This window comes from Lissotriton helveticus, chromosome 7 (genome assembly GCF_964261635.1).
Source record: "Lissotriton helveticus chromosome 7, aLisHel1.1, whole genome shotgun sequence".
In the NCBI taxonomy this organism is placed as follows: domain Eukaryota; kingdom Metazoa; phylum Chordata; class Amphibia; order Caudata; family Salamandridae; genus Lissotriton; species Lissotriton helveticus.
The window spans coordinates 1,286,753,657-1,287,042,014 of record NC_136068.1 but is presented as its reverse complement, the minus strand read 5'-3'; the positions used below and the strand labels follow the sequence as shown (position 1 = coordinate 1,287,042,014).

Genomic DNA, 288,358 nt, shown 5'->3' with positions numbered 1-288,358 from the left:
ATGGTTCTTTCGATAAAATGTCAGGTGGGTGAGTATTGAACGTCAAGGTACTAACATTTTACACAATATTTATCACCAATCTACCCTGCTTAATTTTCTTCCACTGTGAGAATTTGAAGGTGGTACTTCCCCTCCACCCGAGTGAATAACACAAGATAAGGAGGGAAAAGATCAGTTTGTTACAGGTAGGAAGCTTTTCCAGGGTCATGGAAGGATGTGGCATGACTCTGCCTGTTACCTGTGTCCTCTGACTATAAGGTTGTGAAGCTGCTATTAATGCCAACATTGGCTCTTCTTTTTGAGGATATGTTTTATCCTCAAATCTTGATCAATATCTCGGAAGGTCTCTTCCTTTTTCCAGATTGCAAGATTTCAATGTTTCACTTTCTGCATTCATCTTGAGAAGTTCATCACTCATAAAAAAATGTTTTTTTAAATGGCAAGTATATGACCATGTGTTGTGCATCTGAAGTGAGACGTCAAATGCAACCAAATTGTTATTCCCATGGAAATGCCACGGGTGTAGCCAGGTGCTGCAAGGTTTGATAGATCAGCTGTAGCACAGAGTGCTCAGTTTACAAACAAAAGGCAACCTTCCTTCAAAGTTTCCTGAAAAACATGTTTGTTGTCTTTAGGAATATCATCAATGTATTACATCATGCACCCCCACGCAGCCTTGTCATACCTCCAAGCAGAGTGCACCAGTCACCTGCCTAAAATGGCCACTGTGCAGCATATTTTTCAGCCTATGGTTTGCTCTCCTTGTCCGAAGGGGCAATAGTAGTTGGGGCTGATGCATGCCTCTTTCAGACAGCATGAAGGATGACTGGGTCTGCTGGTGGTTCGTTCTTATCTTAAGAGATGTTCTTGATTTGGTGCATTATACTTCTTCAGCATGTAGGAAGTGCCGAAATGTTAGTACATGACGTGGGGAAAATGTTCATGGCTGGTGCAAGAATCCCAGGTACTGGTGAAATCAGAGACTTGGAGTTCGATGCTGTAGCATTTCAAAGATTAACAATGACTTGGCCTGGGGAGTCAAAAGCCTAATGTTTCATTTTTACCTGCTCCATGTGCTAAAACATCCTGAAAGGTCGCACTTCAATAATAAATAACACTCTTGATGAGATAGTCTGAAGCACAGTTGGAGAATGAATGTCCTAATCTGCATCAATTGTTGAGTGTCTGTCTGATGTGCGAGTGTATCTCCTTGAATGAGGCGCCTCAAGAGTATGGCATTTCTCTAAACTTGATGTAGGTGACCTCTGACCTCTTGGGAATGCCCTAGAGTAGCAGTGCTTGGTGAAGAATGGATCATGGCAGCTGTTGTGTGGTCTCAGAATAAAGTGATTTGTGAGAAGCTCTTGGATGTCACAGTGAAGAAGGCTCACTTTCAGTCACAAATGGCACGGTGATTGCGTGTTGTATGGTTACGCAGAGAGTATGTTATGGTGATGTTACTACTTACAGCATGTTTGCTAAGAATGTATTATGCAGCTAAGATTTGTTTTAGGAGAGGAGATCTCAGCAGAATGAAGAATCTGGTGCATAGGGAAAACAGCTGCCAGAGGTGGCACCGCAGCAAGATTGTCTCCTCCTAGATCCGTTGACAGACAAGGTCATCTCCACGATATACAAAACATTAATGAACAATATTCCGGACCTGTTCAAGGCTTCGTGAGAAAGGGCTATTGGGACAATTGAGGATGATGACTGGGTTGAGGCAGTGCATGTTCTTGAGAAGTGGCAACACGTGCCTGCCTTCGCTTAGTGCAATTACACTACATAGATTGTACTACTCGAGTTCTTCTACAGCGATTGGGGAGAAGTGACACTGCCCTATGTCTCAGGGACTGAAAGCAAATATGCACCTTTTTTCACATAATATGAGAATGCCCAGAAATTCAATGTTACTGGGTGGGAGTAGTGTAGATAATGGCCCAAGCCACTGGACTAGACGTTCCTCTATTTGCTAAATGGCACCTCGTGAACATTACAGGAGAGATGTGACCTAGATACCAAATGATTAAGCTAGTTGTGGCGGCAGGTGTGGCTAAACCCAACATAGTGCGTGCCCTAAGAAATGGGATATGGTGTGGGGTAATTAGTGAACCTACAGAGGCTATTCAAAAGAAGGAGAGAAGCGTGGGAGTAGGGGATGGAACCATGTCACTGTACAATCTCACGGGGGGGGGAAGGGTACTAACATCTGTGTAAATTGGGACGATTTCGTTCATGACAACTGTTACCTTCAGGTATGTGATATGATCTGCTCAGCTTAATGAGTACACTGTACAATTGATTCATCCTCTGTATTTGCTGTATACAGAGCAATTTTTCAATAAGAAGAGTGAGTTTAAAAAAAAAGAATCTGGTGCATATCCTAAAGAATGCTGTAATTACGTCAAGGATCACTTGTCTTCAGCAATTGCTGTTTTCTTTCATCTTCCTGTCTTGAAACAAATCCTTGTGTTACTGCTGAAGATAGACATATTGGAGTAATGAAGATTGAGAATCATCTGTTGGGCATCAAGTTTAGGTCATGTAAGACAAACCATGGCAGTTACCATGTGCTGCAGGGTCAAAGAAATCTTCTGCTTCACTAATGACTTAGTATGATATAAAGCGATCTTCATTAACGACTTCTTGGAAATTATGTTGTTTGTCCTGTAGAGGTCGTCAATAAATCTTTGTATGGTTTCTAAGAAACCTATTGCAGAGCCCCAGCAATGTGGAGCAACATACCTTTCTTCCAACAGAGCCAGCCTCTTGCTATACTTTTAAACTCAAGTTAATAGAGTGCAAGAATGCCTTTCGTTAACACCACCACTATTAGAGTCTAGTTGTGTATTGGTCATCAAAGCAAAGGTCTTGTTTTGGCAGCTTGTGGTATGCTGGAATCAACAAGATTGCAAGACCCAGCTTTACAGTTTAGCGGATGCAGACATGATGTAAATGCACTATGTGAGATCACTACGTTAACAGCAACAAATGTTTAGCAATCAATCTGGTTTGAAGAGTTTTGATTATCTTTTAGTTAGAAAACAAAAAGATCCACCTCTAAGAGGTTGCTGTATGTCTAGGATTTAAGGCATACACAGTGTGTGTTAAAATACCCCTCACACACCAAAAGGGCCTTTGGTGTCATGCTTCATCATCGGGGTCTTCCCGCCCCGCTGCGGGACGGGGCGTGCTACGACTGGCGACTACGCTGGAGCACTTAGTTTTGTAAGTGCTATGGGCCCGATGTAGGTGGCCATTACCGGTCGGTAACGGCCGAATTCGGCCGTTACTGACCGGTAAATGGGTCATTGAGATGTAGGAGACCTTTTTTACAGAATCGGTAAATTTTCCGATTCTGTAAAATACCGAATCGGTAATTTTACCGATTCGGTAAATATCACATGTAGGTGGCACTGCAAACAGTGCCACAGGCCTTTAGGAGTCGGTATCCTACCACCCATTCCAATTGGGTGGTAAAATACCGAATCCAGGTGTGCATGCACATCTGTGCATGCACACCTGTGCCATGTGGCACACAGACATGCCCTTAGGGCATGTCTGTGTGCCACATGGCACACATGCCTGTAATTGGGGGGCCAGAGGGTGTCAAAGTGACACCCCCTGCACCCTTGCAAAATTCGGTATTTACCGATTTGGTAAATACCGAATCGGTAATGCCCATTAATTCCTATGGGCTTCAATGCCCATAGGAATCAATGGGCATTACCGATTCAGTATTTACAGAATCGGTAAATACCGATTCCTTCCGATTCGGTAATTATGAAAATAAAATTACCTACATCTGCCCTCCTCTTTTTTACCACTTCTTAAATACCGATTCGGTATGAATCGGTATTTAAGAAGTGGTAAAAAAGATTTACCTACATCGGGCCCTATGTGAGGTGTATTTGTTGTGAGTGAAAAGGGTCAGGGGTGGTTGAAAAGTGTGATATTTAAAAAGTACCTGGCCTTATGGATTCAAAAAAACTTTATTTGGTCATAGGCTGGTACTGGTAAAAAATGTGGTTCGGAGAAATCACGCTAATAACGTGCTGATTCTCCTTGGTAAAGTCAACATGTTTCGAAGCTGAAAGGCTTCTTCGTCAGGGCGGAGTAAGATCCCTCTGTCACTCACTATTTTGCTATCAATATGTGAAGAAATATGTGAATATGTAAAAGTGGTTTTAAAATACGATACCTATGTGGTACGGATTAACATTTTCTAAAGCTTTGTCAGTATTTTTGAAAATATGCCTGTAAAAGAGAGCTCAGTTACTTCACGTGCGCTTTCCAATGCGCAAAATCAGATCACCTACAGAAGGAAAAAAGGTGATGCATAGTGAACCTTGTACACATAATATGCTACAGTTAAACATTGGTGATGTGACCTGTTTTCGTAAAGGAAGGGGGGAGGGGTTGACAATACACATGACAGAACATACATAAAACGGAAAGCACACACTCTATAAGTGAGTTTTGTTGTTATTAGCTGAAAAAATTTGAGTTTTTTAGAGGCAAAAAAATACATACTAGAACGTAAGGAGTCAGTGCTCCATGAGCCTTCGGGTCGAGAGGTAAAATGAAACTGTCATCTGTTAGTGTGGAAAAAAGGAGGAGAGAGAAACAGAGTTTCATCTTAGGGTCCTGGGAAGAGATTATACATTGTAGTAGTCATTGTCGAGGGAAAAATAATGATCGATTCCCTCCTGAAACGGCTATGCCGTACTTACATGAAGTCGTGGAGTCCTCGCTTCCTCTCTCGCCGCCCGTGGTTCCGTGGTATGGGAGAGAGGGAAGGCGGTGGCATATTTATATGTGATATAATTGGTTTAAGTGGTAGGAGACGAGTTGCACCTGACGGCGTGTGTCCAAAATGCTGGTAAGAAACACTAGGTCATTCCCCTATTGATCCCGAAAATCGGAAGAGACTTCCGATTTGTTCTCAGAGCCGAAAGTTTTCGTGGGGTGAGAAAAACTAGTGCACTGCAGTAAAAGGAGCCAAATAAAAACATGGGCAGAAAGAGGGCAGAGCTTCATGCCCATACACTGAATACAGTATGTGTCGAAGAGACAGTGCAAGCGCTGCCTAGGCGAGACCTAAAAAACGGACGTGGGTTAATACCCTCCTGAGAAATAGCATTTGTCCGAAACGCACTGGAGATTGAGGAGTTAATTTTTTTTACAGTGATGAACTTATGGTGTTTAATTAAACAAGCAACCATACGAGAAACTGAATTAAGAGAGGAAGCCTCATGACACCGTGAAAGGAGTGTAGCTAGGGAATGGGACGAAGGGACGTAGCGCAACTTCAGTAACAGATGTACATCGCTCAGTGATCACTGGGTGATACCCAAACTAGTATACGGGAACCATGAACATTCATGTTAAGAAATTAATACAAGATTGAAATTAAACTATACAAAACAAGGAATGTTGTGGTTTCAAACACATACTGTGAAGCAAATGCAATCTCAAATATTTTTTCTTTCTTGGTCTATAAATTGAAAAAGTTGACAAAAGAACTTTAAACCAAAACTCATACAGTGCTGCTCCCTGTTAAAAAAATGCACAAATATGAAATATAGAAAACCACATCTGAGTCAGTGTACTCCGACAGCTAATAAAGATACTAAACACCTCTATAATATGTTGATCTGAAATGTTATGTCCATTGTTAGATTCCCCTTTATGATGTTTCACGTTTGCTTCTTGTAACGTTTTGAATATATACAAGATTTACAGCATCTTCCTGTCACGAGTGGATAACTTAGAGCCTTAGTCACATCAGGCTCAGCATTTGCTTCCCTCTCTATTTCCATATAAGTGAATTGAAAGTACCAAGTGATGCACTGATGATTCCATAAGGCACCTAGCATCAATAAATGGATTGCAAAAGCAATTTGATCTACTGTGTCCCACTGTCGAGTATAGATTTTAGGTCTCATGCATGTTGTCGAACATCTATTGTGAATGCTAAATTTGTAAAATAAGGGCCATATTCATCAAAGGGTTGATATGCTTTTGTGCCACGCAACGGCGTGAAAAAGCGACGCTACCCTTAAGATGCAATTCATCAAGCCACGCAAGGCCTCCTTGTATGGTGCTGAGGGGATTGATAAATCCAGAGTAATGCAGCGCAAATCACTGCACTGCGTTACTCTGCTCCAAGGAGGCGTTTTGTGGGTGGTGCATGTATTTTCCCCTGCAAAATGCATGGATTTTGATGCATTCCCAGATTTACTATAAACAGTAGACCTGTAAATGTGCCCAAACTGCTACTCATCCCCAGGGAAGGTGTAACGAGGAGAATATCTTTATCCTATTTTTTCCCATTTTCTATGTGTGCTTCACTCTGCAGCACAGATAGAAAGAGGATATTGCCTTAGGGGATTGTTTTTGTGTAGGAAGTCGTTCAAAAACAATCCAGCCTGTACTGCAGGCACCCTTGCACCATGGTGCAAGCGTGCCTGCTAGGACGCTACGCTGCAAATTGTGCGCCAGGTAAAGGCAGGCATGCACAGTATTATGTTAAATACGGGGCATTTCTGCCCTTTCCCTGTCACACAGTGCACCAAGGTAACTTGCTGCACTGCCTGACTTCCTAACTCCTTCGGTGCTCTTGACGAGCCCAGCTCATCATGAGTCACAGTGGAGCTGTGCTCATGACGAGCTGGGCTCGTCATAACTGCTGTGCCCCCCTCACGCGGGCGAATTAAACAGTGGGCGGAGTTGTAACAAGCACAGCTCATCATGAGCACAGCTCTACTGTGACTCATGACGAGCTGGGCTTGTCACGAGCACCGCGGCGCCTTGCTCACCCCCTGCCCCCCTGCACCGTGGGGGAATTACCCCCGCAGCAAAGGGGTTATTAAATATGCCCCTAAGTACTGGGCCCAACATTTTGCTCACAAGCCAATGGCCAGCGCTATTGGATGTCAGAGGTGCCAGATGCCACGGCTGTTTAGTCTTGATTACACCTCATGCCTCTTTAATTTACCAACAGACACTGACATTTCATTTCAAGCTGCCAGGTTCTAATTCATCTATGTCTCATTTCTTTGTCAATTTGTTTTTGTCTGTCTCTTTCTGCCTTACCCCTTTTGTGTTTTTCTCTCTAGCTATTGATCAAAGTCTGATGGGGAAATAAATAAAGTACTGATCCCCAAACAAGAGTGCAGTTGGGCCCCGCTTACAACCATTGTCTCCAATTAAGTAATGCTTATTTGTGTACAGTTTCAACACTCAGGGCCATATTCATCAAATTATAGAGCAACTGTTGCCTGTTACCTTTGTGGTTGAGGCACATGAAGCATACAGAACAGAGGTGTTTTATTAGTGGATTAAAGTCTCACCTGCAGATGCACGTACACATACACGCACACATACATTTCATTCTTACACTCCGGATGAAATACCAGAAGAATACAATGCATACAAGGTCATAGAGGTCCCCTTAACGTACCAGGAACATATAAACTGGTTTAAAGGTGCCCTCCCACACATCACAGAAAAAGTGAGACTCGATCCGCTCAGGAGAGACGGAGCGACTTGGCCGGGTCTAGCTGCTTACACGCCGCATCCAGAAGTTGACAAATTGCCAGAAGCAGACTTATGTCCACTTCATAAAGAAATAATAAAACTCTACAGAAATCTGTCCCAGTTCTTTATGAGAACACTCACACTTCAGCCCACAAGAGGATTGTACCACTTGGGGTACAATCTTAGCTGCCATCTATACCAGGACTCATGGCACCCCTTCAATAGCAGTGTGATACCAGAAGTATTAAGGCAAATGCAGAATGAGTATGGAGCAGAACCTGCTCTAAACTAAGGGATGACATTAATAGACAATTTTTCCCAGGTATCTACTATTATGTTGGCAAACGTAAAAGGGGAGGCAGGAGAGGGGGCTATATGCCAATGCCTGAGGGAATGCACTCCGGCACAACAGGAGCGGGATTTACCAAAAATGATCAAAGATACATACGCTGAATTAGGTAGTGATCATTTGGGAGCTAGACCTATTAAACCACAAGTAATGGGAAATCCTGAAAAGGATAACACTAAGCAAACATCAGATCCTTCTAAAAATAAATGGGAAAATAAACAACAACAAAATAATCAAAATGCATCACAATCACGGTTGGGTCTCCTCAACAGGAGCCCTCCGACAGGAGCTATAACCTAAGAAACTGTGATAACATTACAAAACCTGACAGGTATCAGGCTACTGATACAAGTTCCTCTAGTTCCTTTCAGGGTTCGCCAAGAAACTCCGAGAGGGAAAGACGGTCAGAACACAGATCAGAAGAGCAAGCTAAGCCAAGAGACACACATCGCACTTCAGACTATAATATCAAAAAAGATGAATCAAAATCAAACCTCAATTTAAAAAGAAGAAGGTAGGAGGCCTTAAAATAATAAATGCCCAGGTTGCTGAGGACACAACTTCTGAACGGGGAGTGGGCTCTGATGTTATTAGACAGTGCAGCAGAAGTAGCAATAGCTCACCAGAACCTATCACGGTGGAGACACCTAATACTAGGGTAAGTGTCCCACACCAGTTATATGAAATAACACTCCATATGGCGGGGGGCATACCCAGGAAAGTTAAAGGTCTATTTTGGGAGAACCTGTCTTTTGGATTCGATATCCTTTTAGCAGAAAAGGATTGGCCGTCTGAGTTTGTTATGGACTGCCCAAAGACATAAACAGTAATTTTAACAGCCTTCTCCGACCTCGTTCCAGAATCGCTAAAACATTCATACGCGCAGGAGTGGGCGGTAGCATTAGCTCCTGCATTATACTGCAATCATGTAGGGTGGGATGCTGACTCACTGCACCATGTAATCCCAGTAAAAACTACTCCAACTCCACAAAGACAGTACCCTATAAAACATGACACAAACAAAACAAGTATGGGAGATCTTGGATCAACTTAAATACCACAGTGTGATTGAAAATTGCACCTCTCTCATGAATATTACTTTGTTTCCCGTAATAAAACTGGGTAATTCATATAGTCTAGTTTTAGACTACAGGCATTTGAACACTTGCACAAAAACATTTCAGTACAAAATGCACACAGTGCTGCATTAATGAATAACATTGAGCGGAGAAAATACAAAACAATGCTAGATATCTCAAATGGATTCTTTTGCCAAAATATAGCACCTTAAACAGATATTTTACAACATTTTAAGCCCTATTCTCTTAGTGTCAATTCTGTAGACTGCCCCAAGGGTATAACAATTGTACCGGGTTGTTTTCAACAAGAGTATCAGAGTTACTTCTGATGAGGAGGCATTGTCCTATGTAGATAATATCTATCTGATGGATGATGAATTATTGGATCATTTGACCAGAGCGAATAACATAATTTTAGGGTTCGCCTCTGAGGTCTACAAATTTAACTATAAAAAATCCAAAATTGGCCACTTCAATGTCCTAATTTTGGGATATGAGCTCTCGAGTGAAGGGAAAAGCCTAGCAGCCAATTTGTTTAGAAAAATGTGCGCTGCTCCAACCTCCAAAAAGTCTGAAAAATCTACAATCCATTTCAGGGTTCCTAAATTTTGGCAGAACATACATTTTGGATTGCGCAGAAAGAGTAAAACCTTTCTACAACTTAATTACACCTTATTTCTCAGTTCAACATTGGACACAGGAACACACAGAGATACTTTGTTCTCTACAAGCTAACATGATAGCTTCCAAACACGTACACACACGTGAAAACACTGCGAATTTGGTGACCCTTATAATTGCTGGTCAATCCGGGTATACTTGCCTAACGTTCAATGAAGGTGAAACTGTACTCATTGCATACAATCAAATTTGAACACAAACTCAGATGCGTTTAGCATCAACTGAAAAACTCCTGACGGCAGTACAGAATGCTGTAGTGAGAGAAAGAGCACTAGCTCAGGGGAAACAAATAATTGTCATGACTCTGGGACCAACCTTAGAGGCTTTTACAAAAGCAAGCATTCCAACCGCTAAAGCACTAAATCCACGATGGATACAATGGGCTAATTCTCTCACTGCAATAGATGTAGACAACAAATTTGAGTCTACATTAAAAACTCAAGTGTTTCTGCAGTACGAACAAGGATATCCTCTCCTGAATGAAATAATGCTTCTAGATCAGTGTGGATATATAATTTACACTGATGGTTTAGCTCAGCCAGCCACAGGAAGTAAACAGCAATACAGCACAGTATGTACGATTGTAAAGGGTCCTATGAGGGATGGCCAGTTCTGTCCCAGCAATACGCAGACGCAGACTCTTGGAGATTGCACAGCTCAGCTGGTAGAACTAAAAGCCCTGGCACTGGCACTAAAAAAATACGTATCAGGAATTCCCCACATTTATTGTGTGTGATTCATTTTATTGCGTGCAGTCATACAATGAATATCTTTTCTACTGGGGCCAGAATGGATTCAAAGATTCAAAAGGTTGCACAGTAAAGCATAACCTGCTTTGGGAACAAGTGGCAGAGCTGAAAAAAAGCTTGCCGCAGACTTAAGTGATTCATACACTAAGTCATCAACGTGTTGGCGTGCACGTTGAAGGGAATTCATTGGCTGAAGAAGCCACCAAGGCAACAGTGAGAATCGCTGCCGTAGCTGCAATCACTCGTTCTTGCATGAAAGTAGACAGACAGTATGGTGGTAGCTGTCATCGCTTCATGAAAAAACAGCACAGCCTTGCCAAAAGGTTTTCCACTCAACTCCTACAAGTTAGATGCACAAAATATACTGTATGCTGAAATGCCAGGAGTGGAGGATAGAGTAATATCAAACATGGATTGCAGATTAGATTTTAACACTAGCTGCACACAAGGATCTGGGCTTAGTACATGCAGGTATCACTGCAACAGTTTCATTGTTAAAACAACGTTATTGGTAGCCAGGTCTTATCAACCAGACCAAGGTCTTTGTCCTTAAATGCGACATCTGTCAGCAGATGAAGGGTTCCACTGTGGCGCGTCCACCACAAACACCACTACTGATTTTAGACAGACGTCATGCATGTGTCTATTTGGAACACTGCGGCCCCTTACAATCTGATGAGGCTTACAAGAATATCTTGGTGGCAGTGGATTCATGCTTTAGATTACCATGGGTTTGGCCTCATCGCTTGCCTGATGCTTGAACTGTTACAAGGCATTTGCGAGTCTACATAGGAACATAAGCAATTTGCACATTACATTCTGACCGTGGCCCCACGTTCAGCTTTCAGGCTTACAAGGAAGCCATGGGAAGTGTGAGTGTAGCACTGCGGTACTCCTCTTCGTATCATCCCAAGGGAAATTCAATTCTGGTAAGGAAAAACCAGGACTTGAAGCAATCTTTAACAGCAACGGTATTAGGCTTGGGTGGCAGTTGGTACAATCACCTATATGGGGTTCAGAGGGCACTTAATAAAATGTCAAGACACTCCCTGGGAGGCCGTACTCCTTATGAGGTTCGTTTGGGACAAGAATGTGGGTACCCGACCTCGATGGTTGCAGCACAGTGGCGGATGAAAAAGCATTTGATATCAATGATCGTTTGGCTGTTTTACCGGAACTCAATGAATTCTGAGCATTACAAAGCAACGTCCAAGTAAAACGCACTGCCACTGGGTAAATTAAAGTTGTTCCGGCAAGACCTGCCTGGGGACCTGGTCAGATAGAGGATTGTGGCTAAAAAATTATTTGGGCCATCTTACAGAACGGTCAGACGGACGATACTTTGGGCACGACTTCACATGATACCGGCATGGACAGAAGGCAATAATTCTTAGAAAATACAGAAGCCATTGGTGCTATTGGAATGTTGATGCATATATATATATAAATATATAGATCACTAAACTTGTTTGGTGATTTACATGAGTTGTTTCCAACTTGGATATATATTATCAACAAGACGTCACAAGATTCTTGGTTTTCAAGATTTCACATTCATAGATTGCTTTTCAGATCTTTATGATTTGATTCACACCCTGATGAAGTCCATCTATTGGACAAAACGCGTTGGCTGGGCTTTATGCTTCTGATTGGCAATGAAAGTAAAGATTATATGAAGAAAATACATTTCAAGACTCCCCGCACTTTAATTTGGTTTCAATTCACATGAATTTGATATTGTTTGTAATTTATAAATGTACTATATTTGATTATATGCTCCTTTTCATTATTTCTTTATTCTAAGAGACGTTTCTTCTCGTATAGTGTGGAGTTATGAAAAGTGAAGCATTACGATTTAAACACTTTATGGGAACTAATATACTGGTGCAGCCATGTAAGCCCACACTGTGGTTTCTTTAAAAAATACCCTCTTACTGAATGCCTGTACCTCTCCTGGCTGTCGAAGGAACAAGAAAAGTTCTTCTTCCGCCCCTTGCTGGCAAGAAAGAGAAGAAATGTGTCTCCATTGATCTGACCAAACCACACTATGTGGCTGATACTGAACAGCAGGCCGCATGGGCTCCTAGGTACCCACCATTCTCCTTTTGCTACCATCCAGGGAGTTTGGACAGAAAGACTAATAACGTTTGAAGATTCTACTCTACGAAGTAATGGAGTTGCCAACAATGGAATGGAACTTGTGCCTATTGAAATTAAACAACAACAAAATACAAATGAAACACAGATTCCAATTCGGCCCAATACCGACATTTATGTGAATATGTCTCACAACGAGTCATCTGCCAGTTCAACAAAACCTGCTGAGTTACCAAAGATAGATCGAACAGTGTCTGGCTACTTCATCGATTTTGATACCTTCTCTCTGGAACCGAGTGAACCTGAGTCACCGCCAGCTTCTGTTTCCCGTAAAGAAAAAGTATATAACATCTACCTTTGGCTGAAAAAGACTTACTTTGTTTCTCCTTGGCTACAGCTCTGAACTGCAATTGGTCTACTGTCCTAGTCCTCTGGTTAGGTATAGAGACTGTCTTTTTCCTGCTTCTGAATGGGCATTATTTCCCAGAACGCTCCGCAGTACATGTGAACGTGGTCCTAAAACCTTATATGTCATCTCATCGTGAAAGAAGAGACCTGTCCTTTGTGAACATTACAGCAGTTCCGGTTCCTGAAGGAATAGTTTGGGACAGGGTTTCCTATCATGTATTTGGTCCACTGAACTTTTAAAAATACCACATGTATTTTTTTTATTTTTTTTTAATGTTTCCAAGACCTTTATTGATAACTTGCATTAGTGAACACAGCTCGGTGCCTACACCCTTAGTGAGGCCGGCAGCGTAGTGATTAGTTAAATAAATCAAACTTCAAAGTCAGCGTATAAATACACAGCAAGCCGCCTACAACCACTTCGGGCCGGCCGCGTCAACTGTACATGTGGCCTTGGAATTGTAACTGTTTTCCTTATTTGGAACCAACATAAACCGGAATGGACCATTCCACTACTGCATTCACCATCAAACCGACAATACATCACTAAATCATAGGCGGTGCCTCAGTACATTTATCACGACAGGAAATGTAGGAGTTATGTTGCGTGACAGTCTTTGGGGAGACTTAGTCAGTGGTTTGTGCGTTCAAGTAACTGGTTAAATACATCAATAGTCTTTGGGTCTGGATCCAGTCGGCAGCACTTCTTCATAAGTCCTTAACGTGTCTTGGCAATGCGACATATCACTCGCCCATTGTTTAATCGATGGCACATTTTTACTCTCCCAACACATAGACACTCTGCGTTTAGACAAGAGCAAGGCCACCGCGCAGAACTTACGTTTTGTAGCTTTTACACCCCCCAGTAGCCCCAGGAGACAGCAACGAACAGTACACTCAATATCAATGCCAACCATTTCAGACAGCGTGGTTATGACTTCCACACAGTAGGCCTGTATTTGCGCACAGTGCCATGCTAAATGAATAAAGTCAGCCTGGCTGAAACCACATCTTTTGCATCGTGCCTCCTCACGCAAACCGTATTTATGCAACTGAGCCGGAGTGTAGTAGGCCTGATGCAGGTATTTAAAATGTATGATTTGCAAGTTGCCATTGGGTGTAAGCATTTCAGTCAGTGTGCAAGCAGTCTCCCATTCTTTGTCTGTGATGGGGGACTCCAGTACCAAACTCCATCTATCCTGCGCTCTTTGTGCCCTACAGCCTATTTCAGCTTGTGACATTGTGTAGAGTCGTGACACCAGGTGTGTGGTGTTTTGTGAGGTCAGAATGAGTTGCAACATGCCTAAAGTCGGTGGTTTATCAGGGAAGGCAGGGTAAAGTTGCTTGATCGCTCCTCTTAACCTGTGGAACGTAAATTGAAATATTAGAGTTGGATTTTGTATGTATGCCAAGTCATGTTCAGTTAGGAATACTCCATCTTTATATAGGTCTCCCATTGACACTATGCCTACCTGATGGAGGAGTCCCATACCCACATCTTCACTCGTTACCGACAAATTGGGATGATGGTGTAGTGGCAATGCAGGGGCGTAGAGTGGCATTTTGTGTGCTAGTTGACCCAGTTGTCTCCAGGCTGCATTTGTAGCGTCTATGGTATTTATGTCTTTGTTGTGAAGTGGTGGTCTATTATACGTGATAATGGCGTCCAAAGGTACAGGCTGAGCGTCTCCCTCCTCAATAGCTACGTGGGTCAAGTACGGGACTTTATGGTACCAGAAGGTCGCATATTGGGCTTGTGCACACAAATAATATAGTAAGAAGTCTGGTACTCCCCATCCACCCTTGGAGTAAGGCAATGTCAGTATCGCTAGGTTTATGCGAGCTTGCTTGCCCGCCCATATCAGCTTCAAGACCATAGCTGTTATGCGCTTGAATACTTCCCTTGGTGGTTGAATGGGGATATTATTAAATAGGTAGAGGAGTTTGGGAAGTAGTACCATTTTTACTATCGCTATACGGTCAGCTAGTGATAGAGGGAGCTGTATCCATCTCTTAATTTTATCTTCCAGCGTGTCAATGGCTCTGCCGTAATTCGTCCTTATGAGTAGTTCCGGGTCTCTGTGAAACCATATCCCCAAATAGCGTATGGGATCTGTCTGCCACTCTAGTGGGTATTCCATCGCGTGGGGCAGGGTAGCGTCTGTTAGAGGGAAGATGGATGACTTTTCCCAATTTATCTGAAGCCCTGAGTATCCCCCGAATTTAATTTATGTTCTAAGTAGTGGATCCAGGTTGCGTTCAGAGTCGCAGACGTATAGCAACATATCGTCCGCATAGAGGGAAATATGCAGAGGTCTACTTGGTAATTGGAGCGGCAGGTGATGATGTTTCTGCCTTACTATGCAAGCTAGGGGCTCCAGGGCTAGGGCAAACAGCAGAGGAGACAGTGGGCAGCCTTGTCTAGTCCCCCGCTCTATGTTAAAGGCCTCCGAGACATAACCATTAATTTTAACTCTCGCTGTGGGTAGTGTATACAGCAGTTGGACCCATTGAATAAATATTAAGGGGAAACCCATCCTGTGGAGTATTGTGATTAGATAGGACCATTCTATAGAATCAAATGCCTTAGCGGCATCTAACATAACCACTACTGCTTTAGTGGTCGGGGTCAGGTAGTCAGAGACCGCAAATAGTGTCCTAGTGTTGTGTGAGGTAGCTCTGGAGGGTATAAACCCTGACTGGTCCGGTAGGACCAGATTTGTCATGAGAGGTTGAAGTCGTGAAGTGAGTATTTTCGCGAGAATTTTCGAGTCAACATTTACCAAGGACAGTGGGCGGTATGAGTTGCAACTCTCAGGATCATTTTTGGGCTTAAGAAGCGATATAATCATTGCTTCACGCAGCGTAAGTGGGAGTACTTGTGCATCATGTGCTGAACCAAACATTGCCACAAGATGAGGCGCCAGGATATCTTTATAGGCTTTGTAGAATTCACATGTGAATCCGTCTGGGCCCGGAGCCTTGCCATTCGGCAACGACTGGATCACCTCCGTTACTTCTTCTACAGTGATTGGTAGTGATAGATACGTTCTTTGTGCATCTGATAGCCATGCGATGGCAACGTCTTCTAAATAACGGAGCGTTTCCATCTGCGTAGCTACCGGCCGGGATTTATATAAGTTACTGTAATTTTGAACAAAGCTCTGTAGTATACCCATTTGGTCCGTGTGTGTAGCTCCAGCCTCATCACTAATTTGCGTCACAGTGTAGGATTTGCAGCCTTCGCATATTGTGGACGCCAATACCCGACCCGGGCGACCCCCTTCCCCGTACGCTCTGGCTATGTGACGTTTATTACGGTATTTGGTCTCGTCGGCAGCAAAGGCTTGATGTTCTGTTAGTGTTTGCCTGATTTCACTAAGTGTAGAAGGGAGTAGGGTTCTCTCATATTGGTGTTCCAGTGTGCTGAGCTTAGACTCACACCGTTTCAGCTGCGCTCTGATATCTCGCAATATCCCCGCGGTCGTGCTTATGCAGACTCCACGTATCATGGCTTTAAACGCCTCCCATAAAAGGCCAGCGTCCTCTGTAGATTGCTCATTTATTTGAAAGTATTCTAGAATTGCCTGCCCTATGGTATCCGCATATAGCGAGTCTGTGAGGGCGGCGGCATTAAACCTCCAGCTGTAGGGCGGTGATGTGTAATTAGGGACTTGTAGGGATAGTTTGATGGGGTTATGGTCCGAGAGAGTTTTGGGCATGTGGGCTATTTCCTTGGTCCACAATAGTAGTTCAGCCGAGCCCAGCCAACAGTCAATGCGCGACCAGCTGCCATGTGCCGCTGACGCATGGGTTGCTTCCCTAATTCCTGGGTTACGCGCTCTCCAGATGTCTTGGAGTCTTAAATCTAGCATGACATCTCGCAGTTTTGCTCGGGCTTGTTTATGTTGCTCAGTTGTGCTGCCCGATCTGTCCATGCTATCATCTAGTGCAATATTCAGGTCGCCACCCCAGAGAATTATCTGGTCAGATTCTGTGCTTAAATGCTGCCAGATTTCCTGGTAAAAATCCGGCCCATCTGTGTTGGGGCCGTATGTATTAATTAGTGTCAGTTGCTGACCCCATAGTCGTCCGTTAAGTATAACATAGCGGCCATTCGTGTCTAGTGTCGTTTTGTCAATCTTAAAGTTTGTTCCTTTCTTCACAAGTATTGAGACCCCCCCTGGAGTAAGATGAGTATTTAGAGCAGTAAATAGCTTCCGCCCAGCGCCTACCCACCTGCCCGTGTGAATGTGGGGTGTCGTGCGTCTCCTGGAACATTACGATATCTATGTGCCATCTGTCTAGACATGCGAATATCTGTCGTATCTTTTTCGGATTAGTGTAGCCCCTAATGTTCCACGCGAGGAGATTTAACGTTGGTTTACTTAATGTAGGTGCTGCAATAGGAATTGATAGTGTAATCTGTGAACGTTCTCTGTCTGATCTAAGTGACGACTCCTAGTATAAGATAGGACACAGTACATACAATGTAAAACAGTAAACATTCTCGGCTTTGATGTCGGCAATGCATCTCAAGCAGTTTGATCCATTAACTAAAACAGTTCCCTCCTTGTCCCACCCCCCTCCCACAACAGCAGCCCAACCCTGCTGATGCCATACCCCAGTTAAACAACCCAACTGCATAGAACTTACGTGGGGATCACCCATTGGGGGGTCCGCCTGGACTGCACATCTCCATCCACACTAATGGATGTGGACAGACTTAGCTGTCAGATAGCAACTTTAGCATTATACCATCATATGCGATTCTAGTGGCTTTTAGTGCATCGCGTGTAAACCCTCAATTAACACTGCAGCTGACAAGCGTACATATTATTATCGTCCGTGCAGGGCACCACACACGTGTCAGGGTATTACTAATGTTTACCGGAGTAGCGGTACAGCCACTGTCAGGACCAATACCAACCGTAGTGGTCGCATTACACCACCAAATAACAGTTAGATCCTCTGTAAATTCTTCCATTCACATGTGCAGGTCATCCCAAATGTTTTTAATGCATGCACATCAATGCCCCATGTCCAGCAAGACTATACATTACCACCCATCCCCTACCGACCACAGCATGTGTATTCTAGTTCATGAACAGTACAAATCCGTAGCCATGGCCACCCAAAATATTCTGAAATAGGCGACTAGGACTCTTCACCCAAGAGGTAGCATTACAAATATGGTATACCCAGGCAGTTCAGAAGTACCAGTGGCAGTGAAGACAAGTGTGAGACCAACGAGCAAAATTGTACATGGCAGACTCACCGCCTCCAACGTGACCACTGTAACCCAGCACTCCGGGCCAAATCATGGATACAGCACCTGGTGATCAATCGTCTCTCGCGATTAGGAGCTGCAGTGACGTATCATCTCCACAAAAATCGGTTAATCTGCATCCTGCTCTTGGGCCTGTTTTTTGCGTTCCTTGCGTTGACTGGCGATCTTCTTGATGAAGTCATTTGCGGCTTTTGGTGTGAGGAGCATCGTCGATTGCCCGTCCCAGGTGACCTTCAGACGAGCCGGATACAACATGGCGTATTCGATCTGTAGATCGCGCAGCTTTGCCTTGGCGCTGGTAAATTCTTTGCGGGCCTCTTGCACAGCTAACGTGTAATTGGGATAGAACCCGAGCCGGTTATTTTGATAGTGGAGATCTTTCTGCTCGCGCGCCATCCTCAATATAGCATCACGATCCCGATAGTTTAGGACGCGGGCCACTATCGGTCTGGGCGTAGCGCCCGGTGGTGGACGAGGTGCCAATGAGCGATGAGCTCTTTCCACTATAAACATTGGTGATAATTTCTCCTCGCCAAACAGACTGAGACAGAGTTCCTCCACGTATGCCTCCATTTTGCCAATATTCGTGGATTCCGGCACGCCTGCTATGCGAACGTTGTTGCGGCGTGATCTGGCTTCCAAATCTTCTGCTTTGGACTTGATCACTTCCAATATCTTTTCAAAGCCAGTGCATTTAGCTGTACTTGTATGTGCTTCGTCTTCTACAGTTGATATCCTGGTTTCAGCTTCGTCTAATCTCTCACCATGGCGGTCAACTTTTGTTGCCATAGCGTCCATGCGGCTGGTAAGGTGGTCTAGCTTGCCATTGATGTCCTGGAGACTCGTCTGGATGGCTTTCAATATGGACTCCATACCCTGGGCCGGAGCATGCTCTGCGTCAGTCTCTGTATCCGAGTGGGAGGATGGTCCCCGGGTCGGCCTGCGTTGCTCAAACGTGAGCTTAGGTTGTTGTTTATCCGGTTTCCCCATTTGGAGACAGTGGATCAGCGGTAGACTCTCGAGTCGACAACTCAGGTTGTTCGGTCGTGCTTCTACTAGTGCCGCTATAAAAGGCACCTCGGATGTGTAAAGAGTGTGAGATCCCGCTGCAAAAGCGACACAGCACCCAGGTTGAAGCAGTGCAGCCCGTGGGTGGTGAGGCTGCTCCCTGCCTAAATGTCCGGTAATGCAGCCGCCGTCTATGTCGTCAGGGGGGGTGCTGGTGGATATCCACACGGACAGATCAGCAGGGGGCTCCGCTCAACATGATCTTCGGATGTGCATCGAGTTGGCGCGGCACTCAAGCAGGGTATACAATGACTGGTAGCGTTGCTCACTCAGCCCAGCACCATGTACACACCGTGTTCAGTGCTATAATGTAGGGTGCGCAGCATTCAGCGGAAAAAGGTTCAGGCAGGACAAGCGAGTATCTCAGTGTGGCTTACAGGGTTGTGACAGTTGTAGTCTTGATTCTCATAGCAATGTCTCCCCCTCCGTCGGTCCGGGCTGGGAGAGTCAGCACAGAACAGGCCCCAGTTATCGATCTCCAGCATCCACAACACACCCAATAGCGGCGACACTCGCTTGCCAGTTGGTACAAAGGGTCTACTCAGGCAGTGCGTGTAGTAGAGATTGTTGATCTGCAGCGCGATATGCGATGTCCCAAGAGCGCCTGTTCAGCTCGCGCGGGCATTCACATGATGCTAGATGGGAGTACATGCAGGAGCACTGATTGCGCCGCACCGCGCTGGCACAGTGTGGTGGGATATCGTCGATGCGATTAATAGCAAGTAGTACGCAATTAAACCCTGCGCGTAGGGTGCTCGGCAGCTGAGGGGTATTACCGCGTCACCAAGTGGCCTGTGGCAACAGCGCAACCCCTACTTCGGCGTCTTGAAGTTGGTGTGAGGAGTTTCCAGCGCACCGCCACAAGGCCATATGTCCGTTAGCTTTACCCCGCCCGCCGTATATCTCGCACATCACTCCGTGAAATCGCAGTCTCTTGTCTCCAGACCCGCAGTGCCGTTCGTCACACACACATTACTCCACATGGGCGCCGCCATCTTGCATATCGTTTTCGCGCCGTTTCTGTACCTCAGTCCGATTTGTTCTGCAGTGCTCATTCTGACCTTTGGGGCAGCAGCGTAGCCGGGGAGGAAGTGTCTATAGCGAGCTATTATGAAGCCTGCATCGAGTATACGCCTGTGTGCTAGTGCTCTTTAGGGTTGCAAATTCCCGGGCCATTTGTCATCCAGAGGGCCGCCATATTGTCCCTCTACGTGCGGTCAATGCAACCTCCGTTACATAAATATCCTAGGTCCGCAAGCCTGTTCAGCGTAATGTTCTCGCAATAGCAGTAGATGTTGTTTGCGACGCTACGCTGAGGAGCTACGGCTTTGTGGTGTGTGCCGGATGTTATAACAACGGGTTGCGGGCGTCATCTTACCCCGATCGTGCGGGCTCACATACCGATCCACCGATTCAATTTACTCCTCTTGCGCCAACAGTCCCCGTTATCACAACGCTTCCATTAGGGGCACAGCACATTCCCTTTGCAGATCATGGGTGGCACTGCCAAATTCGGTTGCTGTAGCTGGGATATATCGCGTGAATCGATGTCCGTCCAGCGGAGCTGCCTTTTCAGCCAGCCATCCCGCAGTGCGCCCTCTAGCACCCCCCAAAAATATCACATGTATTTAACATTTCTTTGAATGATATCATCATCTCCAGTACATTTTCTGATGATTGGGATTTTGAAACTGTGAACAGCATGCTGTCTGATTTAAAACAAAGTGCTGCTTTTTCAAAAATGGATTGTATGATGAAACATTAGATTTTGACACCATTGTTACCAACACTATGGTCATCATTTCTTGCACAAGACAAGTATTTCAGCTAGGCTGCTGCACAAAGGGAGCGCTCTCCAGTGCTTGCTACTCTGTGCACTACACAGCTAGGGAAGAACGCAACATCAGGGTGAGATGAAGTTGCGCATGAGAGAAAGCTCTCCAGCGCTTACTACTTATCTGCTCTACACTGAGCTAGGGAAGTACGCAACATCTGGGTGAGATGAAACTGCGCAGGAGGGAAAGCTCGCCAGTGCTTACTACTTGTCTGCTCTACACTACACTAGGGAAGTACGCAACATCTAGGTGAGATGAAACTGCACAGGAGGGAAAGCTCTCCGGTGCTTACTACTTGTAAGCTGTAGCGCGCCGCTCCAATTAGGACAGCCAATATCTTTAATAAGTTGAATTGTGTGACTCGTTGATTTTTTGTAAAATGTAGTTACTTTGCGAATTTTTAAAACTTTTAACTTTGAAATAGTTCTAACTGGGCGACTTGCTCCTACCTGCAAGTGCACTTTCAGTACCGGTCCCTGTTCCGCAACGGCCTCACAGCCGATTGTTGCAGAGGGACGCGGCTCCACCCCTTAGCCTCCTCACTTCCGGCTTAGAAACGACTTAATCCCATGCCAGAATGGACGCGCAGCGGTAAACTGAAGCGCGCCGCGATAATTAGGACAGCCAATATCTTTAATAAGATGAATTGTGTGACTTGGTCATTTTTTGTAAATGAGTGACTTTGCTAATTTTTAAAACTTTTAACTTTGAAATAGTTTTAACTGGGCGACTTGCTCCTACCTGCATGCGCACTTTCAGTACCGGTCCCCGGTCCGCCGCGGCCTCACAGCCGATTGTTGTGGAGGGACGTGGCTCCACTCCTTAGCCTCCTCACTTCCGGCTTAGACACTACTTAATCACATGCCAGAATGGACGCGCAGAGGACGCGCCGCTAGTGCCCCGAAGGCGCACCAAAGGCAAGCCCGTCTGCGCCCGTCCGCGTCCGTTCGGGACCAGGGGCCAGGACCCCTACATCTCCCAACCCAAACAGATTTCACTATGAGGCAGAGGAGCTGCTTCAATTAAATAGACCTATCACGAAGAACTGTCTACACTCTGTCCACCCAGATGGTAGTTAAACCAACTGTCCATACTGTTCTTTTAAATTACCCACGACCCTACAGCCGAATAGACTCCCACCCATTTCATATCAAATGTTTCTGCTAAACTGCAGATCACTACCTAAACACGCAATGGAAATCCCCAGTTTTTAATGGTGAGAAATGTGTTTATTATTTCTCACAGGGGTTCACTGGGCACATATACACACTAGTAAGTACGGTTATTTTTCCTTACTATCACCTGTGTCACCACATTTCTCTGTTGTGGTTCTCGAAGAGGAGAACAAACACTGTTTTCTTTTTTCTTTCATGCACAGAGAGAGAGTTGTCGATGATGAGAAGTGGGTAAAATGGCGAATGTTCGTCAGCAACCCAGTTGGCGGTTCTACCATGAGGTACTCTCTCTCTTCCCTCACATTTTTTCCAGTGGTGGAAGGTGGGGAGCCTGGATGGTAGCATTTGTTGTTTTACATCAAGGATAGTCAGTGACACATTGGGACAAATCAGAGTAGTTGAATGGATCACATTCGAAGGAATTGAGAAAATAATTGAAAACCCATGGCTTGTCATTTACGCTAGGACTAAGAGGATTGTAGGTGAGGCCCTTTGTTGTTTATAATGTTGTGAGTGGGGGGCGGCCTCTCCTTTTCTTCCCCCTCGCCTCCGAGTAGATTGAGATCTGGGGATTTCAAGACTGTACATCAATTCAACGTATAGAAAATGGCTTTTTGAAGTTCATCCTAGCCGTCCCAACTAGTGCCCTGGTTTTTAATTGTCACTCTGAGTTAGGAGTTGTATATATTTCCGATTTAATTAAGGCCCAGCCGGTATTGCTATGGCATAGAATTTGGACCACAGATACCACGGGCCTCAACAGGGAAAAATAAGGGACGCAATGAGACTAGACAATGCCCGTAAAAGTTTATGGCTGGAAAATGTTATGCAGGACATTGGTCACCCAGAATAATTTACCTCGCCTGACAGTATGAATCTTATCAAACAGAAGGAGTTAAAAAAAAGTATGCATGACCCACCTAGAAGGAAACAGGGTAATCCTAGAGTTGAATAAACCTATGGTAGTCAAAATCAACTAATTAATACCACATGCAATATCCAACCATATTTGTTATATGTTTTGGGTGGATATGACAGATACCTTCTGACAAGATTCAGGTGTGGGACTTTTCACCATTTGATTAATGACTGGTCAAGGGAACTCTGTTGATGCCCCTGTGACAATATTTCGTCACAAAGTACAATGCACGTGGTTCTATTCTGTAAGTTATACACTAGTGAAAGGCATGGAGGCAATGTCACCCTGCCTTCATGTACTTACAGATGTTGGGTAACTGTTATTGTATCAGTTCTATGGTGGGTTTCCTAAAGAGTGTATTGCGGACTAGGAAATGTCTCAATAACTGAACTGCGAGAGATGCAATGGGCTGGAACAAATTAGTACGAGATAGATTATCTAGGGAATTACAAAATGTTTACATGTATATTAGGAATTTACCCATGAAAGATGTGTACTGATGAATTTTAAATGTAAAATATGACGATGTACTCTTTTTTTATATGTTTGCTTTTATGATTTTAGTGTTCAAGATCGAATAAAGCTCGTTTTGATTTGATTTGACCCTATCTTCTCCAACGTGAAGGAACTAGCAGGGGAGGATCCGATACCAGTACCATGGTCTGATCATCCTCTTATTCCTTTTTGCTAGACCCCGAATCACACCACACTCCACGCCAAACCAACCAGCACAAGGTCAGGACCCCGGTCCAAGTTATCAACGGAACAATGGACGTTATCATTGCCAACAAAAATGTTAACAAATGGATACAGGACTCTTTAGATCTACTTATTCCAATAAACTCAATCCAGGTGAAAAAAGGTAGCAACAGAATGCCGTGGTACTCTGCTAAACTTCGAGAACTAAAACAAAATTGTAAAAAGTTAGAAAGAACTTGGAGAAAGGATTTTTCTTCACACAACAAACAAAGATATAGGGAGGCTATAAAATCATACAAAACCGAAATTAAATCAGCCCAGGCTGCCTTCCACAAAGAAAACATTTCATCGGCAGGTAACTCTGCGTTTGAGACCTTTCGCATTACTAAGACTCTCCTCAGAGTTCAACCCCCCCCCAGTAACCCCTGACACATCAAGCTCACACTGACAAGCTAGCAGAATTCTTCCATAACAAAATCCAAACCATATACACCTCATTCCCTAAAACGGAGCGACAAATCAGGGACTTTAGTCCTTGCAGCACAGACTCCCATCTAGACACAATCCCCCTGATAGATAATGCAATACTAGATCGCATCATGTTTTAAGTAAAGAGCGGGTCACCGAAAGATCCTGCACCTCCAAAAATGTTGAAACAGGTGGCTGGAACAGTTTCCCCTGCTATCCTGGAGTTGATTAATGCCTCTCTTGCTTCCGGAGTGGTCCCCCCTCCCTGGAAGAAAGCAATGGTGAGGGCCCTCCTTAAAAAACCCAGTCTAGATCCCAACTCGCTGGGAAACTACCGTCCCATTTCTCTTCTCCCAGGGACCAGTAAAATTGCCGAAAAACATGTAAACTCAGTGCTGTCAACCTATTTGGAGACCAATACACTCCTCCATCCATCTCAAACAGGTTTCTGCCCACTGCAAGGTACAGAAACAGCCCTTCTCTCAGTTGTAGAAGATTCAAAAAATTGTGGATGCAGAAAAAATTGTGGATGCTGGAGGCAATGCCGTGCTCATACTTTTAGACCTCAGCGCAGCCTTCGACACTGTAAACCATCAACTCCTGGTCTACAGACTCAGGAGATTAGGAGTGAACGGGGCTGCACTGGCCTGGTTGCAATCCTTTTTGAGTGATAGACTCCTTCAGGTCTTTGACACTGATGTGGCCTCTAAACAGGTGCCTCTTCGCTGTGGGGTTCCCCAGGGGTCGTCCCTGAGCCCCACGTTGTTCAATGCAAACACGAGCCCTTTAGCGAAGTTGGTTGTGCCTTTTGGGGTACACATAGTGACCTAAGCAGATGACACCCAACTGGTGGTAGGACTCCAAGTCGACATCGCATCCCTTAATATCCGACAGTGCTTGAAAGAGACTGCCAAATGGATGGATGAGTCCTTCCTGAAATTTAATGGGGGAAAAAAACAAACTGATGATTTTGGGGAATCAGTCTCCCATTGATCTGAATACTATATTGCCTAACACCTTGGGCCCTGTCCCCACCCCCAAGTCCCAGATAAAGAGCCTGGGTATCTGGCTAGACCAGGACCTAACCTTTAAAACTCAGGCATGTAAGGTAGCGGCTTCATGCTATGGAATCCTGAGGATGCTCTGGAAGGTCCTCCCTCTCCTTCCCTTCCAAGCCAGGAAACTGATGGTTCAGGCGCTCACCTGTAGCGCCTGGACTATGGTAAGGCCCTTTACTTAGGTGCCCCCTGCACAACATTGTCCAAACTGCAGACGGTACAAAACTGGGCAGCCAGAATTCCTTTGTACATTCCAAAATTCCAATCAGCAAAGCCAGCCTTAAAATCCCTCCATTGGCTCCAGAATCAAGCAGAGAGTTCAATTCAAGGTGATGTGCATTGTACACAAGTCATTCGCCGGGAAAAGTCCTGCCATTAATCACTCCATTATTCACACTTACCGTGCCAACAGATGCCTACGATCAGATCACTTACACTTAGCCAACATTCCAAAAATTAGGAAAGTCAGAAGTGGAAGCCGCATGTTCTCCTATAATGCTTCAAAGCTCTCTTCCTCTTGACTTACTGAAAGAACCCAACCATCTTGTCTTTCGTAAGTTGTTAAAGACCTGGCTATTTCCTTAATCTGGTTACTATGCTGTTTCCTTCCGCCGTAAGCGCTGGGATGCCTCCGGGTAGCCATGCGCTATATAAAAGCATTTTCATTCATTCATTCATTGTGTGCGCTACATTGTGCTAGGGGAGTATGCAACATCCAGGTGAGATGAAACTGTGCAGGAGGGAAAGCTCTCCAGTGCCTTCTACTTGTTTGCGCTACACTGTGTGAGGGAAGTACGCAACATCGGGGTGAGATGAAACTGCAAAGGAGGGAAAGCTCTCCGGTGCTACTACTTGTGTGTGTACACTGTGCGAGGGAAGTACGCAACATCTAGGTGAGATAAAACTGTGCAGGAGGGAAAGCTCTCCAGCGCTACTACTTGTGTGTGCTAGACTGTGCTAGGGAAGAACGCAACATCTGGGTGAGATGAAACTGTGCAGGAGGGAAAGCTCTCCAGCGCTACTACTTGTGTGTGCTAGACTGTGCTATGAAAGAACACAACATCTGGGTGAGATGAAACTGCGCAGGAGGGAAAACTCTCCAGGGCTTACTACTTGTGTGCACTACACTGTGCTAGGGAAGAACGCAACATCTGGGTGAGATGAAACTGCACAGGAGGGAAGCTCTCCAGAGCCTTCTACTTGTGTCCTCACCACCCACACATGCACGCAGGCTGAAGGCTGAGGTAAACTCTGGCTTGACAAACTTCATTTTGAAATCTCTATTAAGTTATGTTATGCCCAGACCTGGTTATTCCATTGGTTTGTCTTCCATTATGCCATTGCATGTTATGTTCATATTGTTTTAAACTCTAGATTGTGTTATGTTAGCTTGTGTTATATCACTTCATGTCATGTTCATTTCATGTGATATCATATTACAATATGTCATGGTTCATATTGTATTTTTTCATGGTACGCAATGTTATGACATGGATTGCGTTATGTTATGCAATCATTTGCGTTGTTATATTGTGCTGAGCTACGTCATATGTTTATGTTGTTTCATGCCTTGCCTTGTTATGTAGTATCACGGCATGTGGTTTTTGTCTAGTGCAACATTTGTTCCTTTTTTGGCTCTGTGACGTCGAGGGGTCCAGCAAGGATCAGTATTGAGCCCCTCGCTTTTCAATCTTTATGTCCAACCTCTGGCGGTCCTGGCGAGGAGCAGAGGACTTTCCGTGGACTTTCCATTGTATCATATACTGACGATACACAGCTAGTGGTGGCTCTCTCGGGCAACACCGGAGTGCAGCATCGAAGTTTCAGGAAGATCTCACGGCTGTTGCCAAGTGGATGACTGACAACTGTCTACAATTAAACTCCAGCAAGCCAGAGGTCCTGCTGGTGGGAAATCATCAAGATCTGTGGGGGGACTGGTAGTGGCCAGCCATACTGGGCTGTGCACCTACTCCTAAGCAGGTGGTAAAAGATCTTGGAGTCTGGGTCGACTCGGACCTCAGCTTTCAGTTTCTAACCAAGAAAGTTGCAGGGACCTGCTTTGGCATACTTCGGGGTCTTAAACCGTTGCATGGGTTTTTTGACCCATCTTTCAGGGAAATGATCATCCAGGCCTCCATTTTATCAAGACTAGATTATGCCAATGCACTGTACTTAGGGGATAATACGACCGAAACCCTGAGATTATAGCGAGTTCATTATGCAGTGGCTAGAACCCTTCTAGGTCCCCCCAGAATATGCCCTACCTCTAGGGCAATCTGTCGGCTGCACTGGCTTCCTGTTGTCAGCCGAGTGGAATTGAAGGTCCTCTGCACTGCATTCAAAATATTGAAATTTTCCTCTCTGGCCATTTTGTCCAATCTGCTGTCACCTTCCTCCTCTACACGCCAATTTCGCTCAACCAGACAACATCTGGAGACTGTGCGTCGTATGAGGAGGGTACGGTCGGGAGGGTGCTCTTTCTGTTTCTTGGCTGCCAAGTTTTGGAATGCTCTGCCATTCTCCATTTGTGCCATGGAGAACTACATGGTCTTTCGCAGAGCTATTAAAACCCATCTCTTCCCCACAGCCTAGTGCCTTCTTCTGATCTACAGCCTCTATATTCTGCTTCAGCGCTGGGACGCCTCTTTGCTGAGGCAGCTGTGCGCTATACAAAGCATGTTAACATAACATAATATGGGTGTTTTGTCGTCCAAGCAGGGCAGTCCATGGTCTCAGTATTTACAAGCGTGTGGCAGCAACGGGCTCGGACTTTAGCATTAGGGAGGACTAACTGAACGTGCGGTTTGTCTTATTTTACTGCAAACAACTTCTCAATCAATAAAGCTTGATGAATAAGTACATTTTCCCAACACTATAATAGCTCAGTTGGTTGGGTGCCCCGCTGCAGAGATGATAAAAATTGCTTCTCTTTACTAGTTTTATCTTCTGACTGCTCCAATGTGTCTCTTCCAGGACTCTGCAAACCACTTGTCCACCATCAACATTTCCTACTTATTTAATCCGTTGGATTGCCAGATGTCTATCTATTGGCACAAATTGCTCTTTTACTATGTAACTTAGGTCTTAGGTGAGACCTATTGGCTATGCCAATGCTTGTTGTGTTTCCCTCCCAGTTCAGTGTGCAATCAAACGGGATGTCCATAGACGCACTGTGTAAATTTAGACATGCTTACTAATTTGCAAGGTACACTGGGCCAAAATGGTGTTATCACTTGCTACATATTGGTTCTCACTATCCCCATCCACCTAATGACGCGCATGGTACAGTTGTGCCACTAGAAGGTACCCAAAGTGGTCTGTGGCATTCAGGTTCCCTATCTGAACAGACCACGTCAGAACGCCCGTCCCATTTCTGGGGTTTTCATGGCAATATCTGATTTATAAATAACATTTTAAATATAAACATACAGCTATATCGAAGTACAATAAGAAACCTATTCAGCTCCATACTCCTGACAATTAATACTGGACGTTTCACCCATTTTACCAACTTGGGACTGAAGGAGCTCTAAGAAAGTTGACCTGTGCATGCTATTCCCCAAGTCTTCAAACACTAGGGGGCACACTTGAGTGGAAGTGCTGTACTAATATCTTGGTCAGAATCACCCAGGTGGAAATCTTCTGTTTTTCCAGCACACACGTAAGGCTATCCCCCGGGAGAGATGAAGCAGGACAACATCTGCACTTATGAGATAACTGACTCAGTCTCCTGTACCGCATTACCCAGGCAACACTCATGAGAATGAATCTGGGCAGCTAGAATTATTGTGCCCCCCCCCACCAGCTGCAAAGACTGAACATGGCCGCTGGTAACATACACAGTGACACAAAGTGCAAGGCACGACAGATTAATCAGATCACACCCATTGCTCCCAAAGTGACGATAAACATCGACTTGATGGGACATGAATCACGCATGATGAGGATCTCCCACCTGGTAAGTGGCGTGACCCGGCGGTAATCCCTTTTGTAAAGATTGTATTGATCAAGGAGAGTGGACAACAGGAGCCAAATCAATTGAGGTCTCTAATTTGCTTCGGCTGAATGATTATTTCGTCCTCCCAACACCCACAGAGAGCACTCCATTTCCATTGCACCCCCATCTACCAGAGAGGCCTCGGAGCGGTAATAGCAGTGACTGCTGCGTGGAAGCCCGTGGACAGCCTGCTGGGTCTGCGTTGTGCCATTGTCGCCTCCACCATGATGGGCCTTCGTCACAGCAACTATCACTTTGTCCACAAAGTGCCTTGTTACTTATCAAGTGCTGGAGGTGTATTGGACACCTGCTCTTCAGAGGTCTGAGTCGGCTGTGTCTAGAAGGCACTGTGATATTCATCAAACGCGTTATTAATGGATTTGACATCCATATGCAATCCAGCATGTGCATTTTTTATTTCTGTTAGTCTGCTGTAGGTTGGAAAGCGCCGGGACACTCCTCGGAGTAGCCGAGCGCTATATAAGACACCCATAACATTAACATTAACATTACGTCCTCTCTTCTTTTTAATTAACCAATCTAGTGCTCCACTCGGCCCACCGTCTTCCATGCCATCACATTTTTCACCATGAATTTGATCTCCACGGTATCTGTTCACTGACCTAATCTCAGCCAGCACAGAATATTTTCATGTGCAATTGAACTGGACACTCCACGCAGCCATCAATGTTCCTGGGTCTCCGTCAGCAGCCCTCCCCACTCACTGGAAATACATTTAATTATTTAGTCACGCAACATCTCTGATGCTGGATTATTGTAGAAAAATTGCATTTCTGACTCTTTAAGTGAGACCTCAGACACACTGTTGAATTGGGAATCTTCTTTAAAACAAGGAGTCCTAACTGACTTGCTTTTAGTGGACAAATCACACATCATGAACACCCACAAATCAGCAGTGAATATGCACAGTAGATCACTCACTCCCTAGTGGAGCCCAAAATGTCACAGGAGGCCACAAATAGTTTCTGCGTGAAGATGAGGGTCATGCACCACCGATGAGGAAAGTGTACAATGGTTAGAGACTCCACACATAATTCCCCATGCAACAATTTACTATGAACATCTGCTTTTTCACCAGACTGCACAGCTGCCTCAGACCACTGTGAGACTGTGGTTACCAACATAACACTCCTGGCTGTTAAAATGTTAACCCTCATGCCAGCACATATCTCTCCTCCCAATCTGACCATAAAGCCATATGTCTGAAATCAAGGGGTTAGCGGACTAATTGATTTTCTGCTTTAGGAACATTTATGTACAGCGCACACCATCTTTGCTGATCCCAGCTCAGACCAATTATCATAATCGAATCTCACCAGGTGGCCTCTTTCAACAATACTGTTTCAAGTTGGAATATTTGTGTAGACTGGCCTCAACCTTGAGTTTTTGTAACTGTTCAGCCTTCCTACATCTAGGGCCAAATGTACATAAAGTAGGAATTGCGATTTCCTAATTTCGATTCTTACCAAATTGCAATTAGGAAATCGCAATTCCTAATACAAGAAAACTTATAGCTGTTGATAGTGATTCCTAGTGGGTCGCAAATCGACCTACCTCATGAATATTAATGAAGTTGGTCGCATTTTGCGACCCATTAGGAAGGATGGCCATCACAGGGATTGTGGCCAATAGGGGTCAGAAGACCACCATGTCTTTGATTACTGTTCATTAAAGCAATCTTTTTTGTTGTTAAATGTAGCCCGTTTTCTTTAAAGGGAAACCGAATGGATTTCAAAAAACAAAATGAAACAATTATGTTTCATTTCTTAACATTCTCGTAGGGGAAGTGGTCCCATCAGGATCCCTTCCCATTTGCAAAAGGGTTACATCCTCCTTCAAGGTGCTGGTAAAATATTAATGTTTTGCGACCGGAATTCAGCTGCAACACATTAATACATCCCATTCAGATTCGGTATTTGGAAGGGATGCCCTAAACATGCCCCATCCAAATACCAAATCAGTATGTATTCGCAACGCCAAATAGCGATTCGGTAACATGTTCCCGAATCACAATTTAGGATTCATACATATCAAAATTAATTTTTGCGCTCACAAACTGGACTATTCTGCGATTCGGCCCATTTGATACTGCAATTTTTTTTTTACATATGGCCCCTAGTACTTATAGAACATACAGGGGTTTGAGGCCCGGGCATTGCTTACTATTAGTTGGCTTTCCTGTCACTGTAATTTGGCTACTTCTTATTCGAGTCCCCGCTTGTCAATCTTGTGTTTGTTCCTCCAATGGAGCATAGCCTCTTTAGCATCTCTTTTGATTGGCTGGCTTCTATGCTTCCACTGCTTGTTTTTCAAGCACTACCTTTTCCTTTTTGGTTAAGAACTCCATGAGAGTGCATGTGTTTTCCGGCTGTCTCCCTATTGTACCTCTCTTCCACCCCTGCACTCTGTGTTACTCACCGTCACCTATGTGCTTCTTTCTGATCTCCTCCATGTTGCGTTCACTCTCATGTCCTCCTCACATGCCCCCTTCACATGCCCCATGTTGTAATCTCACCTGTTTCTTTCTTCACCTCACCCTCCTGGTTGCTCCTGTACCTAACACCCTCTGTGTTGCTTTCTCCACCTACTTCCTTCTTTGCCTCCCCTGCTTCACACCCCCCCAGTGGTGCACCCACCTATCCAAGCTTTAAAAAATGCTTTTACACATGTTTTACCTTTCAGTTGCATTTCCAATCCAGATTTGAAAATTAAAGGATAAAAAACGGTAATGTTATCTTGTAGGCTTGTGCATACATGGGGCCTTATGCATGAACACATTTTCCCATCGACACAGAATGGGCAAAACTCTTTGATGCATCTGGCACAAAATGAGAAAGCCGGCCGCATCATAGTTTGTTTTTGTTGTTGTTATTTAGCCACGCTAAATGGCATCGGAATGCCATACAGAACGTCCAAAATACATTGGCAAACCTAATAGGCCCCAAAAGCGAGACATATTTCTTTTGACAACACTTGTTTTCATATGTCTGCACTGCAAAACACGACTCAACTGCTCTTGGAAACTTATGTGTCTGTTTCCATAAAAGCCCCCTACCCCATACTATTAGGACCTATACAACATAACTGATCTCGGGCACCCCAACTGCCCGAATCTGTTCTCCAATAAAAACAACTACAACAAGAACTAGGAATGTGCGCTCCGTGCCAGGGCCATGCACATCCCCACCAGAAAACACAGCCAAAGTCCTCTCTTTACCCTCCTCAGAAATACATGCACTAGGACCCATAAGACTGCTGTGACCGTATTAAGAGTCAAAAGCCTAGGCTAGTACCTTTGCCACAACCATAGCAGACGAAATATATTGGACTGTGGCCCTTCTAAACCCTGCAAACGATGTAACAAATACATCCTTCTCCGTCAGTGGCATCCAGTGATCACAGCTTGTGGTCCATTCTCCAGCATCACCTACCTGGAATGTCTAAGCATCCATCTGCAGGGGGTATGGCCTGGCGAGATGGCCGACAAGACCTCGTTTCTTATATTACTGCTTTAGGGAGGCCCGTCTAATATCTTTCACAATCCTGAACATTTTTGGATTACATTGCAGCTACACATCTGCAACAGAACTGAGGGTCAACTGAATGTACTCCTGGCTGGTATCCTGAACTGTGGCAGTGCCCTTTTGGGCGAGGCAGGAGGCTGCGGTTTGGCGGGCCCTTGAGACGTGGCCGTCCCCAGGCCTCCCCTGATGGAGTGAGCCGGCTGCATTTTGGTCACTACTTGAGCAGCGGGGTCCGGGTGAGGACTCTGGAGACTGGTGTGAAACCTGAGCCCTGTGGAGAGCCATGGGCCCTGTGGCAGCCTGGCTGCTTCGTTTTTGACAATCGGCTGGAGCGGGGGCGATCAGCTGTAGAAGGGGTCTGACGTTGAACCCTGGAGCGGGGCAGTCCTAGGCCCGGCCATGGTGGGGGAAATCCACGACAGCCCACTGAAGAGCTGGGCAAGCTGCGTGGAGGCCCCGCTGGGGGACAGAGAGTAGTGGCAGGGCGGTCCGGGGCCGACGTGGCCACCAGCCGCCATATTTGAAAGCCTTGCTGCCGGGGGCGCTTGTTAAGCAGCGTTAGCAGATGTCCCTGCTGCCCTTTCAGTGGCCTGGGGCCATGGTTGGCCTCTCAGTCACGGTAGGGATGACCTGACTGGCAAGAAGGGGCACAAACAGTGAGGCTTGGCCCCAAGTGGCAGGAGCGGACGTGCCCGGGGGTCTCGCATGTGGCTGCAGAGGAGAGCTGTTCAGAGCTGTATCCACACTGGCAGGGAGGCCTCCGTTGTGGGCCAATGGTGAGTTGGGGTTTCGGCGCTCACATCGGTGAATCTGTCTGCACTGGTTGCACTACAGGAACAGTTGGTTAGCCCATTTACTATTTTGCGGACTTTGGTCTGTGGGAAATTTGGAGGCTCCCCGTGGACTGCTGCATCCTGACTGGCACTGGGGCCTGGTGACTCGTCACATGTTTTTGATCAGTATTGGGGTCTTGTGTGGCGCTGTGGCATCAGTAAAGACACAGGTGAGTCCGGCCCGGGCGACAGAAGCAGGGGACCCTGGGGTGGAGGCTGGGCGTGTGGTGCTTCTTCTAGAGGCCTACTAATTGCCAGCAAGGCAACATGGTAGCCACCTGGTGGGAGCAGAGTGTTACAGCTGGTCTTGAAGGAGTATGGGTCAGTGCTCTGCGTTGCTGGGATTAACACTTCTTTGGAGATGCCTACCGGGGCTGGAGGTGGTCTGCCAGTGAGAAGTGACTCCTGCTGCTCCAGGGCACACAACAATTGTGAGCATTTAAAGGGTGCTTCGCTGATCTCTTGATGGATTGAGAGGGTGTCTGAGCCTGTGGGGTGTGGAGGTGCAGTCTTAGGTACATCTGTCGGTCTTCGTGGTGGAAACTCACAGGAGGCGCATTCTTCATGTTGCAGCATCGGTAAACTGTGGTTTGGGGCCTTTTCCTGCAGGATCGGGGGTTGTGATGGAGGAGTGGTAGCTGTGGGAAGTTGATACACCCCAGGACCCTGAGTGTTGTGAGAGATGATGCTGCTCCTGGTGGGACCAATTATATATGATAGTGGTCCTAGCATATTACAAACTTTGAACGGGGGGGGGGGGGGGAAGGAATTTCACAGAACACAAGTCATGAAACACAGAGATACGTATCACCAATGTTATTTAATCACATTGGGAAAACAAAACACATTAGAACCAGAAAACATATTGGTGGAGCAAGTTTACACAAAAACCTTGAACAGGTATCACATTGAAGTGTGTGATGCCAAGGGGGGAAAGGCGAAAGAAAGAAAATTGAGTAGTGAAATGAAAAGGGAAGGTTAGGTGGAAGTGACAAAAAATCACATACAATTTTGGTCTGTATACATCGTATACCAGATGGTCTAAATCCACAGTTTATATACATATATATGCCATATAACCATAATGAACACAGTTGATTAATCACTGTCAATTCAGTATTGGCAGATGTTGTGAAGTCGACGTTTCGACCCCTATATCCGTAGGTATCTCGAACCTTACTGCTGGGGTCTTCTTCAGGACCAGTGATGTGTGGGGGAGGGGAGCGTGTGGCACCAGAAAAGCAAATGGCGCGGAAAGGGAAGGAGCGTCTATCACAGTTCAGTTGTGAAGGAGGGGTGTTCCTTAGTTCTCCAGACTTTTCGAAAGTTGGCAGGAGTGAGAATTCACTGCTTGTTATTGCGTAGTGCGCACGGTTCCTGATAACCAAAGTGGATCCTTTAAAAAGGGAAGTTTATCACAGAATGTCGTCTGCCCGAAGCAATCAATGGCAGGAAAGGGGAGTCAATCGGGAAAATGTCCAGGACGTGTCTCGTTGGTGCCACACGCCCCCCTCCCCCACACATCACTGGTGGGACCAAGACTGGTGTGAGCCACCCTCACTGCAGTGTCATTGGGAACTGCTGTTGGTGAGGTAGGCATCCTGAAGAGCTGTCCTGGAGTTGAAACCCGTCCCAATCCTATCCCTCCATCAGACGGAGATCCTTGTTTGGAGTTGCCTCATAGTTGGGAGCATCTGACCTGATCGCCTGGGCCCCTTCCTGTTCTTGCTGAGGGGTCGACTGGGTCAGTACGGTCGGGCTACAATGGATGACAAGCACTCAAAGACGCAATCTACAAACACAATACCCCAGTACATCCCTCTCTGTCAGCCAGCCCAGCAGCTAGTTAGAAAGGAAGGAGCGGACTTGAGGGCCACATTACCAGACCGAGGTGAGGAACTATCACGCGCCAAGCTCTTGGCCATTCACAGCTTATGCACAGCGCGGGAACACACGATTGAGAGCGTTTCCATAACTGTTAATCTGCTTCGTGCAGATTTATGGAAAGTGGTTTAGAAAGTAAACACGGAGTATAAAATAGTCGCTTCAGGGTGAAGTTTGAACCCTTAAGCAACAGATGGCCAAAATGACTATGGTTAAGAGGACTTGGAGGGCAGGGTGGAGGATGCGGAGGGTTGCTCCTGCTGTAATAACCTCCTCTTCCTGGGGTTACCGGAGCAGGTGGAGGGCTCCTCGGCGGAAAACTTCTTGGGGCAATGGGTGAGCCAGCAGTTGGTGCCACAGGGCCTATCGGAGGTCTTTGTAGTGGAAAGGGCTCACTGTGCTTTGTTGCCACCTCTGCCCACTGGGTCCCCCTCCTAGAGCTTTTATTGCCAAAATATTGAATTATTGGGAAGGGGATTGTATCCTTCGAGCTGCTAGAGAACAGGAAATACCAACATTTGAGAATCATGCTCTTGCCATATTCCCCTAGTATATGAGGAAGGTCCAAGACCAGAGTAAGCCGTTCCTACCATGTGCACCCTTCCATTTTGATAACATTTGGAGGAATGGATTATTTTGTTTGAATTAATTTATACATTTGAGTGCATTCTAGCTGTATTTCTTTTGTTTTTGTTCCTGGAAGTTAAGCAGAAGTTATGTGATATGAACATGAAGTATGTGTTGCAGTATCCATCCAAATTGAAGATCCTCTCCAATGGTAAAGCACATTTTTTTGAGCACTTGCTGGAGGTCTGAGATTGGCTGGAAATGTGGGAGAAGGTTCCAGTCCATAGCTTGGGGGCTGCTCTTGGCCCTGTCATTCTGTGGTGACTGGAGGGGTCGTTCCAGTGGAGCTCAGTCCAAGGGGAGGCCCTGGCCTCGCATGATTCACAATACAGCATGATGGAACCATGCAGGTGGCAGATCCAAATACTTTGCAGTCTGCTGATCCTAGTTCACCTGCAGCTGCTTCGGATTCCCTAGGGAATGACATTCAGTTTCCCGGTTGATGGCCTGGTAGATGTTGTAAGCAGGAACAAGCTGTCGCAAACCTTGACTGAGTACTTGGAGTCTAATTGGGGCTCGACAGGTACCTGTGCTGTCAAACGGGATGCTATGAAAGCTTTGATGAGGGGGCAGTGTCTCGGTTTGACCTACGGGGTATATAGGCAGTTGCAACAGGAGCTTCAAATAGGGGAAGGGGCACTGGTTATTTTGCAAAGCCAAGATTTGACTAGCAACAGAAAGAGGAATTGAGGGTTTGCTGGAATATTGCTGAAAAATGTGACAGGCTAAATGCATATATGCTTACACAATGCAGGCAGCACCTTCAGTGGGAGGGAGACAAATCAGGCAGGCTACTGGCCGGGTGGTTTCAGAGGGAGCGTAGTCCACCTCCCATACTTCACCTGATAGAACCAGATGGCACAGTAGTGGCCTCACAGGAGATGGTTGTGGCAGCTTTACAACGTCATTAGAGGTAATGTATTGGGGGGCTCCCATAGCACTTTGGATCAGGTTCAGGCTTTCCTAGCAAACCGTTGGATATGCACCGGCACAGGGAGGTGGTAGCAGAAGATCTCGAGGCAGATATCACCCTGGAGGAGCTACGGACTGCTTTGCAAACATTACTTCAGAACAAAACTCTAAGGGGGATATGCATTCCCTGTGGAATTCTACCAAGGGTTTACAGAGGCTCTGACTCAGCACTTATTGGAGGTATTCTTGGAAGCCAAGGAGTTGGTCGAACTCCCACTAAGAATGCGTGAAGGACTTATATGTATGATGCCCAAGCTGAGCGGGATCGAATCTGACCCTGCTTCATGTGATCCTCTCACAATGATAAATTCTGACCTCAAAATTTTATGTAAACATTGTGCCAATCGTCTGAGCCCAGTAGTGAGTTGACTGGTTCATGTTGACCAGTGCAGCTTTATTCCTGGTCGCAGTACGACCTTGAATCTGCGGCAGATTGCGCATGTGCTTCATGAGGTAAAATAGAGTCAGGAGGAAATTATCTTGGCCTCAATGGGCATCAAAAAGGCCTTTTACACAGTGTTGGAGGTGATGAAGGTCATGGCATTCGATCCCCAGTTTAGAGCTTGGATTCAATTACTGTACACTGGCCCTGGTGCTTGAGTGAAGATTGGACAGTATAGATAGAGTTAGAGTTAGGCCACACTAGGCATATCATCTCACTCTACACTGATGACTCGTTATTTTCCCTCAGGGCTCCCAGGATTTGTCTGGCAGTATTATTGGAGCTGCTGAGAAAATTCGTGCAGGTGTTCGGTCTCAAAATTAATTTTAAAAAGTCATTATTGTTCCCACTGGCGGCGTTGGTTGGGTTGCCCGGGGGGCAGTTACCGGACTTGGGTCTGCACTGGGAGACTGATCATTTCCATTACCTAGGTGTGATGGTGACACTCACACAAAAATACAATTACAGTATAATTTTGAGCTGGCGATAGACTCCTTGCGGACATCGGTGTATCTGCCCCGCTACCTGTATATGATTCATAATTCATTGTGCCTCTATGTACGAGCGTCTTCCATCGGCTGAATACATTTCTCACCACACTTATTTGGTTTGGAAAGCAAAGCAGGGTGGCTCATCAGACATTAAGGAGGGGATTTGAGGATAGCGGGCTCGGGGTTCCGAATCTGGAATATTATTACTACGCTTCTCACATGCAACACGTGGCAAAATGGATGGTAAAAGGGAACAACTGGGAGAAGACTCTCCTGGTGTGAATGGTAGAGTGGTGAAAAACTCCAGGTGTTGATGAAGTCCAGTTCAAACGTGTCCCCTACTCCATCCTATGTCATGCATCAGACTGCAGCTGTATGGCAGAGATTGGTGACAGTGGTGATCAGGAGGGCTCCCTTTCATGGGGAGATGCTGCTATGGGTATTAGCTCCATTCTGACAGATGGAGGAAGTTATGTCGTTTCAGCCTTGGCATGATGATGCCAGCATGCTAATTGGTGATCTGTATCCCAACAACACGTTTATACCCTTTGAGGATGCCCGGCTAAGCTGGGCGCTGGTGATGCTGTGGTTTGGGTGTCATATTATCTTGTTGATTTATAAGGCGCTGCAGGCAGAAGCAGTCTGTGGGCCGCTGAAGGAGAGATGGGTCTGAAAGACAGATGTTGGGGCTCCGTTTTCAGATGTAGGCTGGGCCAGGATTTGAGCGATGGTGAAGTCAGTGCCATGCAATGCCCATTTCAAATCAATTCATTAAAAACATTTTACACCATACATACATGACTCCGTTGCCATGAACAAAATCAACCCAGAGAGCACTTCGGTGTGTCCCCGTTGTGGATGTAGGGAAGCAGATTTTATGTACTTGGCATGTGGCTGCCCGCAGGTGAGAGAGTTCTCAATTGAGGTGATAAATAAGTTGAGTCAGGCTACCACGTTAGCTTGCACCAAGAAGCGCAAAATGACAGACTTGTTTCTGCAGTTGACCCTGGTTTGTGTAAGGAGGAGTATGGCCATCACATGGATGGGGGTCAGGGCTCCCTCGGAGGCCCTATGGATCGGAGATGTTTCTGAGTGGTCGGTGGCAAAGGAAACATAAATACAACGCACTCCTTCAGATGCTAAACAAGTTGAGTTGGAAGCCTGCGGTGTAATGTGTAACACGTTATTGGGCCCAGTAGGAGACAGCTCGGATGCCTAACTACTGCGTGGTGACACTTGGGTCAGAGTTGGTGGCGGGATATATACATTTGACTACGTTTGTGCTTGAATGCTTCTCTTACCTTCCTTATTGTGATTCGCAACTGTATCCGTCATCATGCTATTAACCATGTTTTGTGTATACTGATTTTGCAACACAACCTTTGATCACAGTGCTGCTTTGTTGTTTATAAAATGACAGAGGTTTTTTTTCCCCCAAGTATCCGACTGCAGCAAAGACTTCTCTACACCCCCGAAACATCCAACATTGGCATGTAGTTCACATAAAGGGCACCCTGTGCATACAGTAGTCTATTCCCTCACGGTATGTATGGGGGACTCTTCCACAGTAGGAATCAATTAGTAAAAAATCTATTGGCTTTGCAAATGCTTTTTTACAAGTTGCACAGCAGTTGAGCTGCTGTACAACACAGCTTAAAAAACAAGCATTTACAATGCAATTTGTCTCGCATTGTTAAAATAAGAGCTGTTGGCATTAACCCCTTCGATGCTCATGATGGAACGGTTCCGTCATTGAGGTACCGGGTTTTTAGGAAACCGGTGGTGCCAGGGGACAACACCCGAAGACCTCTGAGTTCTCCCTTGTTCCGGACCACAGAAACAAGAGTCTTCTAGTCGCCGTCAGAGATCAAGTTTTTATTGGTAGCTACCAAGTAACACGTGTCCTAGAAGCACGACAAACACGGGTCATGTATTCTCAGGAGACTGTACGTGTTCGTTTTTACAGAACCAGTCTTCTCCTTTTATACAGAAATAATGGCTTCAAGCAAGAATTCTTGAGTTTATGATACGGCTGTAAACATATTTCTGTAATAATACAAAGTGCGGCGTCACGTAAGCAAACCCACATTTTAGATGTCCAGTTCGTGACAGATTACCCAGCAAGATCCGGGACTTCCATCAGATATCGATGAAACACCAATAAAGGCAGGTACCACCCAGTCATAAAACTGGCCATAAAGAAGAAGTATGGACAGGTGCATGTTTGTAGAAAGCATGTTCTGTATGGGGTGAATGGTTTTGTGGAATGTTATGTGTCGATAGTATCGTATTCGGCCACTGGGCGGGGAGCCGCCCAAACAGGTTTGGCTTAAGGCAATGGAGTCAGTTTGGACAGGTCAGGGGGAAGTCAGGGAAGGTGGACGTGTCCTTTTGGATCAAGCTCGACCTTTAATTGACTTAACATGAGGGCAAGAAGTAAGATGGATGCCGTTCACAAAATGGAGTCTAAGGGATTGGGACGGGAACTACGATTTAGGGGTGTTGGCAACCCTCGATTGTCACGCAAATACATAGGAATGATGTCCTAATCATTATCGGTTCACGGACACTAAATTCGTCATGGTACGTTGATATTTTGTGACACGGGTATTGGACCTCGATATTGGGATAACAATAGGGTCCAGATTTTCAGAACCACAGACCCTCCTTTTGCCCTTATGTAAGGCAATAACTCATGTTAATCCGAGTCCAAATCTGTATGAAGGAATTCGTGGAGATGCTGCTGTAACATCATCCTGTTGCTTAGTTCGTCCCTTGACGCAGGCTTCCGTACACATGAAGTAGCACAGAGGCCACAGAGTGCAGGAGCGCACTGGACACATAGGCAGAACATAAACAGAACTGTTAAGATCATCCCAATGAATATTAGCGTTTTCCATCCCCAGGCAGCGATCAGTCCCCAGAACCACCCTAGCAAGGACCAATCCCCTTTCTCAACGTGAAGGGAACCAGATATTTCATGTAGTTTAGAGATGGCCTGGTATACTGTTGGTGCATTATCAGGGATGAATATGCAACAACTGGATTGGATGACTCTACACACACCACCACGATCGGCGAGTATGATATCAAGGGCAATTCGGTTCTGAAGGGTCATAAGTCGATCCGACTGAAGCTCGGTTGTCAAATTGCCAAGTGCTCCGGCCGTTGTAGTCATGGCGGATTCAACTATCCTTGCTAACTGGCGAATATTCCTGCTGTTCACCATAGACCCCCAAAACGGCAGAAAACCTTTTGTGAAGTCAGCGAATTCCTGACCCGCGGTGTCGTCTTTACTCACGACACCTCTAGCTGTCCTTGTCCGATGGTAATCTGCTCGGGCCGTGTAGGTAGGAGGCAGCAGAAATGAGATGAAACACGTGCCTGAGAAGTCAGGTGGTAACCAGGTATAGGCTTGGTCGTGGCAGACGAAATACGTGCCTTTGGCTGCTAAGAGTATAGGAGAAGTTCGGGAGGCGAGCACATATGTTTCTGTGCAAATGCTCTTTCCTAACTGTGCAGTGGGATCTCTACCAATACCTTGTAAACATAGGTGACCTCGGTGGGGCACTATCCAAACTGGGCGGGATTTCTTTGCTGCCTGGCTCTTGATCAGGTAAACGCCATGTTTGGTTACGTTCCAACAAGTGTATGGGGTCAGTTCGTCTTTGGGGATAGTCAGATATGTGTCGAACTCTCTACTCATATTTCTTATCCCTGCTATTAGTGCCTTGTTACTGGAATCGCTTTCAGTGGAACGGGTCGGGTATGGTTCTAGGGCGAATAGGAACATGGTCTGAAAAGCCCACAGAGAACCATAATAACTAAATGGCAGGATAAAGTATGGGATACCCTTATCCGTCGTGTGCGGCATGAGTCCGCATATCCAACAGTTTGATGTGTTCATTATAGACTGGTGTTGGTGTAGGAGTTGGATGAAAGAGTTATTTACAAATTCGAGCCTTCTGGCAGACTCGTGTTCAGGTAGAGGGTGAAAAGAATGTGGTGAGAGAGTGGGAGAAGGCGTCGGCAGAGTGTCATTTGAGAGTAGGGAAACTTGAAATACAAATAGAGCATAACCAATCAAAAGCATCACAGTGCTACACAGCATTAGAACACATATTATTAAAAATCTTTTCTTGGACAGTATAGTACACAATTGTTTTTCAAAGTTCGTAAGTTTGACAGGTCTCTCTACCCTTGGAAACTCCATCCTCTACTTGCTGCCCGCGGTGGTAGGTTGATTCTGCCAGGGAGCGCGCTCTGTTCGGTCCGGGGTGACTCCCTCGGACCAACCAGAACCGTGGACCTAAAACTTCCTTGTTTGCACTCCCCACACTTCAACCGCGACCCTAGCAGCAGAACCGGATGGCGGTTCGAAAATCAAAAAAATGAGCTAGTTCCCTGGGACGAGAGAGCTGGAAGATAAAAATAGTTCTTGGGGGAAAAGGGAAATCACATTAGATCAAGGTTTTATTAGTCCCTGGGGCTGGATCTCAGGTTGTATCGTCGCTTCTCAGGTATGGTGTGGTCTTTAAACAATGTCTCAGGTTCGGTAGTGTCCAATTGCATAGATGGTGACACACGTCCTTGCAAAATACGATCACTCTCCTTTTCGGTACCAGTCTCTTTTAAACGTGCATCGCTGAAAAGGATGGAACGAGGTACGGATTCGGTCGTAGAGTCGGCAAGTCCTTTATCAACCCACCGGTCGTATGGAAGGGGCAGAGGGACCTGTTTCAATGGGTCCCATGCACCCAGTTCTTTTTGCCGTCCACCCGAACCGCTGATCTCGTGGAAAGAAGTACCAGGTATGGTCCGGTCCACCTCGGCTGTCCGTTGTTGGTGCGCTGGAAATTCCGCACCAATACCCACGTACCGGGTTTGATTGTATGACCTGGATCGTCAGAGGCTGGCGGAGAGGAACTGTGAACCTGTTGGTGTAAAACACGCAATTTAGCTGCCAATTCGCACAAATAATCAAGCAGTACGGGGTGTTCTATTTCACGGGGTTTCTTTGGTCTTGGCACGCCCCAGACGTTGGCTGGGCGGCCAAACACGATCTCGTGGGGGCTAAGACCTAGTCTGGAATGGACGGTCATCCTAGTTGACAAGAGTGCTAGGGGCAAGGCGTCAGGCCATTTAAGACCTGTACTGGCTTGGATCTTGGCTAGCTTGAGTTTCAAAGTGCCATTGTAGCACTCTACCAATCCAGCTGATTGGGGGTGATTTGCAGCGTGGAATTTCTGGTGTATGCCTAGACATTCACACACTCTCTTCATCACTCGTCCTATGAATTCACTTCCATTATCATTCCAGACAATTCTAGGCATACCGAATCTCGGGAAGAACTCTTTGACAAGGGCTTTGGCAGTTGTCATAGCAGTATTGTCTTTAAGGGGGTACGCTTCCACCCACCTTGAAAAAGCGCAAACAACAACGAGCACATACTTTAGATTGTTGCACCTTTCCATGTGAATGAAATCGAGCTGCAAAACCTCGAACGGATACGTAGGAGGCGCAAAGTGACCAGCTGGAGTTGGAGTTCCTTTACCGGGATTGTGTTTTAGGCATATCATACAGTTTCTGACCACATTTTCTGCATATTTTGGGATATTGCTATTCTGCCATACTGGGGCCAATAGCTTACATATTCCTTTAGAACTGATGTGTGCCATGCCGTGAGCCATTGTTACTACTGCAAGTACGTATGCATTAGGTAGTAGCCATCGCTGGTGTTCCGATAATTCGACCCAACAACCATTCGCATCCAATCTACCCTTACTTCTTCTCCATTCATTCAACTCATTCTCAGTTGCCTCTGCTTGTATGCATTTTACGCTTTCAATGGTGTCCTCACACATTCCCACATCAGTAGTACATCCAGCGGGACCCGCAACATACATTCGACTCATCGTGTCCCTTGCGGTCTCTTTCGCAACCTCGTCTGCAAATGCATTCCCGCGGCCAATATCGTCTTGAATTTTCTTGTGTGCACTGCATTTCATAATGGCAACCTGTAGTGGCATGGTCAGTGACTCAAGGAGCTCATGAACTAGCTGACCATGTTGTATCTTTGCACCATGTGAGGTAAGGAAACCACGTTCACGCCATAATCTCCCAAAACTGTGAGCCACGCCAAAGGCGTATTGGCTGTCCGTGTACACATTCACTCGCTTTCCTTTTGCTAACACGCATGCTCTGGTAAGTGCAATGATTTCCGCAGCTTGTGCAGAGTTGTGGGAAATACGTGCGGTCTCTACAATGGTGTGTAATGTTGTTACAGCATATGCAGCAGTCGTATCACCATTCGGTAACTTGAAACATGAACCGTCAACCCATAAAGTATCATTGCATTCAGGAAGGGGAGTGTCCTGTAAGTCTACTCTCCCTTTTGTCTCTTCTTCTGTCCTAAAGCAGCAGTCATGTTTATCACTCTTGTCTGTTCCTGTCGGAATGGGTAATAACGTTGCGGGATTCAGTGTATCACACCTCTTTATGTGGATGTGGCTTGCTAGCAACGTCAGTTCGTAACTGGATAGTCGAGCACTAGTAAGGTGTTGTGTCTTCGTCCTGTTTAGTAAAATGTCTACTGCGTGCGGAACCATAACGATCAGAGTATTATTCATGACTAATCCAGCGGATTGTCGAATGCAGACAGCTGTTGCGGCGGTAGCCCTCAGACAACTTGGTAGTGCCTTAGCCACAGGATCCAGAGTTGCCGAAAAATACGCGCATGGGCGCTGTCTGTTCCCAAAATGCTGTGTTAAGACTGATAATGCACAACCTTCCTTCTCATGGACATATAATGTAAAAGGCTTACTGTAGTTGGGGTTTCCCAACACAGGGGCTGAACACGATGCATCACGCAATTTGTGAAAACTCGTCTGACAATCTTCAGACCAGGGCATAGGATTGGGCGTATCTTTACGGAGTAGTGCCAGCAAGGGTTTAGCTAGCAGTGAGAAATTCGGTATCCATTGTCTACAGTACGATGTAATACCCAAAAAGCTCGAACTTCTCTCTGTATCCTTGGGGCACTTAGTTCTGCAATTGCCTGTATTCTTTCTGGTGTCAGTCTCCTTCCCTCCTTCGACAAGACGTGATCTAAGTAGGTTACTTTTTGTCAGCAAAATTGTAGTTTGGAAAGGGAGACTTTGTGCTTCATGTCACATAAGTGATGCAATAATGATAACGTAGCTTTCTTGCAAATGTCTTCAGTGTCCCCAGCGATCAGCAGATCGTCTACGTACTGAATCAGAGTTGAACCACTTTGTAGAACAATCGTGTCTAGTTGTGTTTTCAGGGCCTGACTGAATATGGATGGACTTTCGCAGTAGCCTTGAGGAGCGCACTTGAAGCGGAAGCTTCGTCCTCCTAAATTAAATCCGAAAATATCTCTACTCTCCTCGGCAATCGGGATACTGAAGAAAGCGTTCTTCAGGTCAATCACCGAGAACCAATTTGCTGAAGCTGAAACCATTGTCAATAAAGCAGTAATGTCGGGGACGACTGGAAACTGTGGGATAACTATCTTGTTTACTTCTCTGAGGTCGATCACGAACCTATACAAAGGGGGTTGTGAAGGATCAGTACGTTTTAAGACGGGCAAAACCGGACTGTTGCAGACATTTCCTGTCGTTTCTTCGATGACGTCTTTATCAATCAAATCATGAACAATTTTCAACAATGCTTTTTCGCATTCGCTAGATATTTTGTATTGGGGAATACGTGGCAACTTAACGTCGGCTTTCAACGTTATGACATATGGTGTTATCTCCAAACGACCTACATCATTAGAACCATTAGCCCAGAGTATATCAGGAAGTGACAATAATTCAGTTGGAATATTTTCCTTTGATAAATACATCGAAGATATGACCTTCTTGCCTAAAGTAAGTTGTACTCCCGAGGGAGAACAGTACAAGGTCGCATATAACCTTTTTAGCAAGTCCAAACCTAGTAAATTTTCACCACAACCTGTTGTCAAAATGAGGGGTGCTTCTAATTCGCATGGGCCAACAGAAAGAGACATAGGACTAGAGATCGGGTTTCTAACAGGGGCGCCAGAGAAACCTACTGAGACATTCATTTCGCCAGACAAAGGTGCGCCAGGAAGTTTCGAGTGCATGATAGAACTTTTTGTGGCACCAGTATCCAGCAGAAATGGCTCTGACACTCCTGAGGCTATTCCTCGACATAAGGTCCATTCTGATCTACCGGAACTGAGACAACTCCCTCTCTTTGTCCATGGCTGTCCTAGCAATCGTACCCTCATTTTCGTGTTCAGCGTAATAGTCGTCAGCATAGTACTGAGCTGATTTAGACGATGAATTATTCTGTTGGTCAAAGCTATTCATGGACTTCTGAGGCGGAAAAGAAGTTGTATTCTGAGTGAAATTTCCACGGCCTCTACCTGTTGGGCATGTTGAACACCTCTCCCCCTTACACCTTGACCACCGTTTAGACGTCGTGCAAGAGCCGGACAATTATCCTTAAAATGACCCTCTTCTTTGCAATACGCACATTGATTCGGGCCATATGTAGGACGCTGGTGGGAAAACTCGTTACCTTGCGCGTTCCTCGAATACTGCTGTCGTAGTTGATAGTCGGGCTGACTAGCCGTGCGAGGCGGATAGGCCTGCTGGAGGAGAACCTTAGTTTTCAAATCTTTCGTCTTTTTATCTGCCTTGTCTAGCTCGTCTTTATGCCTATTCTCATAGTACTGGGCTGTAGCTAAAATCTGTGCTGACGTAGAGACAGCCCAAGCACTCTCAGAGTCTTTTAGTTTATTACATAGTTCAGGGAGCAAATTATGTACGAACTTGTCCACAAACAATCTTTGGCCACCCTCGGTAGCCATATCTTGGCCACTGTGGTCGGTGAATGTTTCCTCAAACCTCGTGAAAAAGTCAGACACATTCTCATCTTTCTTTTGTTTACATGCTGATAGCTTGTCCCAATTTACGCGTACTTCAGGCATTATTGTCTTCATGTACGCTATAATTCTACCGGGAAGTTCAGCTATTAACGGCTCAGGTTTAAAACCACCGACTTGTCTAGCATCTGTAGTCGCAATGTTCGCCCATGAGTCACCTAGTTCCTGATCGTGATCTGTATGACGTATCTTGCTCCATAAAGGATGTGGAACAACGTTCCCAAATAACATGTCTACATCTGCTAAATTCATTATACATGAGCTTGCAGTTTGCGATAACTCCTTATAATACCCAGTTGGGTTCTTACGAGGGTCAGGTAGTGACTGTTTGAGTGCTAATACTTCCGATCTTTTCCATGGGACATGTACCCATACACACTGGAAATGGGGCAGAATTGGTGGATTAGCATTCGCATCACCTTCCCTCCAAACAGGAGGAACCTCTCTCATGGGGTACTGTTTCGCTCTTTTCCTACTAGACGTACCAGATTCAGACGATGACCCAGAGTTACCACCTGTGCTTCGATATGATAATAATACCTCAACTGCTTTGTCGACATCGGGACCTACAATCATGCCTTCCCCGAATTTAAATCGTATACTACACAACTTTCTACAGTTGCTCTCTTGACCATTATCTTCCAAATCCTCACACAGAAAAACACACATCTGTTCAAAAACATATCTTTGCGTCGGTTCATCCCATTGACGGAAAACGTTCATGACGGACTCTACATCACATCTGGTTGTATCCAGAGCCCAATTCCGTGCTAACTTATTCAGGCATTCCCTCTCTCGATAATCAGGCATTTGGCTTCGTAACTGTCTTAGTCCCGTATTAGGGGTCGTTTTAGGCGACCGAAAAAGTGGTGAAGGAATGTTAGTAATAATGCTGGCCGTTTTATGCCAGACGGAAGGTGAAAGTGGAGGAATAACTGGTGTCAGAACAGAGTCACGCAAAGCAGAAACAGAAGCGTTCGCAGAACTAGTATCGGAAGAAATAGAAGGTGCGCTAGGCGAAGTTGTAGAAGGAACAGTAGGAGAAATAGATGCGACTGGTGAGCCTTGAGGAGGCTGCACTAGAGAAATAGAAGCCAGCTGAAGAGTAGCTGGTGAGTGCTGTAGAGGAGCTGGTATAACAGCTACCAGAGGTGCAACTAAAGGTTGCGGAGGTGCTGTGGCATTCTGCGCATAGGGTGGTGGCGAACTCAGCAAATGCGCCATTAATGGATCTTTCTCACGCTCTTTTACTGTCTCTTGCTGAAGAGATGGTAAAACAGGATAGCATTTATCTATTGCCATTTTACGTTGCCTGTGCAACTGCTCACTTATTCGATCCTCTTCGTTGTCTTTAAATTTTATCGCGGCTTGTATTACCGAAATACCCCTTTCCCTCTTATTCTTCTTTTCTAGTTTAATTGCCTTTTGTTTGGCCTCTTTACGCCATAAGCGGAAAGAGTCAAACATCGCCGGTCGGGCTTTCTTTTTGAACAGTTTGATCTCTAGGTTATCTAGAATTTTTGAGTCGAAACTACCATATTGGGGCCATTTTAAAACACCATCTTTACGGGTGTATTTTATCCACACTTCATTATATGTGATAGGACCTGTGCCATGTTTCACATAGAGCTCATACGTTGGAGTTCCAATTGGAGGAACCGGACACGAATCCTCTAATCGGGAGTCCCTATTATAACCAAGACAAAACAAGTTTCCAAGTCTGCTAAAACCAGGCATCTTCGCTCACTAGTCTAGCTTCAAACTTCAAAGGTTTATCTATTATGATATTTCTCGTGAAAACACGAGTCCTTTGGCTTTGGGGCTTGCAAGTGCCAAATCAAGTCGTATCTCCAGGATACCAAAAACTAAGGACAAACTAAGGACTGGGAGACGCTCCACTTATACTTAACTGAAGTATTTGAAGATCGGTGACGTCGCTAGAAGACTCGTCTATCGTTTTGCTCTACCAAGGATCACTGGGTGCAAAACAAGGCGATAGTCAGGGCAGCAGTCCTTCGTAGCCGTCGGGACGCGGGGAACCTCGCAGCAAAGACCTTCGGAACCACGTCAACATACAGGGGTCGCTGAAGTGGCTGGCCGTCCTCCGGAATTTTCACACGAAGCTCCTCACGAACATCTGGCTTGGACCGTCGCCGCTTGATATCGCCCCGAGTTGGGCGCCAATTGAGGTACCGGGTTTTTAGGAAACCGGTGGTGCCAGGGGACAACACCCGAAGACCTCTGAGTTCTCCCTTGTTCCGGACCACAGAAACAAGAGTCTTCTAGTCGCCGTCAGAGATCAAGTTTTTATTGGTAGCTACCAAGTAACACGTGTCCTAGAAGCACGACAAACACGGGTCATGTATTCTCAGGAGACTGTACGTGTTCGTTTTTACAGAACCAGTCTTCTCCTTTTATACAGAAATAATGGCTTCAAGCAAGAATTCTTGAGTTTATGATACGGCTGTAAACATATTTCTGTAATAATACAAAGTGCGGCGTCACGTAAGCAAACCCACATTTTAGATGTCCAGTTCGTGACAGATTACCCAGCAAGATCCGGGACTTCCATCAGATATCGATGAAACACCAATAAAGGCAGGTACCACCCAGTCATAAAACTGGCCATAAAGAAGAAGTATGGACAGGTGCATGTTTGTAGAAAGCAAGTTCTGTATGGGGTGAATGGTTTTGTGGAATGTTATGTGTCGATAGTATCGTATTCGGCCACTGGGCGGGGAGCCGCCCAAACAGGTTTGGCTTAAGGCAATGGAGTCAGTTTGGACAGGTCATGGGGAAGTCAGGGAAGGTGGACGTGTCCTTTTGGATCAAGCTCGACCTTTAATTGACTTAACATGAGGGCAAGAAGTAAGATGGATGCCGTTCACAAAATGGAGTCTAAGGGATTGGGACGGGAACTACGATTTAGGGGTGTTGGCAACCCTCGATTGTCACGCAAATACATAGGAATGATGTCCTAATCATTATCGGCTCACGGACACTAAATTCGTCATGGTACGTTGATATTTTGTGACACGGGTATTGGACCTCGATATTGGGATAACAATAGGGTCCAGATTTTCAGAACCACATCATGAGCGACGGTTGAGCTGTGCTCATGACGGAACCGTTCCGTCACGACCACACCCGTTTCTTAGAACGCTCAGCACAGCGCGAAAATTCGCGCCGCGCTGAAGCGGTTAAAAATAACAATGTTTTTTACTTTCGTTTTTTTGTTTGCAGTGGTGTTATTATATTTGAATAGCACGATTGCCAATGGTATAAAAAAGGAAAAGTATAAAACATTGCCATTTTCAACGCCAACAGCTCCAACTCTAACAAATGCGAGACGTATTGCATTGGAAATGCAATCAGTCTCGCATTTGTTGAAGTTATTAGCATTAAAAACGGCAATTTCTTTTTTTAACCTAGCATGTTGCAGAGTGCCGTACAATATGTGGCCAAAAGAGGTCCCAGAAGATATGGTAAATCCACCCTACCCATAATGCATTGCATGCAAAACAATACCACATTCAAATAGCTATGTCCATATATGCAATTAATAGCTTTGAAATGTGACAAAAGAATTACTATATATATATATATATATATATATATATATATATTCCAGATTAGGTTGTACTCTGTAGGGAGCTGAAGAAGGGAAATATATAGGTCTCATATAAATGTGAGATGTGCTAATGATTAAAGTAACCATTGCAAGCTTCATTGAGAATAAAAATAGATTAAAAAAACTCTTCGAAATTCTGAAACAACAAACAAATTGACTAAATCCTCACTCTTAACATCAACCTCACAGCCGAGTAGCGAAGAATTTTCTTCATTCTTCACAGCAAAACCAAATTCCCTCCTACTCGAACTTAGTACGGTGGCAATCAACTCAGCCTCCCCAAAGATCACTCTAGCCGTCAACCCGGTACAACTTGAGCTAACCCTACCCAAGAATAACTTCCACTGGTCTACTTTCAAACTTTACGATCTTCATGATATCAACAAAATTCTAACGACTACCAAACTCAACAACCACTTCAATAACCCTGTCCCGTCAAATTGCCTACCCCACATCTACCATATCATCACCCCTCTATGGACCAAAATCATCAATGCCTCATTAACACAAGGTCACATCCCGGACTGCCTAAAAACTGGGCAAGTCACCCCTATCATCAAAAAACCGACAGCTAACACCTCAGACCCCAACAACGTCCGACCAATAACCAACATTTGCATGCTAGCTAAGGTCTTGGAAAAATGTGTGCAGCATCAACTGAACCAACACATCACAAATTTCAATCTACTGAACATCCACCAGTCAGGTTTCAGACCTGGTCATAGCACTGAAACAGCCATCCTGCATATAGTAGACAACGCCCTCTTAGCCCTTGACAGCAATAAAACCTGCACATTAGTCCTGCTCGACCTCTCCTCAGCCTTCGACACGGTCAATCATGACAAACTCCTAAGAAGACTAGAAAACAGGATGGGTCTATCTGGCACAGTCCTTCTATGGTTCAAATCCTTTCTGGAAAACAGAACGCAATCGTTCATGTCCAACAAGATTCTTTCACTATCCTCACCCAACCTACTAGGAGTACCACAAGGCTCCACCCTATCCCCCACACTATTCAACTTATACGTCGAACCACTCACCGATCTACAACAGCAGGCGAACATCTCCTACCACATGTACACGGACGATACTCAACTTTACATCAAGATCACCTCCATCGAAGAGATAAAGACAATGAATCTAGCTCTCAAAAAACAGTCCAATGGTTAGCAACCAACTTCCTCAAGCTAAACTCACAAAAAACTGAATTTATTCTAATCTCGCCCCCTAACAACTCCCGGGAAATAAAGGAATGGACCAAAATGATCACTGCTCTGAACTGTACACCAACTTTGGTGGACTCTACAATATCGCTTGGAATCACACTGGATAAGGACCTTAACAAGCAAACTCACATCAACCTGATGGCTAAAAATGCTCGCTTTCACCTCAGCTATCTCAGAAAAATGAAGCCATTCATCGAAAACCCGGACCTCAAAACTGCAGTCCAGTCCATAGTCATATCAAGGATAGAATACGGATGTTCTACCCTCTCAGGGCTTCCCAAAATATCAACTGCCCCTCTAAAAGCCTGTCTCAACGCCACAGCAAGACTTATTACAGGATCTAAGAAATTTGACCACATATCGCCACACCTAAAGTCACTCAATAGGCTACCTTACGAAGCTCGCATTCACTTAAAGATGGCTTGCATCACTCACAAGGCATTACTCCGCAACACCCCACAATACCTAGCTCAGAAACTTACCTTATCTGGAGGAAACAGACACTCTAGGAGTGCAGACAATCTAATCCTGAAACCCTCGCGGTTCAACAAGACTAAAACCTCCAACAGAGCATTTTCGGGAGCGGCACCAAGAATCTGGAACTCGCTTCAGCCATCCATCAGAAAAATAGTCCCAATACCTCTCTTCAAAAAGGAAGCAAAACTATTCTTGATGAACAAATTCCTCACTTAAATCTGCACAATCACCACTCTAACTCAAAACCTTAAAACTTGACTACATTCGCCATCCACAGATATTTAGAAGCTAAGACTCGCAGTCGCAAATCGACTTTTATCGCTCAGAATTACTTTTTCTGCTTTTTCTCTGAACTAAGTTATGCTGTTGTTGACCACTTTTATGACTTTTTTTTGTATGCCACGTGTTTATTATAGGTGATATCTAATATTTTGCTCATTATGTAAAGCGCTCCGATACCTTACATTGGGTCTGGCTAGCGCTATAGAAAACTCTAAAAATAAATAAAATAAAATACAAAAAAACTGTGTTCTATCTAAAGCCCATTTAGAAAATAGCTGTACTTAAATCTTAGGAAGAAATAACACCTATAACAGAGGATGTTCTTATAGGAGGATACCAAAAGAGACAAGGTGGTACTAAGGAGGGACTACTAAGCCTATTGATCAATGAAAAACTACCATTTACTAAGGACAGGGACAGGAGCTAATTAAAAAGATGGGGCAGAAAGATTCGTTTTGTTTTTATTTGCAGTGGAATTATTATATTTGCATAGCACTATTGGCAATGGCATAAAAAAAGCAAAAGTTAAAAAAAAACGGTCATTTTCAATGCCAACAGCTCAAATGCAAGACCTATTGCATTGGAAATGCAACCAGTCTCGCATTTGTTGGAGTTGGAGATATTGGCATTATAAATGCCATTGTCTTTTTTTACCTAGCCATGTTGCAGGTTGCAGTACAATATGTGGCAAAAATAGGTCCCATGGGCCCTCTTTTGGCCACCTATAGTACTGCACCCTTCAAAGTTGGAGTTATTGGCATTATAAATGCCAGTGTTTTTTACCTAGCCATGTTACAGGCTAAAGTACCATGTGTGGCCAAAAGAGGTGGCCTCTTTTGACCACATATGATATTGCACCCTGAAGAAGATATGGTAAATCCACCCTACCCATAATGCATTGCATGCAAGACAGTACCAAAAGTACATTCAACTAACTATGTCCATATATAAAATTAGTAGCTTTGAAATGTGACAAAATATTTATTATGTTAATTCAGGATTAGGTTCTACTCTGTGTGGAGTTGATGAAGGGAAATTAATACACGATCTCATATAAACGAGAGATGTGCCAGTGAGTAAAGTAATCACTGCCAGCCTTACTGAGGATCAGGCCTGTGTCCTGCCTAAAAATGGGTGGAAAGTTAACTTTTTGTGCAGTGGAGATATTAGATTTCCATAGCACTATTGCCAATGGTATAAAAAAAAGTAAAAAACATTGCCATTTTCAACACCAACAGGTCTAACTTTAACAAATGTGAGACCTATTGCATTGCTAATGTAATCCCTCTTGCATTTGTTGGAGTTATTGGCATTATAAATGGCAATTTTTTTTTTACCTAGACATGTTGCAGAGTGCAGTACCATGTGTGGCCAAAAGAGGTCCCAAGGGACCTCTTTGACCACATATAGTACTGCACCCTGCAAAGTTGGAGCCATTGGATGGCAATGTTTTTTACTTAGCTATATTGCAGGGTGCAGTATAATGTGTGGCCAAAAGAGGTCCCATAGGACCTCCGTTGGCCACATATGGTACTGCATCCTGCAGAAGTTATGTTAAATGCACCCTACCCATAACGCACTGCATGCAAGACTGTACCACAAGTACATTCAAATAGCTATGTCCATATAAGTAGCTTTGAAATGTGACAAAATAATTATTATATTAATTGCGTATTAGGTTCTACTCTGCGGAGCTGATGAAAGGAAATTTATAGGTCTCATATAAATGTGAGATGTGCTAGTGAGTAAAGTAACCACTGCAAGCCTCACTGAGAATAAAGCCTGTGTTCTATCTAAAGCCCATTAAGAAATAGTGTTCTGAGGAACGGAGACTATCCAACGGCAAGGCCCAGCAGGCAACACCGCATGAAATACCACAGACCGGGCCCAGGCCAGAGAAGTTGGAGGAGGAAACAACACTACACACTATCCTCCAGCGGGGAAGCAGGAAGAGGACACTGATGAGGAAAGAGAACTTCCTTGCCAGCAAGAAGTTGAACAAGGCAGGCACAGAGGAAGAGGACGATATCATCGTGGAAAGCGAGGAAGATGATCACAACAAAGAGGATGAGGAAGAAGACCAGGAGGAGCACCAGTCAGTACTCCATCAGCAGCTCAGCATGATGTGAACCACAGAAGAGACAGCACAGTGGATCCCAGATGTGGGATGAGAGGTGTTCATCTGCAACACTGAAGACAGCACAGGAGAGGGAGAGCAGGGTCAGCAGGTGGCTCAGCACCCCAAGTAGAGCACCCAAGGGCCTTCAACCCCAGTAGGTTTCAAACTAGACACTGACGGTTAGCACGCAGACAATGGCTGTATCATTACTCACCCTAAATGTTAGCAGTTTGAAGGATCAGGGGTTGGCACATTGCGCTTCCTGGCCGCTCAGAACCGAGATATCTACTTTCTGCAGGAATGCAGATTTCGTAGCCCCAGTCGTACAGCTAGCTCAAATGGCAGTTGACACATGGGCCACCGTTTTGGTCTGGAGAAAACAAGTGCAAATCATCTGGAGGGGCCATTCTGATCAAGGAGAGGCATTACACCATGGACAAGGTCACCGAGTAGGTCAACGGCCGAGTGCTGGTCGTGGACGGCTCATAAGCCAGTGAGCCCGTTAGGCTCATCAATGTCTATGCCCCCCCCCTCAGGGAAGAATGAGCAACTCAAGATGTTCAGGGTGCTCAGGATGCAACTTGTGACCTCCAGAACCATCCTGGTGTGTGGTGATTTCAACTGCATAGTAGAGTTGGATGGATGCACTGGGTCAGACTCTGTTGGGATGGACAAGGACGCCCAGGTTGTTGGGAGGAGATGGTAAGTGAGGCATCCCTACAGGATGTCATCAGGGGCATGGGGCCGAATGCCAGGATTTTTTCCTCCAATAGGCCGGACTGATCAGTACGTTCGCGGATCGACTTCCTATTCACCTCCCCAACGGTAAAGCCTGGATGAAGCTCCATGGTCGCCATCCACGTCTCTGACCACAGAGCAGTCGGTTTTGAGGGGGAACTTTCAGGGAAGTTCTCCGCCGGCCCAGGATCGTGGAAACTGAACTGCTCACTGCTGGAAAACGAGGAGTTAACGGTGTACCTCGGAGTCGCATATGTAGAGTGGAGAGACATGAAGGACCTCTTTCACTCCGCCAGTGAGTGGTGTGACTGGGTGAAGGACAGGTTTCAGAGCTTTTTCCAGGATGCAAGCAGAGCTGCTGCACAGGAAAAGAAGAGGTCATTCAGGAAGCTACAGAGCAAACTGCAGCAACTGTACGAACTCGAGCTCAGGAGATGAGACTTGGATAACGAAGTGGAGGAAACCCAAAAAGGGCTCACCAAGCACTTCAGGTAGAAATTCAGGTAAATTATCTTCCGGACCAAAACCGAGATCCTCGAGAAGGACGAGAAATGCAACTCGTTCTTCTTCAAGAAACTTCACTCAGCCCGCACACCGCTGGTAGAGCTTTGGGACTTGGAGGGCAACCTCCAAGGTGAGAAAGAGCAAATAACGAGATCCGTAACCCACTTTTATGGTGAGCTTTACTCACCGAAGTTGTCAGAGAAAGTCCAGGCGGATAGTTTCCTGGAGAGCATCTTGAAGACACTGGGTCTGGAAGAGAGAGAGGGCCTGAATGCGCTCTTCACCCTGGAAGAGCTGCACGTGGCCGCTATGACCTCCAAGAGAGGCAAAATGACTGGAAATTACGGTCTCCGAGTGGAACTTTATATTGAACTGTGGGACGTGATCTGGCCAGACTTGCTGGACCTCTACGAGGAAATGTTGGGCAAGGGCAGTATGCTGCAATCCCTGTGAGAGGGTATGATAACACTTTTGTACAAGAAGAAGGGAGAGAGAGAGAAGACCTCAAGAACTGGAGACCCATCTCTCTCCTCCATGCGGGCTACATAATTCTGGCTAAGGTGATGGCCAACTGCCTAAAGAAGGGAATAGCGAAGTTAGTTTAGCCAGAACAAACTTGTAGGATACCGCAATGGCAAATCTTGGGCAGCCTAGCCCTGGTCTGGGACACAATCTGATACGTCAAGGGCCACAAGAATCTGACGCCTTTGGTCAGCCTGGATAAGGAAAAGGCATTCAACTGCATTTCCCATGAGTTCATGGACCGGACACTCAGAGCACTGGGGCTGGGAGACTTCTTCTGTGACTTGGTGACCACAATGTATGGAGATATCTCTAGCACGGCGTTAGTTAACGGCTGGAAAACCGACCCCTTCCCCATCCTGTCAGGCAAGGCTGTCCGCCCTCTTCTGTTCAACTGCGTGACTGAACTCCTCGCCGAACGCATCAGACAGAACAGGAATGTCAGAGGAGTGATAGCCCCAGGAAGCAACGGAAAGGGCGAAGTGAAGTGTTCCCTCTATATGAATAACATCTCAGTCTTCTGCACAGTTGGACCATCTGTGAGAGAACTGGAGAGGACTTGTATCGAGTTTGGAAAGGCGGCAGGAGCGAAGATCAACATGGTCAAGTCGGAAACCCTACTCTTCGGACACTGGACCCTAACCCGAGACCCACTGCCGTTCCACATCAAGCAGGACTTCCTGAAGATCCTTGGAGTCTGGTTCGGCAGAGAAAGTGCAGCAGAGAAGCCATGGGAAATTAGACTGGCAGAGCTGGAACTCTGGAGCATCCGGAAGTTGATGATTGAAGGGAAGTCTTGGGTCCTGCGGAACGAGACCCTGCCAGTGCTCCCGTACATCGCCCAAGTGTGGCCTTTGCAGTCCCGCACGGCCAGGGCCATTACGAGAATTATCGTCTACTTCATCTGGATGCTCAAAGATGGACAGGATGAAGAGGGCGGTCATGTTCAAGACCCACGGCAAGGTAATGCCAGACATCGCCAATACCCTGAGGGGAATCTTCGCGTGCCACTGCATGAGGAGCACCCTTAGGACCAAGAACGAGAGCCATGCCGGCCTTCTGATGCCACGATTCTTCCTGTTGCCAACGTGGAGGCGCCTCAGATGGGCAGACTGGGTGAGCACCATCCCGACACCCTGTGGTTCTACAAGGAAGTGGAGAAGTTCATGAAGGAGTTCGCTTTGGAGCCTGCCGCCAGCGACATGGACCCCGAAGCTTGTCCAACGCCAGATACCAGCAAAGGACATCAGTGAACAAAAAGTGAAACAAAAAAGGGCCAGTCAAAAAAGACTAAGAGTAGCTTCTCTGTGGGTCTGCGCTGAGTGGTGCGAAAAGAAAAGAAAGGACACCAGCGCACTAGGGTGGCGCCTATATAGATACCACACATGTCACTTACAGGGTGGACGATGCTGACGCCACCTACCGGACGCAGGGGTACTGCTCATGAAAAAATTCCGATCCAGTCTGATGCCTGGGATTATTCGAAGGTAAGGAATCTGCAGTTAGAAGTCTCTAGCAGGTGCTGACATTGTAAGGAGAAACCTCAGGCCTCACAGTTAACTAGGTTAAATCCCTTCTGGTCCCATTGAGGGGTGACAGTGAAGACGTGGAGTGGCAGCGACAGCTGCTGATCCGCAGGCTTAGCTTTCAATATTTGCGAATACACATATGCTTGGAACCCAATCTGACCTGGAACGTCAACTTGAGACCCCTGATGCTTAGAACGAGAGCTTGTCCTACCAGATCGACCAAACTCCCACTTAATATTCCGAGTAGGGTGGCCACATTTAAAAGGAGGGTCAAGACTAATTTGCATATGGCTGAGCTCAAATTGGGGTGGCATGGTGAGCAAATTTAATGATGGATTTAACTCAGATCTGTGACGGGGTGAACGTTTGACAATGTTCTGCATTCTGTCCATCTTTTTGTTTTGCTTTAGTGGCCCTAAGTGAGAAGGGTATGCCCAGACGTGGTTCCCATGCTCAGCATGTCACTGGATTGAAGCTAGTCTGGCTGATGAGGGGTGATACCCCACAACCGGTCCCAGGATGCTTGTTTTGTGGTCCATGGATGACCTGGCCTCGCAGTTCAGGCTGGACTGTTCTCATGGGGAGCAGGGTTAAGGCTGCTTTGCATATAGCTGGGTCTAAACTGGGGTGGTATGGTGAGCAAAAACCATTGGATTTAACCCAGATGTGTGACTCTGGGTGCGTGTTTAACAATGCCCAGCACTCTGTTCATCATCTTTTTGTTTTGCTTGAAAAGGATGGTGTTGCCATTACTCCTATATGTGCTTCAGAACTTCCCTCTGTATATCCCACAAACTTGGTTTTGGGAATGGTTTGCTAAGGTTTGTTCCTTTCTATGGCTTAATCAACTTTCTTGTGTTGCCTTTGGTAAATGTGTGCAATCACCATATAGTGGGAAAATAGGTATGGCAGATGTACGCATGTGCTACTGGGGAGCGCAGATGCTGATGATGAACAGCTGGTTGAGTGGTGGGTGGTGAGAACTAGCCTTCCATGTAGAAGTGGTACTAGTGGGGAGGATGACATCGGGAGCTGCTCTATGGAAACCCAATCCTGTGAGCCCTGCCATAGTCACCAGGGTAGCCCTGCTTGCTTGGAGATCTGCCCAGCGAGGGACTGAATGGGACCGGAAGATAACACTTGTAAAACCTTTGTGTAAGAGCAGATGACTGAGGCACTCAGCGGCGCTTGAGGGTACATCAAAAGTGAGTGATATTTGGCGAGGAGCGCAAATGAAGTCCGGTCATGATCTCCAAATTGAATCTGAATTACAGAAATCTCAGTTTTATCGATACTTACAAGTGAGCCGTGCTCTCATCCCCACCAGGAATATCTTATAGAAGTACTCGAAAGCATCTCATTCAAAGAGAAGATCCTCACTGCCCCCTATGGAAAGCGGGGCTATCGCAAATATTTAAGACCATTTGTATTAACTTGCCTGACCTCCTCCCGTAGCTTACAGCAGTGGTTGGGACCGCTGGATCACACCGGCTAGAGAGATGCATGTATGTCCCCACGGGTGCTGGTTATTTCAAGGCAATCAGTTATCTAGCTCAAATACCTACATATGACTTATTTCACACCCGAGGTTGTGGAGGGCAAACAAGCGACTTTAACCCACATGCTTCCACTGTAGAGAGGGGAATGGATATTTTTTTCATATGGTGTGGGGATGTCCTGTTATTACAACATATTGGCAGAGGATCTTTGACAAGCTCTCGAGGGTTCTTGGAGGTGTGGTACAAATCTGTCCCCATATTGTATTGTTGGGTATTCTGGACGATTGGGAGGGGGCTGTGGTAACTGTACTGGGGTTGGGATCGGAACCATGCTTGCTTAAAGATACATTGACAAACACTGGAACTCAACGGCCTTTCCAGCCCTGGCCAAATTGCTGGCAGGAATGGACTGATCAAGAAGAGCGGTTATATGTATCCAATGGTTGTCTTCAGAAACACAGAAATGTTTGGGTGAAGTGGTGGGCACATTATGGGTTGAGAGAATGCATAACTGGACTTTCGCTATGTTTATAATATTAAAATATATAAAATATTAATCTTTGATAAAAGTGTCTTTTTGAAATAAGTGTTTTGTAAAAGATCTCGCAAATTGTCGATCTTTTAATCTACCAATTTAAATAAGAATTTCATGATGGATAAATATTACTATAGGGAAGTACCCTTTCCTTTCTTTCGCACATTAACTTTCCTATAAATATTTTGTTTACTTCAGAACTGTCAAACTAGATTTTCCATTTTGAAATGCTAAAATAAATGCCACTGAACGAATAGTTGGACTAAAAACGCCATCCTGGTGCAAAGAACACCGAACGGAAACTGGCCATAACATCTTCACTGGGCAATATTTGTAGGATTGCTTAGAACATTACATACCAACTCCTTCAAACCTTAAGAAGGAAAAACTGTTCACAGTCCAGAGGAAATCAGGAAGGTTTTATTGCTCTGTTTTTCCAAAATGTTTTCTAAAATGTTTGGAAAGACCATATTAAATTTTACAAATAATTTAAAAAATATACTTTCTTTGATTACAAGTCGCACCATTCACACATGCAATCCACCACCGGACACTCAAGGGGGGTAAAGTCAGGAGCCACACATGCGCACACATTTAGTGACCCACAATACGAACCACTTCTACCAAACATGACATACTTCAGCGAGTACAAATGTTCATTTGTTAGCTATTGACAGGCAAGCTTATATAAATACAAATTGTTATCCATATTAAATTTGAGATCCTGATGGACTTCTTTTCCAAGACTGTTACTCTGGTTGAAGGTCATGAAGGTCAACAAACTTCAATAAAATCTCTCAGAAACATGTAATCATGTTTGGCTCCAAAAAAAGACCCCAAGCGATGATCTCAAAGTTGGGTCCCAGCCCTCATTTAATTTTGTAGTAAACAATAGAAATCAGACTGGAGAGAAAGGTCATTAGGCATGGGTGTGGGAACATTTTCACACACTCCAGAGGTTGGGTATTGGTCCTGGTAAACACCACCTGTCAATCTACTTGAACTGTATGATGGTCTCAACTTTAGGATATAGGACACTCCTAAAATGTTAGTGATACCAGCGGAGTCTTTTTTTGCACTCTGCAACACCTCATGCTTGGGTATAGCAATGTTTCCCGCACTTTGTTCGAAGTACATCTTTGAACCTCATACACCTAATCCAACATTTTCTATATAGACTAAAATACATTCAAACCAGTAAACAACAATGGGATTAGGAATAAGCCTGTGGGGAGTAAAACAAAAAACCCATCCATGCTACGTGGAGCTCTGCAAGTGGCGGAGTTTCTTTAGATAAATGCCGTTCGCAGTGATTTTCAGTGCCAGGTGCTTATCCACACTGTGCGTTCGAGTAGATTTTTACTCGAGCTGCAGCTTTCTCAACGCGAACAGACAGTTTCTCAACGCGAGTGGTTGCGAGCATACGCAACCACTCGCAATGAGCAAACGGACTGCCCGCTTTGAGAAATCTGGCGGGGAGGTTGATTTTCCATGCTTGCGCTCGCCAACTTGACGTTGATGTTGACGATCGCGAACAAGGAAAGTTATCACCGGGAGGTGGAGTTTCCTTGCTCGCCAACTTGACGTTGATAAACGCGAGCGAAAAAAACTCTACTCCAGTTTTTTGGAACTCCGCTAAAAGTGGAGTGCGGAAAATTCTGCAAACTCCGCGAGCAGAGCAGAGTTCACTGCCCAGACTTAATTAGGAGGGGCGCTAGGAACATAATACAAATCAGATTGCTTACTCAGTAGTATGAAATCCTACATAAATGCTGAAACACAATGTATCTTAAAAACTCAGTAATTTTGGGGCTCCTCCTCCAGTACCAATGGAGCTGTGGTTTTATGGCCAACTTCCAACTCTACCTTGTATTGTTGTATGTATGTGAACCTGTATAGAGTACATCTTACAACAATACAAGTTGTGCTCTACACAAATACAAAAAATTGAAACAATGCAGAAGAAATCTGTGAAATGAAGGGGAAACTGAAGGATGGAGTACAAATGTGTTGGGAAAGGGGAGGGGGGCTGGTACAAGGAAGGCACAGACCTTAAAGTAGGCGTACACAGGCAGAGTGAGCAAGAAGAGGAAATGGCAAGTGGGTGAACAATGGAAGACTCTGGCCAGTGGGGCTAAGATACTAGGTGGCGAGTATGTCATGGGAAGTACCTACAGTAAGGGCTGCCAGGTGACAGTAGACACGGGAGCGGAGTTGGTAGCAGGGAAACTGGCTAGCTGCCGGGGGCATAGGTAAGTAGTGGTGAGCAGAGTACATCTTTTGCTCCCCTGCCAAGTAAGGAGTGAGGAGGCAGCGTAGGTTCAGGGTAAAAGTTTTAAGGTGTTCAAGGAGAAAACTCTTTAGGTAAGTCCAGTAAATTAAATGCTGCACAGCAATAATGTGCTGTTTTAAGTCTAGGATTTTGCTGTATTTTCTCAAAGAGTGAAATGATGCCGCCATATCGGTGGAGCAGAACTTCCAAGATCCAGGTCTCGTTTTTGGAGGTCTCCTAAAACACTTTCCGTAGGCTTCTAAACCTCCGTACTTAATCATTTATAACTATTTCACAATGCTATAGTTAGACTGGTGAAGTGGGATCATTTATCCATCTTAAGAAAACCTCTTCACTGGACCTTATTTCCTGTAAGAAATACAATTAAGACGAAATATCTCTTAAGTGTATTTGGGAGATTAGGTCTTTCTCACCTACAAGCTGAAACCACGTGGTATAACTCAACCCACTGTCTGTAGATCTGCTAATAAACTAGCTGAAATACCTAAATTCAGATATCTCACCATGTGATTTTACTGAGCAGTCACACATGCTATGAAAAAAAATTGTTTATAGCAAGAATGGAAGCAGTACTTTAGAAAATTCCTAAGAAACTGTTTGATAAGACCACTCTAGCTTCATACTTCTTGGTTATTTTTCCTCTCACTGCTTATTTATCTGCAACTCACAACTGTGTGATACGTAATGCCGCTTTTAAAATCTACTCATCGGGTCACTCATTTGTATTTCATGTAGGTCAGGGATCCCACATCCCCCTCAGATAAGCTGGGGACAAAGGGGCCACATCCAACCTCTCCAGGGAGGTTAGTGGTCCCAGGCAATCCACTGAGATCAGGGTCTGGAGTCAGATGGCTGGAGACCACACCACATCTATCTTTACGAGGACTGGCCATTAGCTTCAATGGAATGTGTACTTATTTTGTAACATCATGTTCCCTGGGATACTGTAGTATGTCACTAATTAAACCTTTGTGTGCTAGCCGTTTTTTTCTTCTCCTAAGAAGTGACCATAAAATACTTAGAAACACCTTGGGGATAGATCCCTATAGTGTACTGTTTTTAAACACATATAGTTGTGGTCTGGCATAGTTAGATGCACGCCCGCACCTATCCTGTCAAGCAGCATTACTCTTTCACCAATACAGAAAAAGCTACGGAGCTTAATATCTTGAGAAGGCCGGGGACACACTTTATAGAGGAATGAGAAGTGTGCAGGCACATCTCAGGGAGACCAAGGATCAAACACAAACCCAGATAAACTGCTAGTGTCAAGCACATCCGCGGGAGATCAGGGTTCAAGAAGCACTCTATCTCCTGGGTGCACATCGCGGGAGATCAGGGTTCAAGAACAGTCCAAGCTCAGAAGCGCGCTCTCTCCTGTGTGCACATACGCATCACAGGGAGCACAGGAAAGCATGTGCTCACACACGTCACACGGAAGACAAGACTCACACATGTGCTGTCTTATACACATTCGAGGTATGTTGGTGGCCTTAATCATATATACACATACATACGTCAGGCCTAACACACCTTAAAGTAGTTTAGAGGGTGCTCACTCATTTCAAGGAGGGAAGACCGCATACAGGCCCACTCTGAATTTGTCAGTGGACAGACATGCACACACATGAGTATTTATCCCATAGAAATGATATAATGAATCTCGCAGAACTTCGGTGGAGCTGTGCGTGTGCAAGCACGCCCACACCACGCTGTGTTTAGGGGTATACATCCACTGGGAGATGAAAGTCTTTGAAGGAGTAAAAAGCAATGTCTCCACTGTCCACAAGTGCGAAGACGACAGGCACATCCCCGCTCCGCCGGCTGAGCTGTTTCAGCGCCCGCAGATCTGGGACCTCTTCGTCAAACCTGCAAAGGAGAAAAGGTCATTCGTGAGGGGGAGACACAAACATCTCAGGCAAGGCACAATTGAATACAATAAGCACTTACGCTGCGAGCACTGAGATTGCCAGAGGGGCGGGACCAATGAGAGTTAGCAGAGGTACACGTCAGGGCCCTAATACTGGGCCATCAAGAGGTGCTGCAGGAGTGCCTACTGGCAGCTAAGCTGTAGGCATACGTTTCTGAAAGTGGTGAGAAAGTAGCTTACTTGAAACATGGCTCCTGCTCCCGCCTTCATTCTTTAACACATTACAAGCCAGTATAAATGAGGACCAGAATATTGAAGAAAACTGGCAAACAGCCTGCAGGCAGCATGCCAAAGAAGCACTCTTTGTTTTGCCTGCAACATCCGACCTAACTTACTCGTCCCTAGATCTACTCGCTCCTATTTAACAAGTAACTCGTGCTACAGGACTTCCCAGAGTTCCCAGTAAACTCATATCCGATCAACTGTGAAAAATAACGTCGCCAGACAAAATGTTTTTATTACAGTCTACTTGGGATGTCAAAGGATGGGCAATGCTTTTGTTGAGACATATTTTTTAGCCGTGCATGCCTTCTTCACGGCCTCATATTCTTGTGTTCTACGCCCATTATCAAAGTGAGCATGCAGTACTTCTGATCGTATTAATTTTTCTCTATAGAACGATGCTATATCTGGTTACCGTAGGAGATACTGAGGTATTAGGTTCATGAGTTCCTTTTCACTAATCTCTTTATCTAGGGGGTTGCCTTCGGTTTAATTAATACACGACCTGTAAATGCACTATTTTGTCTACTCAGGTTTTAGGGGTGAAGTGGAACAAGATGGTGGTGCTGCTGGTGGTGGTGGTGGTGGTGGTGGTGGTGGTGGTGGGGGGGGGGGGGGGCTGCCTTCCAAATCCATGTTTCGAAGGGTTCTATCCTGGGTTCTGTCCATAGCCCCATAATGGATGAAATGGTACTGCTGATACTAAGGAATTCGAGCATCTAACTATAATTTTAGGTCGAAGCCTACCAGACTGACAAGCACAACTGCCTGATTTGCATTTAACCTCTTGTGGGCATTCTGAAAGTTTCCCTGGTGATGCATTTCGCTCGTTTCTTACCACTGGCTTTGTAGGTCTCAGTTTCTTGCTTTCTATCTGAATTTATTTATTTGCTTTAGGCTGTTCTTGAGTTTGTCCCTCCCTAGAGCATAACCTGTTTACTGTATCCTCCAGAGTACTCGCTTTCTGTAAACAAACCTTTAAATTGTGTTCTTATCTTGAAACATTTGCTGTGCAGTGCATTAAAAGACAAAGTTCAAAAGGCAGGCTCAGTCTTCTGAGGGAGCTTGGTGTTTACTTTTCTGTCTCGGACTTCAAAGTGAGAGGATTTATGTGACAATCCTGCTGAGCAGCCATGTGAGAGGAGAGGGTGTAGGATATTATTTTATTGAGCACACAACAACAAAAAATGAATTGGGCTAATATTTCAGAATATATAAAAATTACAAAAGTACAAATGAAACACTTTTTTTTAAATTCTGAAGTGTGGTGGAAACAAATATTTGAATACGATCAAAACACATCAATACACTAGGTGATGACATTTCCACACATTATCATTTGTGCGCGGAAAAACTGTATGTCTCTGTAAATGCAATAGTCATTTCAATTGAAAATGTGTTGTCTGTAATGGCAGTGCACTACCACACCATGCATCCTCAACACTACGCCACTCCACTCTACTCTACAACACGCAACTCCACTCTATGCCTTCCACTCTACTATACTCTACTCCGCTACATGCCACTCTACTCTACGCCCCCCATCTAAGATACGCTACGGCACACCACAACACAACACAACATACCACTATAGTCTCGACCACTCCAACCATCACCCCTTGACTCTACCCTACTCCACTCCACCGCAATCTACCCCATTCCTATGTATCACAATGTACCCCACTCTTATGTACCACAATCTACCCCACTACAATGTACCACAAGCTACCCGATTCCAATGTACCACAAGCTACCCCATTCCAATGTACCACAATCTACTCCACTGCAATCCATTACAATTTATCCCACTACACTCTAAACTACTGCACTCCAATCTACCCCACTTCACTCTAATTCCAATCTAGCCCACTCCAATGTACCCCAATCCACTCCATTATATTACAATCCAACCTACCCCACTCCATTCTAATCTACCCCAATGTATCCCACTCTGATCTACCCAACTCCACTTCAATCTACCACACTCAACACCAACCCACTCCACTCTATTCCTCTCCAATCTACCCCACTCTACTCAACCCCACCCAATCCAATCGACACTACTCTACCCCAATTTACCCGAAGCCTTCCCAATCTACCCCACTCTTCTCTATCCCACTCTGATCTACACCAATCTACCCCACTCCACTCCAATCCAACCCAATCTACCACGATCTACCCCACTCAAAACTACCCTGCTCCAATTACCCCAATCTGCTCCACTTCAATCTACCCCACTCTACTCCACATCAATCTAACCCACTACACTCCAATGTACCCACACCAATCTACCATGGTCTATTCCACTCCAAAGTACACCACTCCCATCTACCACAATCTCCACACCACCCCAATCGAACCCCACTCTCCTCAACACAAATCTATTCCACTCCAATCTACCACCACCCACTCCACCTAATCTACCCCACAGCGCTCCAGTCTACCCCACTGCACTCCAGTCTACGCAGAAATTTACTCCACTCCAATTTAGTAAAGTCAAACCTACCCCACTCCGGCACATGGCCGGGCAAGCCGTAATGGCGGACGTGTATTAGGCTAGCTCCGTCCAGCCTAAGCTAATATCCTTTACCTATCCTGCCTCTCCGATCTGTGTAGCCTTCCTCGATTGGGACCCGGTGGGGCGCATGTGGGGGCTGTATCTTTTGCCCCGTTTTGGCTGTGGAGCACTGCACGACGGAACGAGATGGCGTTAGCCCGGAGCGCGGCTTGCAGGTGCATGTGCTACGCAATAACGGGGCGGTCTGGAGTGGAGGCTGGTTGCCGGAGAGTGCTGTGTCTGGGGACCTCGGCGGGGAGCGGTGACGGCATCAGTGAGCCGGCGGTGGCTGACTGTGCAGTGAAAACCTTGAGAGGAACGCGGTGGCTCGCATTACGGATTTGGATTAGCACAGTAGGTGAGACGGGGGCAACCAGGTCCGCCAACAATTGCTGCTGGCACAACAGAATTATGCCGCCCTCCTATTGGATGAGGCTTGCCAGGCCTGGCTGGCAACACGCAGTCGGGTTTACCAGTGGGGAGATAAGTCGAGCAAAATGCTCCATCGGTTGCGCCAAGGGACGTTTCATTCCCAGGCTCTCCCCGGTATAGCAAATTAGGACGGGGAGTCCATCACGGACCCCTCTGTGATTGGCGACAGTTTTGCTAAGTATTACGCGGAGTTGTACGCCCTCAGAGAGTGTCTCCTCGACGATATGATAGGCCGGTTTCTCGACGACCTCCCGCCTAGGGCTCTGTCAAATGAGGCGAGTGGGGAAGTGGACCTCCCCCTTACAGAGGAAGAATTGGGTGCCACCCTAGGGGACCTTACTTCAGGGAAGGCCCCAGGGCCGCATGGGTTTTCCTCTGAATTTTTAAAGAAATACTTTTTGCAGCTGGGGCCCCGCTACCTCAGGGCGGTAGAAGAGTCCCGCGAGTGGGGATGCCTCCCTCGTGACTGTAGACATGCAGAGGTGGTGGGTTTTCATAAACCTGGCCGATATCCTGATCAACACACTTCTTATCATCCTATTTCCCTTCTGAACGTCGAAGCCAAAATTCTGGCCAAGGCGCTTGCCAATCACCTGCGGTCTCATTTTACTACTTTAGTGCACCCAGATCAGGCAGGGTTTATGCCCCAGAGGGTGACCCGTCACAATATTCAACAGGCGTATGTTGCGGTTGCGACTATTCGAGGATTGGGCGAATGAGCGTCGCTATTATTGGCGGATATGGACAGGGCATTTGATTCCCTTAGTTGAGTGTATTTATTTACGTTTCTTAACCGTCTGAATTTTGGACCACGCTTCTTGTCCTATCCGACTTTGCTTTACACTGATCTCACCGCGTCAGTGCACGTTGCCGGCTCTATCTCCTTTACCTTTTCCATTGGACGGGGCACCCGGCATGGCAGCCCTCTGTCTCCATACCTGTTCGCATTGGCCATGGAACCCCTCGCCCCTTGGGTGCGTATCGATGCGCAGGTGTCTGGATTTGAATGGACGCACGGACTATCAGATCGTATAGTATTATATGCCGACGCCGATTTGTTTTCCCTTACCGATGTGGATAAGACGGGCCCGAGATTACTCCGCATCATGCAGATTTTGGGGGAATCGTCGACTCTCTACATGAACCCCCGCAAGTCCACCTTGTGGGTTCTTGGAGATGCGTCGGGACTCGTCTCCTGGGCCTCGTCGGTTCAAGTGGTCACAGGGGGCATGAATTATTTTTGAGTGTTCCTGTCAGACTCGCTCTTCGTGGCTTGGGAAAGGAACCTGGTTTTGGTTTGGGAACACGTGCGGATCTTAAGACCTGGTCCCATATGCCACTGTCAATTTATGGTAGATCGGCCATATTCAAGATGGTCTCGCTCCCCCGTCTATTATATCAACTGCAGAATCACCCCTATCTGACTTCCCTTAGGTGGTTTCGACAGGTTAATACTTCTATAGGCGGGAGGAGCGGTGCTAGGTGCCCTACGGACATGTTTCCTCTCTACGTACTGTGGGGGGCAGGCCACTTCAGATATTCTTTCCTACTATATGGCCTTGTACCTCCTCGTCTTAAACGAGTGGTGGTATGGGGATATGGACGACCCGGCCTATGCCGTTGAGCGGCACAGTATGGGGGATCTCTCCCTGCACACAATACTGTACTCTGCACCGATATGAAATCTGCTGCCGTCGGTGACGAAGGTCGTCTTCCAAATTTGGCAGCAGGCCCTATGGAGGATGGGGTGGTGGAATAAACTGACGCAGGAGAACCCTCTGTGGAACAACAGGCGCCTGCCACAATTAGCCACTCTGTTGGGGTTTCGTGGTTGGGATAGCATTGGTATCTCTACCCTGGGGCATGTGATGCGGGGCCGGTCCTTAAATCCTTTCAGGATCTACAGAAGGACTTCCACATGCCGAAAACCCAATTCTATAGATACCTCCAATTTCAGCATGCACTTTCCCTTAGCCTGGAGGGTCTGGAGTCCCTGGCGGAGTTTAACCCGATAGAAGCAAAGGTGTTTATGGGAGATCTTCAGGATCACAAGATCTCTAAAATTTACCAATCCCTGGTTACTCACTGCTCTCCCACACTGCAGAGGCTTAGAGGGGCCTGGGAGGGAGACGTCGGCCCTCTTGATGAGGAAGACTGGAAGGAGGCCTTAGCTTCCCCTGCGGGGGCGGCTATAGCGATACAACTGCGCCTGGTCCAGTTTAAATATCTACATCGGGTGTATTTCACAAGATCTCGGTTGTGGGCAGCGGGACTAGTAGCCTCACCGGAGTGTCTCAGGTGTGAACTGGAGGAGGGCACCCTGATACATACAATTTGGCACTGTTCTTCCTTGTCATGAGTCTGGAGGGGAGTGATGGCCTGCCTCTCTGAGGTATTGGGTTAGGACCTTCCCCACTCGCCGAAGCTGGTGCTCCTACATGTTATGATTGGGGGCAACATATACAAACGCCATCTCATGTTCCTTGGGTTTGTTCTGGCAAAGAGAGACATTGCGAGGGACTGGAAGGCTCCTGTGGCACCTTCAGTCTCCGCATGGAAGAATGGCCTAGACTTTTGCATGGGCTTGGAGCTTCCCATTTTTACTGCAAGAGGGTGCCCACACAAACATTTAAAAATTTTGAAGCGATGGGCGGACTATCGTGGCTTGGTGCTGGGGACTGTTTCTGCAACGGGCCCCTCAATCCAGTTTAGGTTTCACTTTGTTGGTGCAAACGGTAGCTTATTTGTTTTTATGTGCTGACATCGCTTATTGTGAGGAATGTTTTATTGCTGTGCTGCTCTTGGGAGGTTGTTAGTGGGATTGGTTTTTTTTTTAATATTGTTTTGTTTTCATCTGCATTGCTCTTCTTTTTTCCTTGATCTTATGAAAATGTCAACGTCATAATGCATTACGTTTATTATACAGAAGTATCTGGGTTACAGAGCTCTGACACAAAAGTGCTATTTGATGAATAAAATCTGTTTTAAAACAAAAAAAACTACCCCACTCCATTCCAATTTACCCACTCCATGCCAATCCCCCCCTCCACTTCAATCTATCTCACTCCACTCCAATCTACTCCACGCCACTCTAATCTACCTCAGTCTACCTCACTCTAATCTACCACAATCTACTCCACTCTTCTCCATTCTACCACACTCCACTCTACCTCAGTCTAACCCACCCCACTCCAATCTACCCTGTTTCTCTTGTCTAAAACTCTCCACCCCAATCCAATCTACTGCAATCCCCCCCACCCTAATACACCCCACTCCACTCTTCCTCCTCTACACAACCCAACTTCAATCTACCCAACTCCACCCCAATCTACCTTACTCCATTTCACTCCAATCGACCCCAATCTACCCCATTCCACTCTATCCCAATCTACCTCACTCCATGCCACTAACTTTTAGCCATGCTGAACAGTGAACCACACTGGTGTACAACATGACAAGCACATTGCCAAAGCCAATAGCTCTCTCATAGGCTAGACCTATTGGCTTTGCCATTGCATGTTGTAGTTTGTGACTACTCTAGACTTACACTCCCTACATTAATGTGCCATCTAGTCTTTGGGCCTGCTAAAGTGTCGCATTAACAGGAATTCAATGTTTTGGGTGACTACAACAGGCAAGGTTACAGAGCCATACCTGATAAAGACATGGGTCAATAAAGACATAGAGGGTCCTCCGTGTAAATACTAAACTATTTCTGGTGGCCCGTACTTCTCGTAATATGACTTTCATGCAATCTTGGATTACATAAAAACAATTTACTGTGATCCCTCAACCCACCAGACTATGTAGCATGCTTCATCACTGGGATCCCTCATACGCCTCACATACACTAAAAAAGTACTCTTTGAACCTAGGGAGCCCATTCATCACTGCAATAATTTCAGATGAAGGAGGCAATCCAATGATGAAGCATACCATCTATGTTTGTGGGTTGTGACCTTTCTCACCGGCAACTTGTACAAAGATGTTTGCCGGTGGTTGCATTAAATTATTTTTCCATCAGTCACTAAGTCCGAAGATGGTGGCCTCGCTTTGCGCTCTGCAGCCTTGTCCCCAGTGCTTCATGGGTGCTTCTTTGCTCTCCCTTGCCGTCCTACGCCACCAACCACCACCAGTGTCCTGTGCATTTCCTCATCTGCTCGCGGAGTCAAGCCGAAAGTGGGGGTCGACTGGGACCAGGACTAGGTGCAAGGGGAGCGTGGCGATGTTGTAGTTCAGCTGATTAGAACTGGGTGGGACAGTGTGGCTTTGTCCCCAAAGTAATCCCTCATGACGAGGTTTACACTGATGAAATATCAGGTAATAACAATTTACTGGAATGTGCCTCAGTTAGCCATGGCACCTGCGTACCAAGCTCTTTGTCACCCTCCTTTGGCAAGGATGTGGCCACGAGTAAACTAAATCCCCATGCCTTCTAACTGCCAACAGTAATCTAGTAACTGTCCAAATTCATTAGGTTCATGTGGAGGCGGCTACATTATGTAGTAAATAAAGCTCAATCGCTCACTGAATATCTTAGGAGTTCTTTTAATCAGCCTGCCACGATGTGAGCCATCCTTAACACAAACTGAGCAAGGCATTCAAATCATTGACATTCCAAGAGAACCATGGTTTCAAGGTTCCAGTACATACACAAGAATATGACTCATCTTACCCCTTTCATATAACAATAAACAATGAAAACCCAATAAAAATAAATAAACGCACACTTCCCCAATTAAATAGTAAGGAAATACACTGCACAATGTACAGATGGAATATTACTAGCACAAAGTACAGATAGAAACAATAATAGTAATAAGTAATATGTAACACTTAACACAAGGAGATGTTACAAACACAATTGCCAACAACATACCCTCTAAACAGTGCAGAGTAGAAATTAAAACAAGGCTCAAGCTGATCCCATCACATAGTCCTACAGATAAGGGGAGGTCCCCTTACACAACCATCCCTTCTCTCACCTTCCAATGATCCTCTATCACACACTTCTCTAACACCATCACTACCCTGCCCTTGCCTGTCGAGTCCCTCCCTGCTTGTTCAGATAGTACATGGTGGTCGTATTGTCCGCCTGTACTAGAATGGAGCTGGTGACTAGTTGGGAGGAAGGCCTTGAGGGCTAGATGCACCGCTCACAGCTCCAGCATGTTGATGTGATACAATCGTTCTGTTGCCGACCAACGACCTTGAACTGGAGGGACCCCATGTGTCGTCCCCAACCCTGGAGGGAAGCATCTGTGATTAATGATTGAGAGGAGGGAGACTGATGGAACAGAAACTCCTACCAACAGATTCTCCTGTCATCCACTATGGAATCGATGCTCTGGCTGCTTTCGACAGATGTATCCTGTTGTCCCATCGAGCCATTCGTTGATCCCAATTGTCCTCCAGATCCTGCTGTAAAGGACACATCCTTAGCCTGGCGTTGGGGACAAGAAAAATGCAGGATGCCAATGCCCCTAGGAGAGAGGCAACCTGATGGACTGAAGGGAAGTTGATGTGCAGAATCTGTTTGCATTTCAGAGTGATAGAGGACAGTCTCTCCTACTGCAGAGCCTATTGTTGCACCCAGATAGTGGATTCTTTGCGTGGGATGCGGAGTCGATTACTCTAAGTTGACAGGAAGACCCAGCCGTTGGCAAAGGGCTAGACAATGTTGATAGTGTGTCCTCACGCTCTGGGGAAAAGGGTCCTTCAAAAGCCAGTCCTCGAGTTATGGGTAAACAAAGATTTCCTGGCGCCGTAGAGCAGCAGCTACTACTGCCATGCATTTTGTAAACACTCGGGGAGCCGACCAACCCGAAGGCAGGACTTTGAACTGATAATGGGTCGATCCCACCAGAAAAAGCAGGAACTTTTGGTGATATGGACTGACTGGGACGTGAAAGAATGCAACCTGCATATCTAACAAACACATCCATCTCCTTGTTGGGGATATATTTGATAGAGAGCCAACATGTGAAAGCTCTCCTTCAGGTTGGATTTGTTGGGGGAGCGAAGATCCAGGATAGGTCTGAATTCTGATTTGCGACCTTTCTTCCTGACTAGGAAGTATCACGAGTATACGCCTCGACCTCGCTGCGATATAGGAACTTCCGCGATGGCTGATTTTTGGAGGAGGGTGGATACTTCCTGCTGCTGGAGCTGCAGTTGGTGGCACGTAGTTTTTACTGGAGGGATCGTAGGAGGCCGATGTCAGAAACGTAAAGAGTACTCATTCTGCAGCGTACTTAACAACCGTTGGTCTTTTCTGATGCTGTGCCACTCTTCCAGGTGGTTGGCTATATGAGTGGGAAACGGTGATGTGGGAAGTGAGCATTCATTGCTTTGATAGAGTTTTTGCCGAGGCAGCAGATTGACAAGGAGCTCCTCTCCCTCTGGGAGTGCGACATCCCTGGTAGTGGGATTTTGATTGGAACAGCTGGTGTTGGTGCCTCTGCCACTGAGGGGCTTGAACCCTCTATTGGAAGAGCCGCAGATCGGCACCTGAACTCCTTTTTTCTCTCAAGCCCTACTTTTCGCAGCCACACTTATCACAGAGTCAGCAGGTGGGACAGATCTAAGAAACAATGGACCCTCTTCCAGAGGCCTGTATTTCTTCAAGATCCTCACTGGCGCGGACTTGAGCGATGCTGGTGTAAGGAACGTTTTCATAACAGGATGTAGAAGCCCCAGTACCAAGGGTAACAACGGTCTGGCTGCTTATATGTGATGCAAGGTTTCAAAAATCACTGAGGATGAACTTGCAGCACCCCTGGTCAGAACGTCCTGTAAAGTACTGACATCATTAACCGTAGAGACACTCGAAGGAGGACTGTCTGTAAGGGTCGGAGAATAGTCCCTCTTTGAAGATTGGGTAGAAGAGGATGAACGTGTCAGTGACCTGTGCCTTCTCTGATGCCCCCGAGACATAGATCATCTTCTTGAGGAGACTACCGGCGTAAGCGTATGATCTTGGTGGCTTGAGGGAGTGGTAGAAGAGAGATCTACTGCCTGTACCAGCCGAGCCAATGGAGACCTGTGAAGAAGACTGGAGTAGTCCTGTGGGCCTCATGCCTGCGCCGTTTCAGATTTCTGCCAGTGATGCAGAGGTAACATCCACCCAGGAGAGAGGTGCACAGATGGAGATTTCTGCCTCACTTCTTGTGCAGGAGTCGCAGAGCATGAACAGGGGCATACAGGTAAAGATGCAGGACTGCTCGACGTCAAAATGTTCACTTCCGGTGACCTTGAGGTTGATGACGACGTGTGTCTTGAACTTGATTGTGCGTGATGGGTCGACTCCGACTGATGCGAGTGTCTCGACTTTGAACGCGGAGTCACTGTGTCCTCCATCACCATCCCCTTGACGAGGATGGTGATGGAGGGCTGCTTACTGGACGTGAGACCGACGGAGGCTTATGTCTCGACGTCGAACGGTGGGTTAGTGACATTGACCGTCTTCTAGGGATAGATCTGTGCCTCGACATTGATCGCCGCGGGGTTGATGACGACGAAGGCGTTCGTCGCGACGTCTAACGTCCTTGACTTGACGCAGATGTTGAGCGCCCTTGAGATGGTGCTGGAGTCTTGTGCCTTGATGTCGAACGCCTGGGTGATGACGTCGACGGAGTCTTGTGACTCGACGTTGAACAACAGAGAGATGATGCAGACGAAGTCTCATACTTCTACGTCAAACGATGAGCCAACGCCGACGGAACTACTCCTCGACATTGAGCGCCGCCAATGGAGGGTCCGTTACCTGATGACTCGACGTCGAAACTGCAGTCTTTGATCTCAGCGTCGTTTGATACAACTGTGGAGGTCTCAACGACGACATCCGTTTTTTTGCCGCTGGTGGTAAATTCGATGCCATTCTCGAGGCCGATGGGGAACAGATCGGGATCTTACTTCTAGACGTTGATCTGGACCTCTTTTTTAACCGTCTCACCAGAGACCTTCCTCTGAATGTAGATTTCTTCCTCTCAGAAAGTCCACAGAGACGTATCCTTTCTCTCTCCTTGAGAGTACGCCTAGACAGCTTTTTGCAATGCAGGCAAGTCTCTGACGAATGAGAGTCAGAAAGGCAGAGAATACACACACAATGTGTTTCAGATTTGACCTTCTTCTTGCCACAGGAGGGGCAAGGATCAAAAAGAGATGGCATTGTGACAGAAAAATAACCAATTTCTGTCAAAAAAATTGTAATACTTCACTCTAAGACCTAAAACACGTCGAGTAAAAAGTAAAAAAACATAATTACATTTTAGAATATTTGACAAAAAAGTCAAAAAGTTAGAGCTGTGAATTCCAGGGTCGTGACTGAAGGAGCCGGAAAGAACTGACCTAACTGTCACCCCTGAGGCATGATGGGGGTCATGGCTGCCTTAAAGGCACTGTGCCAGTTTTTAGGTTTTGCCTGGCGAAAAGATGCGCTCTGCGCATCTTTTTCGCGCAGGCGAAATCCTGATGAGAACTGTAGTGTGGCTTTGGTTCGGCCCTCGTCATTCATTGGCTGGCTCCATAAATGGAGCCTAGCCATTGGACGAGGGGCCTGTCCGTCAATGCCGGACCAGATTCGGGGGCGTTCCCGACATTCTTTGGCTTTTGCCGACGTCACGCGACGTCAGCCGAAAGCCGGGAACGCCCCCGAATCTGGTCCGGCATTGCCGGCACCTGCCTCTGCCTTCCTGCTCGGGACAGTGCACAAAAGTCGCTCGATAGCCCCTCCCTCCCGCTCCGTGGCAGCCCGTCTCCCTCCCTCTCCTCAGGCCGGCCAGCCGAAGGAAGCAGCCGTCCGCCTCCAGCCAGGGCTGCGCTGGGATTGGCCCAGCCGGCCGAGCCTCCACCACGTCATCGGGAGGAGGAGTGGAGAGCAGGAAGCAAGAGATCTGCCGGAAGATGTCCAGGTGAGTGCTTTGTTTTTTAGTTTGTTGCTTTGTCCGTGTGTGTGTGTCTGTTCCCGCCCCTCACCCTCCCGCTGTCAGTGTGTGGCCGTTCCCGACCCCCCTCCCGCTCTTTGTGCCTTTCCAACCCCCCCTCCTAGCCGGCACCCGCCTTCCTGCTCCGGCCAAGGGTCGCCTACAATCCCTGACGAACCCCAACAGCTCTCTTCCACCAAGGGAGAATGTGCACCAGCAGAGGCAGGCAGTCTCTGACTCAACTGTCTCGCACACAAGGCTCGTGGTTCAGGCGGGGAGTCTCTGGCCTACTCTCGGCCTACTGCGGGCACCGGAGCCGGCCGATAACGTAGCCCTGCAGCCCAATTCCTGCCAGCTCCCCACTGCATCGCGAAACTCGAAGTCCGCTCCTGTTCGGACTTCGGGACAAGCAGTCGCGCCCCCCCTTACCGGGTACAGTTGTTCACGCTAGCTCCTCAGAAGGGCAGCAGGGGCAGCCTACGACGCCAGCAACAAGAGGGCACTCGCTGGCTTTGTCCCAGACTTTCCAAGGCTCCGGCGTCACAGTTGGGTGCCGCCGATCTCTCTGCGCGGCGGCCTCACAAAAGGTCCAGCAGTCAGCCCGATCGGCGATGACAGGTGTCCGTAGACCGCTCCCCGTCCAGAATTTTGGCAGCTGACTCAGGTAGGGCAGGATATTCCGCGGTGGCCGGCAGAGCAGCACTACAGCACTGCCATCTTGCCGCGCGCCAAGCCAATGAATTCGGTGTTTGAATACACCATGACCCCAAATTGATGACATGTGAAAACTATGGCACTGCTCTCACAAAATTGGAAAGCCAGGTTGTGAGATGGGTCCTATTGCCACTATCAATAGCCGACAGAATTGCAATCCAGAAAATGGTGTTGCCCCGCTTTATTTTTCTATTAACAAACATACCCACAGCACTCACACAACAGTTTTTCACAAGACTGCGCTCCTGTATGACCACCCCTACATGGGCAGGCAAACAACCCAAGGTAGGGTGGAAGGAGCTTACTCTGCCATATACACAAGGTAGTTTCGGGGCCCCAGACTTGCCGCTTTATTATCTTTGCACCCAAGCACAATACGTGCATTATTGGATACACCCACATGCATATCTATCGCACGAGGCACTGGAGAACGATAGTGATCATCCACTGCCATTTTATTGCTCCCAAAACGGTACACTCCACGGGCCGAAATTAACCCAGTGCACAATACAATTACAGCATGGTACAAGACGGGCTAATAAACTCCCGGCATATGCCACCGGCCCTGCCTTACAACACCATCCTCAAATAACAGTGATGCAGGAGAATAAAACGCAAAAACTTCTGGGCGAAATGGGACTGCATACAATGATTGAAATATTTCCCAATGGCTAATTCATAACACAATTGGACGTTATCCCAGCTGCTAACCGCACGCCGCTAATGTTATTTGCATATTTTAGATTACGAGCTGCAGTGAGATATTTATCCTACATTTCCTGAAGAACCCCCAACGCACAATACCCTAAAGCACTCTAGAGCATCGACTTGTAGCAAATATTTATTTATTCGTTACTTCTTTATAAAAAAACAAATTAATTAATTACATTTCCTTGCATAAAGGAATAATTCTGGACATGATTGGCAATCTATTTATCGTGTACAAAATATATACTATTAATTCCAGCTTTGTGTGCTATGGAACACCCTTGTTTGTAACGAAAAAACATACCGGTAACCTGAATGTGGACTCATCTGTGCATATGGTGTGCATTATTCCTACAAAGTAAATCCAGCGCAGCTCAGACACGCATCAGCTCGAGAGCGCAGACCTCAGAGGCGGCGGCGCCCTCGGCTCCGAACATGGGCCTTCTCATAGCCACCCTTCAGGGGGGCATCATGCTGCTGACCCTGCCAGTGCACCTCTTGGCTCTCTTAGGAGTATGGCAGCCACTAGCCAATAAGATGTTTCCGTACGTGTTGGCCACATTTAGCCACGTCTACAACCGGAAGATGCATTCCTTCAAGAAGACTCTTTTCACCAATATGCTAGACTTCGCCGGCCCCGGGGGGAAGCTCAACATTTTGGAGGTCGGAAGCGGAACGGGAACAAATTTCCAGTTTTTCCCGCCAGGATGCCGAGTCACGTGCACGGATCCGAACCCAGACTTCGAGCGCTTCCTGGGCAAGAGCGTTGCAGAAAATGACCACGTCCGGTTCACGCGCTTCCTCGTGGCGTCTGGGGAAGACATGTCGGCGGTGGCCAGCGGCTCCGCGGATGCTGTGGTCTGCACGCTGGTGCTGTGTTCGATGCGGAACGTGGAGGGGGTCCTCAAGGAGGTGGTGCGAGTCCTCAGACCGGTGAGTATTCTGTAGTGCTATTTTGAGATGTACAAGTTTAATATGGCAGCTGACTTTCACTTTCTCTGAGTCACTATTTCGAAGCGCAGATTACAAGGGAAAACTCGGCAAAGCAATAGCTACGACCTATATATTGGGCAAATGGCACTGGTTTCCTGACCCACACTTCACATGAATTATGTCAAAGCTGAGATTATTACTTGTTCACAAATTACATATTTTAGCCAATAGAACGTGTGCACTTTCTAAACTTGTAGGATTGCACATTCATAAAGGTTAAAATTTACAGAGACTTTATCTGCCAGCCTATGGCGTTACTTACCCAAGCGAAGGGTCGTTTATAGGAATTCCATTCCATTGTTTGATCCTCTACCCCTTTCCTAAACAATTCCATGTTCCGCATTTTATGCAGTCTATGCTTCATAGCATGTATGGAAAACTTGGAATCACTGAAAAATCATAAAAATAATGCATGTAGGAGGCAAGAAATGATCCAGGCTTTGTAGGCAACAGGCACCTCTATGTAGGATCCTGGGCAACACCCACCCTCTTGCTGAGGCAGATCTTTATCTTTTTGTTAGGAATGTCGCAAAGCACACTTTTGAAAACACTGCACTTCACGTGCACAACTCGACTTGTGTCATTTGTATCGGTGTAAACCTACGATTTTGTGTACTTGACTGTACGCTTCTCCACATTTTAGTAAGTCAATGCCAAACATACTTTTATGATGCTAGTAATACAAAATATATATATCTCTCTCAAAAATAATATATATATAGATAGATACACATAGAGAGAGACAAATTGTGTTTATAATTTTTGAACTACAGTAACTCATTATTCCTCTAATAACTAGTATATAATTTTTCCGGAAAACCAACTGGCTCTGCAGATTTTCCTTTATTTATTCCAGTATTTTCTAAAGTGTTAATTTAGGGAATTGGATATCCTTAAACAAAGTAGCTTAACTTCCTAGTTGAAATATTCTCTCTATAGGTCAGAACTATGATCTTGAAACTCCAAATATATTTCCCTTACATTTTCTATTGTTGTTGAAATATTATTTCTACTTTTTTTGGCCTTTGTCTTCTACAATAGAATGACATTCCTAGCATACAATTCTCCAAAAGCAACCCCACCTCAGCTTACTCAAATTATGATTCAGAATGCCTTACGCCTAAGAGATGTTTACGTGCCTCTGTTGCCTGCAATGTGTGGGGGCTCGCAGTGTGTGTGGGGGCTCGCAGTGTGTGTGGGGGGGCTCGCAGTGTGTGGGGGGCTCTGTGTGGCTGTGTGTGTGGGGGGCTCTGTGTGGGTGGGTGTGTGGGGGGCTCTGTGTGGGTGTGTGTGGGGGGCTCTGTGTGGGTGTTTGTCATTTGCGAGAGATTAAGCTATTGGCATTGTAAATGACAATGCCATTTATTTATGTTAAAAAAACATAAATAAAAATAATGTCAAGAGCAATGCCAATAGCTCTAACTTTAACAAAGGCAAAACCATTGCATTGTAAATGCTTGTTGTGTTTGCAATTGCTTTCATTTTCTATGCTATTGGGTTTCAATGCAGCCTATAGGCTAACAATGCTTACTCTTTTACAGATTGGTTTTGATTCTACTCATTAAAAAGAGTTCAAGTAATGTTTGCCCTCCTGTTGTCTATATTCTTAGTATGTAGTTGCAAAAGCAGTTGCTTATTATTACATTGATTAGCCTCTTTTATAGGGGCTGCATTGATGTGTGATGACATGATTTTATCTGTATATGTATGTTTTCATTTATATTTTTTAGTATTTCCGGGGTAATGTGCATGTGCGGGAATATTCAGATGAGGATCCCCTGGAAGAGAACATCTGTTCCACTCTGCAAGGCCAACTGCATAGTCCCCTTGACCATGCGGTTAATTCTTTCTGTAATGCCATTACCTTGTGTATTATAATAAGCTGTGCGATGATATTTGATACCCAGCGTATCAAGAAACTCCTTCATTTCACAAAACGGTAGCTGAGTGCCATTATCTGTTAAAGTATGAGGACAACCTTCTCTCCTAAAGAAGTCACGTAAGTTCATTACGGTACTCCTAGTCGAAACATCCTTCATGGATATGACCTCCAACCATTTGGAATAAGCGTCCACCAAAAACATAGCAAACCTCAAATACTGACTTACTTCCGCCAGTGGTCCAATATAACCATACATACTGTATGGCACACTTCCTTAGGATCCTGAATATGACTCGCTTCAGACTACACACCAACTTTAAGACTTTTATCACTCTCCCTACAGTCTACACACCTTTCTACCCATTGGACAGTTTGCACATCCACCCCCGGCCACCAAACGTTTTCCTTCACTCTCCTTTGGTCATGGTCTGCCCCAGGTGCCCTTCATGTGCCAAATGAATGATTTTCCTCCAAATCTGTCCCCCTCATTAAAAATCTATTTTTACTGACAGATAATTTGTCAAGTACCTTAACAAATGCACTCAAAGATATTGCGACAGCACTCTCTCTTCTGCGTCCAACCACCACCATCATGCAAACATCATGAAAAATCTCATCCATAGCCATTTCTTGCACACTCTCATCCCTAGCGAAAACACCTATTCCATAGTGTGCAACATCTTCCAACCAAGTCACTGCCCCCCTCCTTTTTATTGCGTTCTTCCTCACCATCAACAAGCTTCCACTCCACAGACCTTTGTGAAAGAGAATCAGCTTGAGCATCTCGTCACCCAGGCATATGCTCAATGGAATACATGATTTCTTGTAACCGAGCTGCCAATCTTGCAGACCCCTTCCCAGTCCCTCCAGGAGTCAAGACTTTCATCAGCAGCTTATGGTCTGTCCACGTCTTGAAATTTACTACCCACAGATATGTTCTGAAATAGTCCGCTGACCAAGCTGCCACCAATGCCTCACGCTGAACGACCAAGTAATTTTTCTCTGTCTCAGTCAGAAAGCATCTCACAAAGGCGACAGCATTACAAACATCTTGTTTGATTTTGTCAAAGCAAATCTGTGAACATCACTCCACCTGAAAGTACACCCTTTTCTCAACGAAACTTTCAAATCCTCTGTCTTAGTAGCAACGTTCTCCACACATTTGGCGTAATATTCTATAAGCCCCCTACATTACCTTAACTGATCTTTGTCTTTAGGTTGTGGTGCTAACTTTATTGCTTTCAAAAGGTCTCTTAGGTTTCACTCTTTCACAAGAAATAGTATGGCCGAAAATACTCTACTTCTTCACACAGAAACACACATTTCTCTTTGCGCAGAACAAGGCCCACATCCCTCACCTTCCTCAAAATTTTATTATGTTGGTCAACAGTTGCTTCGTAAATCAAAATGTCATCTTGAAAGAAAATAACATTCGTAAAACCCTCAAATATTTGTGACATTATTCTGTGAAACACGCTGGCTGTAGAAGACAATCCAAATGGCGCACAATACAACTGTAAGCCTCCACAGGTTCAATTATACCTTCCTTCACCATTTCACGCAAATTCTGACTCACCTCCTCTCTTACCACTATAAAAACCATCTGAACCATGTGCTTTACTTGAACAGCACCTGGTAACTGATGCATCCAACGTAGGATAGGTGGTCCACTGGCCAATGTCTCTGTAGCCATTCATGAATTGGTTCCATGTGAAGCCTTGCCTTTGGGCTGAGGGGAAAGCATGATGTCATCATGCCTAACATGTTTACCACCATCGTCACTGTCAGGGCTTGTACCTTCTAGTAAACGGCCCCTCGCGGCGGGATGCCTGACTTTCACCTTGTGGATACCCTGCTATCTCACAGGGGAATACCAGGAAGGGTTCCCTAAGCAAGCGCCGGGAAACCCACTGCGGGTAGCTGTGCGCTATATAAGCTCAACTACATTTACATTTACATTTAGTAAAGGCAAATCTGATCTGACACCGTGTCGATCCTTTTCTCAGTGGGAAAGGGCCACACTTGTTTGGAGTCTAGCCGTGCACCTAGAAAAATCTTTTCTTTCTGTGGTGTACGTGCGGACGTTTTTTGGTTTATGGAGAACTCTAATTTGTGCAGGGTTTGAGTTGTGATCCATATGCTCTCCTGGCATTTCTCAAATGATTCTGCTTTTACTAGTCAGTTGTTCAGGTAAGGGTACATGTGTACTTCCTTCCTCCTTGGGAGTGCAGCGCCACAGCTAGGCAGTTTGTGAATACCCTTGGCAGTGATTTAATGCAGAATGGCAGGACTTTGAACTGGTAGTGTAATTTGTATGCTCCGAACCTCAGGAACCTTTGGTGTTTTTGGTTCACGGAGATGTGAAGGTATGTATCTTTGATATCTATGGTTGCCATATAGGCTCCTTTCTCAAATGTGGTATGCCCCCTTGGAGAGTTGTTATCTTGAACTTCTGTGTCTTGATGTACCTTTTCAAAGCTCTGAGGTCTAGGATGGGTCCTAGGCCTTGTCTGGTTTTTGTACCAGGAAATAGAGAAAACACCCTGTCCTCCCTACACTGCTGGGACTCACTCTATTGCTGTTTCAGTAATAGGTCGACCTCTTCTTTGAGGCATCTTTGTTCTTTGGGGTTGATTGGTCTGGTCCTTAGTTTGAAATGTGGAGGCTGTTTTAACAGTTTGATACAATATCCATGACAGATAATGTTTAGGATCCATTTGTCAGAGGCGATGAAACGCCAGTAATGGAAGAATCCTTCAGTTCTTCCCCCAGTGATGTTACATGTGGGGGGATCCTCAGTGCGGAGTCACTTGCTTGAGGGCTCTACCCCTCTTGGGGCTGATCCTCTGCCCCTTGTTCTCCCCTGAAAGAGCTTTGACTGCATGCCTGAGTACTGCCATAGTTGTGTGGTCCCCTGTGCTGGGGCTTGGGTGTTCATGGGTCTTCTTGTTGCTTGCGGTGTAACCCCTGAAAACTCCTCGGAACTGTGGGGCTCCCACCTCCTTTGCGGTCTAGTTGTCTTTCTCCATGCCCTGCAATACCCCAAGGTTGCGGATACGTTGGCTCTCCTTCCTGCTGTGGAGACTATAATGGAATCTGCCTACAATGTACACCTGATGTAAACTGGGTCCTAGAAGGATTGTTTATATTTTCAACCCTGGTGTTACCACTTTGATTGTAGATGGCATCCTTAATGCTTCTCTCCCTTGATCAGTGATGCTTGGTAGCATGGGAAGATACAGATTCTTCCTTTCTCAAGTTATTAGAATTTCCAGTAAGAATGAGGATTCACCTTGATATTCTTTCAACTTGCCCCATATTTTACAGCTGCTCTCTTGATGACAGCGTTGTAGGCAACAATGTCTGGCTTGCATGGTCTGGAGGGGTACATAGCAATACTTTCTTCAGAAAGTCTCTGAATGTATTGCCAGCCTTAATCCATTGAGCATTCAATGCCGAACATTATGTCATATTCTTCTTTGTCCCCCGTTGTGTAGGCGCATATTTTCTCTTAGTTTCCTCTGCTTATTCAGGGTTGTCCGGCTGATCGAAGTCTCTGAGGTCTGGCTCTGGTTCTGTTTGATCCTTCCCCAGTAGGGATTCTGTATCCCTTCAGAGCTTCTTTGAATTCTTGCTGCCTCCTAAGCAGTTCCCCCTATCTCGGGCACGAGTCTCCTCTTTTTTCTCTCGATGTTGAGAGCCTACTGATTGACATCGATGGCCATTGTTCTCTTTTTAGATGTTGAGATGTCTGGTTGTTGAAGTGCTTCCCTCCTGTGCTCACAATCACCTTTCTACTTCGAGGCTGGTTTCTATGGCTTGCCATCGTCGGTGGCCATTTGCTTGAATCATGAGGCTCCTTTTCTATTCTTTTTCCCTCAACGGCAGAACATTTCCGCAATAGGACAGGCTTGGAGTGTTTTGACTACAATGTCTTTGTATCGGCACCAGGACGCAGACTTGTTACCCGTCGCTGTTTCCTCCTTGCACAGGTCTTTTCAGCGTCTTTGTTCTTCCGATGTCCTCCTTAACTTTAGAAGTCTCCCCTTGCGCCAACTCAGTGGCTCCCAGGGCTTCATCATTGCAGAGAGAGTTGCTGTACAGGATCTGTCCTTTGGGACTGCGCTATGGTGAGGTGTGCCCATCTCTGCTTGTCTTGCCTTCAGGGTCTTTGTCTTGAACAAGGTACAGGCTCTGCAGTCTTTTGCTCGATGGTCTCTTGGCAGGTAGAGATTGCAGACGTTGTGACTATCCTTCTTTGCAAACCTGTAGTGGCACTTTGGGCAGAAACAGAATGGGGAGTGTTCCATACCTACTTACATTCTACGTCCCAAGTGGTCTGTGGGAAAAAAAAACCTCCGGTCTTTATCGGCGTCTTCTCTCTGTGTTGGATGCAGGAGTTTCGGTGCTTTCTCCATCGAGGAAAAAACCCTTCCTTTCTTCCCGTAGGCCAGGAGCTCATGTCCGTGCATACAGACCTAGTGGCTGAAAAAATTCTCTTAAGATGAGTAAAATGTACAGAGGATTCTAGTAGCTGCATCGGACATCATCAAGGTGGGACCAATAGCCAAATGGATAACATAGTTAAATAAAAAAATACAACCAATCACTACATGGTGGAACAATGCATAGACTGTGAATCTAGAAATGACTCGCACTGCAAAGCAGAATTTCAGGAGCTGATGCAATCTAACTTTATACTATTCAGTCCAAGATTCCGGTCGAGGGAGACCCCACAACATATTGAATAGGGGAAATATTCTCAAACTGATCAAATCTTTACCAGGTCTGGAACTTGTCACATCAAAAGATCTAACATGGGTTAGATTTTTGAATCCACCAAAGAGAGAAAAAAAGAGAGCTCACTGAAATGTGTTGGATAAATCAGAAAGTAGTTGACCAATTGAGTCATTCAGGCATCTGGGGGAATATCAATATGCCCAACTAGAGCACAGCCCTAACCAGGAATCCTGGGAGACATGAATGAAGCAAAACCACTGATCTATAAATTCCCGAAAAGCCAAATTGTCCAAAGCCACATTTGGTCCGCTAACAGATTATTTTAGGCAGGAAGATTTGCAAAATATTCAAAAACACAACTGCCAAACAAAAGGAAGTAGAGAGCATTCACAACTTGGGTCATCAAACGCTAGCCCGTGTCTGCAAGATCACATTTTACATGGAAATTGGCTCAGTACCAGCAAGGACATTTCTTGATAATCCATAGGACTGTGGACGAACTAGGCCGGCAGTGTACAATGTCTAGTTTTAAGTTGGAACCTTGTCAGGCTTACAGCCAAAATCAGTGATAAAGAGTGAGCCTCCATCATGAAACGTCATATTTGCTGTTTCCAAGGGACCTGACAACTGATATCGTAGAACTGGATGGATATGTTGCATATAGTAATCCTGCTATAAAGCTGAACAACGGAAGACCAAAAGGAGGATTAACAACCTTGATATCAAGAAATCTTCCCGCTAGATAGCCCTTTTAAATAAACAGGACTTGTATATAAATGCTAGACAAGATTAGACAAGAGGATTGTGAAACGAGTCGAAAGCCACCATGACCTTATAACTGTGAAACTATGCCTATTGTAGCCAGAAACAAGTACATCTAAAATAGACTGATTTCCAAAATTTAGAAGTCTAGTCATTAATGCAAACCAGAGAAAATTAGTTTGCATCTGTCACAGACAAGAGCTTTGAAATTATGAGGAGAACCCAGTCTGCAAATATAAATATCAAGAGCTTTAAAAAATGTAAGTAACATTAGACAGAGGAGCAGTTAAAGGCATTGAGTCCATACTTCCAAATCAACCAGAGGACTGTCCCTGAATCAAAACACCAAGGCATATACTTTCAACATACGAGGGGTATCGCAACTTTGTCCACAAACTCCCCCTAATACCATCTGGTCCTAATGTTGTGCTGTATCCTTGTTAAAATATAGTCTAATACACTACCATCAAAGACCCACCCAGCAACTAAAAAAAGAGACAACAGAGTCTGCTGTTGATTAACTTTCCTTTACTAGGGAGGCAACAAATAAAGAATTTCACAGCATACAACTACACAAATATCAACCACCTGGTGACCCCACCACCTCACAGTAAAAACCATTTACCTGGTACATAAGTAACACTGTCAATTATTCGCATTCCAACAACTAAAAACAATCTGATGATGTCAGCCAGTGGTGTTATGTAGATTACGAACAGGGTTGGGCTAAGAGACGAGCCTTGGGATACTTCACAGATGAGATTTCTGGCTTCCGACATATAAGGTGTCATGATGACTTTGTGTGTTCTTCCCATGAGGAAGCAGCAAATCCAGTTGAGGGAGCAGTCTTGGGTGCCAGACTCAAAGTCTTTTGATCACGGTGGAGTGGGAGATCACATCAAAAGCTGCTGAAAGGTCAAGCAGGACAAGGGCGGTTGTTTCTCCTCAGTTGAGCAGCATCCTGATGTAATCTATGGTTATGCTGAGTGTGATTTCTGTGCTGTGATTTGTTCACAATCTGGATTGCAAGGTGTCCAGAATTTATGTCGTTCAAGGTCGTTGGTGAGTGGTCCGTTTATGGCCTTCTCCTTGATCTTTTCTGAATAAGGTAGAATGGAGATTGGTCTTTAGTTTGCTAGTCGGGACACTCCTCTGAGTAGCTGAGCGCTATTTAAAACTCACCCTAACATAACATAACATAACACAACAGTTGAGTGGGGTCTGCTGCAGGTTGCTTAGGCAGAGTCTTTACTGTGGCATGTTTCCAGACATCTGGGACGGTGGCGGTGGAGATGGAGGTGTTCAGGACATGGGTGAGTGCTCTGCAGATAATGCGGGCGACCATATTGTGGATGTGGGGAGGGCATGAGTCCATAGGTGATCCGGAGTGGATGAGTCTTGTGATGCTTGTTCTTTCTGCCGTGGTGATCGTCTTCTAGGTGGACAGGGTGTTTCCGGTGTGATAGCTTGGTAGGCTTGTGGCGAGGATGTGAGGGTCTGGTTGAGGATCAAAGTTTTTGTAAATGATTGTATTTTGTTGCTGACGTGGTCTGATGGTCTGTCACACAGCTCTTGCGAGGGGTTGATGTTACTTGAGGAGGCTGAGGGTGAGGTGAAGTCTTTGATGATCACGAAGATTTCATTGTTGCTGTTAGCATTGTTCTCATAGTGCTGAACTAGGACCTTTTTGCTGTCCCTGATCTGGTGGCTGTATTGTCTCTGGGGGGCTCTGAATGTATGTCCAACTAGCCTCTATTTAGCATATTTCTCAATTTCCTCTCTAATTGTTTGCAGTGTTGTTTGGTTGCTCAGTTGACCTTATTTTTTGCTCTTTTGTGGAGGCTGTGTTTGACAGGTGCCAGGTAATTTGTGCAGTCGGATAACCAATTGTTGAGTTGCTGTGTCCGCGTCCGGTATGGACGTGTCTAGTCTCCATAGAGCATGGGCCCAGTCTGCTTCTGTTCTACTGTCTCAGTTGTGGCTAGGCTGGCTGATGTTGGTGTATGTCTTAAGGAGGGTTGGGGTGAGAGGAGGGTTGATTATCTGGAAGTGGACGATGAAGTCGTCAGTCCAAGTGAGGGGTGTTGTGGCAGTGAACTTGACTCTGTTAAAGGTAGTGGTGACAGGGGTTGAGGGTGTGTCTGGCGACGTGGGTAGGTTCAGTGATGTGCTGGGTGAGTTTGAAGATGCTCTTGGGGATTACTGAGGAGCTGGGGTCTGTGGAAGTTGAGGTCTCCTAGGCGGACAAAGGCCTTGGAGTCCAAGTCAAGGGGAGCAACGAAGTCTGTGATGTCTATAGTGAATGTCATTTGCATTCTGGGTGAGCGGCTGACCTCTGTTCCGTTCTGGGTGTAGTTGATTGTAATTTGGAGCTTGAAGTGAAGGTGCTGCATGAAGGGAATCGTGTTTCCTATGGCTGTGATGCAGTGAGTGTTCAAAATGCCAATTGTATGGAATAATATACAATTACGAGGGGGTGGCTATTTGGCTCTTTCATGGTGATTTTGGGAGAGGCACCAATAAGCTCTATATCACCTTTGGCCCACTTCTTTTGGGTTCCAATGTTCAAGCTCGCGTCTAAACCTACTTGTCAGCATCACATCATTCCATCTCTTACCATGATTATTGTGTAATTTCCACCCAGCATGTACCTTGCATATTGGGTGCCCGCACCCTCTCTCAAGAATTATGTGACCATACCCAGACAAAATGTGGTCTGAAACACAACAGTGAGGTACCCTGTGGTTTTTAACTTCATAACTAATGGCTGGATACTTGTCTCAACATCTCATGGACGAAACAAGGGCCCTACATGAAGCAAGATGCTGATACTGCCCAATCCACCTACATGCTTTGGAAGGCCTTTACGGTCATAACGTGAGGGACAGTGATGACTAGACTTGAGGTCAAACTAGACAACTAGAAAAACATTGTGCATCCACATGAGAAGGCTGCTATCTTCACCAGTTGGTAATTACCTACTGGTCCTAAAACAGAGTGCACCGTGAGGCTGGACTCACAAAGCAGGGTTCACAAGTTTGGAGTGAAAATAGAAAATTACTATACTAACTGACTCAAAGACAAACCCACTAGGTTGGTTCCCTAGCGGAGTACTGATTCCGGGGAGAGGGTCACCGGCCGATGCCTATTGTTAATGCCGTCATGGAATACTATGGCCGATTATATGTTTTGGGGACTCCAAAGGTACCAGCAGAATGGGCTGGGTTACAGTCCCACATCTGGACGACGCAATGCAAGCAGTGTTAGACCACCCTCTGACAGCTGAAATGCTAGTGGAGGCACGGACAACAATAAAAGGCAAAAAGATAATGAAATCAAATGGCCTCTCAACTGAGTTCACTAAGTGACTTCCGACAAATTGATAAACATTGGGACATCCGGGAGGACTTCCCCATGGCGACCACTGTAGTGGTGCCCAAACCTGGTGCAGAAATTAAGTCACCCTATGGATAAGAGTGGATTTTACCATTCAATTTATCATATTAACCTCAAAGCAAAGTCTTTTCTAAAGCCCTGGCAAACCGAATCGTGAAGACCATCCCAAAATTGATCCATCCAGACCTAAACAGTTTTATTATGCTGCTGATAGCGACCACACGATGTGAGGAAGCTACATCTTGCACTGTCATAAGCAAATGACTGGATGGATCCATCCACTATTATATACTGGTAACATTTGAGAAGGCTTTTGATTCCTTGAACTGAACGTAACTTTTTGAGCGGATGAACCTGGGACTTCGGAACATGCATATGTCAAAATCCTATATTCTAACCCAATGGCATGATATATTTAAATGAGTACCATCCACCCTCTTTTACTAAATATGGCATGCAACAAGGGTGTCCGCTTTCCATATTTCATTTGGGATTGCCACTAAAACCGTGGATCAGAAAAAACCTGGACATCGAGAACCAAACTCTAATGGCAATAACTAGAGAAAAATATAAGTATCTGGGAAGGTATGCCACCTAGGAGTCGTTGTGGGCTTGGGAACTAATTTGGCACCCCTATTAGTCTCCCTACATGACAACCTCCTCCACTGCAACTCACTTGGGGGTACAATGTCCCTTTTCAAGATGGTCACTCTCCCACACCTATTATATGTTCTGCAAAATGAACCCTTTGAAATATCCCTGGTGTTATTCTAGAAACTTTACAAATATGCCAGAGCAGCTTGATGTAAACGTGTTCAATGCTGTTATAACGGAGAGCTCCCCATTGTGTATACACATCTTTATTACTATGACACTTGTGTGCCCTCTTTTGCATTAATGCGCCATACAATTACTCTGAATTTACCATTAGTTTGGATTACCTGTAAAAGGGACAACTCCAGTCATAAACTGGATGGTTACGTTTATAAAACTATGTAACTGAACATAAAAGTATATTTTGGGGGGGAGTTTTAGGGGTGGATTGGCATTTTTAGTGTTTTGATATGGGTATTGCATAGGAGTAGTGTGAGGAAATCGGCTGTATTATATACAGTGGTAGTGCAACCTCACCGTGTATTACACTTATCAACCCGTTTAGGACCCATGGGTTTCATATGTCAAACCCTTCGCTCAATCCTACGTAGCAGTGACACTGAGCAGCAAGGCTTACACAGAGGAGCAAGTGTTAAGATTTTAAACAGCACCAGAACAATTGAAGAAATCAACACGATACTCAATTAATTAGACACCAATTTATAGAAATAGGTGGATTTTTATAAGAATTTAGACAGTAGAACGAAAAAGAGCCACCAGGAGGTTCTCGAGATAAAGATTTTACAATCGATAAGAAATCAGTGCAATTTCGATCCACCTAGAACAAGCCTTGGCAAAGTCACTGAACTGGACACTTAGAAACCTTTTCAAAGAAAACTTGGGTAAGTGTCAGGGAGCTAGTCAAAGGGACCAGCAAGGTCCTCAAGAACAGTAATTTTCACAGGCGAAGCCGTCATTCAACAGTTCCAGGGACCTTATCCGCAGAGCAAGGGATTCCTATAGAGTGGTCCTGATGTGAGGGATGAAAGATACTCAAAGAATGCTGTGGATGGGATGCAGCGACGGGGGTCTTCCTGCAGGGATACCTTGTTCCACGAAGATGGTGAGGGGATCCTGGTTGCCGGGTTGACATACCACGAAGTCCTGTCACCACTAGATTACCACTCGCCCATTGTAGCAGTCACAAACCAATCCTTCTTAAGTTGGTAACTAGCCTGCCACTCACCCGTTGTCGCAGTCAGACAAAAATCCTTCTTGAGTCAATACCTAGCCTTCTGGGGGTTCCAGCAACTCCCAGACAACATCCCTGGCTCAGCTAACCTGGGTGCAACCCTGGGCATCAGGTCTTGGTCCTTTGTGCTGCACAGCGGCAGTGGTAGCGGCTTGAAGACACTGGGCTACCAACTTGCCCGAGCAAGCTTCTTCAGCTGTTGTGACCCTGTGCTGCAAACAGGAGGCCTGTGACCTGGACACTGGAGTTCTCTTGCTTGATTGAGCTCTGGAAATAGTGTGACCTTGAGCGGGGCACAGCAGGCACAGTCTCTCTCTTCGCTAGCCACCAGGTGCAGCAAGTGCAGTCCTAGGCAGTGCAGCCTCTCCTTCTGGCCCCTCGGTGCTGCAGGGCAGCTCTTCTTCTGAGTTGGTCTCGATCTGGGGTCTGGGTCCCCTCATAATGCTCGGATGATGCAGCTGGTAGCCAATAGGCAACCAGGTTTCCTCCCACCTGATGACCCCTTCCTGTGGAGTGTGGCATCTAGCTATTCTAGAATGCATCATTCTGCCCACTCCCACGATGGCAAGATCCCTCTCCAGGTGTACAGACCTCCTTAGCCCACACCTCGGATGTGGCTACCTTTGGGCTTCATGCCCCTGGGGAAACTAGTTTGGCAACTCGTTTCCCCTCACCACTTCTTGTGCCAGTCTGTCTACATCAACAATAGAGCAGCCCTCCCCCTGGTGTTACAAATCTGCCCTTCAAAGGCAGCTTTCACCTTTGAAGCCTGCTTTTTGGGGCTTCCTGCTGGAGTGAGGTGACACCTCCCTAGCCTACAATGCCTCATTGTTCTCTTTCTTGGGAGTCGTTAGCTCGTTTCGTGGAGCAGGCTCCATGTGTCCCTGGGAAGGGACAGGAGGTTTAAAGGCAACACAGTGTCAATTTCGACTTGAGATGCAAGTCGAGCTTAATGTGACACGTTGTTTGATACCTTGGAGTGCTCACTTTGGTTGCACTGTTCCGGACATGTAAAGCGCACATGCTTCCTGTGTCATATGTTGCACCCTGTCTTTAGGGCTCGGTAGGCCTGCCAGGAGGGATGAATTCACATGTCTAGGGGAAGTTGAGGCTTTGCCATTACTTTCAATGGCAAAGGCGGGCAAGCAGAGTATGGCTGCTCTACCAGTCTGCAGTGGTGGACTGGGTGACTTGTTTTACTTGGGGGATCTCCAGGGTGGCACAATCTGTGCTGCAAGCCCTAGGGTACCCTCTAACTTACATGCCCTGGGTACCATTTACTGGGGACTTACAGGTACGTTAGCTGTTTCTAATTGTGTACAGCAAATTCGACATACACTTTAGGGTCAGGGCACTGGCACCGAGGTTTGATTAGCAGGCCTCAGTGCACTCTCAGTCAAAAGACCAGCATGAGTCGAAAAACTTGGGGGTGACCATACAAAAAGAGGCATTTCCTTACAATTAGTATGGAATTTTTAGGAGACAGGTATAGGTAGTGTATAAGAGTGGTAAGGAATTTTTAGGGTTCAGGTATGGGTTGTCTATGAAGATAGTAAGTATTTTTTAGACTTCAGAGTCCGGTAGTTTATAGGGGTAGTAAGGGATTTTTAGGGTTGATGGTTGGGTATGTTGGACTTGGCCATTTCTGCAGGGTCATTTCCAAACCTTTTGCCTTCACCCTCCTGTTTTCTGAACCTGGTTTTTTTTGGCTTTTAGGACTCTGCCCACTTTACCACTGCTAGCTAGTGCTAAAGTGCTCATGCTCGGTCATTTAAAAATGGTAAAATTAGCTTACATCCAATTGGCACATTTACTTTACTTGCAAGTCCCCAGTGAAGTGGTACTACATGTGCACAGGGCCTGCTAATTAAATGTTACTAGGGAGTCTGAAGCACTTATTGTGCCATCCACTTAAGTAGCCTTTTAAATATGTCTCAAGCCTAGGGGTGCAAGGCTTGATGCCCAAGGAAGATGGCGGCATGCCCACAGTTTTCTACAGAGCAACAGGAGAACCTTTGGTTACAAAGGTAGTTTTCTCTACTGCCGCCTTGCACTTTCTACATTGCGGACGATGTGAGGAATCTGAGCACCACCGGACTGTATTTAGCGGCCGTTTCAGGTCATGTTAAACTATTTTTCTTTTTTAAGTCTTACCTCTTTCACAGTGCCCGTCATTATCAAGAAAGGCTGCAATTGTCTTTTTCTGTTTTTTCAAGTTTGTTTACCTCTTTAGCACCTCCTCTCACATTTTCCTAGGATTTTCTTATCATAAACAGTATTATACCTGAAATCCAACGTACGTGCCATTAATTTTTCAGACGCTGTACTCTGAAGCCTTGCCGTTCTCTACAGTCGACGCTTCATTGTGCATTGCTTGTCATCATATGAATAGATTGACAAAAGCTTCAATTTCACTCTAAAACACAAATCTGGCTTCTCACATTTATCTGATACTTCACTCTGTCCTCTTTTATCACAATTTTAAATGGAGAACTCCGCTTCCTTGACCATTCTTGGTTTCTTCTTCAGTTGTGCCCACAGGCAGCGTCATTCCTCCACATACAGTGGGAAAGGCTTAAACTAAAAGGCTAAAAAAGACAGTCCTTCTCCCCTAAATCTACTTCTTCAGTCTCCATGGATCTTATTTTAGAAGAAATTAGGGCATTATGCCCTTAGATAGAAGAGACTTATGTGGAACTTGATAAGTGGTTCATTTTGGAGGAGAGGATGGTGACAGCTGAACAACGCATCTCTGATCTCACTAATGCAGTTCACACAGTCCCTCATCTTCAATGTCTGATCTCCTTGCTTCAAAAACAAGTTGAAGATTTAGAAAATTGAAATTTCCAGAATAATGTATTTATGGTCTGCCGGAAGGAACGGACGGCTCTGACCCTCTCCGATTTTTCAAATCATTTCTTTCTAATTTGCTATGTCAGAATCATATCCTTTAAACAAACAGTGCGCTTGAAGACTTGGCCAGTATCAACATCCAAAAGACCTGGAGGTTTTATACTCTATTTTCTTGAATACACAGACCTACTTAAAGTTTAGTCAGCGGCTCATTCCAGGAAACAAATTTTATGGTCTGGCAACAACATCTACTTTTTCCAGGATTACGTCAAAAATACTGCAGACAGACAAAGAATTTCTTTCCATGAGACCTGCTCTTCCATCCCTTGGAGCCCGTTTTGGTCTGGTCCATCCATGTCTGTTAAAGGTCACCTCCAACAACAAAACTTTCACCTATGATGATCCAGCCCATCTGAGGACATTTCTTCAAGAGTGCAACATTGAGTTTATGGACACTTCCAAATCTGCCAAGACTTAATATGTTATCGATTCCACTTCGTTGTAGTTTGTTCTCCTTTCGTGGGGCGCTTTTCATGTTCATTACACTTATGATGCTACAATAGTCTTTTCTATTTTTACTATTTCTTGTTTTACTATTATTCACTTCAAATTTGTTATTTTATACTCAACTTACATTTCTCTATGCAGGTATCCATTTCCCAGTATTATCTTATGACTTTACCAGTGCATCTACCTCCAGCATCAATCTTCTTCCTTCTGTCGTGTCACTGGAGCTTGGATGTATCATCCTTTTCATGTGGTCTCAAAACCTCTCCCTCCCCATCCCATCTTCTTTGCAAATATCTTTAGGTATGCTCTCTGTAACACATACCTTTTATGTCACTTTTCTATTCTTTTGCCTTTCTGAGATCCTCAGCTTATTCTTTCTTTATGCTAAGATGACCTTTTTCAATGTTTTATTATATGTTATTAAAAATGGTACCCTGGAAGGTCAAGGGTTTGGGTTCACCAATTAAACGTCAGTGGGTTTTGACCCATTTATCACATCTTAAAGCTCATATTACCCGTATCCAGGAAACGCACCTTATGGAAACCGAATCTATGGAATTGAAGAGAACGTGGATGGGAAGTGTCCTCTTTTCGCCAAGTAAAGGTAAGAAAAATGGTGTTGCCACGTTATGTCATAAATCGCTCAATATGCATTTAATTTCACAGGAGGCTGGTTATGAAGGGAGATGGTTACTCACTTGTGTTTTGATTAATAATGTCCCAGTCGCTATTGTTCATCTTTATGGCCCTACGAGCCCAGATAGTCAATTTTGGTACATTACTCAAAACATTTCACAATGCCCTGATGAACATTATGTTTTTGCAGGCGATTGTGATCCTTTTATCAACAAAGTTTCTTCTTCTACTTATGTACCTGCCAAATATCAGAAATTGTTTACTCATGCAATTTCACAACGTGCTTTAACAGACATTTGGAGGCTCTCCAATTCTAATTACTTGATTTCACTTACTATTCTCCTACACACCATACTCAATCAAGAATCGATTATGAATTTATTTCACATTCTTTATCACAAAATTTGCATTCTGCTGATATAGGCTGTATTCCAGATTCTGATCATGCCCTTGTTTCTGGTAATTTGGATATCTTAAATAATAATGGTAGGTCTAATAGGTGGCGATTCAATAATGCATTACTTCTAGACATATCTTTCACTACTGCCTTTCTTTTTTTCTCAAGAACCCTTTAAATTTAACTACACAGTCTCAGTAAAGAAAAAAAAGTTTCCCTTAATAAAACTAATGAGATCCTTCATCAAATCAAACAATTAGAACACTCCTATCACACCTCTAAATCTAAAATCTGCCTACAAGAACTCATCAATGCCAAACTTCCATTAAATAAACTCTCCACTGATGTCCCATCTTCCTTTCTTCGCTAATTCAGTGCTAAGTATAATGGCGGCCAAAACAAATCTGACAAACAGTTAGCCAATTATCTTACAATTACAAAAGAATAGGAACAAAATGGATTCCATGGAAGACACCTACTCCAAGTTATTACATACAGATATGGAAATATTTGAACAGTTCGTACAATAATATCTTGTATATATTTGATTATCATTAGCACGTTAAAGGAATCACAATACTTGCTTCTTCCATAAGGATTAAGTGGCTCCACAATCCGTTTGAACAGCCTGAATGGTATTGACCCTTGAAGAGTTCCACATTTGATTGAGATGTAGCCAGAGGAGGTTCTACCCAAATGTGATTGGTTAGGTAGGAGGTAAACCAACTAGTACAGGGTAGGATAGTCATTTATAAAGTGCTCTAATGCCGCGGCGTCTTGGCGCTGGGTGTGAACAGGAGGAGACTGAGTTGTAGAACCAGTGATTTAGTTTGGAGGGAACAGCCAGGTCTTCAGCATTTTCCTACATTTAAATCGATTGGATTGAAGAAGTATGCTGGAAGGAAGTTGATTCCATAGCTTGGCTGCACAGTATGATAGACTCCGATCTCCCCCCCCCCCATCTTGCTCCACGGATTTTATGGGTATGGATGAGGCCCGTGTTTGTGGATCTAAGAGTTCTGTTGGGAGAGTACCATTAAAACACCTTCTGGAGCTCCACCGACCCTCCTCCATAAAGAGCCTTGTGCACCAACTGAAAACCTAATCTTAAAAGCAGAGTCAGATTTGTAGCCTTTGGTGATCAATAGTATCAAAGGCCACTTATAAAGCGAGAAGGATAAGATGGTAAATGTCACCTCTGCCCAACATTTAATTGAAATTAAGTATTTTATTCGTAACAGTTTCAGAACTGCAACCTTTGTGAAAGCCTGTTTGTAAGGTGGTACTGTATTGTCATTATGAATGTATAAAGAATGTTGGTCAGCCAGAAAGTTCTAAGCGACTTTACCAAGGTAAGAGAGGTTGTGCAAGGTCTGTAGATAGCACATTGATTGAGAGTAGACTAAAGTACTATACCAATGACATCATATGATCTGTTTTTAGAGTATCAGTTAGGATGTGTTCGTTAAAATATGGGAACAACATGGAGCTGCACGTCAAGCCGGACTTGCAGGGACACAAATTTGTTTGGGTCCCAGACCTGAAACAAGAGGAGGTGAAAGCCAGAATGGTTGTACTCTGACCGAGTCATGGTAAGGACTCTGGGAACAAATAGGGATTATGCAGGTCAAAGTTGAGACCTGTGGGCAGAAATGAGCAGAAAGATTATGTTGTTTCCTTTGCTTGATTTCTGAATGGGTGGCCTCACAAGCAGATGATGAAACTGCTGCTGCCTCTTTGCTTGAATGCTTTTGCAAACCCGCACAAAGAGAAGGTTTCGAGTGAATGAGGAATAAAGTACTCCTATTCATGCAGCAGACAGCTCAACTTAAATAGACAATATGAACAAAAAAGTAGAAATTACACTGAAGCTATTTTACCTACGAACACACATCCGGGCATAAGGTTTACCAGGACTGGATTTCTTAAAGTCTGCTACAGCATCTGCTTGGTAGACATCAAAATCAATCCTGATCTCCTCTGCTTCGTCCTGCATCCTGCAGAGCAAAGAGAAAATGAAAGTTATGCAGATAGCAGCAGTGTGGATATGCCTCATGGGCGTCAGACAGCAGAACCAAGATCTGCTTCTCTAGTCCAGGATTAGAGCACCAGAGGTTAGTCTAATACAGCTCTTGGACTGGAGCAAGGATGAAACCCTGCTCCCACCAGTTCTGCAGCCTCCGGTAAGTCAATCCAGGTCACATAATTCACTGTAGCAGTAAAGGCCTCAAAAAGGAAAAGCAGAAGGTTTGCTTTTGACCCTGCCCAAAATACTCACTGTGCTGTTCCTTCCAGAATCTGAGAGGTCTGCAGAATTCCAATCCGCTCCAGAAGGGAAGCTGTGAAAAATAAACACAAAGGTTTTCATAAACAATAATGCCTATATTATACACTGCAATGTGCACAAAGTGGAACAGAGTGAAGTATTAACCTCAGTTCTTCATCAAGATAAGCCCATTGAAATTTCAAAAATGTGGAATAGCTCTACATTAGGGGGCCTATTAGGATGGCGGACGGACCTGCGTCCGTCCGCCATCCCAGAGGTGGAGGGACCGTCCGCAGGGGCAGCGGCGGTCCCTCCGTGCGAATTAGGATGTGACCGCCACCCTGGCGGTCACATCCTGTATGTTTAACATTGCGGCGGGTGCTGCTTGAAGCAGCACCCGCCGCAATGTTAAAAATGCATGTTTAGCCTTTACATGTACAAAGCGGCAGGCACCGCGCGGTGCCTGCCGCTTTGTTCATGTAAAGGCAGGGGGGTACCATAGGTACCCCCCATGTGCACCCCCCACCCCCTGACATCCTGGGGGCCCGCAACGGGCCCCCAAACTGAAAAGACCACATGCTTTTCCACGGCAGAAAAGCCGCCGTGGAAAAGCATGTTTACGCATGCATCCTAATATGGCTGGCGGTGTCTGATAGACACCGCCACCATATTAGAGCTTTTCCGCCGCTGGACCGCGGCGGAAAAGCTGCGTACGGACTTCCCGACCCCCCTGCCATCCTAATCTGGCGGGGGTCTTGTGAATCACCGCAGCGGTGAATCCGCATCCTCGGGGCCGGCGGTGGCTTCCGCCGGCCCCGAGGATGCGGATTCACCGCAATCATAATCGGGCCCTAGGTGTGAGATTCTGGAAGTAGTGTATGCCCAAAGTTGAAACATTAAGTAATTACAGATCAGAACTGAGGTCGCAACTCAAGAAGATATCATTCCTTGATCATAGGGCCCCAGTTGGATTGCATGACATCCATTGATAGGACTCATTCTAAGAAGTAAGTCTTCTATCATAAGACCTTCTTGACACAGAATATTCAATCAAACATTCCAGACAGTTGCAGGGCTCACACAAATCAACAGTCCATCAAAATCAGGACACTTAGTTAGCAAAGCTGATCTTCATTCACAACATGCAGGCAAAATGTTATTGCTCAAACTACAGGATGTGCTCAACACACCACTGCTCCAAATATAGGACTTACTCGAAAGAGCATGCATTTAATCACAGGGTTCATCTGTGCTGTCTCAGTCACAGGATTTACGCAACACCCTAGTTCCCCAATTGCAAGATTAATTTAATACAGCATTAATCTAGTCATAGAGTTCACTGGATGCAGTATTATACTTATCACATGACTTGCTCAACATATCAAAATAAATAGTCAAAACTTTCTTTACTGAATTTTTACACATATCCTGTGATAGCAGTATATTCAAAAGCTTCTCGTTCAGTGTTTACAAAGAAGCTAATGAATTTAACAATGTCAATCGGGTGAGGGAGCAATGTCAAAATATCCGAGAAGCTAATATAAGTTGCTATCTTGTCTAAACAGATCCTGCAAAATAATGTTCCCAGAATCGCCCATTTCCCCCTTATACCCCAGAACCCATCAAGTATCACAATGAGAAAAGAAAAAGGAGACCTAAAGAACTAAAGTGTTAATAAAAAATTAGGGTGCATGGAGGTTACATAAGTTGGCCTGTAATAAATGGGGATTATCGCTGTAGCATCGTATAAGAGAGACGGACATGACGGGAGGATGCATGCGTAGCCGAGCAAGACCTTAATCCTTCCTCTCAGAATTGGAAGAGATGAAGCACCCTTATACGGGAAGGGCAGGCGATCAACGGTAGGGCCCTGGAGAGACAGGACACCAAGGGTCCCTAAGTAAATTTGAAGTTTTTAAAATCGTCCCAAAAGATGTCTGCCATTCGTTCCATTGGTAGGGCCATCCACAAACGAGCATGCCATTGCTTCAACGCTGGAGCCTCTTTCTTTTTCCAGGCTGCGGCCACTGCCAGTTTAGCTGCACCCATAAAGGACAGTGTATCGGACAGTCCCACCAAATGTGATGAAAGTCACCCAGTAGACTGCACCCCCTCCAGCATAAATCAGAAGTATCAGAGAAGATTTTTTTCAGCTTAGTGGAATAGTTACCAGTCATAGAGTAACTTGTAGTGTACCTCCCTCATTTCTAAAGAGTTATTGCATTTCGGAATGTCCATTCAGAGTTTCTTCCATCCTACTTCAGGAATGTACCCAGAGAGTGCGCTTTCAGAAAGTCATGTCGCGATTGCGGGGTTCAAAGAGTGGTTAGCAATAAAGAGAATAAAAAGGAGATGGTTCCCCTAGATGAACCCGCTCTTTTAACTAAGTGTTCGATATGGGTGACCTCTCGTGTGGTGGTCTGTCTAACGTCCGAGTGGAGTGATCAGTGTTTCAATTGTTTATAATGGTAACGCTCTGATTCTGAAAGGATGAAGTCTCGTTGGCAGGCTCCGAAGGTTAAAATGTCCCAACTATAGAAGAGATCGGAGAGAGTAAGACAACCCCCCGCCCTCCAAGCATCGAAAGGGCCTGGTGCAATGGGGCATTATAGGGAATCAGTGTAAAAGGGGAGGGGAAGGTAGTCCACTCTGCAGTTTTATTGACAGTGTCTGAAACCCTGAGAGTTGTTCTCGTGGAGGTGCTCAACTAGACATTTAGAGGGCGGTCTGCTTTCGGTTAGAATAGGACGTCCCATAGGACTCTACCAACTATGGCTCTGTCCATGTATGGCAACACAATAAGATGATGGACGGCGTTCTGAAACCTTTCAAACCCTCACCCCCATTCACAGATCTGGGTTTAGGCCATCTTTCTTTTGCTTACCATGCCACCCGAGTATGGTCCCAGGCACATGCAAATCAGTCCAGCCCGAACTGCTAAGCCAGTCCTTCCCTGGACCGGAAACAAGCAGCCTAGGAATGGTTTCCGGGTATCACCCCTCATCAGCAAGGCTAGCTTGACTTCAGTGGCACAGTGAGCAAGGGACCCACGTGTGGGCATAACCTGGCCACTTAGGGCAAACATAGCAACACAACAAGATGATAGACAGAGTGCTGAACTTTTCAAACAATCAACCCCAGTCACAGATCTGGGATTAATCCTTTGTTCTTTTGTTCACCATGCCACCCAAGTTTGGACCCAGCCATATGCAAATCAGTCCAGCCGAACTGCTAAGCCAGTTCCTCCCTGGACGGGAAACAAGCATCTTGAGAAGAAGTCTTCTACAATGAGCAGCAGAATCCGGTCGAACATAGAACCCTCCCTTGCTGGACCTTGGAACGAGGTTGGTCCTGGCGTCAGACTTCCTTGACCAGCAGTTCTTACTAAACCAACCAAACAAGCAGGGGTTCATTATCACCTATATGCTGATGTCACACAAATATACTACAAAATCAAGTCGCCCAGTGACGTCCGACACCTCAATGTTACGCTAACCAAGATCCAAACCTGGTTTAACGCAAACTACTTAAAACTGAACCCGGACAAAACAGAATTAATACTGTTCTCCCCGAAAAGTAACCACCAACCAATTCAAGTCTGGCTCCAGGAGCTTGATGCTCTAAACTGCTCCTTCGTCCTATCCGACTCTGTAAAGTCACTAGACATTACCCTGGACAAGAACTTGTCAATGAAGGACCACATCAAAAACTCTGCAAAAAGTGCGCTTTACTCTCTAAAACACCTCAAGAAAATTAAACCTTTCATTCCTCATGATGATCTCAAGACAATTGTACAATCCCTAGTCCTTTCTACACTGGACTATTGAAATGGCATCCTAACAGGGTCAACAAAAACTCACTTTGCCGCACTAAGGTCAGTCCTTAACATGGCAGCCCGACTCATAACTGATGTAAAAAGATTTGAACACATCTCACCAACCCTCACCACCACACACTCAACTGGCTTCCCATGGAAGGTAGATGTATTTACAACCTGGCCCGCATCACACACAAGGCCCTTCACACCCAATCCCCAAACTACCTAAACAGCAAACTAGTAAAAGCAGGAAAATCCAGAACTCTGAGAAGCACCAACTCTCTTCTTCTCATCCCTCCGAAACTGAAGAAGAAAACGACCCAGTGCCGGTCCTTCTCTGGCAACCTACCCAGGATGTGGAAAGCACTTCCTATTGACCTAAGATGCAACCCCTCCTTCTCTTGCTTCAAAAAGGACCTGAAACTCTTTCTCCTCAACCAATACTTTACCGACCAAGGCAACGATCCTAGGCATCAACAACCAAAGGGACTCCCCACTCACTCTGACCTTCAAGGATGGTGGTTTTCTGACTGTGTCAGCCACCTACGTCCTTCTCCCCTCACTGGATACATAAGTATTATGTACTTGCTTTCATCTTTATGCATCCTCATGTCCTGCGATGTTATGCAATCTTTTCTTTTCCTTTGTGTATGTAATATGTAAAGCGCTCTGATACCCACGGGTCTAGCTAGCACTATATACAACTTTATAAATAAAATGAAAAAATCTTAGGACAGGTTTCAGGGTATCACCCCATAGGAGCAAGGCTAGCTTGAATTCAGAGGCACAGTGATCAAGGGACCCAATGTCTGGGCACGATGAACACAACAATGGATTAAACCCAGTTCTGTGATTGGAGGTGAGTGTTTGAAAAGTTTCAACACTTCGTCCATCATTTAATTTTGTGATGTTGCTATGTGTGCTCCATGTGGCTAAGGGATGCCCAGATGTGGGTCCCTTGTTCGCTGCGCCACTGGATTCAAGCAAGCCTGGCAGATGAGGGGTGATACCCTGAAACCAGTCCTAGGATGCTTATTTCCTTTCCAGGAAGGACCTGGCTTGGCAGTTCAGGATGGACTGTTCCCATGAGGAACAGGGTCAAGACTGATTTGCATACAGCTGGGTCCAAACTAAGGTGATGTGGAGAGCAAACTAACGATGGATGAAACCCAGATCTGTGACTGGGGTGAGTTTTTGAAAAGTTTCACACAAACACTCCGACCATCATTTTATTTTGTGATGTTGCTCTGTCCATGTGTAACCAGTGCTTGTCCGACTCACGTAATGACCATTCAGAGATAACCCGTAGCTGTGCCACTTTGTAATAAAGTTGAAAGACAGGGAGGGCTAGTCCACCGGCGCGTCTTTTGGGAGTCGGAGCAGTTTAAAAGGCAAGTGGGCTCAACGGTTCTGCCAAATAAAGCACATGACTAGTGTACCCAGCCGGTAGGAAATCTCTATTTAGTTCAATGGGCAGGCCTTGGAAAAGATATAATACCCTAGGCACGGATCGTTGCTAAGAAGGAGTCCCAGAACCCAAAGTGCTTTAGTGTGTGAAATAAAAAGGACCGTCCATCTGATCGAATGCCATCTCGGCATCGAGACCTAACAGTACTGCAGGAATTGGTTTATTGGCGGCTTGGTCGATTAGGTGAAGCACCCTCCTTACATTGTCATGCATTTGTCTACCCCTAATGAAACCAGACTGATCTGGGTGGATCAGGTCCAGCATCACATCATCCAGTCTTGATGTCAGGACTTTTAGAGTAGAGTATGGCATCTAGACTGAGAAGAGCGATGGGGCTGTATGAGCCACAGAAGTGCTTAGCCCATGGAGGGTGTAACCGTCCCAGCCTCAGCTATGTGTTTAAACAGAAAATTGGGCTGTAAGACCATCTGGTCCTGATGATTTGTGGAGTTTCAGGGATGTGATCGGCCTCTGGACCTCTTCTTCGTTAATGGGATCACCTATTATCTCATATTGGAGGGTAGTCACCCGTGGGAGCTCCACGCCCTTGAGGTAGTCGAGTTGGGTTGCAATGCTGACAGGGTCAGCCGTGTACACCTTTCATAAAAACTGCCAAGGATTCAGGCCTTCAATGCATGCGAGCTCTCTAGTTTGCCCGAATCTCGAAAAATATCTCCAATGTATTCTCTTTCCTGCTTGACCCCAAGTTGTCCCGCTAAGTGCGAACCCACCTTATTGCCCTGCTCATAGGACTTGCGCTTAAGGCATAGGAGAGTATGTTCATCCCAATTAGTATAAATGGAGTTTAATTTTCCCCCTAGCACAGTGACTTTCCGCTGCAGGGCAAAGGTCTGGCCGCTTTGTGGGTTTGCTCTAGCTATGTTTTGAGAGCCAGGCGATCTGCAGCCCTTTGTTTTCAAGTGTTTAACCTAGGGCAATGCATTGCTCTTGCAGAACTGCCTTGAATGCATCCCAATTGTTAGAGGGAGTAGTGTTGTGTTTTTTTTTTAGTTTTCCGCAGATCATTCCTAAAGAGGCGATTCCTTGTAAGGGAGTGAGGAAAAAAACGTTGTCGGTCCCCCCCAGTCCAGCGTCACCGACTTAGGTGCATGGTCAGATATGGAAATGGGGTGAATTGAAGCTACCTTCATCTCTTGGCTAAGGGCCTGATGAGCAAACACAATCTAATCAGGAATATGTACGGTGTGTAAGAAAAAGGTATAGTCATGGGAGTTGGGTTGAAGTGACCTCCACGCATCCTCCAGCCCAAATCTTTTAACAGCCCATTTGAGTGTTTTGGGAAAGCTTCCCGTGGGTGACCTGTAGGGGGTGTGTACTATCTAATCCATGAATTCCACATTAGGTTAAAATATGCCATCAAGAAGATCTCGCCCTCTGTGAAATCCCCTAGTAAGAATAATAGCGCTTGTACAAATGGGACTTGATTTGACTTTGGGGCGTAAATAGAGGCAAAGGTGCACATTCTACCTCCAAGCCGGCTCTCCACCAAAACAATCCTACCCTCCTTGTCTGTTTTGTAACCCTTTGGTTGACATTTTAGGGAGGAATGGAACGTAAGTGCCATGCCATTATGTTTAGATGTGGGCGAGAATTAATACTTCATGGGGTAAACTTTAGCTTCAATCTGTGGTCTTAATCATGTTTGAGATGGGTCTCTTGTAGTGCCACTACATCATGATGTTGATTAAGACGCTATTTCCACAGTTTGTGACAATTGGCTGGTGAATTTAGGACTTTAATGTTCCATGTAAGTATAGTGATCACCATAGTGTAAATAGTTTATGGAATGTCTGCCAGTGCTTCCATAACAAACTTCCCATCTGATCCTCTGCTCCAGCTTGTCCAGCGTTGCCAGCCCATCCACCCCATCTGCTTTTGTGCCCCTTGTAGTCTCTACCACCTCATGCTCCACCTCCCATCCTCTCACAAAACTGCCATCCATGTACCAAAAATAATAAAAAACAAAAGCAAAACAAAATCCAATAACATTAACAAGTGGGACAACAGGTCCCCAATTGCACACATCACGTGAATATTAATCTATTATAGCAGGCGAATAAGTCCGAAACCGTTAATGTCGCTTTAGACCAGCATATTTAGTGAAGGCATTATGCAAACATTTGAAAGAAAACCCTAAATAGAATAGCTCTTGCTTTGTGCAGGTCATAGGTCAATACCACTGCAGTGTCCATCACTCCACCCACGAGGGGACCATTCTAGAAAGGTGTCAAGCCATCGCACAGGTCCCATAGAGTCAGCTACCCACCATCTGTGGTCCCATGACGCCACTTAGAGGGAGGCAGTCTCAAAATGCAGATGTTGAATCAAAGTGGCTCAGAGTTTCCTGTGCATGCAGGGTTGACGTTGGGTAAGCCAGCGGTTCATGGTTTACGAGCCACTGGTGCTGCCTCATAGAGAACCGGGGTCATCCTCGGATGCTAGAGACTCGGAGGTAGGAATATCCAAAAGAGTCATCGCTACAGCTTGTTCTGTGAAATGGTGTGATTTGTTGAGCAAATTAAAGGCCAGTCCGAAGGTAGGTTCAACAATATTTGATGTTTATCTCGTCTCGGTTTATCAGTCATGGGACACAACTGCTAATGTCGGATCAACGTCGACAGAGCAACATATTGGTTGAGAGAGCAAGTGGGCCCTTGAAATGTGATTGTGCCTGTCTTCTGGGCAGTTTGTAGGATGGCCTTCTCAACTTTGAAGGAATGTAGCTTAGCCAGAACATCTCTCGTGGGCCTCTGCTCGCAAGGCGGTTGTGGGCACACATGATTGACCATTTCCATTCTAACTTTCAGTGGTGCACGTCCAATAATGAGCCTGTTGTAAAGGCTTTGAAGTCAGGGCCCTCACTCCCTCTTCCAGCCCCCCGATTCGTATGTTCTAGAGTTGCGATCTATTTTCACGATCTCCATACTTCAGAAGAGACGCCTGTGGGTGGGGATATAGGGAGTAAGTGAGGCCTTCCATCTGGCCGGCGCATTGTTCTAGGTCCAGCGATTTTGCATCAAGATCCGCTACCTGGGTGCCCACAGAGTCTACATCATGTTGTAGAGAGGTAAGCTTACTGTTGAGATAAGATTTAAGAGTCTCCAGGGAGGAGCCCAGGTCCACTCTAAGCTCCTCTCAGAGTTCTGTTTAAAATCTTGCAGAGATGTGAGGTCTTCTTTAGCGAGTGACATGGTGTCACCTGTGGGTGTCTAAGGCAAACAGTCTCATGTCCCTGCCGGCGTGAAATAGCTGGAAACTCTGTCGGCCAGAGGCATAATGACAGCAGGTTCATCCAGGTGATACGGCCCATATGGTTTGGTAGTGAGGGTGAAAAGGAAGCGTCAGCTGTATATGATATAAAGCTTCACCACGAGCACAGGGATGGCAGGAGTAAAGCGCCAACCATAGACCCCTGCGGCAAACCTTTTTAGGAGAAGCACAATGGCAGGAAGTAAGAGCACAGTGAATGGGGTGATCTCTCCGCACTGCTACAAGGAGACGTTGAGGTGAGCCTGAGTCCCCGCAACTGGCCTTTCTTGTTTTGAAAGGAGGACACAATATCGTAGAGCAGTGTGTGCACTATCTTACTCGCCACTTCTCAAGCCATCGCAGAGGGGACCCTGGCGTCGGGTTGTGTCATTTGATGAGTGGGCACTTTAGGTAGATTGGCTGGGTTGCAGGTGAGTGTCCCAGTGGAGCCCTAGCACTCCCATGCCTGATATGGAGTGTCTTTTGAAACTCCAAGCAAGGTGAATAGAACTTTGAAGGTCAGAACTCAACCCCTTACTGCAGAGTATCTTCTGGGGAATTGCCCATGGGCGAGGTACAGTTCATATTCCAGGTGCTGTTCCACTTCCCTCAGTCCGCCATGGTAGGGTCAGGCACGAGGGGTACTGACCCTCACATTGTTAGGGATTAGCAATATAGACTCAAAGGGCCCGCTCCAATGTGTGGGCTTGGCATATGGGGAACTTTCAGGGCTCTGGCGTGTGGGCCAGAAGTTACTCAATTGGGGCCCCTGCAAACCACCGCACCAGCCTCCTCCCCGGGCCACTAAGTCCCTGATATTTTACAGGCGTCGGACCCTCCAGATAGGTGGACCTCCGTGGAAGGGATCGCGAGGTGTCAGGGACACCGAGCCTGACTTACCAGGGTTTTCCGGGCCCCACAGATGCTCCCCTCATCAGCAGATCAATGCCGCAGGCTGTAGCATCTATTAGGCGATTGCCCCCTCGTTGTGGCACATGGCCTCTCGTCGAACATCAAGACAAGCTCACTAGTTGGGCATTACTCAACCATGTTGTCACAATGGGCTCGCTTAGCATCAGTCGCCATCCAGCAGAACTCAGCGCTGGAATTCTTCCCTGGTGTGTCACAGTCATTCCAAGCAATTTTTGACTGCCTTTTGGGTACAAGTGAAGCCGTTAGATAGGGTAATGCCTTAACTTCTAGTCACTGAGCAGCATAGCCTTCGCGGATCATGTCCACTCTGCCATTTTGGCTCCCTCCCACCCCCATGATCTCTTATTTGATCTCAGATCCACTGAACACATTTTCCCAATCACAGTAGTCACGCAAAATCACATCAATCCTATAACACATCTAACTCAAGTTAGAACTGAATTGCAATAGATTTTCAACATTAGTAGGACTTACCTGCGGTAGCATATCCGTAATCATTCCAATCTCTCACAAGAATGTATTCATTCCCTCAACTCTCAGCACTGAGTCACTTGATGGACCAACATTAGTAAAGTGTTTTCTAGCTAGCATGAGGGAATGTTTTAATTCCATGAAGGACACACAGGTGAGCATTATACTTAACCTTATTTCCTACACATCACAGAAGCCATAAACGGCAAATAATAGGCTGCTTACCTTCGGTAACGCTCTTTCTGGCAAAGACCATGTACATGCAGATTCCTCACCTTTGAATAACCCCAAGGCATCAGACTGCATCTGGAAACTTTTCAGCAGCACTTCTGCGCACCAGTAGGTGGTGCTGTGCCGCCCCGCACTGACACTGGTCTGCTCCAGAAACAATACATGGAACGTATATAGATGAGACTCCCCTATGCGGACGTCAGTTGCTTTCGAAACTGTCCACGCCACCAGCAGCGCCCCAAAAACAAATTGCTGTGAACACTGTGCAGATTCCTAGTCTTGTGATCTTGTTAATAGACTTAGAGAACCACAAAACAGGGAGGATGGGATGGTCAGTGGGGAAAGTGCAGCTAGAAAGAGTCTCTACCAGAAAGAGTGTTACCGAAGGTAAGTAACTTTTTCTGATAGAGACTTTTAGCTACAGATTTTGAATAGATACTAAAGCAGCACCCATATAGACGCAGATCTGTGGACGGACTCAAACCAGAAAGTCCTGCAGGACCGATCATTCAAAATCTCCTCTTGGAGAACCAAACTATCCAGGCAATAGTGCTTCATGAAAGCATGGAGGGACGCCTATGTAGACGCCTGGCCCCAACCAAAATGAGCATGCAGTCCTTCCAGAGGCTGCTTTTTAGCCAATGTGTATATAAAAAAGTGATGGTTGAAACGCTTTAGTTAATCTGAGCCACTGGTAATAACCCTTGGCTGCATCCCAATCAATCATTATTTTGCACACCATGTCACCTCAGTTCGGCCCAGCTATATGCAAGTCAGTCTTGACCCTGCTCAAATCGGAGCAGTCCAGCTCGAACTGCCAAGCCTGGTCCTCCCTGTACCGGAACCCAAGCAACCCATGACCAGTTTCACCCTGGTTATCGGCACATCAGCACAGGTTAGTTCAAGTGACAGTGTGCATGGGACCCACATCTGGGCATACCTGTCCCACTTAGGGCAACTCACTAAAGTATACAAAAATGATGGTTTGAATGCTTGAATCGGGGTCCTATCCTACTCTATCCTTATTTTGCACATCGTTTTAACCTCAGTTGAACTCTGCAATATGCAAATCAGTCTTGACCCTGCTCCTAATGGGAACAGTCCAGCCCGAACTACTAGGCCTGGTCCTCCTTGAACCAGAATACAAGCAACCTGGGACAGGTTTCGCCCTAGCCCCTGAACCGGACTCAAGCAACCAAGGACAGGTTTCACCCTAGCCAGGGCTCTTCGGCCGGGTATAGCTTGGTTCCAGTGGGACAGTGAGTCTGGGACCCACGTCTGAGAATATCTGGCACACTTACGGTGCCAGATGCAAAAGTAACAAGGGGATGGATGGAATGCAACTGCCACTGGCAACTGCTCAGGCTGCCACCCAATCCACCATCTTTTGTCCACCATAGTACCGCAGTCTGGACCCAGCCATATGCAAATCAGTCCTGACCCCGCTCCTCATGGGAACAGTTCAGTCCTTTGAGGTGGGTGAGTACCATGGCTAAGCATTTGGTGAACACAATCCGGTGTGCTGTGGCCACCCTGAATGGTAACAGCTTGAATAGGTAATACTTTCAACTTAGCACGAATCAGAGGAGGTGGCGAGTAACTGGATGGATGGGTATGTGGAAGTAGACGTAGACGTCTTTCAGCCATACTTCTGTCACAAAGTCGTCTGCTGTAGCAGTGGAATGGCATCTCATAGGGTGGTCATATGGAAGTGTCCTGAGACAATGTACTTGTTAAGGGGCCTGAGGTCTGGTATTGTTCTTAGTGAAGCATCCTTTTTGGGAATAAAGAAGTATATGAAGTAGATTCCTTTTACCTTGGTGCTGCAGGGGAACTGGTTCTATGGCCCCTTTTGAGGATGAGCGCCCACACCTCCTCATGTAATAGGACCAGGTGTTCCGGACTGAGGGTGTGTGTACTAGGTGAGAGGGTTAGTTAGGTTGAGATTAGCTCAAAGCAGTAGCTGTGCTTGATAGTGGATAGAAACCACAGTTCTGAAGTGATTTCCTTCCAGCTAGGAAAAAACCCTGGAAGCCTTTCCCCGACAGGTGTTGTGTGATCGGATCGAATGGAGAGGTTTGGCAAGGCAATGTTTGGAGGTAGAGTTCCCTTGCCAAGAGTTCCCCTACCTTGTCTCTTGGAGTTCTTGCCCCAGAAGGTACCCTTGGCATATCCTCTACCCTCTGCTAGCGGTAGGCCTGTTGCTGCTACTGGTATGACTGATCAAAGTATACAAAAAGTGATGGATGGAATGCTTGAATTAATCTCAGACACTTGTAATTTCTCGGGCCACTCTGCAATCCATGGTTATTTTGCACACCATGCCATCTCAGTTTGGAACCAGCCATATGCAAATCAGTCTTGACTCAGCTCCAGTTGGAGCAGTCCAGACCGACCTGCCAAGCCAGGTTCTCCCTGAACCAGAACACAAGTAACTCAGGACCGTTTTCGCCCTAGGTATTGGCTCATAAACATAGTGCAGCTTAGTTTCATTGACACAGTATGAACCGGACCCACATCTTGGCATACCCGTCCCACTTAGGGCCACACACTAAAATATGCACAAAAGTGATGGATGGAATGCTTGAATTAATGTCAGCCACTGGTACGTACGTGGGCTGCCTCCCAATCCATTGTTATTTTGCACACCATGTAACCTCAGTTTGGACCCAGCTATATGCCAATCAGTACTGACACTGCTCCAGTTGGAGGAGTCCAGTCTGAACTGCCAAGCCAGGTCCTCCCTGAATCAGAACACAAGCAACCCAGGACTGTCTTTCCCTAGTTTATTTGTGTACTTAAGTTTTAGCCAGTGCATAGCGGATCTTAATGCGGAGCATGAGCCATTTGGAAATGGTTCTCTTCTGCACAGCCTTGCCTTCCTTCGCTCCAGAGAACCCCAAAAAGAGCTGATAGTCAACCCAGTGTTACTTGGTACAATTTATGTAAAAGCTCAGCACTCTCTTAGGGGGAAATGCATTTCTTCTGTACATCCATGCCTACCTTCATTCCAGAGAACCCCACAAACAGCTGATCATCAACCTGGTGTTACTTGGTATGATTTATGTGAAAGCTTTGAGCCCTCTTGGGGTACAAGCAATAGAGTTGCTCCTTTTTCTTAGAAAGGTGGGTTGGAACACTGAAAACTGTCAGGATGATGTTTTGATTTATGTGGAATGACCTTACAACTTAGGCAGGAGGATCCACAAAACCAGTTTATCCAGGAACATAGTGGTTTACAGCGAGTGGACACGAAGAGCTTGAAGTTCACTCGCACACCAATGTGATGGCACCGAGAAACAGTGTCTTGAGGGTGAGGTGCCGTAAGTAACAGCTGTGAAGAAGCTCCAATGGAATGCACATCAGAAATGTGAGGGCCAAGTTAAGATACCCATGTGCCATGACAACAGGAGATGGAGGCAACAAATGTTGTAAACTTTTTAAAAAGCGCGTAGCAACTGGTGACTTAAACAAAGAGGATTGACCCGGCATCCACAAAAATGTCAAAAGGTATTCTTTACTGTGCCCAGAGCAAGGCCTTACCAGGCTAAGGACAAAACAACAAAGTTTCAGATAACTTCGCATGGAGGGGGTGTCTATCTGCCGAGAACCGCACAAAGCCACAAGTGTGTCCCAATGACAGGAGTATACAGTATATTTTTCGAGGGGCACCTGGCTGCCAAGATGACATCAACTATCACTGGAGGAAGGGCGAAGGTGTTCATCTGTCACTGTTCAATCAACAAGCATGAAGGTGGATACTACTAACAGACAAGTGTAGAACTCTACCCTATTGCTGCAACAGTATGTTCTCCCAGAGGGGCAAGCTGATCGGAAGACAGATGCTCAAGCCCAAGATTTCTGAATACCATATTCTCCTACCCCAGTCCAGGCCACTAGAATGATTTAGGGCAGGTTTTTCTCGATCTTCTTAAGAACTCTGGGCAGGAGTGGTAGGGATTGAAAGCATACAGGAGTCACAATTTTCCCTCAAGGTAGAACGCATCACCGAGCGAGAGATGCCTTGCAAACTCCAACACGCAGAAGTGCTGACATTGTGCGTTCTTGGTGGTGGAGAAAAGATCAAACCAAGGTTTTTCCCATTCTTACGCCACCTGTGGATGTAATGCATCTCATGATACGCTAGGCACTGGCGGCTAAGCTGATCCACCCTAGCAATCAATAATCCTGCCAGGTGGTGAACCACCAGGAAGATCCCTTGGTGGTCCAGACATTTTCAGAGGTGCAAGCCTCCTGGCACAGAGTCCGTGACCCCAACACGCCCTGTCAGTTGCAGTCCCAAATGACAGTGGTGTTGTCCATGAGCACCTGTACCAGTCTCCCCTTGACGGATAGAAGGCAGTCTCATCGCCAAGCAGATAGCCCTCAGCTCCAGAAGATGAATATGGAACTGAGGCTCCACCAGAGGCTTCTGATCTCCACCTCCCCCAGATGGCCACCTCAACTCAGAAACAATGCACTGGTCACCACTGTGAGCTCTCGGTGGGAAAGGGAGGGGTCGGCACTGACCGGTAATGTTGGGTCCACTGAGAATACATATCCCACTGCAGAGTCTACATTTGCCACCTGCCATGCACAACCAGCATGATGCCAAAGCCCATCAGTCCTAGCAGCTTCACAGTCAACCCTCACTGAAATCCAGAACCGAGGCTGAAAGATCTGGATTATAGCCTGAATATCCTGTACTCTTTTCTGGGGGAAATGCACAAAACTGAATCTTGTCCAGAATTACACCAACTTTGGCACGTTCATAGTAAACCTCAAAGTAGACAGGAGGTTTGCCATATTATGGAGGTGGTTGACGACTGCCTAGGGCAAGCTTGCCGTCAACAGTCAGTCGTCAAGACAGGTGAAAACTGGGACCTTTGACCTTCGAAGGTGTGCTGCCATCACCTCATGAACACCAGGGTGCACTGGTGAGACCGAAGAGGAGCACAGTGAAATGAGCAAGAATGGTCAGAACCGGCCTCCTACCATGTGGCTGTGCTATGCTAAGGAAAGCTGAACGGGTCTGGAGTTTGGCAGGTATGGCTGCAGGGAGGTAGTGGACCAGGTGACCTTCACCGCGGGGGCACCACAGCCACAACCCCATAACTGTTGGGTGACATACAAGGGTTGGATTGGTTGACTGTATGGAGTACCTCTGCCGAAGCCACAAAAGGAACAGTATGATTGATGAGGCGGGCGAGGTGGGGCAGGCAAGCCCAGGGTCCTACTCTCCTTGAACCTCTTGAGTGCAAAGCCTGCCTTTCCCCCTAACAGGCAAGTCCCGTCTAAGGGCATGTCTATGAGGAACGACTAGACATCCTCCAACAACCTGGTGGATCGTAGCAAAGAGGCGGCAAATGGCGACACTGGTGCCAATGGGTTGCCCAATGGTATCTATGGTGTTCAAGCCACAACGAATTGTGAACTTCGCATGTCACAACCGTTCTGTATGGCCTGGGAGAGGACCATATCACTATAACACAAAAAAGGAGGGGCAGAGGAGATTTAAATTCCAGCAGGAGTTGACTCCCCAACCACTAATAGTTAAACACAATAAAACACCTGGGTCTACAATGGAAATAAAAGAGTTTGTAAAAAGCAACCAAGCTAGAATATTCTTAAAAAGAGAAGGGAAGAAAGAAGGGGGGGGAGAGGAGAAGAGGATAACAGAAGAAGAGGGGAAGAAGAAACGTAAAAAGATGGGGGGGGGGGGGGGAGGAAGGGGCAAGGCAAGAAAAGAAAACATTCAGGAGTCCCGGAGAAAAGGAGCCCATACTTGATGAAACTTCCTGAGCTTGTAGTTGATATATTACACGTTCATGAGATGCCGTCAGTTTTCATTACTTACCCCTAACGCTTTACAATATTACAGCCTGGCTGCACTGATATTCTGTATACATGGGTGTTATACTTACCACCTGCATATTGCGGATTTTCTATTCCTGTCCTCTGCATTGTAGTTCTTTTAGCCCTCACCTTTCTTCTGGCAACCTACCTCATTGTAGTCTCTCCCTAAAGTGTTCATTTTCTGATGTAAAATGTTTGTAACTCAATAATGTGCAGTACAAATATCAAGTGTGTGTGTAAAGCTCCTTTGAGCCACTGCGTCTGGTTGGGGGAAGAAGACTGGACCTCCATCTACTGGTTAAGTAGAAAAGGAGATACCACTTTGGGAAGGAACCTGGGATTTGTTTAAAGAACGACCATGTAATAATTGACTTGGAAGAAAGGCTCTTTTAGTGAGAGGGCCTGTAGCTTGCTAAGGAGTCTAAAGGAAGTAACAGCAACCAGGCAGGCAACCATCCATGAAAGAATTGTAGGGCAAGAGTGCATTGGTTCAATGGGAGGTCCAAAACATCTAGTGAGGACTACATTAAGGTTCCAGACCGGAGCAGGTAGTACTCTGGGTGGGAAGACTTTTGAGTCTTTCCATAAAAGCTTGATGACAGGGATTCTGAAACGTGAAGTGTTCCCTATTCTGAATGTATGACACAACAGAGGCCAAGTGAAAGTGTATAGAGGTGCCGGCAAGGCCTGACGTTTATAAATGAAGGCGATAGCAGACAATGTCTTTGGCTGTGGGTTTAAAGGTGTCTCCGCACTTTGAAATTCAGTGCCTAGGCCTCACCCAAAAGTATACTATAAAATTATGGATGGAATGCTTAAATTAATCTCAGTAACTAGTGATTACTCAGGCCACATCCTTGTCCATCGTTATTTTGCACACCATTTTAAACCCAGCCATATGCATATCAGTCTTGACCCTCCTCTAGTAGCAACAGTCGGACCAAACCAATGAGCCCTAATAAGTAAGAAACTGGCCTGGCTTTGCTTGTGCTTTGGTTCGGGAAGGACTTGGGTTATGACTGCATATGGCTGGGTCCAATCTACAGCAGTATGGTGTGCAAGATATCGATGGATTGGGATATGACTCAAATAATTACCTGTGGCTGATATTATTTCCAGTATCCTATTCAATCACTTTACTGTATACTTATGGATGAGGGCTAGGAACTGCTGTCTGCTCTTTTGATCATATTGAAATCAAGGGTGGGGGAGATAGAAGAAGCGATGATCCATTCAGCTATCTAGTAATCATTCAAAATCAATGGGGAATGGATCACTTGTACCCGCTACCAGGGTTCAGGTGGTCTATCCATCATTGCTTAAAAAACCCTCATTCACATAGACCGGTTGGATAGGCGGTATATCTTGGGCCTCCGCCTTAGTCAGATACGTGACAGCATCATCATTGTACAACACTGTTTTTATCGTTCCCCATGCCCCAAACTGAATAAAGTTATAGTTTAGGCGGCATGAGGACTTTAAAAAAAAAATTCATTCCACACAAGCACCCTCACTTTTTAGGTCTCGTACTGCCAATGCGCAGCATTGCTGTTGAGACATATAGAGGCTAACCAGCAATCCTACCAAGAGGGTTTTGGCATGCGGATTCTCCCCAATGCATGTGAGGAATTCAAGCGTGAAGCTTCCCCAGTGCGCGCTCAGCCTCAGTTCTCCTCACACACCATATGCTCATTCCCTCCCACCGACTTCAAAGGAACGCGGCTCCCCTGCTCTCCCGCCACTCAATGCCGAGAGCTTGTTTGTTTTACTTTACATGCTGTGTGCGGTGGCTCTGATATGTGCACTTTGCAGCAGTTCACAACGTAATATCAGACGGCCCTCCACAACCACTTCCTTCTTCAATGTTTTTGAATGGTTGTCTCTTGGTTCCATAAAGCGTCTTAAACGCCTGGAGGGATTTTCTGTGGTCTGTTCCCTGTGACATCTTTTACGTGTTCTTGGTCTTCTCCCTCGCTTGTTTTGCACCAAGAATAAATGTAGAATTCATCATGGCACAGGCTGTACTTTTGTTAAGATTTGCCTTTTCTTCAGGGCAGACGCTTATAAGCAGCATGTAAAACAAGCAATAACACTTAAAAATAGAACATGCTCGTGTTTTCAGCGGATCTACATTAAGTGCTTTAAACTAATGAGTATCATCTGAAATCCCAACCGCTTGCAGCTTGTTTTCAGCCTATCCTCGGCCCTCCCCCTAAGCACCTCTAGCCTGGTTTACTCTATCGGTAACCAAACAGAGCATAGTTCCTAATTCACCCCTGCCGTTGCTGCTCAGTCTCGTGTTGGTTTCCTGCCTCCTCCCAGCTGTTTCTGATTGCTTTACCACCCCTGGCACACCACTCCACTTTTTGTCCATCTTTGATTACCCCAACATTCCTCCCTCGTGTTTCTTGTTTTTAGGCATGCATGAGATATTCTCTTATGCTGCAAAGATCTACTGGAACCAAATCACCTATGGCGCCGACTCGGTAACTCATCATTTCCGCGTGATAAAGTAAGTGCCCTTAACTTGTGTAGGGCTGTCCTTCTCCTTAAAGCGCCAATACGCAGCTTCAGTAGACCCCCAGTCCCCCCACAAAGGCCTGCACTCCATACCCACTGATACCTTCACGCCGTTTCCCTCCCACTACCAAGTTGTGTACACAGCGTCTGCTTGCCAGCTCTCTCCATACAGGGGCTTAATTTGACCCTGTGTTTTTGACCAACGTTCTCACAAACATCTCTGCAGCATGGCCACTAACCTCCTGAGTTGGCTAACTGGAATCAGCTCCATGATGTGCCAGCTACACTCAGATCTTATCAGCAGGCACATTAACCCATGAGTGTTCAGTGCAAAAGCTTCCATACAGAGGTTCTTCAGTTTCTGATGGGAGGCCGTGGAACCTGCCTTGAGCCATGTTTGGTCCACTTAGAGTGTGTTCGCACAGCCCTACAGTCAGTTCGCCCTCACTAGCCCCAGAATATGGCTTAGCGGCCGACTTTGAAGCTGGGGAATCAGGTTCTAGTCTGAGGGAGGTTTAAACATCCTGTGGTTCTGGCCACATCACCGTGCCTAACAAAAATAAATGTGGCAGTCTGTAATGCAACTGGCGCTCATTTAAAGCGCTCTGATACCTTCGGGTCGAAAATGCGGGTAATATACACAGCAGAGCTGGTTTTAATTCCTAAAAAGTCAGAAGCGCAGATGTTTTAATACCAAATTCTGCTTTTTAAGTCCCTCGAATATTACAAACAGAGGCCTCTTCAGTAGACCCGCAGTCCCCCCACCAAGGCCTGAATACCGTTCCCACCAACGCCTTCACGCCGTTCCACTCTCACTACCAAGTTATGTACACAGTTATGTCTGCTTGCCAGCTCTCTCCATACGGGGCTAAATTTGATCCTGTGTTTGCCGGTTTTCTCATGACCTAAACATATTAAAACATCAAAAAAAAGTGGCGTATATATATATGGTATGCTATAGGGCATTTAATTTGTGCAGCGCCTCACTCGTTCAATACAGAGGTTTAATAGCTGCATTACTTGTTGGTCTTTTCACTTCGCTTTTGGTTATCTGCTAATGGAATTTATGACCGTTCCAGGCGCTGCCGCCCTAGGTTAAACTAGTATCCTGTTACTAATTGATTTCCACCCGGCTTTTTGAAAAGAGTCCCCAAAGAACCTTTTTGGTCACTGTTTTTGTCCAACTTTATTAAATATTAATACACGGCAGAGCCATGTGCCATGTTTTACAACAGCAGTAATGAAAATGTTGTCCTGAGCACAAACATCAACTCGAAGAATGCCTGAAACTTCCCTCTCGCAGTTGTTTCAACAGAAGGTACTCGCGGTATGCTATAGGGCAGTTGTGCAACACGCTGCGCTCTCCATACAGGGGCCTAACTTCACCCGGTGTTTCACGGTACGCTTATGACCAAAACATATTTAAACATAAAAAAACTGGCTAATATGTATGATATGCTATAGGGCATTTATGCAGCACTCCACTCTCTCCATACAGGGGCTTAATAGCTGCATTCCTCGTCTGATGTTAAGCACTGGCTTCTTTCTGCGCAGTGTTTTGCCTGATTTTAAGAGATTTTAAGAGATGACGCGTTATATTGGCCAGAGCGATGTAGTAAGCGCTATATAAAATGCAACGTCATGGTGTAATGTAACATTATGTAACGCAGCCATCACTGTCCCATTCATTGCGGCCTTCTTGGTGCGCAGTGTTTCTGGTGCAAATAGTTTTTTTTAAATTGTTTTCATTTAAAAGTTAGAAAGCTGTGCACAGGTTTCAACCCTATGGCTTATAGAGGGTGCTGGAGACTCCCAGGAGACTCAGTGCTGTGGATGAGTCGCACAGTCAGTCCTCAGCTAGTCTTTTTAGGTCTCGGCCTATTTCCATTCCGCAGGAATGGAATAGGACGAGTCTATAGCAGTGAAACCAAGAGTTTCACCAAGAGCCCAAAAAAGAGGTTTTTCACGAGTGCATGTGCTCTCGTGCACGAGCTTGCCCGAGCCTTCTGCCTGCCTCCTGCCTTGAAGGCAATCTGCTTCTCCGCCCCCTGCTGTTCCCTCCCACTCGCTCGCACATCACGAGCCTTCTCTTCTCTCTGCTCTCCCCTCAGGTGCCGTGACATACTTCAAAGGCTTATCACTTCACACGGCCGCAGGCCGTGCAACCAGAGCACTTCAGTTGGTGCGCAGCCCCCCTCCCAGCACTGCCTTGTTACTCTCGGCAGCCGTGACTCCCTAAACACTTTTTATATTTAATTAGCAGCAGCAGCATTTCTCCTGCGCCAGGCCACATCAAAGGCTCTGCTCCCCGCCCCCCCCCCCCCGCCGTCACTTATTCACGGCCTCAGGTCGTGACTCCCTAAACACTTTGTTATATTTAATTAGTAGGCTCGAGCTCCCCTGCTGTCACTAATATTTAATGTGTTTCCAGCCTGAGATATTCGTCGCTTTTTGATCCTCGCGCCTTTTCCCTTTCAGTTTGAAGGCTCGAGGTCTCCTTCACGCTTCACTACTCACAGCGTATTTATTTTACATTAGAGACTCGTGCTGCTCTTCGTGCTGCTCTTCGCGCTCCACTGCACGCAGAATATTTACATTTGGTTGGCAGGCTCGTGTTTGTTGGCAAGTTCGTGTTTCTGTCAGCGCCCTGCCTTTTAGCTGATGCATTTTCACACGAAATGGCTTGTATGTCATGGGACACGCGCCTTTTGATTCCCATTTTTTTTCTTCCATGAGCCCAGAGGAGGTTAAAATATTCCCCTTTCCCTCTCTGTGTGCTGCCTTAATACACTGTGGCAAGAGAGGGTCTGGATTTTACATGCGGCTTTCTTTGTAATGCGATCCGAATACATTATGCTTTGTTTCATTTGCAACATGCACTGGCGAGCCATGGGCATGCTGCAGCTCTCGATCTATGTAACTGCTGCTTTCAAGCTTGTGAACAGAAGCTGCTCGGTTGCAAGGTAAATAATAATTCAACTCCCCACACACACCCCCCCCACACACCCAACCCCCCGACAAACACAACCCCCCCACACACCCAACCCCCCCCACACACGCAACCCCACACACACGCAACACCACACACACGCATCACCACTCACCCACGCAACGCCACTCACCCAAGCAACACCACTCACTCATGCAAAGCCACTCACATCCACGCAGTGCCACTTTCACCCACACAGCACCACTTTCAGACACGCAACGCCACTCACACCCACGCAAGCCCACTATCACCCACGCAACACCACACTCACCCACGCAACACCACACTCACCCACGCAACGCCACTCACCCAAGCAACACCACTCACACACGCAACGCAACTCACTCACGCAACACCACTCACACACGCAACGCCACTCATCCATGCAACGCCACTCATCCACGCAACGCCACTCACACATGCAACGCCACTCACACATGCAACGCCACTCACACACGCAACGCCACTCACACATGCAACACCACTCACACATGCAACGCCACTCACTCACGCAAAGCCACTCCCACCCACGCAGTGCCACTTTCACCCACACAGCACCACTTTCAGACACGCAACGCCACTCACACCCACGCAAGCCCACTATCACCCACACAATGCCACACTCACCCACGCAACGCCACTCACACACACAACACCACTCACACACGCAACACAACTCACACACGCAACGCCACTCATCCACCCAACGCCACTCATCCACCCAACGCCACTCATCCACCCAACGCCACTCATCCACGCAACGCCACTCATCCACGCAACGCCACTCACACATGCAACGCCACTCACACATGCAACGCCACTCACACATGCAACACCACTCACCCACGCAACACCACTCACCCACGCAACGCCACTCACCCACGCAATGCCAATCACCCACGCAACGCCACTCACGCAAATCCACTCACACCCACGCAGTGCCACTTTTACCCACACAGCGCCACTTTCAGACACACAACACCACTCACACCCACGCAAGCCCACTCACACACGCAACGCCACACTCACCCATGCAATGCCACTCACACACGCAACGCCACTCACACACGCAACGCCACTCACCCACGCAACGCCACTCACCCACGCAACGCCACTCACCCACGCAACGCCACTCATCCACGCAACGCCACTCACACATGCAACGCCACTCACACACGCAACGCCACTCACCCACGCAACGCCACTCACTCACTCAAAGCCACTCACTCACTCAAAGCCACTCCCACCCACACAGCACCACTTTCAGACACGCAACGCCACTCACACCCTTGCAAGCCCACTATCACCCACGCAATGCCACACTCACCCACGCAACGCCACACTCACCCAAGCAACACCACTCACACACGCAACACAACTCACCCACGCAACCCCACTCACACACGCAACGCCACTCATCCACGCAACGCCACTCATCCACGCAATGCCACTCATCCACGCAACGCCACTCATCCACACAACACCACTCACATGCAACGTCACTCACCCACGCAACACCACTCACACATGCAACGCCACTCACACACGCAACGCCACTCACTCACGCAAATCCACTCACACCCACGCAGTGCCACTTTTACCCACACAGCAACACTTTCAGACACACAACGCCACTCACACCCACGCAAGCCCACTCTCACACATGCAACGCCACACTCACCCATGCAATGCCACTCACCCACGCAACGCCACTCACCCACGCAACGCCACTCACCCACGCAACAACACTCACACATGCAACGCCACTCACCCACGCAACGCCACTCACTCAAAGCCACTCACACCCACGCAGTGCCACTTTCACCCACACAGCACCACTTTCAGACACGCAACGCCACTCACACCCACGCAAGCCCACTATCACCCACGCAACGCCACACTCACCCACGCAATGCCACTCACACACGCAATGCCACTCACACACGCAACTCACCCACGCAACTCCACTCACCCACGCAACACCACTCACGTCCACGCAGTGCCACTTTCACCCACACAGCACCACTTTCAGACACGCAAGGCCACTCACCCACGCAACGCCACTCACCCACGCAACGCAACTCACCCACGCAACGCCACTCACACAAAACAAAATCAACTCACATACGCAAGGCCATTCACCCACGCAACACCACTCACCCACGCAACGCCACTCACCCGCGCAACGCCACTCACACAAAACAAAATAACTTTGACATTTTACATATCCAAAACTCAAACTTATCTATTGCGAGACCTATTGCATTTCCAATGCTTGTTGTTGCAAGAGACAGTACTGGTGCCTTCCTTTAGGGTGCAACAATAAGACGGGACGCATATCTACTCTTTTCTGCAAGGAGACAACTACTTCAGTAGGAGGAAAGTTATGGTACATCTCAGCAAACCTACAGAGGATGCATTCAGCCGGAGAGTAGACCAGACCTACAATACTCAGTGAAAGAGTACCTGCACTCCTCAGCAGGCCTACAATATGCTCAGTGGGAAGTACCTGCACTTCACAGCAAACCTGCAATTCTCTCAGTGGGTTGCTAACTGCAATTCTAATCAGACTTGCAATGTTTACAGTGGGAGGGTATTGGCACTTCCCAGCAGCCCTACCATGCTTTCCGTTGGAGTGTAACTGCACTTCTCAAGAGACCTGCAATGCTTTCAGCATGAGAGCACTTCTCAGCAGACCTTCGGTGCTTTCAGTGGGAAGACGCCTTCATTTCTCGGAAAAGACACTCATTTCACCAGGGAGCACTGTTTGGCACAGGCAGTAGGTCTGGATTTAATGTGCTACCGCAAATACAGGCATGCACCACTGTGCCCCAGGGGCGAAACACAGGCCCCCGCATCCCCCGTGGTGCGCGAGGGTGGGAGGGGGCGTGAGCTGAAAGGGCCCCCTCACCACAGTACTAAGGCCTTAGAGCTCCAGGTTAAATCCGGAGCGGGGGCCCCTCTGTGTACCTTGCAGGTGGGCCACCTCCGCTTTCATTACACCACTGCTGTGCCCAGATGACTCTTGTTGTGTCTCGAAGTAACCTGTCTCTTCCTGTGCCTCCCTTCTGTGCCTTTTTAAAAACAAGCATTTGCAATGCAATAGTTCCACATTTGCGAGAGTTTAAACTATTGGCATTGTAAATGACGATGCCTTTTATTTATGTTATAAAACCAACACGTAAAGACAAGGCATTGCCAATAGCTCAAACTTTCACATCTGCAAGACCTATTGCATTGCAAATGCTTGTTTGATTTCTGATCCCTACTGAGATAACCAGTGGTTTCCTCCAGGTGGAGGAAGCATGAAAGAAACCCAATGATGATGCTGTCACATATCTGATTAAGGTGGAGAACCAAGATATACTGCCTACCGACCTGTCTACGTGAATGAGGGGGTTTTAAGCAATGATAGATAGAACCACCTGAACCCTGGTAGCAGGTACAAGTGATCCATTCCCCATTGATCAGCCAATCGCCAAGAAAGCAGAACACGTGAGTGCCACCACCCCTTTGAGGTGGACGAGTACCATGGCTAAGCATTTGGTGAACACAAACTGGGGTGCTGTGGTCATCCCGAATGGTAACACCTTGAATTGGTTATACTGGCAACTTACCACAAATCAGAGGAAACGGCGATTAACTGGATGGATGGGCATGTGGAAGTAGACATCCTTCAGCCATAGTACTGTCATGAAGTCGTCTTGCTGCAGCAGGGGAATGACATCCTGCAGGGTGATCATGTAGAAATGTTCTGAGAGGATCTACTTGTTGAGGGGCCTGAGGTCTAGTATTGGTCTTAGTTTGGCATCCTTCCTGAGGACAAAGACTAGGGAGTAGATTCTTTTTACACGGGTGCTGCAGTGGAGCTGGGTCTATGGCTCCTTTTAAGGGTAAGCATCCAAACCTCCTCTTGTAATAGGAGGAGGTGTTCTGGACTGTGGGTGTGTGTGCAAGGTGGAATGGTTGGTGGTGTTCAGGTTAGCTCGAAACAGTAGCTGTGTGTAGTAAATGTCCTCTCCACTATTCTTCACTAGATAGACTGTACTATGTCATCTGTGACATCATAGAATGCCTGGGTGACTCTCTGGCTCACAGTGTCTCTCTCTACCTGACTGTGGCAGTTGGTTAACTCAGGCTGAGCTGCTAACAGCTGGCTCCTGGTGGGGTTTTACTTCTATACTTATTATCTTGGAAAGAAATTACAATAAAGGATCTTGACATACACAGTGGACTGTGCATCTTCCTTTACTACACTGTGCATGATGATAGATAGAACCCACGGTTCTGAAATGATTTGCTCCCAGTGGAGAAGGTGACCCGTGATGTGGCACTATCAATTTTGTGGTCTCTCCTGCTGTGACAGACGGCCTTTCAAGAGGAAGAGGGAGAAAAGGGTGTACTTCAAAAGAATTAGAACCCCCCTTTGAGATTCTTAAAAATCGACCCTAGTCGGGGGGCCTTGGCCTACCGGACCTCAAGCTATGTTATCTGGCTGGCCTGCTGCAATACTCCATTCTAAGGTGCGAGGAAGGCTCTAGCTTAGAATAGAAATCCCTATCAGGCTCTGTCGAGGTGGCTGACCTCCCTAAGTTGCTCATGTGTGGCCAAGCACTTCCAGTGGGTTCCCTGTTTTTAGTCACACGGGTGGCGCTGGCATGGGAGAGGGCTGTTAGACAGGTGATACGCCGATATCCCTATACCAAGTTCCTTCCAATTTGGTGGCTAAGCCAGGTTGGGCACATAAGAGACTCCATGGACGTCTCAAAGTGGCTGGCCCTGGGCTGCCAAAGAGCGGGAGAACTTTTTTAAACTGAGCCTTCATGTTCTTACAGTATGCCAGTATCTCGCACACAGCCCGAGACATCTGGATGACATTTTCGGAGGAGCTGGAAGAATCCTAGGCGTTACAAGTGATATTGGACCCTGGATCCACAAGGGGTATAATATCTCGACAAAATGCAGCCCTGAAACATGAATGACAAATTAACACAGTCCTTAAACGCGATATTTGGGATCAGGATTTAGAATCCTTGCCTACGGACAGTGAATGGAGGAGGACACTGTTGCAGGTAGGTGAGGTGGCAAGTAATGCCAGGTTTAAGCAGATGCAATTCTATTACATATATAAAGCTTACCTGACACTGCAACGCCTGCACAGACTCTACCCAATGAGACCTGCGGGATGAATCGTTGCAGTGCACTACCGGCCAATTTTGGGCATACGACATGGAACTGTCCGCTGTTATGACCTTCTTGGGATGAGGCACTGCATGAACTGAGTAACACGTATGAAGGCAGAACTCACAATCCGTCATTGCCTACTGGGGCTGTGACCTCTCACTAAGAAGGGGACAAAATGTAGTACAAATTCACCCAGTTGGTGTTCATCTTAACCCAGAGATGCACAGCTATACATTGGGCTAGCCCAACCATCCGGTAAGGGTGAAGTGGCTGTCAGATCTCCTGGAGTAGACAGTGGTTGAGGAGTGCAGACTCCGGAGAGTCTGTAATGACAATGATGCAGAGTGGGACCTGAGATCCGGGGTAGCATGATTACTAAATTGCATGACCATGAAGGCGATAGGGGGGGGGGGGGGGGGGGAGGATTCTGATGCCAGTTTGATGGAGGGAAGTTTTACTGATAGGCCCACGCTAACTTCTGCCTCTCGACCAGTTAGAGGGACCCACTGGTACACCCTCATCCAGAGGTCGCTAGCGATCAGGAGGCCCGCGCAGGTGACTACCAGAATCCAAGGCCCATGTGCTGAGACACCTCAAAGTTTGTATGTATGACAACTGAGTGGTTATGTGCGATTTTGTCCCTCTCCATCGCGACCGTGTTTCCATCTTTTGCTCCCCTCCTTCTGCTGAATCTAACCCCCATAAAGAAAATGTAATGGCCTTCTACTATTATTACTGTTCTTTACCCGCACCTGCTGCGGATGCACGACGCTTGAATTGCACTGTTTATTCTGTTGTTTTTATATTCTCTCATGGACTGACTGCCACAGGATGTCTCCTCATAGATGCTCAAACATGCTAGATCACTGTATACCACTGAATGATACAACCTATGTTACGTTGAAAAACTCAATAAATACATTTTCAAAAAAAGAACCCCCAACCTGAAACTTCAAAAGTCCCAGACCCTAAATCACATTTGGTATCTGGAAACAGACTATAAGAAGGGGAAGTAGAAACCCCAAAAATTGTCATATGCTTAGCAGCTAGATGAGCTATGTGAGATGGGGTAGCTCTGCAAGCCTTCTGCCAGTGACTTGGATTGCGGGCCAAGGCCTGCTAGTCTCCCTGCTGGGTTAGGGGATATCACCCAGGGAAACCAAGATCACCACCTCTGAAGCACAAGTGTCTACTTGCTTGCCAAAACCAGTATGCTCTGTGAGAAAGAGTCTGCATGCCAAACAAGACCAGTCTGCCCTGTGAGAAAGAGGAGAGCGTTTAAGGGAGCCAGGTCCAGTAGAGTGTCCTGTCGAGTGGATTACAAGTGCAAGGTATAGAAGTTGATAGTAGCTGCACCAATTGAGGCCGTTGCCCACGTGCAGGCCTGAGTAGGAGACCCTGTATGCCCAAAGAGAGCGACCATGAAAAAGACTACTGTGCAAAAATGTTGAAGCCTTGCACTATAATTTTGAGACGACCCGTATGCCAGTAGGGGCCGCCATGGAGAAGACTGGCGTGCGTAAGGGCCGATACCTGCGCTGTAATGTTGCAGTGACCCCGTAAGCCAGGATGGACCGCCATGGCAAAGATTGTCATAAGGTAAGGGCAGAAGCCTTTTCCGTCAGCTGAGCAGCAACCCAGTATTCCAGGAGGGTCTTCCTACTGTGCCTTGCTGATTGGGCCAGAGTTTGTAGTTTGAAGTAGTGGTGACCACTGTAAGCAGCTGTTTTGGTGAGTGAGTGACTGTATAGACAGGTAAGTAGATGTGTGAGTGCCAGTATGGGTGAGTGAGTGAGTAAGTGGGTGTGTGAGTGAGTGAGTAAGTAAGTGGGTGTGTGAGTGGGTGTGTGAGTGAGTGGGTGGATGGGTGTTTGAGAAGCTGTAGGAGTGTATAAGTGGGTGTGCATGTAGCTGTATGGGTGAGTGAGTAGCTGTGTGAGTGGCTGCATTGAGGAATGAGTATCTGTGAGTGGCTGTGTGGGTGAGTGAGTGAGTGGCTGCATGGGTGGGTTAGTGGCTATGTGAGTGGCTCTATGAGTGAGTGACTGGGTGTGTAAGTGGCTGTATGGGTGAGTGAGTGGCTGGTTGAATAGCTCTAGGGAGGAGCGAGCGGCTGTATTGGAGAGAGTGTGTGTGAGCAACTCTATGGGTGAGTGAGCGGGTGTCTGAGTGGTTGTATGGATGTGTGAATGAGTATGTAAGTGGCTGTGTGAGCAGTTGTATGGGTGAGTGAGTGGCCGTGTTGAAAGGCTGTATGCGTTTGAGTGTGGCTGTGAGTGGCTGTATGGGTGGGTGATGGGCTGTGCGTATCAATCAACAATCAATCAGGGTATTGTAAGCGTGCTACTCACCCATTAGGGTCTCAAGGCACAGGGGGGTGGTATGTCGCTCTGTTCAGCCGAAGAGCCAGGTGGGTGCATAGGTGAGTGTGGGGTTGTGTGAGTGGCTATAAGAGTGACTGAGTGGGTATGTGAGTGGCTCTATGAATGAATGATTGGGTGTGTGAGTAGGTATATGGGTTTGTGAATGGGTATGCGAGTGGTTGTGTGGGTGTGTAAGTGGGTGTATGAGAGGTTTTATGGGGTTAGAGTGGGTATTTTAAGTAACAGCCCTTTAACCTTTGTTTTTTTCAGTGAATTTTGACCTTTTTAGGTCTCGCTAGAGTCAGCGCATACGCTGCCCTTGCGAGAAATTTAGTAAGGGGCTCTTCAAAGTGCTACCCAGGCCGGCCACCAGCTTAATAGTACGCTCACAAGCACGCACGATGTGCACAGCTGCAATTTGCCACTCGCCAGCCTGCTTTCACTTTTGCCGTTGTGTCCGCGGGCCGTTACTTACAGGGCCACAGCAGAACACTTTCGCTTTCCCGCGTCAGGGCCGCACCAACCCGCCTCCCTCTTCCTCGCGCCCGCCACAGCAGAACACTTTCGCTTTCCGTGTCACTTTCAGGGACGTGACAACCCCGCCCCGCCCCCCTTCCTCGCGCGCGCACACAACTCAAAGTTTTTGTGCTCTTTCTCACTGCCACTTCCTGCGCCGGCAGCACTCTGCCGTCAGCACGCCTGAGCCCTCCTCCCGTCTCTGCCTCCGCTGCCTCTACCCGTAGGCTTCTTGCGTCACTTCCAGGGTTTTCATTTCAATCTTGCCGGGAGGTTCGGTGCCGTTTGTTCCCCTCGCCCTCACGGGCCTCCACTCCGGGCCACTGCAGGCCGCACCAAGCACTTTTTTGGTGTTTAAGCACTCCATGAGAGCTTATTAAATAAAGGGAGATGTGCTTTTCATAGCAAGCCGTGTGTAAGTAGGCGCGCAGTTTTAGATTAGCCACATAAAGACAGCCATTCCACCCATATAACCCTCATGTGCGCTGACTTTTCAGTCTGGGAAACAGAGAGAAAACTAGGTATACCTTGGTAACAAACGTTGGCCGTGGTGCCTTTTGCCCGTAGCTCTAAGCGCCGCCCCGCTTTCAATTCAAACGTTGGCCGTGCTGCCTTTAGCCCCTCCTCATGCTGTCCATGGTGAAAATTCCACGCGGCCAATGCTTGTTTAAATGTCCTGCTCATGTTCCCTGCCCGTAGCTCAAAGCGCCGCCCCGCTTTCAATTCAAACGTTGTCCGTGGTGGCTTTAGACCCTACCTCCCTCCTTATGCTGTCCATGTTGAAAATTCCCCGCCACCTTCCTACTGTCACCGTGAAGCACGTTCGTGCCTCAGGCAAGCTGAACAACAGAGGAGGCAACATCGCGGCACATACACCTTGTCGTTCCCCTTCCGTTGTCCATGTTGTTACTGTGAAGAGCGCCCGTTCCTAAGCTGAACAGAGGCGACATCGCAGCCCACACTCTGCCTCCGCGACGAAAGCCAAGGTTTTGTTGCAGCAGCTGCTGGAGTGCGAGGCTCACAGATTTAATATTCTGGCTTAAATTCTGCAGTCTCGTTCCAGCTCCGTAATTATTAACACAGTGGAAACACAGTACAGCTATATTGGACAGAAAGGTCTCTCTGATAAGCACGCTTAGATTAAAGATCTTCATCGGGGGAGTTAGAGCAATATTTCAGTATGTACGTAAATATTTTAAAAAGTGTTACTTAGTTGCTTGGCTGAAGGGGTGTGCGCATGTGTCAGTAGCTATGTGAGTGACTGAGTCAGAACGGAACCTTCCCTGCCCATTTATCCAATAAGAGTCCTCAGTTTAGCACAAAATGTCGACCCAAATGGAGTACTTTCTATTGGCTAATCAGTAAGTTCTACCTTGTTGGTAAAGGCCTAGTGCTTATTCAACACTACACCTGTGTAATGGACCACAAAGAAGTGTCTCCAGCGACCTTGTGTGCGTTTAACTTCAGCATTGTGATTGTTCCATGTGCATCTTCATCCAGAAATCTGTAAAAACATGAATCCTCCTGTAAAGGAGACAACGAGATTACAAAGAGGTAAATCCCCACAAAACTAGGGCCCTTCCTCTTAACTATATGAAGTAAGTGGTTATTTGTTTGGTGGAGATGTCCTCATATTCCTAAGCATCATGAACGTGCCACCAAAATCGTCGGGAAACATGCTGAGGCTCTTGTTAAGCTGTCCATCATCCTGGCAAAAGGCAGAAATACCTTTGCATACTACTACGCTGGAAGTGGCAGGGCCAAACAGGCAGAGTTTCCAAGTGATTTACACATTTCCATACTTGTAGAAATGTAAAGAGAGAACCATGGACTCTGCTTCACCAGGAGAGGCCAAGAAAGAACCCACTTGCTCGCCACAGTCACTACAGATTGCTCTCCGATAGATCAACAATGCATTCACCTCCACAAAAGATTTCAAATCGCTTTTCATTGTGGATTTGCCAAGAAAACAAACTTGTTTTGGCTCGTCAAGCCCAGGACGTTCGCATCATTTGTCCTTCACACAAGTGGAGCTTCAACTTGGGCACCTGCTATGTTTATATTTGTAAGTGCTTCTCATTGAGGTTTAATTTCTGTGAAATGAGCATCAGGGTCAGAGCGGAACCTCCCTTTCCTATTTATCCAACGAGAGTCCACAGTTTTGCAGAAAATAGGGCCGAGGGGAAAGGGCCAACACCCTGCCGTCTACCGCTTCCAGTGGGAGCAGGCATTGCTCCTGCATGCAGGGAGCAACAGAAATGCTGCTCCCTGCGTGCAGGAGCCGTTCTTTCATCTGCCAAGCACCAGACCTAGGGGGTCAGTGTATTCCTACCCTGCCCCTTCTCTTTTTTTTTTTTTAACCTTTTTGTTTGGGACTCAGCTGAGTCTGAATCCCAAAATGGTCAGCAACACTTTCTGGTTGAAGTGTTGGCAGCCAATCGGATCTCTGCACTAGATCGGTTTTATTTGCGGAGGATCCGTGTCCCTACATATACAAATATGGTTTTCCTTAATATCACAAAAACTACTGAACGGAGTTACACCATATCACAAAAAGGGCTCTTTCTGGACCAAGAGCTACCTTTCTGCCAACTCATGGTGTCATTCAGTCCAGTGGCTTGGGTTGTATTTGTGTCTAAAATCTTTATCGACATTAACATGGCAAACACACTTTTTTTGACCAGCTCTTTTTCTCGGCAAACCCCACGCCCGCCCCCACCCCCCTCTTGACGGATCACCCCAAAACTTACAATGCACAATTAGAAACAGGAGGTAATTTTCTGGGGAACATTTTGTGAAGATTCATCACACGACGCTAAAGTTATAAGCAAGTCAAAAAATGCTTTACCAATGGAAACTAGGTCCTAACAATAACTACCTACTGGCGACCGCCAGTAGGTAATATATCTATATATTCACTTAAAAATTTAAAGTGCACAGTGTGGTGTTGGCTTTTCATATGGTAAAAAAAAAAACAAAGGTTCAAATAACGGTAAAATTTAGGTGACTATGTCAGTGACAACATTAATATTTTTAACCAACACAAAAAAAGAAACCACAGAAATTCACCAGTTAGCAGAGCTATCTACAACCTGCACCCCTGCCATGCACTGCTTATGACCTCACATTTACATAACTCATGATATGTTCTATGACATCATTTATGACATCACTGATGACATCATCCAATGTGGGCTAGCTTTTTTTATATAGTTTACTTAGTGGCAAGTAACAACCATATTACTTTTCCACCTAATTGTACGCAGCCTGTGTCCAGCTAAAGGGTTTAAGTGTTTACAAAATGCAACTACTTGTAAAGATACAGGTAAAGACTGTCTGTAGTAGGGCATTAGTTAAGTATTAGGATTTGAGTAGCTGGATGAACTTGGTTTTCCTTGAACAGCTGTATATAGATTGCACAATGTGCACAGGATAGGTTACCCTTTCAACTGTGGTTCATAGTCAAGATTAACTCAGTTACCCATGAAGTGTATGGTATAGGTAGCACATAACACAAGCTTGTTTTTCCTACCTGTGTTGTATGTATTATAGCAGTAATGATGCTTCACATTCTTAGCTATTTTATACTTACTTTCATAGCTCTAATGCTATGCCTGTTTATAGAGCAATGTGTACAAAAGAAGCTTCGATGATGTCCTCAGTGATGTCATTTGAGATGTTCTCAGTGATGTCATGACATTGAGAAGCCACTCGGGGAAGAAAGACTAGTTCTCAATTTATCCCCAAGAGAGCTTACCACAACTGAAGTAGAAGTATTACAAAAAGGACTGGGTTACGTACCAATACGCAAAATTGACGAATTTCAAAGTACTCGCGAATTGCACAACTTCATTTGAAAAATGTGTCTAAAAGCATACTTCCAAGGGGAACCGGTACCTGTTCAAACAGATACTGGCCTACGGAATCCATCAACCTTTTGATAACATTTGAACAGGCTATTCTCAGAGAAGTAGGGAACCAGTGCCGGGCCCCAGCCTTTCAGAAAACGTCTAAAAGAAGAACTTGAGGCAATAAAAACATTTGCCAATGACAAAGAAATAACGATCAAACAAGCTGACAAGGGAGGTGCTACGATCATTATGGCTACCACAGATAACGAACATGAGTGTCTTCGCCAATTGGCTGATCGAAAATACTACACCCCCATCAGACATGATCCCAAAATTAGGTTAAGAACACAGATAATTTTGATCGTTTCCACAGCCGAAACACAAGGGTGGACTACAAAACATGAGGCTGACTTCCTAATAAACAAAGAACCATAGAATCCCTTACTTCTATACCCTGTCAAAAATTCATAAAGGATCTCCCCACCACCAGGTAGACCCGTAGCTTCAGGGATCAGTTCACTTTTGGAACCGCTTTCTAAGTTCTGCTATCACTTTTTTGCAACCTTATGTTAAACGCCTTCCTTTATCCCAGACACGGGATATACTGAACATAATAAAATCCAGTAACAACACTCAGATAGACCTATTGGTCACCCTAGATGTAGAGGCATTTTACACAAATATACCACAACTAGTGACTACAGAATTAAAAATACTTTACTAGCAGAGAAGTGGCCCATGAACACACCCATCAGTTTCATCATGGAATGTGCCACTTTGGCACTCACAGAACTTTTTTTCATACATGGAACACATTTATACCAACAAATGCAGGGTACTTCCATGGGTAGTACCTTTGCTTTCAGTGTAGCTTGTCTTTACATGTCACACTTTGAGGAACAACACATCTATAACACAACCAACCCATAGGACTCCAACATCCTCTATGGCGTAGGTACATAGATATAATTTTCTGTAGTTCAGATAAAAAATTAGCAAAATGTTCTGTACGTGGGTCAATACCCTTGACCCATATTTGAAATTCCCAAAGATCCATCACAGATAAGGAACTACCATTCTTGGATCTGATGATAAAGAAAAGGGACAATGAGATATAAGAACCAGCACATATAAGAAGCCAATGGACAGAAACAGCTTGCTACTCTACAGCAGTCACCATCCGAATTCCCTATGTGATAATTTGCCTTACGGACAATTCTTACATATATGACGCAACTGCAAAACAGTTCAGGACTTTCACACACAGTCAAAAACAATGGCGGGAAATCTAGAGAACAGACAATACCCTAAGGACCATGTAAAAACAGCCCGCAAACGTGCACAGAATTGCAATAGAGAGGCACTACTAGAACCAAGGATAAGATAGCAAGTAGATAACCTCACGTGTGTCACTATCTTTACATCACAATCCAACCAGATACACAAGATTATCAACAAACATTGGCCAATTTAAAAAAAAATGGCAATTGTCTCTCCCACCACCAAGATTCGCATTCAAACGTACAAAACTTGAAGGACATGTTAATACACACATGTCCACGAATATGAAGGTGTCAGACCAAAGACCATTGTGGGATCTTCCACCGGTGGTTGGTCATTTTCCTTGTGGTTCATGTGTCGCTTGTGCTGTCATGATCACCAGCACAGAGGTATAGCTCAGGACGGACTGGGTATGGACACTAAAAGTATATTCAAACTGCAACACAAAAAACTGTGTCTATCTTATCACCTGTCCATGTGAAAAACAGTATGTAGGAATGACCACATGTCCCATTAAACCGAGAATTAATGAACATTGTAGCACTATTCACTGCAAAAGATGACACAAAAATGAGTATGCACTTCCTGACTAGGGGTCACACACCAGAAGACATACGCTGGATCATACTAGAAACACATCTGAAAATGAATAAGCAAGTATTGTTCAGAAAAGAACAACAATGGATCTTCCGCCTTTCCTCCAGCACCATTGAATTGAACAATGACATTCCGTGGCATGAGATATAGATACTCCATTCATAGGTTAGACTAGATCAGACCAGGAAGGGACACATGAGATCACTTTACATCGTAATGTAATTTGGGGTGCTCCATCCCGTTTTCCTCAAAGAGCCAACAGCGGTTCTGAATGAAAACACCAAAGAAAGTAACCTTTTGAACAGTCCACATAGACATTGTTCTGATAGCGAGACCTATTTCCACACTGAACGGAATTACCTGATCATACAAAGCCAACCCTCCTCTTAATATATCTTGTTATATATATATATATTGATTCCTCTAGAAAGCACGCTCTGTATCCGGTGCAGGCATAAAGTTACCGTCAGAAAAAATAGATATGCTTGTTGGTTTTTAAACCTTTATCAATCGTTTCCCTTGTATAAATGCCTTGTAAATACACTATTTATTGTCTCCGCTTCAATCTCACCATTATATGTGTATTGTGATCCCCTATACAGGATTAGTCAATGTATATATTTATGTAATGTTGTCTAATGTATCCATATTATGTTTTTCACATGTGGGTCATAGTAATCTGGACATTAGAACCTGCACCCGGGTTATATGTTCTAACGGTTCGTATTGTACCCAATTTATATACACTTACGGTTCCAATTGTACTAATGGTTCATTAATGTAATACAAGCAATGGACCATTACCAGTATTGCTAAACTTTCGGCCCTCGGTAAACACAATGTTTGTCCTTTATTGTATTCCATTATTTTAATTTACTGTATTATGTAATAATGCCCATTGGTTAGGAATTTATTGAGACAGCACTAGTGGATGTAATTCAGTGCTTCTGTAGGACACGCTAGTCATAACTGGCCACACACTGGGAATTAAGTCTTTCGCCCATTGTTCTAGATGGTTTGTCTCCGCCCCCTTTTCGTAGTCACCGCCCACAACACCGTGTACTAAATCTCCCTCTGCAACGATGCCAATCGGCTACTACCGCGTTGGAATAAAGTCGGAAGTCATATCCCAGCACAACCAGGCAATTATCCTTGTAACCTGCTCGACCTAGGAGCACTACAATGGAGTGAGGAACGGATCGCTTACTTTTCATGTAGATTGAATTAGCTGTGTCGGATTTAAGAAGTTAACCGCGTGTCCCGAATTGCGGGCTGTACGATACCACATTAGTGCCACCATCTTGAATTCCTGAAAGAGTTGAGTTGTTTTATTTTTACGGGTAAGTTGTTATACCCCAGCCCTAATTCAGTTCAGTTTCCTATACCCCCATAGAATTTTGTCAACAATTGTCAGTATTGTATTTCAGGTACTGTTGTCATAATTACTGGACCCACTAAGTGCAGAATTATTTTACAAGGTGGGTTCAAATCCCACCCCTTGATGTGCAGACATCATGATTTTTGGTAACCACTCTAGGTGCCTGTGCTAAGTTTTATTGTTCTTATTGTGTAGGGTCACTTCACCCCTTCCCCTGTCCTGAGGAAGATCTGCATGGCCGAGGCATTAATTTCCCTCTCCGGCTGATAGTCTGATTGAAACGTCGACGCTATCCCCTTCACGCACCTGGACCCTCTTTGCCACTACCCTAAAGAACAATAAATTTAGTTTAAAAAAAATATAATTTACAAATGACTGCTTTTGAATATGGCCAGGCTGCATTGAACTGTATATCTAATAACAGTTTCTGTACATTTATGTAAATATATGCTCATGCTCATCTTCTGTTCGACAAACTTCGAGTCCTCTTGACTCTCTTATTTTTTGAGCACCCCTTTCTACTCGTTCCTTCAACTCATCTCTCCTTTATGACCGTCAGAGGTTTGTTTAACCTCAGTCCTCAATTTTCTAATAAATATATTGTAATAATAAATATTCTTGTGCAGCATTGTATGTTTCTGTTGATGAAATTTACGATTGATATACGTTTGTGAGATGACATTTTGGGAGCTCCGAATAAGTTCAGTGATCATCACCTTGAATTTACAAATTTCTAATTGATTGGTCTAGGACCACTGTTTTTTGTAACGACAAAGAGGGCGGAATCCAGCCCAACAATATATTTGTATAACAAATGAATGTCACACTCTATATCTATGTGTATCTTTTATGTCCTGTCTTTAGCAGGACAAATAAAGAAAGAATTGATTGATTGATTGATTGAACGTCGCACTCCAAAGCGGTTAGTTTCAGGGTTTTATTCACCACCAAAGCGTTTCACCACAAGGGTTTGTTCACGGTTGGGGAAGTCTGTTTCCCATTGCAATTTATACAGTCCTACACTTTTGCCCATCAGGAGGCATTGTGGGATATGTAGTTTCAATGTATGCAATAATATACAATTATTTACAAATATTTAAAATGTTTACTTTCCATTTTTGTGCTCAATAATTAACAATATTGTTGCCTGTTAATTCATGCATGGGCTTTTCTTAGGATTATTTCTGATTGGTTTGTAAGAAGTCTGTGGAGTTTCAATGACTGAGTGTCTTTTTAGTAGTTCTTTGATCCCTTAATCAATCATTGATCCATCAATTGAATAGTTCAATGATGTTGTGTACCACAGCGTTCGTAATATTCCAAAGGTCAATTGTCACCTGAGTGGCTTTGTCTCGTCCTTTTTGTCTGATTTCCTTCCGTCTTAGTGGCGTTTTCAATACCCAAGCAGAATCCGTTCTTTATTTTTCTGTTCCGGGGAGACGGTTGGTTTAGCACTTTCCATGATTCATACTTTTTATAGGTGTACATGGAGGTCTTCTTCTGCGTTGAGGCCAAGTGGTTGTTTGGTTCTGAATTTGATAATCAGTTTGGACTCCAGTGTTCTCAATTGTAATGTTCTGTCTCCTCCCCTGTCATGGATTGGAACGTGTGATATTCCACAATATCTCATGTTCATCCAAGTGCTATTATCGTGAGTTTTAAAATGTTTTGTCATGGCATAGTTGGTGTCGCCATTGGATACTGCCCTGATGTGTTCTAGTATCCTTTTTCTCAGTGGACAGATGGGGGTCCCTATGTACTGTATTCCACAGTTCTATGTAATCATGTACACTACGTAAGTCGTTTCACAAATGATTCTGTGTCTTATTGCGAAAGGTTTCTTACGAAAGTCCATCAGTTGCTTCATGTTATTGCCAATTTGGCAGGCTTTACATCGTCGCATTTTTAAAATCCTTTTTGGCGGTTAGATAGCCATGTTTCTTTCTGTCCTCTCGTGAAATGGCTTTTTGTTAGTTTATCTCTCAGCGATGGAGCTTTTCTGAAGGAGCTCTCTACATTGTCACTCAGGTTTGTGCCAACGTCTGGGTTTTACTTATTATATTACAAAATGTGTTCATTCTTTTTCTTATCTCGGTATGCTCTTTCTTGTATGAGATTATGAATCTTATTTTCCTGTTTTTATCATCACTTTTCTTTTTGTTGGTCAGTGTTTCCAGTTGTGTCAGATTTTAAAATGTTCTTTATCCCTTTTCAATGTAAAGCTTTCGATATCCTCTGTTTGAACTTTTTTGATGTTTCCATGGATTTTTCTTTAAAGACATTGTCATCAGTTCAATTTCTCCACATCCTTATGAACTCACCATATGGAATACTGTTCAGTAAGGCATGGGAATGAAAACTGTTCCCATGCAAGATACTGTGTGTGGCAGTTGGTTTCCTGTATGTAGTTGTTTGTATCTGGTCATTCTCGATATTGATCGTGAGGTTCAGGAATTGTATTTCATTGTCGCTGGTGTTGCATGTGAAAGATAATCCCACATCATTGTGATTTAGTCTGGAAAAGTATTCCTGGAATTCAGTGTTTGCGCCATTCCAGATTATAAATAGGTCAACTATAAACCTGAGCAAGAGGTGGATCTTGTCCATGTATTGTTCATTGCCCTCTCCCTATTTGTTCTCCCACCATCCCATGGTGAGGTTCGCATAGCTCGGGGAACATGAAACCCCCATGATGGTTCCGCAAGTTTGTAGATACATTGGTTTGTCAAACAGGAAGATATTGTTTCGTAGGCAGAGCTCCGTCATTTCCATTATGGCTTCCGATTGTTCCAGGTATTGGACATTTCGTCGTAATAAGAAATATTTCATTGCATTCAATCCTATTTCATGATTTATAGAAGTATATAAGGAAATTACATCAAATGTGACCAACATCAGAATCTTCTGCCACGTGATGTTGGCCAGATGTTTTAGAAAGTCCCCTGTATGTTTTATGTAGGAGTATAGAGTTGTCACCATGGGAGTTATTGTGTTGTCAATATATATTGATACATTTTCATAAAGTGAGCCACAGCTTGAGATGATCGGTCTGCAGGGCGGGTTTACTAATGTTTTATGAATTTTGGGACGGAAATAGATTTTGGGAATTATTGGTTTCTCATTCATTAAGTAGCTGGCTTCATCATCATTGATGATGCATTTTTCTCTCCAGTTTATTTTTTGTTTGTAGCTGATTGTTAGATCATTGATTGGATTCTTTGTTAATCTTGTGTATTTGCTCTCGTCATTTAACTGTCTTTTTGCTTCTTTGATGTGTTGTTTTTTTCCATGATAACAATATTACCACCCTTATCGGCTGATTGTAATTGAGTCCAAACCAAAAACAGCTTTATTCAATTGGTAATTTCATACAATCATAAAAGCACATGGGAAAAAACATGCATATTATTACACAGAATAATTTAAAACATTATATATCAGCAGCTGTTATTAACATGCCTTATGCTTATATAACAATACTTTTCCTGAGGATGACTACTTTCCTTAATAACATTGCTGTTCGCCACACAATGTGTACATTATCCAAGAACTGTATTGCAATGAATGCTGGTCGGCATTATCTCAACTCAATGATTTTAAAATGGGGACAATCCATAACTTTCTAAATTCATTATAAACTTTACAAAATAGGAATACGTGAATAGTGGATTGGTCTGAGTGGTTGTCGCAAGGACACAATTGCAATGTACATGCCCAGTCATTCATTATAGAAAAACCTACAATTCTGTGAAGGATCCCAAACCTAAGTTGTGTCAATAAATACCTATTGTATCCTTCCTGGAACAATTGTTAAATAAGGTTGAATACTAAAAGTAGTTTAAATTATTTGATTGTGCTGAACACTAGGCTTGATAATCTCGGCTGAAAGTCTTATTGCATCCAGCAACAAAAGGCCCTCTCCTTTTAAATCCGTTCTTCCTACCGTCTGCAATGTCCTTGTCTCTGTAAAGCATTCTGGGTTTCCCAAATCATACATACAATTTCAGACATACTTAATCCAAGGTATCTTTAGCACTGATTCCATCTTTAACCTATACATTAAAATATCCCGATTTAACTGGGTCTCCGTTTTTGACCAAATCCTGTGCCATAGAAGAACGGGCTCCATTTTTATTAGGTCAGAGAGGTATGGTGAACCCATCTCAGCGTGGCAAGCATACGAGGATGTGCTACTAGGGACTAACACAATATATCTCAAAAATGTATTTTCCAATATTTCCAGGGAATGCATATCTGAAAAGCCCCACACCCCGCTCCATACATTGCCGTAGATATACATTTCGCTTTATAAATCTGCAGGAGCTCTACAGGGGGTCTCCTGCCTAATTTCCTTGAAAAATGAACAAGAGCGGTAATGGTTCTTAAAAATAGTAATTGTTTTGCTAATACAGCTTGAGCCCATGAATCATTTTGATCAAAGAGTATTCCTAAATACTAGAATCTCTTTGTCGGCCCCATTACCTGCCCATCCACGAGCATATCCCTACATCTCCTACTGCCACGGCCACACCTCATTATAAAAGCATTTTTGGTATTCACCTTGAGACCCAGATCATTCATAAATTTGGAAAAACTGTCTAACACCCTTTGCAGATCGATTTGCATACGTGACACTATTACCGCATCGTCTGCGGGTATAGGGCGTCCAGCTATCTGAGGGAAATCTTTGTTATCCTTTAGCAAAGCATCTCCCAGCCCGTTAATAAAAAGATTAAAAAGGAAGGAGGCCAGGACACATCGTTGCCTGAACCCCCTCCTAACAGGAATGGGGGAAGTGCAACCACCGCTCAGGCCGAATTGAACTTGCGCCTGAGAGTACCTATAGACGCGGTTAAGAATATGTATAATCGAGGCTTCCATCCCCATATCCACGAGGACCTCCCAGAGCTTAGCATATTTTACACAACCAAAAGCTGCTGTGAGATTCACAAAAGCTGAAACAGCCTTCCCTCCTTAACCCGCCTATATTTTCCAATAAGGATGCTTAAATTCAAACTCTGCTCTATCGTCCCCATGCCCTCCCGGAAGCCCTATTGGTTATCAGAGAGGACTTTATTATCCTCGGCCCACACATGTAATCAATCAAGAATTAGTCGACCCAATACCTTTGTCATGGAGTCCAATAATGAAATGGGCCTATAGCATCCCGGGTCCTCATGGATTTCCTTTTTTAAATATTGGTAGGATGACCGATTCAACTCAAGTTGGCAGAAAAGGTGCAGAACAGCTGGGTGATAAATGGTCCCCACAAGGCCATATTCGACATGATTAGATGTACCGGAAAACCATCTGGGCCGGGCGCCTTCCCACCCAAGCTTACATGGATTGCCCGGGTCACTTCATTCAAAGTAAATTAAAGGCCAGAATATTGGTTCAAGGAGTCCAAGGTAGTAGCTTCTTTATCTATATCAATTCCACCCACCCGTGAAATACCTTTGAGAAGTGTTCTATCCATTGATCTTCACTTATCACAATTTCTATTGTAGGACCATCTCCAGGGTTAAAAAAAAAAGGTGCTTTAACAGCTTTCCAAAAAGCCGCACTATCTCCCCTTAAGGAGGCCCTATGCAGAGACTCCCATGCTTCGTTCCTCAAAGCCAGTTTTCTATTCTTAATGACTAACCTATATTCTCCTCTTGCCTGCCTCACAACATCTGAGTTTCTTGGGATCTTATGTAAAGCTTCTTTTAAATTGGAATAAGCTCGAGTACAGCTTGGGTCGAACCATCCCTGTGTTCTCCCTTTTTTTTTGACTGCTGAACAAATAATGCCTCCCTTACGGTGCCTGCTATTACTTGAAAAGAAGTCAAAATGCTATCTGGGGTAGCTGTGTCACTAAGCACAATTAAAATCCCCTCCCACGATTACCATTGTATCTTTAGAGGTACAACAACAAAGATTTTATATCATTTCTCATTTTTTTACTACAGGGGCTACATTCAAAGATGGGATGTTGTTAAATAGATTAATTAATGCAATATATAATTTACTATCAATATCAATTTTACTCAATTGATAATAAATTTCCTCTACGTACAGCTCTACCTTTTTTATTTCCAGCCTGTTAGATATATACGTGCAGAGCCCTCCCTTTGCCCTGCCACTTATTCCTTCAATTGCCAGGGTGTGAACAGTTTTATACCCATTGATGTAGATTATGTCTTTGGCCCACGTTTCTTGAAGACATATTACATCTTTATTGGATAAAAATTCACGGGATGGGAGACAGGAGTTGGGGGGAAATCACACGATAACTGGGGAGTCTACATGGCACACTTGTATACACCTCAGTGGCTCATCACTTGGGCATTTCCTCTCCTGGTTTCCAGATGGCAAGTTCAGAGACTAGAAAAATAGGTCCCGGAGCATCCCTTCGAATCCTTAGCTGGAATGTGCGGGGAATGTTAGACAAAATTAAGAGGGGAGCTGTTTTGCGGCAGGCGAAAAGGGAGCGCACTGACACCCTATTATTGCAGGAAACACATCTATTGGGCAACAAAACACTTTGCTTGCAGTGATTTGGTTACCAGCAGGTAGATCATGCAGGCTTTGTTAGAGGTTCCCGGGGGGGGTGGCCATATTAGTGCATCGTAGACTCTCCTATGTTCACTCCACGCAGTGAGTCGACCCGCAGGGCAGATACATATCTATCAGAGGTAAGATGGGGAGGAGACCCTGGTGCTAGGTAGTGTATATGCTCCACCTCCTCTGCAGTGGTCAATGGTAGAGAAATTATTTGCAATTTGGGCTGACATTCCTAAGGCGACAGCGGTGGTGGGGGAGATTGGAATGATGTCATGGACGGACTGGCAGACCGACGTAGGCCTGGTGTGGTCGGGCGATCACAGCATCTACTAAACTAGGAGACATGGTCCGAAGTTTGGATTGGGTTGACACGTGGCGTATCTACACGCACATGGGCGGGAATATACATACCTGTCTGCAGTCCACAAATCCTTTTCCAGGTTAGATTATATATTTGTCCCTAGAGCGGTTATTGGCAGGGTGGAGTCGGCGGCTATTCTGCCGCGGGGCCTATCGGACCATTCCCCCGTCAGTATAGAATTAATGCTAAATAGAGGGTGGCAGCCATTTCGATGGCGCCTCTCTACATGGCACCTTCAAAACGAGGACTATCAGAAACACATGGGGGAGGCCATTGCACACTTCTTAGTAGAGAATGTTGGATCGGTCACGGATACCGGGACGGTGTGGGAGGCCCTGAAACCCACACTGCGAGGAGTGGATATTGCGTGGTGTGCGGCTGCGCGTCGGCAGCGTAAAGCGGATTTAATCCGCGCCGTGGCAGACAGAGGCCCTGGAGCATCGCTGTGGTGTGGATGGTGAAAGTCAGATGGTGAGGCAACTCCTCTTGGCACAGCAATCTTAGGCGTCCCTGCTCTTAGACGAGGCGCGTCAGGTGTGGCTAGCAACGCGCAGCAGAATTTATCAGTGGGGGGATAAGTCAGAAACGATGCTGCACCGGCTTTGCCAAGGCACGTTCCAGGTTCAGACCTTACAAGGGATCCTCGATGCTGCTGGAGACCCGATCGCAGACCCGAGGGCGCTGGCTGAAAGCTTTGCAACCTATTACGTGACTCAATATGCCCCGAACGAATGCCTCCCGGCAGAGATGGTAGACAAATTTATCGCAGACCTGCCACCACGTGCGGTAACGGATGAGGTGCGCGAGAGCCTCGAGCTCCCATTGACGGTGGAAGAGTTGGGAAAGGCCCTGGGAGAACTTAACACCGGAAAGGCTCCGGGACCCAATGGGTTTCCCAGCGAGTTTTACAAGAAATATAATCTACAGCCAGGCATACAGTACAGGGCGGCACTGGAAGAAGCCAGGGAACGAGGCTGCCTCCCCGCAGACTGGAGACATGCTGAGGTGGTAGTGTTCCAGAAGCCGGGCAGACCACCGGAGCACCATGCATCATACAGGCCCATATCTCTACTAAATGTAGAGGCCAAGATTCTAGCTAAGGCGTTGGCTAATCGTCTCCTACCCCACATCGTGGGGCTTGTCCATCCGGATCAAGCCGGGTTTATGCCCCATAGGGCAACTAGACACAGGGCCCATGTAGCAGTGGCGGCAGTTCAAGATACCGGGGTGCAGGCGGCGCTTCTCCTAGCGGATATCGACAGGGTCTTCGACTCACTGAGCTGGGTCTACCTGTTTGCGCTACGGCCCCGGCTAAACTTAGGGCCTCGTTTCCTGTCCTATTTGAGACTCTTATACAAGAACTTGACGGCCTCGGTTAGGGTGGCAGGGGCTATTTCTTCTAAATTTTACATCGGACGAGGCACTAGGCAGGGTTGCCCTCTCTCGCCGTACCTGTTCGCCCTGGCCATGGAGCCGCTGGCGGCTTGGGTGTGCATGGACGCGCAGCTTAGTGGTTTCGAGTGGGAGACGGGTCCGTCGGATAGAATTGCCCTCTATGCAGATGATGTACTGTTCTTTCTTACCAACCTTAGCAGATCAGGCCACGTGTACTTGAGATAATGCAGATATTTGGCGAAACCTTTGGATTGTACCTGAACCCTCGCAAATCGACTCTGTGGGTGCTGGTGGCGCAAACCGGGTTTGGGGACTGGGCATCCGCGCTACAGGTGGCAGTTGGGGGCATTAAATATCTGGGATTGTTTATCTCAGAGTTCCCGGCGATCTCCTGGGAGCGCAACCTGGTGCCTGTTTGGGATCGGGTTCGGACGGAGATGAAGATATGGTCCCGTATGCCCCTCACTATTTATGGCAGATCGGCCATTTTTAAAATGGTGGCCGTTCCCCGATTGCTTTACCAATTACAGAACCACCCCAGTGGTTCCGTCAAGTGGATTCAGCGCTGGGGCAATTTTTCTGGGCTGGAGGAGCGGTAAGGGTAGCACTGAGGACGTGTTTCCTGTCAACATATTGTGGTGGTTTAGCGACCTCCGATATCCTCTCCTATTACCAAGCCTCCCATCTCCTGGTCCTGAATGAATGGTGGTATGGGGATAGGGGAGACCCAGCATATGCCCTGGAACGACATCTTATGGGCTCTAACACATGTGATTTTATACGCAGTGCGGCTGCGAAAGAGGCTACCGCCGGCAACACAACTTGTATTCCAGATTTGGAGGCAGGCACTGCGCCGCATGGGATGGTGGGGCACGCTGACAGAGGAGACCCCATTGTGGAATAACGGACGTCTGCCTGCCCTGGTGTCTCTCCGGGGCTTCAGGGGTTGGGATAATATCGGAATTTCGACGCTAGGGAATGTAGTGTCGGGAACGACGCTTAAATCCTTCCAGGATTTACGCGAAGAATATGACATGCCCCGGTCCCAATTCTTTCAATACCTGCAATTCTGCCATGCCCTTACACCGAGCTTGGAAGGTATGGATTCCTTCCCAGAGTATAGTCCATTAGAGGCCAAGGTCTTCATGGGGGACTTAGGGGATAAAAAGATATCTCGCATATATCAGACATTAGTCACACATTGCTCCACAACACTACTGAAGCTCCGAGAGTCATGGGAAAGGGATGTGGGGGCACTGGAAGAAGAAGATTGGCGGGAGGCAATAGGGGCCCCTAGAAGCGCAGCTATAGCGATACGTCTGCGGCTCATCCAATTCAAATACTTGCACAGGTCTACTATACCAGAGAGAGATTGCGGCGGGCAGGCCTCATTGCATCCCCGGATTGTCTGCGGTGTGGGAGGGAGGTGGGGACGTTGATCCACACGGTGTGGAGTTGTAGCTCACTGGCTAGATTCTGGAAGGGGGTGTGGGATTGTTTGCCCGAGGTCTTGGGGTGGGAACTCCCTCGCACATCACGATTAGATCTGCTGCACGTGATGGACGGGGTAGGGGGGAACAGGTATAAGAGCCATCTACTATTATTGGGCCTGACCATGGCCAAAAGGGACATAGCCAAAGCATGGAAAGACCCCCGAGCTCCTTCAGTTCCGGTGTGGAAGAAGTGATTAGATTTTTGTATGGGGCTGGAGCAGCCAATCTTTGTGGCCCGCGGCTGCCCACGTAAGCATTACAGGATATGGAAGAGATGGGCGGACTATCGGGCCTGTGGCTGGAGCCTCCGGTGAAGCAGGAGGCTACTCTGGAGATCGTATAAAAGAGCAACAGTGGAAGGTGTATGTACGTTTATAGACCAAAAACCGATTTGTAGGAAAGGAGAGACGGTATCGTGTGACCGGGAGGGGTGGGATCCGGGAGGGGGGAGTTGGAGGTTGGGGAGGGTAGCATTGTTCAGTTTGATACTACTTATGGACACAAAATGATGTAGCGATTGCTATTCTTTGATGCTATGTCTTTGATTGGCAGCCAACTCCGGAGTGCGGGTGTGCTGCGCTATGTGTGCAATCTACCAAATAAAATCTGTTTTAAAAAAAATAATAATAATAATTCACACCAAATAGGATTAGTTAACTTGGAATACAAACCCGCAACATTTCACGAAACAAAGTTACATACTTGTTCTACCCCTTGCCTAGAGAGGCTCCGAGAACTATTGGGCTTGATACAAGTCCACTTGTAGTAATATGTAATCGTTCTCTGGTTGTATTAGTTATGTCCTCGGTGGGTAACCCCCTAGTCAAGTTACAAGTACCCGTACTCTCTTCTTGTTCCTCAGTAATAACATAGCTTAATATTTACTAAAGATGTATGAGGATGAATGGGATTAATTTCAGCATTTTTAAGTTAATGGCATCGATGTCCCTCAAATTCCTGGTTGCTAATCAAAGGAGGAGGTCTTGGGCTAATCAGTCAGTCTATGTCCTTTAAGGAATCTGAGATTTCAAACGATTACTTAGAGGAACCTCGCACCTAGACTGTCTAAAAACCGGAAGTGTCTCCAAACTCCAGTCGCGCCATGGATCTCTATTGGGTTGGTAGAAGAACCTCAGAGGAGTTTGAGTTTAAATTAGGAGTGATTCCCTGTTTTGATAACTGATGACTCTGTACGTATGTATTTCGAAGGAGCTTCCGCTGATGAATTTCTAAACCCCTTGATAACTGTGGACCCTTCAGGGGGAACCAAAGTCTGGGTACAGATCGGATTTGAGACTGAACAACTATTCTGGGGCCCCACATACACTGACGCAGGGGATATTCCTCTTTGATTTATATGGCTAGTTCGATCTGTCTCAATAGCTTTGAGGGATGATGTACCTTAATTATTGAACCACTAGCCTCCTTTCCTCTTCCTCCTGTCTCCAGTGTGTCATTACCCTTACTTGAACACGCAACCGCGTTTGTTATCGGAGTACCAGTAATGGACTGCTCTAGATTAGTGAATCTGGCTTCAATTTGTGTCAGCTTGTGTAATAATGGTTCCAATAAAGCTGCTATCCTTGTTTCCAAACCCTTATAAAACTCTTTCTTATTTGTCCATGGTAAAGTTCCACTTGTATCAATGGTTGGTAACATCACATTAGCCTGCTGATTATCTTTACTACTGTTGCTAATCATTTTACGCTTAGATATCTTAGAAGATTGCTGCTTATGTTTCTGTGGGCCTCGTCCCTTCCATTTTTTTGCGGGAGGTTCGTAGTTGGTAACTTGACTAGCTTTCTGACTACTAGTCGTAACAGTAGATTAACATGGGGCACTCACTGACTCAGAGGAAGAAGTTATTTCAGGGTCCAGGCCTACCGGCTGTGTCTGATTGTTTTGGGAAATAGTATCTTCATTCGAATTTGACAGAGGAGACTCTACCAGCACTTTACAGTTCTGGGAAAGCTGTGGTTCTAATGACAAACTGCGTTCTGTGAGTTCAATCTCATGCATGAGTGCCGACTCCGCTCATAACAAAAAGACTTCTAATGTATCCAGCACCCGTCTTGCGTTTACTTATTTTGGGAGGACCAGATAGTGACAACAATAATGAAGAATAACACAGTACCTTCCAATAACAAAGTTCTTCGGCACAGGAGTTTAATTATTAATAGTATGGCCCGGTCTCCTTCGGACAGGCGCGGATGAGCCCGTCCTTGGCCCGGGTGCAGTCCAGGCACGCCAGAGCGTGGCCCGCGCTGCCGGAGCCCTGGCCTCCTTTAATGCGCTTCCTGGCGCGTCTGATGACAGGTGCGGTGTGCGCGCAGCTTGTGCTGCTGGGTGGTTTAGTCCTTCCCCCTCGTGGGACTGGCGTTAAAGGATTACGGCAGGCGTTGGTGGCAGTGAAATCCGTCTGCAAGCGCTAAAAGGCGTCAGGTAAAAAGCGAATAGAAAAGAGCTCCTTGAGCAGGTGAATAGGGTTCGTTTTCATCTCAGGGTCATGGGGTGGGCAGTTCTCCATACATCTATCAAACCTAGTCCCTGTACAGTTGCCTACAAAGGTTTGCTAAACATCCCCCCCAACTGCTCTGTGGACATGTGTGGTATCCACCGAAGGGTCCCATATCAAATCGAAATCCCCGAGAAGTGCAATGTCCCCTCGTGCAAACCCCCCCAGGGTAGATAAGAAGGAATTGAGGAAATCGTATTGCCCTGTGTTGGGGGCATAAAGAGACGCAATGGTACACTGTCTGCCCCGTAGTTCTCCCCGGACCATCACAAACCTCCCCTCTTTATCAGTGGCAGTGTCTTGGTGAAAAAAGGGGGTCGGCAAGTAAAAGAGCAGTGCCATCCCATTGTGTTTAGTGCGTGCAGAAGAGCGAAAGATTTGAGGGTAAGCCTTGTGTCTCAGTCAGTGATCCTCTGTGCGAGGAAGATGCGTCTCCTGGAGGGCGGCAATTTTAATCTGGTGGTCCTGTAAAAATGTCCAGATCCGCTGCCTCTTGTTAGGGGCATTAAGTCCCTTGACATTCCACGTCAGACAATTACAACGCGCCATTGGACAGGAAACTCAGGTCCACTAGGTCCCCCCCTTCTCTCCAACCCCTTGCCCTTCGCAAGACTCTTCCCTCCCTCCTGCGTCAGCAACCCAAAAAAAGAAAACAAATAGTAAAAAGGAAGACCGTGACACCCAAAAACCTAACATAAAAAATACCAACAACCAGTTATTGTGGATGAAAACTGGATCTTTGCCGACGTGGGTTGCCCCTCGACTGGGCATGTTGGAGGGTGACTCAACCAGAGCCCCGCCCACACCCATCCCAGTGACTGAGGATAACAGTAAAAAAAGGCACCATCTCTCAATGTTCAAGTGTGGCGTCAAACCAGCATTATCCGAAAAGGGCGTCATCTAAAGATTCTCTGCAACTGCAGCGTCCCCGCCCTGGGCTCCCAACTAGGGGAAAACATCACTTCTTTGCAAATAGGCTAAGACCAGCAGACAATGTCCAAGTGGTCCCCCGGATCTGGCAATGTTGGCCCCCTCCCCTTGAGAGATCATTGCCCCAAGTGAGGCCCTCTGGGTGCGTAGGCAATCGCAACCTGTATTCATCTACAGTCCAGAAACAGACTCCCTGTGTGGCCTCGATCACTTATGAGCCCCCTTCAGACTTGTGTTCCACTGGCGGTTTCTCCAGGTCTCTCGGTCTGTGCCCCCTAGTGTATCCTGCATGGTCTCGGATTCTCCTTGGCTGAGACCCAGAATCTGTATCCCCTCCTCTAGCTCCGTGAAGTGGCGCAGCTTATTCTGGAACTCGAAGCTCAGGTCAAACAGATAAGTCCATCTGTATTTGATGTACTCGGCTTGGAGTTTTGTGGTGATGGGATAGAACTGCTGACTTCGAGCCAGCGTAGCAGGACCAGATCGTGGTAAATGTTACAGCGAAAACCCAAGAAGGAGATGTCACTCTCTGTCCGGGCCGCTTGCAGTACTGCTTCCTTTATCTTGAAGGAGTGGAAATTTGCGAGAATATTGCGTGGTCGCCGTCGATCCCTGGAGGGATGCCCCCCACTCGGTGCACTCTTTCCAACTTCATTTTAAGTTGCCGTGGACAGAGAATCTCCGCAAAGAGTCCCTCAAGTAAGGCCTCCAGGTTCTGCCCTTCCGCCCCTTCCTCGAAATCTCGAATCCTAATATAATCCCTCCTGGCCCCGTTTTCTAAATCTTCTGATTTGAGCAGTGCGAGATTTAATTGCTTCTGTAGATCCTGCACCTGTTCCTGGGTGGCGGCAGATCGCTTATCGAGGTCTTGGTAGTAGGCCTCCAGATCCAACACTCTCGTGCCGACTGAGTCCACATCCTGTCGGACTGTTGCCACCCGCGTAGTCAGATCAGATTTGAGCTTCTTGATGGAAGCCTTGATGTGAGGGTTAAGTTCCGAGCTCAGCTCTATCTTGAACTCGCGGAGGGATGCCATCAGATCTTCTTGTGTGAGCGCCATGGCGCCCGTGGAGTCCTCCTGCACCGGTGTTTGACGTTTCTCAGCTGGAGGAAAGTAATTACATACTTTAGCAGGGGTCTTTTTCTGTGGCACAGGGGGGTCTGCAGTGGCCCTCCCATGTCTTTAAATATGGTGCTGGATGCAAAAAGGTGGTCGCTGCCTCCTGCCTACTCTTTGGTTCGAACGCGGGGCAGCACCTTATATCCTGGGTCAGAAGGTACACTGGAGCAATAGACCCCAGAGATGTAGCCTGGGGTCCTCTGTCCCCCGGAAGAAGTCCTGCGCGGTGGTGAAGCTATGACAAGAGCGCAGGTTGCAGGGATCCTCTTTTACTGGTTGTGGCAGTTGAGCAGAACCAAGAGGCACTGTGACTCCGGCTGCCATTTCAAAGTCAGGCAAGGCTCCACGATGCTTTCTCTGCCCCAGGAGTGAACTGCACCCCCAGGATCCAGAGGTCCCCAGCCACTGGGAACTCCCCTTAGGGCCTCCAGGTCTTCCTCACTCTGTTCACCAGACACGCACCCGGTGTGACTCCCCTCCGCCGGCCGCCACCTCAGGATCCCGAGCTGCAGCCTCCCAGCAGGTTGAAGAACGATGTGGACGGCTGCGGCGCGATCACCAGCGCTCAGGAAGCGAGGGCATAGGGACGGGGCCTCTCTCCACTACAGGCCTCACTGAAAGCAGCCTCCGCAAGCGAGTGAGCCTACCTCGCGTCTCTGGCAGCCGCCGCCATCTTGTGCCAGTCCTCCAGCGTAGCCCCACACTCCGGCAAAGCCTGTCAGAATCAGCAGGAGCGAGCCGCGATCACCACACAATTCCCACTGGGGTAAAGAAAGTGAGTTACCACCCCTGTCTTCAACCGGCTGTCTTGCGGGAGCCACCTGATCACAGCCCACAACTTGCTCCTCGCCCGCAGTGGTCGCCATCTTACGCATCCCCTCCGACTGGCTCCCGGACCTCGGCTCTGCCCAACGGGGGATTGGGCATTTCATCTCTGCGCACTCCCCAGCAGGTAAGGAGCACAGCGAGCCGGTTTGACAGTCAATGATGGCGCCTCGATGTCTGGGATTTTGGCGCAGTCCGGGAGCCGAGGTAAAGCACATCTACCAGCCATCTTGCCTGGCCACGCCCCCCATTGAAGGGGCTTTTGATGGTCATAGATCCAGTGATGCCTTCCTCATTCAGAATTTGCTGAGTAGAGAGTGATTGTAGGTAGTTTGAAGGTCATGCATAGTGTGGATAATGGGAATGTCCGATACCATAAGGTTGATGTTACCTGGCACTGCGTCAATACTCGGCACGGTGTTTGAGCTATTGCTGTGTTTGAAATATCTGATCAATTTCAATTTGCGAATAAAATTAAAAATGTCCAACCTGGTTCGACTGTAGTTGAAACTACTTATAGGGCAGAAAGTGAGGCCAAGCGAAAGTAGCTGTGATTCGGTCTTGCTCAGGTTGATTTTACTGAGGTTGATGACAGTGTTAGCACTTATGTCTGTTTCTTACGCCAATTGTTTCCTCTCCTGTTTGGATTCCCTACATTTTAGCCTATGTCGTCTTTTTTTGTTGTTGCGTCTGTCCTTGTTTCCTTGGTGCTTTTGGGCAGAGGGTCTGCCTGCGATCCAACCTTAAAAAATCAAGTTCCTCAGCAAGAGTGAAATTGCATGTAGCACCTTCGCTGTTGCCTGTGCGGCTCGCACCGTCAGCTGAGCTAGTCTCACTGTCAAGGGCTGAACTCATTTCAGATCCCGAAGCTGTGATTTCGGTCTTGGTGTGGCCATCAATACCCTGATTTGGAAGGTTATGGATGGTGACTTTCTGTTTTTTTACTGAGTCATATTTCTTTAAAAAGGTGAAAATCTGGCCTGTTTCGTAGTCTACCTTATCTCTTGCAAACTTAACCTCATAAGTGCTGCGCACGACCAACGGCCGACGGCACCACTACCTCCGTAGTGCTGCCGTCGGCCGTTGAACGTTCCAACTGCACCTGCGCAATGGAACGTCCAGCACTGGAGCTGGACGTTCCATCGCAGCTAAGGTGTTAAAGGCTTTTCTCGCTTTAATTATTTCCTTCAGTTTTTTAAGTCTCATAGTAATGTCCTCCTTTCCTTTCTTGATCAGGTCTTTAGGCTCTAATTTGTCCAGTGCTGGATTTCTTTGACAGTCGAGATGTGGTCAATTTCGTCATATTTTATGAGGATGAGGATTAGGCACAAGGAAGCATCCAAGGCACTCTACGCCCAATCTTTCAACATTTGGGGGTTAGGGATTTCATAGCTGGGGGCCAGCTTGATTCTTAGTCCTAGTTGGACCCGACCCACATCACAATATTTTTGCAGTGACTTCCCCTCCTACCATTTAGGTAGTTTAGTTTTCATTAATTTTTCAAGTGTTTTTAGTAAAGTTTTGTATTCACTGTTTGTAGCGCTCTGACTGAGACCACCCACTCTCTGCTGGCTGTGTACACTAGGTAGATTATCGAAGAGAGCATCCACTGCTGCCTGGCGCTCACGTAGCGCATCTATGGACATATTGTCTGAGATGGTAAACAATGTCTACTGATATAGTGGCAGGAAGAGAGTAACCTTACTCGCACTGCCTTGCCACTATCATACCTCTTCCAACCCGCCGCTTAATCTCCTGGAGCAGTCTTACCGCCAGATCAAGAAAAACTGCACGCGTCCTACAACTCACGTTACACCTCAGTCGTAGCTACTGGTCACTGGTTATGGATTATTGGCAGAGGGCGAAGACTCTTTGTGATTCCGTCCTGGAAAGTCCACAGTTTCAGCTGTAGAAGAGTTAAAATTGCCGAAATGCTTGAAGAGGGGGTCTGTGATGTGGAGGCAGCCGTCCTCCGCTGTAACATCAGAATCCTTCCAGATGAGTAGAGAGTGAAGGATTACGGCTCGGGAGACACCAGGTTGAGTGAAGAAGTAGATTTATTTAACGGACATGGTCCACATGATGCGTTTCGGCCACCGACCTGCGGCCTTGTTCACATAATGAGCTACATACAAAGGAAGAGCTTAAATAGGTTACAGGGTTGTAACACAAACATAATTAACAATTAGAGTGAACATAGGTGAGAGACTCTTTTTCTCAACCCCCAGTTACAAACAAGCATTAGCATAGCCAATAGGTCTTGCTTTTGGGATCTTATAAGTGTTTAGTTATCCAGCACAATATCCTTGATGCAACAACATCAACTGTTGCATGGCTAAACACTTATAAGGTCCCAAGGGAAGAAGTGATGAGAAAACTGTTGCAGCTGCTTGTTTCAGGAGACAGCCGTGAATGAGGGAAGAACTAATGCAGCGGTCTTAAAATACATCCATGTAACAAATAATGTGTGACAATAGATACGATGGAAAAGCTTAATAAATAGTTTAGTGATTAGAGCAAAAGACACAAACTTTGAGTTATATGTTGTAACTACACAGCACTCTAATGAGACCCCTGAAGAGGCTCCTTATGTGCTGTGTAGATTTTTACAACCTGAAGGACAAAGTGGAGGAGCAAATACAAAAGAGAAAGAATGGAAGAAGGAATGGCAGATGGAGCTCAAGTAGGAGAGTGAGTGAGAGAGAAGAGAGCGTGAGGAGAGAGAATGAAGGGGAGAGAGGGAGAGAGAAAGAAGGGGAGAGAGAGTGAATGAAAGGGAGGGAAAGAGAGAGAAGGGGGAGAGAGAATGAAGGGGGGAGAGAGAATGAAGGAGGGAGGAAGAGAGAGAGAGAGAGAGAGAATGAAGGAGACAGAGAATTAGAGAGAGAGGAAAGAAGTGATGTGAAAAAAGTTACAGCCAATGTTGCCTTGTCCTGTGGGAGAATACATTTTCTTTAAAAGCAAGAGACAAAGTGTGAGCAAAATAGAGTTAATAAGGCGGCAAATAAAAATATAAGACATATAGTGAGAAAAGGTAAAAGCAAACCACAGAGTGAATGATAAAAAAAAAAGCTAGAGAGAGCACGAGGGAAGAAGTGATGGGAAAACTGTCACAGTAAAAGCAAAACACAGAGTAAATGATAGTAGTGCACGAGTGAATAACTAATGCTGCTATTTTAAAGCACAAGCGTGATTGTCACAGTAAAAGCAAAACACAGAGTAAATGATAGCTGTGCACGAGTGAATAACTAATGCTGCTATTTTGAAGCACACGCGTGCTTGTCACAGTAAAAGCAAAACACACTGCTGGCACTGCAATCATGTGTTTGCTGGTCCGGGAGAGGTGCGTGCGCGCGCGGTCTGCTCTTTTTGGAAGCACATACTCATGCTTGTAGCACGCCCCAGCACGCCCCAGCACGCTCCCGCAAGGTGGATGCCGCCACAAGCACAAGTATGTGACTCCAAAAAGAGCAGAGCGACGGCTAAAGGTTCTCCTATGCAGCACATGCACGCTGCGTTGGCAAAACCTAACAAACTGCATAACAGATATCACGTAGATCATGGATAACATAAACAGACTACAAAACACCAAATGTGTAATTGTGGTGATGTCACTGTCGACCAAGATTGCGTCGATGTAAGGTAAAAATCTTAAGCTCTAAATACCAAGTAACTATATATTATATTATAATATAATACATATTATACACAACCCAAACAAGGAACCATATATGTGATCAAGGGCAGCTCCTGCCCGAAACGCGTCGTGCCAAAGAAAACCTGTAAAAAGGATAATAAACTTACCTGTGACACTCGCAATGCTGCGTGGTGGTCCGTGATTCCTGTGGTCAGAACCGATTCAAGCAGAGACCTGGTTATATATATATATATATATATATATATATTTATTGTCGCTCCAAGGTTGTCCACCTTTCAGTAGGGCACGAGCAGCAGCTTGATTCATGTGTAGGTGAGGACGGGGATCCACTTGTAGATGCCGCTCCGTAATGGATCTGCCCGACGCGTTTCGAGGCTCCATATGCTTCTCTTCAGGGGCTTTAACGGAAGCGGTGTGCACAACCGCTAACCCACTTCTCCATTTTCCATATAACACACCCACCAATGGGACTTGACTTGATTGTGTGCTTCCCGCACCACACTTCCCACAATACACAGTCTCATTTGAGCCTCCCATTGGTGGGTGTGTCATATGGAAAATGGAGAAGTGGGTTAGCGGTTGCGCACACCGCTTCCGTTAAAGCCCCTGAAGAGAAGCATATGGAGCTTCGAAACGCGTCGGGCAGATCCATTACGGAGCGGCATTTACAAGTGGATCCCCGTCCTCACCTACACATAAATCAAGCTGCTGCTCGTGTGCTACTCAAAGGTGGACAACCTTGGAGCGACAATTTATACGCGGCCGTCCAGCCGCGCAGTATGCACCACCCGTCATCTTTGGGGATCACGGAAGTGAAACAGCAGCCGTACACTGGATCGAGGACGGGCCCACTTGCGGGGTCCATACAGGACTTGATTGTGTGCTTCCCGCACCACACTTCCCACAATGCACAGTCTCATTTGAGTGGGTGTGTCATATGGAAAATGGAGAAGTGGGTTAACGGTTGCGCACACCGCTTCCGTTAAAGCCCCTTAAGAGAAGCATATGGAGCTTCGAAACGCGTCGGGCAGATCCATTACGGAGCGGCATCTACAAGTGGATCCCCGTCCTCACCTACACATGAATCAAGCTGCTGCTCGTGCCCTACTGAAAGGTGGACAACCTTGGAGCGACTATATAGATAGATATATATATATATATATATATATATACTGAAAAAAGCAAAGGTTGCAGCGAGGTTTATAGTTAGGAAATAGAATTAAAAAACCGCACTGAAACAAACCCAAAGGTTTAAGAACGTTATAGTTAGGTTTATATTTGACACACATAAAACCATCGAAATTCGGCAGTTCTAGGTATAGTCATGTCATGAAACTATAACTTGTGCCTCAAGGTAACTATAACCCGCAGCCCCACCATGCACAGTTTTCTCATCAATAATTTTCTACAAATGCTGCAGTGATATTATGAATGATGTAATAGAAGATGTCATGACTGATGTAATATGTGGGGTAATTCGCAGGGCATGGCACAGATTTCTATGGTTTTATGTGCAGAAAATTTGAACCTAATTATAATGTCCCTGCAACCTTTGTTTTTTTAGTGAACTTCAAAGGTTTTTATAATTCCATTACCTAACTAGAATGTCCCTGTAACCTTTGTTGTTTTCAGTAAATTTCTACGCCTCTGTAACCTTTGTTTTTTTTCCAGGGAATTCCTTTTTTTTTTTTTTTTAACATAAAGTAATATTTAATTACCATACGGTAAAGCAAAAGCTGCCGCACACGACCAAAGGCCACCAACCAGCGGGACCCCTCCCCAGGCCACTTTTGCCTCGGGGACCCCTTCCCACTTTTTAGGAAGTGAGGAACACAAGAATCCCCTTCCTAAGCCACTTTGAGCTCCGGGGACCACATCCCCCCGGGACCTAGCAACATAGTTCAGGGGAAGGGCGATTTCGGCCCCAGGGCCAGGCACCATATAAAATGGGGCTGAGGGGCATGCGTCCCCTCTTCTTGGGCCGATTTAGGACCCGGGGACCCCATTCCCCGTCGGCAGGCACATTTTGTTGGGGAAGGGGGCATGTGCCTCCTGATTCCGGGGACCTCATCTCCTGGTATCCATTTATGAGGGAGGATGCATTGTTCCCCCCCCCCGTCTGAGTATGGCCCTGGGGACCCCATCCTGCAGGGCCTGGCTGTGTTGCAAAAAAGGGGGGGGTGCTTGCCCCCCCCTTCCCCCGGGGCTCAGCCAACAAAGATGGGTGCCCTGGTACCCACCCAGGCCATCCTTCACACTATAGTTGGAGGCCCCAAGGCCCCAGCCATCTCAGCCAGCTCAGTACCTCCAGTGGGAGCCAGCATTGCTCCCGTCGACAGGGAGCAGCTAAATATTCTGCTCCCTGCGGGCAGGTGCAGCAATTGTTTCATCTTTATCCCTGCCAGCTTCAGAGTGGGCAGGGAACCAGATGAAAAGTCTGCTGCCAGCGGCCAGAAGCAGACTTGGTGTTTACTCCCGCTTGGCGGATGTTTTGAAATGTCTCCCGCCACCTGAGAGCAACACAGGTTTCCCTGCCCACTTTAGTGTGCTCCCCGAAACAAAGCCTGAGCCGCCCCTGGAGGATGGGGTCCCCAGTGCCATTAATGGCTTAGGGAGGGGGGCAGAGCGGCCCCCCTCCCCTTTGTAGCTGTGGCCAGTCCCTGGGGAAGGGGCTGAGTACACCCCTTTTTTCTCAGAATCTGTTTGAAGAATCATACCGAAAGGTCCAAACAGTGGCCGAAAGTGAGAAGCAAACTAGTATTTTTAATTCTGTGAAGATTAGTCAACTGGCGCCAGTTATTAGCAAAACAGAAATTGCTTTTTCCATAGAAACTAGGGCCTAACTATAACTACCTACTGATGACCTCTATATATATGACCCTTCCACCCCTTCTGAGCGTCTTTGGGCCCGAGGATCCCATCGCCAAAGGCCCTTTTTTTTTTCTTAATGGGGAGCTGATGGGGCCCCCTTCCCCAGCCATTATATGCCCCAGGGACCCCACAACAGGAGCCCTTTCCCACTACCCAATTATAAACCCTGAATGTAGCCTTACCGTTATCTGTCTGTATATGTATACACACTGAACTTATCAACCCTACCATGCATGGTAAAGCACATATACTTACCTGCGTGGTAATGGATGTATGATAAAGATATTGCTTAGTTAAGGCATCATTGTTAAGGTGGTTTCCAGCATCAGCTGCATCTAAAGAGCACCGTATGGTGGCATTAGAAATACATTTTCCCTCCTCTACTAATTCCCCCCTTTTCCTGTACTTGTCAGGGAGATTCTGCAGTAAGGCTTCCATCACCTCCCACTGGGTCCTATCATAGCATGACAAGAGGCCCACAGAATTGTGATGTACCAACATGTGGTGACACCAACTGCCACCCTTTTGCCAGCTGTGTTAATGTGTTTGCTCTCCTTGTCAGGAGGGGGAGAAGAGTTGCCTAGGGTTGAAGTTCGCTTACGTGCAGTGGAGACCGTCAAGGAGTCTGGGGAGCCGTGTCCTCTGATGTAGAAGGGGTCAGATGGAGAAGGTTTAAAAAAAAATCTCTAGCCTCTGTGTTTGCACACAGGATTTTAGTTGCTACTAAAGGCGTCTTGGGAGGTTTTGATCATGCCCTTTAGCTAGCACTGAAAGAAACTGGATTGAACACTGTGTCCTGGATTGTGTCTTGACCAGAAAGTCATTGTATTTCGGTGTCACATGCATGTTTACCTTATGGTAAAAAGCTGCACGCAGAGTAACTATTGTATGATGTGATGTTGTGTGGGGGTGGAGGGAAGACACCCTAACAGGGACAAGATCAAGGTCTGGGTCTCTCAGGGGTTCAACATCATAGTACTCCTATGGGTCATTTGTGGTATGTGGGCAAAGAGAGGGTTCAAAGTCTGCTGGTGGGAAATAGAGGCTAGGGTTGTCCATGTCTGAAAAACACTGCTGTGACCCCTGTGGGGACACTGGGGAGGAGAATGGGGAAGTAGCGCAGGTGGAGGAAAAGGCAGAGTTGATGTAGGAGGAAGTGGAGGGTGGTAGCCTTATCCTTGAGCTTTTTAGGTGTCACAGGAAAGTGGAAAGGCATCCGGGTGTGGAGTGTCTTTGAAGGTGAGCCTCCTCTTCTTAGGTAAAATCTGTATGGGGTAGGGGAGATCTTGTCGGTGTGGGGGGGGAATCGTGATCCGCCTTTGCCTTTCATTTAGATCCTGTTGAAACTTCTCAATAGTAGGACTCTTGGAATGTTCCGATCCGCCCGTGTGCAGCAGTGTCTGGCCCGATGCTGGGTTTGGTGTCCATAGTGAAAGAGGCACTCTTGTGGTTTGGCACCCTATGATGACCTTAGACTAGCATTTTAATTGACTTAAGTGTGTTATTTTACCCTAGCTTTAATATAGTACGGTCCGGCATATGCCTGCTTCTCTTCTTTCTTGTAATCTTGTTGTCTTCCAGGGAGCTGTCACGGAGTAGAATAGTCTTGTCAAGAATAGAAGGTGTGGAATGTGCATTTGAAAGCGTGAGAGGGAGAGAGAGTTGTGGAATGTATTTTTTGGTTTCGAAGTGCAGTGTTGTGAGCGGTGATGCACACGTGTGCTTGTGTTGTACATTGAGCGATAAAGTATGTGATGCTATAAGCAGTTGTGCAGAAATGTGTATTGTGTTGTACAGTTATGAGAATGAGTTCTTACTATTGGCTTTGACATGGCCTCATGTCATCTTGCTTCCTGGCTTTGCCTTGCTGCTCGCACGTAGCTGCAAAGTGGGGAGGGCATGTTTCTGCTCCTCACTTGTTTTTCGCTCTTCACTGGCCTGAGTGAACTGGATATTATCTGTAGAATGTGCAACTCTGCCTCGAAGTCAAAATATAGGAGCTTGGCCAGCCTTCGTCATGGCTTTGACGCAGACTGGTACAGCCAGCTCGGTTCTTTCTCATGAGAAGGGGGCGAGATTTTCTAGAAGCTTCGTCTTACGTTTAGTAATGGAATTTAAGATGGAAACCTTCGAGGGCCAGGTGGAAGTTCACCACAGAATAGATGTATTGCTGTGGAGGTGACCGAACTGGAGTCCTGATTGAACTCCTTCCTGGGCTGTTGACGGGCTTCTTGAGTTGGCAAGGATGGTGCAAATTCAATCGGTGAGGTGTTCCTAACCATTTTTGTATATATTTTCTACTCTTTGTCACTTGTATATACTGCATTTTATTATAATTGTACATTTTAGTCACTTGACATTTGGGAATCTGCATTTACTGATATATTTGGCCTACCGTTCTAAAATGTTGCATTATTAAACTTGTGTGTGTTATTTTAAATGCACCTGGATTTGTCTTCTTATCTCGCCCTATGGGGGGTGCTGGGTCTTTGCCTCACCTAAAGGGAGTGCTGCTCAAAGTGTATTATTTAAAGGGGCAGTGGTATATTTGCCTCCAAAGTGGGAGTGCAGGGTTTGAGTGTGTCCTTTTAGAGAAAAGCACATTAGTTACATCGTCAAAGGGGAGGAGGCACCAATGGTGCCTTCAGCTTCGAAAAGTGCATGGGCTCCTCAGTTCTGGGTTGTCTCCTCAGACTTCAAAGCCGCTGAGAGTCGAGACTCTTAGCTGGATCCCGCGTCGACTCAACAGAGCCAGTGTGGTGGCAGACCTGGAAGCTGTGGAAGTTTATGCATGTGGCTTGATGCCAGACCCCCTCGTAGCGGTGCTCAACCTCAGGATCCAGTCATTTGTGTTTCTAGTGAGCTTGGGTTTTAACTGTACTCCAGACTCTCTGTATGGACTTGGTACGAGGAAAAGTATTGACTGAGATGGAAGGAGCGCCTTTGCCCGCTTCTTCTTTTTCCTGCTCCTCCAGATTGGAAGAGCCAGAGCTGATTGTGGTAAATAAATAAATAATACCTCTCTTTTTGACTAGACATATATCATAACAGATAGCTCAATAAATAAGATTCAAGATTCGAGGTAGTAGGAGTTCTGCAGGTTTATTACAGCATAAGGACAGGACCAGGACAACCTGCATAGGAATAGGATGACAGGGTGACAGGGCCCAGCAGCTGCTGGGGCTGGATCTGGGATGAGCGCGCTGACTTTTAATAACAATACATGAGCATATATACATAACGCAAACACATAGCATTACATTGCAGTAGGCGTAGCAGTGGGTCGAGCAGAAGGCGTGACGCGTAGCAGTCGCGAAAGATAAGGGCGAAAGTAGGTGTAACTGGGCGTATACATAGACATGTGATGCAAACGTAACAGGATATGTCATGAATGGGGCGGAAACCATGGAGGGGGCTACCTGGGGAGCCGGGACCTCTAACCTGATGGTGCGCGCAAACTAGCAATGACGTATCACTAGGAGAAGCTGGGGGCTATGAACCCTGTGCTAGGAGCAGAGACTGAAGTCTGGAGGGTCGGAGCGACATGTACCTAAACCCTATCTAGTATCTGATGTTTAGGGAACATGTTGATATGAACTAGAAGTTAGGAGGGGAAAGGCTAACTTGATTCTAAGACTGGACCATGTATTATTCTACATGTAGTGCGTGATGAAGAATATTAAATGACCATTAAATGCAGTATTTCTCTAACGTGGAGACGTGAAGGCTAGACAATGACGGAAACTATTGATGCGATTCAGTAGCTTAGGAATGCAGAGAAGGAGGACTGAACTGATAACTGGAACTATAACATATTCTTGGCAGACTCAGAGACTGAGCCAGGCTGGGCCGGGCACTGCGAGGCAGGAAGTAAGTGAAGGGTCGGGGATACAGGTGGGGGCTGTATCCCTCCTCAGCGAGGCTTCAGGAGACAGGAGCTGAATCTGGTGTCCGGGCCCTTTTGAGGCCTAGAAACGGGGACTTTATAATGGAATAACGTGCACACTGAGAAACGTGGCAACGTAGCTTTACATAGGCCTGATATTCGTATTATTCACGAGGACTGGAAACTGGCATACTAGAGGGGGACACAACTGTAATTGCGTCATTAATCGGACATGGGGAGTACATATGCATATTTAATCATGCACACATAACATATGATGGATGACACGTAGGGACACAGAACATGGCAAAATTTACTTTTCCACATTCCCTCCTTGTCACTACGTTTCCATCAGGAAACATCAATATTCATGATACCATCTATCATTTCATACAGTATCATTTGTTCATTTCGAATTCTCTTAGAACGGGATTTAGAACGGGACTTGGGACTAGGAGTTATACTAGGAATACAGGATGTAGCACACATGCCGCAAATCGCAGGGCCACATTGTATACAGAGGCAGCAGCTGAATATGATCGCTACTGCTATACCTAGAAAGGACAATATTTTCCATCCCCATGCTGAAATTATATTCCAGAACCAACCGGACCATGTCCAGGTGCCTGGATTTTGGTGGATCAGATGGGCAATTTTATGGAGTCTGGTTATAGCTGAATAAACAGACGGCGCGTTATTTGGAATGAAAATGCAGCAACTAGATCCGATGACTCTACAGGCCCCGCCCCTATCGGCCAGTATGACGTCAAGGACGAGACGATTTTGCAAAACGACAAATCTCATAGCAGATTGCTCTTCGGTTAGGTTACCTAGAGCAGAGGCAGTCTCATTTATTACAGCTTCAAGGGTTCTGGTTAACCTACGGATTAGTTTACTATTCTGGATAGGTCCTATAAAGAAAAAGAAACCTCTATTGAAATCTGTATACTGTTCTAGAGCAGTTTCAGTATAATCGACAATTGGGGACTCCCTTCTATGTATAATGTGTACTAGATGTGTATTTCTATGATAATCAGGTGGGGCTAGGAAAACTGGTGGCAGTAGGAAGGCAATGTAACAGGTTCCCTCCCAATCGAGGGGCAGACGAATATATGCGGTTTGACCACAAATAAAATATGAATGACGTGAAGCTTTGAAAATAGATTTCCCACTGTCACTATACTTGACAACAGTAGTACAGTCACTATGTCCTACATGTATGGAACCATTATTTCGGACACATAATTCGCCTTTGACTGGTAGTACTGAAATAGCAGGTAAGTCTGGAGTAGTATCAGACTGAACATTCAAGACCATGAAATTCGACGAATAATTACCTAAATTATACACTTCATTTTCTAGATCTAACCCGGTTCTGTGGGGGAGACCTTGCTTGTCTGGGAAACATGTACTGTTAAGAAAAGACATATCTGTTGAGGATGACGTTAACGTGGACCATGCTCCACACGAACCATTATGTGAAAATGGATAAGGAAAAAGTGGCAGAACTCCCTTCGGTGTCTGGAAAGGGGGGAGTCGACCACACACCCAACAATTAGTGGCATTGCTGGTCTGGTGTGAGTAATGTAACATGCGGATAAATGAGTTATTACGCATAGCGAGGCGGTAGGACAGTTCATGAGGGGGCAGATCACTAAACGTGTGCTCTACTGTAGCATTAGCAGACTTATTTACATGTGAAACTGGGAAACATAGGTAAAATGCATAACTGGTGCAGGAAATCATAAGGCTGGAAAACAATATGAAACATAGAAAAACGATACATCGGATTGAGTTTTGACTAACTCTCTCACTATGGGGGTCTATTTTATACATGTCAGAAACAGTCTAACCGTTTCACCTAGGGGAGGACTTAGACAATCAAACTGACTGACTTATTTTACTAGACCGTAGTTTCTGTTTATACTCCTGCTGCGGAGTTTTCTCTAACAGGGGAGGGGTTGTAGCAATGTCTTTTGCGGGACAGTCCTTGAGAACAATATTCTGGCAATCCTTCAAATCCTGGGAAATGTTTTTCAAGACGGGTTTCAGTCCATTAAAAAGTTTGACATGAGAAAGGTGCACCCAGCCCTTGCGTCCTAACAAACTTCACGGCTGTACGGGTGGTGAGGAGGACCTGTCGGGGCTCTTTCCAACGAGGCTCCAGCGGACTTGATCTGTCAAAGTTGCGGACCATCACCATGGATCCTGGAACGATTTCATGCGGTGCCACCTCGGTATTGTCTGGAAATGCGGCGGCAACCTGTGAACGACATGAGTTGAGGGCAGACATCAAGGAAGCTAGGTAATCTGTCAGCATATTACTTGAAACATCGGTAATACTTCGGGGTCTAGGAGAACCCCACATATTAGGGGGGCGGCCGAATACGACCTCATACGGGGACAGACCTGATCTGGAATGTGCGACCATGCGCATGTAAAATAAAGCGACTGGCAGGGCTACTAGCCAGTCCACACCTTTTTCTTTACATATTTTGGCGACTCGGACTTTCAGAGTCTGGTTATGTCTCTCAACGAGACCGGCTGCTTCAGGATGGCGTACACAATGGAACTTCCACTGGTACCCTAACAAAAGGGAAACGTGCTTCATTAACTCTGAGGAGAATGGCTGGCCGTTATCAGAATATACGACTCTAGGGAGTCCATAACGAGGGAAGAACTCACGAACCAACTGCTTGGCAGTGGTCGCGGCTGTGTAATCTGGGACTGGATATGCTTCTGTCCACCTGGACAAAGCGCATACAACTACAAGGACATACTTGAAACCTCGACATCGCTCCATCTGAATATAATCCATCTGGAGGACTTCAAAAGGGTGGTCAGGGGGCTGGAAACCACCTTGTTCCACCGGGACACTTTTACCTGGATTAAACTGACAACATATCATACAGGTACGGACTTTCTGCTTAGCTGCAGCTCGTAAATGCTTGTTGAACCAAATGTTCTGGATACTGTCTAACATAGCTTTTTCCCCTAAATGTGCTGGACTATGTGCGGTATTAATAATGACTTGAACCATAGAGTCGGGGAGAAACCATGTGGCTCTACCCTTTGTTAACCATCCTTGATCTGTCTGGACCCCTCCTTGTTCGGACCATTTCTTGATTTCTTCAGGAGTAGCATGTAACTGGATATCTATGACATCTTGTGTAGGGTCCTTAACTGTCATACATGTAATCGGATCTGGAGTGTGTGTCATGTTAACTGGACTGTCTAGAGTCTGTGCTGTAAGCTTGGCTGTGCGATCTGCTAGATCATTACCTTGGGAAATAATATCAGTGACTTTCGTATGTGCTTTGCATTTCATGATAGCAATGGATGTCGGTAAATGTATTGCATCTAACAGAGCTTGAATAAGGAGGCCATGCTGAATCTTGGTTCCATGAGAAGTCATGAAACCTCTCTCCTGCCAGAGCACTCCGAAGTCGTGTACGACTCCGAATGCGTAGCGTGAATCTGTGTAAATATTAACTTTCAGGTTCTTGGCGTGTATGCAGGCTTGTGTCAGAGCAACTAGCTCTGCTGCTTGAGCGGACAGGGTATCAATACGGTGTGTTTCAATAACTTCAGTGTCAGTAGTCACTGCATACGCGGCGACTAGTTCTCCTGTACTTGTTCTTAGGCATGAACCATCCACATAAAGTGTCAGGTCGGGGTCTGGTAACGGAGTATCTGTCAGATCTTGTCTTGGCTTTGTCGTAATGTTAACTACTTCCACACAGTCATGTGGGTCAGGATTCGAAGTAACTGATGGTAACAGTGTAGCAGGATTTAAAATGTTGCAGCGTCTGATTTCTATGTGTGGCTGGAACAGTGTCAATTCATAACCTGTTAAACGTGCAATTGTCAAGTGCTGAGTTTGTGTTCGGTTCAGAAGAACTTCCACGGAATGTGGAACTTGTACTGTCAAGGAAGGTCCTAAGACTATGGAATCACTTTGTCTGATAGCTAGGGCTGTGGCTGCAACTGACTTAAGGCACGCAGGCAAAGCCTGGGCGACTGGATCTAATGTGCTCGAAAAATAAGCACAGGGCTTGTTTTGTCCTGCTTGATCTTGTGTGAGAACAGATAATGCTGTACCTTCACGTTCAGTAACGAAAAGTGTAAAAGGCTTACTGTAGTTCGGTGTCGCTAGAACTGGAGCTTGGCATAGGGCTTTCTTTAACTCATTGAAACTAAGTGTATGTTCAGATGTCCAAGGGAGGACAGTCGATACGGCTGCCTCCTGTGTCGTTAACTGTATCAGTGGCTTGGCTAGAAATGCATACTGGGGAATCCATTGTCTGCAGTAAGAAGTGAGGCCGATAAAAGCTCGTACCTCCTTCTGGGTCTTGGGCTGAGGAAGACTCGCTATTAACTGGATACGGTCTGGTGTCAACTGCCTACCCCTCTTGGACAGTAAGTGTCCTAAGTAGACCACTTGCTGGACACAGAATTGAAGCTTAGAAGGGGACACCTTGTGCCCCATCTCGGCTAGGAAATACAGAACCGTCAATGACGCTCGCTCGCAGTCACGTTCGGAACGGGCTGTGATCAGTAGATCATCGACATACTGGAGCAGGGCAGTGTCAGTTGGCATGTGAATGTTGTCTAGTTGTCTCTTAAGTGCTTGACTGTAAATACTAGGACTTTCTGTGAAACCTTGAGGAGCTCGTGTGAACATATAGCTCCTTCCATTTAAACAAAATCCGAAAAGGAACTGGCTGTCTGGATGAATAGGAACACTGAAAAATGCGTTCTTGAGGTCTATGACAGTGAAGAACGTGGCTTCGGAATCAATGGCTGTCAATAGGGAAGAGATGTCTGGGACAACTGGGTACTGCGGAATAATACATTTATTAAGCTCTCGTAGGTCAATCACTAATCGATATACTGGGGGTGCATTTGGATCAGTACGTTTCATGACTGGAATGATCGGAGAATTACATACATTGGAGTCAGTTTCTACAACTACTCCTTGAGCCATGAGCTCGTCAATAATTTTGGATAAGGCTGCTACAGCCTCAGGTGGCAATCTGTACTGTCTGATTCGTGGTAACACTACACCTGGCTTGAGAGTCACACGATAGGGTGTGATTTGCATGTAACCTACATCAGTTGGACCTTGCGCCCATAGATGCTGTGGAACATTAGACAGTCTCGAATCAAAATCTCGTAATACATAGTGACCCTTGAAGTCACGTAGGAACAATCGTATTCCCTCTGGGGAACAGCATATAACTGCACCCAACTCTTTCAGTGTCTTAATGCCTAATAGGTTTTCTGGACATGACTTAGTAAGTAACAGATCAGTAGTGCGGGACAATGGACCTACTTCTAGAGTAACTGGCTTTGAAATCTCATTTACGATAGGTTTTCCTGAAAATCCAAGGGAAACATTTCTTGAGCCTGAGAGCGGAGCCCCTGGAACTTCGGCGTGACTAATTGTGGTCCTACTTGCCCCTGTATCAATCAAAAACTTTCTGTCTTTCCCTAATACTTGACTGTGAACATAGGGACCTTCTTGATCTACAGGTATCTCGATGAGAGGCAAGCCTACCTCCCTCTCTAGGCTGTTTCATGAATACTGCTGGTACTCTGGATACTCAGACTGTGCATACTGGTACATCTGCGATGTAACATGCTGTGTTGCAGCGACAGGCTGCGGTGCGGTAACTGTCTGTTGTGCATTCTGTGGCTGAGGAGTCTGTGAAACTTGCTCTTGTCTAGGCGGACGTGGTCTTTCCTTAGTCTTACCAGTAGCTATGTTGTGTTTCAGAACTGCACACTCATTTATAAAATGACCTGGCTGTTTACAATAATTGCAGTTCCCTTTAACGGGAGCTGCAGGATGACTGGCTTGATTCGGACCCCTCTTCTGACTGTCTTGAGGAACAGATTGTGCAACTAGTACTTTCATTTTCGTGTCTTTCATACGTTTTCTCTCGTGTTCTTGCTCTTCCCTGATTCTATTCTGGTGGTACTGGAGCATCTGGAGCATCTGGGACGGGGTATTAGCTTGCCAGGTACTTTCGACTTTCAAAACTCGATTTTTAATTTGTGGGCTTGAATTCTCGACAAATTTAGTAACAAAAAGATGAGGGTATGACTCACTACTTGTCTTGAGGCCACTGTTGATACTAAAACATTTTTCAAATCTAGAATAAAAATCACTAATATCCTCATCTTGCTTCTGTTTACAGGCTGAGATTGCATCCCAGTCTTCTTTTCTAGTTGTCAATAATCTGGGTAGAACTTGTATTAATAATTCTGGTAATTCTTTACATTTCTCTCCTAGACCGGTACCTGGTACTCGTGCCTTGTCTTCAGCTTCTAGAACTGCCCAATCGATCTTTTTCTCTCCCACCTCCCATTCTTTTTCCTTTAGCTTTTCATACACCCCTGCGGGCAACAGGACCTTTAACATTTTAATTATATCTGGGTAAGTGTATTCTCCCATACGGAGCATGTCTTTTAATTCTCTATGGAACCCTGCTGGATCTTTGTCATGACAGGGAATTAATTTCTTCATTTCGAGGAGTTCCATCTTTGTAATCGGGGTGTAAACAAACACTCGTTGCATTTCACCGTCCTCTGTCTTAACTGGATGCACTTCTCGTAACGGGTTCTGTCTTTCCATGTAAAATGGTTTACTTTCTGGGGGTGAGACATGAACAAAATGCGGGTTCAAAAACGTTCTATATTTGTGGCGCTGTTCTAGAATGACACTAATTAAGTCGGTACCTAGACCTCTCCATCTATACTGGAGTAACTCGTTCAGGACATCGTGTAACGGACCTGGATCAGAGTGCTGACCCTCATACAGAGTAATGAGGTGCTGGATCATATACATACCCACCAGTCGTTGCTCGGCTGGGGGCATTTTCAGAAACATTTGTGCCACTATTTCGTCTGGAAAAGTGATAGAATCAGTAATCCATCGGACTGCTGATCGGGCTAGTTCTTGTTCATGCATGGTACTTAACTCACTGTAACCGATTCGTGATTTCAGAATGTGATCGGTAGCTTGGAACACTTGTTCTAGGGAACCTTGTTCTGGTGCTGAATGATGGAAAATTGGCTTGTGTTCTAGGCGTAAATGGCGATCTGGAAATCTAGATTTTCCTACATACGCTATTCTGGCGGTATTCTCGTCGCCTTCCTCTTCAGGATCAGAGTTACTTTCTTTCTCGCTTACTTGTGCTGCTTTACGTTGTTCGTGTATCTTTATTATTTCTCTACGGATTTTCTTGTACATACTCTCCATGGCACTAATGGTATTGTGCTTACCCTCGGCTATATTATCACTCCACTTTGTCAGGGTTTTCATTTCGGCCGGATCTTTAGACGGGTAATCTTGTTCTCTTATTAGACAGTTAATTAAAAACTTTAATATCATACGCTGGATCTCAGCTTTCCTTTGAGACATGGCATCACTAATACTTTCTGGATCATCCCCTGTACGGATGAAACGATATATTCTGTCTAGATCTTCTTTCATATTGGGTAGGGTGACTAGATACTCGGTCACCCTTCTTACGCGTACTGAATATAAAACCATATTATTCTCGCCTGGGACTGGGTCATAGGCACATTCGCCAAGGGCTTGCCTGATTTCTGCAACAGACTTATTACTCTTGGGAGTACGCTGTGATGCTTGAGCATGTAATTCGAGTGCTGATAAACGCTTGCGTGGCGGCGGGGTTTGAGGAGGACCTCCTCCTGCGGCCCCTAGACTAGAATCATCGACTGATATTCTTCGTGGTGGAGCGGGAAATTGAAATGCTGGCTGGACCGGGGGTACCGTAGCAGGTACTGCATGGGGTGCCCCGGTGTCTGGAGAAGCAGGATGTGCCTGATTTACTGGGACTGGCGGAGCGCGAACAGGATCTGCATATTCAGGGACTGTGTTGTCCAGATAGGACGAAATAAAAATATCAGCTGCGGTCGGTTTGTGACGTAGCTTGGTCGGAACTAGTGGTGGCGGGAAATTACTGGATGCCTCTGGGGTCGCTTTTGGCAAGCCCTCGGCAAGAAGAGGGTACATACCCTTAATAAGGGCATGCCTCTGTCTGTCTGACTGTTCGGCTTTGACTTGTTCACCTATCTCGATTAATTCTTTTTCTTGGGCTCGCTCTTGGGATTCTCTACTTAATTCTGATTTTCTGATTTCTTTTTCGGTTCTTTTATGAGCTTCTTTACGCCATAACTCGATGGCATCTTTCTGTGACTGTCTGGCTTTCTTTTTCCATAATGCTTCTTCTACTCGCATGATGCATTCGGCATCCCATGTACCCGATACGGGCCATCTATACTTTTCTTCTAACTGTTTGGTATACTCTACCCATAAATCTAGATACAATATGGCGCTTATGCCATGTTTCTGATACATAAAGTGACCTGGACTGTCCCTGGGCGGGACGGGAACTGCTGCTTCCAGCAGACCCTTTCTAGTTTTTAACTGACGTAACTTGGAAAATATGGGCATGACTGAACTGTAATCTGGACACAATACAATACACAATGAACACGATACTTATTCCCCATTCATACCACGACATTAAAATACATGAAAAACATTTAAAAATAACAGTTCGAACAGAATACTACCTGGAAATACTGAGAACAGAACACATAAATTTTCTCGAGAACAGAAACTGACTAGAACAGAAACTAGATGCACTGCTGAAACAGTACGAAACTTACCGGTCTCATAAAGAGACACGTCAGGACCCGCATCCACCGAAGTGGACACTTCGTTTGTGGGACTGTGTACCACCAACCCACAGACCAGAGTCAATTTAAATTGACCCTGTCTAGATACCACCCCAGTAACGGTACTCACCGGGCAGCAAGAACGGAAGGCCTCAGACTGGACTGGACTGCTACGACGACGGACGACGAACTTCGGACTTCGGACTTCAGTTACGGGTGGACCTCCGGATACCTCGGACCTTGGACTCTTGGCTTGGGCTCTGGTCGGGACTCGCCGCGTTCCTCCACCGTCTCGTCTGGATGCTGGACCGCCTCCTCCGTCTCCTCCGTGGGCCTGAGGGATACTTGAGCAGAAATATCTGCCACTGCGCAGAAGAGTTCCGTCACGACTGCAGAGGGTCAGGGGATCGGCGTGGCTTCACCGACGCGTGGGGAAAGGGCAAGTCCCTATTCGGGCGCCATTATGTGGTAAATAAATAAATAATACCTCTCTTTTTGACTAGACATATATCATAACAGATAGCTCAATAAATAAGAGTCAAGATTCGAGGTAGTAGGAGTTCTGCAGGTTTATTACAGCATAAGGACAGGACCAGGACAACCTGCATAGGAATAGGATGACAGGGTGACAGGGCCCAGCAGCTGCTGGGGCTGGATCTGGGATGAGCGCACTGACTTTTAATAACAATACATGAGCATATATACATAACGCAAACACATAGCATTACATTGCAGTAGGCGTAGCAGTGGGTCGAGCAGAAGGCGTGACGCGTAGCAGTCGCGAAAGATAAGGGCGAAAGTAGGTGTAACTGGGCGTATACATAGACATGTGATGCAAACGTAACAGGATATGTCATGAATGGGGCGGAAACCATGGAGGGGGCTACCTGGGGAGCCGGGACCTCTAACCTGATGGTGCGCGCAAACTAGCAATGACGTATCACTAGGAGAAGCTGGGGGCTATGAACTCTGTGCTAGGAGCAGAGACTGAAGTCTGGAGGGTCGGAGCGACATGTACCTAAACCCTATCTAGTATCTGATGTTTAGGGAACATGTTGATATGAACTAGAAGTTAGGAGGGGAAAGGCTAACTTGATTCTAAGACTGGACCATGTATTATTCTACATGTAGTGCGTGATGAAGAATATTAAATGACCATTAAATGCAGTATTTCTCTAACGTGGAGACGTGAAGGCTAGACAATGACGGAAACTATTGATGCGATTCAGTAGCTTAGGAATGCAGAGAAGGAGGACTGAACTGATAACTGGAACTATAACATATTCTTGGCAGACTCAGAGACTGAGCCAGGCTGGGCCGGGCACTGCGAGGCAGGAAGTAAGTGAAGGGTCGGGGATACAGGTGGGGGCTGTATCCCTCCTCAGCGAGGCTTCAGGAGACAGGAGCTGAATCTGGTGTCCGGGCCCTTTAGAGGCCTAGAAACGGGGACTTTATAATGGAATAACGTGCACACTGAGAAACGTGGCAACGTAGCTTTACATAGGCCTGATATTCGTATTATTCACGAGGACTGGAAACTGGCATACTAGAGGGGGACACAACTGTAATTGCGTCATTAATCGGACATGGGGAGTACATATGCATATTTAATCATGCACACATAACATATGATGGATGACACGTAGGGACACAGAACATGGCAAAATTTACTTTTCCACATGATAACCAATGCGCTGGGCTGATGAGCTCGACTGTCTGAAGACTAGGTGTCCACTTCACCGAAGAGGTCTGATGTGTGCTTCGACAATCAGAGCATTTTGGGGCGTGCCCAATGTCTGTCTCTCTAGTGACAGAGAGTCTTCTTACACTTGATGGCTAAACAGACGGTGCTACAGGTATTGTGATTTGGTGAGAAGCAGAGATTACAGACTTCGTGGAGGGTTGCACAGGGATATTTTGTATGACACTGAGGGCATTTCCTGAAGGGCGTTGGTTCCATCATCCTCTATGTCTCTTCATACTCCTTAACTAGTCTCAAGGAGAAATGGGAGGGAGACCTGGAAACTCCGATTCCTGAGGGAGATTGGGCAAAGATTCTGGAAACAACCCTGAGAGCGTCTAGAAATGCCAGATTTAAATTATTCAACTCCTACTTCCTCAACAAAGTTTATCTTACACCCGGCAGGGTGAATAGATTCTATAGCACTGATGGAACCGCGCGCTCTAGGTGAAGAGAAGTGGGTGCAGAAATGTAGCACATGGTTTGGACATGCCCTTCCCAGACAGACTATTGGAAGGAAGCACTCACTGGAGTTCATGAGATTACCATGCGGAATATTCCCTTCTCTCGTAGTCCGCTTACTGGTATCCATGCCCGACCAAACAAAGTTACCAACAGTTTCATTGATTTGACTGTAGGCCTTGCAAAACAATAGATTATGCTCAACTGGAAGGCAGTTAGAGAGCCCAAAATAGAGAACTGGCATAGAGAGGTGGTAAAATTTGCAGGCTTTGAGAGGGATGTACTGTTTAGAGAAGCGAATAGAGGTTGTGTGCCCTTTGATGGTCCGTGAACATGAGAGGCCCTGGTGGGATGGCTAAAAGAGCCAATTAGCTATCACCAGCAAGTTCCCCAGGGAGTGCTGCCCCACAGGAGAAGGAGGGGGCCGGTACTAACTGACCGAGATGCGAATGAGCATGACCTTGTGGGGATCACATGCCCAGGGTAAGAGGGGGCTAAGGCTAACATCAGGTTGCTTCTGGATCCTACATGTTGGACGATACTGACTGACACTGGCGCAGCTGGGATGGAGGAGTAGGGGTAATGTTGGGGTGTTTTATGTGTTAATTTGTTGCCACAAAAGCTAGGTGGATGTTCTCGGAATAATCCAAAGGTTTGTGTTCCCAGATTGGGAACTGCCTTGAAATATACATTGGAGATTGTTAAAAAATAAACTGTTGCAAAAAAAATAAAAAAGTTATGACCACTAGCATAAAGGTTCCAGGCTCCCATGGCAGGAGATGCGGATCAAAGTATTCTTGATTTTAAGTCTTTCCTACAGGTCCACCACCATGAGACTCGGCTAAGATGAGGATGGGCCACCCTGCCTGTGTGGAGCCATTTTCAAGAACAATTAAATTTTAGCAGTGATTTAGAAATTTTCCAGTGGCAGGCTGATGAGGAGTTTATACCCAACTACTACTGTTTTATGAGAGCGGACTGAGAAAGAAAGCTGGATAGTGCACATGTTAAGAGGGCTCCTTTTAATAATCCTAGGCAAACCACACTTTCATCCACTGATCTGCTCTACACATAGATGCCACAAATATAGATGAAGGCGGGACTAAAGAAAGAGTACTCTCCAGTGTTTACTTTACACAAATGTCAAATTGATTCTGCCAGAAGCAAGTCACAGAGTACCATATGATGATGCACATCGCAGACTCACTGAAGACATGTCTTTAATAAAACTAGCTTAAAATGCCCAACAATAGCACTAACACAACTTTCATACTAAGAACTCACACAGAAGCATTACAATTTTTAGAGGGACTCACTTATGATCTAATGCCCTTAAATAATAGAACACAGCCACGTTATTATCATTTAATCATGGGACATATGTACTTGCTTAAAAAATATAAGCTATGAAGGGTCACTGAGCAACGGGAACTGGACTAATTTAATATTCTCTCCGATGCAATTAAAGTGAGCAAATAAGGACACGTTCAAATCCTTTCAGTGTAATGGAGATCATTACCTGTTGATGGAGTCTGGTTGGGTTCTACCAGGGGTGTGACTGCTTGATTCCAAAGGTGGGGTGGCCGCTGCCTGGCTCCCTGCTGCGCCCTCCTCTTCAGAAGATCCTTGTACTCCCTCCAGCTGCGACAATGTTTCACTTCCACGTCTGCATTGATGCTGTTCTTGTAGCGGCTCTCCCACTCCATCTGCTCCTGCTCTCTCCTGGATATTCTCTCTCTAGTTTGGTTCAGTTTACTGCGCCAGCCAGACAAGTCCAGTTCCCGCCCAACAATGTTCTCTGGCAGGAGCACCACATCGGGCGGAGGAAGGTGGTTCTGCAAGCAGTCTGATCCAAGATTGGGAAATGTGATTTCTGTAAAATCCCATTTGGGACTGCAGATGACGTGTGTACCCTGTGTGGTGGTAGGTTCAGAAATGGGGCAGGAGCCTTCATCTGAAATGCACCCATTGGCTGCACCAGTGGGATTTTGGGTTGTTGATGTACTGTCGCTAGGCCATGGCTCATTGATGCTGTTTACTGCTGGTATTCTTTGGCTGACAGGTGCACTTTCAGACGTTCCCTCTTGGGCCCCCTCTCCACAAGGCACGTTTTCATCAATTTTTCCTTTTTTGTCTTGAGACCTGCAATGATACTTTTTTCACTCTCAAGCAATATTGAAGCAGATAGAAATAATATAAATGGGCAGAAGTTGTCAATGAAATACATGGCTTTGGGTACACAACTCTTCTCTTTCCACAGCACACAATAGAACAGGGCAGTAGTAAGGAATGTTCCAAACGTGTCCCCTCCATAGAAGGTGGGGACTATACCCCTTTTCTGAATATTAGAGATTGTGTTCTGTTTGCCCCTCACTCGATCCAAGCCATGGGCAACAAGCAGGATGTGCATTTATGATTGTCTCTGAAGTTACAAGTGGTTAGTAGCCCTCCCTCCACCTCAAGTTCAATGAAAAGGAGCATTGTACCATGGTTTCAATATGACAGGTCGAATAATTTGGCAGTGGAACGGACATGGTGATCTGGACGCTTGATCACCGACAAAGGGTCTTCAGAATAGCATCTTTTCACCTTTCAATCCATTTTAAGGATTTTGGAGATGCAGCGTGTAGGATCAGTGCACCAGGAATAAACCTTGCGTTTACTCTTAGGTGCATGTGCAGAAGGCAGGATTTGGGAAGTGCACAGCTTAGTGCACTGGGATTTGAAGAAAGAGGGTGTCTCTTTGTCTCATAAGCATTAACGCGGCAGGGGCACATGTAAGATTACACATTACCTACTGGTAATCAACTACCAGCTATATGAACTTGACTGATTATAGCCATGGTGGGGCATGGGGGGCTGGGGAGGATATATCTGAGAGAGAGAGAGAACATTCCTGTCGTTTCACCCTAGTTGTGTGGTCCTGGAGGAAGTAGTTGGCCATTTCCTTATTCTAGGAGCTGAAAGGTCTCCTAAAGTGTCATTAACCACTGTAGCCATTCTCACCTGGGGCTGGGACTGCGTTTTCTTTTGCGGCGGTTTCGACTGGACTTGCGGTTGCTGCTCTCCATATTTAGTTGTCTCTCGTAGGAAGAAAGGACAGTGCTGCAGACATTAAGGCAAGGCAGCAATTACATGAATGAAAGTAGACAATCGAAAAATATGCCAACCACAAAAATCAGCCAAAGTCGTGACAATATCATAGGAAAACAGGATGAGACAATCATGGTAAGAAGCATGCAAAGAATAAAAACACAAATACAAGGTAACAATGTGAGGTCAACAAAATCATGAATATACAGTCATAGCAGTCGTAAAAGACATTAGCAGAAGGTAAGGTGATCATTTAAGGTAAACGGAGTAACAAAACACAACAAAGTGAACATCAAGGTACTTTATTTGCACTTGAAGCACTGAGGAATCGTGAAGCTACTTATGTGTACTGAGCATGAAAGGAGCAGAGTCACAACATCCAGGTTTAGCCACACTACTGAAAACGCATCAGGATGTGAATGTAACCACACAAGCTCGTGTAAAAAGGCCAGGAAACAGCCAAGACAAGAGTGATTCCTCAGCATTCTCACTATAAAATAACTCCACCTTATAGGCATCCATTTACACAGTGATCATGCATACATGCCCGTTTGTCTTCCATCAAAACTTGATTTACCCGACTCCAGGTCAGACAATTTTCTATTTCCTTTTTGTTATTGTCCGAGTTGCTTTTTTCTTCTTTAGGAACCTCAACTCTCACGTAGATGAACTGAAAGGAAAATGTTGTCGGAGCTCATTTGTAGGACAAGAAGCTATAGAGCAAGGCTTTAAGATTTAATGAGAGCAGCCATCAGGAGAGAGGTCACTGTTGTAGTTATCATGCAGGAAGTTGTCATCTACGCAAATTGTAGCCTTCTCTGGTACTGCTCTGTGGCCTCAGGCCTGACTGCCAGTCCTGTAGGAAGGCACTGGTCTTTATTTGCTTGTGTAACTGGGCAGCAACTGCCTTCTACTTCGAGCTTGCCCATAGGCAAAGCTGGATGATCCTGTTCTTGTTGAAAGGTCATTGGTCTAGAGGCTGGTCGTCATCCTCAATTACACCAATGTGGCATTAATGATGCTCTGCATCGGTGTTAAGTGTTTCACTAATGGGAAGCCTCTACTTCTGTGGCTGGGATAATGTCGTTTTCAAATTCAGTGGTCTCAAGTGATTCAAGGGATCCTGACAAATGGAAACCTTTGAGGGTGATGAAGTACAAACTTGTTGGTGTGTTGTAGATGCTAGTGATGGGATGATGGATGATGTTAAGGTATCAGAATGATTTTCATGATCTTGTTGATTTTCACCCTTTAGAAACTGTTGATTCTATTACACTTGTCTAAGCAATGCGGCCAGTGCAGTGTTTTAGCAGAGAATCTGGTGTGGGGCAGACTCGGTGCTTGATGGTTCCCATTTGATAACTCATAGTCGGCTCCTGAACAGATCGGTTCTTAGCTCTCTTCTTAAGGGCTGGAGACTTGTTTCTGCTCTCCAGGGTTGGTTAGGAGCATTTCCAACCTGGGCCATGAAATCCAAAGAAGCAGCTCGACTTAACCTGTTGCTTTAACTTCAATTGACAATTTATCTTTGCTGGCCAACTGGAGATTTTCAGACAGGGCATGCCCTTACAGATTGATTGGTTTGATGTACCAGAGAAGGACTTGTGTATGGTGCAATAGACACTAGATGAATACCTTTAAGACAGATCTCATGTATTTACACTTCATGAAAATGGCTGTTGGGCTGTCTGATAATGCACTTATTGCGTCCTGTTAATTACTTCATATGGAGGCTGATGCAATTTGGGTTATTGTATTGTATTGTATTGTATTGTATTGTTTTGGTAAAGCGCAAAACAGCTGCCTCAGCAATGAGGCGTCCCGGCGCTAAAGACGTCACAAACCCTAACCTGAGAGTGAGAAGTGAAGGGAGGTTTAAGGGGAGGGGAATAGGTAAGTTTTAATTGCTTTCTGGAAAGCAGGTAAGCTTTCTATGGAGCGAATATTTAGTGGGAGATCGTTCCATAGCTTGGCTCCCAGAACCCTAAAGGAGCGGCCGCCCATGCGGGAGAGTTTTATGCGAGGGACGCACAGAAGGTGTTGGTTGAAAGATCGCAAGTTGCGTGATGGGGTATAGGGGGTGAGAAGAGGTCGTAGCAGAATAGGGTTATCATGTTTGAGAATTTTAAAAGTCATGATAAGGGTTTTGAATTTAATTCTGGAATCAACCGGTAGCCAGTGTAGTTTGCGAATTGTAGCTCTGGCCGAGCATCTACGAGGAAGGCCGACCAGGGCTCTAGCCGCAGAATTTTGCACACGTTGTAATCGTGCTATCTCTCCTTTGTTGGCACCTAGGAGGAGTACATTGGCGTAATCCAAACGCGAGAGGATAGTTGCTTGAATGATAAGTTGACGAGTTTTAGCATCAAAGAAGCCCAGTATGTGGCTGAGATTCCTCAGCAAGCCGATACAAGTTCCAGCGACTTTTTTGGTATGAGTCTGATAGTTGAGTGAGGCATCCATCCACACTCCCAGGTTTTTTACTAAGGATTTGGGAGGTGGGATGGTGCCTAGGGAAGACGGCCACCAGTGCTCATTCCAATGGCTGGTGTTTTTACCAAGGAGTAGCACTTCTGTTTTTCCAGCATTAAGCTGTAAACAGTTGTCCGTCATCCATTGGGCTACTGCGGAGAGACCGTTTTTAAATCTAGAGGCCGAAATGGACGGGCCTTCCGTAAGGGTGATGGCCAGCTGTGTGTCGTCGGCGTACGACACCCAGTGTCAGGCCCCACTCTTTGGCCACTGTCGCTAAAGGTTGCACGTATAGATTAAAAAGAGATGGGCTCAACGCAGAGCCCTGCGGAACTCCTTGTGCAATGGGATGGGATTTAGATAGAAAAGGAGGTGCTGAGACCCGGAAGGATCTGTCTTTAAGGAACGATTGAAACCACTTTAAAGCATGGCCAGATACTCCGAAAGTCTCCAGACGATCAAGAAGGATGTCATGGGACACCGTATCAAAGGCCGCACTGAGGTCGAGAAGAATCAGCGCAGCACTTTGACCGGCATCTAAGATCGTCCGGAGATACTCGGTAGTGGCCAGGAGAGCAGACTCTGTGCTATGGCCCGGTCTGAACCCATTTTGAGATGGGTCCAGGATGTTGTTCTGGACCATATGTTGGGACAGGGTGCTGTTAACATGGGCTTCAGCGATTTTAGACAGCCATGGAAGCAGCGAGATCGGTCGAAAATTTTCCGGTTTAGAAGGATCTAGGGAGGGTTTCTTGATGATAGGTGAAACCCACGCTTGCTTCCAGGCAGATGATACACTAGCTGAAGAGAAAGAGAGATTCAGAACAGAGGCCAGGGAGGGTAGAAAGAAGTCAAGTGACTCCAAGAATTGAGCCGGACGCATGGGGTCTGACGGAGAGCCAGTTTTGACTTTATGACACAGTTTAGTGAGGTTGTCGAGAGAAATTACTGGCATGAGGTTCATGATAGTCTGGTTAGGGAGGGGGTTGGTGCATTTAGCAAGATTTGGGGAGTGCTGGGGGAAGGAGCGGTAGATTTTTTGTACCTTGTCTACAAAGAACATGGCGAGCTCTTCACATTGTTGCGCAGAGGAGATATTAGGGGAGGGGGATTTACAGCTCTGTAGTTCTTGGACAAGTTTAAAGACTTCTTTGGCAGGTGTGGGGCTCGAATTGATTTTATCTGCATAGAAGGCGGTTCGTGCACCACGGATGGCCTTGTGGTACATTTTTTGTTTTGATAGATAGTTATTTTTGTCTTCATTGTTGTAGTCCTTTCTCCATAGACGCTCAGCTCTTTTACAGTCTTTGCGCATGGCTTTGAGGGTGTCATTATACCATGGATTGGATGGTGTATTGCGTCCTTTCGTCCATTTCGCTGGAATAAGAGTGTCTAACCCTCCCATAATCCAGTCGTGGAATGTGCTATAGACTGAGTTGATGTCTGTGTTAGCCTCATGATGGAATTCCCCAAGTGTGGCATGAAGATCACTAGTGGATAATTTATGCCATGGTCTTTTTAGACGATGGGCTGATGTGTTTTTGTGCGTCGTTTTATTGATTAAAATAGTCAGTTTAATGAGGTAGTGATCTGTCCATCCCATAGGTAGGGGCATCTCAGTTTTGGCCTCCTCGATGTTTGTAAATACTGGGTCTAAGATGTGACCAGCTAAGTGCGTTGGGGTTTGTATGAGGGAGTTTAGTTGGAGGGCGAAGAGATCGGCGAGAAGATTTTTGATCGTGGAATCATTAGGTAGGTCAAAATGGAGATTGAGGTCACCTAATATGGTAAAGTTTGCAGTTTTGGTGACTAAAGAATTCGCTGTCTCAAGAAGAGCCTCAATGAACCTGGAGGCAGGTCCAGGTGGGCGATATATGTAAAGACCTGACATAGTGAAGTTAGGATTTATAGTAATTTTGAAGTAGGCACATTCAAAGTTGGAAAGTTCTTCTTTGGTGAAAGCGCAGGTGAAAGTTTTTCTATAGATTACAGCAATGCCTCCGCCTCTCCCATCTCTATTCAAGCTCGACATACGGTAGTCATCAGGGAGCGTAAGGTTAGGTATGACTGAGATGCCATCGCGTAGCCAAGTTTCACAGAGGAAGGGGATGTCTGGGTTTTCATCCAATATGAGGGTGTTAACCTCGAGGTGATGTTTGATGAGTGACCTGACATTGAGATGGATGATAGCAATAGGGGTTGTTTTGGATAAGTCTTGGAATTGTCGAATGTGGTGGGGGGGGACAGTAGTAAAGTGACAATTTTTACATTGAAGGCACGTTTGACCAAGCGTACCTATAGGATGGGCACAGGTCCGTCCGAGGTCATAGGCAAGGAGTTGTTCCCTGTCGTAGTAAAGGGGTGCAGGTGGAATCCGACCAGGGGGACTGGCGAGAGGCGATGACTTGGCGATGACGGGCGAAGACGGGCTTGCCTTAGGCGCGCCTTCGGCGCACAAACGGCGCGCCCGCTGCGCCCGTCCGCTGCGCTTCCGGTGGAAGCACATGATTTAATAGGTGTAATTGGACGGGGGGCGTGGCCTCGGAGTGGGCGTGGCCTCGTTGTGAGGGGGTTCAAAGGGCACGTCCAGAAGTGCCTGAATAGCAAAGTAAGTGCGTATTTTTAAAAGAAACACCGAGTATAGGTGACAGCTGAGTGCATCAAAATGGGTGGTGTTAAACATCTATTGATGCCTAAGAGTTTGATGTTAACAGTACCTCTAAAAATACGCAGCAAGACAGTGTCTACCACATTCATCTCTACAACACTTTGATGGTGGTGAAAGGAAACAGGAAAGATGAAAAAGTTAGTTTCCAGCTGAAGACCTGCCACAGAAAAGTGCTGATTTTAGAATTTCCTCAGGGATCATTTTTTTAATCAAGAGCATACCGCCATATTTTCCTCTCATCTTTTGAGCGCTGCAAAAATCTCAGCTACTTCAACAAAAGATTCAGTCTTTATTACTACAGATATTATTAGACAAGCATTAGCAATGTAATGGGTCTCAAATTTGTCAAAGTTCGAGCTTTTGGCATTGCAGATGTTAATGTTCTTAACCTATGATTTTTTTTTGCTCAAACATCTCTAGGTGCTTGTAAATTTCCAGAATACGAGCAAGGGGTAGAAACGGCTACTACCAACCTTGGATATCTGCAAGAAACTCCCTTCCATTCAGCCATTTAACAGAAAAAACTTTCTACTGTGCTGAAGAACTACACAGACTTGTACCCAGAGTCCTAATGGCATATAAAGCAGATAAGTAAGTGAACTGATTACAGTGATCCATTCAGAGGTTATCCAGGCAATGGGATTTAACACTAAGCGATGCACCCTAAAGACACACAGTAATCACTTTACTATTATATTATCCATCCTTTATTACTAGAGTCATTCACGTGTATTGCGTCTCTTGGAAATACAGTCAGATATGGTTACAGTGACTCCGCAATTACTACAGCTGTGCCATCTGTTCAGCCACTCTGGCTCCGGGCACCAGGCCCGGGCTCCTGCTGGTATTGGGGCTGTTGAGAGGAAAAAAAGTCTAATTTGGCTTGCAGTTATATGGCTATATAATGAAGGTATTTTGCAGTAAGATGGTCATTATTTTCACTTCACATAATTTACTGTCATTTTTAGGTCTCGTGACCTATCAATGCGCATGCGCATTGAGAGAAGCGAGACTATAGGGCTTTAAACAAAGTTTACCTAACTGTGGCGATTTGGTGCTGTGCCCGTGGCTTTTAGGTCAATGCGCAAGCGCATTGACCTAAAATGCGCGTGCACATCACCAAATCGCCGTCTGTTCCCTCAGCCGCACTCCTCCCACACCTTTGAAGTGAAGCTTAGCTTCACTTCAAAGGCCCCGGCTGCTTCACACCCTCATGCCGCTCTCCCCGCTCCGCCCCCTCCCCTGCCCGCCGTGTGCATTTCTCCTCCCCCCCCCCCTCCCCACAGCAATGCCCTCCGTCTTGTTTCCTTTCTTGTTTTTCTTTCAGGTGAGATATCTTTCCCATCATTTGCGATAATACAGTTCTCATATGCATTTTTAAATTATTAGCAGCATATACACAGGCGCCCCTTCGGCGCTTTTGCTCTCAACCCTACTATCCTGTCAGTCACATCTCTATAAGTTACTCGAAGCATGGCCTGACATGTGCACAGCTTATTCCGGCACCACCATCCTGCCAGACGCTTCTGCTTTGTTCGCCCACCGCATGGCCCTATTTGTGCACATTTTACTTTCGTGCATACCCTTACCCGCAGCCTCTCCTTCCCGACTTCTGCCTTTTCGGGTCTCACACTCACCGCAGACCCCTTCACATGGCTCACACCCACATTTTTTTCAGGTTACCATGCCAGGTTACCTCACTCACCTCAACCCCTCACCCTCACTCACCCTCACCCCTCACTCACCCTCAACCCCTCACTCACCCTCAACCCCTCACCCTCACTCACCCTCACCCACCCTCAACCACCCTCAACTCCTCACCCTCACTCACCCTCACTCACCCTCAACCCCTCACCCTCACTCACCCTCAACCCCTCACCCTCACTCACCCTCATTCACCCTCACCCTCACCCTCACCCTCACTCACCCTAACTCACCCTCACTCACCCTCACTCACCCTCACCCTCACTCACCCTAACTCACCCTCACCCTCACTCACCCTCACCCCCTCACCCTCTCACCCTCACCCTAACTCACCCTCAACCACTCATCCTCAATCACCCTCAACCCCTCACTCACCCTCAACCCCTCACCCTCAACCCCTCACTCACCCTCACTCTCACTCACCCTCACTCACCCTCACTCTCACTCACCCTCACTCACCCTCACCCTCACTCACCCTCACCCTCACTCACCCTCACTCACCCTCAACCCCTCACCCAACCCCTCACCCTCACTCACCCTCAACCCCTCACCCTCACTCACCCTCACTCACCCTCACTCACCCTCACTCACCCTCACCCTCACTCACCCTCACTCACCCTCACTCACCCTCACTCACCCTCACTCACCCTCACCCCCTCACCCTCACTCACACTCACCCTCAACCCCTCACCCTCACTCACCCTCAACCCCTCACCCTCACTCACCCTCAACCCCTCACCCTCACTCACCCTCACCCTCACTCACCCTCAACCTCACCCACCCTCAACCTCACCCACCCTCACCCTCACCCACCCTCACCCTCACTCACCCTCAACCCCTCACCCTCAGACAGACTAATTTGCATATAGCCAGGTTCTGAGCTGGGATGGGGCAGTGAGCTAAATAACGGTGATGGATCAAGCCCTGATCTTTGGACTGGGTAAGAGTGGTCTGCTTAATTCAGACACACTGTTCATCACCACCCCCTTTTCTGAATCGTTTTTGGCCACTATAGGTGTGGCAGGGTATACTCAGACATGAGTCCCTTGCTCACTGCTCCATCAGGATTCAAGCAAGCCGGGCCGACGAGGCTGAAATGCCAGAAACCGGTCCCCGGTAGCTTGTCTCCTTTCTGGTGAAGAATTGGCTTGGTAGTTTGGTCTGCCCTGTTCTCATGATGCACTGGGCCAGGGACAGACTAATTTGCATATAGCCAGGTTCTGAGCTGGGATGGGGCAGTGAGCTAAATAACGGTGATGGATCAAGCCCTGATCTTTGGACTGGGTAAGAGTGGTCTGCTTAATTCAGACACTCTGTTCATCACCACCCCCTTTTCTGAATTGTTTAGAAAAGACAGCGCAATCACTGCCTAGGCAAGACCTAAAATGGGTAAAAATTAAAGAACAATGCAGACTTGCCTTAGATATTCTTTTAGTAGAGACCAAAAAAGGTTGGATTAGGTCGGCTTAAGGGAGATTTAAGGTGATGTTTCTGACACACTGAAACACCAAGATTAAAAGTGCCTTTCTAGAGAGGTATCAAAACACATTCCAGAAAAATTATCTGTATGTGCAAACCTGATAGGTGCAGCAAACACAAAAGAGATAATCAAAGCAAGCAGCCTTGAAAAAAAGGAAATGTGTCTGACAGGAAAGTTGCCTGACATTCAAATAATACAGTAATCAAGAATTATTCTGCATACTCAAGTATCTGTGTTTTTTAAAGCAACAACTCAAAATAAACTGAATGCTACAAATTAGTCCAGCTGGAAATGGTGCTGGTATTATTGAAAACAGGAAAAAAGTAAGATATAATATGTGCCTCAGTCACATTTTATTTAAAAAGGAAAAAAGGTTGGTGGATGTGTGAGTGAATCTGTGTGCCTGCGTGCAGAACGTGGCTTAGCAGGTGAGCACTTTTCCATTTCACACTATGGGGAATAAACATACTAAGCATATTGCGCAGGAGAAAAAGGACTTCTCACACACACAATGAAATGATGCACATGGACTGGCAGGTAAGCAGTGCGAGTTGGTTTGTGCAGGGAGTAGGGATGTGGGGAGTGAGAGTCAATGAAGTATAGGTAAATGGGGGAGTGTGAATAACAGGGTGAGTGACTGCTAGTAAGAGGAGAGTGACTCTGCCAGGCTTCCATCACAGCCTCGTTCGGTGAATATCTGTGTCATGCCAACCGTACTCATTGGACAGTGTCTGTATCATTTCTAACCCATGCCATATTCATTCTGATTGATTTCTCTTTCACAGGCAAGTAATGTTGATTCTAAAAGTGTCCGGAGGGATTGCAGTGCTTACCTTGCAACCCCTCCTACAGAAAAGACTAATCATCCTTCACTACACCAAAATTACTCCAAACGGTAGCCAATAACTCTCTATCCCACAAAACAGTAAATAACCCATCAGGCCATTAAATAGATCCCCACAGAAAACAGCAAGCATCTAAGTAAGAATCTCACTGGTTGGTCTACAGTGGGAGGATCAGATGGGTCAAAAATAGCCCAATTCGGAACAACTGCACTACAACAGTTATGAGAGAATGACAACCAGGACTTGGGAGACTCAGGAAATTTGGGCAATTAAAATTGTATTTATTTATATAGGGCTTACTACTCCATACGAAGCGTCAAAGCGCTTTTTGGTGAGTAGCCTGCTACTCCGGAATTCAAAAAGATTAGTGGTGGATTAGTATAGGGAAATAGGAATTCATTTGTGCGGTGGACACGTGAGTGTTAGTTGGATTGAATAGGATAATGAAGGGAAGAGTCTAAAAAGTGTTATTTGGGAGATCATAGTAGTAAGACGAGGTTTGGGATGAATTAAACGAGAGATGGGAGAGAGAAGAGTCTCTAGAAAGGGATTATGGAGATCGTAGTAGTAAAATGAGGTTTATATATATATGGAACTACAAGTAATATACACATTTGTTACGCATACCTTAAGAATATACATATATTTTAAAAGCTATAGTGTTTGAGTATAGTGGTTATGTAGGAAAGAGCCAGCTCTTGACTAATCTTCTGAAGATAAGATAGTTATCAATGGCTCTTATGTTTGGTGGTAATGAATTCCTTAGTTTTGCTGCTTGAACAGACAAAGATGTACCACCTATGGTCTTTTTCTTGTATGATGGAATTTTGAGGTGAGGTACCAATCTTGAGTGGAGGTTCCTTTGTTGAATGCATTTGTTGATTTTATTCCTAATGAAAAGTGGTCCTTTTCTATGTATTGCTTTGTGGGTGATACAGATACAAAGCAGCTTGAAAGTGGGCCTTCTGTCGACTTGTAACCGATGTAATCCACATTTGTATAGCGCACAATCACCCGTTAGGGTCTCTAGGCGTTGGGGGGCCGTCGGGAAGATTAAGCGAGCTATTGCCCAGAGTCACATGGTGCTGGGCTGACCTGCCGCCGGAGCCGGGGATCGAACCCTGATCCCCAGATTCCAGCGTCAGTCGCCCTGGCCGCGGCGCCACACCTCTCCCTCAAAGCAGGAGAGATGTGGGCTTGTGGCTTTACATGTAGGAATAGTCTGGCAGCAGAGTTCTGAATCCGTTGTAGTTTTTCCGTAGTTGATAAAGATGATACGTGGTAGAGGCCATTGCCGTAATCCAGTTTAGATAGTACAAGAGAGATCGTAACCTGGAGCTTGTGTGGAAATCCCAGGTAGGGGAAGATGCGCTGCAGAGATTTCATACTAATGAAGATTGATCTTGCTAATTTATCCACTTGGCCATTCATTGATAACTTGACGTCCATGGTAATTCCAAAGGTTTAATTTCCAGGGTACAGAGAAACCCGGGTACCGGGAACAGTGGGCCAGGTAGAATACTGTTCAAAAACCCAGGAATGATTACCGTATCCCAAAAGATCTAGACAGCGCAGTGAATCGTGTATATAAAGAAAAGAATGGGCCACTCTTGTGATATGCCAGCTCTAGTCTCACCTAAAGAACAACCAGACAACTCACACCACCATCGCTAGCATCATCACCCACCAATGCATTGGAAAGGCATTAACAAGCTGGTGCAATATGGGTCCAGCAGGACGCCAAAGCGACATACATTAAAATGCAATACATTACAGCACAAAAGATTCACTTCCATTGGCTAACAATTTCCACAAAAAAGGGGCGTAGTTCAACTTGGGATCAGCTGTAGAACAACTAGATAAGGTCTATCAGCACCCAACACCACCTCTCCAATCTAACATCATGACCCACCAACAAACAGGAAAGCTAGTAACCAGCTAGAGCAGAATGGGTCTGGCAAGGCTCCAATATACTCACTTCCATAGAGTACCAGGCCATGTACTAATCAGAATAGACTTTGTAGATTTTGATTACAAAAATGAGGTGGAGTGCAGTTTGGAAGCAAATCCTAATAAAAGTGGGCTCTAACACAGAGTAAAGGTTGTATTAGGGAGACTCTGGGCTTTGTGTGGTGTTGATAGTGCTCAGCAAAGGCAGTAAAAAACACATTATGGACACTGAAGCCATCACAGAGCAAGGAAAGCAACTGCAATGAGCAAGCAAGCCTGCAGCTTTGACTCTGAGTCACTTGAGCAGTCGTATTCAGCCTTTCTTTACAAGACACCATTGAGACGTACTGCAGCACAGCTGCTGTTCACGACGCAGCAACTGAAAATAAGGGGTTCTAATGCTGTCTCACTCACCAGTGCCCTGTAAGGAATCTATGTGTAGTGCTGTTCAAGTGACGCACAGTCCAGGACTCTGGGGATTTTAGTGCACAGTAGTTCCGGATCTAGAAAACATGCCCAAGTCCAGCTACTGATGCATGGGAAATAGTAGATGTAAAGAAAAATACAATACTACACTATATCATTGACCTTGTTCCCCTGGTCTTGCTGATTGTAGGTTTGGGTAGGTGAAGTTGAATGCCTAAAGTGAAGAGGATGCCGGGAGGGGAGGGGAGAGTCAGGGAAGACGGGCGCTCTTGAAATATGCACTATAAATATTGGGTTTAGAAGTCCCTGAGAATGCTGGTGTGTTATGTACCTGAGTACACTGTCTCCGTTTTTTCACGGGCAATGTTACATTTACCTTGCCTATGGTTAATCAATCATTACTAGATGCCTTGTGGCATGCAGATATTATTTGTTGTTAGTCTATTAAAACTATTACTTAGTCAAACAGAGATCTAACTCACATGTATAAGGCAATTCAATTAAATTCTTAATCTTTATCAGATTATACACTTATAATCATAAAAGAAGACAAATACACATAAATAGTATCATAAAAGCTTAAAATCTATGTTCCAAGTCTCATCTAATAAAAAGAAATGACTCAATTTGACAAGCATTAACACTACAATACCTATTAATACACAAACTGCCATGAGGATGAGCAAATACAACATCTCGAAAAGTCTCATCCCGGTGGATAATACAGTAGCCAGCTTGTAATAAAAATTAAAGTCAACGGACTTTCATCAACTAACAGTATTTTTCAGGAATCCCCAAAACAATAGCATACAAATGGGTCGGATAACATACGAAGATAATAAAATGCTGGCTTGTATTTATAAAAACTACGAGATTTAAGAGCTGGAAATAAATATTTATATCTAAAAGACAGATAAAAGGATTTTAAAAAATGAAAAAAATTAACCAGCATTTGGGAGGAGGATTCTTCACATGGACAGAGCAGAATAGATTCAGAATGATATTGACCCAGGGGGAACATAGGTAACCTCTGATGGTGCCTAAGCGAAACTTTCCAACACATTATTTACTACTGCTTGGTATGGTTCCATACCCATACTGGTTTGAATAATGACCAGATCCCTCACAGTTCCCTTGCTCAACTCTATTTTCTCTATTGGCAGCTGCAACCCTTATTTAGAACTCCTAAGCTCTAGTGTCCTCTCCTCTGCCAATGGACGGTGGTCGGTGGTCAGGTAAGTAGATCTGGTCTACCCAAGGTTTCTGTGGTTTTCTTGACATAATTTAGCCATGGTATCCTAATCCCAGAGGCGTAAGTAAGATAGTCGGCTACAACTTCACGGTTAAAAATTGCTTCCTCATTACTGCACAGAGAAATCTAGAGGAGCAACAGGGCAAGAACCACCTGATCTAAAACACAGGTCAAGTCAAGCGCCTCATGAAGAAAATACTGTGTGCTCCTGGGTCCTAATACCAGGGGGCACCTCTGCAGAAACAATTTTCCTCCTGCCGCAGCTTAGTACAATAACAAAAAACCCATATTCCAGCCCGGTAGGTCAAAACCGGCAACATTCCAGTTTGTAAATTTCTAAAAGGAATAGGAAAGGTTTGCCACCGACATTGAGACACATCAAATAAGTCCCTTAGACTGATTAAAACGAGGACAGTGGCTGGTAATACAGGGCAAAAAACTACTGCTAGAATCAAAGGTCACCCCGAGATAGAGAAATTCAGAAACCCTTGAGATGTTTTTGTCCTTTATGGAAATGTGTCGCACTTTGGTGTTTTTCCTCTCACACACCATATAGTGGGTTTAGATATATTAACGTAGAGGTCCAAATTATCCATAAAAAGCACAAAAGTCTCGATGAGTCCCCACAAACCAATAGGCGTGCAGGCTAACAAAACCGCATAATATGCGTAGAGCAGAGCTGGAACGCTCACTGAGTTTACCTTCGATAAATCCTACACTGTTATTGAAAGAAATAAGCTCAGCCATTTATATATAAAATAAACAAAATTGGTGCCAGAACACACCCCTGACGTACACCTCTGTGCAACGTAAAAGTCTCTGAATAATCCCCCTTCGAACTGAAAAGCACCATAGCTGAACCCTTACATTTTAATGCACATAAAAAGTCAACCAAGGACAAAGGTAAACCGATCTCAATAAGTATGTGCCCAAGTTTGGAGCGGCTCATGCAATCAAATGAGCTACTTAGGTCCATAAATGCAAGAAAGAGAGAGCCCTTCTTGGCAAATGTATATTTGCCAATCAATAAGCAAACGTTTAGACGCTGGTCCTGTGTCCCTAGCCCTTCTCTAAATCCAAATTGGACCTTACTGATATCCACAGTCTGTTGTCTATCTTAGTTGATATGATTCGACCCACCAATTTTTCACAGAGTACAGCAATGATCTTGGACGGTAGCAGCAAGGATCTGGTATGCTATCTTTCTTGAATATAGGGACAATAATGGCTGTCCGCCAGGAAGCAGGAATCCTATATATTGCCACAGCATTCACAATTTGGTGATAATCGGTGCCTATAAGGCAATGTTTTCCTTGTAAAGGTCCAAAGGGATCCCATTAATGCCAGGTGCCTTTTTTGGATGGGCTAATGGATATGGCTGCGATCACCTCAACAAGATCAAAACTAATATCAATAGGGAATGAGGGAGCTACCTTAGCAGTGGCTTCATCTGTAATACACACAGAGGAGTATATACGTTTGAAGTTAGCGGTCCACCTTTCTGTGCTAATATTTGCAACCTGCCCATTGCTGTTAACACCAGGAAGCCATTTCCAATGTCTCAGAAGCCCTCCGAGTCATTGTTCTTGAAGGTTCTAAATAGGATTTACCATGCTTCCTCTTTTAGTACCTGCTTTCTTTATTAATAGACGTTTTATAAATATGCCTTACCATGGCTACAGCGGCTTTATCTCTAGGGCTACGATGAAGAGCAATTTGCAGCCAACGACTGGCAGTTCTACAATCCTTATAGAACCAACCAGGTAACTGTAATTTTTTGACTGGGCCAGTTAAGGGGATTTCTCTGGCATGTAGTAAACAATGGTACCTTCGTAATATAGTGACCAGCCCTCTTCAAAAAAGTGCTCTCCAGTCCTAATTCCAGCCTTAGGGCTTCTGTAGAGACCACAGAGTTTAAGGTACTGATAGTACAAAGAATACACCCTTCTGCCGTATGCATAAAATGCTGTTGGTCAGTAGTTATTGTCTCGACAGCATATAAAAGGGATGGGGGAATCTTCATTTTATATACTGTTAAAAGATAATAAAAAAGCCTACGCCCTGTCGCTCCATAAAGTGTTTTGGTGCATTTCTATGGGCCAGTGCCAGTGCAATATGGATTAGTTACTTACCTATAATCCTAGTTCTCATCCAGGAGTATACTCATCAAAGTCATAAACTATGAATAATCCCTGCCCATATGAGGGATCCCGGAGCATATAGAAAATACATATAAATATATATGTATATATATGTGAAAAACATATATTTGCAGCCTGAAAACATTTCCCAACTGGCAAAGCTGCCGCAAAATTACAACCCCTGAGGATAAAAGAGAGCAGTAAACATTTGCAAGCAGCAATGCTTTATTGCCATAGGAAACCTTGTAATTGCAGGCATTTGCCAGAAGGCTGTAGTAGAGTATAAAGAAACAAAGAAAAACTGACACCTTGCCTTTAAGGCAATAGAGTAGGGGTACCGTGCCTTTAATCCCTGAAGGAGACCCCCTGCTCCCAGGATGCACCACAGGTGACAGTTGGGTCAGTTCTTTTTGGAGGTGCAGGACACCTGAGTAGATCCGTAGTAACTTAACATAACTGTACAAATCCTGCTCGTCCGGGAAGAGGGCGGGAGCTTATGACTTTGAGGAGTGTACCCCTGGATGAGAACTAGGATTACAGGTAAGTAACTAATCCTTCATATCCAGGGGATACTCATCAATAGTCATAATCTATGAATAGATTAGCAAGCTCATACCCTAAGTCTCGCGGACGAGCAAGAAATTATACATCAAAGACTGAATAAGTTACACATTGCAAATACATCTTATGCAAATAAGTTCCTTAAAGAGGCCTGTCCTACTCGGGCTTTGGCCTGTGTATCTGAGTCCAGGCAATAATGGCGGGTAAAGGTATGCACAGACCGCCAAGTAGCCGCTTTACAAATTTCAGAAATAGGAACATTACGGAGGAGAGCTGTAGTTGAAGCTTTCCCTCTAGTAGAGTGTGCATGTGGTTTACCCTGTAAGGTCTTGTTAGCTAGTTGGTAAGCTAAAGCTATACAGGAGACAATCCAGCGAGAAATGGACCGTTTTGATGCTGACAGGCCATTATTAGTGCTGTCATAATTGAGAAAAAGCCGGTCAGACTTTCAAAGTGGAAGGGTTTAGCCAAGTAGAACTTCAGGACCCTCCAGAGATCTAGAGAGTGTAATGACCTCTCCGGGGGAGTGGTAGGTTGAGGAAAAAAGGTAGGTAAGGTAATAGACTGGTTGATATGAAAATCGGAGACTACCTTAGGCAGAAAACCTGGGTACGTTCGTAGAACCACCCTGTTGGCATGAAAAACTGTGTAAGGTTCCTTACAAAACAAGGCCTGGATTTCGCTGACCCTACGGGCAGAGGTAATCGCCACTAATAAAAAGCAGTTTTCCAGGTCAAGTGCTGCAAAGAAGCCTTATGTATAGGCTCGAAAGGAGCACTCATCAGTTTAGTCAGGACGATATTAAACTCCCAGGGAGGGGAGGGGGACCTCACTGGTGGAAAGACCTTCTTAAGCCCCTCTAAGAAATCTTTAACTACAGGCATAAGGAAAAAAGACGTTTGAGAAGGTGTCTTCTTATAGGCTGTGATGGCAGCTAAATGAACCTTGATGGAGGGGTATTTTAGGCCTGATTTCGCTAAATGCAACAGATCAGGTAAAATGACCTGCTCATGGCCATGTATCCATAATTCCATAGTCAGGAGCTACCCGACCCTGTTTCTTACGGAAGAAATATTACCAAGGAGCAACTTGGGCTGAATGCTGACGGCGCTTTCCTGCCGCGGATCTGCGAAGCAGCTGCTGCGGGCTTTGGTGGTTACGATAGCGGCTCTCTTCTCGGATCTGAAACGCCTCTGGTGCTCAGGTGGGCGGAGACAGACCCGAAGGCTGCAGCGGAGCGGAGTCTAGAGCTGAGCTCACCAGCGGGCGTACCTGCCGAGGAAGTCTGAATCCGAGTCAGCGGGGGGCGCAAGGAAGGCAGCAATGGCCCTCAAAGTAAACCAGGGATCTAAAACGGCTGTGGGGAAAAAGAAATCCCTGCGTGATGAAGCAGATGCAGAGGCAACCGAGGACTCCCGGAGAGCTCAAACACCCCCAGTGGAACTACAGAAAAAGAGAAGCAGACTGTAGCGAGGACCCGCTTGGCTACATCGTCAATCGTGGACTTGTTCTCTAAGGCCGGTAAGGAGAAGGAGGTTAAGGAGGTTAAGGAGCCGACTAAGGAGTTGGGGGGCGTAATACCCATAGTGGAGGAGGTGGAGGTGGTGGCCCTTAAGGGATCAACGACTGATGGTAGTAGTGCTCCCTCCAAGTCGGCCCCTCCTTTAACTCAAAAGGCCGTGATAATGGGAGAGGAATCCCAGGGTTTAACGAAGGACACCCTAGAGGTAGCGACCCCCGGAGAAGCAGCCTCACTACTGGGGGAAAATGGTGGACCCCTAATGCCTTTCATTTCGGGCTTAAATACGGATGGCCCCCAGCTGCCTGTACAAGACACCTCTGATACTAACATGGTGGAACCATTAGAACTGGGGGGTTTGGCGGTCGATGGAGTCGGGAACGGAAAAGAGAATGCTCCCAGCAAAGCCTTTTTCTCAGCTTCAGACGGGGTCGGGTGGTCTGAGGTGGATGAGGAAGGCAGCTCCTATCTGGACTTAGAGCGATCCCGAGACTGATCAGCCTGCAACAGCACTAGGACCCCTAGCAGCAGCAAAGGTGGAGAAGTGTGGCTCAATGGTTAGAAGAGGCAGACCATGAAGCAGAGTTCAGACCCGGGACCAGGGTTCAATTCCTGACGCGGCAGGGTCTTGAGCCCAAAATGTCCACGGACTCGATAATTCTCGCTTCGGTGCCTGCTCGAATCACGGGTTCACACTCTGCAACTCCGGGCAATAGCTTGCTTAATCTCCACTATGGCCCCCCGCGGCGGGATGCCTGGCTTTCACCTTGGGGGTGCCCAGTACGGGTTATCTCACAGGGAAAAACCAGGACGGGTTCCCAAAGCAAGCGCTTAGAGACCGTTGGTGATAATGCGCTATATAAATATAAATATAAATTACAATTACAAAGGGTCAGGCCAACCCCCAATGCGAATTGAGTTGGGATCATTCATCCTCTATGCCCTTGCAGGGCAGTCCCTGCTTGGAACTTACCCAAATGTCACTCCTGGAAACAATCCACCAAGAGATAATTGCGCATAGGGAGGAAACCCGTCAAGACAACCGTAAATTCCAGGCTGCAATGATGAAAATGCAGGGCGTAGTAAGGAAGCTATCAAAGGCATGCGCCAATACTGGGGACAGAGTATCACATTTGGAAGATAAAATGGTATCAACCGAAGCCGAGGTTGCTGAGACTGTCACTAAGGTCAATGCGCATTGTTCCCAGGTGGTGGATATACAGTGGAAGATCGAGGAAATGGAGAACAGGCTCTGCCGGAATAATCTGAGAGTCCTGGGAATCCCGGAGGGAGTTGAGGGGTCCGATATCAGGGCATATATCATCAAGCTCTTAGAACAAGCCTTTCCCGAACTTTCCAGCTGCAACTGGTCCACCGAGGTACAGAGAGTGAAATGAAATGAAATGAAATGAAAAGGGGATTTGTATAGCGCGGCTGCTGCCCGAGGGCGTCCAAGCGCTGAGTAGAGGGCATCGTACTTTGAGGGAAGTAGGGGTGGTTAGTTTCTAAAGAGGAAAGTTTTTAGCTCTTTACGGAAGGACGAGAGGATCCGGTTGGCTCTTAGTGTTGGAGGGAGGGAGTTCCGGAGTTTGGCGGCATTGAGCGTGAAAGACCTGCCTCCTGCCCTGGACCTTTTGATTCGGGGAACTGCAGCAAGGCATGCATTTGTTGATCGGAGCTGTTTGCCAGGGCAATAGGGGGTAAGAAGAAAAGAAAAGAGTACACCGTACCCCCTTTAAAATCAGAAGGAATGCTAAGGAGAGCGATAAACCCAGGGCCGTTCTAATCTTTTTTGGAAGCTTCATCCTGAGACAGGCTGTCTCAGAATTGGCTAGGCCGGATGCTAGAAGAAGCAGTGAGGGGGTTTCATTCTTCGTCCGGCCGCACTTTTGTCACGCGACAGTAGAGGGGCGCTGGCGATTAAGAGGAATGATTAAGCCATTTCAGGATAAAAAGATGCAAGCCTTCCTGATAAACCTGGCTCAGCTAAAAATGATCAACGAAGGCAAGACATTGTACTTTTCTTCAGAAGTTAAGGCAAAGGAGTACCTTGATTCTCTTGGTAAATAGGTTGGAATTGGGGCGATCGCTTCCAAAGAATTTGAATTTTCGGTTGCTGGTCAAGAAGGGTCGGGTTAACATATCTGGCTGTGGACGTTTGGACTTTTTAGAAATTGTTCAAGGGTGTAAGGGCTTTTGTGGGAATTTGTCTATGTATTTATTCTTCTTTTTTTTTTTAGTCCTCACTGCTGTCAACGCGTGACCATCACTTGCACAGACTAGGTCTGAACGCTTCACAGAGTAGGGTGAGGAGGGGCTTCAGGGGGGTTTGGGCTGGGAGTGTGAGGGGTTCAGAGGGGTGGTTGAGGGGGGTGGGGAGAAGGTTGGGTTCGGGGGAAAATTTGAAAAAAGGGAAAAATGGTGCATGATTGGTCAAGGCATAAGCGCAGCAAAAAAGAGGCTGCCTAAGATTCAGTCCTTTATAGCAGGCTGTCTGGTTCATTATGATGGCGAACATTAGAATCTGTACAATAAATGTGGGAGGTATGAATGATTGGAGGACGCGGCAAAGGTTGGCATACTATGTGAAATACAATCGAATAGATGTCTTGTGTCTTCAAGAGACACATCTCCCGTGGGCTAAGAGAAAATTGCTGCTCCTTAATGGCTTTGAGCTAGTGGCATGCTCAACGCAATCCTCAACAATAAGGGGGGTCGCGATCTTAGTAAGAACGTCTTTGGGGGGGGGCTAGACGCATAAAAGTAGATAGCCACGGTAGATGGGTTATAGCAGAGTTGGAAAAGGGTCTCACATTATGAGTAGTCTATGGCTCCAATAAGGAGGACCCTGAGATTTTTGATCTCCTTGAAGCAGAATTAGCTAGTTGGCCAACCCCTGCAGTATTTTGTGGAGATCTAAATATCTCGTTGGATTGGCTCAACGGAACACTCTACGCCAGGCGAAAACCTAGAGTTTTTAGGGCAATACAGGCCCCTATTGATTCACATGGGCTGAAGGATGTGTGGGGCGTTAAAGAGCCCCAAAACCTTGGCTTTACTTATTTCTCAAGCCCCTATCAGAAGTATACCAAGTTGGACTACTTTTTTATTTCCTCCTCCGAAATAAATAGGGTAGGTATTATAAAACTCCCGAGACTAATATCGGACCACAACCCCTTGGTATTAACGTATGAGATGAGTAAGGTGGAAAGAAAAAGGACAAGCTGGACCTTTGAAAGGAGATTATTGGCGGACAAGAGGTTTGTCGAACACCTCAATAAATGGTCAAGCACATTTTTTGCAGCCAATAGATACAGTACCTCCCGCAATGGGGTCTGGGAGGCATTTAAAGCGGCTTTAAGGGGGAAGTCTATAAGCTGTTCTGCGAGGCTGAGAAGAGAGGATAGATGTGAGGTGGAGAGACTAATGTGTAAACTAGCCATCGCAGAAGAACGACACAAAGGATATTGCCTCAGGGGGAGATAGTAGTGAAAGCCAAAGCGTATTGCTGACAGTCAAAGCCGCGCTGCAGAAGGAGGTAACTCAGAAGGCGATTGGTGATTTTCAAAATTCAAGGGCCAAACGCTATGAAACAGGGGAGCAAGCAGGTAGAGCCTTAGCTTTACGACTAAGAAAGGAAAAAACCAAGAATCTAATCTCCTGTATTGAAGAGGAAGGGAAAGAATACACAGAGGTTAAGGACATACTAAAGGTTTTTGAGAACTTTTATCAAAGGCTCTATTATGATGAAGACTGTGATAGAAATCAGGGGGAGGAGTGTGTGGATCAGGGCCCCCGGCTGGATGAAGCTGCAAGAGAAGAACTGGATAGAGACATTACTGTGAGTGAGGTTATAGCTGCACTACGGGAGTTAGCATCAGGGAAGGCGGCAGGCCCAGATGGGATCCCCCTGGAGGTTTATAAGTCTATAGAAGTCGAGATCACCCCCCTGCTTGTGGATTTATTCAATGGGGTTCTGTGTTCAGGGGTGGTCCCGGAGTCATGGAAGGAAACCAATATAATAATCTTCCATAAGAAGGGAAAGCCTAGCGAGAAACCAGGGTCCTATTGCCCTATCTCGTTGATCAACGCGGACACTAAGTTGTACTCGAAAATATGGGCCAAAAGGTTGGGCAGGATCATCGGTAGTCTCGTCTCCATTTGGCAGCACGGGTTCATCCCTGGTCACGGTACGACTGATCACACTAGCAGAGCAATTGCCTTGTTTGATGCCCAGGCTGCCACAGGGGGAGAGATGGCCATGATCCTGCTCGACGCGGAGAAAGCATTCGATCGTGTTGTTTGGAGCTTTCTTTGGGGTATTCTCGCAGGGAGAGTGTTTGGGGAAAAAATCATTAGAGCCCTCAAAGCTATGTATATGGACCCGGTAGCGCGAGTAGTGGTTATGGGTGAGAGATCGGATAAATTTGACATTAAGAGAGGGACACGTCAAGGATGTCCTTGCTTATCGGTTTACTATGTGATTGTATGCTTACACGGACCAATCTGATGCTAATAAAGAGATTTTAAAAAAAAAAAAAAAAAAAAAAAAAAAAGGATGTCCTTGCTCCCCTATCCTCTTCTCTCTTTATATTGATCCCCTCATTCAGGAAATATTAGGGAGCCATAGGATTAGTCCCGTTGTATGTAATGGCCACGTGAACAAAATGTTGGCATATGCAGACGACCTGGCGGTTATCACTACCAATCCCCAGCAGCCGCTGCCAGTTCTGGTCCAGATGGCAAAGGTTTTCGGCTGTCGATCTGGATACCTTTTTAACAAGTCAAAAACACAGATAATCTGCTCTAAAAATATTGCTAAAACGGATCCAAGATTTGTGGACTCTGCTACCTATTTAGGTGTGAAAACTAATGCTTCAGTGGACAGAATCGTAGAGGAAAACTATCCCCCCTTATCAAGGCGATAGAAGCCGAGCTAAAAAGAATAGATGTGCTGCATCTTTCCTTGATAGGAAGGGTAAACGTACTAAAAATGCTAATGTTTCCCAAAGTGCTGTACTTGTTTTGGGCCATTCCTCTATTTATTGAAGAAAAGATAATGAAAAATTTGGAATCTGTTTTTATAAGATTTATTTGGCAGTATGGCAAAGTCAGGCGTTCTACCAGCCTTACGTCACTTCCTAGGGAAAGGGGTGGGATGGCACTCCCAAATTTAAGGCTCTATCACTATTCCTGCCTTTTGATACAAATGTCTGTCCTTTTTCATTCTGAGGGGGATTCGGAGGAGGCAAACTCCGATCTGCAGAGCCCACCCTCTATGTTTGAGATGTTGTTGGGGAAAAAAGCAATCGACTTATTGCTGTGTGAAGCTGATCGGAGATTCTATAAGAAGGCTCGACTTAAGACTCTTTTTGGGGCCTGGCTGAGCTGGAAATCTATCCTGAAGTTTTTTAATGTTCCAAAGATAAACTCTTATTTACATCTGTGTAACTACCTTTTCCCCCAGATGGGAATGGATAGGAATCTCACGGTTTGGAAGGGATTGAGAGTCAAGACTTTAGTGAGGGAGAGGTGTGGCGCCGCGGCCAGGGCGACTGACGCTGGAATCTGGGGATCAGGGTTCGATCCCCGGCTCAGGCGGCAGGTTAGCCCAGCACCATGTGACTCTGGGCAATAGCTTGCTTAATCTTCCCGACGGCCCCCAGCGCCTAGAGACCCTAACGGGTGATTGTGCGCTATACAAATGTGGATTATTATTATTATTATTATTAGGGGACATCACGGAGGGAGAGAGGATGGTGGGGTTTGATTTTTTACAACGCAGGTTTGGTATTCCACCTAGCCACTGGCTACTGTACGGCCAAATTGCCCGAACCCTTAAGGTTTTAAGGCCAAAGATGCCGCCTCCTGTAGATCTCCCCTTGGTAGAGTTATTAGCTAACGGGTGCAAGAAGATAAAAATAGTGTATAACTGTTTTATAATGAGGCTCCAAGACGATATAGAGAAAACTGAATGTACCTGGGCCACAAAACTGGGTAACCCTGATGTCGACCTGGATCTTCCCATATGTTTAAACAACAAGTTATTCCGGGCTTCTAATCTGCGGGCCCAGCACTACAAAACGGTGTTCAACTTGTACTATACGCCGCCAAAATTATTTGCATGGGGGGTTAGAGAAGACGATAAGTGCCCCAGATGCAACGCCTGCCAAGCAGACTTATTGCATATGTTTTTTCATTGTAGTGTGCTAGGCCCGATCAGGAATGAGATAGAGAAATTTTGGGAGGGGTTGCTAGGTCATAAGATCGATCTATCCCCTACCCTGATGTTATTGGGCACCGACTCTAAGCTTAATCTGGGAAAGGACGAAGAAGCTTTGGTCTTTTTGTCAGTTGCGGTACTCCGGATTCTACTATCGGCAGGCTGGAAAGATGCCACAGCTCCCTCCTTCCAGATGTGCCTCTACAGATTACTGGGTATACATAATATTGAGTCTAGCCTATACGAATTGAAGGGTGCGAAAAAACAGGAAATGGAAGACGCTTATGGGCTCCTATCACAAAGTGGAGGGAGGCAAGATTGTGATGCAGGATGCGATATACTTGTCCCACTTTTGTATCCCCAGCTGGGTTAGGCTCCTATAAATGGATTTTATTATTATTATTAATGCCTTTTATCTTCAATTGTGCATGTATCCCTGGACTGAATTTGTTAATTTTTTATCCTTTTTAGCCATTACTTGTACAGATTCGATGCTAGGCGGAAGCCCTATTTAATGTATGTTCATCCTAAATTATTTGTTGCCTTGTATATTGTATGCATATGCTAAATTATTTGAAATGTCTTTTTAATGCACCAGCTAATCCCAATAAAAATATTTGAAAAAAAAAAGAAAAAAAGAAAAACCTCTTCCAATTGAAAGCATATGACTTCCTAGTGGAGGGTCGTTTTGCTTCTTTAGGAATGTTCATGCAGTCTGCTGGGAGGTCTAGGTGTCCATACTGGATGAACTCAGGAGCCGTGCCGTCGAGCGAAGGGAGGGAAGGTTGGGGTGAAATACCTTCCCCTGGTCCTTGGATAACAAGTCTGGACGGCAAGGAAGTCGCCGGTGCGGGACCTCCTACAGCTGTAGGAGATCGAGTTACCACCACTGGCGTGGCCACTCTGGCGCTATCAGGATCATCCTGGTGTTGGTCCTGTAGAATTTCTGGATCACCGCCGGGATCAGAGGCAGGGGAGGAAAGGCGTAGAGTAATGTCTGCGACCAGCTGATCAAAAGTCAGTTCCCCAGTGATCCCTGTTGGGGGAACCTGGACGCGAAGACGGGGCATTTTGCATTGGCCGAGTCTGCGAACAGGTCTATGTCCGGTACGCTCCATAGTTGAAAAACCTCCTGCGTGACTTCTTAGTTGAGCACCCAATCGTGCGCTTCTACGAAGACTCTGCTTAGGCAGTCTGCTTGGACGTTTGAGTCCTGGTAGATGAACTGCCACGATGGAGAGGCCCCTTGTCAGGAGCCAGTGCCAGATGTCTTGTGCTTCCAGAGATAAGACTCTTGACCTGGTGCCTCCCTGCTTGTTCAGATAGAACATAGTTGTCGTGTTGTTCGTCTGATCCTGGAGGTAGTTGGTGCGCAGAGAAGGGTAAAGAGACTTGAGAGCCAGATGAACTGCTTGAAGCTCCAGAAGTTGATATGGTAGCCTTGCTCTACTTCGGACCAAAGGCCTTGAACTTGGAGCTGGTCCATGTGAGCAGCCCAGCCTTGAAGGGAGGCATCCGTGACAAGTGACTGAGATGGAGGAGGACGATGGAATGGAACCCCCGGAGGAGATTGACACGTTTCAACCACCATCTTACTGAGTCCCTGGCTTCTTGAGGAAGCGAGACACGGTTTCCCAGTGACCTGATCTCTGAGACTATTGGTCCTCGAGGGCTTGCTGCAGATGCCTCATGAGAAGGTGAGCATTGGGCACAATGTAGATGCACGAGGCCATCGACCCCAGGAGAGAGGACACTTGTCTGGCTGTGGGGGCGTGAGTGTCCAGTAGAAGGCGACCATTCAGGAGCATAGATGACAACCTCTCCTCCGAAGGACACACGCTTGCCTGTACCGAGTCCAGGGAAGCACCCAGGTAGTGAATGCGTTGAGAAGGATCGAGTACTGACTTTTTGAGATTCACCTGCAGCCCCAACGAGTCCATCAGTTTGAGGCAGAACGAAAGATGGTTCTGAAGCTGAGTCGGAGTGGAGCTTTTCAACAGCCAATCGTCTAAATAGGGGTAGACAAAGATCTTTCTCTTGCGAAGAAAAGCAGCCACTACCGCCATGCACCTGGAGAATGTCCGAGGTGCAGATTTCAGGCCAAACGGAAGCACTCGATACTGGTAGTGATAGCGTCCGATCTGAAACCTTAGAAATTTTCGGTGCTTTACTGACACTGGTATGTGGAAGTAAGCGTCCTGCAGGTCGATGGCACACATCCAGTCTCCCTGATGGAGATGCAGGAAGATCTGGTGCAGGGCGAGAATGCAGAACTTTTCTTTTTTGATGAATCTGTTCAGCAGCCGTAGATCCAGAATGGGCCTGTATTCTTCGACTGCTCCTCTTTTTTTAACCCAAAAATACCGGGAGTAGACTACTTGATTTCTCTGCATGGGGGGAACCTCCTATATGGCCTTCTTTTTGAGGAGGACGGAGACTTCGTCTCGCAGCAGTTGACTGTGGAATCGGGGAAGGTGCTTTGCTTGAAGGAAGTCTTGCGGAGGAGGGGGACTTGAACCTCAGCAAGTAACCATGCTGCACAATATTCAGCACCCATCTGTCCTTTGTTATAGATTTCCACTCTGCCAGATGATGAGAAACACTACCTCCCACCGGAGTGGCGAAAAGTCGTGGAGGAAGCAACGGATCAGGGCTTGGGAGACTGCTTGGAGGCAGACTGCTGCTTGTTATTGTTGCCGCTGCCTCTGCCAGAACGTCGCTGCTGGAACTGCATTTTCTGCTGATACTGGGATGTTCACGGAGGGGTTTGAACCCTCTGCTGATAAGACCTCCTGTCTCCCTGGCGAAAGCACTTCTTGAATTCCTTACGCTTTCTCCAAAGTAACAAGTACTGCAGTTATATTATCCAAAGGCGAATGGCCTGTCTACACTCTGCCTACTCCACTAGTATGATGCACTTTGGCTAACTAATACACATTTAGAGAAAATCTTTCCTGTAGTGTCCAGCAGGGTAATCTGCCTAGGTGAGTTTGAAGGGCCCTTTTTATGTAGAGGCAGAATAGCACTGCCCCTACAAGAGCTCGGGACCACTCTTGTGTAATAGCAGTAGCAACAGAGTATCACTAGGAAAGAGAAGCATAGGTCCAGATTCAATTTTGCAGTAGTAATGGGTAACTGATCTGGGCCTCTTGCACCTATGTTCCTAGCTGCCTTAAGATAATGTATCACCTCCTGTCTAGTCAGAGGAGAAAGGTGGGGACCTTCTCCGATCTGATATCTCACCTGGGAACTCCACGTCATTCTTATAGCCCCTTTGATTATTTGATGCATGCAGAGAAGTTATGTATTGTTGCCAATTCATGCTGGTGATATTATTGATCTTAGGTTTAGACCAAGAGCAACTGTTATCTCCTATAATTTTCCAGAAGGCTTAATGATTTTTACACTTCACCGCTTCTGTTATTAATTCTTACCCACCTTGTTCTTCTTCTTTTCAAACAAGAAATCCACTTTTACACTCTTTGGAGTATTGCCTTCCTTGTAGGTGATTAATACGCTTATTAAACATGAACAATCCATTAAAGTTATGAGACTGCTTTGAAGAGGTTTTGAACCCTTATTAACAGAGTGGTACAGCTAATGCAAACTCTTGTTTCCCACTGCTGCATCACCAATGTAGAACGCTAGCTCTCTAAATAGTGTACCAGTGAGGTGCATTGTCCAGAGAGTCCAGGTATCCCTTATTAGTGTACAGGGGCTTGCTTAAACAATCCCAAGGTGCTCCATTTGTAGTAGTGTGGTCAAGAAGCCTTAAGCTTATCAAAGGGGAGTACTAGGGATTTGTTGCACACAGTCAATAAATGAGACACGCTCAGTTGGAAACCTGACACCAATTTAGAAAAAAAACAGATTTTTATATTAATTGAGACACCAAGATCTTTGAGATTAGGTAAGTACTTTTCAAGTTAGCGATTTTAAGAAAAACAGAAAATACAGCTGTCAGATTTGAGGCATGAGCCGTGAACACGGTAATGCTCTCCTAAAAGGGGAAAAACATACAGCATAGGGGTACTTTCAATCAAGTAAAATAACGTGTATTTGTAAAGCATCCATTCACGCTGAAGGACCTCTTGGTGCTGAATAACCGGTGTTTATTACAGGGTTGTTCTTCTGGACTTTGGGTAAGCAGGGGCCAAGGTCCTTAGGACCAACAGCAGTTTTGGGTTAGCTGCCCTGGTGTGGCCGGGTGCAGAGATGCTGGTCGCAAGAGTAGCCTCAAACGCTAAACCTGTAACAAGAAAGAGGCTGCATGCGGGGACTGGGAGACCAGTCTGGCAGAACTCAAATAGGGACTCGGTTCTTAAGGGTCTCTGGAGCAAGGGTGCACCATCTGTAGGCTCGGACTGCGGAACTTGGGTGCAGAGGTGTTTTGTCTGGCGGGTTGCTTGCGTTGGAGGCTTTCACTTTTTAGATTGACCTGGAGATGGTGACAAAACTCTCAATGTTGGCTTCGCTGGTGCGGACCCCCAACATTAGAAGGTCTGTCTTGGCAGTGTTGGTGTCCGGGCAGGATACTAAACAAGCCTTGGCTGCTGCAAGGGCTCGGTTACCCCGGGTTTTGGTGCAGGGCAGGTCCTGGAAGGCCTGGTGTCTCCAAACCTGGTAGGGAGATGGATGTCACCTCTTGGAGCATGGAGACTTCCTCCTGGGATGCTGCTCCCTCAGAGGACCCAGGGGCCATGATGGCTGATTAACGAAGTGCTGGCAGCCCTACGAGGCTTTTGGAGGATGCACAGCTGCAGGACGAGTCGGGATTTGGAATTGTCAAGACAGGAGCAGGCAGGCAGGGTTTGGTGCGAAGTCCACAGCTAGTCCACTGTTTTTGCATTCCTCAACTCTTCTTTGTCCTCCTTCTTTAGTCAGGTGAATCGGAGTTCCTGGTGTCAGGGGACCACCTAAGTACTCAATTTAGGGGCATTACGGGGAGTGAAGAGTAGTAGCTAATGGGCCACTTACCCTTGGGGGTCACTACACCTGCTATATGACCACTTAATGTGGTGAGTGAGCATACCTCAGTACCAGAGTTCCTAATTCCACCAAAAACAATATGGTGGAATCCTCCTTTCGTGGAGCACACCCGGTAGCACACTTAGGGATGTGACTAGCCAGGTGGTGCAATACGCCCACTGCCTGTCCTAGTGACAAATAAGCCTCAGGGCGGGTGTGGCATCTCCCAGGTCTTCGGGAAGCTGGGGTCGAATATCAAAGGTGGCAAGCCCCTGGCCTTGATATGCTAAATCACTAGCCAACAGGCTGGAGGAAGTGTGAAGACCTTCCTCTGGGGCAGGCTTAGTTTCTGGCCTCAGAGAGCATGGGCTCTCAACTGCAGGAGGGGGGTCAGAAACTTGTCTGTGGTGGTAGGATGGAGGATACCAGTCAGCCAGCCACTAGATAGTGGTACGTTTTTATGGGGCTACCTTTAAGGTGCCCTCTGGGTTCATGTCATAATAAATCTTGTACTGGCAACAGTTCAGATTCATTACAAGATGTTTGACATCAAACACCATCAGTTTCAGTAAAGCCATCATGTAGCTGGGGAAACTCGTAATGACCAGTGCCCAGTACGTATTCTTAAGATGGCTTCCCTGTTCACTCGTACCATCAAGTTATAGGATTAGACAGCACAGGGTTATATCTGCTCATGCAGATATGCCCTCACATGTAATACAATGCACCTTGCCGTAGGGCTACAAGGCTTGCTGTAAGAGTCCCTTTCATATATTCCATGCAGTGACTTTGCCACGGCTCACACTGATTGTGCCATGTCATGTTTTCACTCATGGTCTGCACCATGACGCACAGTCTGCAATGACAGGCTGCATGCAATTTGTATGGGAGTCCCTTATGATGGCATAACACATGCCGCAACCCGAAGGGACCATCTTTAGTACCCATGCCCTAGGTAGCAGGAGTACCACTTGCTAGGGACTTATAGGGGTGCCAAAGTGTGTGCAAATTGTGTTACAATTAGACTATTTTACCTTGTTTTAGGAAAAGTGCATTTGCACTGGGGCTTGGTTAGCAGGGACCCAGTTCACATCAGTCGAAAAACATCAATATCTGTGGTGGTGATCATGACAAAAAGGGGCACTTTCCTGCAACAAATACCATGCATGTCTGCTCCAGGAAGAGACTGTCAGAAGTAATGGTATATTATTTTTGAGCATCTGCTGTGTGTAAAAAATAACAAAACAAAATGTTATAACCCTGTTTTTTTATCCCCACAATTCTATACCCCAGCAAGGAACAAGGTGCTTTTTGGAGGTTTCTTTGCCAAAGGAAAAAAAAAACACAAGCAGTGTCTGACACCTTGCTGAGGCACAGACATGTGTCTGTGTCCCAATTGTATGGAGCTGTACGGTGTGTCAAGACACAAGTAAGATTTAAAGGCATCTTTATTACTCATTCACATTCTGAATGAACAGAACATCTGTTCCTTTCCAGATGAAGTTCACATGCCAGAAGGGACCTGGAGGTGCTAAAATTAGCTTGACCTGATAAAATCCGACTCGTCAGTGCAAGTGGGCAAGTAGATTTTTCGAGGCCTGGTTACACATAGATCAAGAGGCCAGATAGATTTATAGAGAAACATTATGCAGTTGTTGTTAGCGACATACTCTATACTTTGACTTAAATAATGCAGAATATAATTACCCATGCACCTTGATGTAAAAGATGAATGTTAGAGCTCTCAATCTTAAATTCAAAATGTTGTAATTGAGGCAATGAGAGTTGGAGAGATAATCAAATAGTTTTTAATTCTAAAATATTTATGTGCATTTGTTTTTCTCATTTGGGTCTGTATGTCAGAATGTTGACCACAAAAATTGTCCCGTTAGATCCATCGGGGATGCTACTAGGAAAGATGCGGCTATGTTCAAATTGATTTTGACCGCCTGTTACTGAATATTATTCATCACAGGATATTTCCCTATATGACTGAAATCCCATGTGGACTCTTTGAAACTTAAAAGAAGAGAGTATTCTTTAATTCCATAATATCATATTCTTTTCTTATTGATTCTAGAGTTTACAATTTGTCGTTTATTAGTTATCCCTATGACAGTTCTTTTCATTACTCTTCTATTGTCCATTTCTAGAAGAACTACGAGGGGTCTTTTTTCATCTTCTTGAACAAACTACAGTCCTGATGATGGTCTCGTTGATTTCTTGCTACAGAGACCGAAATGTCGACGTAGTGTCATATGTCCTCTGAATCTTGTTGATATATGTGTTATTTGAATTCAAATTCTATTTTTTGAGCCATTTTCAATTCTTATATAGGACCTGGACGTTTTAACACAATGACGTGAGGTTTCGTATAATTAGGAAAGTGAATGTATAACCACTGTGGGTTTCTTTGACTGACCCTATATCAACCCCTTTGTACCCATTTCTTATTAAAAAACGTATTTTAAATATAAAATATTTAGGTACAACACCTGCCATTGAATTATTCTTTTTTGTATTAATATTTTTTTGTGAATTGTTTCTCTTAAGTAACTGTGAAGTATACTAGCAATGTCACAATCTGACATAGGGAATATGTGTCAAAGTATCAAATATTTGTATTAACAATTCCTTTGTGGGTACTTTATATCGTTTACAAAATTATTGAAGCAAACATATTGAAGAGAAAAATATTGTGCGTTCAAGTATGTATGAAGTATAGATTTACTATTCTTAACTACACATCTACACACCTTGAAGCGATTATATATATATATATATATATATATTATATATATATATATATATATATATATATATATATATATATATAATATATATATCATTAAGGTAAATATACGTGGAGTTCAAGGTAAATATATGTGGAATTAGAAACAGTAAATGCACACTTAGTGTCACAACATTTTTGTTGCTGATATTTTCGTAGCACAATATGTTGAACTCAATATTTTGGTGGTATACTCTTGGTTGAACCAGTAACCGTTGTAGGAATGTTTTAAAGACAGGTGCCCCTAACTTCCAGGTACAAATGTGAAGAAGAACAATGAGGGTACGGTTCATGGAACAAGGGAGAAACATCAAAGTACCAGAACCTGGTCGCGTTTACGTATAAGTCGGAGACACGCTTTGGGCTTTATGCTGGAACTTATCATGGCTCCATAATTACAATGAAGGAGGACGACTGTCACCTCTAACAGTGTACAACTAGATTATAATATACATTGGGCGGATTATTCTTTAAGGGAAATTTTTAACTTTACAAGCATCGATAGATTTAGTGCTGTACAAATTGGATTTTGGCCTTGAGGAAGCCCATAGGGGGCGAAACGCGCGTCAGCTGTGAAGAACCTTGTTTTAAAAGAAATAAAATGTGGAATTTGTTTACACTACGTGATGCTTTTTGGATTAAGAAGTCGCGTCTGTGCGTACTAAATGCACATGGATGAAAGAGACTATTTATGATGTGCACTGATGCCTTTTTGGTACATAGAAGTGACACTCTGTAACACCTTTGGTGGGCAGATTGTCTATGGTCAATGCTTAAGGAGGAGAAGCATTTTACATCAAGGCTGCACTCAAAAGTTGGTATATGTTCACAACTATTGTTCTTGGATAACAAAGAGAGTGTTGATGTGCAGATCGGATACAGCAAATCCTTCCTTCTTGTGAAAATATCAAAGTACCAGAAATCAAGGACTTAGGGGCATATGTATCAAGCCCTTTTCCTGTTCGCAAACGGGCCGATTCTCAGAATCGGCCCGTTTGCGAACGTGAAAAGACCTTTTGCGATGTATCATCCCAGAAGGGCATCGCAAAATAGAGAATTGCAAAATTGTGATTCTCTATTTTGCCATTACATTTAAGGAATCACAAATTGCGATTCCTTAAATGCGATGTATAAGGCACCTAAATTGTGCGTATTTGGCATAAAAAAATCGCAAATTACCACCAACTGACAGTTGGTGGTAATTTGCGAAATCTTTGAAAAAAGCACTTTTTTGCTTTTTTCAAAGGGCCATGTTCCACACATACATGCCCTTAGGGCATGTATGTGCGCCACTTGTGCACAAATACATATTTCAGGGGTGCAACGGGGTGTCCTTTTGACACCCCGGCACCCTTGAGAATGCAATTTCAATTTGCGATTTTCTAATTGCGAATCGCAAATTGAGAATGTCTTCCCATTCATGCCTATGGGCCTCCTAGCCCATAGGAATGAATGGGAAGGTATTCCTTAATTGTGATTCGCAATTTGCTAATCGCAATTAAGGAATGCTAAGTAATCGCAAAATATTCGCGAATTTTTTATTACATCCCGTTTTGCGATTCTCAAATAGCGATTCTCTAAAAATCGCTATTTTAGAATCGCAATAACGGTTTTTGATACTTATGCCCCTTAGTGAGGGGAAATATTAGGGTCTCTCTTATCTTGACTCAAATCCCCTGCCTCGGTAAGATAAAGTTGTACTGTGACCTGTTTCTGGATCCTTCACTGAATATAACAACCGTGCATGCCTACTAAAGGTGCTCCATTTCTTTTCTCCATCTATTTTGTGTGTTGTTGTTTGCCATTATCTATGGTTGTTACTGCTGCCTTAGCCCAGACGATGCAGTGACTGGTGGTGGGAGGAGTGATTGGACAGCCAAGAGTACTTTACGCTTACTGTCTCTCCCCGTTAAAGGTCTCCTAGTCTACACAACTTGCATTGCTTGCCCGAAGTCTTCATGGGACATGAATGAAGCATCTGTTCTTGGCTATGCGTGCATATCTGTTGCAAGTGTGATTCACAGATTAATTGGGGGATTATGAATTTTGGACGCTGTGTATTTGCAGCAGAAGAGGGTGTTTTTTTTCCATTATTGAAAGTTGGGCATGTCTATAACGGATATGCCACCCTGCACATACTACACAAAACATTTTGTACTTGAATGGTGGAGGGAGATCACTTGCCTATTCCTTTGTAAAAATCAGGCTTACCATACCCAGAGAGAAGCCTACTTTACAATCGTGCATTTTATTTGCAGTTGCTAGTTCCCCTGCCAACGGCAAGGGATGAAGGGCTCTGCCCGAACCCATTCTACAAAACAGTTGGAAACCATTCAAAATGGTCGTACTGTGGACACAGCAGCCTCTTCCTGGGTCCTAGGGAACTAGTAGTTAGTGGGTAGTCCTGTCGTTTACCACTGGTATCTCAAGAGAACATTTAATTTGCATTCCAACTGGACAACTAAGCTACTCCATTTATGTATGTGAAGGTTTAGTAACGAAAACGCTATTCTAGTAAACTTTCTAAAAGAAATAGGTCTTAATTAATTGGTACATGGTAATCAACATTATGTTATAGACAACAATTATTGACCGCCTTAGACTGTTATGTGACTGACATACTACCCTAAATATAGCTTTTAGTATATCAGACGACGCATTAGGAGCAAAAAATGAAAAGTGACATGCTGGAATCTAGCATATCACTTCATCTTTTAGAACTAATATTTTGAAAATCTCCAACCTTCGCATTAAAGTTAAATTTTCACTTTTTTGTGTGAATTAAATGCACTAATTCATAATTTGTGTAGAGGATGGAGCCTTTAAGACAACTTTTGGGCGTACTGGTCATCATTCATGCGTTTTCAGGTTTACTACGTTTTTTTTTTCTTCAGGTAGTAAATGAATGCCGTGGTTCCAGACAAGTACATACAAAGTATCCATGTGCATACCTCAGGTCTGTTTTCTGCCCTAGTTTCTCGGTAGCTTTGGGTACGAGGGAGGACAACTCAGTAGGTTTCAACCAGAGTAGCTTTAGCACTTATAATGATTTATTCCAGACACCAGATAAACTCTCTGTGTAATCATAAAATTAAAGGCTGGTGGTCAGGGACCTGTGCTGACTTCCGAGCACCACTGAATGTAGTCAGAACATGATGGTGGTGTGCAGTTGCTTGGAGCGTCTCACAATAGGCCACGGTGTAAACAGAACACACCATGGTGGTAAAGAGAAGCCTGCAGTTACTTCAGATCAGGCCATTCAACAATCAGAGAGCAAGAGATGAGCATGGCCGGATGATTTAATCGGGACATAGGATTGAAGTGCACAAGAACGTACGGTGACCTCACAGCGGGCCTCAATGTGATAAGAGAATGGTAGAGTCTCTGTTGGGACAGGTAGCAATCTCAGATCAGGCCTCAATGTTTTAAGTACAAGGTTTGATGGTGTGTAGAGGTCTATGGTAATATCAGTGCAGACCATGGACCAACTTCAATCTTAGATGGTGGTGCCCAGGATCTTGTGCGAACCTCAGAGCATGCCATGGGGTAATTGCAAGATGATGCAGTAATGTCAAAAGTTACAGGTGAAGCAAGTAGCAGACTAGCCTCGCAGTTCAACCGCAGACACATTAGGTCTCTCTGGTGCAGGACTGCGCTGAAACTCAAACAGGGTCATGCTTTTTATGCTCATCATGTTTAGGGGTCAATTCAGTTACCGTCTCAGTTTAGTGACTCGTCCCTACTGTGTAAAGATGTATGATTATGACGGTCAGACTCAAAGAAAATAACTGGATAGCGCCGGGAAACCTCCGGGTAGCTGCGCGCTTTACAAATTTAAATATAATAATAAAAAATAAATACCGGTTGCACAGCCTACAACCAGCTCCTTAAAGGGGACCACAGTTCTTTACAGTGGGTGTTACCTTACTTATGTACAACATATGTACGACAGACAGACTTGACAGCAACATTAGGGTTCACAGAAAAAAACAGTAGAGGAGGTAGAGAGTGGAGGAGCAAAAATGATTTAGCAAATTACCTGGGATCAAATCTCATCAGGATGTACCCGAGCCTCTTCAAATGACTGAACACCTGTAATCCAAATGCACACACTTAGCAAATGCGACACACCACAAGAGACAAACGCACCAGACTAAAGTGCGCTGATGAATTAAACAATGAGTTTGTCACAACAAAGAGAATGTCAAGGGGATGACCTGTGCTAATATTACCAGCACTAATGCTACAGTGAAATGGTTGCCTTATTTTCAGATTACCAGTCCCCAATTACTTTCAACTATATTCCCCATTTATTTGTAGTGGGGTATACACGCATTGATGTCTTGGCCATTATAGGTATGTATTTTCTTCCAATAACATTGAAGAGGACTTCTTAAATTTTTGGGTCAAGAAGAAGGACCTACAGGAGAATGACGGCATATCATTTCGTCCTAAATTGGAGAAACTACTGGTCCTGTGTAATTTGCATCCATCGGTAAGAAAACGACAGTTCCTCACACTGGGGATGCATGCTCCAAGGAGATTAACAAACTCCTTGCACTCTAATGAGAAGTCAACCTGCTTTTTTGCAAGATGCGGTGGAGGCTGCAGAAGCACCTAATTTTGACTTCATTCAAATTCTCAGTTTATTACAGAAGTTACTTTCCTTTTGACTACTGCTCGGTTCTGAAAACTTTACCTGTTTGGGAGGGTTGCAAATATCATTGAATTTGGGGTTAATTAATCAACGCACTCAAAGAGTATGCCATTACGCTACTTGAATTGCACATTTTCGCACCTCATCTCCTAATGAGTAGACAATAAGACTTAACAAAAAGATGTGTAGACCCATGCGTTCCTACGGATACTGACATATCCGTTTGTGGCTTTTGCCTATGGGTAAATCCGATCTATCCTATATGTCCATAATAATAAGTTATTCAAATATGGCGCTTTACGCTCTGCAAGCTGCAACAGAAATTATTCTACTACTTCCTGGATAGGAAATTCTTAAAAGTTTCCTAGTTTTTGACATAGCCTGTCACCATTACTGAACCTGTACTAATCTAGTGAAGCACACGCAAGAATTCCGATAAGGCTGTTTACCCAACCTTCCAATGCTCTTATTTAGAAGCAGTGCCATTGGTATCCGAATCTGAATCTATTTTGTGTTCTTACAGCAGAGTAAGTAGAGCAGGTTCCTTACCACTAACTATAATGTTATAAGGTGCTGGTTGTGGTACAGGTGATTCTAGGTAAAGAGGGGCCCAAACAAGCAAGTGGACTGCATGCATGATAAGTCAGTTAAATAATTTGGCTGCTCTACTGCCTTTTCAGGACAGGCAGACAATGAAATTACACTGTAAGCCAAGGTGGAGAAACGGGCAACAAAGGAAATGGGGAGGTGGCATTATCATTGTATATAGATCGAGGCTAAAAGCTACAGGTCTGTGCATGTTTATGTTAGTTCAAAACACAGGTGAAACCTGACCAAAAGTTAGAGAAGAGGATGAAGGACCGGCTTTTCAGGTACAGTGAAAAATTGTGACAAACCCCTCATTCAAGAGGATATTCATCACCTCGATACTAGCAAACGAGAAATCCCTTTAGTACGGCGTCTGGTATAAAAAGCTTTAAGAACTGTCTGAGCAGCAATGACTTTTGAATCAGAATAGAGGGAGGTAGAAGGGGAGGAGGAGGTTCACCTAGCTCCCAAGTAAATACTACAAAACTCAAAAAGGAGTAAACCACACCAACCTTGGTACCAGAGTCTCGCGAAGGTTGTCTCGGAGACCCTTAACCACGTACTACAGCCAGTGGTGTATATAATCTCCACTGGAGTGATTTGGTGGGCAGTGTCATCATCAGGTCTCCCACCTGGGTACTGGATTCGCCAGGTGAGTAAAGCCTCCACCACTTTCACTGGTATAGGAGGTAATTGTATTTCCTTTGCACAGATCCCACCATTATCTTCACCCAGACAATCTCCCTCCTGGAGGAGGCCTTCCTCGCCAGAGGAATCACTTTCACAGGTATAGGAGGGAATTTTATTTCCTTCGCACAGATCCCACCATTATCTGCGCTCAGACAATCTCTCGCAGGTTTTAATAGGTGGTTCAGGGTCTCTGAGACAACCTTCGTGAGACCCTGGAACCAAGATTAGTGTGGTTCACTCCTTTTTGATCAGCAATGAGACCACAGCCTACTGGTACCCTTCATCTTAGTCCTTGAATATGCTATATCAGAAAATAAGAAGAATCTCTCAAACCAGGCTCTGGAGCCAAAGGTGGCGTCTGTTGTGAACTTGAAACCTCGCTCTCAATCAATTTCTTAAGGTGGGATTTCAACAACCGAAGGTTAGTATGGGTGCTTTTAGGATCATCTGTATTTAAGTACTGGTTACAGGAAACCTCCAGTTTGAAGGCAGAAAAAACAGGAACAGATTGACACAAATGCATGCTTGGTAAATCTGGGATACAAGAGTAAATTTATGCAACAGTGTTCTTTTTAGAGAAGCATTTTTCAACCTTGCTTGTCGACACAGACAATTGAAACCAACTGTGAAGGAGGGAAAGCAGGACTATAGAATAATGGTTGAAAAGGTTTACGCATCAACATACCGAGGAAGATCAAAGGGCAGATGCAGTTCAGATACACTAATTGTTATGCTCCTATTGGTATCCAGAGGCTCTATAAGATCTCTTACTTCTATTAATTTAAGTTATCATAGGAAGGAATTTAGGAATACCTTCTGTACTCATATTGGAAGGTGTCTTGTATAGTCTCTGCTATAATGAAGAGATCTGCATACTTTGGGGATAGTGCAACGTGGAGGATAGACAGAATTCAACATTGGTTTGTAAAATTATGAAATTTATGTCGCTGATCAGCAGTCCTGGGCAAGGTTTTACTGAGGAGAGATGCTCCATTTTCTTTCTAAATATCTTAATAATTATATCATGTTTTGAATGAAAAGAAAAAAGAAATGGCACAATTTGTATGTAAAAAGTAATTTCGATGTTAGGATTTGTTTGTAGACTAGATAATTAATTGAATGGGACGTTACAGTTATGTATTTTCCTTATAAACATTGAATTTTGTTTTTCTTCACAAACAAAAAAATAATAATTTAGTATGGCTATTGGACTGCATTTTTCAGCAAGAAACACCAGTTCGCACTTATTAACCAATGAAACACGTTTTGCTGCCCGAATAATATGAAAACGTCATAATGAGCAAAAAGGTAGGTAAGGACATTAAATGAGTATGCAAATGTGCAGCAGTTGATATCCGCAGTGGCAGAATGACAGAACTCCTAAAATAATGAACATGTGTTGCTCACAGTATCAGAGTAGTATAAATATTTCCAAGAAGCATGCAAGTGTCTGGGAGTGTGCATTAGGGGAACATGCTCTAGTGTGGCACAAAGTGTAACACATGCAGAAATCGACTTCAGTTGACATCCACTACATGATTGGGGAGGCAATGATGCCATTGCCCAAATATTCTGCAAAAAGGTTGATCAAATGTATAATCTATTTAAGTCTTCTGTCAGTAATAATCCAATTTTGAAAGACTCTGACATCGTCCGCAAAAATAATATGCGAAATGACACCACTTTGGTCTGTCTGACCAGTACTCTCCAGTTTCCACTCTACAAGTGGAAGGACTTATTCACACTACAAAATCAGCGTCTCCTCATGATCCGTGGCCCTACCCCTCCTCTGTGTTTAAACAAATCCCAGCACCTATTGCAGCGGTTCTGGTTAACATTTTCAACTCAATGTTCACAACAGGCTTCTTCCCAACTTCTTGGAAGAAGGCTTCCATTCTCCCTTTCCTAAAAGAACAAAACCTGGATCCAGAGGACCCAGTCAACTACAGACCATTTCTAGATTACCTTTCCCAGTGAAAATAATAGGAAAAAATCACGAATACCCAATTGACTCAATTTATTCAAAATGATTACTTGTTGGACCCTACTCAGTTTGGGTTTAGAACGGAACTTAGCACAGAGACTGCACTGATTAAAGCCAAGGATTAACTTAAGCCTGACTATTTTAGGAGGAGGAGGTACCGCAGCTCTGGTCCTGCTCGAACTGTCGGCGGGCTTCGATATTGTGGACCATGCTATCTTGATCCAAAGCTTGGAGATATTAGGCATAAAAGGTATAGCCCTGGAACTTCTAAAATCCTTTCTAAAAGATAGGGCAAACACTGACGCTGGACAGCTTCAGCTCAAACACCTTTTCGCTTCCTAGTGGGGTCCAGCAAGGGTCCTCCCTTAGCCTAACTCTTTTTTATCTATATGTCACAGAACCTGCTCCTTGGATTCAATCTTATGGCTTCTCCCTCACTTCACACGCAGACGACACACCAGTTGTGTTGTCAGCCTACACTACTCGAGCTCTCAGATATGCAACTGTATGAGAGACATTGGTATCTGGATCGGCAAGCACTGTCTGAAATTAAACTTGGATAAAACCAAGGTCATTCTCCTTGAAAACAACCCCCAATTTTGGACTTCATCCAGCTGGCCTTCGCAAATGGGTTTTCTCCCGGCTTCAACCTCAAAAGCTTGGCGTGGTACTTGAAGGCAAAATAAACTTCAGCAAGCAAGTTAATGCAGTAATTTCCTCTTCTTTCAATACTCTCAGAATTATGAAAAAATATCCTGCCATATCTTCCTATCAATACCAGGAAAACAGTAATCTCATCATTAATTCTATCGAAAATGAATTACTGTAGTGGACTGTATATCAGTTTACAGGAACAATATGTAAAATAGAAATGCAGGCCTTACAAAATGCTGCTGCCTCCCAAACATCATTCAGTTTCTCAAACCATCAAAGACCGGCACTGTCTGACGGTCAAGAACTGTGTTAAATTTAAAGCCCGGTGCCTAACCTTCAAGGCCTTGCTGTGCTGTCACACAAGCACGGAATTTCTAAGACAAGCTATCTCCTGGTATGAACCCAGCAGGAACCTTAGATCAAAGGGAACAAAACAAAAAAGTCACCATCTTCAGGTATAAGAAAACCAAATGGGGAGGAAGTGGTTTCATCTCTGGAACAACAAACCTTTGGAATCTGCTCCATCTTTAAAGGTCTTCAGAAAACTCCTGAAAACCTGGCTTTTTTAACAGTCTCTCTTACGCTCTCTGCTGAGCTAGTGCCAAGACACTCTGCCTAGGGTATACATGCGCTTTACACATTTTCTAACATAAAATGACAGAGTTTCCGAAGGAAGGATGAACAAGTCTCTTGAAATGCTATTTATAGGACGTATTTATTATTGCTACTTTCAATTAGTATTTTATTTTATTTTCTGAGGTACAGACAGTAATGCTGCTTCCAAAGGTCTTTTTAATAAACGGATGCAGCACTATCGCCATGATTAACTTTCACAATCTCAAACAAATTCGTTGCGAAATACCATAAAAACTGAAGTTACTTAGTCAATTTCATCCCTTGAAATTGAATCCTATGTGGTCAAGGAATTCCAAATGCATGGATTTCGGAAAAAAGATTCCAGATGCCTGGGTTTGCTCAAAAGTGTAACTAGACCATCAGTACCATCTCTCACCTAATCAGACTGTACAGTCAGAGATAGCTTCCTCACCTAAACTCTGGGGCTGTAGCAATGTTTCCATTCTGAGTTCAACTATTTGACAATGTGTTGTTATCTTACAAGGTTTGGCGACTGTTCCCGTACCTGTTCAGTGCCAGCACTAAGTAGGCCTTACAGGAAGATCTTATTCTTTAGGTCTTGCAGCCTCATCTAGGGAAGCTGCAGTATTCTAGGAAGCTAGTCATCGTCATTCTACACAGGCTATTACCATACTCAAATAAGGGAGTTTATGGATTAGCCGCAGCATGAAAAATGCCCACCGAGTAAAACATTCAGTCCAGCAGTGCATACCTGGTACTGCAGGAGGGAGGTGGATCTGCAGGGCAGCAGTCTCTCATAAGCTTCCTGGATAGACATGGGCAGACCCAGGTAGAAGAGCTGAATTGAGCCCTAGGAAGAGAGAAGCACAGGCAGGTACAATCAGCTGTAAAAAGAGAGAAGCAAACATGATACAGGTGATGGTGCCTCACTGAACGAGGACATTTACACTAAAGTTGAGGAGAACAGCATTAATATATGTGACGGCGCGAAGCAAAGGAAGGTATGCAAGACTATTTAACTAGAGAGCGTAAGGATTTTAAAGTTGGTTAAGGCACACCTAAGGATCGGACATAAGGTTCATATCAAAACTAGAAGCTAAAGACTAGGTCATGAGGAGGCCCCTTTACACTTCATCACTAATGACTATCACATCAAACGGAGTCAAGAAATTACACAGGTGGCAGTACAATGTGTTAGCTGGATGGAGTGGGTAAATAAACAGTTCTTCCTTTTTCATTCTCTTAACACTTTTAAACATTGATAAATGTGGTGAGACATCAGCATGAACTACTGTTTTATCAAAATTCAGCTGCATTTGGACGCTTTGGCCTGTCATTTTTTTTTAGCTGTTTTTATAAATTTTTCAAGTTTACATAAATTATGCAGATTATTCAAATTGTTGCGTTTCGTAGTTACTTGTTATAAAGAATTAATTAATTAATTATGTGCTTATATAGCGCTGGAATCACTCCCGAAGGGGTACCTCCGCGCTTCGACCGCTGCGATACCCTTCCTGGCTTCCCTGAGAGATGGTCCCTTAATGGGTATCTCCAGGGTGAGACCAGGCATCCCCGGCGGTCTGGTGGGGCCGTTAGTGAAGATGAGGCAAGCTAGTGCCCAGAGTTGCCGAGTGTGATCGCTGATCAGAGTGGGCACCAAGGCGAGAGAATTATCGAGTCCGCTGACCCTGGTCCAGAAACCTGCCGCGTCGGGAATCGAACCCTGGTCCCGGGCCGTCCTCTGCTCTCGGGTCTGCCGCCTCTAACCAGTGAGCCACACTACTCACAAGAACTTCTGGCGAGCATCTCAACATTATACATACATTGATCAGTTTTAGCATTGGTTTGTCAATTACTTTGCAGTCCTGGTATGCATCGCTCAATATCATTTACAGTTGATAAACGATCACGCAATTTATTGATTAACACTACCCTCTGGAGTTATTGAGGCATGTGTTCTACTCCTGTGTTTTGATTGCGTGGTGTTCAGAATAGCATGAACTGTGGAGGTGGGTTAGAATGGAACAGTGACAAATTAACACATAATAGGATATAAAACTGGACTGTGAACCGGGCGCGCGGCCACCCTGGTCGCTATTTTCCTTAGATTAGTGAGAGTGACTGGCATTTTAGCCATGATTTATGATCTACTGTGGAAAGGGCATGCGTGTCTGTTTTATTCACTTTCTCCTTAACGTGGCTTACTCGTTGTGGCTATTTATTTGTGGTGTAAGTTTCTAAGGCACAGCTGTCACTGGGGTTGGGAGCGGAGTATCTAGCGTCAAGACACCTGAGGGTATTCGTGCGCTGTACAAATTCTATTAACATTAACATTGTTGTTATGGATGAGGGTCAGTGCGGCCAAAATTGTGTCCCAGTTAGTTGCTATAGGGACCTTATGGATGCTTAGCGTGTCTTCTCGATGGAGCGCAACGCGCTCTGCTTTGGCCCAGGTGAGCATTGAGCGTCTCCACATTTTTATGCGAAGGGGGGTCAGGAGATTTCCACCGTTTGGTAATTAGCCTTTTCACTACCGCCAACCCCAGGTCCAGGAACCTCGAAGTGACTTTGTTGTTACGGTTTCTCTGGTACATATGCAGAATGTGCCTGTGTCATTCGGGCGAGAGGACTCGGTCCATGCATAGTGACAGAGTGTCTACTACCGCTTTCCAGTAGTCAAGTAGGGCAGGGCATTCCCAAATCATATGTAGTCGGTCCGCATCGGCGAGTGAGCATCTGGGGCATTCGGCATACTGACGTTTCAAGTATTGGTTAATTTTTGCGGGTGTGAGATGTGCTCTGTGGGCGATATAGAATTAAATTTGGCAAAGGCGTGCATTCCTGGTAATTTGTATTGAGCTTGTCAATGCAGAGGACCATTCTGAGTTTGTGAATTGACGGCCCATGTCATCTTCCCAGTGCTGCCAGAGTGGCGACAAGTCGCCACTGTGTGGAGTCTCAAAGAGGCAGCAAACCATTTGGTTAGGTGTTCCCCCTGTCCCATGACATGTATGTATTGTACAGTGAGGTGTGTCACTAGTTCAGTGGACAAGTCGCCCCATTTGGTGGGAAGTGCTGTCAAGAGGGAGCAGTGAAGTAGAAACTGCCCGGGGGGTAATTCATCTTCCTCTAACAACGTAGTGTATGGGATCAGTGCACCCTCGCGAGACAGGTCTCCTATATCCTGGACCCCTGCTTCTCTCCAGTGCTGCAGTTCATCCACAGTGGTGTTTGTGGTGCCTCTGGGTGTCCCCTCCAGTGGCAAGGCTGGAGTGTACGGGATGACTGCGTGGGTGATATATAGTGCTCCATAGTAGCATCTGTGCGCTACAATGAGCAGCAGCGAGTCTGTTGGCATCGTTTTTGAGAAGGGGGTGGAAGAGTCCTATCAGTTCTCAGAGGTGTAAGGGGAGCCGTGTGGTGCAGTGTCTCCTCTGAGGTGATCAGCTAGCCACCTGGCTACTCGCTGCAGTTGCGCAGCCAGGTAGTATTGCTCTAGACCTGGCGCGAGACCTCCGTGATCTGTGGGCAGGTAGAGTTTTTTTCAATCACTACGCGGTGTCCGGAGTGTCTCCATATAAAATCTTTGACTGGTTTTTCCAGTGGGCAGAGGGAAGGGGGGGGGGACATATAGCAGGAGGTTTGTGAAGTAATATAGAAGTCGAGGCAGACTCATCATCTTTGTGAGGGCTGCCCTTCCCATCACTGACAGCAAGAGCGAACTCCATATTGTCATCTGGGATCGGACTGCAGTCAGGGCCCTGCCTAGGTTGACATCTAACAGATCTGCCAGGTTCCCGTATATGCAAGATAGTGGAACGTGTCTGTGCACCATCGGACCTGCTCCCCGTTGAGTGCATAGCCGGAGCCTTCGTAGTGTTCGCTGAAGGAGTATAAGCAGGACTTAGAGACGTTCACCCTCTGCCCTGAGATCGTGGCGAATCTTTCCAGCATGAGTGCTAGTTGATGGGGAATTTGATGAACGTCTTTTATATACAGCAGGAAATTGTCTGCGTTTGTATAGAGATATTTTGTGTGTGCCATCCCCTAGTGCGACACTCTCCCCTATCTCCGATCTAAGTGCCTCAGCCAGTGGCTCAATGGCTAGTGAGAATAGCAGTGGGGAGAGGGGGCTTCACTGTCTGGTCCCCCACTGCACGCTCACCGGATCCTATATTTAAGGGCCTGTTTTTACTCGTACTGTTGGAGCGTCATATAATAATCTTACCATGCTTAGTAAGGAATCACCCAGTTTGTATCTCTCCAGCACCGGGAATAGGAACCCCCATTCCAAGGTGTCAAAAGCTTTCTAAAGATCTAGTATCAGGCATCCTTCGTGCGGCCAGCAGGCTTTTGAGTAAGTGGCGATTCTAAAGAATCGCCTTATGTTTATAGAGGTGCTCCTGGAAGGCACAAACCCATTCTGGTCTGTATGCACAGGAGTGGGGACCACCTGTGTGAGTCTATCAGCTCGTAGCATCGCTAGTATTTTATCATCAACATTGAAAAGAGCTAGTGGCCTGTATGATCCCAGTTCAATGGGGTCTTTGTCAGGCTTGGGCAGGGACACCAGATTTGCTTCTCATATGGATGGGGGGGGGGGGTGGGGGGGGGGGGGGAGTAGCTGCTCGCCCAGTTCCGCTGTACACAACGCATGCAAGTGGGGAGTGAGTGTTGTGATGTAGGCCTTATAGAATACCGCTGGGAATCCGTCTGGGCCAGGGGTTTTCCCATTCGCTAGCGCTAGTATTGCGCTTTTGCCTCGGGTGTAATATGCTCATTTATTAGTTCCCTTTGCTCCATCATTGCTTCAGGCAAATGACGTTTTGTCCTGTCAGGACAGTCTTCCTCGTTTTGCTCTCACTGCAACTCTGATAAGTCAGTCACACCTTTCTGTCCATACTCACACACTCCAGCAGGTAGATGGCCTCTTCTGTCTGCAGACATTGCTTCCCTCGCCTGGTGAATCCCATGGTGTGCCAAAATTTTCCCTGCATGCAAAGGGCAGTGTCAAAGTCAGGCAGAGGCAAACAGTCATCAACCCACAGTGGTCCTCCTCCAACAAAATATTTGGACCTCAGTACATCCACGGTTACCTCAAACTGCCTTCAATTACTGGTAAAGAAAATATCTAATGAAATGGTTACTTACTTGTAAAACTGTTTCTTCTGCATAACTTAAGAAAGTCTTCAGAAATCCTTATGGTTTTGTCTGAAATAATTCATAGCTCTGCTAAAAGAAAAGACTTTCAAGTATTCTGCTCCACTTTAGGTATAACCATCAATCACTGACAAAAAGAGAAAGCTAAGCAGTGAATTTGAGGAGGCTACTGGAGACCTACTGTTACATGTAGGCAGCTTTCCTTTCTTGAGGACTGGATCGTTTTTGCATTCAGAAACGTAATGAGATACCAAACAGCCTATATGTAGGGAAAGGTAACTCTGAAGAGACACTTGAAATGAAAATAATTGTTTAGGTATTGTATTTTCAAATCATATAGCTAAATGTATATGTGACTTATCTCAAGAGTGTCATCAGATGGAGTATCCTAAGAGGGCTGCTAATGCAGCCACAAGCTTATGGAATAAACTCTGATTGGACTTGGTAAACAACATTATATCTTCCATTAATTAATTGTGACACAATAACCTAAAAACTGGGTCTTCCGCGGAAGCTCCTTAGGAAACTGCAGGTGGTTCAGAATGATGCGGCCAGGCTGATCTTCTCCCTACCGAGGAGAACACGAGCAACGCCCCTTCTACAGAAGCTGCACTGGCTGCCCATTGAACATAGAGTGCAGTTCAAGTGCCTCTGTATAGCCCATGAAGCCATTTATGGAGTAGCTCCTAAATATATTAAAGACTGTCTGAGAAAGTACATCCCGGGCAGAGCCTTGCACTCCTCCAAAGCTTGTAAACTAACTCCACTTAGATTTAACCACAAATCAAAGGGTGGTAGAGCTCTGTCGGTCCTCCTTATGCAAATTTGGAACGAGTTACCGGCAACCTTGCAAGGGGAGCCAGTGCTATTGTCCTTCAGAAAGGCGTTAAAGACCCACCTGTTTAAAAAGATAACTTCTATACTTTAAATTATCTGTGTGGTCGCGGGCGGTCTACCGGTGTCAGTCAGTCAGTCAGTCAAAATACTTCATTCGATTTTGAATAAAATCATAAAAAGACATACATTCCATACATATTAAAATATTAAAATACCTTTACAGAGATTGTTTCAAAAATACATTCAGTAAAAACTTTTTAAAAAGAAAGTTTATGCAGAAAGGCAAAGTACCACATACAAAATGACAATATGGGCTGCAGGGGGTGAGCGGTCATTAGATACTATCTATTGTTGTATTACTTGTTTTAATGCGTGATGCTGCTACCAAATAATTTCCCCATACAGAATATGGTTCAAGTGTTACTCATGGACTGGAGGTAAAGAAGTGCCGGTCTTACTTGTGTGAAACCGGCCTCCCTCAAAATTGGTAGCAAAGTTTTTTACGAGGAACTGAAAGTAAAGGACAAGACAGGACGAAATGCATGGTGTCCTGGATTGAGAAATTGTCACAAGAGCAGGGAGGGGATAACTCTGGTCTGGCCCAGGACAGGTAGTTGCCCAAATAATAGTGGATCAGGTTAAATCTGAACTTAATTAAGAGGAATCTAAGAAAAGGCCTAGTGACTATACTGAGGTAGGGTTCCAAAGAGGTGGAACTTTTAAATATGTAATGAGACCTCACAGAGGGTTTCTGCAATTCCCTTTCCTCGCGGGCTAATCTTGCCAAGGTCATAAACTGCCTCTTAACTGAAACTACATCCACATTCCTGATGCAAGAGGGGGATTCAAAGAGTTCCGGTCTCCTCACTTGGGCAAATGACTTCCTCAAATATTCTAACCAGGGGATCTTTTTGGAGTGATCTAGCGACATGACATCCTCCATGATTAAATGATTCAGAGTTAACTCCTTATTGAGCCATGTCCTTAGCCAAAAGATCAGAGGTGCCAAGTTGAGCCTGTCTGTAACATGATCCATGCCCACCTCCGCGTGGATTGAGTAGGTTGGAGTAGATAATGGAACCGACAGTAGGGAACTTAAAAAACTATTTTCTTCTCTCTGTAAAGGCTCAAGCCGTACATATCCCCAGATTGGGGCACCATACATTGCAATTGGGATACATTTGCTACTGTATACCTTCAGTAAGGCCTCCTTCGGCCTAGCCCCCAGTCTTTTTGAGAAGCCCATGAGAGCCGCCGATGACCTGGCCACTGATAGGCTATATAAAACTATAGTAACATAACATAACATAACAAATACGAAATAAATTACTTAACAGTGCACTGCTAAATCAAAAAGGCTAAGGAAGACTCAATGGTTTCTTTCAAACTCAGTACCCTTGTCAGCATGGAATATATGCACTCTCAGCTTGAATTTTACTAAATTGTACATGCAATTTCAGGATCTGGGAAAGGCTTGAAACTGGGACACATCAGGACAGAAAGAATAGACAGGTCCTAACACAGTGCCCTGTCATGAATCCCTGTTCCCTAAATGAGAGATCCGTCTGGATTAGGATGTGCTATTTGCAGGATGGGTTACTAGCCCTCTCTCTTACATTTTAATCGTGAGAAGACTGTTACTTGTAGACCTAGAGCAAACTTTGCAGAACAGCATATATTTACATACCAGTTGAGAGAGCATATGGAAAGGAGAAGAAGGCAAGAATTCACCTCACCTTGTCCCCTCTACTCTTCATCCTGTACGCTGGAACTGCTAGTGCAGAGCATCAGAACAAACAAGTACATAAAATGGATCGGGCTAGGAGAGATGAGTTTAAGCTAGCCATGTATGCAAAAGACACACAACTATAGAGTTATAGCCAGTGGCCCAAGGTTATACTGACCCTGAGCCAGAATAGGCCCGAGACGAAGGCTAACAACCCGTATAGCCCGAGGCAGAAGGGCAATAAGCCTATTCGAACATTTCACCCACTAACTGTAGAATGTTCTAAATTAAAAATGAAGAAACCAAGACAAACATTGTAATGTTGGAGTAGAAGGCTCATACATGCCACTTTAAGGCCGGAGCTACTCTACTGTGTTAAATGGAGGTCTCATCATTCCAATGTTCTAATATCCATTATAGCCCCGATGGCCTCCCTACCGACAATTCTCTGTGAATTCAGTTCATATCAGAAGGTTTCGGGGTTTAAAATAAACCTCAACAAATAGAGGGGACTCAACCTCTCACTCAATGGAATAAAGTACCTAGAGCCCTCAGCCTCTTTAAAACCAAAGAGATCCACTACTGGCCCTCCATAGAGCAGAGTGATCGGAACTACAGAGGTGCAAAAATAGGTCACTCTCTTAAATAGGAAGGATTGCTGCGCTCAAAATTTCCATATTATTCAAAATACACTACACTTTCCAAGCACTATCGATATACATGCAGAGGGAATACCCAAATACTATAGTTATGGTTCGACTTCATGTGGCAAGTGAAAAGAGCAAGAACAGGGAGAGCACAACGCTTGTATTGAATTAGACACAAGGTCATGGGTGCTAGATTTATCCAAATACTATTATGCTTACGTCTACACTATCTCATCTAATGGACAAGGAATGAAATGGACAAAGGTTGGTGGATGACAGATTGTACATAAGGTGGTGGACCGCAATGGGAGGTCCCATGGACTCCCCTAAACAATCCAATCACAAAGGATCTGTGAGGAAATGGGGTGTTTTATATGGTGTGGTTATGCAACCTCACTGTGTAATACACTTACCAACCGCTTTAGGACCATTGGGTTTTGTCTGGCAAACCCTCAGCTCAATCCTGGGTAGTTGTGGCACTGAGTGCCAAGGAGAAACAAGTGTTAAGCATTTGAACAGTACTAAAACAAATGAAGAAGAAATCAACACGACACTCAAGAAATCAAAAACCAATTTATAAAAATAGACTGAATTTTTAAAATAATTTAGACACTGGAACGAAAGAGATCCACCAGAGCATTTCAGAGATATCGATTTTACAAGCAATAATCAATTATACCAATTTCACTCAACTGCGAACAAGCCTTGGAAAAGCCAACAAACTGGACACTTAAAAACATTTTCAAGGAAAACTTAGGTAAGTGTCAATGCTGTTAGTTTCAAGTACTTCGGGCGGCCAACTCCGGCAGGAATCTAGTCAGGGGCACCAGCAAGGTCAACAAGAGCAGATAATTTCAGAGGAGAAGTAGTCCTTCAACAGGTCTAAGTGCTTTATCCGTGTTGCAATGGATTCTTATGAACTCGTCCTGATGCACAGGATGAAGGACGCTGAAGATGCTCGGAGGATGCTGTGAATGTGAAGCTGTCAATGGGGACCTTCCTGCAGGAATTCAATGGTCCACGAAGATGGTGAGGGGGGTCCCGATTGCAGGGTGACGTCCCAAGAATTCCTCTATTGTCTGCCTAAAGTGCAGCTGCCACTGGACTAGCAGTCACCCGTTAGGGTGGTCACAGAACAACCCTTCCTGGGTCAATAGATTTCCATCTGAGTTTCCCCGCAACTCTCCGGCACCACTCCCGCGCTTAGCGAACTAGGGAGTAACTCTGTGCATTGGGTCTTGGTCCTCGGTGCTGCACAGCAGTGGTAGCGGCATGAAGACTTTTAGCTACCAACTTACCCCAACAGTCTTCTTCAGCTGTTGTTTACCTGTGCTGCAAACACAAGGGCATGCCACTGGACCTTAGAGGTTTCTTGCTTTGACTGGGCTCTGGGGACATCAGATTCTCCCTACCCGAGTAGAACACAACAGACACAGACCCTCTCTTAGATAGCCACAAGGTGCAGCAGGTGCAGTCCTCGTCAGTACTGCCTCTGTTTGCTCGTCCCTCGGTGCACCAGGGCAATCTTTCTTCTGTCCTTCATCAAAGTCACGCGAGATCTGTGGTCTGGGTGCCAGGGGTGCCTCAGAGTAGGATGCGGAAGGGCCCTCAGAGTAGGATGCGGTTGGTAGCCAATGGGCTACCTGGTTCCCTCCCTCCTACCCTGTGAACATTTGCTGTGGAGTGTGACATCAGGCTAAACCCAGGATGAACCCTTCTGCCCACTCCCAAGATGGCAAGACCCCTCTCCTGGTTTACAGACCTCCGTAGCTCACTCCGGGGTGTGGCTACATCAGGGGGAAAACATTTTGGCAACTGGTTTCCCCTCTCTGCTTCTCGAGCCGGACTGTCTGCCTCAACAATGGGGCAGCGCTCCCCCCTAGCGTTCCACGTCTGCCCTTCACAGGTGACTTCACCTTTGAAGCTTGCCTTTGGGGTCAACACACGTGTGGCCTCTTTTAGGGCTTCCTGCTGAAAGGAGGTGACACCTCCCTGGCCTAAATCCCTGATTGTTCTCCTTCTTAGGAGTCGTTAGCATGTCTCTCTAGGAGGTCAGAAAGCTGCCTTGTGGAGCAGGCTCTATGTATGCCCAGGAAGGGACGAGTTGTAAAGGCAACAAAGAGGCAGCTTTGCTAAAGCAGCTCACTGCAACAAATTACATTCATTTTGACTTGAGATACAAGTTGTTTGATGCCTTGGAGTGCCCACTTTGGTCACACTGTTCAAAAGATAGCACAGCTGAGGGGTCAGTGTGTAACCCTGCACTCCCCAATTGAGCAACCAAGTCTTTCCACAGTAAAGTTTTTGTTTTGTGTGTTTTACTGCCCGGGCATGTGAAGCACATGTCCTACCGGGGTCATATGCTGCACCCTGCCTTTAGCACTTGGTATGCCTGCCAGAGGGTTGACTTACACACATGTCCAGGGGAAGAGATTGCGGTGCCATTGCTTTCAATGGCAAAGACGGGCTAGCAGTGCACAACTGTTCTACCAGTCTGCAGTGGCAGAGTGGGGGACTTGTTTTACTAGGGGGACCTCCAGGGTGGCAGAATCAGTGCTGCAAGCCCTGGTGTACTCCTCTAACTTACATGCCTGGGGAACAAGGGCTCTATTTACTAGGGACTTTCAGGTAAGTAAGCCATTTCCAATTGTGTACAGTCAATTCGACATACACTTTAGGGTCAGGGCACTGGCACTGAGGTGTAGTTAGCAGGCCTCAGTGTACTCTCAGAGTCAAGAAACCAACAGTATCAGTCAAAAAACTTGGGGGTGACCATACAAAAAAAGAGGCATTTCCTTACAGGTACCGCAACTCCTATATCGGCTCAATAACAACAGCAATGCTGATGGTCTGGGATACTGAAGGCACAGAGCAGGGTTAGAGAATGAGATGTAAGCGCACAAGGAATTGGAAAATGTGGATAGCTTCACATTATGAAACATGAAAATGGCTTATTTTTGTGACATAGCACTGATTTGCCAAATAAAGTTCTACTTTTTGTCACTGAAATAATTAATGTGCCATTCATGAGGATTTCCTCCTTTCCTAAAATTTTCTTTTAAATCTTACTTAGGACAAATCCAATGTTTGTAAACATTTGGAACGAGACCTCTCCAATTTCATTGCGGCTTTGTAAACCATGCAATCTTGGATGAACGAAAGCCATCTTAAGCTCAGCATGTATAAACAGAAATCCTCCCAACAGACTATAACTCTCTCCTTCAGAAGTATAGGTCCTAAGCCAGTCCAAGTAGTCAAATCTGGAGAAACATTTCTCAAGTTTAAACATCAAAATTCAGCTATGACCATTTCATGCCGTCACTAACAAGTGATGGGTGGCATCTTTCGTTTTCTATCTTTTTCTATGAAGTTATGTTCTAAAATGCAGAGACTCAATCTTGTCTCGGTTTTAGTAATGCAGCATATCTGGGTTGGGCTAAGACAAACAGAATCTGGTTTCAGTGGATTCAGAATGTTGATGCAAGACCATATTACTTTGAAAGAAATATGTTAAAGTAGCTAAACATTTTCATCAAAAGAGCATTCTTTTCGAGGTCCTCTATGTTATGCCCATAATAAGCTATGTATGCTTATAATCCAAAACTGTTGCTGAGAAATGTTATAAATATATACTGCTGCAGCATTTAAAACCTAAATTACCACTGTTGTTCGAAAACCGTAGGACTAAACACTGAAGATGGAAACACAGATCATTCAGAGTTCCGGGAGCGATTACTTGGAACAGCTTCTTCTTGGACCTTCGCTCTGAAATAGCTCTTTTAAGTTCAGCGACATTTTAAAACCTAGTTATTTTCCATTAGGTATGTCCGCAGGCTAATTTTAGTTTCATTCATGATGCCAAGATACGGCTTAAATGTGAACACTAGGCTTTATAAATGTTCCTTAAATCAATAAAATAAATAATATGTCATCTGCATACGTTAGAGAGACACTTTCCCAAAACAGGGAAAGGAACGAGACCATGACAGATTATCAGGAAGGTCGGATGAAGCCAATAAGAAAAATATTGGCACCAATAAACCGTCTGTTTCAGGCCGTTGGACACTATTACAAATGCAGCGTAGCAGTTATGATTAGTACGCGGTACAAAAGGGGGTGGTGATGGACGGAGCATCTGAACCAATCAAACACTCACACCCAGTCAACAGATCTGGGTTTAATCCATCACCGCCCCTTTTGTACCGCTATGATTAGTACGCAGCACACACACCCAACACTCCTTAAGTAATACATCCAAAGATATAGCAGTCAACAACAATGATCAGGTATCTGATAAAAGAGCCGAAGAACATGTAAACTACATCTACATGTAATATAGAACACTGATCTCTGTGCATGAAGGCAGAGTCAGTATAAACTTTTATAGTAACAGGGGAAATAAAATCACCAAGTATATTAAACATAAAATTGGTAGGTTCTCAAACAATCAATTCCATCTGACGCAAAACTGAATTTAAAGTTTTAGCAATCACCTGGAGGAATCTAAACATTAACTCTGCCAACTGTCACTACCTCGGCTTAGGAAGAAATTTCGCATTCTACCACGGGAGGCGTACATTTTATCCCCTGCATATACATAGGAAGTGACAAGAAAAGGTACAACACCTCCATTATTCTGATGGAAGAAATGCCCTCGACAGGTTACATTACAGTCTAATTGCTAAGCAACAGCACTGGTGTTGCCTAATTAGTCACTAATATTTCACCCACATGCAATGTTTCCAATAGAGAAATAACTATTATGTTGTGCAATCCATTCAAAGTCACCAAGTCGTTGCCAACCATCACCTTTCGATTACAACACACCAATGTGAATGGTTCACTAGGTTTGGTGCATATTCGGCGACTGGGAGAATAACTCAAATTATAACAATTCCCTAGTTAATGTTCGATCAAGAGTGAGGAAATGTAACGCCTTTGGTGTTGCACTGTGACAGATTGCGCAGATATGAGGGGATATGAAATCTCAGAGCCCATTACTAAACTCTTCATTAAATCATGTTTGAATGGTGGGCACATATGGACTGGTCACTGCTATGGGCCTGCTCCTGCTATGATTATTATTCACAAGAAACTTATGAGTAGTACTTCGATGAACTCTCAGGCAAAATGACATCAAAGGCTATGGAAAATAAGTCATCAGCACTACTGTGAAAAAGATCACAGTAGTCAATTATCTTAAATATCATCAACGACCTGGCTCTGGTAAAGCATCCTGTTTCGATATGGCAGAGGTTTAGCAGGGAGATATCAAAGAAATCTAAAATTCTCAGAGCTGGAATGTTTGCAAATAATTCTAAAACCAAAGTATGATTTAAAAAATCTTGACTATTTTGAGAAGGTTAGCACTTTCTAACGCAGAAGGGTCCTTTGTGGGCATTAGCATAGTGATGCTCTGTGTAAGTACCCAAGAAACAATTGTGTTCCCTGCCATACTGAAGGTCACAGAGGACACGCATTAACCCCTTCAGTGCTAATGACAAGGGTAACTCGTCATGTAGGGCCCATTGATTTCAATGGAAAGTCAATGGGCCCTACTGCACACCCCTTAGCAGCCAAGTGGTTAAGGAACGTCTAGGAGGCCAAATCATTTTATGCTCTGAGGGTGAACTGGGTCAGGCATTGGCAGAGCTCAGGTCTGAGGGCTGCACAGTATATGTAAGGGTATATATGACCGTTGGTTTATATTGTATGGTGTCAATAGGGTACCCAGTTTAGTGCCGGCATATGGGGCATGACCGGATATAGACTATGGATACTTCAATGTGGACTTTGTCACCAGTAACTTTGTATTATGTCCAATTTGCCCACATCACTGGATATGCAAGCACCACAGAAGATTCTCTAACTACTTAAGTTCACCACACTCACATTTACAGTGGACTCTCAGGCAGGAATTCTTACAGGATAGTAGTCCTTTAAAAGGACAGAAATTCTAGCCAACATGTCATCTATAATAGAGCAGGACTGATATTTTGCAGCATGGATGCCATTTGTATTCAATCTGACAGTGCAGGCACTTCTCACTAGGCACCATTACAGCTGGGTGGGCACTACCCGCACTGTACTCAAGCCAAGCCTTCGCCAGACTTACTGCAGGGGACTTCAGCTCCACAATTCCTCTGCGTGGCCTCCACTCAGCTTTCACCAGACTTCCACTGCAAAGAGGAAAGAAAGTTTCTGAATTAGATTAAGTTTAATGGAACAGGTCCCCTAATGCAGAGAAGGGAGAATGAGCTTACAGACGTTCCACTCGCTCTTCTGACAGAAGCTGCCACTGCTCCTCGCGGCACTGGCGCAGTTTTTCCGTCTGTGCTTCGGAGTGATCAGGGATGAAGTCCTTCTGCCCATGTGAGCGCTGGGGCAGGCTGTGCTCCCGCGACCGCGCTGCGAAGAGCTCTGCTGCCCTGGGGAGGGGACACAGACAAAGATTAGATGAAGAATAGTGGCCAACAGTCCAAGTGCACACACTCAAAACATGATTGTCTCTTTGTGGCTGATAACAATAAACACTGGTTATTCAGAGCAAGATACCCTTCACAAATTCACGTTATATTACATGAATATGTACATATCCTGTTTACCATAATGCAAGCATACTAAATCATATTTACGTCCTTCGGATAAAAAGGGGTTATCTTCCCCATATGGTCCCTAAATAGGGATAAGTTCAGAGCATTACATAAAGAACAGTCTCAGCATATGGGTTGACTAGCACACCAGCAAGAAAAAAAACACACACAGCCCCGATTTAGAAAGAATAGTTTAATAGAGCAAATAAGGCCACCCAAATTTTTTGGGAAAATCTGCATTTTTGTTAATTCACAAACATACATACAACATGGGCAGAGGCGCAACTAGAGCCAAATTTTGGGGGGCTAAGAAAAAATGTGGGGGGGGGGCTAATTCTTCCAGCATTGACAGAGTGGAGATGCAGGGGGTCTAAGAAGGGGTGAAATAGAACATAGCCTCATTAACAAGCAAATGATCTGTCAAGTACTTGGGGCGGAAGTGTGTGTGCCTGGGAAGCTGTCACAGCCCGACTGCCACACACGACAGGGAGGGGGGGGGAGGGGGTTGAAGCCCTTTGAGCCCAATGGGTGTTGCACGTCTGATCATGGGCCAAACACGTTACCCAGAGAATGTACATAAATCTGCAAAAAAGCTAATTTTAACCATGATGCAAACATAAATTCTGCATCGGTTCGTAGCACAAACTCCTGCAGATTCAATGCTATGCATACTCTTGCCATCTAGTGTTGAACCCTTTGTTGCCAAGATGTTTTCCTTCGAAGGAGGGCTTTGGAGTTACAGGATATACTGTTTCTCCACTCTTAGTAGGCAGTGTGCATAGGCACAGATTCCATGTTCGATTGTTTTCCACCCAGTGGATAAGAGTAAGTATCAAGTGGCGAATGAACGAAGTATGGTAAACATGCGTATTTATGAAATTACGTTAATTATTAAGCAATATATCTGTAATTATAGACATGTTTGCAGGGAAGAGGATGGATGCATGTCAGTCTACAACACAACACGCTATGAACACATGCTCACAAGGTAACATTTTTCATTCGTAGCATGTGTTGCTGTAGATACACATACTCTGCATCAACTGTACAGTAGTACATCCCTGTAAGAGGTGGCTACTGTGGGGATGTTGCAGCTGCCTGACACAAATAATTTAGGACTGTTTGGTCAATGATCGCCTAATGGAGGGCTAAGATAACATCATCTTAGTGCTTGGTCAAGGTGTTTAGGGTTGCTCATCTGGCTGATTTATTTATGTATCAGCTAACTGGATATTGCCAAGGAAGGCTATGGTTGTTGCATTATTGTATTTAGAGTGCACCCAAGGGTAACAGGAAGGCTTTTTGGTTTTATGACAGCATTTTTGGATGGCCTTGACTAGGGTTCTCCAAAGTCGCTCCTGGAAGGCTGGATCCATGCTAGATTTTTAGCATATCCCCATTTAGATAAATGCAGTTATCTTAAACATGTGGCAAGGATCCAGACTTCCAGGACCGACTTTGGAGAACTCTGCGCCTTGGCTATCCAAATGGAAATACTAGACTTAGAAATAGGCTGGCCTTTGTGGGGTTTGGTAAAGACCACTAACAACAGTCAGCTTTGCATACAGGATTGGTCCTACTGATGTAATAAATGACAGCCTTTTTTACATTTAGGGTGTGCAGGGCTCTCAATGCTACAGAGTTTAGTTAAGGAAAGAAGACTGGGAGCTCTAAAGTTTGGTTGTGGTGGAGAGGTGAAACCATTTTGGTGAGTAACGTTGGGGTAGTTCTGAGAAAAACCATGTCCTTGTGGATCTGAATGAAAGGTTCTTATAGCACGAAGGCCTACAACTAACTGATGTGTCTAAGAAATGTTAAGGCTTCGAGGAAAGCTACGTTCCAGAAGAAGAACTAGAGAGAGTGCAGATGCTAAAATGAGAATCCCATCAGTCCAGTAAGTTCCATGTTAACATTCTACACAGCAGCAAAGGGGTCTGTGGGAGGGATGATCCCTTTGAGGCCTTTCATGAAGACCTATAGGAATAAGAAAGTGATAGGAGTGTTTTCTGTTTTGCATGAATGCAGCTAAGGCTGCTAAATCGAGACATAGAGAAACGTATGCAAGCCTGATTTCTGAAGATGGTGGAGAAGGTAACAGATTATGTCCTGAACAGTAGGTTTAAAGGGTCAGGGTGTTAGGAGATGAAATAGTGAACAAATATCTTCCATTTTGCTAGGTAGCATGCTCATGTGCTGGGTTTGCGGAACTCATGTAAGTTGTCCATGCACTCTTGCGGAAGGTGTAGGTAGCCAAATTCTTCTCCCCTGTTATGCCCAATAACAGCCACTTAGCCTCTAGCAGGATCAGCAGTCCTGTGACCTGCTTCATCACCTCTATCACCTCAATCCAGAAACCCTGGATCACCGAACAGGCCCAGAGAGGGTGATAGAAGTGCCTGTGCTGCCACATCCCCTAGTGCACGCAACCGACTCGATGCGTCCCATTTTGTGAATCCTTGACCTAGAGGTACGACCTGTGCAGCACACAAAGTTGTATCAGGCAAAATCGTGCACATATGGCGATCTCTCTAGGACTTTGCAGCGCCTTGGTCCATTCATCATCTTTTAAGGGGCCCAGATCTGGTGTCGAGGTCTCTGTCAGCTGGGCAAGGATGTCTGTGGAATTGTTCATTATCTTTTTGTACATTAGCAAGACTGCCTTTATGGGCATAGGATTTAAAAGCAGTCGACCCTCCATAGGGGAGTGTTCGGAATTTGTTCCCTCTCAGGCATGTGGCATTTTAGTGCGTGTCTCAATTGGACGTATCGGAATATCTCCCCCTGTCCTAGGTCGTACTCAGACTGCAACTCCTGGAATGACAGTAGTGTGCCCCCTCTCCAAACAGCTCCCATTCTATATATTCCTATTGTGTGCCATCGTGTGTGGTACCATCGTGTGTGGTTGCGCAATCTCTTCACCTCTCCCAAGCTGTCGCTATCTCACAGTGGGATTTCCGCCATTAATTTGTCTTTCCACCCCAAATTCGGTTAGTTGCCTCCCAAGCTTGCAACACCGTCTGGGTATGGAACGGGAGCGTTCCTTTCTTTGCTCCCCCATAGAGAAGTGCCGAGTAGCCCCCACTGCGCATGGCATGGTGGTCAATTCTACATGCTGGGTCAGTTCTCCCACCAAATACCCAGTCATTCACCACCACCAATTGGGACGCTCAGTGGTAAACTTTTATGTCCGGGACCGCTATACCACCAACGAAAACTCAATGATGCAGATTCACTAAGGAGATTCGGACCGCGCCTCCGTCCCATAAAAGTGACCTCAGTATATTGTTGATTTTACGAAAGTACATGTCGGGAACCTTGTATGGAGTGTTTTGAAGTATGTAGAGCATGCGCGGGAGGGTCATCGTTTTGAAGAGAGCAGCTCGTCCCATTAGCGATAGGGGTAGTGAACGGCAATGAGCCACATCGGGCTGGAAGCGATCTAGTTGGGGGGAGTAGATTGTGGTCTAAGATGTCCTTCTCACTTCTAGTTACATAGACCCCTAGGTATTTTAATCCCTCCCTTTTAGAAATTGGATTTTTGGTCGGCTAGGGCATGTGCCAAAGTCGGGCAGAAGCCACTACTCTAGTCAGGATAAGAGAGTTACACTCCTAAAATAACCCCTACTCACCCCCTTGGTAGCTTGCCATGAGCAGTCAGGCTTATCTTAGAGGCAGTGTGTAAAGCATGTGCACATAAGCAACAGGAATACATTGTAAGCACTACAAAAGGACACCACACCAGTTTAGAAAAATATCCAATATTTGTATATCCTTAAGACAGGACCAAAAACTATAAAAAATCCACAATACAGTACTTAAAAATCTTCGGTTATCAAAATATGCTTTAAAAATAGTTCCTTAATGTCGATAGCTCTGCCTGGGGCTATCACGGCGTCGTGAGCAAACAAATCCAAACAGTTCTGGCTGAACGCAGCGTCGCGAGCCAGCTACGGTGTCGGGAAGATCCGCAAACAGTACCTTTTAGAAATGCAGGGCATCTACGACCTCTCGTTGAGCTTCCGAATGCACGGTGTCCGCAGGCGTCTGTTCCGGAGGTCGGTGCAGGAGTCGTCGGGGCCCTCGAAGTCACGCGCGTTGCAAATCGATCTCCTCTCTGTTGAAGTCAGGAGCGTGGGCTTCGGGTGCTGCAGTGTGAAGTGCAGCGGTGTGGTGCCCTCAGGTCGCGGTGGGAGCAGCGGCTCGGTGGAGGTGTCAGATGGCATAGTCGGTGAGACCAAGGTCGCGGTGCGAAGTGAATGCAGTGCTCGTCGCGGTGCTGGCAGGTCACGGTGCAAGCAGCGGCGTTGTCGTGGCTGAAGCGCTGTTGTTGGCTGACGAACTGGAGTTGATGGTGCAGGCGTCGGTAGGCCAAGGCTGTGGTGCGGGATGAGGGAGGTTGGTCGTGTAACTTTAGGAGCGGTGCCCTCGAACCACGGTGCAAGCAGTGGCGCAGATTTCAGCGTGGAGCGTCGTCGTCTGGGATACCAAGGCGGTGTCATGTAGAGAGGCGCTGTGGAGTGCGGTGCCACAGGTTACGGTGTGAGCAGAGGCTCGGTTGTGGCGTCGGGTGGAAGAGTGGGCTAAAGAACGGTGATGAATTAAACCCAGATCTGTTTACTGGATGTGAGTGTTTGATTGGTTCAAATGCTCCGTCCATCACCACCCACTTTTGTATTGGTGGTGGCGTCGACAGGGAGACCAGGGTCGAGGTGCAGTGTTGTGGCAGTGCCCTCTGCGGTGCCTTCAGGGCACGCAGTCGGTGACGTCGTCCGGTTGCTTCTTCTTTTGTTGCAGCACAAAACACACAGTCCCCAGTGCTGAGGGCAGCAGAGCTTGAAGTCTTTGCTGTTCCTGAGATTTCTTTAACAGGGGGCAAGCTCTACCTCAAGCCCTTGCAGAAACTCACAAAAGTAGATTGCAGAAAATCAGTCCAGTCCTTTCGCTGTCCAAGACAGAAGCAGCCACTGCAGTCGCACACAGCAAAGTGGTAGTTCCTCCTCACAGCTTCTCAGGAAGGAAGGAAGGAAGGAAGGAAGGAAGGAAGGAAGGAAGGAAGGAAGGAAGGAAGGAAGGAAGGAAAGAAAGAAGAGACCCAAAATCCTTTGTTCTCTTACACAGAGAGTGTCTGTGCCCAACCAAAACCAGTTCTGCCTTCTCTAGTGTGACTTCCTGGCAGGAGGTGGGGACGGCATTGTCAGAGGCAGACCAGGCCCTTTGAGGTGCAAGGAAATCTCCTCCTCCTTCCCCAATTGCAGCCCAGGTCTATTCAGCCCTTTCCTGACCCACCTAGACTATCTGGTGCCACTCCTGCTCCCCAACCTTCTGTCACCCAAAACCCAGACAGGCAATCCACATTCCAGCAGATGCACACGGGATGACTGAGCAAGAAAATACCAGAATGTAAAAATCGCCTTCACAAAAAGATGCATCTTTAGATTCTGAGTTCAGGCATAGTAAAATGTATTTTCCTACCTAATTCCCTGGGACAGTTATGTTTATAAAATGTTATAAACAAACTACCCAATCTGTCCTATGGGGAACAGTCAACCTTACAATGAAGAAAAACTAAACTGGCCGTAATTCGCTATCAGGACATGCCACACACACACCAGGGCATGTCCTACCTTTAACATACACTACACCCGGCCCACAGGGGTACCTTGGGCCTACGTTAGGAGTGGCTGACATGTAAGAAAAGGGAAGGTGAGGGACTGGCAAGTGGGTGCACTGGCCAAGTCGACATGGCAGTTACAAACTGCGCTCAGACTCCGCAATGGCGGGTCTGAGTTACCTTTTCAGGGCTACTCCCATAGGTGGCAAAATCAGTCCTGCAGGCCCACTAGTAGCATTTGATTCACAGGCCCTGGCACACTCAGTGCACTTTACTAGGGACTAACAAGTAAATCAAATATCCAATCATGGAAACACCAATCCATAACCCAATTTACCACAGGAGCACTTGCACTTTACCACTGATCAGCAGTGAGAAAAGTGCGCAGACACACTACGCCAGCAAAAACAGAGTCAAAACAGGGAGGTCAGAAAGCAGAAACTCAGGGGAAACACGCCAAAAGATGCCAAGTCTAATGCTCCCTCTTCACTGGGGTTGAGCATCTATGAGGCAGGGACAGCTCCCCTGTCGAGAGTGAGATGATTAGGGGCTTATCCCAGTTGATTTGGTAACCAGCATAGCCCCGAAAAAGGTCAAAGACATGAAGGATTCTCGGTATCAAGAAGTGGGGGCTTGTCACGTAAAGCAGAATGTCGTCAGTGTATAGTGATGTTTTTTCCTCCGAGTCCTCCCCCGCTGTAATTCCACGGACATGGGGGATCTCCACAAACCCAGGCCGCCAAGGGCTCGAATGCTAAAGCGCAGATCATTGGCGACAGAGGGCCTCCCTGTCGTGTGCCCTTTTGCCCAACTTAAATGCTCAGGAAGTGGAGCCGTTCACCAGAACTCTGGCTAGTGGTTCGTTGTATAGTAGACAGACCCAGGAGCTGAAATTAGGACGAAAACCCAATTGGGGCAAGACTACGAATATATAGTTCCATTCGACGCTGTTGAATGCTATTCTTGCATCCAAAGAGAAGATAGCTGCGTTCTCCGTGGACTGTTTTGCTGTTAGATGAAGTCCCCCGTACAAACGCCACAGGTTCAAGTGGGTGCTCCGCCTCGGCATAAAGCCGGATTGGTCGGGGTGGATCACTGACAATATGACTCCCAACAGTCTGTTTGCCAGAACCTTACCCTGTGCTTTAGGTTCACAAATTGAGAAGAGAGATGGGATGGTATGAGCTGCAGTCAGTCACTATTGCGGCAGTCCTCTGATCTTTGCTAGGGACCCCTACGTCCCTAGCTTCTAGGTATATATCAAGAAGGTGGGGGGCTATCTTTTGGGCTACATTTTTTAATAGCTCGAGCAGTAGGCCATTTTGGCCCCGGGGCTTTCCCCGGCTGCAAAGCTCGGAGTGCCCCCTCTATTTCCGCCACATCAAGTCGCCGTCTAGGGTCTCCCTTTCCTCCCTTGACAGGGCGCTTAGTGTCATTGTTTTCAGGAGTAATGCACAATCTGTCCCGGATCTGTTGGATTTAGATGCATATGTGTTTTCGTAGTGGGGTGCGAATGCCTCTGCTATAGCCCCATTTCCTGTATGCATTCCCCCTTCCGAGTTGTGAAGCTCCGACACCCAGCTTCTACCCCTAGCCCATTTGTATAGCCAGGAAATTAGTTTAGTGGCCTGGCCTCCCACCTCGTACAGTCTTCTTTGGAAAGCCAGAGCGTGGGCTCTAGCTGACATTTCTGCTATGTCACTCAGCTCTTGTCGGAGGCGTATTTGATGCATCAAATCCCTCACCTGATCACCGCCCTTTAGTATCTGTCTCTACATCTTTTATTTTCCCCTCTAAAGTCTGGTATCACAGCCTGTCTTCCTTCATCTTCCCCCCAATTAGAGCCTGGAACTCACCCCGTATCACCACTTTGCATGCGTCCTAGAGGGTGCAGCATGATGTCATCGACCCCTCATTATGTTGAAAGTAGCGTATCGTGCCTTCAAATAATTGATCTTTCGGTGTCCTGTTTCTCAGGTGCCAAGCTGCTAGCCGAGGAGGTAGACGTTGTCCACCGCCTGACCCAGGAACCGTACGATTACTGGAGAATGGTCAGATATGCCTGTGCTAGTTGCTGGGTATCACATAAGTGACCTACTCCTTCCCAGAGGGTGAATATCTGGTCTTGTCTTGTCTTGGGAGGCTACCATGTCGTGTGGATAGATGCGTGTATTGTCGTTTTGTCCTGTTTGGGGGTGGGGTGGGTGGGGGTTCTTTTCTAGTCTCTTCTTTCCGGCCATCTGTCCATCTCTGTGGACATGACATCGTTCATGTCCCCACCCAGTATCAAGACGCCCACGGTCAGCTCGAGGAGCGTCGCACCAAGGGAGGAGAGGTTTCTCCCTGAAGCTCAGGTGGGGCGTATATCAGCCCCAGGTTCAAAGTTTGACCCTCCCATTTGCCTTCTGGAGCAGAAATCTCCCCAGAGGATCTCTCCATGTCTAGCCCGGGGTGTATGCTGTTGTGGACTTGAGAAGGATTGCTGTGCCTTGTGAACCTGAGGTGTAGCCCGTGTGGGGCATTAGAGTGTATCTCCATCTATCCAGGGCCTTGCAGGATTGTCCCTTCAAGTGGGTTTCCTGGAGGAAGACCAGGTCGGGCTTGTGTCGCTTTATGTATTGCAGCACTAGTGTGCGCTTGATTCTAGACCCCAGCCCATTGACATTCCAAGTCATAATCTTAAGTGTAGTCTGGTTGTGTGTCCCTATTGTGGGTTGGCTTAGGTTCTGGTTAATGGATAGTCCTGGGTTTCTAATTTGACCATGGTTCAGTGTGGAAAGGAAAGGCTTGGTGGTAAGCTTCCCATGGGGGCTGAGTTTACATCGCAAGGAGTCTGCCTGATGTGGGGGCTACCAGGATCAGGGTTAGGGGCGTCTGCTGTATCATTTGCACCACTTATATAGGGCATGGGAGAGGTAGAAATGCGTAGGCAAGGATCCCTGACCAGTTGATTCATAGTGTTTTGCCCAATTACCTGGATGCAAAGCCTAGGAAGTTTGCATTTTTTTCAAGGGGGTGGGGTTGTGGAGTGACCCAGCGATAGAAGTACTGGAGTAGGACATGCAGGAGGAGTTCCCACTCGTGGACTTGTTAATGCATCCTGCTGAGCAGGTCTGCCAAGTCACTCTCCACCCCCGAATGATTGCCAGGTGTGCTGTGTTAGTGCTCACAGCGAGAGAGAGTGAGCGCTGCCTTGTTTTTAGAGAGAATGAATGGTGGTTCTGTTGTCAGTTTTGATGAGGATTATTTTGCTTCAAATGATTGGGAGGAAAGAACAAAGATTGAGGAGTACAACAAGGAGCTCGAGTTAGTTGATGTGCCACCCGATTATAAAGGGCACAGATGCCATATGTACAAAAAAGTAGGAATTGCTTTTTCCTAATTGCAATTTTGGTAGGGAAATCGCAATTCCGAATGTAAGAAAATTCACATATATTAAATTGTGATTCCTAGTGGGTTACAAATCAACCTACCTCATAAATTTTAATGACTCCTCAGTTTGCGTCCCATTAGGACTTACAGCCATCACAGGGATGGTGGTCTGCCGGGGTCAGCAGACCACCATGAATGTGACTGCTTTTTAATGAAGCAATCTTTTAACTTTTTTAACGCAGTCTATTTTCCTTAAGGAAAAACAGGATGCCTTAAAAAAATTAATTATAATAAATAAATTAGGTTTCATTTTTTAAGAGTAGGCAGTGGTCCATGTGACCACTACCTGCTCTTAGAAATAACGTGGTTTACATTCTCGAAGGGGAATGGGTACCTTCGGGATCCTTTCCCGTGTGCAAGTGGTAACCACCACCTTTTATTAGTCACCAAAAAATGAATGTTTTGCAACCGTAATTCAGTAGTAAAAATTGTACACATACCACCGGGATTCGGTATTTGGAAAGGGCGTCCTAGACACACCCCTTCTAAATACTTAACCGATAAATCAAATTGCTATTTGGTAACAAGTTATAGAATCGCAATTTGGCATTTGTACATTAAAAATGATTTATTGCAGTCGCAAAAGAGCAGATTCTGCGACTCGGCCCGATGCAACCTCAAAAACGTTTTGCACGTATGGCTCTAGATCCTCTGTATGGTCATATGGTGGAGGTGCACCCCCCCTTCCCCCACCCCCCCCCAGCTGGAGATGGAGGCCTCCGTGGTGGTAACTTGGGGAGTGGGGTCTAGCAAAGCCTGCAAAAAGTTGTTGCTGTACTACCACTGTAGAGGGTGGTGGACGATGGCCTTCACCAACACTACATCTTCCAACTGACTCTCCGCTTGTGACCACTGAGCATTCTTACAGTGGATGCATGTACAGCTAGGTGTAGGGTACTATGGTGATACAGTAGGACTTCATGCCTGGCAGATGCATGAGAGTAACAACAGTGGGTTAAAAAAGAAAATGCTGCTGGAATGCCAACACCTTTTGTAGCTTGAGTAGGCTTTGCATGTGACCGCTTTGAGTATATACACTATGGTGGGCCCCATTTGCAGAGGTTGGAGGTGGATTTGGTGGAATTTATTGTAAACCCTAGGCTATGTAGCAGGGAGATGATAATCTGGGTATGTGCTAGGCATGGGTGCTTCCTAGCTCTGTGGATCATCTAAGCGCCGAGGAAGGGAAAACGTGTATGCCCCCCTCTTTAAGCGTGCCTGGCTGTCACTTTATGAAAACCCTTGGAGCAGCGGTGACCCCAAAAGGAAGTACTTTGTATTGGTAATGATGGCCACTTACGAAAGAAGCAGAGGTAGCACTGGTGGGTAGGAAGGATGGGCATGTGAAAGTAGGCATCCTTCAGGTCTAGCGCTAACATGTAATCACTTATTGAAATAGCGGGATGACACCCTCTAGAATTGTCATGTGAAAATGTTTTGAGAGGATATAGCAATTGAGGGGCATTAGGTCCAGAATTGGCCTGAGGGAGCCATCCTTCTAGGAGGTTAGGGAAATAAACAGAGCAAACTCCTTCACCCCGGTGCGGAGGTAGCACTGTTTTATGGCCCCTTTTATAGAAGAACTTGCAACTCTTCCTCAAGAAGGTTCAGATGTTCTTTGTTGAGAGTGAGGAAACATGGAAGGATGTTAGGAGAACTTATGAGAAGTTCTAAGCAGTAGCTGTTGTGAACCACTGTTAATACCCACTAGCTTGTTGGGATTTCCTCTCAGTGAGAGAGGAAATTCTGCAGTCTCCCTCTCAACAGGTGATGTGTGAACGAGGGGAGGTGGGTGCAAGTCAATGCTTGGAGGTGGGGGCCTGTTTGCCAGAACTGCTTCTTACTCTGGCCTTGCTTTTGTTGCTCCTGTAGGCGCCTCATGTGACCACCCTGCTGCATACTGGTGGAAATGCTTTCTCTGACAATAAGGGGTGAGATCTGAGGAAGAGCCTTGGAGCTTTCTCTATGCTGCTGCCTTCATCAAAGCCGACAAGGGCCTGTTCTCCTATGATGTTGGGCGAGTCGTCAGGGGATTTCTGGTGAATTTTCTAGTGCTCTCAACGCCTTTTCTGTCAGTGTTGGATGTCTTCTTCATTTGAAAGGCAAGACAAGCTCTGCATGCTGGGTTTTGGGGAGGCAGAACGGGAGGGGAGACAGCACCAGGAGACTCCGGTAGGTGTGGCAGTTGCTCTATATAAGATCCACTTTTCATTTCATTTCATGAGGAGGCTACAGACACTGGGGACAATGATGGAAGGGCGTCCATTCCAACATCCTGTGTGCATGCTTATCTGAAAAGTTGAACAGGATGGGGCACACAGCCCTGAAGAGGGCCCGAGGCCCTTGCAGTCTGAAGTCAATCTTCAAACTGTGTTGTGGAGACGACAGCACGAACAACAAAGGTTTTCCATGGTTATGGGTGTTGAACTGATCCACACGGGTAAGGAAAAAAAAGTGGAACACGCCCAGTCTCAAAGCCAGCCCCATCAGTACACGTCTGTACCCAATGGTGGAAAAGAAAAATTGAACTAGCGAGTCATTGCCTACTTAGGGATGAGTCAGAGCATGCTTTGACTCTAAAGTCTCTCTTTGAAGAAAAAAAAACAACTTACAAATGCCCGAGCCCTACACTAGACGTCAGGAGTATGCAGAAAAGGTGAATCAACAGAAATACATACTACAAACAAAAAGTTACAGGAGTTTTATCCAATGGGCCTGCACAATTAACAAGGCTTTCATAATAATGAATTTTTCATAAATGTGAGTGCTGTTAATTTGACAATTTTAGGCAATCATTTTACAAGTTCATAGGTCATTATGTTACCATTATGTTCGACTGTTACTTTGACAATTTCTGACAATCACTTTACACCTTCACAGGTCCTTTTATCAACATTATATTCCACTGCTGTATCGTTGAGGCTATGTAAAGGTCACTTGATCTATTTCAATGAGATCATATCCGTGCAGCAGGTTTCCCCTAAGTTGGGCTCTCTTACACCAGCTTACAGACCCAGATGCTTCAAATCGTGATAAACTACAGTCCTGAGAATCTGATCAAGTACTAGAGTCAACTATTATGTAATTTAATCAATAAAGCAAATCCAGCTGAAACTCTATAAGAGGTATATAATGGTAAAACAAATCTTTACAACCAGCAATCATCCCAGGGCCCGATCTGCACTATTTTTCTTGTCCTACAGACCCGGCTGCGTGCCCCATGAGTAGTGGACACTATCAGCACTCTTTTTTTAAGCCCCCTCAGGGTCCGCCACTTGCTCCATGCGCAACGGGCCAGATGAAGAAAAAAAAATTTCCTTGCCCCCATCTTCCTTCTGCATGCCCCATGAGCTGAGGGGAACCCCCTTGTTTAGGTCCATGCCCTTCTATTTCCTCACCCTGGATATCTAAGATTTCTTTTAACCTAAGGTGCCCAGGGTGAGGAAATGGAAAGGGCAGGGACAGGCTGGAGGAGCGGACTTGTACTGCACGAGGCCAGGGAATAACTTATTTGATGTTCTGTTCGGTGCCCTGGTCGCCGAGTATTCTCTAGCTCTTTTGGTCTGGGCAGAAGTGTTAGGAAGGTCCTCCAACAGCAGATAAGCGACCCTCTAGGAGTGCTGCTTAAGAATGTAAAAAGGCAGGCAGATGAGGAGTAAATAAACCAATGTCTCTTGCCTGCTAACCATCCTTTTATTGGCCTAGCGGTGAGCGCTGGACCAATACAAGGAGGAGGTCGCATTCTTCCAATTTTGCGGGCACTTTTGTTACAAGTGCGGTTTCTTTTTCTTTTTTCACAAAACTGCCAATTTAGCTATTTTGTTGCAAATAGAGAAATCCTTGGAGTGTCGTATTAGAAGGAAAGAGCAATGCAGTGCTTAGAGATGCTTGGCACACCAGTGCAGTGATGCTCGATTTCTCTTTTGCCTTTAAAACAGTTGACAACAGCCTCCTGCACCAACTTGAATCATACTGTCATCTATTACTCAGATCTTTACCATCAACCCATTCTCAAAAAACAAAACTTTGTTCTTTCCTCCCACTAAAGTTTTGGTGACATAACACTGGAGTCTACTATTTTCTTTGTACTATTTAAAGCGTACTTAACATTCCATACGACAATCAAAAATTAGCTAGCATTCGCGCCAAGAATTTTCAATTCTATTAAGGACACGGAGGCGAGGATTATGCTTCTCTTTCTTATATTTGCCACTCACAGCAGCCAATGAAAAACGTTTTGTATGCAAATAAAAACTACATTTCCCATGATGCTTGTACATACATCACATCCTGTATAGCCCCATAATAGCTGCTGCATCCTGTGTCTCCTCCTCTTTCTTTGCTCGAACATATACAGTCCACACATTAATAAATCCATTCCATTTAACGGAGTATGAGTCTCAATAAACATCCTTCAACATGAAGAACCAACATTAATAAATCCAGTCCATTTTACGGAGATTGAGTCTCAATAAACATCCTTCAACATGGAGAACCAACATTAATAAATCCAGTCCTTTCCACGGAATATGAGTCCCAATAAACATCCTTCAACATGGAGAACCATCGTCAACTGGAAGATGACGTCTTCTAAGCCAGAAGAACACCTGTTCCTTCTTCTTTACTCGAAGCTGAAAGTAATGAGACAGGAAAAAACCCGTAACTTCTGCTGATACAGAATATCAAGTACATGCGGGTGGGTAATTATTACCAATACTGTAATAAACCGGGTGGGATAATCCTCGCCTCCGTGTCCTTAATAGAATTGAAAATTCTTGGCGCGAATGCTAGCTAATTTTTGATTCTATTACAGGACCGGAGGCTTCGGATTATGCTAGTTTAACGCTTAGCAACACAATCACAGTCTTAAATCTCCCACCGGTACAAATTATACTGCTTAAATAGGCTGAGAAACCCCATCAGAAGAAATAAAACTTGCACAACAATGTGAAGTAGTATCGTACTTGAGCAAACTGCGTCTTACAATAGGTTCTAACACCCTTTTCTGGCGCAAGGCCCTCAACCATCGGCTGTAATAGCCTCGTACTCACATATAACATGTCAATAATCATCAACAATCATATGAACATATACGCGAAAACCTCAGATAGTAAATCCGAGAATCATCGTCATGAGGCATGTGAAGAAACACCCATAAAGTCTATTATCTCGAATTCGTGCGACCAGGCCCTGACCACATGCAGTTCAGACCTCGCTGACAGAGCAACATCCTAGAGTATATACTGTACCTGTAAAACGCGGGCTTGCCTCGCCATAGGAACACCTGAAGATGAAATGCTTCGTAACACAGCCTGACAATATTTAATGTCCAGTCAAAATACTATTATACGTCTAGTAATAAAGGAAATCACTAGGATTAGCCAGATTTGGAATATTTACGCCACTAAAAAAGAATCCGAAAGAAAAAACCCCGACTCAAGTTCAGCAACCTGCCCTGAACCTAGAATGAGTCGCAGAAAACGGCCAAAATGGACGCAATAAGGCCAACGTTGCTGAATTCCTCGTACATTATTCGATAAATAATTCACAAGTAGAGAATCAGTCCTAACCCAGCCGCCAAATGGCGAACATATCAACAAAGCGACCCTCTAACGCCGAAACGTATGTCGGGAATGGAAGGACCCAGAAACACGAAATGAACGCCCTCAGTGCGTTCGAAAACCAGGAAAGAATTGTAGATACCAGAAACATGATCGTAAATAAAACAAAGTCGGAATACATACCACCTAGGGAGACTGTACTTACCACAATGCCATGTGACAAATCTAGACCCGTGCTTACTAAACGGCAAAGATTAATCCGCGGGCCGTAGCTCCCTGGAGAACCAGAAAGGCATCTGCCTTTCCCTACCGGAGTACTACTCCATGAGAAAAGGGGGGAGGATTTTTCTTTTTTAAAATGGAGTCCACCCTGCACGAAAGGAGCGACTCAGTCGCCGGAAATACAAGGAAACCGGATGGAACAATCCTTTACTGCCATGTAGGCTACGGCGGTATATCGCGACAACTTAATTATGAAAGATGCGGCAGAATGGCCTGAATCCTGGGGCAAGCCCCAAATGCATGAAGGTTAGAACCGGGCTATTCCAGCCCATCAAACTGACGTCTGGAATGTGAGGCCAAGGCCTGATAAGATAGACCAACCATACATAAATGTATCCAATTAGCTTGAGAGGTAAAATAGCACGGTACTCGGAGGGTACTAGAGAGCTGAGAGCTTGGGATAACTGATACATTGCATCAAACATTAGAACCGCCACCGGAACAACTGCCAATGTAGGGAAGGAGATCACCAGACTCTCCCCCTGAGCGCTATTATGCCAGAAGCTGCGGAAAAACGATGGAAAAGAACCGACCAACTAGTATGAATGTGACCACAAGCAAAAAACGCCCACCCTTTATACACCCAGTGGTAATAAAAAATCTGTCCCAGAGGGACCACTGGTGTCCAACCGTATGAAAGGGTTATGCTCCTCTCGGACGATATGGCGCAAATGGCATCATACCGACGCCTATCGCCAAACGTGGCTGACTGCGACAGTGAATTGCAGCCTGTCAAATCTGGGAATCCCTTTCTGAAACGACTAGGAAAAGAAGCCTGGCGACGCCGTCGGGCAATCCCTCAGCTATACCCAAAAAAAGGGGTCGCAACGCCCTAGGCTAAATCCCCTCACACACGCGCGCCTGCCTTACGTGTTGGCGAAAAAGAAATACGAAATAAAAATAATAAAATAAAATCATAAGTAAATAGACAAAAAACAAAACCATGCTCAAGGAGTTGTGGTAGCAGGAGGAAAATGGGCGTCAATCAAGCCCCGTCACCCTGAGGCAGGTAACGTCATACTCGAGGCCCCGTTGACCACACAAGAACGGGAAGAACCTGGGTGTCAACGTAATTAGTTCAGGAGGCTCTTGCGCTCCTATCGGTAGTTGTCATCCTCCAATATATATATATACTTAAATATATCCCATCATCACCCTCAAGGGATATCCATATTCAATATACATAGTAGTGCAAAGCACAGTGCAATGGAGGAGTAGAGGGGGAGCCAACCCTGTGCACACCAAAACAGAGAAACGAATAACGTATCGGCTCCTCAGCAAAGCTGTAGTCATTATACCAGCCCAGAGGGTGTCGGGAGGCTTTGTAAAATACCAGGAGCGTGTGCGCACTCCGAGGGCCAGCCTATTATTAAACCTGGAGGCTACCAGGAAATCTGCTCAGGTAAAGAAGGAGGCACTGAGACCTCAAAACAAAACAAACAGGGGACGCCTGCGACGTGCGTAGGCCTAAGTGCCCAAAATTAAATCCAAAATTGTGCCCAATGGGTTACGCACACCGGAGCGTTAAGACTCCAAAAAACCGCACTCGGCTACTAGGGAAAGCCTTTGGCGGAGAGAGCGCGAGACCGCGCAACAATTCAAGCAACCCTATGGGAGTGACCGGAAAACTTCAGCCATGTGGAACCAGCCTGTTGGGACCTAATCTAGGAACAAAATTTCTAGACACACACCAGCTACCCATTTCATCATGGCGCGACGCTAGCGCCACATGTAAGCTCCGGAGGGAGCGTTTGATTCAGCTGGCGGCTGAGGCCAGGCCTTCCATGAGGATCAATGTCGCCGGCATAAGTAGAGCGGTCTCCCTACTCCCGCAGGAGCGATGTGCAAGTTGCATTGACGGGTGAAACCAAACGCTACCAAGCGCATTCATGCCCTCCAGTATAAATAATAAAAACACACACCAGGAGAATATTAAACAAAAATAAATGATAGATAGTAATCATTTGATAATCGGAAAACAACATGGTCCGGAGACCTGGGATCGAACCCTGCACCACAGGATAAGAGGCAACTGCCCTGCCCCGAGGCCACGTGTTAAGTCCAATAATCGCGAAGCCGAGGAGGCCAGAAGACCCTGGCAGTGGGGAGCGAGGCTAATGAGGGGAGCGCGGCATGCGAAGAGCAGCGGGAGAATAAGGAAGCCTGATAAGGTCACCCGCATAGCGGAGCACCGTCGTGCTCCAAATCCCAGAAGGAGATTAGCAATGATGCCTGTTAGTTAGGTGAGTCAAGACGCCGTGGCGTCCCGCGGGTAGCAGGGACTGAAGCTGCGCCCGAGCGGGCCATCCGAGCACTCCACGTGGAGACTCTGCTGCGGGAGAAGGCGCAACACTCGTACGCCGCTCCCCACTAGAAATTTCAACCCTGCCCGCAGGCCATCAGGGGACGAAAACCCTGGCCGGGAGGCCGCAATGGTGATAAAGCAAAGCTTCCACGGAGTAAGCCGCTCCCAGCGGGAGCCACTCCGTCCCTAAGAACATAAAACTAAGCAATGGCGCCCGTGAGCGCTGACTCAAGAAAATACGGCAATGCCGGTTAAGCCGACAAACAAGTAACAGACTCCTGGCATCAAAATCACTTTCTGCATCAACATAGCGCGATATAAGCGCAAAGTAATTAACATAGCGCGATAAAAGCGCAAAGCATTTAACATATCGATATGATTGCCAACACACTGGTAATATCATCAAAGATAATCCAACCGTCACCTAAGACATAAATCATAGCACAATGTTCGGAGCACTTAACTGTCTGCGTGAGCAGCAAAGAAAGAGGAGGAGACACAGGATGCAGCAGCTATTATGGGGCTATACAGGATGTGATGTATGTACAAGCATCATGGGAAATGTAGTTTTTATTTGCATACAAAACGTTTTTCATTGGCTGCTGTGAGTGGCAAATATAAGAAAGAGAAGCATAATCCGAAGCCTCCGGTCCTGTAATAGAATCTTAAGCATCCCCAACGTGTGGGCGGACAGTATACTGATGCACATGAGAATAGTAGAAAAAAAGGATAGGGCATGGGCATTAAAAGGATACCTCCTTCATATATAATAACGGATAGGTGTCCACCACCTACAGTTTTATGGAAAAAGCCAGCTGCTTGCAATTGGCACACAAACGTATACATGTTTATCATCCCACCTACGTATGCACCTTTCCACCACCAAGTTGCATAGAATCGATATCTTCTCACCCAAGTCGTCTTTTCTCATACATGTTAAAAATCGAATATAGGATATGTCGCCTTTAAGGGATCCTTCCTCTACTCATCTCATACCATCGCATTGCTTTCATCACTGCATTATTCTGCATTGTCTAAAGCAACACTATTCGTCTTCCCACCAAAGCTTTGGAAAGACTACAAGGGGTGGAGATCTATAAAGCACACCTCACTCTCAGTCTAAAAGGAGCAGGCGACTTCTTGACATTTCTCCACTGACTGCCAAATGAACAGCGGGTTTGCTTCAAAACCCCGTGCACTAAACACCAAGCACTGCATGACTGTGACCCAGGCTGCACAAGACCCCCACACCAGCCTCCTAAAACGGTTCCCTCATTCTCCAAACAAGACATAAATGGCTTTGTCTGAGATACCTGCACACCATAAGCACCACCGCAAAAGACTACCTCTCAGTCTCTGCATTCAAGTCTGATTTCAGGAAAATACCTCAAAGGACAGCACACCGCCCTCAAGTAGCAAGCTTATTGTCCAGAAACGACTATTTGTCTCACCAACAGTGCTGTTAGCGAGTCCTTCCACAAAACCTCTCTAACCCATAAACCATCAAAGTAACCTGATGCATACTTTGCAGATGCAGCCATCAGTTTAGTTCAAGCTCTCCTCTGACTTTTAGTAGAACCCAAATCCAATCAAGGGCCAATCCACATAATGTGCCCTGCTGGAGCACAGATCTCACGTACCATTCAAAGCATCCTATATACAGATAGCCTGCCCTCAGGATGTCCCCTCTCACTCTGCCAACAATTTTGCAAACTATCCTTTATAGAGCACGGTCTCCTGGCAGGCTGTCCCAGGATCATAAAACCCCATTCAGGTCTCAACAATAGATTCAGATTTAGTTACAGTTTTACACCGGAAATGTATAGGAGTGTTCATTCGTGCGAGCCTGGCTGTATTGTAAGTGCAGTAAACATTTGCTTTAAAAAAAAAGAATGTAATCCTAAAAATAAAACCTACATGCAATGATGCATGAAATAGGGTCCTGTGAGTTGGTATGAACAACTAATTCATCTGTGTCCCATGAGGGCACACCAAGCTATGGGGAGGGTGAATACACTGGTAGAAATAATATAAAAATCACTCAACGGAAGTAGACCACCCCCTTGACATGGAGGAGGTTCCCACCCTTACCCTTCTTATTTTTTTTTTTTATTCAAGAGTTTTATATAGCGTTGGCAAGACCCGAGGGTATCAGAGCGTTTTACAACAGTACATGTTCAACAAATAACGTGTAGACCAAACAGTTGAATCAAACCAGGACAAAGCAGGGTTGAGGACGAAGGAGGAAAAGTAGCAGGGGAGGGGTAAAGGAGATCTAAAAGTTGAGGTCAGGTCTTTGTGGGTAATTGATGTACCGCTAGTTAAAATGTTGGAATGGGAAGAGATCCTTTAGCTTTTGAAGCTCAAGAAGAAAGGGTTTGTCCCGATATGTGTTGGGATGGGGTTCCAGATTTTTGGGGCAATGCTGGAGAAGGAGCGTGCCTGGATTTTTTGTTTGTGAGATTTCGGAGGAATGGGGAGAAGGGTGATTAAGCTCCGGGAAGCAAAGAGAGGACTAAAACACATTGACTTAGCCAAAGTTAGGGAGACCCTAATACACAACCTAGTACACATGGACCGGGAGAATAAGGAGACGGAGGAAGAGGACGATTTGAACATGGTGTCATTCACTGGTCACGCTGATAGAGCGGAAATTGGCCCTGGCCGTACTACTAGAGTTAACTCCTATAAACATAGGCACCGACCCAATATTCTATAAACCTTGCCATAACCTGCTAGGTGGGAGATATGTATAGACCCATAAGTTCTATATCCACTCATTATTGTTGCTGTGAAGACCTCGCGGGGGAGAGGGGACGGATAGTGGGGAGTTATACTATTACTGTTTGTAGTTTAATTGAACAACATGGGCGATATTTAAAGTATATAATCCTATAGAACTTCTGTTAACGAATCAACCTACAGCCGCCAAATGTACTGATATTATCATAAATGCTCAATAAAATTAGTTTTGAGGAAAGGGTGATTAAGCTCCTCGGTTTTCTTGTTTGACCTGTCTTTTTGAGTTTAGAGGCGAGGTAAGCTGGTTTTCCCATGTGAAGGGCTGTGCGAGTTAGGCAATCCTTTCTAAAAACTGCAGCGAACGTCAATTGGGAGCCAGTTAGTTCAGTTCTTTCAGGGCAGGGGAGATGTGGTCTTATTTTATGATTTCTGTGACCATTCTGGCTGCTGTATTGAGGGTGGTTCGAAAAGGGTTGAGGTGGGATTTCACAGTTCCTGCGAGGGTGACAATTCCGTAGTCTAATCTAGACAACACTACTGCTTACATGGCAGATTTGAGATAATTCGGTGGTAGTTAGGGTTTGATTTTGTTCAGAAGTTTCAGGTTGTAAAATGCACACTTCGCACTATTCTTTATATAATTTTTCATAGTCAGTTTTTGTCTGATAAGAGTCTGTAATGCATGTATGTACCTTTTCCCTGCAATGACTAATCTCATGCTAGGGTCACTGCAAAATCATTTCTCTTCAAATCTCTCTCCCCCATGCCCCTGGGAGATGCAGGGTCAAAGCCCAGACCCTCAGATCCACTCTTCGGCAATACTCTGTCCAAGTTGTACAAGTAACAATGGCTCTGTCGGATTTGTTTTCACAAAATAATATTTTTAACAATAGTCTAGAAGGTTACCAAGAATCCTCACAAATGTTATTAATCCCTACAATAGGACTGCTCCAACCGTAGTAAATTAAATCAATGAATGCATTCATAATAGTGACTTGTCCTCCTGAGTGAATCGTTTGTAGTTTATGATAGTTATCATCACTATATAATCCAATGTCATCTAAGAAATACAAGGTGCTCTGTCAAGTACATACAATTATATACATGGCGTTCTGTGGGCACTAAAAATTGCAAACATGGGAACAGAAAACTTCCCCTGTAGTACTTTGTCAAGTAAGACAGTGGGCTAATCACTGTGATGCTCCTGTGCTCAAGCTTCAGCTCGGTACTGCTAAAGTCTGTTCTTATGCCCGAGTACAGGCGCATCATCGTGCCCACAGAACGCTGTTTTAACTTCTACACCACAACCATGTCACGAGTAATGTGAATTTTTGGGTTCCCCTTCTGCTTCACATAAGGCAGTTCAATTGCTTTTTCTACAAAGTATGTGCATTCCTTGAGCCACTATAATTTAGGATTTCTCCATACCTCGCCCTGAAAAAGACCAGACTAAATTAATATAATTAACACAATTGTGGGTCGACATGCCGTTATACTTTTAATATGCCTCAACTTTTATTCATATTGCACTGATCTAGATTCGTGAAGCCAGGCTTTGTCATTACTTTTCACATATGTAGTTGTACATACTACCGAAATTACACTTCGCACAAGCACTGCCTTGTGTTTCTGGATTTATGTTGATTTGTATAGTGATAGTAACGATTCTAAACAACAAACGATTAAATGATTTATCCAGGGAGAGAATCACTACTATGAGTGTTTGTGGGTTAATTTCATGTATTTCAGTTGAAGCAATCGAGTTGAAGTGATTTATCACATTTGTGAGGATTCTTGGTAACCTCCCCAGAGTATTGCAGAAATTACATTTTGGGTAACCAAAGTGGATTAGTCAGCCGCATACACATCCTTCCTGCTGTTGTTTTTAGTTTATATTCAAAATTGGTTCAATTGGCCTGGCCTGCCCCCCCGTCTCCACCCTAACATACACACACAATACTTTTGTGAACCAGGCTCCTAGTGGACACATTTTGTTGAGGCTTCTTTATGCTACTGGGCAGTCTGCGAGGAGGTGGTGCCATATAGAGTACAATCTGCAAAGTGGACGGTGCAGTTTCTGGGAGTGGTCTCAAGGCAGGGTGTCTGTAAATTGGTAGGATCCCGTGGAACAGTATGTGAGGTCTGTGCTCATGCAGAGCAGTGTGTAGAATGTCATCTAAAGGGCATATAATGCATGAGGACGTCCCACTGATTGCTATAGTTTGAGGGGGGTCAGACATCTAAAGGTCACAGTTCTCAAAGGTGAAGGGCACAGCCTGCAAATGAATGGGTTCTTGGAGGACACGTCTGTATAGACTGCTGTTTAGAGGGCAGACTATGTTTGAGAGCATGGTCACAGGGTAGGCACAGTCTTTAAGGGAGTGAACTTGAAGCAGACACAGTCGTTTAGGAAAGATATTGGACGATCTGCCTGTTAAACCGTTTTTTTTGGGGAAGAATAACATTTACACCATTCCAAAAGCAGGTGTCTAGAAACAGCAAACTACCAGCAGTAATTGTAGGAACCTCTTACCTACTGTCATGAACGTAGGTGTGACGGAACTAGGCCTCGTGTTTACATGACTGCTAGCCTTTGGGTCAGACATGGAATGCTGCTAACAGCCTGCATGACTGGAGACTGATGTGACTGACAGCAACTGCACGCTTTGGTTTGGGAGCAACGGCAGACCTGTGGCTGTGTTTGAATCCATCAGTCTGAGGAGTACTGCTAAGTAATAATCTATGGGGTGACCAACTAGCCATGAGAACCTGGGTAGTGAACAGTACAAGTAGCAACGGTTCTGTCGGGTTGGTTACCCAAAATGTAATTTCAGCAATACTAGGGGGTTACCAAGAATCCTCACAAAAATGATAAAATCACTTCAACTCGATTGCTCCAAATGAAATACATTAAATTAACACACACTTTGTAGTAGTCATTCTCTCCCTGGATGAATCGTTTGTTGTATTGTTAGTACACCATACAAACCGTTTTTGCTTTTTAGCCTCCTATTTTTGACCTTGTTTTTGTGGATTCTAGGACTCTGGGCACTTTACCACTGCTAATCGGTGCTAAAGTGCATATGCTCTCCATGTAAATTGTGATATGATAGGTTATCCGTGATTGGCATATTTGATTTACTGGTAAGTCCCTAGTAAAGTGTACAGTGTGTGCCAGAGCCTGTAAATCAATTGCTACTAGTGGACTTGCAGCACTGGTTGTGCCACCCACAAGAATATCCCTGTAAATGTGTCTCAGACCTACCACTGTGGCATCTGCATGCAATTGTTAACTGCAATGTTAACCTGGTAGGTGCACCCACTTGCCAGGCCCCAACCTTCCCTTTTCTTACATGTAAGGCACTCCAATGGTGGCTCCAAGGTACCCCGATGGGCAGGGTGCAGTGTATGTGAAAGGTAGGACATGTACTGGTGTGTGTGACATGTCCTGATCGCGAAATACTGTGTATTGCATGTTCCCTGTTGAAAGGCTATTTCTCCCATAGGTTAACATGAAGACTGATTTGTAAACACTTTTACAAATGTAGCTGGCCAAGGGTAGCTGACAGAAAAGTGGAGTTTAGTAAGCCTGAACTCAGGACTTACAAACTCATCTTTTAGTAAGTATGATTTTTATATTGTGTGTTTGGAAACACCACTTTTTAGAAAGTGGGTATTCCCTTGTCTAACCATCCATGAGCCTTTGCCTGTTTTGTGTATTAGCTGTCTGGGCTTTAGATCGACAGGGGCTGGGTTGAGCATTCACAATAGACAGACACCATGGGGGGTTGAGGTGTATCCTGCCTTTCCTGGGTGTCCATACCCAGGCTGAATAAACCTGGTTGCATTTAGAATAGTGGGAGGAGTTGTTGCATGCACCTGAATGGACTGTGTCCGTTATCCACAATGCTGTCTCCATCCCCTGGAGTGAGCCTGGCCCGAGCCAGGCAGAACTGCATTAAGTATGCCAGTGGAACTTTGTGTGTGCCAACTTCAAAGGGAAATGTGGAACAAATATTGGGACCCTGATCCCAGAACTTTAGATTACTGCTGGACTAAGGAACCTGTCAGAAACTACCGTTTTGCTGGGTTGGCCTGCAATTGTGCTTCTGTCTTCGGCAGGGAAAAGACTAGACTTTTGTTCCTGCATTCTAAGTATGTCCAAGGGCTTGATGTAGAGCTTGCCTCTTGTTGGAAGTCTCAGGGAAATCAAAGACTTAAACATCTTCTAGGTACCGGCTTCTGGAACTGGATGTTGCAGCTGCCACAAAGGAAAAAAGTAACCAGACGCCGTCAACCACACCGCTGCCAGCTCAGTGACCTGAAGGCACCACCGAGGGCATGGTCTAATTCACACCGCAACCTTGGTCTCACCGACAACGACGCCACCAAGCCACTACTTGCACTGTGACCTGTATAAAGTCTATTTTTGCTTTATTGGTACTGTGGATTACTGTGTGGTGGATATTTATTGTTTTGGTCTTGTTTTATAGAGATAAGTATTTGATATTTTGTCTAAAACTGGTGTGGTGTCCTTTTGTAGTGTTTTCACTGTATTACTGTTTGTTATATGCAAATGCTTAACACACTGCTTCTGGGATAAGCCTGACTGCTCGTGCTAAGCTCCAAGGAGGAGGGGTTATTTTAGGCGTGTAATCCCCTTATCCTGACTAGAGTGGTGGATTCTGTTGGGCTTACGTGCATACCCTAGCCACCCAGCATACCTTAGCCAGCCAGAAAACCTGTTTCTAATTGTGAGTTTCTGTGAATACCTTCATACTATCACTCAGTCTGTTACACACCAAAGTACTCTTTCTCCTCATATCTTTTGTAAATACACCATCTGCACATCTCACATGTCAACTTTTTCCTCTTCACTAATGCACTTTCACTCTGTCCTTCTCTTCATCAAAACCTTTCACTTTCTGGCTCCTTTATCTTCTCCCCGCTTTCTTTTGCCGCTGCAAATATTTCACCAGTTGGTATCCTTTATCACTTGTACATGCAAAATAGTATGTGCAATTGGCACGAATGTGATCAGTGGTCAGCAGAGAAGCCAAGGGATGCTTTGATTCATCACTGCGAGAGAAGAACTCAGAGTAGTGCAATTACTGGTAAGTAATCAAAGTATTACCTCCTTGTCACACTCGCCATGATGAGTTACAATCATGAGATGTACCCAAGCCCCAAACTGGAGAAGGACACTGTAACCATAATCCAGAAAAAACTTTAATCGGAAAGAAGGGCAAACCAACTGTTACATCACACACAGTCAACACATATTGCTCTGAAGGTGCCTCTAAACGATCAAAGAAGGGGGCACACGCAGGAGTATGCTACCCAGCCAGGACACCCCCCCCCCCCTCTTATGCTCAAAGCGCGATACCCAACCAGGGTCGCCTACGCTTGGGAGCTCAACAAGCGATACCATGACAATTTTCAGTCATGCAGCAACGGCCTGGAGACTATGTGGTGGCAGGTCATCTGGACCCAGCCGACTCCCTAGGCACTAAACTTTACACTGTACTACAAACTGTATAAAAGATAGGAAACACCCTTGAACAGATGTGCACATCACTTGAAGGAAGAATTGTTAAAGTGATGATGGTCTTTACTCTATTACATGCTGATCATCGCAAGTTAGCCTACAAAGTGTTAAGGCACAATCTGGCTAAACTCCAAACAACCACACATGGATCAACAGCACTAATGCAGGCTCTGATGGTTCGAATGCACACACTGGAAGGCAGGGCGAAAGATGCGGAGGGCTGTTCAGGAGAAACAATATACATGTTGTGGGTCTTCCGTGAGGTGTGGAGGGCTCGAACTCAGCGACCTATGCCAAGACATGGATCTGCACTCTGCTCTCCTCATTCTTTACTATCTAAAGAGCCAACCGTGTAGCGGCCCGCTCTCCACCACTTGGCGTCAACCCCTGGCCTTTCTTATTTCGCCTGCCCAACTATAGGGATCGCGACTCCGTTCGGTGTGAGGTGCGAAAGCTGCAAGAGATAAAAGTGGGCAGCACCTCGGTCATGCTCTTTCCCGACTGTACCATGGTGATACAGTGACAGAGGAGTTCTTTCCTTGTGGTCAAGTGGCGTCTCTGAACTGGCCATACGCTAATTTCTTTTGTTTCCTGTCCGGAAGCGAGTGGTGGCAGATGTGGCCACGCAATTTTTTCAACTCTGCAGAAGACACCTGGGATTTAATGGAATCCAATGGTCTTGTGGCATCGCGCCCAGCTGAACCGGTGCAAGCCTGGGTGTGGCTTAGAGCCGCAGCAGAGGGCTCCAAAAATGGGACCGCCGTCTCACACAGCCAGGTCCCACCCCAAACCTATAAAAAGTAATACTGGAGCGATTTCAGGCCTTACAGATGGCAGCCACAATTTGAAAACATATTCAGAGTCCGGATTCTGACAAGACCTCTGTGAAATCCTTCAGTGATGATGGCTCCTCCACCACATGGCCCTCTAGACCGGACTCGGTGGTGCCGACAGAAGTGACTTCCCAAACCGCTGACAATCTAATATGAATATAAGCAGACTTGTCTGTATACCTTAAAAAGGTATACAGACAAGTAATTTAAGGCTTAATTTAAGATAAGTAATTTAAGGCTTAAATTATTCTCTTTTACTTATCACCTCCATGTACTGTTTCTGCAAGCACTAACCTCTCTTATTTTGCAGCTGATTTTGGCCTGGCTTACAGGGACATAGGGATTTTAAATCTTTGTGTATCGCCCACCAGGCCTTCTGGGAAACAGGCCCAGTGATCAATCACTCTCTGACCACCACATATCATCCCAGCAAACAACTGCGCTCATCTCATGCTTTTTTAGCCATAGTTCCCAAGATCAGGAGATCAAGAGCAGGAGGTTGCTCGTTCTCCTTTAATGTGGCCAAATTGTGGAATGCCCTTCCCCTTTATCTGAGATCTAATTCTGACCTGCCCTCCTTTCGTAAACAATTAAAAACGTTCCTGTTTAATAAATAGAGCTCTCCCCCGGCCCATGGGCCTCCGTAGGCAGCACCTTGGTCTCAGCGCTTGGATGCCTCAGGGCAGCTATTCGCGCTTTATAAAATCCATTTTCATTTCATTTCATTTCAGTGCACAGGTAGACACAATATCGCTCTGAATCACTGATTAACATGCAACCATTATTGCAGTTGGCAGCCCTCTACCCTGTCACGTGGGGTACTGCAACCCTGGCTTTCACAATCTACCCCCAGTACTTTCTTCAACTAACCTCTGCGGTCGGTACTTGCCACATATAGTTTGGCAGACCTGTTTTTCCTCCACTCTCATAATGTTACTTGTTCAGACATACCCTTTCCCCACAGTTACAACAAGCTGCCCGGGCCCCCCCCTTGCTCGACACTATGTTTGTGCACCACACATGCCCCTGCACAACCACACTGGTGTGTTTCACTTCGAGTAGCAGCCAAAATCGTTAGCAGAATACCGATAGCATCCGGGCAGACAATTTAAATTTCGGCGTGTTCCCGGATAAAGTGAATTTTCCCGTATATAAGCGTGGAAGGCTGTTTGAAACCACCCAGATTTGGCTCACGAAGGAGGAACATTTGAATATTTGTAAAAGGCTACATATTAATTCATGATGATAGCCTGAATACCACAAGATACACTTCTGGAATTACACTTCTGGAATTATGACATTGCTTATAAAAATATAGGTATTGTATATTTAATGTCTAAATGGAAGCCCTAGTCCTGATGAGGCCCGCAAGTTGATGGGCTGAAACGCGTCAACATTTTGAAAAAGGACACCTAATGAATTAAAATTCACTAACATTTACAAACAGCAGTGGATAAAAAATAAGGATCGAATTGAGGATCGGGAATACTGCGGTGATATGGTGTACCTGATTAAATAGGAATGCTCTTTTTGATAATATAGGGTAGAGCATCCGGTAAAACAGTAGGGGCTATGAGAAATAATGAGTGAAATCATAACCTGTTGTTTCCATTGTTTGGATACAATTGTATATGTTTGTTGTATATGTGTGTAAATATTTATGTATATATGTATTTATGTATATATATGTGTATATTGTATGAAAAAAAGCGTATCCGGTGACTAAATTAGTTATTGAGGTAATGGTTGGTAATTGACATATAGAAAACGGAAAGATTTATTGCATAACATGAAATAGGTCCAGATAGGTAATTAATAAACCTGTCTGAGCAAGTTTAATTGAATTGGTCCCACAGCATCATAGTTTGTTTTCGTCATGAATTTTCCCAGATGCTTTTAGGGTTATATAGGGAATCCCCTGTTAGATTATGCCTGCACAACCACAGGCGCAGCCATGAACCAGTTTTTACATATCACACAATAACATTATCTGGAATGTAAGATGTATGCACACACCCTCGCGCAGCTATGCCCTATACTCCTACCTTAAACACAGGTCATCACACAGTGCACTTTACAGAAGACATACCAGACACACGCTGAAGCCCCCAAACGCCAACAGTGGTGGCGCGGACAAGTATTCACCACTGACTACCACTCTTACGCCAGAGGTGTACTGATCTGGGTGAGTCCAGGGGTTCCATTCATATCATAGGAGGTCGAGACTGATGCGAAAGGTCAATATGTGTTAAATCACTGCCGACTTGAAGGCTGTTGCTTGCTGATGGGAGCAATATATGCCTATTAACACAGACCAAACATCCTCCTTTGCACATTATCGGGCAAGCTGACCCGTTGGAGTGTGGTCACGCGTGGGGGGGGGGGGGGGAGGGAGGGGAGGGTCTTCAACTCTGCACTGGACACGGCCCTAGATTGTTCCTTCCCTCCTCTACCTCGTTCCTTCCCTCCCCTATCTCGTTCCTTCCCTCCACTACCTCGCTCGTTCGCCGCATCCAATGCCTAGACACTGAGAGACTGAGGGATGCTTCATGGAGGGCAAGTAGTTGGGGGCTAATACAGGGCCTTAGGCTTTGTAATATTCATCCGGTTAACCATCCGACCCCGTGGACTTGCTCGTTGGTAGGGCTCTTATAGCCTCCCGAATGTCGAAGGGGGTGATGGGCTTTTCTAGTTCCATTCGCTGCTCGGGTGTGATGGTGAGCAGGCAGATCGTGGCGAAAAAGGCTTCAAGAGGATCCGGGCCAGTACTAGTTACTGATCTGTAGAGCATGGTGTAATGTTTTATCAGTTCCTCATGTATTCCATGTTCAGTGTGCAGAAGGTGCCCTGCTAAGGAATGTAGAGTAAAAATAGCGTGCCAAGGCTGATCCTGGCAAGGTGCACCGTCAACCAACAGACCTGTTGGAGGGTGCAGAGTTATTCCACCAGTATTTGTCCTCCCCCTTCTCCCTTTCTGATGACTAATATAGCCTTAGAGCCTCACGTTTCAGGCTCTACCGGCTCTAGTGTTGAGGGCATTTAACAAGGGAGCGGGTCTTAAATGGCCAGTAGAGTCTGCTACGGAGGACTCTAAGGCTATTTGAACATTACGCCGAGGGCAGAATGTTATAATTTGTACAAACAGAGGCCTCTCGGATCCAGATTCCTCGGGCTCAGAGAAGCATTTGTTATTGGCAATAGCTGTGAAATTAAAAAAAAACATTGGAATTTTGCTCTCCGGGCTTCTACCAGCTATTAGAAGCCAGAGCTCTCCATTATCTTTAATAGAGCGCTCAACATTCCAATATTGTAATATTGCTGATAATCTCACTGCAAAACTCGCCCACATCAACCACACATGCTTTAGGCCCCATATCTGGAACCATATGAGCATCAAATAATAGCTCCTGCACCTTGTTAATCTCATACTTATGGGCTTCAAACGTGCTCCTACTCGTTCATTGCGGCATTTGTCACTTACATACCAGTTGTACTTTGCTAACTAACATACATTCTTTTTCATGCAATACTGATCTTTTTGGGGGCTAATAATACTGAAATGTCAACTCTGTACCATGTTTATGCACTTTTTTGAAAAACAGATTCAAACAAAAAAAAGAGGTGAAACACGCTAAATGTTATACCAACAGAGACTGCGTCGCTGACATGGATTCAACAATGCCAATTTCACACTTTTAAAAAAATCGATCATGTTTTTTTTAATTAAAGTTAAGGACATAAATATAGCGCCCTATAGTGATATGTTTCAAAGTTAGTTTTAGTGCCACCGGGTCTGACATCGGAGGACCCGCCCCACTTTAAGCCCTTATTTTACTTTCCTGACAGCCTGGACTTGAAAAAGTTTGCCGACTCATACCCCAGTATACTCATTACCCCAGTATACAAAAAGACAAACCCCACCACAGATTGCATCCTTGGGATCCACGTCATCACATCTCATTTTACCCGAGTGCATTTTGAATGTGCTACGGTTACCGGTTTCAGAATCATACCCTAACAGTGCCATTCTCAGCTATAAGGACTTCATATCAATCACCACGTAAAGAGTGGTGCTTGGAGCTCACCACAGAAGACCCACCTCATCCTTGCTTTCGCACTACCCCGCTCCATGTCGTCGGGGGCTTGGGGCGACCCCATGTCCACCTTTACCGAGAAGGACGGATGAAACAAAACACAAAGTGTGTTTCCGCAGTTCAATTCTGTGTTGAAAATGAAACGAGCAGGGCAAAAGCATGGGCACTGAAAAGCACTTGCAGCCAATCGAGAAGAAGGAAATATATTCCAGGCGATGTGAGAAACCGTAACGATCTAGGATTGGTTTGTGGATTCTCGTTTTGGGATTGGTTAATAGAGTTCTCGGTGTTCATTGACTCCCTCGTCTAAGAGACGGTTTCGTAGCTTGCGATTGGCTGAAAACGCTTGCTAATTTTGTCTATTGTGGTGGGGGACGTTCTCCTGTGCGTCCCCCTTTCTGCCACCTTCGTAGTATCCCGTAACTGTTGTGTTGTGTCAGCGTTATCACAAAATGAACTGACACGTCATGAATCACATAAAATATTTATTATGATACAAAGGCCCGTCAGAAGCTGGGAAGCGTACTGACAGGAGTGAACAGCTGGAGCACGAATGACAGGAGGAGGTGACGGCGGCTACCCAGAGGGGGGGGAGGGGGTTATAATGAGGCATGGGAAGTTGGCCAATAGGAAGGGGTTGACAACAAAGGGGGTTGGGCTGAGGGAAAGAAAGACTGAACCGCTAACCATAAGGATGGTACACAACATCTCCCCTTTCTGTAAACAACAGGAATTTAGTACATAATAAAATCTCTGAACTTTCTAGGAATTTGTGAAAACCTTCCAGAACTGGTACTTGTGGCTTCAAAACCATTAGATGAAGTAGCATCTTCATTACTCAAATGAGAACTATTTGACATATTTGCAGCACGTGCATCAGACTCCAGAATACTAGAGGAACTCAACATTTTACTGCAACCTTCCCTTCCACTCTCATCACTGGAAGATGCAGGAACATTAGATGTAACATTAGGAGAGGCACAAACAATATTGGGTTCAGCATTGATTTATTTTATTTTATTTATGCATTTTTATATAGCGCGGACTTTACCCGAAGGCGTCAGAGCGCTTCACAATAGGAACAGAACTGATACATAAGGAGAACATTACACGAGAACAGATTACAAAAGCAGACGTTAAGTTACATAAGGCAAAGTGACAATTGTGAGCAACAAAATACATGAGGTAGCAAAAAGTGCACAGGAGGAAAAAGTTACAAGTGTGCAGGTTACAAGAGAAAACAAAGTACAATTAGAGGTATAATACTGCAATATATGCTAGACACTCAGGCACAAGAACAATCGTTGCGTAGGCAATGGTGGCACTTGTGCAAGTATCAAATGCAAACAAAATGTGTGAGGTAGCATACCGTGTGTTACAAGGGAAAAGTGGTGTGTGCATGTTACAAAAGAGTACCAAACACAAGTACAAGGATAATACTGCAATAAATGGCAAACACTCCAACCACAAGAACACACTAGGAAGGCACTTCCATAGCCATGGAGAGTAGAATTTTCAGTAATGGGAGGTCTTCCTTCAGATAATAGAGAGGACGTGAATTACTTTTGGAGGTGTCTTTGGAGGAGAACTTTAAGGTCCCTTTTGAAGGCCTGGGAGGAGGCGGTGGTCCGGAGCTGAGGCGGAAAGGAGTTCCAGATTGATTGAGCATCCTGAACTTTTAACAATGTCATCTTTAAAGGTCAGATCATCAAACCAGGTACTGTCAGGTTGTGAGTTAGAATTCAAAATTTGCGAACATTCGTGACCAGATTTTTCAATTCTATTAAGGACAAGGAGGCGAGGATTATGCTTTCTCATTTCTTTATTAGAAATGCTCAGCAGCCAATCACAACTTAGTAAAGAAAAAAACAACTACATTTACCATTAATACTCTGGGCAACCATAGAGTGTATACAGTATATAAGGAACCATAGAGAATAAGATATCCTCTTTCTTTATCTATAGTAAAAACAGTTCAAGTAAAAAAAAATCTCAGTTCCAATAGAAAGTATGGAGGAATGAACAGCATGAATCAATAGTCCACATGAAAGGCAGAAGCGATGTTTGGAGCAGCTGAAGAGCCTCCGGGACGAGCAACAGGCAGCAGCCAACAGGCAGAAGGAAGAACGTACAGCAAGCACATCATTTAGGATCTGAACCTGAAAAGTAAAACAGAGCCGTAATATGCCATACCCAAAATGGACCAAACATCAGAACCAAAGAGGGAGGGGGTAATAATGGTAAGAGAAATAACATGAAACAAAGCATTGTACAGTTGCATACAAAGCAAAAGATCAAACAGTAAAATGCAAACAGATAATATGGGTGGGATAATCCTCGTCTCCTTGTCCTTAATAGAATTGAAAATTCTTGTCACGAATGTTCGCAAATTGTGAATTCTATGTCAGGACAGGAGGCTCCGATTATGCTTGCTCAAAGCTGATCCACCACCACAGAAGCAATATGATAAATCGGTTTGTAATAAAAGGACTTAAATACTGAATCAGAAGACCAGTCTGCAGCCTTCATAATGTCAGACAAAGTGACACCCATTGAGAAAACCTTGGAAGCCATAGCCCCTCGTGCAAAATGTGCACCAAAAACTGAAACATCAATACCGGCTTCAGACATGAGCCATCTGACCCAGCGGGCCAATGTAGCTGGGGCGACAGAGCGAAATGGCTTTGCAAAGCAATCAATAACTGACCCTGCATATCTGAGCGTAAAGAAGCAGTACTCACCTCGTAATCCTTGACACATTGCACAATGCAAAGGTTAGGATGAGTGGGAAAAGAAGGATAGGTAATGGAAGTGGTATTAGTTTTGGTGCGTCTAGAGAGCACAAAAGTAACACCTTCAGGCATAAAACTGCGACCCGCCAAGTCGAGAGCTCGAACATCAGACACACGTTTACAAGATATGAGGCACAACAATATAGTCAGTTTACCTGAAAGTTGTTTACGAGATAACAAAGAATTGGAAGGCCAGGCCTCCAAAAATCGCAGAACAACTGAAACATCCCACAAGGATACGTATTTGGGACAAGGAGGCTTTGCCAGACGGATGCCGTTAAGAAGTTTGGAAACTAAAGGATGTTCACCCGCAGGTTTACCATCAATATGAACGTGGCCTGCCGAAATGGCGGAACGGAAATTATTAACAGTCCGATAAGCCAAACCAGAGGAGGCAAGGGAAGCAAGAAAATTAATGATCATAGAGACATCCGATGTAGCAGGATCAACCTCCTGTTGAACACACCAATCACACCATCGTTTCCAGGACCCAGTGTAGCGTTTATGAGTGTTGGGAGCCCAAGATTCACTGATAAACTTGGAAGCATCTCGTGAAAGGCCTGGGATCGACCAGCGATCCCTGAAATTCGCCATGCCAGAAGAAGGAGACTGCCTGATTGGATCAGGGGATGCGGAGTGCCGAGCGGGTCCAGCAAGAGATTCCACTTCTGGGGAAGAAGGAGCGGCACTGCACAACACATTTCCAGGAGAACTGGGAACCAAGCTTGAGCCCTCCACAGAGGGGCAATCAGAATCAGTTCCGACTGATAACGTTTTGTGCAAGCCAAGACTCTGGGAATCATCATGAACGGGGGAAAGGCGTAGCACAGAATCGACGGCCAGATCTGGAGAAAAACATCCGTGGCCAGGGCTTCCGGGTCCAGCCTCCAGCTGAAGAACAGGGGAAGCTGAGTGTTGAGGTGAGAGGCAAACAGGTCGATCTGACACTGGCCCCAAACCCGGAGAAGAGAACAGAATACACGAGGATGACGCTTCCAATCGCTGAAATCCCGAAGATGACGCAAATTCCAGTCTACAATCTGATTGTTGCAACCGGGAAGATATTCGGCAATAACAGTGATCTTCTTTTGTAGACAAAAGTGCCAAAAGTTTTGGCGATCTCCGCCAAGATCCTGGACTTCGTTCCGCCCAACTTGTTGACATATCGAACCGCTGAAATATTGTCCATGCGGAGAAGAATGCAGCAATTGGAGCGAAGGGGAGTAAAACAACGGATCGCGAAGGACCCTGCCAGGAGTTCCAGGCAATTGATATTGAGAGACAATTCCTGGGGTGACCACCGACCCCAGACCGCACCGGGCTCCCCAACCCCACTGGTTACCATTGCACAAAAGGATTCTTTTTAAACTCCTTCTTACCGTATTCAAAACTATGAAAAACACAGGTCCCCATTACTTTGCAAAGCGCTTCACACGCTACAACCCCTCGCGATGTCTGAGATCCTCTGGTACAAATCTCATCACTATTCCAAGATTTAAGTACAAAACCAGGGGTGGGAAAACCTTCACCGTCCTGGCAGCTAGGGCATGGAACAATCTACCTGCCAATCTTAGATTAACTCATAAGGAGAGCCTTTTAGAAAACTCCTAAAGACATGGGTGTACCAACAACCAGACGCCTCCGTATTGGCAGCTATCTAGTTCCAGTTTCTTCACCACGCACCATCTGTCACGTACCCACTGCACGCTAACCCTAGCGCCAAGATGCTCCTTTCGGAGCGAATGTCTGCGCTCTACAAATACCCACAAATATCAAATATCAAATATCAGGCTGGCATCGGACTCCACCACCATTTCCGGAGACGATCCGAACAGGGCTCGCCCATTCCAGGCATCCATGTGGTCCAACTACTATTGCATCTCCCACCGCGCCTCCTCTGAAAGAGGAACCAGATCGGAATAGCGAAGGCCTTTTTGGAGATGACGGATCTTCAAACGTTGAAGCGCCCTGTAACGGAGAGGGCCCGGGAAAATCGCCTGAATCGAGTATGCTAACAGGCCGACAATCCGTGCTATAGATCTCAGTGATACATTCTGTTTGGAAATAACCGAAGTCAATTCCCTCTTGATGTAACAAATCTTTTGATTGGGTAAGAGAAGCTGACATGAAAGAGATTGATCTGGAAACCCAGAAACTCTATTATTTGTGATGGAGTGAAAACAGATTTCTGTGGATTCACCAGAAACTCCAGAGATTGCAAGAGGTCGATCGACCACTCCAGATGTGTCATAAGCATGAGGGGGCAGTCGGCCATGATCAGAATGTCATCTAGGTATACAATCAGACGGATGCCCGAGCTCGCAGGCATTCCATGACGGGCCTCAGAAACTTCGTGAAGCACCAAGGTGCTGACGAGAGGCCGAAGGGGAGAACTTTGTATTCAAACCAATTCCCCTGCCATTGGAACTGGAGGAACCGACGATGAGGGCCGAAGATTGGAATTGACAATTATGCATCCTTGAGGTCTAGACGAACCATCCAATCTCCCTCCCGAAGAAGATCTCGCAACAGATGGATCCCTTCCATCTTGAAATGGCGATAAACCACCCCTCCGTTGAACTCTTTCAGATTTAGAACCAAACGGGATCCGCCCCCTTTCTTCTGAACCAGAAACACGGTACTCACAAACACGCTTGGATGACAAGAAGTCTGAAGAATCGCCCCTTTTTGCAGAAGGGAGTCTATTTCTGCTGAAATTAACTCTTGATCTTGCTGGGAGAAAAACAAAGGGGTCGGGGGAAGGGATTGATGCTGGGGCAGGTAAAACTCTATCTTGTAACCTTGAACTGTTTCCAGCACCCAAGCATCGCTGGAGATCAGACGCCAATTGTGGAGAAAAAAATTGGATCCTGCCTCCCACAACCACCTCCATAGCAGGAATTTACCTCACCTGAAGTGTTGGAGTCCTGGTAACCACCTTGATGTCCGCCGGAACGGCCCTTCTTATACTGCCCTCTCCCTTTGCGAGAGGGATAGACGTTGGAGCGAGTGTTGAAACCGGAATCCTGACCACCGCCTCTCTAGGACTGGAAACCCCTTTGGGAAGTCTGCTGACAGCCACGGCCGGACGAGCGTCCCCTGTTTCGTCCGGCCCTGGCAAAAACCGGACGAAACGCTCGCTTTAGCGAAGCTTGTGCCTTGTCAAGGCCACTGAATGTAGCCACAAATTTAGTAAGTTCTTTCAAGAAAGGCTGGCCATATAAGAGTCCCTGAGCCACAGGACTGGACTCAGAGGAGGAGAGTTCCGCCAGTTAGGGTCAAGTTTAAGAAGAATAGAGCGACGTCTCTCACAAGAAATCGCACAGTTGGTGTTACCCAACTGGCAAATAGCCCTCTGGGACCACTCAATGAGTTCATCTGGGTCAACGAGGGCTGAAGATTCCTTAGCTCGAAAACCAAGGTCAAGGATTTTCGTAAGGGGACCCAGTAAATCCAACATCTTGTCTTGGCAGGAACGCCAAGACCTGTCAAGACCCTTCTTTGGGTCCTAGGCATATTTTTTGAGATAGGTGACCATCGTTGGATCCACTTCAGGAGTGTCAGCTAAATGGTCGGCCAAATCCAGGCGGGGACACTCGGACCTGAGACGGGCCCTGACATCCTTCTCAAAGGGACGGCGAATATGTGTCTGGACATAATCCGCCACAGCAGGGGATGGAAGCTAAGAAGTGGAGTGTGCATGAACAATATCAGAAGGATCAAAAGTGAGTACAGGGGGATGTGTGGGAGCATCAACGAAGTGCTCCTTATGAGCCTTCTTCGCCGGAGGAGGATCATCCCTATCAGAGGAAGTAGTTGAACGAGCGTCATCAGTGTCCGTAATGGGATCCGCGGAAGTGGAAGCAGCAGTCGCCTTTTTTGAGGAAGGTTTATCAGAGGCCAAACTCCTCGCCAGTTTCTGAAAATCTGACTTATGTGGATTAACAGGAGACTTAGAGGAAGCACGTGAAGCTGGCAACCAACCTTGTTGCTGAGCATATTGCGACAAATGACGCTTCAAAGTAGTAATAGCACGCACAAGTGCCTTATTAACCGAGTGTTGCACAACCTGATCTAAGGCATCAACCAAGTCGTGCTCAAGAGAGCCAGAGGCGTCATCGCCATAGTAATAGTCAACAATCTTCCATTGCGACACAAAGTGTAACAGTAAAGCCCACAAAGATGAACACTAGAAAAGCGGCGCGAAGGAAAAAACGCACACACGGCGATTGAAAACAGCCGAGAGGCAGCACAGCATAGCGGTAATGCGCTGAAACAATATGCGAGCAAAGTGAAAGCAGATAACAGCGCTTAAAGTCAAAATAAGGCAAGAAACATCAGCAATAGGAGAAATAAGTAAAATGCACTTAACTGGCTGCGGAGCAGCAAAGAAAGAGGATATCTTATTCTCTATGGTTCCTTATATACTGTATATACTCTATGGTTGCCCAGAGTATTCATGGGAAATTTAGTTGGTTTTTTCTTTACTAAGTTGTGATTGGCTGCTGAGCATTTCTAATAAAGAAATGAGAAAGCATAATCGGAGCCTCCTGTCCTGACATAGAATTGTGAACAACAGAATTGGACATAAGTTCTTTCTGCCCTTTTTTAGGTCTCGCCTATTAATCCCGCAAGGGATAATAGGCGAGAGTATAGTGAGCAAACCAAGGTTCAAACCATCGTGGATTTCATCCAGTTCGTGTGGTGCACTCGGGCGAAACGCGCGTCCACATCAAAGCAATCAGCCTCCCTCCCACAGGCATCTGAAGCTTCCCCCAGCATGCGCCCGGCCTCAGGCATTTCTCCTCCCCCCTAATTACTTTCACTTTCACGGCCGCCAGGCCGTGTCTCGTTTTTCATCTGCTATCCCGGCGGATTTCAGGAAAAAAAGCTCCTGTCCCGGTTTTGAGTGAGGGGCGGCGGGAGGTATCTTTTTATGTTTTGCAAAACAGGTATAGTTAGCACTTCAATGAACAGGCATGCTACTGGCTTAAAAACAAAAGCTATTTTTGTGTGTTCTTACTGTCTCTTCGGTAATTCTCTGCTATATATAATTTGTATCCCCCCCAACACAACAATAATAAACAAAACGGTACCCGCAAATTATGCATTATATGCGCAGTTGCTTTTCCAAACCCTGTAATGACGCTTGCACCATTTACAATCAGGCACTGGGTGTGGTGCAGCGACCAGCGCTGCCGACTCGGGAGCTGGATCCCGGTTCGAATCTCGCAACATCCTGAGAGTCTGGGCAATTCACTTAACCTCCTTGTGACCATGTACAGCGCCTGGATGCCCTCACCAGGAATAAGCCGCGCTATTTACATTTTCAAATTAAACCAGCTCAGGTACATGCGTCCGTTACCTAAGCCACACTAATATTGTTTAATTGCTGCACAGGGTGGCTCACTTGAAATCCCATCACGGCAGTCCTGCCATCAAAGATGGAAAAAACAAACATTGGGGGAGGGCGCCCCCTTCCTCACTGTCCTTAAACCCAGCCTCGATCAGTGTCACCGAGAAGCGTTCATTAAATGCAATTGATTCTCTTTTCGGTCTCTGACACGCTGCGGAGGAATGCCAGCTAATCACAGGGTGTTCATTGGGGCAGCCAGACACTTGGCTTCCCATTAAACACCGCAAGCACTTTCTGCAGGGAGCAGGCTGTGGGGTTTTAAAGACGGATAAATAACAATTCAGGCAGTGCTCGGAAGAAGTGAAGGATGGACGCACCTTGTCAGAAACCGACAAAGAAATACACATTTCACGCGTTTTGCCAGGAAACACAGCATGGCTAACGAGGAGGCATGTTGTAAATTTAGATTTTGACAAATGTGCCACAAAAAGACTAAACATAACCAGTATTTTCACCGAGTGTTCCATATCTTTTTGATGAAGCTTGTTCGTGGAAACATTGCAGCTCCTCAAAAAAACAAATACAGGTCCTTTAAGAGCTATGTATTGCTTTTGGTCCACGTTACAATTTGTAAACTCGTTTTTCAGACCCAAACCACTGAAAACAAATGAGGGGGGGCGTACCCCTGTAACGCATTTTGTTGGAGATGGACTCTTTGTAATGGTTTTCGTGCACTTTAACACTCATCCGGCAGATGGGTTTAGCATTCGCTTTAGGCGAATGTGAACGAGGTAGGTAGCGAGCAATATGTACAGAAAACACACATTGCCCTGGCATTGATGGGAATCATTGCCCTAGCATTGATGGGAATCGGACCCAAAACTAAACCTCAAATATCATGTTCTGGGATTCTTCAAAGCGCTTGGAAAAGACAAAGCGCTTTCAAGCTTTCAGTAGCTCATCCACCCCCTCCCCCAAACCAGAGTTTCATCAACTAGAAGGGATCTAGAAAGAGAAAGTGCTATATGCAATCTTTACTTCATTGAGCCCCATTTAAGCGCCCCGCCAGAGCGACTCCTCCCCCAGTTTGAACTTTATACTACGCGAGTGAGCTATGCTGACTTTCTACGGAGCCGCACTGATATATGTACATTTCCTTCTCTTTCCCTTCTTTCGTTATTTTTCCTGACTGTCCTTTTCACTGTACCTTAAATGGTCCCTCTTGTTATGTCCTCTTTCCTTAGACGTCCTTTTTTTAGGTTTTGCCTGGCGAAAAGATGCGCTCTGCGCATCTTTTTCGCACAGGCGAAAACCTGATGAGAACTGTAGTGTGGGTTTGGGTCGGCCCTCGTCATTCATTGGCTGGCTCCATAAATGGAGCCTAGCCATTGGACGAGGGGCCTGTCCGTCAATGCCGGACCAGATTCGGGGGCGTTCCCGAGATTCTTTGGCTTTTGCCGACGTCACGCGACGTCAGCCGAAAGCCGGGAACGCCCCCGAATCTGGTCCGGCATTGCCGGCACTTCTGCGTCTCTCCACTCTCAAACACCATACCATTCACATTGTGCCCACTTGCAGCGCTTCAAAGCCTCAATAGGAGGCGTTGCTGATGGTGACCCGAGTAGTTGTGTAAACCTGCACACTCGTAGCTTTACCAGGCAATGAAAAGGCGTCATTTTAGGATTATTTCATCATGTGGGTAACACAGAATCCCTGGTATTAGCATATTTGATTATAATGCATCCTGTAAGCGCCCGGTCAGCCTCCACCTATGGATCTAGTGAGTGTGCCAGGCAGCTGAGTGTCCCCCCACCAGGTCAGGATGCCTGTAGGTCCTGCTCAATCGACTCCCCGGACTCTCTGTTCGCTCCTTGTCCACAGAAGCGTCTTCCACTTTTCTGCTCCCCATCGGGCCGCCCCTGGGAGGGGCCAAGGGCGGGCCCTCCAGCACCGGCAGACCCTTTCCAATGTGAACAGAGCAGGATCGAGGCAGAGCCAAGGTAAGAGGGCACGGAGTGTGTGTGTGTGTGGGGAGGGCTGGCTGAGAGGTGACATACAGGCGCGAGGGTATGGGCACCGGAGATGGGGTACACGGTAGGGGGGGGGGGCACGGGTACCAGGGCATGTGTGATGCACTCAGCTGTCAGGCCGTGCCCAGACCGCAGTAGTGCACCAAATTACAAGGGCCAGGCAGGGCATGTGACTTGTTCAATTTATGCCGTATAAGCTTCAGTTACTGGTGGCGGGGGGCATGGCGCTATGGGAGGGGTGTGTCGTAAAATCAGTGCGCTGTGCTGGTACCCCACAGTGGGCAGGTCTCCCAAGGACTTCCAGAGGACGCCTCAAATATCCCGTCACCTGAGGCGTTTACGGCGTGTTCATCCTAGAGTGCCCACTGAGCCTGGCATGACTTGGCACCATCTCTTGCAGGGGGGTACCGCGCCAACTTACTACCAGCGTGGCAGGGCCGCTCCAGTATGCCTCGTGAACCACATAACTTGCGAGCAGGGACAACGCATGTGGGCATGACGTGTAGAATCAGTGTACATCACACGCCTGTGCAGGGCACTAGCATAGTGCTGCAGAGTAAGAATGCCTACTTGTGAAATTGTGCTGCACATCAGTAGCGTTGTGCTTAGATCCAAGCCCTTCCAGCTGTTCTTGCCCAGGATCACACTGTGCGACCGGCGGAGTGCATGGCACGCCCCACGGTTTCCCGCACGGCCTCCCGTGACAGGTAAGGGCTGTGGTGGATGGGCCATGAAGGCGGGCACTGTCTGCCGGCCTCGTGTCTACGTGTACGGGTTCGTCTGCCGTGTTTCGAAGCGCCCCATCCCTCGAGTCTAGCTTCAAGGCGCCGCTCGAGAACGGTCCATGCCCCCTCTGATGTGCTTCAAATGTCAGGTTATGCTTTTAAGAACATGCTTTAATTGTAGAAGTTTTTTGGGGAAAGTAAGTACTTGTTTTAATACAGAACAGTACAAATGCTTATTGTAAACTTTCGATATATTCCTTTAGAGCTCCCTAGCGGAATGGTCTGGCACAGTTCTGACAAGGGGGTGGCGGGGGCGCAAGCTGTGTCTGTGATGAGGCGCCCCTCCCCCACACCCAGTGCTTTAAATGGAAAATAATAAGTGTAGGTACTCATTAATATGAGCTAGAGGCGTGGCTAGTGGGCGTGGCTAGGGGCAGGGCTTATGACTACATCTGATAATACATAATGACTTCTATATCAATTGCAGCAACTATGAAAAACACATGAGAAATGTGTTTATATTAACGAAACAGGTTAACTCATTACACAAAATGAAACCCAAATTGGATGATATGTGAACATTTCCATGTTTTGTAATATTTGCTGCTTCTTAATGCCATACAGTTATTTGTTGGTGTTTGGCACAATACACACGCACACATACACAAAAACAAGCAGACGTACACAAGTATTCTACACATTCCCTCTAATATCTACTGAGTGTCCTGATTCTCTCCCTTTTCTCTCACAGAAAACAGGCACACACACAAGTCTCCTGTTCTCCCCTACATGCTGTACTCATCCCCTAAATTTGCGTCTGGAAAATTAAAGTCAAGAAATGCACCAGATTTATGACTTTACAAAAATGTTTTTGGCTGCATCTGGCATGTTTTTCTTATTAAATTCGTTACGAAAGCATGCACACTTTGATTCCACAAACCTGCTGCAAAGAGGATCTAAAGGCATTGGGGAGCAGGCTGAGACTTATGCACCGGGTGTTCTGTTTATTTAAAAAATGAATTATCACACCATTGCATCTCTGACCCTCCCTGTCACGCCTTATATTCCTTTAAATCATATGCTCTGAAGAATCTTCTGATGATCTCCCACACTTTCACCTCCCTCCCTGGTTGCTGCCCTTCTTAACGATTCCTGCGTTCAACTGCCCTCACACCCGATGGATCGCCAGACAGTTGTTTAAATACATTTTAAACAATTGCCAGGATCTTAAAGGAAACTGCCTTATTTGCATGTTCAGTTCCAGTTAAAGTAATGCAAAGTACTGGCTCTGAAGCCTGAGTTTTGCTGTGGGTTCATGGTTCACTTAAGCCAATTATCGACCTTGGAAAGATAAACACCTGCACTGTTAAGCACAGCGTGACGCACAGCAAGCCCTCTTAGACCCCTGCAGTCTGGGGCCATTCACATGGACACTCCTTAAATCTCCAGCAGCGACTGCAGGAAGCTTGGCGCCCGTACGAGTTCCTGAGAGGCAGAGCGACATCTAACCTGCGTTAGAGGAGATAAACAACAGGAGCCTGCAGTGCCAATTATTAGGGTACCGGTACTCTCCCTTGGCTTATGAGAAGTGCCGGTACTGAGGGCCCTAAAATTCAGAAGTGCCGGTACTCAGTACCGGCGAGTACCGGCCCATTTAAAGCACTGCCCACACCTGACTTTATTAAAAGCTAAGATATTGGATTTCTATCCCGCAGCCGGGTCTCTCCAGCGGGGTGTGATTTGGGGGACCCATGTGAGTTTCCCCCCCCCCCCCACAAGCCTGCATTCCTTCTCCGCCAGAGCGGGGAATTAAAACACGGGACACCCGCGTGCTGCACGGAAATGGAAAGGTCAGCCCCCGCCGCGTTCTCATTTCGACCCCCTCCCCCGGTCTTTAATAAAGCCTGTAGCTTCTGCTGGGTTAATCGGTCTGGTGCGCAAAATCTGATCTGTCGGGTGGTACATATGTACATCAAACGTGATGTACATATATATCCTTTCAAAGCTTACATACCACCATACTGCAGAGGGACCCGTATGACAGACCGTGCAGCGCTCGGGGATAACATAAAGCGCGCGTTCACCCCAGGGGTGCTGAATAATGGATGTTTATTGTTAACCCCTCAGTGGTACTGATTTTATCGACCTCCAGAAGGATGAAAGGCTGAGAGGGTCTGTCGGGATTTGAACCTGTGACCATTAGGTGGCACACGGGTCCCTGCAGTGGGCGCAATAGTCCACAGACCTCCAGGGGCGCGAGTTGCAGGCGCTCATATGTGTACACCTTTGCGGAAGTGTCACTTTAAGGATTTTGAGGGCCCTGGAAAAACCTACTTGTGCCTATGTGTGCCCCTGTTGCCTGCTTGTGTCTCTGTGTGCCCCTGTTGTCTGCTTGTGCCTCTGTGTGCCCCTGTTGCCTGCTTGTGCGTCTGTGTGCCCCTGTTGCCTGCTTGTGCCTCTGTGTGCCCCTGTTGCCTGCTTGTGCCTCTGTGTGCCCCTGTTGCCTGCTTGTGCCTCCGTGTGCCCCTGTTGCCTGCTTGTGCTGTGTGGGTGTGTGTGGAGGGCTCTGTGTGGCTGTGTGTGTGGGGGGCTCTGTGTGGCTGTGTGTGGCTGTGTGTGTGGGGGCTCTGTGTGGCTGTGTGTGGGGGTGTGTGTGGGGGGGCTCTGTGTGTGTGTCATTTGCGAGAGATAAAGCTAGTGGCATTGTAAATGACAATGCCATTTATTTATGTTAAAAAAACATAAATAAAAATAATGTCAAGAGCAATGCCAATAGCTCTAACTTTAACAAAGGCAAAACCATTGCATTGTAAATGCTTGTTCCTGTATTTCACATATGCCTTCCCTTTGCACGCTTTTCCCTTCTTTGCACCCTCTCTCAATTTGTAAAAAAAATTAGCATTGTCGCTTTAATCTCAGTCACCTCGTTTGGCTTCTATGCCCCCATACCCACGTCAAAGTTAAGGGTCATTAACATTTTTTTTGCCGCCTCCTCCCCTCTTCCTCCTCCTCCTCCCCTTGAAGTGGATTTAAGGGGGCTACAATGCTAACCGATCAGGCAAAGACGTTTACATTTGTTTTTGGAGGCCCACTCGTGCAGCCCTGTTTCAGCCGCAACTTCGGTTTCCCGAAAGCGCTGGAGGCTTGGGAAAACAAACTGATCCCTCCCCCCTTATCGGGCTAAAATAGGCAGGTCCAACAGAAAGTGTGGATTCAGCGCTGACCATCAGGAGTGTGTGGGGAGGGGGGCAGAGTGGAGAGAAGGCTGCCGCTCTTTACCGATGCTGCAGAGCATCGGCAAACACATTGATTGACACATCTAATAGAAAAATAGAGCGCGATCTATTGGCTTTGCCAATGCTCATTTACATACTGTATTGCGACATGCCTTTGATATCACCCAAAAGTCGATGGTTCTGTGGGCTACAATGCATGCTCTAAATATCCGCATAAAACCGTTGGACCACTGCAGAGCTGGCTTAACCTTTCATCCCTCTGAGGTTGATAAAGTGCATATAGTTGAGTTTGATAATCCAGATTATTCGAGCACCTGCGCAGTGCATGGTGTAAATGATATTATTGAGAATCTTATACTTATTATGTACAGGACTTCTTTTAAAGCTAAATTTACTTGACAACATAACTGAGCGGCTTATTTTTCCTGTTATTTATTTCTGTAACGGGGATGACAAACTCACACTGGCGGCATGTAGTAGCTCCTGCTAACATTACAGCCTATGGTAACAGATTTGTATAGCGCTGAATGTGGCCTCGCAGCGCTGTGTGGGTTGGGTACCATCACACCCTGCCTCGAAGATCCCATCACAGACCGCAGCCTGCTTTGTGTTTGTTTGCACAGTAGTTGCATCAGTAATGTAGGTGTGGATGACATCATATTTGTTTGTGTGTTGTAAATCTTGCTCAGTTTGCAATCACACGCCTAGAATACCCAGTGCAAGGTTTGCAAGCTCTAGTGCAGACCAACGTGCAGCATAATAAGAACCGCGACAAACTGTGCTCCTGCAAGTTTATATGAGGCCAACTCACAGAAAGGCAATGTCTGTACTTACAGTGAGTATCAGTGGCTGTAAGAGAGAGTTCAACATGAACAAAGCTAACAAGTGCTTCACTATTGAATTACAAAACAATAAAAGCAAATACATTTATTTAAAGTACAGCAACACTTGTTTTGTGAGGATTTGCAGTAATGCATTTACAAGAGTTTGAGCTATTGGTATAGTAAGTGACAATGCCTTTTATTTATGTGTTAATTATCAAAACAGATAGATAAAAGGCATTGCCATTTACAATGCCAATAGCTCAAACTCTTGCAAATGCGAGACCTATTGCATTGCAAATGCTTGTTTAGCTTGATGACATCGTTCCTGTTTCTCCATCCTTAATTAGGCAAGCAAACAGAACTGCTAGAGACTTCTAGGACTTCACTCGGTTCATAATATTTGGAATCTCCTTTTTGTTTAACAAAAGGTTTCTTCACAATGACCCAGTCTCCAATGCAGATGTGTTTGGCAACAGCTTTATGGGTCTTGTCATGGTACATTTTTGACTTCAACTGTTGCTCACAAATACTGTCTTTCACTTTTAGTTGAGAGTCATCCAATTGTGTAACGCCTTTTTCTCGATTTTGATGAATGGAGAATCTGGGAGTGATGGCGGTGGTACCCTGTCTCCCTCTCATAAGAAAAAACGGTGAATAACCAGTGACATTGTTGACTGTGTTGTTAAACATATCCACTCTCTCTTGAGTAAATTCAACGACAGGCAGGTTAGCCCCGAGAGCCACCTGAATTCCGTCCTTAAGAAAACGGTTGACTCTTTCAACTTGACCGTTTGACTTGGGAGAGTACAACGGGGCTTTTTCCTGGCGAATTTGATTTTTCTTCAGAAATGATACCAGAAGTTCTGAGGTAAGTTGTTTCCCATTGTCTGACACTAGTATTTGAGGAAAACCTTCTAAAGAATAGAGAAATTCTAAAAATTGTATCTCATTTCTGGAGTCTATGGTTGACACAAATTTGAAATAAATCCATTTGCTATAAAAATTGCACACGACTATTAAAAATTTACAACTTAGTTCCAAAGCATGGAATGGGCCTGAAAAATCAATAGCAATCTTACTCCAAGATGCATTGGGTATGTCAACCAATTGCATTTCTTGCACTCTAGGCTTCCAGTGTTTGTCAGATTTCAAACATGTGGTACAAGAATCTACAAATACATTGACTTTTGAGTCCAACCCTGGCCACCAATAATGTTGTTTAAGAGCCTTTTTTTGTCAAAGTTGAACCAAGATGAGCTTTGTGGGCTAACTCAATGAGTTTCTTCTTTACCTTGGTTGGAGGTACCAACAAATCACCTCTTAAAATAAAACCCTTTTCAATACTTAGTTCAGATGCTACTTGCACGTATGTTTTCAAATCCGCATACAAATTTCTTATTGGTGGCCATTTACCTGTAATGTACATTTTTACTGAGCTCAAAATAGGATCTTTGTCTAACAGTGATATCCATTCTGTTTCATCACCAATTTATTCTGATTGACTGAAGCAACTAACTAATGATACCACATATTCGATGTCATCATCATCATTGGATTCACAACTGTTTATCGGAAGACGAGATAGGAAATCTGCTCTTACATTACATTTGCCTGCAATGTGTTTGATTGTAAAATTATACTCTTGCAATTTGGAGAGCAGTCTTAATAACCTTGAAGATACCTTGCCATTGCCTCTACCGCAACCATCCATCATAAAGGTGAAAGGTTTATGATATGTGATCAACTTAAAACTTCTAACCCACTGGTACATCTTGAGCTTTTCAACCGCCCATACGCAAGCGAGTGCTTCTCGTCTATAGTGCTGTAGTTAACCTCTGCATCATGTAAACGTCTAACAATAAAGGCTATGGTATGCACATTACCTGTAATCTTTTGAGTGAACACTGCACCTATGCCAACAGAGCTTGCATTCACAGTGGTGACGTTAACACCATCGGGGTCATAAGGTTTCAAAGTAGGCGCTCTCAGAATGGCAGACTTAATTACATTAAATGCTACAGCCTGATCATCAGACCACAAACATTTTTCACCTTTACGTAATAACATACGTAAGGGTTCCACTTTCTCTGAGTAACTTTCAACAAATCGTGAGTAATACTCACTGAGCCCCAAAAAGGATCTAAGAGCATCTTTATCTTTGGGTTTGTCGGCGTCGGTTATGGGTTTGACTAAATTGAATTTTGGTCTTATACCGTTACCGCTCAGGATATGGCTCAAATACTCCACTTCCTTTTGAAAGAATTTGCATTTGTCCTTTGCGACTGTCATACCTCTTTCATTCAACCTTTTGAGTACTGTATCTAAAATGTCATTATGTTCCTTGACTGAATTTGCATGAATAAGAATAATAAGAATGTCATCTTGGAACTTCTGAACACCCACAAGACCGTTCAAAATGCATTCCATTAACTTCTGAAAAACACTGGCCGAGGAAGCCAATCCAAACGGGAGTCTTATAAATCTGTACGCACCAAGAGGAGTAATGAACGTAGTTAAATCCTTAGATTCTTCTGAAAATTGGACCTGGTGGCATGCAGATTTGAGATCTATAAGGGAAAAATATCTTGAACCTTTGGTGGCAGCTAGAATTTCCTGAATTTTAGGTAAGGTAAAACAATCCACCAAGATATTTTTGTTTAATTACCTAAAATCCGCACATAGGCGTACCTCACCATTTTTTTTAAATCAAAACAATGGCTGAAACCCACTCTGAGGAGTTTGTCTGTTCTATCACTCCTTCTTCAACTAGTTTGTTGAGAAGATTTTGTAAATCAGTTTTAACAGACAAGGGAATGGATCTTACCTTGTGCTTAACTGGTATAGCGTTTTTCTCCAATCTTATAGTATGTTCGAATCCTCTAACACATCCAGTTCTGTCCTCTAAAAGAGTCTCATATTTGCTTAGTATATCATCCACACCGTTACTAGATGGTGAAATTTCAGAAGTAATGACTGTTTGCACAAAATTTTCATCAAGAACAATAGGATCGTCAGCACCCGGTTTAATAATTATTCCTAGTTGTGCAAATCTTTCCAACTTACTATGTCTCTGCACTTTTCAGCTACATATACCTTTGTAGAAATTATTCTTCCTTTGATGTTCCCATTATCTGGAAAATATCCTAACATATTTATATCAAATTCCCCAAAAGCTTTTGGGTTTATATCTGTTGCAAATAAATCTGTGTTAGGCTAATGCTTCTCATACTTCACATCAGAGATGATAGTTATTGGCGAACCTGAATCTGCCATAATTTTAACTTCTACTTCACCAATGTGTGCAATCCCCAGGGGACCTTTTATGTCATCAGATGGATCGTCTATAGTCAAAACAATGTTAGCACACATCTCTTCCTCAAAATCATTTACAGAACTAACAGTAACTCTCTGAAATCTCTGCGGCTTGAAATTGTTGCATACACTTGCAAAGTGTCCTACCTTCAGGCACTTAGTACACTTCCTTCCTTGTGCTGGATACCCCAGAAAATCTGCCTTATGGTTCTTTGAGCCACATCTAAAACAAACAAACACATTTGAATCTGCACCTTTACCATCTCTACCTTTTTTTTCATAGGACATGCTACTTTTCTTATGATCATGTACATGGTGTACTTCTGGCCGTGAACTTTTATCAGCTGACAGAACTTTCGATGTTTCAAGATACCTTTCAATACCCTTAGTAATATCGACAGTTTCCTCTAAAATAGGGTTTTTGCACTATAATAGTCTTTCCTGAATTTTCTTTTCAAAGCAATAAACAACAAATTGGTCTCTAATATATATATCGACCAAGTCATTAAAATCACATTTTGTGGCCAAAACACGTAATGGAGCAATGTACTCTTCAATTGTTTCATTTTCCAACTGTTTGCGCATTGCGAAATAATGACGCCCTATCATTATGTTAGGTTCTTCCCCGAACTGTCTTTCTGAACGTTTTATTGCTTCTTGATACTCGTCCATGGGAATAAATTGGCCTGGAGGTACTTCATACTCTGGTAAACTGTCAAAAATTTCTTGTCCAGCTGCACCTAATAGTCCAAATAGAATGGCTTTCTTCCTTACAGCATCATAGTTTTTTCCATTTATTGCAACTAAGTAGTTTTCGAAGGCTCTTAACCAGTTTTGTCATCTCATAACTGGTTTTCCTGGGTCATTTAAAAATGCAGCAGGTGCATTAATATTAGAATTGTTAGACATTGCTTAACTCCTCCCCCTTTTCTTTTTTTATAATAAAAGCTATTTTGACTGAATAGTAAACTATCTGAGGGAAAAATTAGAACTACTAATTATACTAATTACATACACATGAATTGGAGTTGTCGAATATGTATAATTTACGATCCTATTGACTAAAGATGACTTGAGAAATTGTCATGTAATTGTCCTTGTATTTAAAAACACGAATATAATTACTGTTTATTATCCTTGTTCGCTAGAAAAAACAAAACGATTTAATATTACCTCAAAAAATGAGTCACGAAGAGTTCCCTTCACGCAATGAACTGGGCTGAGGAAACTCTATCGGCGAATAGAGCCGATCAAAACAAAATGGAGTCACGTAGGTTGAACGTGCCTACGTAACTAGACGTTGCTCATGACGTGGTCATCTGACAGTTACAGCTGCAACCGCCGATGTCAACTGCCTCAGCTGATCCGCATTAGCCGTTGAACTTCCAACTGTCATCTCCACACAACAAACGAGCATGAAAAGAAATACGGAATATTTTAGTGAAAGAACGTCTTATTGGCAAGAAACGTCGTCAACAGTTACTTGCCTTAAAACTTTCTTCTTGGAATATGATTTCCTACAGACTTGCAGGCCGAAGTGTCATCTCGTCGTATCAGATTCCGTTAAGTCCGCACATGAAGAATAAACAACGAAGAATTAGTACTACTGAATTACCCCCAAAATAGACAAATTAATCAGAATAAATGAAGTCCGGTCAATAACTCGTCCACGTAATTTTGCTTCAACGGGCCCTATCCTCCGATTCCGATCCCGTCCTCGTCGCCATATGTTGTGTCAGCGTTATCACAAAATGAACTGACACGTCATGAATCACATAAAATATCTATTATGATACAAAGGCCCGTTAGAAGCTGGGAGGCGTACTGACAGGAGTGAACAGCTGGGGCACGAATGACAGGAGGAGGGGACGGCGGCTACCTAGAAGGGGGGGTATAATGACGCATGGGAAGTTGGCCAATAGGAAGGGGTTGACAACAAAGGGGGTTGGGCTGAGGGAAAGAAAGACTGAACCGCTAACCATAAGGATGGTACACAACATGTTGGTTTAGTGTGTTTACTTTCGGTTAGTTGGTTGTTTCCGATCTCCCACCGTCCCCAAAGCATCTGGGAAATACCAGCGACCAAAGGGATGGGTGAACACCAGTGTGGTAACATCCTGCCATACACCACTCTACAGGCAGCGTCTGTGGAACCAATAGCTCGTTGGATTGCAACTGATTCACGAACGCATAATTTCGCCTTGAGTACCACTGGTCTGTCGGTGAAATCATGTGTGCTGCAGACAGTACAAGTTTGCCTCGCCAGGCTGTCATCTGATCGCTGGTGCAGATACTACGACAGGTTGCTTGTGCCTTGCACAGCTCTGCATACCTGGGCCCCCACTCACAGTTTGAACCGATTATTTAGCCAGGAAGTGGCTGGGCTGCTGCTCAGCGTTCACCTGAGCTTGGCTTGCGTAATCGTGAGTTAAGACGAACGACTCAAAGGAGAGGACTCGGGAGCTAATTTGGGGATTGCTAAATTTTTGCCTGGTTTTCGTCTGACTTTTTCCATGTTTGCAGTGGTTATTATAAAATGAAAAAAAGTTTGTCGTGTTTTAGAGTTACTAAATTAGTATATTGATCCAATTATCCGAAAAGTTGCACCTGTCTTCGGGGTACAAGTCCGTGGTGGGGAGGTCTAATCAAGTTAAGCAGTATGTAAGTGACATCATGGTGTGACAATGAATTCACAGCGCATGGCATCCCAGAAAGTGACATCATTAGAAGTGACATTAGATAGTAAAACCTCACACATGTTTAGTGGAGCTAGCATGAGTATATTTAAGTGCGTTATGTCATTTAACAAATGAGATTTTAGGGTTGCCTACTTGCCAACATCTTAGAGCAGGCGAGTGGGAGATTTTAAACAAATATTTGGGAGAAGAATTTTTTTTCTAGCAGACGCTTCAAGAATTTTCAATTCTATTATTTTTTAATTTATTTTAAGCTTTTTTTATATAGCGCAGACTTTACCTGAAGGTGTCAGAGCGCTTCACAATAGGAACAGTAGTGATACACAAGGATTTTTTTTTTACAAGTGAGCATCGTACAAAAGCAAACGTTATGTTACATGAGGCAATAGTGACAATTGTGCAAGTATCAAGAGCAAACAAAATACAAGAGGTAGCAAACGAGGAAAAAAGTGGAGGAAAAAAGTGACGTGTGTATGTTACAAAAGTTTACATAGTACAAGTAGAGGTATAATACTGCATTAAATGGGAGATACTCAAAACACAAGAACAAATGTTCCGTTACATGAGGCAATTGTGGCAATTGTGCATGTATCAAAAGCAAACAAAATACAAGAGGTAGCAAACAATACATTTACAAGAGGAAAAGTGATGTGTGCATGTTACAAAATAGTACACAATACAAGTAGAAGTATAATACTGCAATACATGGCATACGCTCAAACCACAAGACCACACTGGGAAGGCACTTCTTATACTCATGTAGAACAGAATTTCCTATAATGGAAGGACTTCCTTCAGATAATAGAGAGGGCGTGAATACAATTTGGAAGTGTCTTTGAAGGAGGAGAGCTTTGAGGTTAGTTTTGAAGGCCTGGGAAGAGTGGTGGTCCGGAGCTGAGGCAGAAGTGAGTTCCAGTTTCTCACCGCGTTGCCTGAAAAGGATTGGGCCATCGATCTTTCCTTCTTGAAAGTGGGATGTTCAAGCAATAGATTTTCCGCATTACGTGAAGGTCTAGAGCCTCCAGAGAGTTTCAGTTTATTCGCCAGGTAGCGAGGAGAGGAGGAGTGCAAGGCTTTGTGGGTGATACAGGCAGTCTTGTAGATAGATCTTGCCTCGATGGGAAGCCAACGGAGGGTGGATAAGATGGGTGTGACGTGGTCGCTTCTTTTGGCCCCATATATGAAACGAGCTCCTGAATGGAGAATATATTTAAGGGGGGAATGGTGGGATTTGGGGTGGCCAGTAAGAAGAGAGTTGCAGTAGTCCAGTCTGGAGAGAACCAGCGATTGGACCAGGGTTTTAGGTCTTGCTCTGGGAAGAAGCGAAGAATCCCCCAAATAAGGCACACCTGGTATCAAGCAGACTTTGCAATGGAATTGATGTGGGAGAGTAGATTGAGTTTTTTGTCGAGTATGACACCAAGGGATTTTGTGCTGTCGACAATTATGGGTTTATTGTTAAGTAGATTCATCTGATCCATCCGTGATTGAACCGGGGGAGGAGAAAGTGAGGAGGAGAGGAGGAGGAATTCAGTTTTAGAGGCATTCAGAATCAGTTGATGAGTTAACATCCAGTTTTGAATGGAGTCGAGAGTAGAGCTTAGGATCGAGAGATCGTGAGTGGAGGCCACCTTAAGGTAGATTTGAGTTTTGTCCGCATAGAGATGATAGTGGATCCCGGATTTACTTAGGAGATTTCCCAATGGTTCTAAATAGAGATTTAACAGTGTGGGTGCAAGTATAGATCCTTGAGGAACACCTTGACCTACCGCCAAAGGATTATGCTTCTCTTTCTTTACTGGAATAATAACAGCAGCCATAAACTTTAACTAGCATAATCCGGAACGAATGCCCCTCCATAGTATGCTCTAATCACATAACACCCACAGGTATAAATGTCTCTAACACAGTAGTGCTTTCTCTTTCTTTGCGAAAACCTTCAAACACAGTCCTTAAACTTGACCGTTGAACCATGAACCTCGCCGATTCCTTCATCGACCTGAACCAGAACTTTAACCACCGGAACATCTTCTCTCGATCCAATAAGGGTTCCATTCTGACTCCTCGAGTTGGTTTACTCTGATCTCCTGAAAAGAGAATATAAGCTGTAACATACCACTCACTGAAAGTATTTCTAACATGATTACGGGCGGGAAGAAACCCAACATCACTATACATAACTTTGCATGAAATCACAGTTGTCAATACGAACAATTTAAACCTCATAGTGTATAATAACATTTTTAGGGTGGGATAATCCTCGCCTCTGTGTTCTTAATAGAATTGAAAATTCTTGACACTTCAGCTAGCAATTCTTTTATTCTGTGGCAGTCCACAGAGGCTTTGGATTATGCTAGTTTAAAGTTGATCCACCACCGTAGATGCCACATCAACTATTGGCTTATGATAAAACGTCTTAAAAGTTGAATCAGAAGACCAATCAGCTGCAGTCATAATGTCCTCTAATCAAGAACCTGTAGAAAAAGCTTTAGAAGCCATAGCTCCTCTCACAGAATGGGCTTCATAGGCCGAAGTATCAATACTTGCTAGACTTAACAACCAAGTGACCCACCTGGCCAAAGTCGCTGCAGTGACAGGGCAAAAAGACCTCTGTAAGGAAATCAATAACTGTCCTGCAACGTCATTTCTAAATTCTCTAGTACAAGCTTCATAACATTTTAAACATTGTACAACACACAGTTTAGTATGATGTGAAAATGCCAGATAAAAAACACATTTAGAATTTGTTTTAGTTCTTTTTGAGATTGTAAAAGATATCCCCGAAGGGGTGAAAACCCTACCTGCTAAATCCAGTGCTCGTACATCAGAGACTCGTCTACGTGAAATCAAACATAACAAAAGTGTCAGTTTTGCCAAAAACTGTTTACGTAACAGGCCCTCATTTGCAGGCCAAATCCTGAAAAATTGGAGGAGCACACAACAAAGCCAGCGCCGCTGGGAACCATGCTTGTGCTCTCCAAAGCGTGGATATCAACATCACTGCTGCCTTCTGCCTGCGGATCAGTGCCAATACTCTCTGGATCATGATGAATGGAGGAAATGCATACAGCATACCCATCATCCAGATTGAAGAAATGCGTCCGAGTTGATAACCAGAGGATCCGGTCACCATCTGTAAAACGGAGGCAGTTGCGTATTCAGCCTGGACGAAAACAGATCTATCGCACATGGGACACACTTGTTGTTCAGTTGGAATATTCTGGGGTGTGGTTTCCAATCGCTGGAATCTTGAAGGAAACGTGAGTTCCAATCCGCCACCACATTGGAACTGCGCAGGATGTACTCCGCAGTCACCGATATGTGGTGTAGGAGGCAGTAGTGCCAGAAATCCTTGGCTATTTCCACTAAAAGACGGGACCTCGTGCCACCCAGACGATTGATGTATCTCACTGCCGAGACGTTGTCCATCCACAGCAGAATACAACAACTTGCCTTCTGTGGAGAAAGCGTCCTGATTGCAAATGAGCCCGCCAACAGTTCCAGACAATGTATATGGAGTTTCAATTCCTCTGCGGACCATCTGCCCCCGTCTCCATGGAGCCGTAACAGACTCCCCAGCCCATCTGCTGGCATCCGATTCTATCACTAACTTCGGGACTGACGCAGATATGGCCTTGTCATTCCATGTGTTCCAACCACCAGGAAATGTCTGTCCTGGCTTCCGCGTTTAACAGAATCTGTTCCGTATAGCTCAGGCCCTTGCATGAATGCATAATTTTCCTCAAGGTTATAGTCTGAGAGGCAAGTGCTCTCCTCAATTCGTTCTTGATCGTAATTCTTTTCTTCAATGGAAGTGGTAACTGTGCCACTAACGAATTCACCTGGAACCCCAAAAACTCCATTGATTGCGCCGGAGTTAGTATAGATTTGTCTGAGTTGATGACGAACCCCAAATCCTGTAGGAGTTGAGTCTACGCTAGATGCCGAAGAACTGTACTCTCTGTGCCGCGATAAGGATGTCATCCAAATAAATGATAAGTTTTACCCCTGTCCCCCACGTCCTCTCTTGTCAAAGCTTCTGGAGGTCTGAATGAATCCACGGCCAGTCGCTCAACCCCTGAAGCGTCCGGCCCTGGTAAAAAGGCCAGTGTGGAAAACCTTGTTGATATTATTTTGGGCTTTGGCGAGTGCCGAGAATGTCGCCACATATTTCCCCAACTTTTTTTTACAAATTTGTCACCGAATAATAACCAGTTCGCCAGGGTTCCAGCTTCGGTTGTGGCCAAGTCTGCATGTTGCGGGTCAATCCTCCTTAGGAATTATCGTCTCCCCTCAGTTGCATTGCCTAAAAAACAGAGTGCCCTCTGTGCCCATTCCAATATCTGTTGCTTCTAATGGGGTGTTGGAGTCTTTAGCTTGCATGGCCGAATCAAGGATTTTCGTGAGAGGGCCAGAGACATTTAGTAGTTTATCCTGGTACCTTCTCCATGCCCTCTCTAACCCCTTTTTTGGGTCCTTTAAAAACTTCTTCATAAACGTGGCCATATTAGGGTCCAACTCTTCGTGTCAGCCACTTTGCCCAGTAACGATACATATACAAGGGGGTCCCAGTACACAAAACTGTCAAGCAAACATATAAAGAAATATACACAAAGATAATCTGAAATCTCATCACACAAAAGTGTGCCCCAGGTGGTGGAAGGAAAGGAAGGGTAGTGCAACGTGAGGAAACATTATTATTGGCATAATAATGTTTTGAACAGTTTATGTCTTCTTGTATAGCTGGCTCACGTCAGAAGCCAGGTCAAATTATGTACTGTTTTAAAAACTTCTAAGTTTCTATTGCACTAAAAATTGTACAAAGATTTGCTACTACTTATCCTCACGTTGCACTACCCTTCCTTTCCTTCCACCACCTGGGGCACACTTTTCTATGATGATGATAAAATGCCTCTGTCGTTTTGTATCTTTTGCTTCTGTTTCACACTGTGAGTAAAAACAAGTGTGATGAGATTTCAGATTATCTTTGTGTTTATTTCTTCATATGTTTGCTTGACAGTTTTGTGTACTGGGATCCCCTTGTATATGTATCGTTCAAGTACCCAGGTCCCAGTGACTATAGTGGGTTAACCCTTTCTTCTGTACCACTTTGCCCAGTAAGGCTGGCCTAGGGCATTCCGACCCCAACGTAGAGCGCACCTCGCGCTCAAATCCCTGTAGCAGATTCTCCTGTACGTAGTGTGCTACTTCAACACACTAACTGTAAGTAGTGGGATGTGCACAGCCTGAGTTTTGACTGATTTAATCCGTGCTCCAGGATATCTCCCTCCTCCTGGGGAGTGTCGAACTATTCCAAATGTAGTAGGACTATTGAACCATAATCCTATCACCCCGGGCACAAGAGGGGGCTGAAAATTCAGCACATGTTCAAACGCATATGGTAATACATCAATTTCTGTATGTCCGCTTTCTTTAGTTCCAAATTGAGTTTTATTGCATTATTTCAAAAAGTATTTCAAAAAATAGTTTCCCATAGTATTTTCATGAGTTCATATAGAAACATTTTCATCAGATTCAACGATCATTTCCAATGCATTTCGGTGCCAGTTGCACCTTCATCAGGGAAATCTAAAATCATACAAATAAAGCATCATTGATACTATTCAGTTCATAATAGTCAATTGTAAAACAATCTTAGAACACTATGCGTGCTTTACAATAATAAATGCATTAATTGTAATCAAAACGCTGATTTCATTTAAGGGTTAAATGTCAGAGGAGGTTATTACCAGAGGATATATCTACTGTCTTACTATTGGGCTCATAAAGCATATCAAATGGATATAATGGCACCGATTGATACATATTTCTACTCCTCTACAAATGATAGTCAGCGTATTAAGTCTTCATGATTAACAGCGTGTTCAAAAATAACGTGATACATGATACCCAATGCATTTCAATGCCGCTAATCAGCTTGCTACCGACTGGCGTCTAGAAACGGTCCAACGCGCATAAAGCTACTACTAAATTACAAATTTAGCGGCTTCTTACCTCTGGTTCAGTAATCCTTCACCTACGCGTTTTCACGGGCTATTAGGTACGGAAGCCTGTGCTGGTCAAAAATAAACGGGATACCTAGTCAGCGCATGCGCGACCCCTCACCTAGTCAGCGCATGCGCGTTCCCTCACAAGTCCAAGTTGCGTTTTTAAAAAAAAAACGTTTAAGGAAACTTTATGAATGTTTTACACGCACAGTATAACCAAATAGTGTTCACACTATAACGGGAATAAACAAATCATGTTCAGTGTGCTATCTACCACATGTTAGTACGCCAGTGTCATGGTAGCTATTAATGAAACTTTGATCTAAATGCATATAAAGATCCAAAGTATTACTTATTCATTATACAGTTCAAACACAGGAAAGTTCAAAGGTAACAAAGAAATTCGGTCCTATCGTTTAACCCATACGGTTTTAAGCTGTTTAAATGGAAAATCCAATAGTTCTCACGTTTCAATAAGTTCTTTTTGTTGATGGGACCTTCTTTATGAACTACTGTCTCTAGTATACATGCTCGCAATTGACTTATGTGATGGTGTTTCTCTTTAAAGTGGGTTGCCACAGAAGATTTCACACTTTCCAATCCTATATTGCTCTTGTGTTCTGTTAATCGCGTTTTCAATTTCCTTTCAGTGTGGCCAACATACACTGACCCACATGGGCATTTTAACAGATATATCACGTTCATCGTGTCGCATGTTCCGTTGACTCTTAATGGGATTGTGTGCCCTTTCATAGGATGGGTAATAGAGTTCCCCTTCATGATATTATGACAGCTGCTGCAATTCATGCACGGAACTGTACCTCGATACCTTATCCTGGGTTCACTTTCCGTAGGATATGTCAACATTTCTCCCAAGTTTCTGCCTCTGGTAAAAGCAAATAAAGGTTTGTGTGTGAAAATGCCCTTAAAGTCCTCTTCTAATTTGAGCATCTGCCAATGTCGTCTTATGGTTGCTTTGAATTGGCTACTCACAGTTGAGAACTTGCTGACGCATGTAATCCTTTCCGTTTTTTTTCTGTCTTTAATGGTTAATAGGTCTTCTCGTGTGTGATTCTGAGCTCTTTTTAACGCTGAGTCAATGGTGTGTGTAGGGTATCCCCTGTCACAAAATCTTTGAGCCATGTCTTCTAGCTGTTCTTGACATTTTTGAGAGTCAGAGACCACTCTCTTCACCCTTAAGAATTGAGTATAAGGCAGATACGTTTTCAATGA

General features: G+C 45.5%; 1 protein-coding gene and 1 pseudogene across 1 annotated transcript; one reads left to right on the top strand and one right to left on the bottom strand.

Moving 5' to 3' along the window:
* Positions 1–60,606: 60,606 nt before the first annotated feature.
* Positions 60,607–260,323, bottom strand: TSEN54 (tRNA splicing endonuclease subunit 54). The gene is made up of 11 exons (XM_078654528.1): positions 260,152–260,323; positions 229,409–229,573; positions 229,261–229,324; positions 219,683–219,766; positions 215,527–215,625; positions 209,645–209,697; positions 174,519–174,617; positions 173,032–173,654; positions 98,282–98,342; positions 97,884–98,000; positions 60,607–64,370 (listed from the first exon to the last, which is right to left on the bottom strand). The coding sequence occupies exons 1-11, from the start codon at positions 260,208–260,210 to the stop codon at positions 64,220–64,222; spliced, it is 1,575 nt and encodes a 524-aa protein (XP_078510654.1). The 5' UTR covers positions 260,211–260,323; the 3' UTR covers positions 60,607–64,219.
* On the top strand, positions 77,773–79,608 carry LOC144770207 (thiol S-methyltransferase TMT1B pseudogene; annotated as a pseudogene).
* Positions 260,324–288,358: the final 28,035 nt, after the last annotated feature.

What these genes read in the sequence shown, in the direction of transcription:
- TSEN54 (XM_078654528.1), bottom strand. Translation starts at nt 260,210, where the DNA reads ATGGGGTCGCCCCAAGCCCCCGACGACATGGAGCGGGGTAGTGCGAAA. An exon ending in AGTGCGAAAGCAAGGATGAG is followed by an intron (nt 229,574 to 260,151) that starts GTGGGTCTTCTG and finishes TCCCCTCCCCAG; the next exon opens with GGCAGCAGAGCTCTTCGCAG. An exon ending in CCATCTACCTGCTGGAGTGT is followed by an intron (nt 215,626 to 219,682) that starts GTGAGTATGGAC and finishes CTCTCTTCCTAG; the next exon opens with GGCTCAATTCAGCTCTTCTA.